The sequence below is a fragment of the Monodon monoceros genome, unplaced genomic scaffold (assembly GCF_005190385.1).
Source record: "Monodon monoceros isolate NGI ecotype Baffin Bay Population unplaced genomic scaffold, NGI_Narwhal_1 Super_Scaffold_12, whole genome shotgun sequence".
Taxonomy (NCBI): Eukaryota; Metazoa; Chordata; class Mammalia; order Artiodactyla; family Monodontidae; genus Monodon; species Monodon monoceros.
This window is the reverse complement of record NW_021703768.1, coordinates 115,912,512-116,200,869: the sequence shown is the minus strand read 5'-3', so window position 1 is coordinate 116,200,869 and position 288,358 is coordinate 115,912,512. Positions and strand designations below refer to the sequence as shown.

The following is a 288,358-nucleotide window of genomic DNA, read 5'->3' as shown; positions in this document are numbered from 1 at the left end:
GGGCTTATGGAAAGGTCTCTATTAAGGCTAGCAGCTATAGCCAACACAGGATGTGACTTGATCAGTGTTCTGTACCTTCCTTTCTTTCCATGATCTGCTTATACATTAGTATGAGGGTCCAATGGACACTGACTAGATTGAACCTCATTAGGAATTTCATGGTCACAGGCTTAGCCCATTGCAAATGAACCCTGAAAACAGCTCTGACCAGCCTTTTCAGAAGTGGGGCTGCTCAGACTGGGCAAGCATGTTTCGAATTTTGCTGCTCTGGTTCATTTTTCAGAACGGTCGAGCCCCTTCTGCGTGGTTTCTCTATGGGATTTAAGTCACAAGGTCAGAGATGAGGAACCTTCTCTTGTCATACTTCCTTTCTTCTCTGCCTCCCTTCAAGCACTTCTGAGTTATGTATTGAATTCTGATCAGTTAGAAGTTTTCTCTCCCACCCTTTCATCTGCGGGTAACAGTAGTACATTACTTAAAGAGGAGAATCCATAAAGAGAAGGGGGAGGGCAAAAATTGAAAGATGGCAGGAAATTTCGACCCTGTCCCCACTGATGACAGCGATGCTTTGCAGCTTGCGCTGCCTGAGTAGAAGACTTGGGAAGGGAGGAGTCTCAGGGCTTTTTCGGGAAGTTGGCTGCATTCCATTATCTCAGAATGTGTGCGAAGTGTTTAATGAACAGCACCGGGTAAAATGCTGTCATGAGGCTGTGGAACAGAAGGATTTTCTCGTATTGGACAATCCATAATCCCTTTGTTTCAGGGAAATCTCTAAGACTGACTTCCCAGGCTCCCTCCCAAGCCATACTGCACTTCATTTGCATACACAGCCTTGAGGTTTAAAGGTAATTTATTTCTACCTCTTTTTCTCTCAGCTTTTATACTGCGTTTAATCAGTTGCTTTAGTCTCACAGCCACTTCAGCGAGGCTTGCCGGGAAAGGATTATAGCTGGGCCCTCATGCCCCGGCCTCATCTAGAGCATCTGGTCAACATGCCAGAATACAGAATGTCTCAGAGGCTTCCTTCTCTCTTTGACTGGCAAGTGCAGGGTAGTTTAAGCTGTCATGGAGCCTTCCTTTTGCAAAACATCCAGCATATGAGAAGGATAAAGGGGGAGCTGAAGGCTCTTCTTAAAAACCAGGTAGAAAGTGCATGAAAAATAAAATGCAGTCCACCTGCCCAATTCCCAGGAGTACTCCCCATGTTATGTTCTGTGGTTGGGCCATTTAGATTCTCACAGCAAGGACTTGAGGGTAAAGGCTGTCCCAGTAGGGTTTCTCTTTGGGTGGGAGTTCTGGGGGCATCCTGAGGGATTTTCCTTCATGATGGTCACTCTGGTACCTTCACTCTGGGCAGGTGTCTTTTCACAATCCTCATTGTCTTGGTGGAAAACTCTTTTGGGTAAGTATGTCCACATTGGGGTGGGCATTAAGATTCAAAGAGAAGCAAAGGCTAAGCAGAAAGTGGGCCCAGGAGTAAGCTTGCTGAGTTGTTTTCAGGCAGGAAGAGAGGACAAGAATCAGCAAGCCCTGGTACATACCTTTGCCATTTAACATGAAGTCCCTGTTGCACAGATGCTCTTGCCAAAGAGCTGTGGAGAATGGCTGAATGGAGGAGCCTCAAATCCCCCTCAGTGTCTCTGTTGAAATGATTTGTTCAAGACCACAGAGCCAGCTGGCAGCCAAAATGAGAAGATGAGTCAGAAGCTCTGATTTTTCAGGCTAAGATATGGCCTTCAGGTAGCATTTCCTGCACAGAAGCTCAACAACGTGTTCCTGCAATATTCAGATAAAGCCCCTCTCTCCAGCCCTGTAACTCATAATGAACTGTGCCTTAGATGAGCTGCAGTTTCCCGTTTCACAAAGCCCTACTGGTGGCTTATCAAGCTAGATGGTGCCTTATGGGGCAGTGGGTGTCTTATGCAAAGTGTCTAGCCTGCCCTCCTTCTTCTCCCCGCTTTCCTTTCCCCTCCCTCCTTTGTTGCTACAGCTTTGTCTTCAGATGTTCATAGTGACCACTTGGGTCCCTACATCTTTCTAGCTATAGCTAATTTTGGTCCTGTGTTCTTGAAGTCTGTACCCAAAGGCTTATGAAAACTGCATAGCTGAGAGATGTGTAAGACTCTTGTTTTCTCCATGAAATGTGGTTAGACTTCTCTGTAGAGTTTTGGCAAATGTCCAGATTAGTGTCTGAGGTGACTTACTTAAATTTAAATTTTATGTCTTCAACTCTGATTTGGTAATATATTCACATGGTTCAAAATTCAAAGGGCACTAAAGGCAATGGTGAAAATACTTCATTACACCCATTCCTGTGCCATCCAGCTTCCCTTCCTCAGAGCAACCAGTGTTGCCAGTTTCTTCTAGAGACATTTATGTATATTCAAGCAAATACACCCATATAGTGTTTTTTTTCCCCATTTTTACACAAAAGGTAGTTTACTATGTGTACATGATTATACAATTTACTTGTTTCCACTTAACAATATATCTTAGATATCATTCTTTATCAGTACATAAACAGCTTCTTAGGAGGTGGCTTTTGTTTTAAATAATGTAGAATGACTCAGGTGTAAACCTTTGGGAAAGTGTGTGTGTTGACCCATGTTTAAAAATGACAGTGCTCCAATTAATTAGATTTATTACTAGGCGCAGTTTATGGTTTAAATTAAGTTGTATCTAAGGAGTGATTACTGGTGGCTTTTTAGAGCCAGTATGACTCACAAAGCATCTTTGATGATAAGTTTAGAATGACTGTGTCATTAGTTATGATTGGGAGTTTGTGCAATTCAGAATTTTAGTTTAAAACCTGTTAAGGGAGTAAAGCAGCCACATGCTGGGTCTCCTTGGCTGCAGTGCCTTCCCTATGCTGTGTTGGGCCTATTTTGTAACAGTCAGATGTAGGGGGCTGCACTAGGTATACCATGGCCACTAGGCATTTGGTACTCTGGAGATGCCCAGATACTTTCTATGCAACTGTGAAAAGTAAAAATAAAAAGCTTAGCTATTTGCATTTTCCCTGCTGACAAGTTGGGAATGCTTCTAGACCCAGGTGGCTGACTGGTTGGACTCTGACCCTTTTGTGGTCATGTTCTTGGTAAAGAGATGATCCCAGAAAGATCAGGGAATCTTTCTGGGGTGCGTAGGACGGCTCCATCTTGAGTGTTTGCCAGGGCAGCAACCTTAATGCTTCTGGGGCAGCGGGCTATTTACAGAAGACAAAAGCCACATTTTTTGCCCTTTAGAGGAGTGCACGGGCTTAGAATCCACAGGTCCAGCTTAAGACATCCAGAGGTCCTGAACACCGAAAAGAATATGGTGCCCATTGCCCCCACCCCCCAGTCTCCTTCTCCCCGCAGATAGGTAACTCAAAAAGAATTCCAAATTTTAAATTAAGTCTACCACTCCCAGGAAGGATGACTAGTTAGATGTTTTAGAAAAATGTATCAAATATCAAACTGACTTCATTTTTTCCCTCACATTTTTTGGGTACCCATGCTTTGCTGGTGCCCAAGGACAAATTGAGTCTCTCTGTTGCATGATCTAACATTGAGAGTTTCTAGTTCTCCTGAGGAGCTGCCTTCTTCCCAGGATTTGGATGACAAGAATTATTTTACAATGTCAAGAATTTTGAAGTTTTTAAAAAATGTTCTTTTGTTTATTTAATATTATCTTTACCGAGACTGAATATTAGAGTAGCTCTGAAATTTTCCTCCAAGAAATGCTTTTTCTTCTTGAGTGCTCCATGATGAAATCAGTCTTAATTTCAGTTCAACTAGTGTGTAAAAACACGCAGTGAGTGATTATTAGTCCCTGAAGGAGGCAAGACAGATGGAGCCCAGAATGGAATTGGCTTTATGATTAATTGAATCCTTAAAGAGTTGAATAGAGTTAGAGCTGATTCGGCCCAGTCAGCGCCTTGAGACGGCTGGTGCTGTTCTGAGCCTGAGAGAGGAAAGGGTCACAATAACCCAGATTTATCCTCTATTAAAATGGATTGGATGTATGCACCAGACGGTTCCCATTTTTAAACCATTGATGCAGGGTAATTGGGATGGAAACAAGATTAGGACTAGATTACAGGTATTTGTGCAAGTTGCCTCCTAAATCAGTCAGAGTCCATGATTTGTTCTGAGGGTGTGTTATCATTAGAGTGAATCATTGAAACTCAGCGACACATCTGGAGCTGGCCAGCCAGAAGGGAAAGAGGGAGGAGGGGAGCAGAAAGCTGCTTGGGAGTGGGAACTAGGTACAACTGTAGAGTGCTTTTCTGTCTTTTGGGGCAGAAGTCTTCCAGAGAGAATTTTAATTTAATTTGCTCTTTTTTCCTGCAGCAGAGATGCATGATGTATAGGTTTGAAATGACTGCCTCCTTTCCATAGCGAATAAATGGATGTGTTCTTTTTTGATGTTTGGACCAAACAGTCACCTAGGGCAGCTTCTGCCTGTGGAGACCCTGCCATACAGGGAGCAAGAGGGAGAAGGCCTGGTGCTATGGGGGACTGCAGTCACATTAATCACCGAGTCCATTAGGATAATTGGGTACCCTGGCGCCTTGCCAGGGGACCTGTTAGTACAGTACATCATCTGTGGAACTAGAGAGCTCGGGTTTGCTTTCATGGATGGGCTATACTTCCTGGGCCAGGGGCTAAGGGAGGAAGCCCAAGTTCCCTCATCACCCTCTGCCACCACTAACTCTAGCTATGGGCATGGGGTGGGATGTGGGGCAGGGGATCCTGATCCTGAGGGTGACTCTGATCTAGTCCTGTACTCACGTGGGTCATAGTCTCAGGTCTATAGCCAGCTTACTGACATTTGAGTAATCATTTTACTTATAAAAACAAGAGGAATAGATATCTGAGGTTCTTTCCGGCCAGAGAAGTGTGCCATCATCCCTTTCTTGAGTTGTCTTCCAGGTGCTGGTGCTCATGTCAAGTTCCTGGCGTTGTGCTGGGTTTAGGCCCATGAGGCCCATAGCCTCGTCTGATAGGCTAGCCTTACCCTTACCTTCGAACTGAGTTTTTGTTGTTGGGTTTTTTTTGTTTTTTTCATTTTTCCATTTTGAGCTCTTGTGAGTCAGGCTGCAGGCAACTCATTTACATGGGAGACAGCCAGAAGGAAAGCGGCTTGAAGTCTACTTTCATTTTGCCGTGGGAGGTGTTTTCCTGCTGAATTGCTTGCTAACCAGGCAGGTCAGAGGGAATCACAAGGGATCTCACTCATCCCTAGATGGAAAGGAGTACAGCAAAGCACCTCAGAAGGGGGTGAAAAAAAATCTTCCTTGATGACATTTCTCGGGCATTCTCTAAACTAAACAAGCCTAGAGAGCACTATCCCCAAGGGAGCAAGGTGAGGTTTCTTGGTCCCACATCAGAGAAGGTGAAACCAAAGTCCATACCACATGCTCAGGCCGCTGTAGAGCTAGGAACTGAGCCCTGCTTCTCTTCTCCCCATTTTCCCACTGCCATGTCCTGGTGTTACCTTGGCCCTGCTAGCTGCTCTGGCTGTACTTTCCACTGCTACCATTGTGTCAGGCACAAAGGAGTTTAATTTGCCTATTTCGTTGGAGTCCCCTTTGTGAAGAATGCTGTCTAATCCCCTGAGCTGAGAAGTATCTAATCCCCTGTGTCCGATACAGCTTTTGTTTCTGTCAGAGACATCTCCCTTTCCAGCTCATCCTCAGCTGGACCTTTTGCCTCTTACTAGCCTGGACCCCAAGAGCCAGCAGTGCTCAGCAGACTTTCCTCCTTGCTTTTGTGTGGGTATGTGGGGATAGGAAGGGGATGGCAATGCTTAGGGGACCTTGCCTGGTTTCCTAGACCTGAAAGGACTCAAGCATGTATGGGAAAGGGAGGAATTAGCAGGACAATGCCAGTCTTGCCTGGGACTGAGTAATCATTGTCATCCAGGTTCTCAGTACTCATTCCTCTTTTTGTGCTTGAGCCTGGATGTTACCTCTCATCCACTTTTCCTGGAGTCCTGGAGATGCAGCTGCTCTATTCAGTGACAAGAGGATAGGCTAGACACTTAACCCTACTTGTTATAAAAGGTGGAAGAGGAACTTAGCAGTGCCTTCTTTAGTCTTTGATTCTCCAGACCTTGGTTGGAACCTGTCCTCTGGGGCAAGGGGCAGTTCTAGCACCTTTGCTAAGCCCCCAGGAAGCCCAGTGTGACAGGAAGCTCTTACTTTAGTCTCCAGGATAACACACACTACTTGCAGTTATCATGACCACCTATCTGTCCAATGCCCAGTGCTGTGGGCAGGGTATGTGTCAGAGAGACGGCTGAAAGAGCTATTTCCAGCAGAGGAAGCCTTTGTCTGGCAGTGGTTAGGATCTGCTCTAGGAGGAGAGATGCTTCCTAAGCTTGTGTCTTACAGAGACTGTCTCTTTCTGCTTGGACATCAGTGTCACACACATTCACAGTTTCTGCCAGGCCTCACTGTCCCTCTTCTCTTGGGAGCAGTGTTCTCTATTATGACTGGGTAAGTGGACAGGCTTTATTGTGGAGGACTGGAAAGAGGTTGAGAGAGGGCCAGCTAGATATCTGGGTTTCTGTTGTTTTCTCTGCCTGTGAGTGATAATCAGCCTTATTCTTTGCCTTTATTTCCTTGTGCCATAGGTCAGATCCAACCCTAGTAGGAAAATCAAGATGTGTATCAGGAGTGAGCAGTAGATAAGAAACTTGATTTTGGTAACTCACCATTCCCATGAAATGACCCTTGTCAAGCACTCCTGTCATTGGGGACTCTGCTCCCTAGGGAAGGTAGTTTGGGGTTTCCTCCCTCCTTTTTGATACATTGGGTTATGTTGCCTCTGTAGTTGAATTCTTCATTGGAGTCCTTCATTCACTTGCCCCCTCCTCACCAAGGGCTCCTTTTGGAATCTTTGAGAGTGTGAGTGCCCATCTCAGCTTGTGGTCCTGAGCCCAGAATGCTTCTCAGAAGAAATCATCTTCTTATTGCTGGAGACAGGCACCCAGGGTGAACCTCTAATGCAGATATGAGGCTGTCATGGCAGTGTTGGACCCACAACACTGGGAAGAGAATTTGCCTGTTGTCACCAAGCACAGGAGAGGGACCCTGTCATTGGGGAGAGGGTCAAGCACAGTATTTTTAGCAAGCAATCCTTTATTGTTTATTCAGCCACTTTAAAAATAGATACCACCCTTTCTTTCTAATTGGCACCATTTGTCATCCTCTGTCCTTGCTTTTCACACACTGAACTGTTCATGAATATTTATTTACCCTCCCAGGGGCAACTCCATATGTGTGTTTGTGAGTGTCTATGTGTGTGTGTGCACGTGTGCACATGCATGCATGCATGCGCCTCACAAACTCATTCTGCCCCTTTCCTTTCTTTGATGCTGATGAGATCACACACTTGTGTTTCACATTCCTGCTTGTCTGTGAAGTTATCTCTCCCCTGCCCTGGTTGTCCAGACCTTTTCCACAACTCAGGCCACCTTGAGCTCCCATACCATACCTCTACCCTCTTTGCCTGGCTGGTGAAATGCTCCCCCTCGGCAGTGAAATCCAGGATCCCCAAGATGCTTTGATGAGGTACCCTGGCTTGGACCTTCGGCTCTTCAGATTTGTTGATGTTGTTCTTGGCAAAGGCTAGGTGAAGGGTCTAGGGAGCCAGCTTTCACCTCCTTTTTTTCCTTAGTAAAACCTCTGCTTGTCAGTCACAGTGACATACAAGCCCTAGCAGTTCTGAACAACAGAGGAGCCTGGAGTCTGCCTCTGGGATTTTGTGCTGAGCTGAGGACTCTGGAGAGAACCTCCCCCTGTGGCTGGGCCTCTCTGCCTTGGATGGCCCCATTCCTGAGCCATTGTTCTGTCTTTTGGCTCTCCAGAGTGGCTGAAAAGAAGGGATGACTGCCTGAGCGGTTAAATGAGGGGGTTTATTATTGGTGATGTACAGTTCTCAGGTATGTTGCATCTAGCACCCCTCAATGCTCTTCCCCTGTGCTCCAATGGAAGTCTGCATGCTCTCCATCTTAATATCTTCTCTAGACCAGAAATGATTTCAGATGTCATCTTTTCACCCCTGTGTCCTAGCAAGGAAGCCATTTCTCATAGCCCATTTCATACTTAACCTCTTCTGGTCTTAAAATTCATTCATTCATTAAAAATATTTGTATTGAATATTTACCATGTGCTAGGCTGCTGTACTGGGGGTGTACAGTGGTGAACAAGACAGATAGGTCTCGCTCCTTAAATAGCTTACCATTTAGTCAGAAATTAATTTTTAAAAAATCAGTTAATACAACATGGGTTTGAACTGCTCAGGTCTACTTATATGTGGATTTTTTTCAATAAATATGCACTGCAGTACCACATGATCCAAGGTTGGTTGAATCCAAGGCTGGTTGAACCTGCGGATGTAGAACCATGGATAAGTAGGGCTGACTGTAAAGTTACGTGTAGATTTTCAACTACACAGAGGGCAGCGCCCCTAACCCCCTAGTTGTTCAAGGGTCAACTGTACATCATCACAACTAAAAACTTCTGTGCCTCAAAGGATACCGTCAAGAAAGTGAAAAGACAACCCACAGAATGGGAGAAAAATTTTGCAAATCATAATCTGATAAGGGACTTATATCTAGAATACATAAAGAACTCTTACAATTCAGTAATAAAAAGGATAAATAACCCAATTGAAAAATAGGCAAAGGATCTGAATAGACAGCTGTCCACAGAAGATATACAATGGCCAATAAGCACATGAAAAGCTGTTCAACATCATTAGCCACCAAGGAAATGCAAATCAAAACCTTAATGAGATAACACTTTACACTCACTAGAATGGTTATCAAAAAAACAGATGATAATAAGTCGTGGTGAGAATGTGGAGAAATTGGTACCCTTACATACTGGTGGTGGGGATGTAAAATGATCCAGCCACTTTGAAAATGGTCTATCAGTTTTTCAAAGAGTTAAACATAAAGTTACCATATGACCTAGCAAGTCCACTCCTAGGGGTGTATACCCAAGACAACTGAAAATATATGTCCACACAAAAACTGATACATAAATGTTCACAACAGCATTATTTATAGTAGCCAAAAAGTGGAAACAGTTCAAATGTTCATTGACTGTTAATGGATCAATACAATGTGGTTTATCTATACAGTGGAATATTATTTGAGAATAAAAGGAAATGAAGTGCTGCTGCATGAAACACATGGATGAAACTTTGAAACATGCTAAATAAAAGAAGCCAGTCACAGAGGACCGCATACTGTATGAGTCCCTTTATATGAAATGGCCAGACTAGGCAAATTATAGAGCCAGAAACGAATTTAGAGGTTGCCTGATCCTGGGAGGGTGGGGGTTTGGGAAAAATGAGAAGTGACTGCTAATAGATATGGGTTTTGGGGGGAGGATGAGTGATGAAAATGTTTTAAAATTGATTGTAGTGATGGTTACACAACTCTGTGAATATACTAAAAAGCTATTGGATTGTATACTTTCAATGGGTAAATTGTATGGTATATGAATTATATCTCAATTAAGCTATTTTAAAAAGCCAGTGATGGGACTTCCCTGGTGGTCCAGTGGTTAAGACTCCTCGCTTCCACTACAGGGGGCATGGGTTCAATCCATGGCTGGGGAACTAAGATCTAGCACGCTGCGAGGCGCGGCCAAAAAGAAAAAAAAAAAAAAAGTCAGTGATAAGTGTTATGAAGAAAATAAAATAGGATTATGTTTTTTTAGAAGGGTTAGTTAGGGAGGCCTTTCTCAAGAGATGTCCTTCTGGCCTCAACTCAGATGTCGAGATGGAGTCAGCCATGCACACATTAGGCTAAGAGTTTTTTAGGCAGAGGACTAGCCAGTGCAAGGACCCTGAGGCAGGAACAAGCTTGGCCAGTTGGTGAAGCAGCTGGAAGGCCATTGTTGCCTGAGTGGAGTGGGAGACTAAGAATTGAGGTTGGGGAAGTTAACAGTGCATTAGAGACCAAGGTAAGATATATTTGGGTTTTATTCTAAGGGTAATAGGAAGCCACTGGTAGCTTTTAATCAGGGGAGTAACAAGATCTGATTTACATTTTTTGAGTGATCCTTCTGATTGCCTTGTGGGAAGGAATTCTTCATGTTTTCAGAATGTAGAGCCTCCTGTCTTGTAATCTTACACCTCTCATGGTAGGAGGTTCTTCTTGGTGTCTTGTTCAAGTCATCCCTTCTCATCAGGATTCTGGGTGGTAGATCTCATGGCCATGATAGCCCTTCATAACCTGGAAGATTATTGCTCTCCAGATTAGAAAATGGAATAAGAAAGTTTCTATGTTTCTCCATGGATGTGGCTACTTTCATCATGTGGTTGTCACTTTCCATATTCAGGACCATGGTGTCTCCTTGGTTTTCCAGTGCTGGGGCTGGCTCTGGCCCTAGTTCCTTGGCCCCAAGATGAGTAGGGCAATCCTTCTGCCTCTACCAGCTAGCAGCATACCTACTTTCTTCCCCTGCGGTTGAGGACAGGCTGGATGGTAAGCAACATAGGGTGCTGTGTTGAAGTCCCACTACCCAGTGGGCAGGGTTGGAATGAACTTTTTACAGTTCCAGGTTATCTCTTGAGAGGCCAGTGATGTGGTGAGTTAGAACGTAAGACAGGAGCAATATGGCCTGGATTTGAATCTGGACTCCACTACTCATTAGCTGAAAAACGTCAGGCAAGTTATGTAATCTCTCAAGCAATTTCCTTATCTGTAAAATGGGGATAACCAGCCTACCTAAGGTTGGTTATTACAGAGAATTAAATGGGGTAATACTTGTAAAGCACTTCGAAGAATGCCTGGCAGGTAGTGATCAGAGTGTTAACTGTTATTATATTTTCTTTGTTTACCCAAACATTAACTCAGAGAGTCAGCTCAGGACACTTCTCTGGGGAAGGCAGTGGATGGCACATAGTCATTAGTGCTTTGCTTGCTCTGCAAATATATTTTTTAAATTTCATATGTATTGTTTTGTGTGACTCAAAGAAATGCATGCTCAGTATAAGCTTTCCAAACATTAAAGTAATATGTGATATAGAAAGTTGAAATGACATCAAAAGGACATAATAGACAGTTATTATGAAGAGTAAGGGAGATAATGTAAAGAGAGTGCCTAGCACATGCTAGGCAGGCAGTAATGGTAGCTTTATTATTGTTGTTACTGTTATCCTGACTGGAGGCAGAGGTATGGGCATTGTATTTTCTGCAAGCTTTTTTTTAGCTGGAGAGCTGGGATATATGGGCCAAAAAGGTGATTGTCCTATCTTGTATAGTGTTCTGGACATTATGGGCTTAGTCAGGGCTTTTGCTGGCCTGTGGCCCTGACACCGGACCCAGTTCTTCTAACGATATGTCACTTGCAGGAAACAGAACACTGTGAAATGTCTCTCTCCTTTCCTTCTTGTTGATTGTTAGCTTTTTTTTTTTTAATTGCTGTATAACAAATTACTTCCAAACTTAGTGAGTTAAAGCAAGCAACAGTATTCATTTATTATTTCTCACAGTTTCTGTGGGTCACAAATTTTGAAGTGTAGTCAAGATGTTGGCTGGGACTGGGGCTGCACGATCTACTTCCAGCTCTCATGCCTGACAAGTTGATGCTGGCTGTTGGTTAGGGGCTGTTAACTGAGGTTAGGGGCCTCAGTTCCTCTCCATGTGAGCCTCTTCATAGGGCTGTTCATATATCCCCATGGCTCCTTTCAGAGCGAACAACATAAGAGAGCAAAGCAGCAGTGTCAGTGCCTTTTATGATGTAGCCTCAGAATTCATCACCACCACCTCCTCTGTATTCATTTGGTCACACAGATCAGCTGTGATTCAGTGGGAGAGGGAACTATACAAAGGTATAAATACCAGACGGCAAGGATTGTTGGTGGCCGTTTCGGAGACTGGCTACCACACCTAGAGCACCAAGAACGCTTTCCTAAAAAGGCACTGGGGAGATCCCAAGCATCCAGGGCCTGGCCCAGGCACTTTGTGGGTGCCTGTCTGAGAGGCAGGCGGCACTCACTGCGGCTTGCAGGCTCCACGACCTTTCCCGTGCTCCAGCCGCACAGTGCTGAGCTGCCTCTTTGCTGAAGTTGTGGCATGTCGGGGAGGACAGTGGTTTGATTTTTCAGTCTTTGATCATGATGATAGCTGAAGTGAGTGACAGAAAACTCCTTTATTACAACTCTGTCAATGGCTTGTGGATTTAGATTTTGGATTTCTTGAGGTAGACTGACCAGTTGACCAGCCTCTTCCTACAAGCTTTCAGAGGAGGGGGGCATTTTTGGTAAATTGAAATCCAGTCATTTCAAGATGAGGGTAGAAGGTATTACACTAAAAAAGGGCTATTTTCATTCCTTATAGTTTCACGTGTTCGGAAGACTCTCCCTTACAAAGTGGGAGAGGTAAGAGTTGGGTGGCAGAAGAGCTTCTTGGGGTAAGAGCCTGGGCTCTGGATAGACAGGCATCTTGACACTCTGTATCCTGGACAAGTTACTTAACCTAAGTTTCAGCTTCCTCAGCTGAGAAGTGGAGAACACAGTGATGCTTCACTGACTCACTGTGAGGATTAAATGAAATAATGTATGTACAGCATAAATAAAGTTCCAAGCACAGAGCATGGCACGTGGTAAACAAATACAATAAGACCTGTCACTGATAATATTATTAACATCAATCTCATCATCATTATTATACTCTTTGACCCTAAGTTAGACCAAGAGAGGGGCAGTGACTTACCCAGCAACACAAAGGGACTCTGGGCCTAGGAGGGAGGTCTCCATCCCTCCTCCAGCATTCACACTTTCCAGCTTGAATGTTCTTCCATGTGATGCCTGAACCACGAATAGAAGTTTGGGCAACTCCCAATTATCTAGTGTGGATAATTCACTCTGAGATAATCTGTGTGCCTGGCCAGCTTCTCAAATCAGCTGAGTGGATTATTCTCCTCTTTCAGTTATTCAACAGTACAAGTAATTGAGAGCTGGCATTAGAATGTGAAGGCCATGAGGTCATCTCCTATTGTTCTCAGTTAGCTCAGCCCTGCCAGTGGTGATGTTTCAGAAGAGCATGGAGGCTGTAGAGCGGAGCCCAAGGGGAGAGGACAAAGGTCATGACAGGATTCAGGGTGAAGGATGAGAGCCCTGGATTGACACGTTGGGGGAAGCAAAGCTGCTAACGGCAGAGCGGGAGAGCCAGGGAGGAATGGGTAAATTTACAAGGCACCTTTTCTCTCACCTGGGTCAGAGGGAGAGGCCCTATTGGAGTCAAGGGTCATGCTTCCCTGAGGAACTCTTTGGATTTAAATTTAACTCTGGAGTGTTTTTTTGTTTGTTTGTTTTTGTTTTTGGCCGTGCCATGTGGCTTGCAGGATCTTAGTTCCCCCGACCAGGGATTGAACCCAGCCCCCCTGCAGTAAAAGCGTGGAGTCCTAACCTCTGGACCACCAGGGAATTCCCAACTCTGAAATGTTAGATCTTCCCGGAGTCTTTTAAAATATGATTGACCACCCTCTTTCCTTCTATTTGCTGTTCTGTTTGGCATCAGGGGACTGCATTAGGAGACTCGAGCCTCTCCTTTCTGTAAAGTAGGGTCTCAACATTGAAAATAGCATGTACTGTAATGATCCATTCATATAAAAAGTAAATGAGTGAAGATTTATTTATAAATTTATAGTGCATATAAATACATAATATAAAAATCAGCTTTTATGTCTGAGGGTATGAGGAATGAGGTTATGAGATAGAGGAACTTTTCTGTTTTGCACCTTTTATACTGTATGAATTTTTTTACCATGAGCTTATATCATTTTCTAATTAAAAGATACAGTGAACTTAAAACATGTAAGAGAAGTTTCTGGAATCGGCCCTTTGAATTGTTATGGTATGTAACCTTTAATTGGCTTGAGTTTTGGAGTGGACTCAAGCATTTGTTCAGATCCCTTCAGCCAGGTGGCCAGCGAGACATTATTCGTGAATACCATGGCCCAGGCTCTCTTAGAGTCTTGTTCTCCTTATTGGAGCTAAACAAGCACAGATCTGTCCCCAGTCACCAGTGCCTTAGCCCCGTGATTGCTGTCCTCCCTCCTGCTCTTATTATTACCCCTCTCTCTTTTCCTTCCCTGAGGACCCAGGAAACATTTCCCCTGCATCTGCTAGACCCAGGGTTACCCTGAAGTTACCCACCTAGACCCCTCTTTGCTTCTGTGGGAGAGGATTAAACTCTTGATCCAGATACTATTTTGATGTATGTGGTTTGTCCAAGATCAGTAATTTTGAAGGGGGTGAGAAAGGTTAGTTGGTGTTTAACTGTTTCTCTGAGTTAAAAAAAAACAAACAAACAACTTTCATTTAGATTGTGGATCAAGAAAAGTTGTTTGAGCTCAGTTTGGGGTTCATAGTTACTGAGGTTCACTCCAGGTCTTGACTGGTGATTGGTTCCAGCGTGTGCTTAGGAGGGGCAGGGACAAAGTGGAGGCAGGAACTTTTTTGTCTTTGGGGCTCTTAACAGCAGCAGTAAATTGCGGTGTGTGTGGAGCAGGAACAGAGCCAGCTCAAGGAGCTCTGGGCCAGAGGGTCCGTCTGTGGGCAAAGCTGCTTTTCAGCTCGGCTGGAGGTTTTTACATCTGAGGCCAGCATAGCTGCCTTGGGCCAGACCTTCAAACGTGGCTCCGAAGTACCAGGCATGGCCAGAGCACTTAGCTGCTCCATGTGGGAGCCAAGCTTCATTTTCCTGCATTTCTAGAGAAGGCCTCAGGGGCAGAAAGAACTTCGTAGCCCCGTGTTGGCCAGCATCACTGCTTAGGCAGGCCTCAGGTCAGTGAAGTTGTTGGAATGACTCGAGAATGTGCAGAAGTTGGGAGCTGATGGCCTAAAGATGCCTCTGCTGGATCTGGCTCCCAAAGGTCCCTGTGATCTCATGTCCCCAGCTGGCCTTAGAACAAAGGGGCCTCCTGAATATGTCTCACCTCTCCCCAGGGACCCTGACAGAGCTCAATCTGGGCTTTTGGAGGAAGAATGTGATATGTGTAGGCTAAAGGAGATATGAGTTCTCAGAGTCCTTTGAGAAGGGGATAATTAGCTTTGATAATTAGCCAGAGAGATGACTGAGGCTGTTGGCTGGGGCCTGATGAGGGAGTTAGAGGAGTGTACAGTGGGCTCTGGAGGTGAGGAAGGCCAGGGACTCTAGTCCTTCGAGTCAGATTAGGGGGAGAGCCCCAATGTGAGCACTTTGTGCTAAGTGCTGAGCAAGTGGTGGCTTTTGTGGCAGTGGGGATATGGTGGGTTTTCTCTTTCTGTACCTAAAATGCCTGCTTCCCTTCTCCAGGAGGTAGGAATATCTTGGAATAGAGAGCCACCCTGTGGAGCCATTGATGTAAATGGGAGTGGTTTTGAAGCGAGGCTCATCCTTATTCTTGGCTCCTTATCAAAGATGCTGAGCTGAGGTTTCCAGGTTGCGGGGGGCAGGGGGGTGGGCGTTATTCTACATGGTTGGTGCTATGGGAAGGAGATTCAAGTTAGTGGGTAAAGAAAACATCCAAGGAGTTGGCTGCCTGGAGGCTTTATGCTTTAGTACTGTGTGAGTTTCCTGAGTATGAAGCTGCTTGGTGTCCACACGGTCTTGTGCCTGGGCCATGGGGACACGTCTGCAAGGACGGGCTGCTGTTAAAGGGACAAGCAGCAGGCCCTTTGGAGCATTCAAAGTTGGTAGGGCCAAACTGGATCTCTGCAAGGAGGACCCCAGCCGGACTGTTACATACCTGGGATGACCCCCAATCTAGCCCCAAACAGCCAATTATTATCTAGTATTATGGCTTGAGCTGGTATGAAACAGTGTGGTGAGCTGTGAAGGCTCTTGATTTATGTTGTTTTTGGTCTCTCGAAAGATTCTTCTATCTTCCTCGTTTGGAGAACATCTTCTTTCCTTTGGGAAACTCTTTATCAGAACCATGTGGTCAGGTAAGGCTGTTAATCTTTGTGACCCACCTCTTCCCTTCCCAATTAGGGCTGGTCATATGACCTGGACTAGCTATTCATAGTGCCTCCTCCGTCTGCACTGTGACTGTCCCGGGGATTGGTATGTGACAGAGGGAGGACCAAAGTCCTGCCCTGGAATTCCATACCATTTGAGAGGAAGAATTGTTTATGCTGGGATTGATGTGTTTAGGGGCTACCAGTGGCCATCAGACTCATCCTTCCCTGAGAATGCATCTTCATCTAGAGAGGAAAGCAGAGCCTGCAGCCTGAGAGAGGGCCTGGCATGTTGCTTGAGCCTCTGGACTCAGTTGTCCTTTTATTTTTGTCATCATTTCCCATGATGGGGCCCAGCAAACTTAGTTTTTCCCTTAGATGAGTCTGAATTCAGTTTTGGTCCCTCAAAAAAAAAGAGTCCTGACTAATAGAAAACAGCTTCCAACTGATCTAACTCTTTGCTTCCAAATAGCTAATATCATGTCCAGGGAAGATGCTTCATTGCTGGGACCCTGTGCGGAACACTGTGCTTCACACACATTGGGTGCTCACTTCATGTTTCTTATGTGGGTAACGGCACCCTCACCATCTACTGCCAACCTATGGGAGGAGGGTAGAGACCTGAGCCTGGGTCTCCCAGGCTGCCTCTTGGTGTCAGTTAATCTTGTCATCTGTGCATGCATTTTTCATCTCCTTCCTCTGCTTCTGCAGAGATAAATACAATCTGTCAGTCTCGCTTTGCAGGGGACTTGCCAAACATGTCAGTGATGGGGAGTTTATCAGTCTACCTTAAGCTCCTGTCTTCCATATGTAGACAGGGAACCATCCTCCTGTGGCACAATGCTGTTTGCGGCTGTGAGTCTGACTATTTCCCTCTGAAATCGGGCTGTCCCCTGGTGCCCAGCTTGAGCTGGTGCTGAATTTATTGTCCCTAAAACATCAGGGCAGTGTTAAGAGGTTCCTTGCCCACTGCTTCTTTCCCAGGCTGCTTGTGCCAGCTGCAGGGCCCTTGTGAGGCTGTTAGGTGTCTCTCTGTGGCAGATTCGTTGTTCCATATTTTTAATTACTTACTTTTACAGATCTTAGAATAAATCAAATTATCCATCTGTTATGCCACTGCAGTTCATGCAATTCTTTCTCATTGTGTGATATTTGTTAACTTGACTTTGCCCTCTTACAGTGTTCGTGCTCCTCTGTGTGGCTCTATGCCACCTTCTCAATGGATCCCTATAGGGCATGTCAATCTATTAGGGCCCCTGGCAGAGCTGACTGTGGGTAGCTCTTAGGAGCTTAAGCTCTGCTCTTAGGAGCAGAGGTTGGTGGAGCTTGGAGTATTGCAGAAGGAGGAGAGTGGCCAAGGAACCACCTCTGATACTATGCTGACCTGACATTGGTTTGGAAAGTTGGATTGTTATTAGGGTTCCAGAAATGAAAGCAGAAGTTGTAGCCTAGGTTTCTGGTCTTTAGCCAGAGGGCTGTTTTCAAGGTCAGCCAGGTGAGGTTGGGCTGAAAGGAGATGACAGTAGCCACCTGCAGACATGTCTGTGACTGCCCCGCCATGGCTGGCAAGTGGTGCCTAACATTAGGATTGAGTCAGGGCTGATCTCAGACACAGCACAAATGGAAGTTACCTATTAGAGATTGATTTCAGGAACCATGTGGAGGACCCTGGCCCCCCAATTTTTTTTTTCTCCTGCTGCCTAAAATTCTGTTAATACTGTTGGGAATTAATTTCTTGGTTTTTAAATACATCTCTTACCTCTCTTTGTGAGCAAATACAGATACTCCCAGAAGGGGTACCCCAGGGGTCATCGAACACCTCTACTATATCCTTTTTCTCAAGCAGTTGGGAATGCGTGGCGATGGGGACACACGGGGAGTTGGTTAAGGAGTCAAACTAGAGGAGGAAGGGAAAAGACGGCAAAATTTAGAACATTAACTGGGGTCTGCCCTGTGTGAGCTCTTGGAGTGGGTAAGCTGCTCAGAAAGGGAGGGAGGTCGTGTGTCCAACCCATCCACACACCTGCTTATGGGGCTGGACCATCTAGGCCTCGGTGTCCCAGCAGCGAAGTGACACCAAGCCAGCCTCATCCTTTTAGGCAGCTCCTACTAATTGAGTACTGGGCACTGGGCTAGACCATCTAGAGAGTGAGGTTACAGGTGAACAGGCAGCAAGGCATAGTCCATGTCCTCGAGGGTGGTGACGGTTTAGTAGGGGAAACAGACTTTGACCAAGTCTGTTGAGTGTTATGAAGGGGAAAGGGGTCCCAGAAATGCATAGCAGGGGCCCTGTGTTGGTCAGGTGGTCAGTGAAGGTTTCTCTGAGGAGATGGTTGGAGAGAGACCTGGAGGAATAGGAACTAGCCTGATGAAGTTGGGCCCAGGGATGGGGAGTGGGGGGGGGGGGAGGACACTCCAGGCAAGAGACAGTAGTGAACATTGAACGTTTGAGTTGAGAAATTCGTTGCAGAAGGAGGTCCATTTTTTGGTCCTTACATGGGGTCATTTTCAGCAGATTCCTGAATGGAAGCACTGAGGCTACTTTACTGATTCCTCGGTGCCTGGGAGACGACCTGTATGTAGCTAGATAGGCTTCTGTGTGGAGGCACTTTGGTCAGAGGCTCTGTGTTCTACTGCCTCATCCTCCAAGGTACCACAGCCCAGGGCTGGGTCTGCTACCCTGGGTTGAGGACTCCTTCCCCTGCCCACCCACCCACCTCTGGCCCAAGCCCACATAAATGGTCTTCTGACTTGGATATGGGCCCAGGTTGGAGCTCATTATAGCCTTGTGGCTGGGCCCTCCATTTTTCCTTCCAGGTAAGACCTGGCAGGCATCAAAGACTGCCAGGAACACCCCACAGGCCTTCTCCTTTAATGATCTTGCTCCCGCCCTCAGTCTGCATGGCCTCCTTAGCCAAGCTTTTCTCACCAGAGCCTCTGGTGACTTTTCACAAGCTTTTCCTCATTCCAGCAAGCAGGATTCAGTGACTAATTGCTGGTATTTTTTTCCTCAAGACTATTTATATAGACTGTCATGTTGGGGGTGGGGGAGAGCAGGCTTAGGCTTGGGGGGAGTGATGTTTCCTGCTACTGCCATCATTAGACGGAGGCCCATGTGGCATTGATAGCCACGCTTTGTCTTTATTCTTGTATTTTTTGTCGTTTCGACATTTGGTTCTTTGAACATCTAACATCCCTCTTATGCTTCTCATCTCCTACAGAAGATTGTTGTATTTTGTCCCCACTGAAGCTGCGTTTTTCTTTTGTCAGATTTCTCACTTTCTTCTTTATTGTATTTTGATCAGTGTGGCCGTGTAGGTCTGGGTTTTATTGGGAGCTTTTCATCTTCTTGGCAGTGGCCCTCGGGGCCTGGGTCTTCTTGCAAAAGCTGGGCTCTGCATTAGGCCCCTGAAGCAGGCCTTTCCTGGCCAGGGCTGGACAGCCCAGCCTGTCATCTGTCCATGGACACTCTAGCCTAGTAGTTCTCAAATTTAAGCATGCGTCAGAGCACCTGGAAGGCTTCTTAAAATACAGGTTGCCAGGACCCTTCCCTCAAGTTTCTGATTCACTAAGTCTAGGTTGGGGCCTAAGAATTTTTACTTCACACTAGTTCCCAGGTGATGCTGATACTGCTGGTCCAGAGACGACACTTTGAAAACCACTGTATTAGTATAATTCCTTCTTTACCTTGAGCCAGTGTCCAGGGTCCTAGGGGCGGGAGAATAGTGCGGGACCAGGTTCCTTCTTCTTCATACTGGGTCCAGCTCTCCAAAACTAAATGATGGCAGATGTTGACAGTGGCATCATAATATTTAAACACTTTTAAAAGCAAGTGCTTTCACTTGCCCTGTATCATTTGATACTCAAAGCAGTTCCCTTGGTTAAGTAGGACAGCTTTTTGACAGATAATAGAAGTAAAGTTCAAATAAGTTAAGGACTCTTTCATAGCCATTCAGCTGGTAGTTTGTGGTATAGCCCCAGTGGAATCCAGGTCTCTTAGCTCCTATTGAGCTTTCAGGCCTCTGCCACTTACTAGCTATGTGACCTTGGGAAAAAACGACTTAACTCTCCATGACTCAGTTTATTGATTTGTAAAATGGGGGTAATAATAGTATTTGCCCCATAGAGTTGTTGTGAGGATTATGTGACTTAACATTTGGAAGGCACTTAAGAACTATTAAATGGTGGAACCCCAGAATCCATTCTCCTAATGACTGTGCGGTGCTGCCCTTAGTTTTGCATTTCTATTGTCACAAGAGGCCCAGGAGAATGTACCACTACTCAACAGACAGCATTATCTTGGACAGTCAGGACAGGGCTCACTCACTTTGGAAAGGTCCTTCTCTCTATGGTCTGCACTGAGGGAACTGTGGATGGCATGTGCATCTAGGAGTTCAAGGTAGAGCTGTAGCTGCTGGGCTGGGTCAGTGTGTGAAGTCTAAGACCAGGAAGGCAAGGCAGCCAGGTCATCAGGTCACTCCTCAGGAGCTGTCGCAGTTGAGGCCCTTGAGAACTCAGCCCTGGAGTGGCCCTTCAGGGGTTAGTCTGCAAGGAGGAGAAGCTCAGTCTGCCCTTTCAGTATTTTTCTGTCTTCCTGTCTCTCCTCCACCTTCTGACAGGGGCGTGTATAGAACTAGCTGGGGTTTTAAGTAGAGGGCTGGTCCTGATAATGCTAATAGTATGCAACCTATTGAACATTATGTGCCAGGCACAGTTACATTGGATACCTTATTTAATCCTCCCAACGAAATAATTCTCATTTTACAGATGAAGAAGTTTGGGCAAAGATAGTTTAATTACAGTTATACAGAAAGGAGGTCCAAGATTCAAACTCAGGTCTGTCTGGCTCCAGAGCCCGTGGTCTTTACCTTTGTGAAGCTGCCTCCTTGTATTCCTCCGTGATGTTTCTCTCTAGGGTGTCATTTTCCCCCTCCCATGGGTGCCTAACCTTGACCTGTTCCCAGTATCCTTTGCTCCTTAGCTTAGTGTCCAGGGTCCAGGACTGTGCAAGTTTTTTATTCACCTTTGTACTTTCTTAGAACTTAACACAAAATCTTATACAGAGGGTGACCATATGTTCTGTTTATGCCTCTTGTCCCAGCGCAGTAATTAATAGTGCTTTTTTTCCACTCTTAAAAGTGTCCCAGTTTGGACAATAAATTATGTGGTCACCCTACTTACACATGACTGGTTCTCCCAACGCAGGGACAGTGGCATTTTAATAGGGGACCCTGAAAGACAGAATTATCTTTGAGACTCAAAGAAACAAACCCCAGGTGGTAAAATTTTAAGCACTTTTATAGCCCATTGGGCACGAGGATTTAGACAAAGTTTCTGCTCAGCACCCCACAAACCTACCACAAAGGACTATTTCTAAGACCAGACTTGAGGTCTGTGAGGGTCACAAAGCCAATCAGATTTATCAAGACAAGAGTCCCACTGTGGCTTCATAGAAGTGTCTGACAAGCCAGGCCAGAAAAGGGGAGGAAGTGTAAAAAGCTTACACTTTCCCACTTCTCCCAGGCAAAAGAGCCCCAGCCTAGAATTTGGCTGTCCACAAACCCCTTAGCCTTCCTGCAGGAAAGAGCTAACTGGGGTTGGTCTGTTCCACTGTGCTGAACTCAGGCCCTGGTGGGAGCCTGGGCTCTGTGTCCCAGTGCTTTTTTGTCTCAGGTTCTGCTCATCTCTGGCTCTACCCCTGTACCCTGGACATGGGGCCATGCCCAACCACAGCCTTGGTATGTTCAAGTCACATTCCAGACTGTGCCTTTGCCCCATTTGCAGGCAGCTGAAAACTGCTGTGCATATGTCAGTTCACACTTGAACTGGTTTAATGTTTTTTTCTTTTAAGTTGCAATCTAAAATTCAGCCAGACAGGCTTTAATGAGCACTAAATCGTCAAGCCTTTTGTTTCCCTTCCTATTCAAGCCATAGAGATTTCGTGTTTGATTCAGCAACAATTGCTGAATCTTAAACAAACCATTTACATTTTGACATTAACTATTTTATGAGTGTAACTTTTTCATTGGCATTAGAATGATCGCAACAGAAGGCCTTTTAATGACTTATTAGTAAAAGAGTTAAAAGGGTCTGTGGAAGGTGATTCTTAACATTTTCTTTGAAGAAAAAAAAGTAGATTTTTATCTGAATTCACTTGGGTAATACATGCAGACTTTTAGCCTTTCTTCTCCTAGCTGAGTGACTTTTGATCTTGTTGAGGTCATTCTTCCTGGACACCCTCCTGGTCAAGCCCTCCATTTTTCAGATTACACCTAATATTGAAGCCACCCTCTTGCACAGTTACTTGTCTAATAGAGTGCCTCTCTGCATGTTTCTGTCGGCTGTTAATTTTGTCTAATAGGGACAGGAACTATTTTCATTCTTTGCTCTGGCCTTAAGATGCTTAGCTGAAGACCCTGTGCACTCTGGGCCCAATCAGCATTTGTCGACCAGCTGACTGGATAAAGAGCCTCAGACAAATAGCATGCTCACAAACGAAACCATCCATCATTCTGTCTCCAGAAGCTGTGAGTAATTGGGGGTTTTCTCCAGTGTTTGAAGATCTCCACAGAATGGGAAGTCTTCATTTTCCTTTTAGGCCCCCATTCCAGTGTCTGATGAGTCAGGTGTAAAGGCTTTGGGCAAGACCAGGCCTCCCAGGTTTGTTTCTGCATCAGGGAAGCTCTGTGTCCTTCTTAACCTGGAGGAGACCTGGTGAGCCCTGAGCCTGGCTGGGGAGTCAGCAGACCCCACTCTGTTCGATTTTCTCCTCTGTTACAATGTGACAGAAGTGGCTAGGAGCAGGAAACCCATGCTCACTCAAGCCATGAGATCAGCCACATGAAATGGCGCTGGCCAAGGAGGCCGTGTTGACACATCCCCATGGAAAACCAGGAGCCTGGGTGCTGTTCTTGTATCTCAGAACTAGAACTAATTGTTCACAAAGATCTTTCCAAATACCAATGATGCAAACTATTTGGATGGTTCACCATATTGTTTACCATATTTAAACTGTCAGAAACCTTAAATATCTAAGCAGAACCCTAGCAAACAAAGGATATTTTGGGGACTTGTTATGTATGTTGCACAGCAGAGAGACTTGTAGTCTATACTACTTCCAAATCCTGGAAATGAAGCATTTCAATGTTGTCATTTTCTGCTATAGACCATCCCACGGTTGTTGCCTTTCCTTTTGCTATTGAGAGATGGCTCATTCGTAAACATTTCTACAGTTGTGTAGCAAAAGCAAAACAGGCCTTGCTTGATTCCATTGGCTCTGATTGAGGAGGTTGGAAGGAAAAGTGAGTGATTTCCTAGCACACGTCTCAGAACTCCTGAGAGCAAGATTTGAGTGAGTAAGGAAGCTCCTTCCTGAGCCACTAAAGGCCTATTGAGAAAGGTGTATTGCCTACAGCTTGGAACAAGGATTGGCCAGGTGATTTCCCTGGGGCCCTCATACCCTGCTGGACCAGCCTGCTCTGCTCTCCCTCAGCCTTTGGCACCTAGGGGGATAGTTTTACCTCTAGCTAGTACAGAGGACCCAAACTAACACCCTCTCTGTGTTATCTAATAAACTTGATAAATCTCACTGTGAAAAATCTCCCATACGTTTTAGCCTGAATTTTCTTCTGCTTAACCTTGTTGACCCCACCTTGCTTCCCTCAAACTGTCTGAGACAAATTACTGGGAGATGTTTGTTGAATAATTATAGGCCACAGATAATTTCTCTTTAGCTCTCTGTCTTCCATGTTCCCCACTCTGTGGCCTCCCTTTAGCCAGTTCTAATTAGCTTCTTTGATCCTTTCTCCCTGTCTCTCCCTCTAGCTTGTTAACTACATTTCTCCCCCATGAATTCTTCCTGTACTGGCTTTGCCTATCTAGCCAGAGGAGCTGAGAATGAGAATGTAGGGCCACTCAGTGGGAGGTGGTACATTCTTCTTTGTCCCCTACCACAGGTAACCCCTCCCACTTCTGAGAAGCCTGAAAACCCAGGCACTCTGCCTTTCTTAGCAGAAAGGTAAAAATAGTAATTTTCATTAAAGAGTATAATGTGTTACGATAAAAACAACTATTATTTGAATGCTTGGTGTTTGTCAGGAAGTCTGCTAATCTCTATATATTATCACACTTCATCCCCACAACAATCTCATGAGATAAATATTATTAATCCCATTTTATAGATGAAGAAACTGAGGTCCAAAGAAGTTTAGTAACATATTGCAGTCATACAGCTTGAAAATGCTGGAACTAGGACTTGAACTCAGGTCTCTCTGACTCCAGAGCAGCTCTTGCTCAGTAGTTTGCTTACTGAGTTTGGACTTTACGGTAAAACAAAAGTCCAGATCACTGGCTCTTAGCCCACCAAAAACAGACACACCCTGGGATAAGATGTCAGCTATTTACCCTCGGTGTAGAAGAGGCTTTTTTTGTTTAACATCTCTATTGGAGTATAATTGCTTTACAATGTTGTGTTAGTTTCTGCTGTATAACAAAGTGAATCAGCTATACATAAACATATATCCCCATATATCCTCCCTCTTGTGTCTCCCTCCCACCCTCCCTATCCCACCCCTCTAGGTGGTCACAAAGCACTGAGCTGATCTCCCCATAGGATGCAGCTGCTTCCCACTAGCCATCTATTTTACATTTGGCAGTGTATATATGTCCATGCCACTCTCTCACTTTGTCCCAGCTTACCCTTCCCCCTCCCCATGTCCTCAAGTCCATTCTATACTTCTGCGTCTTTATTCCTGTCCTGCCCCTAGGTTCTTCAGAACCAGTTTTGTTTTTTTTTTTAAGATTCCATATATATGTGTTAGCATACGGTATTTGTTTTTCTCTTTCTGACTTACTTCACTCTGTATGACAGTCAGAAGAGGCTTTTTGAATTGAGATTACAAAACTTGGTGCAGAAGCAAGTTGGTGTGGTGCTATAGGTCTTTTGGGAAACCTCCTTCTGCAGAAAACAAGACTCTCATCAATTCTTGAATTGCTTTAATTCTTAACTCACTTTTCTGACAGTTTTATCTCTCAAAAGATTAAGGAAAAGGGCTTCACTGAAAATGTATTCTGAGCATCACGAAGGATTTGTTTGGTGAAGTGAAGGTGTTGGAAACTTTAGCAGAAAGTGGCTGTGTTTGGAGAAGCCAAGGGAAATGCAGAACTCTGAGTTTTGGAGAAAGCAGATTTTAGAAGGTCCAGGAAAAAGTAAATATGTTGTTTGGGCAAGAACTTTGAAGGGAAGGATGACTCATAGTCTGAACAATGAAATGTGCTTAAGATAGTCACAAGTGATTACTGCAAGGAACAGAGAGGAGACACCTAAACAGACCAACAAGGCCGCATGGGGAGCTCTTAGAGTTGAGCTTTTGTCTGAGAGATGATAAAGGGGCCTATAACTGAGGACAAAGGTGTAGATCTCTGAGAACACTGTCAGGAATACTAGGTGGGTGGAACCTGGGATGCTTAGAACAAAGAACCTGCCTGAGCAGTTACTGTTCAGAGTGAGAGGAATGGCAGGGAAGGCGTTGGGCCCGCTGCTTCAGTCAGGTGATTCAGTGTAGCAGATGACAGGGTATCACCGTCCTCTCTTCTATTTTGCCTCTAACTTCTCTTTTAAGAAGAATGGCCTTCCCTCCAGAAAGAGTAAAACAAACATGGCTAAGAAGAACTTCAGCCCAAAAGTGTGAGGAAGGAGAAGAGCCACTTGCTTCTTAAAATTAGTTAGGGTCTGAAACATCAAATGAAAACTTAATGATATCATCATGAGACCTGTGCATGTGAATGTTTAAGCATCACTGAGAGAGGAGTAAGGAGGCAGGATGGTAACTGTTTTGCTTTTCAAAATAACAAGGCAAGTTATTGAGACTTCATTTATGGGCATTTCTAAAGAGAGGTGATTTCTTGGAGCTAGTGTGGGTTCCATGAAAATAGACTGATTTAAAGCTTAATATCCCTTCCTTCCTCCTGCCCTTCCTTCTACAGAATAGTACAACCATCTTACGCGTACCACTTGATGACTTTTTTGAAGTGAACATGCCCATGTAACTACCACCCGAGTCAAGAAATAGGGTTTTAACAGCACCCCAGAAGACTCTCATGCTCCCTCCTAATTCTAACTTCTTTTTTCAGGAAGATTTGCCAACCTAGATTAGACCGCTGTTACAGACAAAGAGGGAATCTGCATTTCAGAAGCATTTGTCAGAATCTCATGATAATCAAATAGATCAGATAGAGAAATTGATGATCAAGTAGCTACAAATCCGCATGTCTTTAACAATCAGACCTAATAAAGGTTTGTTTATAAGTGGTTAAGTGTCAGCAGAACCTTCACTGTAGTGATGTGCCAAAGAGATCATGTCAGACTCTGCCTGTCCAACCTGCATTCAGGTTCTCATGTGAGGGCATGGGGGCAGATGACACAGATTCGGAAGGGATAACCAACATGTTAGACAGACAGAATGAAGATCCAGAAGAATAGTGACAGGCTAGGACGAAGGGCCCACGTAGCAAAGCAACATTTAAAATTTTGTTATTATTCGATTTTTAATTTTATAAATAACCCATATTTGTGGTTTGGTTTTGTTTTGTTTTTTTAAAAAGTCTTACCACACACGAACAAAAGTATGGTGTCAGTGCACCGAATCATTTGTAACTTGTTTTTTACCTTCTCTGCTTGTATTCAGGGCCATTTTGGAGAACACTTGACTCATCAGAGGGTGATATGAACAGCCTGCAGGGATTTGACCTAGGCAGGCCCAGTGTTGAGTCAGTTTTGTGACACTACTGCCAAAAACCTAGATGTGCCTCAGGTATTAGGGGCAGATGACCTTGGGTCAGCGTGGCTGGGCCCACTGAACTCTGGAGGGGTTGGCCCAGGGGGAGTCCTGTGGATAGGTGTGAATACCACCTCTGCAGGGATTCGTCAGTACATGGGGCAGTGTCCCATAGAGCATTGTCAAGAAGGCAAAGGATTTCAGGAGTCACATGAAGAAGGACTGCTGGATCCCATGAGGCTAGATTTGTGAGAGGGGATCTTTCTCTGGGCATTTGGCTTCTAAGGTTCAGAAGGGCTGACCTGTCAGGGCAGGTTCAGGTGACTCTCTCTACTTTGAGAGGGCAGATTTGGACCAGTGGATATAAGCTTCATGAAAGCAGATTTTAGCTTGGTAACAGAAGACGTTTTTCTAGCAATTGGAAGAGTTTAAAGCTAACGTAAGGATGAGTCTCCCTACTGCTGTAATCTTCAACCTTGCAGCCAGTTATCAGACATGCTGTACTGGATAAAAGGTTGGGCATTGGATCTAGTTATCCCAAATGCTGGTTCTCAGATCAGTGCCAGGCCTCCTGGTAAGGCTCATGTGAAGCATTTGTGAAAAATCAGGTGTTTGAGCCCTATCTTCTGAGGCTGTGATTCAGTATGTGTAGGGTAAGGGTTAGAATCTGTTAGAATTTTCAGAAAGTGCCCGAAGTGCTCCTTGGAGAAATGGCTTATTCCACAGCAGGTGCAGGAAAAGTACTATATCTTGTACAAGAACATCTTGTGCCAACAAGTATGGAGGTACTCAAAGAATGATGGAAATGTGTCAAAAAAGACACAGAAACCAACATGAAAAGGCTCTATTTTTTTTTCAGATTTAATCAGGTATATTTTATATAATCGTAGAACTGGATTATAACCCATAGATTAAATAAGAATCCATACTGATATAAATGAATGAATAAGTGAGGAAGAAGGAAAACTTCTTTTAGGTAGAGTGCCAACAAATACAGATAGAAGCAATGATGGAGTTTGAATATCATCCTTTGACAAACATCATGGTATTAATTATTTTAAATAAGAATTACTGATGAATGCCAGAACTAATGGGTGAAAGTTTGATGAGGAACAGGCTGTCTTCATATCTTAAAGAGTCTCCTCACAAAATATTTATCAATTCGAAAGGGACAAATAATATCTTTATAGTGGAGAAATCTGGCAGACACCACCATGATCAAGTAATCAAAGTGAACACAGCCACTTGTGAGCCTGAATGACATCATGTGCCTCCTGATATGATGCACTGAGGAAGACAAGACATTGCTTTTGTGGCATTCTTGCCAACCTACACTACCTGAGTCTAATCAGGAAAAAACATCAAGTTCAGGCTGAGGGACATTCTACAACTGGCCTGTACTCTTCAAAACTGTCAATGTAAAAAAAACCAAAAAACAAAAAAAACTGTCAATGTAGTGAAAGACAAAGACAGGCTAAGGAAGGGTGTGTCAAGGTTAAAGGACATTCAAAGACATGCTTCTCAATTCATCATGTAAGTCCTGGATTGGACCTTGGACCAAAATTATTTTTCTAAAAAGTATATTATTGGGACAGTCGGCAAAATCTGAATATCTATAGATCATGTATCAATGTTAATTTCCTGATTTTGATAACTGTACTGTGGTTATGTTCTTAGGAAATACACACTTGATACATTTACAGGTAAAGTGGCATCAGATCTGCAACTTACTCTCAAATATTTCAGAAAAAATGTATAAACATACAGAGAGAAAATGAGAAAGCAAATGTAGTAAAATGTTAACAGGTGACTCTTGATAGGAGTCTTTTTTTATTTTGCAACTTTTCTGTAGGTTATTTTTCTGTATAATTCTCTGTAGTAGTTTTTAAGTGCCCAGTCTGAAATGATTTAAGGGAGGGGGGAAATGCCCAAGGTGATTATGATGCAGAGCTATGTTTGAGAGCTACCAGATGTCAAGAAGATTCTTCAGTGCCCCTTCCTCTGAGGCCCCTTTGTCTCTCCAGAGGTAGGAAGATTATCATTCTCTGTGTTTGTGTCTGGAAAGAGGTTCTAGAGATACTGTTGTGAGCTTTATCATTGTGGTGAACTGTGGGTGTCCCACATTTGCTTAAATGACTGGCATCTGGTTGGGGACTGTATTTGAATGGGTCCAGTGATTCTCCTTCTTTTCTCCAGTGTCCAGATAGAACTTCTGAGGGGCCTAATGTGGTTCCCACCACAGTTAGGTGGTATGAAGCTCGTAACAGGCTGGATGTTTTGTTTCTCCTGGGGGCTTCACTTTCATGTGGAAGAGTTGTACGTGGCATTTATTTTTTTGGTGAACCTATTCTGTTTTTATTTAAGTTGGTAACTGTCCACATCTTGATTAACAGATGCTTAACCCTATTAATCCCTGGCAGGCTACTATAGATCCCTAATGAACCTATTTCAGGAGTACACATCCTGCAAGTCCTTGTGTTTCACAGGTGATGAAGGCCACACGCTAGGGCACAAACAAGATGAGGCCATCGGAGAAGGAATCTTTCTCTCTGGGCAAGAAGATGAGCATGCACAGTGTCACCAGTCAGGATCACAAATGATTAAGCCTGCGGTGTGCCCCCTTTCCCTACTGCACAGCATCTTCGCAGAGAGCATTTCAGAACAATGGTAGCTTTTTCTTCTGTTATGAAGACAGAAGAAATAATAATTGTCCTACTTAGAAATATTGCAGGGACTCATGAGAGGGCACATACCCCATGTGTCTCATGTCCCCAGTGTGCCGTGGACAAGCCTGATATCTAGGTTTGGACTGAAACTCTGGATGACACAGTCTCTGCACCAGGGGTTTCACCTTAGTATTTCCTCAGCCCCCGTCGAACCAGTCAACCTAATCCTTATTTCCCGTCCTGAAACTCTGCATTTTTGTTTTTCTCCTTTTCCACTGATTCAAACTCCCTTTTTAGCCCTTGTTGTTTTGATTCACCTGTGCACAGGATTTCTGTGCATTTCCTGTTTCTGTGCACACACCCTGGTGCCAGCAGTGCCTGCTTCATGGCCCTGTGCATTGCAGAGGACCCCACACTGAAAAGGGCCTGTATTTGATTTAATGTTCTGCCCTCACCATCTTGAAATTCCTAATAGCTTTAAGAACAACTAAATGTTCACATTTTCATGAACATTATGTAGTGAGTCCTGAGTGACAGGGAAGGAGGAGGGCAGCTTCTGAATCTGAAGTGGGCAGCATTCTCATGAGCCCCCTGGCCACCCTGAGATCAGCTCCACCACCTCCTCAATGCCCCCTAGACACTTGCTCAGCTTGGTTAGCTGAAATATGACCTCTGACCCTTGGCATATTGCCCACATCAGTCACCCTGACCCAGAGCGTTTGGTTTCTGCAAATGCAATCACTTCCATTTCTGCGTGCACCCCGCCCGCCCCCCGCCTTCAAGATTAACAGAGTAGCAGCTGCTGCCATCCCTCTGCACACAGACAGCTGACTCGCCTGCTGATTGTGAGCATCCCAGTAATCCAAGTGCTAATGGTATTTATTCAGTCCAGCCAGCTTAGCCCTGAACAAGGTTTATTCTCATTTATCTCATTGGAGACGAGCTACGTCCTTAATATCCTTCTGTTGACTTTGAGCACACCAGCGCCACTGATGTCGCTGAGAGGCGTGCCAGGCCCCTGCCCTTCCAACTCACTCACATCCCCAGCTGTCAGGACACCCATCTTCCAGCCAGCAAGACACCCCTACCCCCACCCTCAGGCGTGGGCCACAGCTCCGGTCCTGAGTCTGTAGGCTAGGAGGGGGATGAGGCCAGCATACATGTGCCTGGGGCATCTGGGGTGAATAAAAGCAGTGTTCTCAAGGATATGGCCTGGCCTCTTTGTGTAGCAAACCCACTATAATTATAATCTTTCAGTCACAATGTATTGTCTAGCATTTTGGCACTCGTTAGCTATTCTATCTTTAACTCAAGGTAGTTTTAGCTCTGCCTCACAGGTGAAGAAACTGAAGTGAAGGGACTTGCCCAAGGTCATCAGCCATTGTTTACAGGATTCTCACCAAGAGTTCTCCAGACTTTCACCCTGGCACATTCTGTAGACCTCACTCTGAGCTATTTTGGGCATTTCTTCCCCCAAAACATAGCAGTGAGCATTCAGAGCCCAAGGCTGAGCTGCCTGGAGAGAGAGAGGGGTTCTGAGAGCATGTTGGTGTCTGCCCCTCTAGGGCAGATTGCTCAAGAAAAGCCCTTCTCTGCTGTCCCTGCCTGGATGGGCTGAGTGCCATCTGGAAATGCTAGCCTGGTTTTTCCTACCCTCCTGATGTGTTTCCTCAGCCTCTTTGACTGGGTGGTGCTAAAAGGCTTTTTTCGGAAGGGTGTTGTATGGAACCCCTGATGTGTCCGTGGAGCCACTGAAGCCCTGAAGCCTGGGGTAGAGCTCAGAGTTACATGAGTTCCCTCATTTAAGCTAGTCAGGGTGTGGGCCCAGGGCTGCTAAGGCTGCACTTGGCCCCACTCAGCCATAGGCCCACATTTGGCCCATGGTCCTGCTCTACTTACCCAAGTTTTCAGGACTCTGCTGCAGGTGAAAAAGTAAATTCATTGCCTTATGAAAGTGATTTTCGCAAGTGGCAAAAGGCACCAGGCTTTCCCTTTTTCTCTCTGGTTTACTTCTCCTGTGTTTGAGTTCTATTCTTTCCTGCTCTAAATGGCTTCCCTCCATGGGGATGGTTTGGGTTGGGATGGGACCTGGCTGCTATTGGCATGGCTATAGGTGCTTCTGGCTTACAGCAACCTACCTTGTGAAGAAGAGAACTTCTCTGTCCTGACTCCAGTGTAGAAGACTGAAAAGCTCTGATTGCCAGTCCTCGGCAACCAACGGAGGGCCTGGTGGGGGGCAGATATGATGAGCCAGTATTGGGCCATAAGCCCTCCCTGCGGGGTTGGGACCTGCCCCCTCAGGACCACAAGGAGTGGAAGAGGCAGCCATCAGTGGAAGGGAAGAAAGGGTTGTCAGTGCCTGGTGAGGAAGAAAGGATGCTGGGCAGATACCGACACACACCACGTAACAGTCGGCCTGACCTGGAATTGTGAGCTATGCCTGGCTCAGAGTGTCCCTCCAGCTCATCTCCCACCCTGGGGTCACTGTCCTGAGGCAGGCCCTTCTCCTGGGCCCTCTCTTGTGTCTGTATGCCCTAGAAGTGCTTGTTTCCAACTCCCCATTTTGCCTTGCGTGTGTCGAGGAAGGAGAAGCAGGAGCAGGTTCCACTTGCTGGGCAGGGTATGGTCCTGTGTCTCCTCATCCTCAGTCGCAGCCTGACCTGCCCTTGTGTCAGGAGTCAGCTGCACTCCTCAGCCCTGTTTTCTATGATTCTTCAGGGCAGCCTTCCACTGAATGGTCTGCTTGCCTCTCTGTACATGCTCATGCTGTTCCCTGAACACATGCCTGTCGTCTGGTGCACAGGCTGTCTTCCTCACTTGTACTCCAGTCTTCTGCAGTCTTTCTTCTTCCAGGCAGCCCTCCTGGCTCTTCCAGACCAGACATTCTTTCTCTGAACCCCCACAGACCTTAGGTTCAGAGCCACCTGGTACGGCCTAAAAGTTACATAGCCGTTCATTTATTCACTCTGAAACCTGTAAGTAGAATACGGTGGTGTGGTGTCTCTCCTATGTGTGGAGCCTGGCTTGTTGAGTGTTGAGTGGCAGAGAACAGGCTGAGTGTCCCCAAGGATCTGTTCTGCACGTGGGGCTTCTCTGAGCAACTGCCTGGACAGTGCCTTGCCTCTAGATCTTTCCTAGGACAGTGCTTTCTGGCCCTTTCTAACCCACATTGGGGCTCTGATAGACAAAATGCTGGGGAAGCCATATATCTTCTTGGCTTTTGGCATCTTTTGTTTACTCCCATTGGCTTATTCTTTCTCTGGAGGATCCTAGGAATTTGCCTACACAGTATGTGCCCTCCCCTTTTGCCCCTGGTAGTTTGTTTTCTTGTTTGTGCTGTGGTTCCCTTTGGGGTTTGAGTCTTCTCTCCCCTTCTGCCAGGTGAAACCTGGGTGGGCAGAGTCGCAGTATTATTCATGTCTCTCCACTCTTCCAGTACTGCCCAAGTTAGTGACAGGGCTGCTACTCTGGGAGCTGCTTAGGCTGGGTCTCCTTGGGGGCCCCTCTGCTTCTGAGCTCTGAGCTTGTCTTTCGGGGTTAGCCAGGTGATTGTTTCTGGGTCTTGTTCTCAGCAGATCTGTAGACAAGGATGAAGCTTCACATGACGTCTTTGGAGGGCCTTGTCTGTGCTGCTCTGCAGGCCCACTGGGGATGGGGCTCCTAGGTGCTGTTCCCTGAGGCTCATGAGATGTTGGGCCTCACAGCCCCCCTTCCTTGGAAGACTGTGTTTGACGTTTGTGTGAATTTCTCAGCGTGGTCGACTTCTTTTCCTAGACCCTGCCTGTTGTGGGTGAGCGTTCCTCAGACACATGACGGCAGAGGCAGCCCTAATTAACTCACACTTTGATGAAGCAGCTGCCTTTCTCAAGTTGGGGGAGCAGGGGGCAGGGAAGAGGCTCAGCTCCATAATCCCTGCATTGGCACCCACCTGCCTATCTGGAGAGGAGCTGTCAGCCTTCTTCCCCAGGGACCCCAGTGCATCTCCAGGCTGCTCCTCAGACACAAGTGAAGTTGCAGTGGGAAAGGCCGGCACCCACCCTGCGCATCCTTTTGCAGAGAAGATGCAGAGGGATGCAGGTGCCTCCCATTTTACAGCAGGAAAACTGGCTCCATGTGCTAAGTTTGCTTCGAACCTTGAAGCTGGGGCCTGGTAGGAGTAGTGGGTGGACCATCAAGGACTCACTTGGGCCCCATTACCGTACCATCCAGCCAGCTTGTATGGGGTGCCTGCTGTGTGCCAGACCCTCTCCTGTGAGCAGCAGTGTGCTCTCTCTCTTGTTACCTGCCTCCCCTTTTCTCTGGGTTTTAGATCAGGAATCGACTCTCTGATTTGTCTGTACTCTGCCTTACTCTCCAAGATGTTCTGAGGGCCCCCTGCTAAGATTGTGGGTTAGGAGAAACAGGTGCTTTTTGGGTCTCCAGGGTACTTTGTGGTGGCCATGCTAAGATAAGGCAGCCAGGGCCCAGAAGAGACTGGGTGCCCTCCGTGTGCTTGCTGTCTGGGTGAGGGTGACAGCCACTGTCTCACCTCTGGTCCAGCCTCTCCCCTTGCTGCTGGTCTCAGGCTTTTTACATGCCTGCCACCTTTCTTTTCTGAGGCCTCATAAGCTGCTGATGAAGGAATCTTGACCTTCTTCGAAGGCCTAACTACACAGATCCCTGCGCTTGGCACTTGCTCCTTAATTCATCATCAGTTTGATCTTAGAAAGTAAGGGGTTCCCAGCCATGTCCCTATCTGGCACCCTGCCCTAGAGGAGGTCTCACCCTCCAGGACCCCCATCCTTTCATCCATGAGCGCTTTGCCTGAAATATTTGTTTAAAGCTCATCACTCTTTCTCTAGCCCAGAATGGGGACTGGCGTTCCAGAGGCAGCTCTGGGTTCTTTGTGTTTCAGTGTTGCCCGTTTGTTGGTTGATGCAGTCAGTCATGGTTGTACACATATGTTGCTTCATTCACTCCTTACTGTCCAGGGCCCTACGCCATGGCAGACCCTGTGCTGGGTGCTGAGATACGGGGACAATCATAGTAGCTGCTTTCACATAGTGGAGAGTCCAACAGGGAGGCAGCTGGGTTAGGATCTACTCAGGGATGCAAAGGCTCCCTGGATGTTGTTCTTTCTGTCTGCCTCCCTCCCATAAGTGTTTATACTGTCTGTGTGCTCCACCCAGGAGGAGAGAGAGAGGAAGGGGTCCCTGGCCCTGGAGCTACACACTCTGAAGGGAACAGATCGTTAGTGATTCCCCCAGAGTGTGATGCACCTGGGATCATGGAAGGGGGAAGCACGTAAGGCTGGCTTGAGGAGCGTGGAGGAAGGCTTTCCATAGGAGGGACACTGAAGTAGCATCTTCAGCATCAGAGGGATCTTAAAATGGTAGCGGTGATTTCCATTCCCAGATCGCCCCAGCCCATTGGCTGATAGGGAATGGACACTGGCCTGGGGCCCTTGGCCCTGTTGTCTGTGCCATAGGCCATTGTACCCAGGTGGACCTACACCAGTTTGTTTCTGTTCCCCAGATAAGTTCTAGCTTGTCCAGAGTGGGAACACACCCTGTGCACCTTGTTCCTCCCCAGGGATGGCTGCTGTGGTGGTAGCCCTCTTACCTGGGTTGGGCCCAGGGGCGTGCCCCCAAGTTGGTGAGTAGGTGTAAAGTCATGCTTTCCTGTGCTTCCCCCTCCAGCAACCCAAAGGTCCAGGTGGAGGCCATTGAGGGAGGAGCCTTGCAGAAGTTGCTGGTCGTTCTGGCCACGGAGCAGTCTCTCACTGCAAAGAAGAAGGTGTGTTTCTGCTGCCTTTTTCCCGCCCAGGCCCCAGCATACCCGTGGAGACTAAAAGACAAGGGTCCCTTTCCAGGTTGTACACGTCACCCTTGGGGGCCTGAGTGGCCATCCGCTGGGTGGCGTAGGGGGAGAGGTCCCCTTCACCTAAAGCAGCACAGTAGTATGTGAAGCATCCGGAGGCCTGCTCCCACGGTGCAGTCTCAGGTTCAACACCCTGGTTTCCTGCCCTGGGCCTCCGTTTGTCCACTGGGTGGTGTTGAAGGTGTCTGATATCTCTCCTGGCTCTCACAGCCCTGGGTACTGGGGTGAGCTATACCCAAGGGTGGTGGTTGGGACCAGGAAGAATGGGAGCTGGGCTGGGGTAGCTGGGGCACCTCTGGGTGCTTGCCCCAAGGCCTAGTTTCTGTGGCCCCTCACCCATCTGGATCTGTGTCTCCCCAGGTTCTGTTTGCCCTGTGCTCCTTACTGCGACACTTCCCCTATGCCCAGCAGCAGTTCCTGAAGCTGGGGGGACTGCAGGTGCTGAGGAGTCTGGTCCAGGAGAAGGGCATGGAGGTGCTGGCCGTGCGCGTGGTCACTCTGCTCTACGACCTGGTCACTGAGAAGGTGAGTGCCCAGGCCTGTCCTGCCTCCCATGCACTTTGCTTTGTGTTTGTTTCTGGCCATTTGACCCTCCCCACTCCCCATATCTTCCATCCATTCCCTACATCCTCATAGCTGAGTGTCCTGAGCAAACATGCCAGCCCTGAGCTGGGCTGACAGGGATGCTGTGGAGCCCAGGATTTCTGAGATGTCAGGGCAGATGTCCTGTGGGAAGTGACTGCTGAGCTAAAACCTGAGGGCTGGTGAGGAGTGGGAGGGGAGGAGGGGGCACTGGCAGTGGTCAGGGGTCAGCATGATGAAGGGTCAATGTGACCAGAAGCCAGAAACAGCCAGGATCAGCCCTTCATGGAATAAAAGGTCATTTGGCTGAAACCTAGGGTGCGGGTGACCAGGAGCAGCTGTGTCTGGGAGCCATCACAGTAGCCAGGAGACTGAGGAGCCAGGGGCTGGAATGATGCTGAATCTTAAGATTCTAGAAACCTGGAGGTGCCTCCTCTGGGAGCTTTGGCTCTGGGCAGGGGCTCAGACTGGCTGCCACTGAAGGACCCAGGGACCCACGGGCTTGCCATCTGGGAGGAGACTTGGTCCCCAGCCCACTTTGGTGTTTTTGAGCCTGAGAAGTGTCTTAATTAAGGAGAGGGTAAAACCAGCCAGGGCTGATTCTTAATTCAGCTGCTGCAGAGAGCATTGGCAGGGTTTTCTCAGCTGCCTCTCTGGGGCCACACTCTCCCTACAGCCAGCTGCGGATTAGTGGAGCAGGGCTGGGCAGCCGCTGGAAACCACTTCTGAATGTTGGAGGAAGAGGGGCCCAGCCCTTCCTCCCTGGCCCTCCCCTGCGCACCCCTCCCGCCAGGCCTCAGGCCAAGGATCAGTGTTGTCTGTTGCTGCTTTTCTCTCCACCTGTTGGCTTTTGTGTGTGTGCACTCACTCACTCTCTCTTGTCCTGTCTTGTCTTTCAGCCTCCCCCTCTCTCTCTCCCCCTCTCCCTCTTTCTCTTCCTCCACCCCTCTAAGCTGCAGAAACCCTGTTTCTCAGAACAGCAGGCAGCCATGTGGTCCTCACGTCCAGTTAATAAGGCCAGGGCACAGCTGACATCCTGGGAGTGGGCCAGCAAGCCAGGGGAAGGACATGTACACAGGCTTGGCATTTCCCGGGAGAAACCTATCACTTTGCCCTTGTGACTTGGGTGTCTCTTTGCTGCCCCCAGCCCTGGCGTAGCGGGCACTGTGACTTTGCTTCATCCCTGGAGAGCTACCACTGGCAGTCTCACCAAGGCTGCCCTGGTGAGAGGCAGGCCCCTGAGTCAGCTGGCCCCGGAGCCGACCTTTGAGGCTTTGGGGTGCTGTGAATATCAGGGAGGGAGTGGCGTCTCTCTGCAAACAGTATGGAGACAGCCATCCTCCTGCAGGTGGAGGACCGTGGAGGAGTTTCAGCCAGAGAGTGTTAGAACAGATGGCAGCCATACTTTACGCTTGAGGCAGTCAGGGCTTCTTGTTCTTATGGTTTCTCAGAGAGAATAAAGAGCTAGTCAAACTAGCCAAACCCATCTGGGGATGGGTCCAGAGCTGCCTGAAGGTAGAGGTGTGACAGGTTGCCAACCGGGGGGTGCCATGCACCTTGAGGGCATCTTTGGTGTCGGGAGGTAGCAGCTGAAGGCAGAATTCCCATGAGAGTGTGGGACTACCTCTCAGATTGTTAGGGTCCTTGGCTCACCGGCTTACCCCTTCTGTGGTCTGCCAGACCCCAGGCATTTCTTCTTCTGTCCCTTGGCTCTTGGTGGGCCCTCCACTAAGAAACTATGCCCTGACATCTGGGCTCCTGCAGAGCTGGGATGCCCTCCTGTGGTCATGAGCCCACGTCCTCTCGTGCCTTCTTGGAGCTGAAGGGCCGCAGGGGTGACCTGCCCACTGGTTCCTTCCACAGGTGTTGACTGGGTATCTGCCCTGCCAGTGCTGTGCCAGCCCCATGGTCCCTGCCCTCCTGGTGCTTTCAGGCAGACATTTATCAGAGAATCTCCTAGAGCATGTAGGCCCTGGAGGCTTATGATCAGGGCCCTAACCTCTTCTGGGGAGTCAAAGGAGGTGCTGAGTGAGAAATGAGGGGTGAGTCAAGTTGACTGTGGAGTCAGTGTTGGGTGAGAGGGTGCCTGGAAGTGGGAGCTGCACGTACATAGATCCTGGGGGAGAGTTGGTGTGATGGGTGCCAGAGTGAGGGCATGTGTGGGGAGGAGCCCAAGTGCAGGCAGGGCCAGATCCTGAAGAGCCTCCAAGTCCCAGGGAAGGGAGTCAGTCTTTATCATCAGAAATGCCAAGTTGTGAAGGGTTTGGGGCTGTGTCATTGTCTGCTGTCAGAGGACTGGAGGATGCAGGTTGGGAGCGGGAGGCAGGAGACTGCAAAAGTGCAGTGAGGAGCAGCGCCCATGGGGCAGAGAGCTGGGAGGACTGGGATGTGTTTGGAGGTGGAGCTGGCAGGACTTGGGAGTAGGTTAGGAAAGGACTACTCCATCCCTCTCAGCCTTTTCTGTCCCAGGATGCTGACCCCCCCTCCTCCCCTGCTTCCTCTGCCAACTCCAACAAGCGCCACAGCCATCAGGTTCTCCACTGTGGCCCCTGATCTTTTTCTGGGCTTCCCTCTTGCCTTCCCTGTCATCTGCATGCCTCATCCTCCCCTGGAGTTAGGGCAGTGATTTCTTCTTTCTTCTTGCAAGTACATTTAGTACAACCAGTATGGGACATCTCTACCCATTGCCGACCCTCCATCTCTGCATAGCCTTCCTCTGACATTTGAAATAAGTTGGTAGACTCCTGGTGGCTAGCCGTGATCGTATAGTGATTAGTACTCTGCATTGTGAAATAAGTTGGTAACTTGTCAGGTTTCAGGTGTTTCCTCCGGCAGCCTGGCAGGATCGGTTCCCGCCATATTCTGATGGGGCTGGGTTTCTGCACTTACCAGACACAGGCCATGCATGTGACTTCCTGCCCAAACTTTCCTCAACTCCCCAGGCCCTCAGCATAATGGCCAGGGACGCCCAGGGCTCCGAGCATTCTGGGCCCCATCCTGGCCCTCGTGCCCCATCGACCATAACAGCCTGCTGGTCTTCAAACATGAGGTGGGCCCAGGCCTATTGTTGCAACCCTCCTGTGTCTGTGAACCCTACACCCTTATCCCCTTGGTCAACTCCCACAAGCCCCTCAAGGCTCAGGGACTTGCCAGCCTCCTCTGTCGCCCGTGCCCTAACTCCTGTGAGGGAGTGGATCTGTAGTTGTGGTGATGGTGATGTGATGCTGCTGCTGGTACAGCTAACGTTTGTTGATGGCGAAGCTCACGTTGTGGGTGTGCTCTCTGTGCTGGGCACTGGCTGCATGGTCACTGTCCCACTGAGTTCTCCCAACAGTCCTAAAGGGGTTACGTCCTCTCCTCCACATAAGAGATGATGGCATTGGGTCTTAGGAAGGCAAAGTGCTAGCCCAAGGTCATTCCGTCATTCAGCTGTCAGTGGTGGAGCAGGAATTTGAATCCAGACTGTCTGCCTCCACACCACCCTGCTGGATGAAATGTATCATGATATTTAGGACTTATTCAGTTAATTTTTAATCTCCTGATAGATCCTGAGCTCCTTGAGGGCAGGGACCATGTCTCCATCTTGGTTTCTCCAGCACCTGGCACATTACACAGTTGTTTTTGATGAGTGGATGGATGGACAGATGGGTGGACATATGGATGAGCTGGAGAGCATGTGTGAAGCTATGAGTCCAGTTGGCTTTCTCCCATGAAGGGCCTTTGAGGCCCAAGGGGAAGGAGGAAGAGGGTGCAGACTCATGGGTCAGCCATGTGCCTTCGAGTCTAAAAGGCAGGGCTGACTGCTCTCTGTGTGTTCTCTCCCCTTCCCACACCCTGGCCCCTGGCCGTGTGGATGGCAGATGTTTGCTGAGGAGGAGGCCGAGCTGATGCGGGAGACATCCCCAGAGAAGCTGCAGCAGTACCGCCAGGTGCACCTCCTGCCAGGCCTTCAGGAACAGGGCTGGTGTGAGATCACTGCCCACCTCCTGGCACTGCCAGAGCACGATGCCCGCGAAAAGGTGCTACAAACGCTGGGTGCCCTCCTGGCCACCTGTCGGGACCGCTACCGTCAGGACCCGCAGCTCAACAGGACGCTGGTCATCCTCCAGGCTGAGTACCAGGCACTGGCTGCCCTGGAGCTCCAGGATGGCGAGGATGAGGGCTACTTCTGGGAACTCCTGGGCTCTATCAACAGCTTGCTGAAGGAGCTAAGATGAGGCTGCCCCTGACACTGGGACTAGACCGGGATGCTGCTAGTGAGGCTGAGGGGCACCAGCTGGGGTGGGCTCTTCAGGGGATACCAGCTAGGAGGGAAGACTTCCCCACTGGAGCCTGGGCATCATCTGGGCAGTGCTGGCCTGGCCATTAAATGGAAGCATGAAGGCCATTGTCTGTCTGTTTACTGTGTGTCTGTGCAGACTGGGCACAGTGCTTTGGTGGTCTTTGGGTGATAGCGCCCTGAGGTCCCCTGGTGACGTGCTGGGTGGTCAGTCCAGGGCATCCAGTAACAGGCCCCGTGGGAAGGGTCTGGGCCCAGGAGTTGGAAAACCCCAGTTGGGACCCAGCTCTTTACCAGCCAGTGAGTGGCTCTGTGACTTTGGGAAGTCATTTAACTTCCCTGAGGCTGTTTCCTCATCTGTCAAAGGGGAATGCTGTTAAATGAGAGAAAACATACATAAAGCACTACACCAGTGCCTGGCACTCGTGCTTGTCACCTCCTCACCCAGCTATGTCGGGAGGTCTGGGTAATCATCTCACTGCCCCCTTCAGACTGTGCCTACATATTAGTTTCAAGGCCACTGGCACTGGCAGAAGCCTGAGGGCATCTCCACACGCAGGGATGCCGTGTCAGCCCAGGCAGCTGATGGGCGAGGCTGGAGCTTTTGGTGCTGGGGCCTGGGTGGTGGGACTGCGGTGGCTCCGTGCCCTCTGGAGGCCTTTGGGTGTAGGCCTAACTCTGGGAGAGGAGTAATCTCGATAAAGCTGGTAGTGGGAGCCCAGGCCTGCCAGGCCCACCTGACGGGGCAGAGGTGCTTCTCTGTGCCCTTGCCCCTCTTCTGTGTCCGTGGTGATCTGCACTGAGCTGGAGGAGGCGGCCTTGGAGGCAGGGGCAGCCGAGCCTGACAAGTCGCTGCTCCCACCCCAGAGAAGCTGGGAGCCTGCCGCAGGTTGCCATGGCAACCCCTGCTCTGGGCTTTCCTGATTTGGATTCTGGTGCGTTTGTTTTTCTGCCTTTCCCAATGCACCAGAGGCTCACTCCTGCTGCTCAGGCAGCCCCTCCCAGCCTCCATGTAGAAGTCTCCCCATCCTGGCCTTGCAGGTAGAAATCTCAGCTTCACTGAGCTGAGGAGAAACTGAGGCCCAGAGAAACCTGGGGCAAGTTGGTGGCTTCCTTCCCTGCAGTCTCTTTGCTCGGCCTCAGACCCTCTCCTGCCCACCTCATGCTACAACACACAGGAAGCCTGGGAGTGCTGCTGGCTGCAGAGAGCTCTCCCAGGAGGGTGGGAGGAAAGCAGGAGTCTGTTGAGCCAGGGTAGGATGCCTCAGGGCTCGGCCGTTGTGGGGATCAGACCCAAAGTCTATCAAGTGTTGGATACCTACTGACTCACTGCCTTTAAAACCTCTCAGTAGCCTTCGAAGCACATTTTACATATGAGGAAATCATGGCCAGAGAGGCTAAATGATCTGCCTGAGATCACACAGGTTGTGAGTGGCAGAGCTGGAGTTTGCTAGGCTGACCATGCTGTGGAAAGCTTGAATGTTTGGCTCAGAAGAGTATCATTTTAATTTGACAGGCAGTGGTGGGAGGGCCAGGAGAGATGGCAGAGCAGGGCAGGGTACAGAAAGGAAGTGTTGGGACCTGGCTAAGGCCAAGGTCAAGAGTCACTTTAAAGAGGGTGTCAGGAGACTCTCAGGTGGATTTGAGAAAGGGGGAAGGTGAGACATAGGGGAATGGGGCTGCCCTGGCACATGGAGAGGGGGGAGCTTGGACTTGGGAACAAGTCTGGTCTGAGTCTCGGTCCTGGCAGAGGTGAGCACTGAGGCTGTAGGAACAGGTGCAGTATTTGGATGAGGGCTGACAGAAATGTGGGGAGCTGTGGAAGGAGGGCTTGTGAGGCCCCTGTGGTAGTATCAGGCTAGGACTGAGGATCCCCAGAGCCATTGAAGCTTTTGTAACCACCAGGGTCTGATCTGGGATATGGGAAGGGGTTCCCACGGAAGGAGTGACACTAGTAGAGGCCTAATTGAGGACCCTGGTATCTCTTCTGCCCTCAGGTATGCTGCATAAAATAGCATACCTGTAAAGCGGAAAGGAGATTTTGGGCCATGAACTCTTGGGGAGAGGGGATGCTGGGGCCGAGAAAAGAGCATATGGGAGGTGAGAGAGGGGAGCCAGACCAGTGCCAGGCTGCCACAGCCGGGTGATGGGACCACTCCCTTCTTCTCCACTTACATACACACAGACAAGGCATCAGAGCGGGTGAAGCTTGGTCTGCAGTCTGTCTTCTCAGTGGCCTCATCTGGGTTCATCATGGGCCTCTGACTTCTTGGTCCTGGACCCTGAAGCAGACCTTCCAGGGACACAGGCAGCAGTGTGACCCAGGGCTCAGGCTCAGGCTGCATGGGTGTGGATTCTGGTTCTGCCACCCAGTTCATCAGTGATGGTTGTCTGCAGGTCTAGGAGGAGCCCTTTTCTGCCTTCCCTTTGGGTGCCATCCTGGGAACAGTGCCCAGGGAGTGTGACCTGGGCTTGAAGTTAGGCAGAAAGTGGTAATGGCGGGCGGGCATAGTGACCAGACTTGGGGTGATTCAGCTTCTTCCTGCCAGGGCCTGGAAGCCGTTTATTTCTTCTCCCACCCCTGTCACGTGGTGGGGCCCCAAGGCTCTTGGCCTTCTGGAAAGGACTGGACTGAGAGCTCTGACTGGCTGACACCCTGTAGTCCCTGGATGATTGCTGGTTCCCTGCTCCTCAGCTGGGCTGAACCAGGCCCTCTGTGCGGGAGGCTAACAGGGGTGGGGAGTAGGGTGGGGGGCCTAGGTCCTCTCCCCCTCCCTCAGCAGGCTTGGTCTTTATTAATCCACTTGTTCATTCATTCTTTCATTCAAATTGTATTTGTTGAGCACTTACTCTGTGTTGGGCCCCCCTGGCCTGAGATTAGTAAATCACAGGCCCTGCCACCAGGGAGCTCACAGTCTGGTGGGGAAGCAGTTGAGCGTGACATATACTGTGGTAGGGGAAGCCTTGGTCAGTTGGAGCTGAGGAGACCCCTCACCTAGTTGAAGAGGTCAAGGAAGGCCTCCCAGAGCCAGTGGTAGCCAGCTGTAGCCTGAAGGACATTTGAAGAGTAAGCCAAGTGGAGTGGGGAAAGGGTTTCCAGCCTGAAGATAGAAGAAGGCCTGAGGTTGAGAGAGAGTGGTCCATTTGAGGAACCCAGAAGTTCACCATAGGTGGAGGAAGTGCCAGGCGTGAAGGGCCAGGTGGCCAAGGTGGACCCACAGAAGTCAAGGGGACCACATTCTCCAGCAGCCTACCAGCCTTGCCAGGGAGTGCGCCCTCGTCCCGATACAGCAGGGAGCCAGGGGTGAGTTTTAAGCATTCTCCTGGCTGCTGCTCAATTCATTTATTCAGTCCTTCATTCACAAACAAATCTGATTTAGGACTACTAGGACCCAGGTGCTGTTCTAGGGCATGAAGTGGTAAGTGGAACAGTAGAGGTGTGTGTGGGGTAGACCCTGACTAATAAGTATGTAATATGATGTCCAGCAGTGAGTGCTAAAAGCTATGAAGAAAAATAAAGCCTGAAATGGGGTTAAAGAGTGTCAGGGAAGGCCTCTCTGAGGAGGTGCTGTGTGAAGAGAAGGAAGCGGGGCAGTGAGCCCTGTGGGGATCTGGGGAAGTGCTTTGTAGACCAGGGGAATATCAGAGGCAGGAACATGGCTGGGTGTTGGAAGAAAAGCAAGAGTCGGTGGAAGGGAGAACAGTAAGCAACATGGGGAGGGCAGATCCTGGCTGCTCTGGTAAGGACTTGAGCTTCCTCTTTGCAATGGGAGCCATTGGAAAGTTGTGAGCAGAGGAGAGACCCGACGTGACTGACATATTAGCAGGATCACTCATGTTGCTGTGGTGAGAATAGATGACATGGGCAGGAACGAAGCAGGAGGCCCATGTGGGGTGTGATGTAGAATCTAGGTGAGAGCTGATACGGTGTGAACCAGGGTGATGATAGAGAAGGTGGTGTGAAGTGGTCAGACTCCAGATGTGTTTTAAAGGTCAAGCTGAGAGGACTTGCTGACTGACTACATGTGGTGTGTGAGGAAAGAAGAGTCAAGGATGAAGCCCTACCCGGGGACTTGAGCAAACTGGTGTGTGGAGATGCTGTTTACAAAGTGGGAGGATAGAAGAGTAGGGGAAAAAAGATTGGGGCCTTGTGGTGGATGTTGTTTTGACATGTTTGTATTGAGATACTGATTGGACATTCCAGTGGGGATGCTGAATAGGCAGCTGGAGAGAGTCTGGAGCTGAGGGAAGAGGCCACCTGTGAAGAGAGAAACTCAGAAGCAGTGTGTGATGGAGCCAGCTCATAGCAGTGTGTGAGGCGTGTGGATATGAGAAACATTGTGAGCTGGTTGTGGAACACAGCCATTGTTAAAAATCAAATTGGGGGGCTTCCCTGGTGGCACAGTGGTTGGGAGTCCACCTGCCGATGCAGGGGGTGTGGGTTTGTGCCCCGGTTCGGGAGGATCCTGCGTGCCGCGGAGCGGCTGGGCCTGTGAGCCGTGGCCGCTGAGCCTGCGCGTCCAGAGCCTGTGCTCTGCAGCGGGAGAGGCCACAGCGGTGAGAGGCCCGCGTACCGCAAAAAAAAAAAAAATCAAATTGGGGACTTACCTGGCGGTCCAGTGGTTGAGACTTTGCCTTCCAGTGCAGGGGGTGTGGGTTCGATCCCTGGTTGGGGAGCTAAACTCCCACATGCCTCGCGGCCGAAAAACCAAAACATAAAACAGAGGCAATACTGTAACAAATTCAATAAAGACTTTAAAAATGGTCCACATCAAAAAAATCTTTAAAAAAATCAAATTGTATATACTTAATCATTTTAATATTAAAAGAACAAAGGTAATTTTTAAAAACTAGTAAAAGAGCAAATTAAACCCAAAGAAAGCAGAAGAAAAGAAAATAATAAAGATAAAAGCAGAAACCAATAAAGTTGAAGACAGAAAAACTAAAGAAAATCAGTGAAATGAAAAGATGGTTCTTTGAAAAAGAATCCAATCAAAAAATGGGCAGAGGACCTAAATAGACATTTCTCCAAAGAAGACATACAGATGGCCAAGAGGCACATGAAAAGATGTTCAGCATTGGTAATTATTAGAGCAATGTAAATCAAAACTACAATGAGATATCACCTCACACCTGTCTGAATGTCATCAAAAAACCCACAAACAGGGACTTCGCTGATGGTCCAGTGGTTAAGACTCCACACTCCCAATGCAGGGGGCCTGGGTTCAATCCCCGGTAGGGGAACTAGATCCCACATGCTGCAACTAAGAGCCCACATGCTGCAATGAAGATCCCGTGTGCCACAACTAAGACCCGGCACAGCCAAATAAATGTATATATTTTAAAAATCCACAAACGATAAATGCTGGAGAGGGTGTGGTGAAAGGGAACCCTCCTACACTGTTGGTGGGAATGTAAATTGATACAACCACTCTGGAGAACAGTATGGAGGTTCCTTAAAAAACTAAAAATAAAACTATCATATGATCCAGCAATCCCACTCCTGGGTGTATATCTGGAGAAAAACATGGTCCGAAAGGATACATGCACCCCAGTGTTCATTGCAGCACTGTTTACAGTAGCCAAGACATGGAAGCAACCTAAATGTCCATTGACAGAGGAATGGATAAAGAAGATGTGGTACATATATACAATGGAATATTACTCAGCCATTAAAAAAGAACAAAATAATGCTATTTGCAGCAACATGGATGGACCGATGGACCTAGAGATTGTCATACTGAGTGACGTAAGTCAGACAGACAAAGAGGAATATTGTATATCGCTTATATGCAGAATCTAAAAAAAAAAATGATACAAATGAACTTATTTACAAAACCCAAACAAACTAACAGACTTAGAGAATGAACTTATGGTTACTGGGGGTGGTGGGGGGGAAGGGTTGGGCAGGGAGGGATAGTTAGGGAGTTTGGGATTGACTTGTACATGCTGCTATTTTTTAAATGGATAACCAACAAGGACCTACTGTATTAGCACAGGAAACTCTGCTCAATATTATGTAACAACTTAAATGGTAAAAGAATTTGAAAAAGAATAGATACATGTATATGTATAACTGAATCACTTTGCTGTACACCTGACACTAACAACATTGTTAATCAACTATACTCCAATATAAAATAAAAAGTAAAAGAGAAAAAAAAAGAAAAGCACTTATTAGCCCAGCCGCTGAGGGGGCTTTCTGGGGGCTTATTGGTAAGAACATGAGGAGAAGCAACTGTCAGTCCGGGTAAAAGCTACCCTTTGCTAATACCTCTTGCCTTGGTAAAGGCGACACCTTTCTTAGGTGGTGGTTGGAACAGCAGCCAGAGGAGATCAGCCTGCCCGTGGGCACCTGCACCACTGTTCCCTAGCAACGTGCTCTAGCCGCGATGGACTTTTATGCTGGCAGATGGAAGTCAGATCTTGGTTGGCAAAGCCTTCTCTCCGGAGAAGCTAAAACTCATAGAAAAGGTACACCTTAACTAAGGTGTAGTTGGACTTTATTCCTTTTATCTCACCTTGCCTGGTACAATAGGGTACAATAATCTATCATTTGTTTTGAGTATGTTTAATTTCTTTATTGGTTTATTAAGAGACATCCTGTATTCTCTTGGCTAGTGAAATTATTATAATTCCCACAGTGAATTTGTGTTAAATAAATTGCAAAGACAAAAAAAAAAAAAAAGAATTACAGATCAGCATCCCTCGTAAATGATGAGGTTGCGGGGGCTTGGGGAGGGGAGATCTTGGAGGCTGTGGTAAGTACTTCAGATTTTTCCACAGTCCCTAGTAAAATCTTCAATGCAAGCTCCTCGACAGAATATTAGCAAATTGAATGTAGCAGTATATAAAAAGATACATCATCACCAAGTGGCTGTTTATCCTGGGAATACAAGACTAGTTCAACTCAAATCACCACATAAATAGACTAAAGAAGAAAAAGCCACATGATCATCCCAATAGATGCGGAAAGAACATTTGACAAAATTCAGTATCCATTCTTAATAAAAACTCTCAGCAAATCAGGAACTAAGGGAACTTCCTTAACCTGATGAAGGGAAACCACATAAAAACCTACAGCAAACCTCAAACTTAATAGTCAAAGACTGACTTCTCTTTTTCTAAGATTGGGAACAAAGCAAGAATGCCGGCTCTCACCTCTCCTTTTCAATATCGTACAGGAAATCCTGGGCAGTGCGGTAAGGCAAGAAAATGAAATAAAAGGCATACTGAATGAAAAAGAAGAAATAAAGCTGTCTCTATTCATAGATGACACAATTGTCAGTGTAAAAAAATCCCATGGAATGTACAAAAAAATCTCCTAGAAATAGCAATACGTTTAACATGCTCCTGAGGTCAACATACAAAAATCAACTGTATTTCTCTATACAACTGGGAATTGAATTTAAAAAACAAACATTTACAATAGCAGTGAAATAAATGAAATATGTATAAATCTAGCAAAGTAATATGCAGGGTTTTTATGCTGAAAACTACAAAACACTGATGAAAAAAAGTTAAAAAATCTAAATAGAGAGACATGCTGTGTTCATGGGTTGGAAGACTTAATATTGTTAAGTCCGCCCCCTAAATTGACCTATAGATTCATTGCAGTCCCAAGTAGGAATTTCTTAGATATCAAGAGTCTGATTTGAATATACAGAAATGCAAAGGAATTGGAATCGCTAAAACAGCCTTGAAAAAGAGGAATACAGGACTTTCCTGTTGGCGCAGTAGATAAGAATACGCCTGCCAATGCAGGGGACACGGGTTCAAGCCCTGGTCCAGGAAGATCCCACATGCCGTGGAGCAGCTAAGCTTGTGTGCCACAACTACTGAGCCCACGCGCCACAACTACTGAAGCCCGCATGCCTAGAGCCCGTGCTCCACAACAAGAGAAGCCACCGCAAGGAGAAGCCCACACACTGCAACAAAGAATAGCCCCCACTCGCCACAACTAGAGAAAGCCTGTGCACAGCAATGAAGACCCAATGCAGCCAAAAATAAAATTAAAAATTAAAACTTTTTTTAAAAAAAGAGGAATACATTTGGAGGACTCATACTAGCTGGTCTTAAGACTTACTACAAAGCTATAGTAATCCAGACAGTGTGGCATTGGTCAAAGAATAGATACATAAGTCAATAAATCACAACAGAGTTCAGAAATAGACCCACACAAATATAGTTAATTGAGTTGACAGAGTGCAGAGACACTTCAGTGGAGAAAGATTCGTCTTCAATAAATGATATAGCAACAACTGGACAGCCATGTTTTAGGAAATGAACCTTGACCTATACCTGTCATCTTATACAAAATTTAACTCAAAACCAAACATAGACCTAAATGAAAAATTATAAAACTTGTAGAAGAAAACAGGAAATAAATCTTTGTGACCTTGTGTTAGGCAGAGTTCTTAGCTACAACACCAGAAGCACAATTCATAAAGTTAAAAATTGATAAATTGAACAACATCAGAATTAGAAACTTGATCTGTGGAATTAAGAAAATAAAAAGACAAGCCAAAAACAGGGAGAAAATACTTGCAAATTATATATCTGACAAAGGTTTATATCCAGAATATATAAAGAATCCTCAAAACAAGAAAATAGTCAACTCAGTTTAAAAAAATAAAGATTTGAAAAGACATTTCACCAAAGTAGATATACAAATGACAGATAAGCAAATGAAAAGATGCTCAGTGTCATTAGTTGTTAGGGAAATGCACATTAAAACCACAATGAGACATGGATAGACACCTATTAAAGCGGCTTAAAAAAAAAACCCTGAACATAGCCTGACAATACCACATGCTGGTGAGGATGCAGAGCAACTGGAATGCTCATATGTTATGGTGGGAACACAGATGATGTGTTTCTAAAGAAGAAAAAGCCACATGATCATCCCAATAGATGCAGAAAGAATATTTGACAAAATTCAATATCCATTCCTAATAAAAACTCTCAGCAAATTAGGAACTAAGGGAACTTCCTTAACCTGATGAAGGGAAACCACATAGAAACCTATAGCAGACCTCAAACTCAATAGTCAAAGACTGACTTCTTTTTTTCTAAGATTGGGAACAAAGCAAGAACGCCGGCCACTATGGAAAACAGTTTGGTAGTTTCTTATAAAGTTCAACATGTTCTTATCCTACAGAATCCCAGTCTCACTTCTAGGTATTTACCCAAGATAAATAAAAATCTTTGTTTATACAAAAACTTGTACATGAATATTTATATCAACTTTATTTGTAACAAAACAAAACTAGAAACAATTAAAATGTTCCTCATCTGGGGATGGATGGACCAATGTGGTAATCCATGCACTGCTTCTGCTCCACAGTGGGAAGGAATGGACTGCTGATGCCCACAGCAAACACATGCGTCTCAGATGCATGCTGCTGATTGAAAGAAGCCAGACTCAAAAGGCTGCAAACCTTTTGCTTTATTTATGTGACAGTCTGGAAAAGACAGAACTGTAGGGAAAGCGTTTTGTCAGGACTTAGGGGACATTTCCACGACATTGGGGTAGCACAGGGGAATCTTGGGGAGTGCATTGGAACTGTTTTGTATCTTGGTTGTGGTGGTGGTTACACAACTCTACGCATGTGTCAAAACTCAGAATTGTGAACCAAAAAGAGTGAATCTTAATCCGTGTAAATTTATAGCTAAAAAATTTTAAGGTAATAAATACTCAGAACGTATCCTTTCCTAATGTTTGACTGTTATCTCTGCTCCTGAGATTACTTCCGTCTGTTGCATCTAGTGGTGGAAACGCTTCTCTTCCTGCGCTTCTGTGCTTCTCTTCCCAGTTCCACCGTCAGGACACCGCGTGGGTGGCTGGAAATCTGATGTGGTGGGAGTATTTACACCATAGAAGTTGGGAAATGCTACAGACCAAGGCTTAATTTATTGTTTTGTTGATTTTCTAGACTTGAGAAGGTGATGACAAAAACGTTAATGCCAATTAAACTTAAAGTGTGTCATCTATACATAGCACAAAAAATTGAGGAAATTGTCTTACAGTATTTGACAACTAGTACTGATTCAGCAAAGAGGTCACTCACTGACAAACAAGTAAAATTCTCACACATATATTTCTGTTGTTTTACTTCCTTACTCCTTAAGGTAAACAAAAATATCAACCAATATTCATGTCAGAGCTAGACTGTTGGCTGCAACCATAGGTTGGCTATGGATGCAAGAGTTCAGCAAAAATCAAAGCCTCAGTGGAATTTAGAGTAAAGAATATTGCATATTTTGTTATTTGGGAATTGTGTGCTATAATTCCTTTATAGGAGTAAAATGTATAACGAAATGTATGGTTATATATGCAGTCTCTCCCAACTCCACCCTGAAAAGCTGGTTGTTGCACATTATCCAGCAAACCACTGCTTAGGAATCACTGGAAACAAGGAAGAGAAGAGGACCAAGGTCAGAGGCCTGGACCAGCTCAACATTAGAGATCAAGAGAAAGAGCTGGTAAAGGATATCAGGAGCAGGGTAAGTGAAGGGTGTGGAGGTGGAAATCTAGCGAAAGTGTGACAGGGAAGGAGGGAGTGGCTGCCGGCTGCACGTGCTGCTGAGAGAAGGGCTGGACCGTGTAGGGAGAATGGTGGCCAGCTGTGGAGATGGGGTCTGAACACTCACCTGAGGAGCTCTGTGTAAGGGGAGGGGAGACATGGACTCAGAAAAGCTTTTTGTCTTTTTTTTTTTAAACTCTGGGAGCTATCAGAACTTTTTGTGTGTGCTGATGAGAATGATCCGGGGGGAAGGAAAACTTGGCGAGGCAGGAAATGGAGGGGAGAATTGAGGGGTAAAATCCTTGAGTGGGCCAGGATCCAGTGACTAGTCAGGGGGTGGCCTTACCCAGGAGCCTGGAGAATTCCTGCATCCTGACAGGCAGAGTCCTGAGGACCCGTGCAGGGATGGGGCAGGTGTGGTGGGAGCGTGAGGGCACTGCCGGCCTCCTTGAGTCAGCCTCCTGGGAGGAAGACTGGGGGCACCAGCCCCTTTGCTGCTGTCTAGGGCTCCAGAGGGATGGTCAGAACCTGGGCTTTAGAGGGACTGGATCTTGCGGCTGGGAGGAGGGGCTGGGCGGCTTGTGAGCTGTGTAACTTGGGCTCCGTGCCTGAGTCAGTTCCCACAACTGTGAAGTTTGAGGGGCAAGAATAGCAGCAACACCTCACAGGCTGTAAACAAGCAACGGGGGGGGGGGGGGGTGTGGGTAAAGGCCTGACGGGGGCCCTGGGCGTCCCCAGCATGTGGCCGCTCCTTTCTTCCTGCAGTGGGGTGGTGACCCTGGCCTGGCTGGAGAGCGGAAGCTGTGAGGATTAAGGCTGCAGAGGGGGAGGTGGGGCCTTTGAAGTGTCTGCCTAGGCGCTGCAGGGCAGGGGGGAGGGCAGCTGGGCTCTGCCCACCCTGTGCACAGGTCGTGGCCAGAACAGGTGTGTGGAGCGGCCAGGCCCAGAATGCCAGGCTGACGAGGCGCCGTCCGGCAGGGAGCTGGCCAGGCCTCACCGGAGGAGGTGTCATGGAGGGAGATGATACTGAGGGTCACCGCTGCCCTGGCTGAGAAGCAAGAAGCCTCAGGATGCTGAGGGGAGACAGTTCTCTTGGCGGTAGCCAAGGGGCAGGAGCAAATCTCCCCAAGGACATGGTGAGGTGAGTCTCCCCTGAGCTCAGCCCAGGCCACGCCGCTTCCGATCATGGTGTCTGAGGAGGGCAGAGGAGGGTCTCAGGATTTCTGGGCAAGGCCTCTGGTGCCTCCTCAGTGACCTGCTCTCTGCCTTCTAGTATCTTCTGATAGATTGGTTTAAAGCAATGAATCACTCGAATGGTTCAACAGCTATTTGTCAAGCACGTGCCAGGCCCTCTGCTGGGCAATGGGGTGACCAAGACCAATGCCGTTTGCCCAAGGAATGCAGGACAGTCCTGTGAGGGCTGGCGCCGTGATACCACGTGCCATGGCCAAGAGGGCCGAGCCAGGGCCTGATGAGCAGGAATGGTTGTGGGCCACTGTTTCCCATTGTGGTATTGATACAAGGGATGATTTTAGGTGATGCATGAATGAGCATTTGCTAAAATTATTTTAACGTGTATTAGAAAAACTGTAGCACATCAAACATGATTTCATAGATATTGCTTAGGAGGAGGCGAAGTTCAACAAAAGTCAGTCTTTTTAGGTAAATAATGGTATTAAGGTTGGGATGGCAAAGGTGATGACTGGGACATGCAAGTGATGGGCTCACAGGGAGAGCACGGGTGTGTCCCGGGAATCGCTTCCAGGGGGCAGTGTGGGTGTAGAGGGCAGGGTCATAGTGCCAGGCATTCTTGAGGCAGGCATAGGGGGCCCCAGGGGATTGTATGCAGAGGCTCGACTCTTGAGAAGCTTTTGGAAGCTTCCTTTGCCACCAGGTGGAGAATGGATAAAGGATGCTGGGGGCTGAGGGAGGTGGCTGTCCAGACGAGGGGTGGGGCTCAGCCTCTAAGAAGTAGATGGGCTGAGTGGGGAGTTAGACTGGATGGTAACCTGGCACTGGGGTGCAGGGCTGTAGGACATCAGCAGATGGGGTGAAGCAGCTGGGGACAGATGGGCATCTGAAGCCCGGAAGACAGTTTCGGAGTGTGACAAACTGATGGCAACAAAAGCCATGCAAATGTTCCAAGCGTCAGCATGGATTCTGAGTCAGCCAGGAGGAACGGCTGAGTAAAGGGAGGCCAGTGCCTGTGGGCCTGGCCCCGTGAGGGATCCCCAGGGTGGCCATTTACTGTGTCCTGAGCCTTGGAGAGTCAGTGATAACAAAATTAAGGATTCCCGTCCCTGTGAAGCTTACAGTAGAAACAAATGGATGCGTAAATAGTTCAAAGCTATGAACAAGGAGGGCAGGGTAAGGATTTATCAGGGGAGGTCTTTATGATAAGGGGACTTTTGACAAGACACCTGAAGGCGATCCTGAGAAGAAATAGGGGTCTCTGGGGAAAGTGGAACCACAAGTGTAAAGGGCAAATGACAAAGATTGGTGAGAGGAAAGGCCAGAGACAACAAGAGGCCATACCTGTCATTTAGGACTCTGGCTTCTAGAACGTGGAAGCCACTGAAAGGTTTGAGCTAAAAGAATGACATGCTCTGACTTGTATTTAGGGGTTACGGTGACTGCCGTGGGAGAAGGACCATCAGGGAAGCCTGGCGGTGGGTAGCCTACTGCAATGGTCTGCGTACAGACATGGGAGCCACCTCCTGGCATGTGCCCTCCAACCGTGGACCAGGGGTGGTCTGTGTCACTAGTAGAATACTGAAGGGATGACGTATTGCTTTTGAGATCAGGTTTTTATAAAACACTGTAGCTTCCATCTGGTTGCCGTTCTCTCAGATCATTCACTCTGGTGGGAGGCAGCTGCCATGGGAAGGCCCACCTGGCACGAACCGAAGCCTTCTGCCCACCTGCCACGTGAAAGAGCCTGGAAGTGGACCCTCCAGCTCACAAGCCTCCAGAGACTGCAGCCTCATAAGAGACCCTGAGTCAGAACCTCCCACTAAGCTGCCCCTGGATTCCTGACCTTCAGCAACTGTGAGGTGATATTTGTTGTCTTAGCTGCTAAGTTTTAGGCCAGTTTGTTACACACTAATAGAAATTAATGCAGCGATGAGGGCTTAGACCAGGTGATGGCAGGCGAACTGGTGAGAAATAGTTGGACCCAGCATGTATTTCAAAGGGAAGAATCTGGACAGGTCCAGTTTGAGATACTTACGGAGACATTCAAGTGGAGACTTCAGGAAGCACGCAGTTATAAAAGTCTAGTTCTGGGAGAAGTTGGCATTTGGTTGGTATTTAAAGTCAGGAGTCTGGCTAAGATCAGGAATCAGCAGAAACAGAGAAGAGGCCCAGGGGTTGAGCCCTGGGACAGCGCAACTTAGAACAACTAGGAAGAGGAGGAGAAGGAGCTCCCAGTAAGGAAGACAGGAAACGAGGGCGAGGTGCTCTGGAGGACAGGGGAGGAGCTGTCAGGAGGGAGGGCGTGTTCACCTGGGCCGCTGATAGGGTGAGGACAGTAAGATGGAATGGAGGATGGTGATAGGATGGTGGGGCAGAGAGCTGACTGGATGGCAGGGACGGAAGTGAGGAAGAGGAGACAAGGACTACACACATTTCTTTAGGGAGTTTTGCTTAAGTGGGGATGTTGGCTAGGAAAGGACATGGGGTTGAGGAGGCTGAGTATCTTTAAGGCAGCCATTACCATGGTATGGTTGCAAACTGATGGGGATGATTCAGCAGAGAGGGGGTGACATCCAGGGAGATGTCAAGGATGCCTCCGAGGTTCTGACCTGCACCTTGAAGCACGGACATGTGAATTCCCATTGTGGGCATGGCCTTCCCTGCTGGGCTCGCACGGAAGCTGCAAGGAGGTGCGGCCCTCAGCCTAGAGCCATAGGCATGGTCTCCTCGCTGGGCAGTACCATCCAGGGAACAAGGGACAGCGGGAGGGCCCAGAGCACTGCAGGCAAATCCAGGAGATGTTTAATGTAAAACTGGACTCCACTGGAAGGCAAAGAAAAGGACTCTGGCCCCTTAGACTTGGTTTCATTTTGGACTTTATTGGGAAAAGTTAGTGTAAAAAACATTCAAATTCATAAAATTTAAATAAGAAAGTAAAATTATACCTTGTAGCTATAGTAATCACAAATAAGGTAAGTCTAAATTACTGCCTAAGCAAACACTATTTTGTCAGGCTTCTCTCATAAGCCCAAGGCAGGAAACACTGCAATTATTAGAAGTGAGCCCAATGATGAATTTGCATTGCATTTGAAGCTGAAGAAAGGGAAAAAAGCATGTTCTGATTACAGCATCACAACATTCTAGCCTGAAAAAAGCAACTTCATTAATGTCCTGCAGCAGAGTACATTAGTTATTGTAGCCAAGCATTAAAATTCTCACATCATAAAGAGAGTAATCAGTTTTCTTCATGATACATTTATGTTTGTCCCTCTGAAGACCTTTCTGGGAATGTTCCTTTTTCCAGGGCCTCCTAAGATGCCCAGATTGCTTACTCTGGGTCATCTTTCGTCATTTAATACCAGTCGAACTGGTGGAAGCCCTCTCCATGAACCAGGGTGGAGTCAGACCCCCTTCTCTCAAACCCTACAGCTGCCGCCACTAGGAGGACAGGCATCTCAACTTGGTCAACAGTGTTACTAAGAAGTTAATGTGGGATTCTCTTTGGTTATGGAATTTTTACGCTTATAAAAAAATACAGCTAGAAATACGCTCCTGACTTCTAAAAGTACTTTTGACTGACTTAAACACAAGTATGTCTTTGCAAAATTCACCAGCTTGGCCAGGTCTGAAATCTATTTTCCTATGGAATCTAACATCAGTGTTCTATTTAGCAAATACACGAGTGAAGAACAGTGACAGATCTTTAGAAGCCCTGAGGGCTGGGGGCAGCCTTAGATGCTGTCCATGGCTTTGAACTCGCTGAGGGCCTGCACAGGGTTCACATGCTTCTTCTGAGATGCCCTCTTAATCTTGGTCTGTGTCTCATCCTGTTTCTCTCTCTTAACCAAGGGCTTTTTCTCAGGCGCCTTCATCTTCCACGACACAGCAGGGAGGTTAAGGGAAGCCATCCCCTGAGACTTCTGGTATTTGGTGGAGGCCACATAGGACGCCTTCACTGTCTGCACCACAGCGTTCATCAAGTTCTTAGCAGCTTGGATCAGGGACATGGCACTGTCCACCTAAGAGGCAGAAAGGTAGGTGAGGAGCACAGGCCTGACCTCCAACCCCACATGTACCCAGGGGCCTGGGTCTAGGTACCAGAGGGCCTGGACCCTCCGGTCCAGCTGGAGGCTGTCAGTCCCTGGCAGTGGAGTCCCGACTCCTCCTGGACTACGACAGGGCAGGGCAGCAGCCCTGCTCCTGACTGGCTCTCCCAGTGACTGGGTGCTCTTATCCAAATACCCTGAAAATGCCTATGTTTCAGGTCTTTTGAAGAAGGAAGGAGTGATATAAACCTAAGGTACCATTACCTTACCTGCCCCCACCCCTCAACAAGTTTTCATTCACTCAAGTTGGGGGAGGATCTGCCGAAATCTTTTGAGTGATGGCAGAGCTATAACCATAAGCACCGAGAACAGCCACGGACAGCCATGGTGCAGGGGGAGATGGCAATAAGTCAGCCTCCTAGACAGAGACGCCCCCCCAGTGCTTTCAGTAATGACCCGGGGAGTCTCCTCTCTCATTTAGAGAATATAGATAATTGCTCCCCAGAGACAGGGGCATTTATGTTGCAGCAGGTAAGCAAATGGTATGAGTATGTCCAACATACCAAGTCTTCTTTGAAATAAATTCTGTGGGGTTTAGCAGAAGCCACAGGGCTTCAGTGGAGCGAGATGTCCTCTTTCCCCTGCCCAAGGTGACAAGGGGTCCAGAACTGTGACATGGTAAACAGACAAGGGAAGAGATACTACTTGGGAACTCTGAGTGGAGGGGGTGTGAGAAAGCCTATATGTCATCTCTGCAATTTCTGAACAGGCTCAGTTCTCTCTGGGGGAAGAAAAGCGATGAAGACAAAAATACTTTTACCTATGGGGTGGTCAACAAAGGGGAAGAGGCAAGCACTGTAAGAGCTCCTAGCTGTCACCAACCATGCTAAGCAGAGCTGCAGTTCTGCAGGAAGTAGCCAATGTGCAGCCCTTGGCCTCTGAGGACCAAGAGGAAACTTCCAGTTTTCCCACAGCACACTTCCTAGCACGTTCCCACTAACCAGCTCTTCACAGATGGAACTTACCCCGGAGACGACCAGCTCCCCACCGAGGTTCTGCACCTCAGCCTTGACTTTGCTGCAGATGTTGAGCTGGTGGCAGTAGAGGGCGATGCGCTGCAGGTAGGCCAGCAGGTCCTGCTTGCAGGCTGAGTCTGGGCACTGACGGGAGAGCAGAATTAGCACCAAGCACTCTGAGCCCGGCCCAGACACACCCACCCCCACAGATATTTCTGAAAGTCTCAGTGTGCCACCAGCTCTTCACTCCTTGCTTGAGCAAAGGGCAAGAGAGGAGTTACCCAATTACCTGGGGCCATCATAGCCCTAGGCTACTCTCTGCTGCAGCCCCTGCCCCTAAAGGTGAAAAACAGCCTCAGCAAGCGAGAGTCTAGTTCTGGAGAAAAGTGAGAGCGCTGTGAGCTAGGCGATAACCATCCAAATAGCTCTTCTGCTCAAAGGGACTTTATCTGCTCAGTTATGATGCACTCTGTAAACACCTGATGAAAGGAGGGTCATTTTAGGCAAAGATGGAGAACAGGTGAGTCAACCAAAGCAAGAAGAGCACGTGGGAGCCATGGGGTCCCGACCAGTCACAGGGAAATGCCTGTCTTGCTGCCAAAGCTCAGGGCCAACTTCGGAGACTTCACCCAAAGAAGGAACAGAGCACCTCTCTCAAGTGTTTGCAAAAAACTCCCTCCTGTGAGGCTGGGGTGCAGACCATGCTGGAGATTTAGAATTTTATTCTAAGAAGCTACTGAAGCATGGCAGAGCCATACCTCATTTGCATTTTAAGGTGATCATATAAGAAGACTGTGGCAACTGTATGGAGGCTGGAGTGCAGAGGAGAGAGCAGGAAATCAGTGAGGAGAGGCCACAGTTGTGCAGGCATGGGCCATGCATGTCAGGACTCAGCTGGGGGCTGCTAAGAGGGAAGGACCAGATAGATGGTGTTGAGATTCGTGTGGCTAGTAGAAGCACCAGGGCTGAGTATCGGTTATTACATGAAAGACGGGAGTTGAGGATACCTCCCAGTCTTTGGCTTGAGCAATGAGAAACCACTGTCACTTGTCCCGCAACCCCAATGCAGGCTGAGCGTGTGGATACTTCAGGGAAAGGAGTGGGAAGGGTTTGTAACTACAGCTGATAATATCTTGGAGCATCAAGGGAAATATATTGTAAACTTTCCAGGAGGTAGGAACCACTTTTTGGACATATCGATACAGAGAATGAAGGATGAAGGCTGGGGGACTGAGGACATAGATGTCTGTCCCCAGTTGGGCACGTCAGCTTTCCAAAAGCACTAGCCAAAAGGGCTCCTAATTCTCACATGAAATACTGCAATACTTCCACAAGAAGAGGCTCTTATACACCTAGTTTCAGTGTATTTTTAGGGCTTGCAGAATTAGCTCCTGCCCAGAGCTGACATCCTGAAGAGATCTGAGAGATAATAAACAACAGTAAAGGCTGGTTTTAGCTGTCAACCAAGGGAAGATTTCAGGACATACACACCTGCTCCAGAGATGTGCTGTAATGCAAACTGGGCCTGCCTTATAAAACTTGTCAAAGAAGAAACAGGAATACAGAAATCCTTAAAACTCTATGCTGATGTTAGTCAAGTGAGTTGACGAGTTAAGAACAATTTTTGAGATGGGAAAAGTACTGTGTCTCATGAAAAACACTGTTACCACCGCTGGGCTGCCAGAGTCCCAGGATGAACTTCAAGGCCCATGTGGCAAGTCTGTCACTTACATGGTCTGCGATGGTACGGCCAAGCTTATCCATCCGGGATCCCGCCTCAGCAATTTTCTTGGCGGCACTGATCACATCTGATGTGTTTTTGAGCGGTCCTTTACCTCTGATAAAAGGGAACAAGAATGATCATAACTGAAGCCCTCGTAGGTGGAGATGAACAGAAAAGTGTGTACAGAGCAGCATGTCCTGCCTGTGTGAGGTGACCTGCAGGGAGGGGGGCAGCCCTCCGTGTGGCAGGTTGGGGCCGGGCACTGCTCACCGGGTAAAGTCCGTCATCTCCATCATGATCATGCACATCTGCTTGGCCAGCACGATGATGTCATTACCACTGTCGTCCCACTTGGACACTTCAGCATCCAGCTTGCTCTTTTCTTCCTGGAAGCTGGCCACCTGTTCCGCAATCTTTGCTTTTTGCTCCTGGGGAAGCTGAGCCATGATCGCCTAAAATCAGAAGCCCAGGAAGCTCTTACATAAAGAGAATATGAAGTTCTCACAGTGCATTAGCCAAGAATATTTCCACCAAGCAATCTATGACACAGGTAGGCTAATGCTTTAATAGGTTTCATCCTCTGAAATGAAGTACGTCAGGCAGAGAAAGACAAATACCATGTGCTATCACTCATATGTGTGGAATCTACTGATAATTTAAAAGATGCAAATGAACTTATTTACAAAACAGAAACAGACTTACAGATATGGAAAACAAACTTATGGTTACCAAAGGGGAAACGTGTGGGGGGCAGGGGGATAAATCAGGAGCTTGGGATGAACATACACACAGTACCACATATATATCTCTTATGAGAGATAACCAACAAGGAACTACTGTATAGCACAGGGAACACTACTCAATATTCTGTGATGACCTATATGAGAAAAGAATCTAAAAAAGAATGTATAACTGAATCACTGTGCTGATACCTGAAACTAACAACATTGTAAATCAACTATACTCCAATAAAATTAAAATATTAAAAAAAATAAACTTCATTTGAACCTTAAAAAAAAAGTTTCATCCTCTGCCTCCTGCCATGGGGAGAGGAGATGAGGGAGGGGCTAATACAGGGAGTCCTTTCTGTGGCAGGCCCGGTGGCTGTAATACATCTCCAACTTTTCAAGGTGACCCACAAGTAGTTTTAGAATGTGAATTTTTTTTTTTTTTTTGCGGTACGCGGGCCTCTCACTGTTGTGGCCTCTCCCGTTGCGGAGCACAGGCTCCGGACGCACAGGCTCAGTGGCCATGGCTCACGGGCCCAGCCGCTCTGCGGCATGTGGTATCTTCCCGGACCGGGGTACCAACCCGCGTCCCCTGCATCGGCAGGCGGACTCTCAACCACTGCGCCACCAGGGAAGCCCTAGAATGTGAATTTTAAAGAAGGCAAGCAGGCAGGCAGAGGAGAACCTGCTGCAGAGTATGCTTTTTAGGTACTTGAGACGGCATTTAAACCTTATCACCGCAGCACCTGGAGGCCTGTTGCCCACCTCAACTCACAGACTCAGGGCCTTGGGCTCCTCTCCACTCAGCTTCCCAAAATGCTTAGGACTGAGTGGGGCTTAAAGCAGGGATGTACCCGCTGTTCAAAATATCTTCTAAGGGGTGAAAAAAGACTCCTTAGTAATATTTCTTGGCACCCTCCCAAAAACATAAATGCAGTTAATTGAAGATTTAATGACTTAAATGAATGCAATGGCTCTGATTTTCTTGAATGTACCACTGTTATTTTTTTTAATCCATTAATAATTAAATAGTTCATGCCCATGGTATCATTGAGATAGGCAAAGACAGCAATCTTTTTTGAATTTCACTGTCCTATTAACAAACATTGCATTGACTAGATCCTAGGGCTTTCCTGACTCAGGGCTCTTCACAAACCAACGCTTCAGGGCACAGCTGAGAAGACGTTTTAGATGAACCTACAATTGACTAGCAGGTGCCACAACTTAGGATAACTTCGGTCCTACTGCCAAAGAAAACGAGAGGAAAAATGGTGTTCTCAATAGTGAGAGTGTTTTCCTGGAAAAGAAAAAGCCAAGAACAGAGAGGGACAGGGAGGGTCTGCAGGACAAGTTAAACTTGGTCCTTACCCGGGCACTCTGGCCAGCTATCAGCTGATCGTCTTCTGTCTGGACGCTTGTCCTGCTTCTGACATCGAAGTCTTCGGTCTCGAAGTCCGAGTCATCCAGCTCCTCAGGGGTCTGCCACCGAGACAGAAATCACAAGTCAAACACAACCCTAGGCCTCCAGCTTCCCCAGCCCTCTGGGCCCACAGCCTGATGTACAGACATCCAGAATTTTCTGCAGTATTTCAAACAGTCGTGAGGAATAAAGTTAAAATTGCTCGATATTTGTCTGAGACCCTGCTTTAGCTCATGCACGTGCCAGGCAGCCCGTTCAACAAACAGCAAGCAAAGGCACCACACCAGCACTTCCCAAAGGACACAGGTCCTTTATGGGGTTGAGGGTTTCAGTTTCTACCAATGAGTCAACACTCTTTGCTTGACAAAGGTTTTCACTTCTTAACGTACTTCTCCAACACCTGCATCTTAAGACAAAGGTGAGAGTTGTCCTGGGTGGAAAAGGTACTGTGTTAAAAATAGCAGTTTCATACAACATTAAGCAGATTCTTATAACTTTCCCATTTTATGACAAAAAGAAAATTAAATGAATTAACTAATACTGGAACTTCTCTTAGGGTACCAAAGGCTGATTTGAGAGGTAAAAATAAGCAATGTATTTTTATGTACTTACTTTTATTAAAGAGAGAATATGGCAGATAAGGTCTGAATAAATACCAAAGGGACCGATTACTGGTCCTACCTCTTTGCTTTAATTATAAAATAAAATTCTTATTTTGTACACTCTCCAGCCTCTCATGATTAGCTGCTGACTTGAAACATAATGTCATCTTCTAGAAGTTATCAGCAACAGGGCAGCAAGCAAACAGCTGGGGTTGCCTCTTAGCCCAGCTGGCCGGCCTGTGACAGGAGGGCAGTGAGGCGAGTCCCTCATCTGCACCAGGACCTAATCCAAGCCCAGCCCAAGGGCTTCCTGTGAGGAAGCATCCAAAACTGCCCAGAGTATGTTGGGTTTGTACAGGTGCAAAGGCCAGGCCTGCCCCTCGATGAGGAGGTGAGGACAGCCAGGGTCACTCGAGGAACCAGTGAGTCACATGGCAATGCAAGATCCTGGAGTCCTGCTGCCATTCGCCATTTTAATCCTGAGGTCACAGACACTTGAGCCTCAGTCTGTGGAGGAGCTTTGTCAAAGGGATGCCCTCGTAACAGGATCTCCACTTCCCCACCTTCCTCGATAGCCCATCACAGACCCAAGAACTGTTCTTGCCAAGAAAACCAAATATCTCCTATTCGTTCATTCATTCACTGAATATTTGTGTGCCAAGCACTGTTCTAGGTGCTGAAGGTACAAAATGACACAGACAAAAATCCCTGCTCTCACATATATTCTGATGGGAAAAATGACAAAAGTGAATCACATGACCTATTAGAAAGTGATCAGTGCTATAAGTAAGCAGTAGAGGAGGACTGTAATTTTATATCAGTGGTCAGGAAAGGTCTCATGAGAAGGTGACATTGGAGCACAGACCTGAAGGCAATGAAGGTGGGAGCACAGGAGGTACCTGGGGGAGGAGTGTTCCAGCAGGACGGAGTCACCAACAGAAAGGCCTGGGGAACTGGATGAATGGCAAGGCCACAGTAAGGGCTCAGCTCACTGCCCTTATGGCACAGTGCCAGCTGAAGCCCTGGGAGCAAAGGCAGGGGAGCAGTAGGAGATAAGGTCAGAGAAGTGACAGGTTCAGCTCCTCGAAGGCCTTGTGGGCCAGTGTAAGGACTGAGTGACGCGGCAGCCTTTGGAGAGTACTAAGCAGTAGATAACGTGATCTAACTGAAGCTTAAAAGGATCACCCTGGGTGCTCTGTGGATGAGACTGCAGGCACCTAGGGATGCAAATAGGGAGACTGGCTGAGAAGCAAGCAACTGCATGAATCCAGGTGAGAGATGCTGGTGGCCTGGACCACGGTAGGAACAGTGTTCAGAGTTTCTATTTATTGTAAAGGTAGATCCAACAGGATTTCCTGATAAATCAGATTCAGGGTTTGAGGCAAAAAGTGGAATCAAAGGTGAATCCAAGGTCTGGGCCTGAGCAAGTGGAAGACAGATTTGCCATCAACTGATAAGAGAAAACAGGGTGGAGAGAGATGAGGAGCTCACTTTGGGGAATAGTAAGCTTGAGGAGCCTGTTAGACAAGTGAGAGGCAGTAGGCAAGGTGGCTAGATGAGTGTGGACCGCAGAAGAGTCAACCTCTTGCTGGTTTTCTCACGTCTTTATGCACCAGGGGAATGAGTACAGTCAGAAAAGAGAGAGGTGAAAAACTGTGCTACAGGGTGTACCAGTGGTAAGGGGCTGAGAAGATGAGGATAAACCAGCAAAGGAGACTGAGGAGGAGGGGGGCCAGGAGATTTTCTTATAACAGGAGAAATAATGGCATGTTTGTATGCTGGGGGGAAGGTGCTGGAGGAAGAGAGAATGGGACCCAGTGCAGGGGACGGGCTCAGCCAGGAGCAGATGTTCTAACTGCCTCAGGATCCTCAGTGCAACAGGCACTGAGGCCAGACACGTAGGATGGGGCACAGATGGGGAGGCAAGCAGGAAGATATGAAATGCTCCCAGACTCTGTGGCTGTGTGGGCGAGGCTGCATGGCATCAAGGGCCCCCTGACGGTCCTGGGTTCGGTGACCCCACTCAGGGTGGCTGCACTTTTCTACACCATGCTCAGCAGGAGAAGGAATTTCACTAGGATTGTATTTTGCAAGGCAAACAAGAGGACAGAAAAGGGGGCAAAGGAGATTATACCGATGGACCAGACTCAAAGCTAGAAAAGGAGTGAGGCAAGGACCTGAAGGGCTGAGTGAGGGTTGCAAGTGGGGAGGGCCAACTGGCTGAAGATCCTGATGGACTCAAAGGACTGTTGGGAGTCACAGCACCAGAGACAGTGAGCTGATGGAAGGGGGAAACCTGACACTGGGATGATGTAGATACTGGTAATGACAAGGACTGGGTAAGACTAGGCAAGTGAGGTTGAGGTTGGGGGAGGATAAGACATCAAGAAACCAAGAGGCCCGGGGGGTTGGAAGGATGATTCCTGAATTAAAATCAAGACAATACAGGAGGAGTTAAACCACTGCTGCCACAGACCTATTTTGCCCTTGCTCTGGGCCCTCCCAGCTGACCACACCCCAGGTTCTATCTCACCAAGCCTGCCAGGGCCTCTGTCATACTTGCGCTCCAACACAGCAGTAAGTGCGCAAGAAACAGCTACTATATGCCAGGCCCTGGGCTGAACACGTTACCTCCATTTCATCCCATTAAAACCATCAACACCATCATGTGAGTCTCAGAAAGATGAGGAAACTTGCTTAGAGTCACAGACGTGAACAGGAATCCAAGCTGCCTGCCTGTTCCCAGGGTGTGGTTTCCTACAACCCGACCTGCTTCCACAGAACAGGCCCTGGAACGTGCAGGCATCCTGGAGTGTGTGCATACCAGCTCACTTAAAACCCCAAAGGCATTAATCTCAAACACCCAGTGACTCCTCATTATCATTTCTTCTATTCTCTAAGTGTCTGTCAGTATGCAAAGAACTTTGGAAAAATAGGGCTGTGTTTTACCACGACTGGTACACCGGACCCAGGGATCCCTTCACACCACTGAGATCTGGCTGCTGGGTTTAACCTTGCATTCAACCGGGCTACGACCTGCTGAGCATGGGTTGCTCTCTAGCACAGCAGCAGCCGTGAAGAAAGCAAAAAGGCTCCCCAAGCTCTCCCCCGCCACACCCCAGCATGTCCAGGTGACCTGGGCCTGCAGGGACAGCCATCAGCCAACCAGGCCATCCCTGAATTGTTCTCTTTCCTCCTCACCCCAGAGAGAAACGCAATCTTGCCCAAGCATTTCTACACTGCATACAGAATGGGTCCAGCCTAATGCACCGGCCTCAGAAATGGCCTCTGTTTCCAGCTGAGGGGGTAAAAAGTGGGACAGAACCCCTGCCTACCTTGGGAGGTTTGACTAGCAACCCATGAAGGTGTAACGGAAACACTCCCCTGACCCGACTAGATCGTCAGCATAGCAAAGCAGCTGTCTACTCAGCAGGCAGACCCTGCATTCGAACTGCTGGCTCTGTGGCTATGGCAGGGATGGCCCGAGCCTGGGGGAGGTCCAGGTGAGCCTAGGGGAGCTTGGCACAGGCTCTGCTCCCAGCTTCCAGAGCTGTTCATGCTCAGAACAGCATGTGAGGGATCAACTGCTATGGAAAGGGCAGCTGTGAGTCCCAGCGCAGCACACTGGGGATGATCACAGAGGAGTCAGTAGTTTCTCAAAACGCCTTTGTGCATGCTAATCCACAGGGGGCCCTAGACATTGTCTCAGATGGTGAGAACTGCTGCTGCCTCAGACAGGATGGGTCACATGGGGCCCAGAGCAGGTGGCACTTCCATTCAGCTACGGTGAGAGGGCTCAACGCTTGGCCCCGAGCCCGGGAGTTGCCACAGCCCCTCATTCTCACCCTCAAAACCCTGGGGTTCTAGCATCCTGCCTGCCTGCCACCTTTGAGGCGAGGGGTGCTCCATGTAAAGAAGAGCTTCAACCTGCATTAAGGAAATACTCCCTTCTCTGAAATTAACTGATGAGCCTTTATTTTCTGTAGTTTCCCTCTAACTCAAACGGAAGCCTCATATCTGTGGCAACTGTTTAACTTGAAGTAAATCGTCACGGCCAACTCATACTAGCTCCCCTTCTCAGCCCAAGTTTGGGCTCTAACTTGCAACTAAAAGTCATTTTAGACAACGTAATTAAATATATCTCATTCTAACAGCTTTTAGATTCATGGCTTTAATATATTGCCACTCATCTGCTGAGTTCCAAAATGATGCATTGCTCAAGTTTAGAAAATGATAAGAAAGAAGCTGTTAAAACATCTGAAATGCAGTTACTCACCCTTATCATCAACACCGCTTTCCTGATGTCCCGGATGCCATCGTACACCAGGCGTGAGGCATCGATAAACTCGTTCTCATCCATGGGCTGGGCGGGGTCTGAGCTGAGGGCTTCCACGGCCGCTTCCACTTGCTCGGTAAAACGTGGCATGACTGCGGAGAAGAAAGCATGGCAGATCCTGCTGGCCCTGCAAACATCACTGCTCTACCAGCCCTCCCTAAATCCCTCAGTTAGACACAAAGAGGCAGGATGCATGATGAAGAGCCTATGCTTCTACCTATGTGAGAAGTATTTATGGTTGAAATAAATCAAATGCTGTATTTTACAGACTCAAATCATCTTCTTTGTCTCTGGGCAGATTCTGCAACATAGGATTTACATGGTTGAGAACTGGGATTAACTTGAGGCCTTGCTAGAATGGGACCCTCCTTAATTTACTGTGTTCACTGACAGGAGATATAACTCAGACGTTCATCTTAAAATAACTCCCATTATTAATTGTGGGACACACATGAAGGAAATGTGTTTGTGAGGCCTTAATGTGGCTGACCAACTTCTCACAAATCTGACATACCTTCTAGAATTCTTGTCCTAAGACCGAACTGAGTCCCAGCGTCCTACTTCCTAACCACAGGGCCTGTACTAACTGGATGGCCTGGCCACCAGGCCATCTGTGTGTGGGGAGCACAAGGAAGGGAGGCAGCCCCCGCACCTGTGTTGGAGAGGAGCTTGGTGGCTTCCAGCACCTTCTCTGTGTAGACCCCTGGCTCATAGTTGTCCATCTCTGAGGTGACCACGTGAATGACCCGAGCAGCTCGGCCTCGAATTGCACCAGCTGTGCGGTCCAGCCCATCCACATCTTTCTCTTGGAGAGCAATGACGCATTTGTTCACGTCTTCCAAAATGTGATTCTCTGAGGAACAAACAAAAAAAAGCTGAATGAGGGAGGAGGCCTTCCACTAGAAGGGGACAACTAGTTGGCGTCTATTATTCATCGACAGCTCACTCTGTGCCAGCTACGGTGCCAAAAGCTTTACACGTATCATTTCACTCAAGAGACCAGATTAACTGTCCCACAGAAACTCAACCTGCAATCACCTCCAAGAATAACAATCTTTATTCCAGGTTTAAAAGAGACAGAGATGCCCATCTTTAAGGCACAGTTTTAAGCCAGGCGGAAAATTCAAGATCACAGAATCCTTAATAATTTCTCCTTCCCTTAAATGATTTCACTGGTTTTACATCCCAAACAAAGTCTAAATTAGAAGAAAAGGTTCACTGTAAGGTCTTATTCTCCCAGTTCCTTGCCCCTCCCTCCAGTAGATGCCGATGGTATTCAGACAAGCTACCAAGATGCCAGGACAGCTCTGGAACAGGAGAAGGCCCTGGAAGGCAGGTTAAAGTCCCCTCTGGAGGGCGCTGAGGGACCGCCCCTGAGGCAAAACATTCAGTAAACCACTCATGGGATGCAGGTGGGCCTGTTGTGTTATTTGAGGAAACCCTTGACTCCTGTTAAGCTGTCTAGTCATAAAAAAGGGAATGTTCTCACCACCAGGAACTGCAGAGTCTACCAACAGACAGCCCAAGTGACAGGGATGCCCACAATCCATGGGGTGGGTGGGTGAATGAGCAACACAAAGCTTCCAGGTCATTGCCTGCCCATTTCCTTGCAGCTTGGAAAGGAGCTTTCAAGACAGGTAAGAACTCTTAGAAGCAGTGTCTGTTAAAGACACGCTCACTTCCTTAAACCAAGAAAGTACCTGGCACAATAGGTGAAAGACTAATGGTTCTGGTTTTTCTGGAAGAGACAGGACAATTAGGGCAAATGTAATCTGTTTAAGAAACATCTGGGGCTTCCCTGGTGGCGCCATGGTTAAGAATCCATCTGCCAATGCAGGGGACATGGGTTTGAGCCCTGGTTCGGGAAGATCACACATGCTGCAGAGCAACTAAGCCCGTGCACCACAACTACTGAGCCTGTGCTCTAGAGCCCGCGAGCCACAGCTGCTGAGCCCACGGGCCACAACTACTGAAGCCCGCACTCCTAGAGTCTGTGCTCTGCAACAAGAGAAGCCACTGCAGTGAGAAGCCTGTGCACTGCAACGAAGAGTAGCCCCGGCTCACCGCAATTAGAGAAAGCCCACATGCAGCAACGAAGACCCAACACAGCCAAAAATAAATAAATAAAATAAATTTAAAAAGAAAGAAAGAAAGAAACACACCTGGTCATTTCTTTGCCATCCCTGGTTACCTTATGCTTTGACCTGTCATTATCTAGACTGGTTCCTGATTTAATTCCCTTCCAAAGTCATTACCCTTCCCTCACAGCCTCTGCTAACATACTCAGTCAAGTTATACATGACAGTGTCTAGTGGTCACGATGCTATTTCCTCTTATCTCAAGGAGAGCCAGAGGCAAGTGATACTTAGTGGATTCAGCAAAGAACAGAGCCACCACAACGCCCTGCCTTTGGGCTTCAAGATCCCCTGTAGGCTCCGGGAACAAGGCCCTTCATTTTGTAGTTCCCAAGAGACTGCGGGAAGGGACTTGCACCCACAAAACTAAACATACTCTTACCTATGATCCAGCAATTGCACTCCTTGGTATTTATGCAGTGGAGCTAAAAACTTAAGTCTTCATAAACCTGCACGCACATGTTTACAGCAGCTTTATTCATAACTGCCAAAACTGGGAAGCAATCGAGGCATGCTTCAGTAGGTGAAACGAAAAACTGTGGCACATCCAGACAGTGGAATATTATTCAGCACTTTAAAAAAAAAAAGTGCTATTAAGCTATGAAGAGACATGCAGGAACCTCGGGAGTTGCCAGGGGTTGGAGCAGGGAGGAATGAATAGGTGGAGCACAGAGGATTTTTAAGGCAGTGAAAATAATGATGGGTACATTTGTCCAAACCTATGAAGTATATACCACCAAGAGTGAACAGGAGTGTATATTACGGACTTTGGGTGATAATGAGGTGTCAATGTAGGTTCATCAATTGTAATAAATGTGCTACTGTTGTAGGAGATGTTGATAATGGGGGAGGCTGTGCGTGTGTGGCTGCCGGAAGTAGATGGAAAGTCTCTGTACCTTTTAATTTGGCTGTGAACCTAAAACTGCTCTAAAAGTCTTTTTAAAAAATAAAAATTCATCAATTAAAATAAATACCTTTCCAGGGAAAGCCAAAATATAGTAAAAATTTCTACTGCAGAAGGGAAAAGTGAATTACCATAAGATAGCTAAGAAGACCATAATTTAGCATGTGCTAATTCAAAAATTAGGAGACTTGCTAGAATTTACACCATTGCACTACTGAAAGAGATAACGTATTAAACTTTTTACATAAACCAATTTTAGGAGGAATATGTGAACCAATTATAAGAATAAATGGATTTAGAGCCCATGTTTAGATCAGAAACATCTTTTATATACAAACTCTCTACATATTAAACTAAGCAGACTGGTACTGAGCCTGCCTACCATACTAGGCCTTAGGTTAAATACTGCTGCTTTTACTGAATCTAACATTTGGGGAAGGGGAAGGAAAGGAATAAAAAGGAAAGAAAAGATGTTGCTAATGAAACTATGAACCAATGTTTTCTCATATCACTGATTTTTAAGACTCATCCTGGTATCAGGATTGTTAATACCAGGGGACGGAAAGCACATCTTAGAATCAATGAAGTATAGCATTCTTTGTCATTCATTAAACAAAGTAGCCCAAACTTCCACCAAGGATTTGTTAACCTTCATCTAGGTAAGTGTGTTTTTACAAATCAATTTAGATCTCCTTGAATTTATACAGGTTTTCTTCCAGCTGAACCCAAACCAGGGAAGAGCTTGCCATTCTTTAGCCACCAAGGAAGGCTTCTATTTCAGGAAGCTGACTAAAGTAACATTTTCCACCTTCATTGGGAAAGCCCCAGCCAGCTGAGGCCACTATATACCCAGGACACAACAACCTGCTCTCTACACTTGAGCCCTAAGGGAGAAGTGAGTTCCCACTGGACATGTGCAAATATGGGAGGGTTGGAGGTACCCACAACTAACTTAAACCATAAGTTACTTTACCTTAATTGAATTTCCAAGTAAACTCAGCATGGCTCCATTTTGAGTAGACATACCAATCTGTACCCCATTAAAAACTGATTGTTTAATACAGTCTTTATCTGTAGATGCTTCTAAAAGGAAAAAAAACCTACACACACACATACAACAGTCTATCTCCAAGGGATCACATTATGGACGTTAACATATCTGATTTTCATTTGAAAATCTTTCTAGAACTGCCTGCACAGATCTTCCTCATCCACATTAATGGCTGTACCGTACCCTACTGAACAGACGGAGGGGCCATCATTCATTTATCCAGTCTTCTCTTAGGCATTTTGGCTGAAGTGAACATCCTTGTACAGGTATTTTGGCAAACATCTATGTACACATCCCTGGGGAAATTTTCTAGCAATGGGAATACTAAGTCAAAAGGCATATATGTATAAAGTAGATGTATGATGCCTAATTGCCCTCCGGAACCAAGCCAACTGGCATTCTCCAGAAAGCCTTCAGTCCACAATGTCTAACAGGGCCCGTTCCGCCCTCCCCTTGCTCTGGATATCTTTATCAGTGCAGCCTTATGCATTCACAGGAGATGATAATATTAATACATTATATAGAGAACTTACTCTAATATTATGGAAAGATTCTGAGTGCTTGACATTTAACTAACTCTATAGTAACCACTTTTTAAAAATCACTATTAATTAATGTGGAAACCAGGCGCAGAAGTATTGAGTGACTTGCTCAAGCTAGGGGGCATGGGAGTCAGAAATCAAACTAACTTCACCACTTCCTTACCTTACTTTCAGTTTTGGATTTTTGCGATTAAACACAGAAACAAAAATTAGGTACAAAAATCCTTTTATTTAGACCAATCAGACCAAATTATTTGAGCACACTGACAATGAAGAAGAAGGAGTACAAATTACTACTCCTATGTGTTGCCCCAAAGTATCTAATGCATTATGTTATTTGTTTCCAAGAGCACTTGGTAAAGAAAAGTAATAAACCCAACTAGAACCACTCTAACCAACCACTTGCAACTTAAAAAAAAAGGTGTGTGTGTGTGTGGAGGATCAGAACTTCCACATGAAAGCAGAGTAAACGAATGAGAAAGTAAATTTCATTTCCATGGAAAATGTTTATCAAATACAATTCAAATGAAATTCAAACAGTCTTTATCGCTTTGATAAATTTCAAACCACTGTCCTTAAGGGATTGGTCCATATAAATATATTCACAGTTTGCTGAACGCTCTGTAGCATCCTAAACCACCTCCAATATTTACAAGGAAACCTTCTGAATAGAACAGCTTGGGGAACAGGGGTCCCGCTCCCTCTCCCCCGGAGGTGGCTTGCATGTCCCTCTCTATTTTCAAGTGCCACTGGCATATTTGATACACAGTGACTCAAGTTCCCCCTGCCCTGCAGCCTCATGAAACACTGGCATCAGGGTCTTAATGGCTTTACCAGGTTACACACAAGATGACCATTAATTTTTGAGACACAAATTTAGGATATAACTTGTAATAAGCACGAGGGAACTTCTGGAACCAATGGGACAGAATATCCAGGAACAATGGAGATAGAGCAGCAGAGGGTCCTTTCAGTCCTATCCCCTAAGTAACTTCCCTTTGGATGGATTCTCATGAGTGGGCAGGGCTACAGCAAACACACAGGCCCCAGGGATTTCAAGGGGGATTGATGGTGAAAAATCATTACTAGAACTATTCCTCAGAACCTATCACACTGCCATAGGGCCACAATATCCCAGGACACAGTAAAACACCACCACTCCAAGGAGTCAAGCAGCAGTCTTACTTTTCATTACATAAAATTTTATGAAGTCCACCAACATTAAGCCAGACCCTGTGCTGGGCACTTGTCCTGCAGCCCCTTACTCAGAAACATGCCCACCTTGCTGACAGACTACTGAGCCTCTGGGTAATAGGAGTGGGCAGATCTCAGCTTCTGATATAAAGACTGCACACAGTACTTGCAGATGACGCCTGCTCTCCAATCCACGGGGCACCTCTAGAGAGGCTGTGAGTTGTACAAGGGCCAAGGACTGGGGACCAGTGGGGGCCTGCCCGGTTGAAAATGGGATTCCTCTCAATGAGAGCCAGTGTATCAGGTGAGATGGAGAGACATCTCTAGTCTGCCACATAAAAAGTGCTAAAGCTGGGCTTCCCTGGTGGCGCAGTGATTGAGAGTCCGCCTGCCGATGCAGGGGACACGGGTTCGTGCCCTGGTCTGGGAGGATCCCACATGCCGCGGAGCGGCTGGGCCTGTGAGCCATGGCCGCTGAGCCTGCGCGTCCGAAGCCTGTGCTCCGCAATGGGAGAGGCCACAACAGTGAGAGGCCCGCGTACCGCAAAAAAAAAAAAAAAAAAAAAAATAGTGCTAAAGCTGCCATGGGTGAGGTAAGTGCATAAGGGTATAAAGGAGTCTGAATGTTAAAAATTAACTGGTCAATCCAGTAGAACTCTGCACAGGTATCTGCTTGTCTCTTCCCTTCATCCCATGCCCCTAAAAAGCACACCATAAAAATCAAAGGAATTGTGAATAACAGTCTTGTCCTGTTAATTATTTAATTACTTGACACTGCTAAGCAAGTCTGTGACAAAACATTAGAGAAACACACTAAGGTGGATCTTTAAAATTCAGATGCTCTGAAAGCACCACCACTTTCTGAGAGGGCTGTTCTGTGTTTTTATTTGCTAAATAGAAACTGTCTAAACTCCTTTCCATCAAGTCAACTCTTCTACTTTCCCACATTTGCATAAAAATTGAACATACTCACCAGACAAAAGTGTATCTGTTAAAGAATCTGATTTCTCTTTATTGTTCTTCTGTTTTATGTCATATACCCTAAAGATACTGCCTGGATCCCACTAAATGCTACTGCAAAATCCCTTTTGTTCTCTGATTTGAAGAATGTTGCATGAGGGACATTTGATTCTATTACATTTTATTTTGCTATAAGAAGGCCCGAAAACCCCTTGAGACCAAGCCTTACTTGGTAAGTGAGTTTAGGAATGTAATATCTCTCTCCGGAGGGGGGCTTTGTATTTAGATATCAGAATTTGTTGTTTGCTTAAAAGTGTGCTGTGAAAGTGGAGTGTTTTTCTCTAAATCTATGAAAAAGAATAATTCAGTACTTCACTGGGGAAAACAACAGAAGGCCAAGATTTCCCAAAAAAGCAATTCCTGCATTTTTGGCACCTGCAAAGATGTGCTTACAAATGGGTTTTTTGTTTTAAAGTACCAGCACCTGCAATTTGGCAGTCCTGCAGCAGCATGATTTACCCCCTTGTTTTGCAGTTTACGGATTGCCTGCTCCCCACTATCTCAAGTAGAGCCAAAGCTCCAACCCCAAGGAGAGCGAGCAGACACAGGGGAACGTTATTATGCAGAACACACTGTCACCTTATATAGGTCACTGCTGGAGGACTGTGCTGTGCATGTACTTAAGCCCCGCTTCTGTTTCAAGCCCCATTGGCCACTCACATCTCCCACATTCCAAACTGTGGTTCCCTGGGGTGACAGGTAGTTTCAGCCCTACAAGTACCAGCCATTGACTCTGCCCACAGCCACTGGCCTCAGGAAACCTGGCACCTCCAGAGAGCAAGCAGTGCAGTCGAGGGCAGCAGAGGCCTGTTAAATGGAGAATGCATTTATACTTGCTCAACTCTAAAAAGATGGATTGAAACTTATCTCTGCGATAAACAGGGAATTGCAGTTGACAGACATTTTCTATATGAATGCAATTTACTATGTCATTACCAGTTTATGTTTATATAATGAAATCAACTGTTTTTGTGAGGTCAATTACCCAGATTTATTTTTTGTAAGTTCATAATTAAAAGGTACTTAAATATTTCCTCTCTGTTTTCTATCTGTGCATCATGCAGACAGAGTCTTTCGAAAAGTAGGCAGTTAAACTACGATCTTTTCTGAGGGAGAGAGAAAGAGAAGCTTTCCAAGGGGAACAATTTTTACAAAAGAAACTAAAGCTATGATGTTGGGAATCCCTCCTCCTAAGTCTCATAGGCTCATAACAAATAACCACAGCCAGGACACAGGTGTTTTTTCTAAACACAGCAGCAGCAAGAGAGGTGGATGGCTATGGTGTTGTACAGGTCACAGCTGCAAGATCTTACTCTATATAAACAGAGAAAAACCTCTGCCAGGCAGATTACTAATTCACACTTCTAAGATCGAGACCAGCCCCATAACAAGGGAAACAACTCCAACTCCAAGTCCCACTGCTCAGGAGTCAGTGGTAGCTTTTTTTGTTGTTGTTGCTGTTTTTAATTAAAATGAAAATCAGCACAATATTATTGCTAGAATAATTTACCTGCCCATACTTGGGGGCATTTTGATTGCCCATTATTGTAACTTAGGTGAAAGTAATTATGCACAGCCTCACATCCTTCTCTGGGGAATCAGCTCATTACCTGAGACAGCCAAGAAGTCATCAATGGAAGTAATGTCATCGACAGCATCTGTGAGAACTCGGACTTGTTTTTCCCACTGTTCTTTAAAAAGATCCATGTTCTCTTGGGCCAGTTTACTCTGTGGTTTTGCTGCTAAAGCCAATGCAGCATTGATAACCTGCAAAGACATTAAAGTTCATTGTTTACTCTTTCAGAGTCATGAAAATAAAACAAGTGAGACAATTTGGTCAGCACAGTGTCTATGCTTTGTCTCCTGTGCATTTCATGAGGACGCATGATACCACATGCTCCACTGTTAACAGTTACAAAAATGAAGTAGAGAAGTATTAAACAACAGGCTTTATATGTGAATGGAGAAGTAATACATCTGAAATACAGTAATACACTGGAACTATGGATGATAACAAACAAAAGTATCTCTAATCTCTCCACCCTGTGATAACAACTCTTCACAATTTTTGACATTATATTCCAGGCTTTTTTTTCCCTCACATACACACGTTATGTGTGCCAAATGAAAAAATACATAATTAGAATTTTATGCTACATAAAACTGACTATTCCTGTTTCTTCTTTTAAATACTTCTCCATATCATTAAATGTATGTTAAAAAACATTAACTGTTCATTATTCCATCTTATAGATGCACATCACTATTCTGATTATACGATACCGAGGTGTGTTCCAGTCACCCACCATTCTTAATCTTGTGATGAACATTTGGCATTTTAGGTTCTGGGTACATTCTCAAAGTACAGAAAAAAAAATATTTTTTTCTGAGATAACTGTATTTGACATATAATAACTTCACAGAAAGTATAACATTTATTAAGTTTAAAAAGTAATTTCTTCTAGAATAATAAAAAGTAACTACTTTAGGGAAAAAAAAAACAGCTTTACTGAAATATAATGTTATATACCAAACAAGTCACCCATTTAAATTGGAAGATTCAAAGATGTTTGGTATATTCAGTTTTGTAACCATCACCACAATCATTTTAGAACATGTCCATCACTCCAGAAAGAAACCCCATATCCACTAGCAGTCACTCCCTATCTCCCTGAACCCTGTCTCCTGGCAACCACTAACTTAACTTCTGTCTTTATGGCTCTACCTATTCTGGACTTTTCCTTAAAATGGAATCATATTAATATGTGCATTTTTGGAACTAGCTCCTTTCACTTAACATGTTTCCAAGGTTCATACATGCTATAGAATGTATCAGTATTTCATCCTTTTTATTGACAAATGATATGTCATTATACAAATTTATCACATTTTCTTTATCCATTCATCAGCTGACAAACATCTGAATTCTCTCTACTTTTTGGTCATTATGAATAATGCTACTATGAACATTCACATATGTGTTTTGTTTGTTATCATTATTCTTGAATATATAACTAGGAATGGAACTGCTGGATCATATGGCTAACTTTATGAGGAACTGCCTTACTGTCTTCCAAAGCAGTTGAACCGTTTTTCATTCCTACCAGCATGTATGAGGGTTCCAATTTTCCCACATCTTCAACACCTGTTTTTCCTTTTTCCTTTTTAAAAAAATTTTAGCCATCCTAGTGGATGTGAAGTGATATCTCACTGTGGTTTTGATTTCCATTTCCCTGATGGCTCATGATGTTGCTTATCTTTTAATGTACTTGTTGACCACTAGTGTATATTCTTTGGAGAAATGCCTTTCAGATCCTTTGATGTATTCAGTAAATGAGTGAATAATAAAAGTAAGTATGAAAAGGAGCTGAGAGAATAATTAGTAAGATTTCTATGTACAAGGTGCTTATGGGTTATTGGAAATAAATGTGTTCATAATAATGCAACTCTGAAGGTAAGCAAAGACAAGAGGAAACTGGTGGTGATGGACTGGACATCTAGAAGAGGCAGAACAATAAGTTATCACAGAGTCATTTGGGCATGCTACCTGAGGGCTGGAGTTTGAGATGATGTTTTTTCGGTGCTACAGAAACCACATGCCTTTAGGTCATATGTATAATTCCTAATATACTGGAGAGGTATTCAAGAGTGTGGTTATCAACTTAGCCCCCCCAACCCCCCAAGGACTGTAATCAACAAACTAAAGAAGAATCAGACCCATTTGACTGGTGTAACTATTCCTCTTCCCTCCTAGATAACTGGAAGGGATAGATTATCAAGACTATCAATTATAGATTCATAGACTTTGGGGACTAGGCTATCCCAGTTATTATTAATAGCCCACTACTTTCAAAAGTGAATGAGTTTGGACAATAAATTATTTGGAAGAAGAGGTATCCTATCTTTCCCATGTGTTATACTGTGGTCTCCCCTATTTTCATCGTTCCCAGGCTTGTTCTTTGACTCTTTTCCCTCTTCCCTTCGTTTCTCACTGGGTGATTCAACATTGTGGACTACTCTTCATTAATTAACTCATTAATTCACTAATGTATCAATGAATCAGTGTGGAGCTAGACTTTGTAAGAAAATCTGGGTGAAGAAAATGTTTCTTAAGAGAGCCAAGTAAACACGGGTCAGGGAATTAATTATATGTCTTAAATATTAAGATAATTTTCCCTTACAAAGAGAAAATTGCGCTCTTTGTTCTGTAATACCTTATATATAATGGAGGAAAAGGACCTCGTCTAAGGTGAATTTTCTCATTCTGATTACAAAACTGCTTACAAAGGACACGATAAATACTAATTTCTGATGAATTAGGAATAGAAAGATACTTAACATCCTACTTCAAATAATTATCCAACATGATACTTAGTGGTGAAACTCTAGAATCATTACCTTAAAAATCAAGATGTTATTGATCAGAACACCTACTGTCACCATTAGTTAAATAATGATCTTTCTAGCTAATGAAATAAAATGGGAAATGGAAATAATAATAAAAAGCTGTTAGAAAGGACACAAAATTACTTCTCAATGTAGATCATCTTTCTTTATCTAGGAAACTTAAGTGAGTTAACTGAAAAAACTCTTAGAATTAATAGGACTTCATTAAGTTAGTTAGAGACAATATAAATATAAAAATGAGTAACGTTTCTATATACCAGAAAACAGGACATAAAATGAGGGGAATATTAGCCCTTCATGAACGCAATTAATAGAAAATATGTGGGATTAAATCTGTAAAGAAACCCAGAGGACTGAAGTAACAAAAATGACTAAATTTTTCTGAGGTACATTAAAGAAATGTGAATAAATAGAAACACAGTCCATGTTTAGGAGTAGGAAGACTGACCTATTTATTCACAAATTAATCTGGAACAGTAAATAGCTGAGAATTAGCAAAAAGATATTAGGGATAGAGAGCAAGAGTAATGAAGAGGGACTTCCCTGGTGGTCCAGTGGCTAAGACTCCGTGCTCCCAACGCAGGCAGCCTAGGTTCGATCCCTGGTCAGAGAACTAGATCCCACATGCCGCAACTAAGAGCCCGCATGCTGCAACTCAAGATCTCACATGCCACAACCAAAAGAGATCCTGCACGCGGCAATGAAGATCCAGTGTGCCGCAACAAAGACCCAGTGCAGCCAAATAAATAAATATTTTTTAAAAAAAGAGTAATGAAAGGAGTTAAAATGTAATACAAAGCTAAAGTAACTGAAAAGAATAGTCTAAAAACAGACCCTATCATAGAGCAGAATTCAGTGTATGATAAAAGTGACATCACAAATCAGTGAGGAATGGCATATTTCTACATTTGATACGGGCTATTTGGAGAAAAATAAAGTTATAGCTTCACTTCACACTTATATTTATGTGCTAAATAAGATTGTTTCCAGATACATAATGAATTAAATTTAAAATAAGCCTAAAAGAACGTGTTTATTTATGCATTTACTGAACATTCCTCATGTCTTAGAAAATTCTCTATTTACATCTGTATTTAAATATACATGACAGATGAAGTATATATAGTGTTAGGTAAATCAGTAAGGAGAACACTAAAATACCGGTAGAAAATGGGGTAAGACATCAACAGCCTACCTAAGGTAACCTACAAATCCCTAGGAAACAACTAGAGGGAAAAGTTTACTCTCACTTATAAATTAATGAGTCACTATTCTTGCTCATTAAATTTGCAGAGAGCCCCAAACTATGCACTACCACCATATATACCATGGCAACTTTTTAAATGCTACCGTTGGCTAAGACCTCCAGTACAACACTGAACAGGACATTCTTGTCTGGTTTCTGATCCTAATGGGAAGTATTCAGCCTTTTATCATTAAGTACGATGTTATCAGGCTGAGGAAATTTTCTTCTATTACTAGTTTACAAAGTGTTTTTATCAGGTCTGGATGTTAGATTCTGTCAGATACTTTTTCTGTTTCATTTCCACCATTCTGGCTACTTCTTCTGTGTCTCTTTTGCTGTCTTGTCTTCCTCTACTAATGCTGAAGTTCTTCAAGGCTTGATCCTATGCTACCTTCTCTCCTCATTCTACACTTCTCCCACCTGTGAGCAATTTCATCATATGATTTTACATACCACCCATCTGCCAACTACGCCCACATCTCCAACCCAGACCATTCGTTTTAGCCCCTAAGTCATTTCCTAGCTACATACCCAACAGCTCTACTCAGATGTCTCAGACATTTCAAAATAAACATGTCTAAAATAAAATTCATGATTTCCTGCTCTGAACCATGTTGAATGGAACTCCTTGAAAATCTTGATCACTCAACTTCAAGTGGACTCATAGTGTTGGGGACAGCAAGAGAACTAGATTTCCTTAGTCCAATCAGTCTCTTCCTCTCCTCAAGTCTGAACCCTAAAAGAGTAATTGTTCCATACCTTCTCCTCAAACCTGTAACACTTCTGCCAGCATCATCACGCTCGGCTTATAGTTCTGCTTCCTATTTAAATGAGAAGATGAATGCAATCAAAAGAGAATGTCTATAAAATCTTTATCACCACACCTATCCATTTACCTGCATCCATGCCACATGCTCTATCTTACCTCTTTTTACTTATGAATGTTCCTATCTATGCTCCTACCAACCTTGCCACTTGTCCACTGGATCTCATTTCTTCTCCTCTACTCCAGGACAATGTCCTAGCAATTCTCTCTGCTCTATTCTTTATTACCAGTTTTTCCCTTCTACTGGATTATTTCCATCAGCTAAACATAGAAAAATGCTCCCGACTAAAACTCAAAAGCAAAAAACATTCTCAACCCCATATCTACCTCATGCTATCACCCCATGTCTCCATAATCCTTACATTTAATTAGAAAGAGCTGTCAACTTGCTATACTCAATTCATCTCTTCTCTCTTGAATCCACTCCAGTCAAGCTTATCTCTCCTAAATTTCTACCTAAACTTCTTTGCCCAAGATCACTTGTGATCTCTATATGTTGCTCAATCCAAGGATCAGTTCTCAGGTCACATTCTACAACCATTTTACATGAATAATCACTCTTCCTAGAAATACTTATCCCACTTGTCTTCCAAGACAGAGCCAGCTTCTGATGCTCTTCTGGTCAGTAACACTTCCTCAATCTCCTTTGCTGGATACTGCTCATCTCCCCAAACTCTAAATGTTAGGGAACCCCAGTTTTATTTCCCAGACCTTTTTACTCTGGGTTTACACATTCCATTGGTGAACTTATTAAGTCTCATGACTTTAAGCACCATGTATGTGGTAATGGACCTCACATTTATATATTTCATCCAGACCTCTTTCCTGAACTTGACTTTGCTTCTTGCATGTCTAACAAGCACCACCAAATTAACATAAATGACAGCTCCATCCTTCTAGCTACTTAGGATCAAACCCTGGAATTCTGGGCTTCCCTGGCAGCGCAGTGGTTGAGAGTCCGCCTGCCGATGCAGGGGACACGGGTTTGTGCCCCGGTCCGGGAAGATCCCACATGCCGCGGAGCGGCTGGGCCCATGAGCCACGGCCGCTGAGCCTGCGCGTCCAGAGCCTGTGCTCTGCAACGGGAGAGGCTACAACAGTGAGAGGCCATGTGTACCGCAAAAAAAAAAAAAAAAAAACTGGAATTTTTCCTGACTCTTCTCTTTCCCCTCCACTTCACAACTAATCCTTCAGTAAATTCTACCTTCAAAATATATCCAGACCCTATAACCAGTGCTCAACACTTCCACTGTACTCTTGCCTGTTTTGGTCTCCTATGCTGCCGTAACATAATCACAAAACTACCTGTGCTTAAAACACATATGTGTTATCTTACAGTTCTGAAAGTCAGAAGTCTAAAATGGGTCTTACAGAGCTAAAATCAAAGTGTCAGCATAACTGTTCATTCCAGAGTCTCTAGGGGAGAATCCAGTCCTTGTCTTTTCCAACCTCTAGAGGCTGCCCACATGCCTTGGCTTGTGGCCACATCACTCCAACTCCTGCTTCCATGATCACATCTCCTTCTCTGATACCAACACCACTGCTTCCCTCATATAAGGACCCTTGTGATTATACTGGGGATGCGCCCAGATAATCTAGGATAATTTAACCATTTAAAGATCCTTAGTTTATTTACCTCTGCCAAGTCCCTTCTGCTATATAAGGTAACATATTCACAGGTTCCAGGAATTAGAAAATTGGAGGTGGGGGCAGCACAGTATTCTGCTAACCACAGCTTCCTAAGGGGTCCCTCTGCTTCTATCCTTCCTCAGAGAAGTCAGAGAGACCCTGCTAAAACCAAAGTTAGATCATGTCAATCCTCTACTCAAAACCCATCAATGGCTTCCCATGTGACTCAGAGTAAAAAGCCAAATGTTTTACCATGGCCCTAAAAGGCTCTATACCATTCACACTCCTGTTACATACTTGACCCTCCTTCCTCAAAGCCTCTATATTTGCTGTTCCCTCTTCCTGGAGTGCTCTCCCCTCAGACACCCTCTCTGGCATGTTCTGTCATCTCCTTTCTGGTCTTTGCTTCTACATCACTTTCTCAGTGAGGTCCTTCTTGACCATCCCAACCATGCTATTTAACACACACACCAACATTACATGTTACATTAGAAGAGAAGGTCTCGAATCAACGATTTAAAACCTTCTAACTTCAGAAACTAGAAAAAGAAGGGCAAATTAAACCCAAAGCAAGGAGAAGGAAAAAAATAACCGAGTAGCAATTAATAAAATACAAATTACCAAAGCTCACTCAAGAATAAACAGCTAAATGTTTAAATAAATGATCTGAATATCATTAAACCTAATAAAGAAACTAAATTAATTGTTGAAAATCTTCACACAAAGATAACTCCAGGGACTTCCCTGGTGGCGCAGTGGTTAAGAATCCACCTGCCAATGCAGGGGACACGGGTTCGAGCTCTGGTCCGGGAAGATCCCACATGCCGCGGAGCAACTAGGCCTGTGCACCACAACTACTGAGCCTGTGCTCTAGAGCCCGCAAGCCACAACTACTGAGCCCGTGTGCCACAACTACTGAAGCCCACACGCCTAGAGCCCATGCTCCACAACAAGAGAAGATATGGCAGTGAGATGCCCACACACTGCAACAAAGTAGCCCCCACTCACCACAACTAGAGAAAGCCCACATGCAGCAACGAAGATCCAATGCAGCCAAAAATAAACAAATAAATTTATTTAAAAAAAAGAAAACTCCAGGCCAGATGGCTTCACTGATAAACTCCCCCCAAACATTTAAAGAAGAGTACCAGTTATATAGACTTCTCAAAAAAATGGAAGAGAGGGAAACACTTTCCAACTTTTATGATATGGAAATCAGACTTTACAAGAAAACAAAACAACAAACCAATACCAATATGCAAGGCTTACAAGGAAACCAGAGTACCTCTGGAGGCCTGTTACCTGCAGGCCTCCATGGGAGGGGGGAAGGGAGGAAAGAGGTACAGAAAATGCTGAGAGAAACTTTTAGTCAGAAGCATCTCCTTTTAGCTCTTCTGTGCAACTGCTGTGTAAGAAGATTAGAGAATATCGGAAGTGGAAAAGTGAGGTGATTCAAAGGTAGATGGTCCTATGATTGTGAAATAATACATGAATGAGAACTTGAGGCCACAGGCTTCCCTGGCCCCTATGCCTTGGATGCTCATTTAAGAGCTATATATTTTCTCATTACCTATATAGACCAGGCCTGTCTGGGTTTATGCTTATTTGATGATTGTCAAGCCTGTTAGCCACAAAAATGATCAGCATTCCCACAGAACAATGGGAGAAGCAGCAATATGGAAGATAAATCTAAGGAGGCAGAAGAAAGAACCAACAATTTTATAAGTTCTTTCTCAATTTAGTGAGAAATACCCAAAAAAAAAAAGACAAAGAGGGCTTCCCTGGCGGCGCAGTGGTTGAGAGTCCGCCTGCCGATGCAGGGGACACAGGTTCGTGCCCCGGTCCGGGAAGACCCCACATGCCGCGGAGCGGCTGGGCCCGTGAGCCATGGCCGCTGAGCCTGCGTGTCCGGAGCCTGTGCTCCACAATGGGAGAGGCCACAACAGTGAGAGGCCCACGTACCACCCCCCCCAAAAAAGACAAAGAAATGTAGATAAGCAGCAGCTTCAAATACTTAATTCACCCTTGCTTAAATTTCCAAGAAAGGCCATACGAATTATCAACTGTCAGAAACATGCCGTTGGCAGGGTTTTTCTGTTTTCTTTTGACCAGCATCAGGTGAATTGAAAAACTAAAGTGCTTTAAGCAGCTACCATGCAGTAAGACTTGAGCACATCCATGAGCAAGATGATGGGGGGGGGGGGGGCATGGGGGGTAGAGAATTAGGTTCTTTCCCCAAACAGATTTTTTTCCTGATAAAAGCACGTGAGGCTGGGCTCTCTGCTCAGATGGAGAGAGGTCCCCTTTCTGATGAACAGTGCGATACTGCAGACACAAAACAGAAGGCAATGCAGGGAAAGAGCTGACCTACTTTCTTTCCTACTCATAAATCACCAAAAAATGTGGGTGCTTTTTTCTCCCCCAAGCAACAAAATAAATCCACTCTCAGGTTACTTTGCCTGAACTCAACTTTAACACCGCAAATATCAAGAGTTAAGTCGCTTAACTACTAAAAAGTTAGTACTTTAGAACAGAATTTCCCATTTCCAAAAATTAATTTGCTATTGGGTGAACTGAAAGATGGAGAAGAAAACTCCTCTACAGGTTCCATCTGTCACTTCTCCTCTCCAGAAAGGAACAATAAGGTCTAGGAACCAACTCCAGACTGTAGGTGGAGCCACAGAAAATCAGCCCCCAGGAGAGGGGCCAGGGCTGCCTGAATGCAGCAGTGTGGGTGTGAGACCTGAAAAACAAACCGGAAAAACCCAGTACTATGGATGGATGCTGACAGTAGCCTCAAATAAAGAAACATACACTTTAATAACTTTTTGTCTACATGCTACAGCATATTTAGCCTAGTCAAGTTGATTAACGTGCCTAGGGTTTATCAAACAAGCCAGTGACCCTGGAAGAAAACACCTCAGGACTAGGACCCCCCGATGCCTGACATCACTGCCGACATCTGGCTGAAGAATAAGGAGAGGGCTCCACTCCTCCTGAGAGGGACAGCCATCAGCTACCTTAAAGAAGAGGTCCTTTGAGCATGAAACACATGGCCAGGGTAGGTAGGTAAGATGCAGCTCCCAGAAATCTGGTTTACGCTCCTCAAAGAATGTCAAAACTTTAAATTAGTTACCAATCCTTTAAAATTGAGACTTGTCAAAAAAATCTGAATTGCTGACTTCTCTTTAAAAATAATGAAAGAATCTAGCAATAATGGGTTGGAGTGGAGTCACAGTTACCTCATTTAGAAATGGCACATGCTACATAGTTTGTCATTACCATGCCTGCAAATGTCTACTGTATTTGCCATCACTGAACCTGCCCAGCCCTGTTTGTGAGCAAGGGTAGGAAGGGGCCTAGGAGAGAATCTGCAGGAATAATCACACCTAGAGAAACACCTTTTTATCTAGGACATATACCCAATTCCAAGCGTGGTCTGGACACTGTCTTGAGGTCTGTTCTAGCAGGAGAAATGAACCTACAAAGGAGAGGGAAAAAAGGTGCTTTCTGAGGGCAACCTAAAACCTGGGCAACATGTCCCAGCCGAACATGACTTATGCACACCATCACTCTCATTAGGATCTACTAGACTCTCCATGTGATTTTTTTTTTTCTAGGCTTTAAGATCATTTATATAAATACTCTTAGTAGGTGTGATCAGCGTATGTTACCATCTGTTTCAGCCAATATGTGAAAGCATTGTCGCTTTTCAAGCATTTCAAAATCAAATGGAGAACCAAAGGCATTAAAAATAAAGTGCTGGCACACCACCCTCAGGCTGACCGTAGTGGACATTGTGAGGGCAGCCGATGCGCAGCCTGTGCGCCCCGCACCACCTCCTGTGGAAGCCTGAGTCAACTGTGTAGCTTTCTTCCTTTGTCTCATAACCATGTCCACCAATGAGGATGCTAATTCACCAGCTGCCCGCCTTAAAAGATTCAAGAACAAGGGGAAAGACAGTACAGAAATGAGGCAGCGCTGAACAGAAGTTAATGTGGAGCTCAGGAAAGCTAAGAAGGATGACCAGACGCTGAAAAGGAGAAATGTCAGCTCCTTTCCAGATGCTGCTGCTTCTCCACTGCAGGAAAACCGCAAAAACCGGGGCACGTAAATCTGTCTGTTGATGATATTTGTCAAAGGCATAAATAGCAACAACTTGGAAAGCCAGCTCCAAGCTACTCAAGCTGCTAGGAAACTGCTTTCTAGGGAAAAATAGCCCCCCATAGACAGCATAATCCGGGCTGGTTTGATTCCAAAATTTGTGTCCTTCTTGAGCAGAATGGATTGTAGTCCCATTCAGTTTGAATCTGCTTGGGCCCTCACTAACAATGCTTCCGGGACATCAGAACAGACCAAGGCTGTGGTAGATGGAGGTGCTATCCCAGCATTCATTTCTCTGTTGGCATCTCCCCACGCTCACATCAGTGAACAAGCTGTATGGGCTCTAGGAAACACCGCAGGTGATAGCTCGGTTTTCCGAGACTTGGTTATCAAGTATGGTCCAGTTGACCTGCTGTTGGCACTTTTGGCGGTTCCTGATGTGTCATCTTTAGCACGTGGTTACTTACATAATCTTACCTGGACACTTTCAAATCTTTGTCGCAACAAGAATCGTGCACCCCCCCTTAGACTCTGTTGAGCAAATTCTTCCTACTTTAGTTCATTTCCTGCATCACGATGACCCAGAAGTTTTAGCTGATACCTGCTGGGCTACTTCCTACCTTACCAATGGTCCAAATGAACGGATTGAAACGGTTGTGAAAACTGGGGTTGTACCCCAACTTGTGAAGCTTTTAGGAGCTACTGAATTGCCAATTGTGACTCTCGCGCAAAGAGCCATAGGGAATATTGTCATTGGAACAGATGAACAGACTCAGGTTGTAATAGATGCAGGAGTGCTTGCCATCTTTCCCAGCCTGCTAACAAACTCCAAAACTAACATTCAGAAGGAAGCTACATGGACAATGTCAAACATCATGGCTGGCCACCAGGACCAGATACAACAAGCTGTAAATCATGGATTAGTCCCGTTCCTTGTTGGCGTTCTCTCTAAGGCCGACTTTAGGACACAAAAGGAAGCTGTATGAGCTGTGACCAACTATACACGTGGCGGAACAGTTGAGCAGATGGTATACCTTGTTCATTGTGGCGTAACAGAGCCGTTGATGAACCTCCTAACTGTGAAAGACACCAAAATTCCTCTGGCTATTCTGGATGCCATCTCAAATATCTTTCACGCTGCTGAGAAACCAGGGGAAACTGAGAAACTTTGTATGATGATTGAAGAATGTGGAGGTTTGGACAAAACTGAAGCTCTACAAAACCATGAAAATGAGTCTGTGTACAAAGCTTCATTAAACTTGATTGAGATTGAGATCCTCCTCTTTCTCTGTGGAAGAAGAGGAAGATCAAAATGTTGTGCCAGAAACTACCTCTGAAGGGTTTACGTTCCAAGTTCAGGATGGCACTGCTGGGGCCTCCAACTTTTAGACTGTACACCTGAGGCATTAAGTTGTTTGTTGTGTACTGTGTTTGGTAGAAGTTTGTCTTACTGTTTCTCTACTAAGAACTCTTTTTATACATGGTTTGTTATTGTAGCACTTTTTACAAAGAAACTATTCTTGAACAGTTCCAAACTGTACATACTGTATGAAGCTTCTCCTCTCAATGGGTTTCTTATTTCTATGTGGAATTTCATATCTTGCAGTGCCCTGTAAATAAAGATTAAATTCCACCCTTTTCTTAAAAATAAATAAATAAATAAAGTGCTGATAGGGTAAAATGGCAAGCTTGAGAAAAGAATGCCAAATCTTTAAAATCTACTCTAAATTTATTTCATACAACTTGGTCATCCATGAACTTTCTGTAGGTGATTAAATTCATTGTGCTTATTATCTGTACAGCTATTGACCAGGAGCAGACTTCATGACTGGATTAAAGCTGGGGAAATGTTGATTAGATAATGTGGATCCACAACTGGCTCATCATACTAGTACTCAGACGAAGCAGCTCTCACTGGCACACTAGCCCACATGGCTGAGAATGAGAATAAATGCCCTAGCTAACCTGTGTACCAGTTAGGATCCCAGGTTAATAACCAGGCTTTACTTATTTTGGTCACCTACCTTGAGTGTCAGGAATTATACATATGAAAGAACCAAAGTATTAGTCACGGTGTATTTTAAAGTTTGTTGCAGACATAACGTAGAAATTTCATTCCTGTAACCTCTATTCTATTACTCCAGTTCCCTTGCTTTATTCCCCTTTATTTGTGGTCAATGCAATCTGACAGAACATTTAGAAAGAGTTTAATGTAAATCTTCAGAGTATGCCCATGACCATTCTCTACCTGGGAAATTGAAGAGGCAACCTCTTCCACCAAAACAGCACTGACACTGCTTAGAAATCCCTGTGAGGGGCAAGGGGTGTCAGGCACACAAACAGGATCAGTTCCCCTCACAGGAGGCAGGCAACTCATCTAACATTAAACAAAGCAACCATTCTTCTGTGTGCTTCAGAGGCTTTCTAGAGCCCCAGATGCTTAACCTAGCCTGATCACCAGTCTTCCAATATGCCATTATAAATGGAGAAAAGTTCTTAAGCTTTTACTTCAGTAGCTGGCTGAATTACATTATTAATATCTGTATCATAAGGCTACTTCAGGACATAGCTAAGTAAGGCTTCTAGCTCTTGAATCTCGTTCCCTCTAACAAGATCCAAATACTGGGCATCACAATGGAGTGTGGGTGGCTAACAGTTATTCTTTCAGGCTTGTGGGTAACCATCCTGATTCCAGGACTACCACATGTTGCAGATGGCCCTCCCTTAGGGAGGGTGTAGAATGGCCGCTGCCTACTCTCCATTTGCCAACAGTGGAGGACACTATACATTTTTTCTTTTGGCTTCATTGGGTCTTCACTGCTGCATGGGCTTTTCTCTAGTTGCGGTGAGCGGGGGCTACTCTTCCTTGCAGTGCACGGGCTTCTCATTGTGGTGGCTTCTCTTGTTGTGGAGCACTGGCTCTAGGCGCACGGACTTCAGTAGTTGTGGCATGCAGGCTCAGCAGTCGTGGCTCGCGGGCTCTAGAGCACAGGCTCAGCAGCTCTGCTGCATGTGGGATCTTCCTGGACCAGGGATCAAACCCATGTCCCCTGCATTGGCAGGCAGATTCTTAACCACTGCGCCACCAGGAAAGTCCCGACACTATACATTTTTAATGAAGGGCAAGGAGACAGTAACACGTGATGCCTTAAGGAAATATCGCTTCAAGTCAAACAAATTTCTCAAGCTATATAGACTGTGGATCAGCGTTCTGTCCTCAGGACTTCTATCTAAAATCCTAAAAACGAAACTAACAAAATAAACCTCATCCCCACTCTAATAACTCAAATCCAATTTGGTGAAACCTTAAACATTGCTGGTTGTACTTTACCTGAGGACAGAGGGCTTCTAGCTGGCTTGCAGACATTCGAACAAGCTTTACACCTTCTTCATTGTTTGAGATGGAACAGGCCAAGTTGGCAACCTAGAAGAAAAGATAAAAAAGACCTTTGAAGATTTTTCTCTTTTAACTTTAAAGGAAAACAAATGTACACCTACCCCATCCCTGACCTTTACAGAACAAATGACAAAAGCACCAAAGGTGTTTTACTTCTCACAGATTGATTACCTGCTTATGAGGACAAATTTTTTAGCTCTGTGCTAAGGAAATTAAACTCATAACACAGGTCACATTGTAAGCTGGTGGCAGAACACTGAAAGATCCTAGGGCTTGTAACTCACCAGCTTTACATGGGCTCTAACCTGCCTGAACAGTAAGTTGAGAAAAAGGGTCTCCTGGTGTGAGACGTGAGAAAAACCAAGGAACCAAAGGCACCAAAGAATCATTGGTACCCTCAAATAAAAATGTACTCTGCAGCTGTTCTTAAAGGAAGGAAATCGAAATTCTAAGCTGCTGTTCTCATTTGACAGGTGAATGGATGCTTACTTTAAGCCAAGATGAGCTTTATTTGAACGCAAGGCTATTTTTCAAATTAAAAAAATAGCATTAACACATCAAGATGGACCCAAGTCCACCCTCATCAGAAATGGAAGAAGAAACAGAGATGATATCCCATAGTTAAGAGCAAAACTGTCTTTTAACTGGTTTCTCAAAAGCACTGACAGCTGGACTGTTTCCTGAATGATGCTATTTCATTTGAACTAAAATCTTTACCTTGCCATCCAACTGCCTCAATGACACTACTCATGTAGCCAGAAACAATCTTTCCAAGTTGTATCATACTTCTGCTGAAGCTCTGGCTGTGCTGAGAATGTTGTTCTGTAGCGGCTGCTAGGGCTGTGATCACTTACCAATGTTTCTAAATAAACAGGCTTGCCAATTCCATTAGCAATACCAAGGACCAACTGAATACACAGTGCTGAGACATATCTTACCCCAGTTGCAAACTGAGTTATGAATGATAGAGGCATAGGCAGTTGAATAACAGAGGCACTTTCTGAGAATTTAAAATGCCAGAGTAAACAAGGGCAATGGCAATAACCTTTGATTTTCACTCCTCCACCCAAGTTAAGCAGATAAAGGCACAAGAAAAATTATATACCATTACTGTTGTTCGCAGTGTTAGTTAAGGATTATCAGCTTTCTGTAAGACTGCGAACTATCACAATCCTGCAATGCCTAATCACAAGAAGAAACAAAAGAACTAACATGCAACTTAAACATAAAAATGTACGGAAAAAGAAAATTAAGTCAGATCTTTAATGGGTAAGGGCCTTCAAAATCACACAAAAGAAGTAAGATTTATACTCCCTGACGGTTACAATTCCCCTTTCCAGTGTCAACTGGACCTGAGCAAAGAGGCACTTCTATTCATGATGACAGTCTATAGAGATAATTGTTGATTTCTATTTTTTTCCTTTAAAAGTGCTACAAAATATGACCTAAGCTAAATTCTGTAGAAGATAAAACTCTTGCAAACATTATCCCTCAAATGTACATTTTATGATGCTCTAGTGAAGGAGAAAGCTTAAATTAGATGTGTTTATGAAGCCACAGCTTCTATTGCTTCACTGCTTTAACAAGGCATTTTGAAACCAAATATAAAATTTGAGGTTGATGACTGAATTAGCAATTTGGGACAACAAAGATCCCTAGTCCCACCCCATGCCCACCATTTTCGGAGGCCAGTCAAATGTTAGATTCAGGAAGGTCTGTCACTGTTTCTGCCTTCCACTCTCTAGCCACTACTATTATAATTTTATATTCTCCCAATTTTATGAATCTGTAAAACTCAGAAAAAAATAATTAAATTAAGAAGCAAAGGATTACAATAAGTATTATCTACTACAGATCAGACACATGAGATGGTGTGTGGCTAAAGGCTGAAATGGCTGACTTTTGTAAACCATCTTTCCTGTTTCCTGATACAAATCCTAACAAGACTTGGGAAGACTTATTCTTTATTTTAAAAACATTACTTTAATGTTCTACAAGAGTACACTGCCTGTTTCAGGAGGCCACCCCGCCTGCCCTGGGAGGAGGAAGTGGGCACCTGTCACTGACAGTCTTCTCCAGATGAATGAGCTTCAATTCACCCTCCAGGGAAAGCGCCACTCACTCCTAACAATGACAAATGTGCAAATGCAACATCTCGACCACAGCTCTCTGAGAAGCTAACCTCATATACTAGTGCCAGGCTTGACTGCCATGAAAGCTGGGAATGAGGGAAGGGGCTTCCTAAATACCTCTTTGTGGGGCTCTAGAAATCTGGGATAGCAGCTCAGTAGACTGAAGAAGTTTCTGAAGTTTGAATTAAAAATACTCAGAGCAGCTAACTTCCAGAGAACCTAGCAGAGCAGAGACTTTGGAGAGTGATGAGTAACATCTCTAATTTGCTCTCGGAATAAATGTTTATATCTTTGCTACCACAGTAATTTGTGTATTAACAATTTAAACATCTTAGATTCCTGCTAATCTAAGAGGTGGGCTAAGATTGACACTATGACTACCAGCTTTGGAATCATGAGGCCTCTTTTGCACCACTTCTGCCTATCCCATTTAAGTTTGGACCCTGTAAAAGAACACAACATTTCAGAAAACTTTCAACTCCCTGAGTGAAAAAAACCCAAAAACAGCCCTGGGCTTTAGCTGGTTTTAGGAGTAGCCCAGTAATAATCTGTGCTGTGCAGGAAAAAATTGTCACAGCCAGGCTGTGTCAAATCAACAAATATGACATCTGTACATGACAGGAAAGACAACTTTTCAGACATGTAGGAAAGCTCTAGAATTTCTTTACTTAAATAAAATGCATGAAACAAGGTTACAAGGGGGAAAAAATATACCATTATGACAAATTTTCCTCTGTTATACATGTGTTGATGACTTTAAATAAATTTAAAATTTGTTTAAGTCAAACATAAGTTGTTTCCCACTGCCCCTTACCCTGGAACCTTTGCAGGAAGACAAGAAGAGATTTGTTTTTGTTCTTGGTAATAAATTAATGACCTACTCTCACAGTAGCCTATACCTGTTGTGGAGGTGAAACAAGTGACAAGAATTGTGGAACAGGGAGCTTTTAAGTCTAAGTAGTGACACCACGACCTGAGTAGCATGCCGTAAAGTTGAAGCTCAAACTCTACATCACTTGCCATGTGATCTTGGGTCAAGCTACCACCTGAGCTTTCTTCTTCAAAATGGTTAAGCTCTCTGTACTCTCAAAAAATCCAAAGTAATAATAAATCAACTTTTCCAAATTTGTCATATATGAAGAGAGAAGTCCCAACTGCACATCATATAAATTTCAGAACCACTGAAGAAATTTCTAACAATTACTTCCAAACCCACAGAAGAAATGATGATGAAACAGGTCAAGCTTCCAACTTTCCAATTTCCAGGGGCGGGTGTTGGCTATCTTATTAGGAGGAACAAGACAGCTAACCAAAAAGTGAAGCACACATGGGTGACAGAAAACTTCCAAACTGGACTGTAATGATGACTGCATAGTTCTGTAAACTTAGTAAAAACCACTGAATTGTACACTTAAAATGGGTGAGTTTTATGGTATATAAATTATACCTCAATCATGCTGTTAAAAAAAAATGTAGGGTAAGCAGGTGAGTAATTAAGGGAAATCAGCAGAGGCTAGAAATGAGAAAACAGAAATTCAGAGAGGTAAGCAAGCACTGAAAACTGTTTATGAAGGGGAGTATGTGTGCCATTCTGTGGTCAGAACTTGGGTTTTTAATGGGTCTCATAAGGTAGATGCCTTAGATGAGAGAATCTGCACAGAGCTGGGACAGCCAAAAGGCAACATCCTAAGTGAAAGAGTGAATTAAGAGAAAAGTCAACATGAAGAGCAAAATAGTAGGATACTTGCCAGTATAAGCCCTAATCACTCCCTCAAGGAGGAGAAAAAAAAAAGATCTCTCCTGTAAATTCTAACCAAAGGCTAGCCCTCCTCAGGGGTTTAGGTATAGAAATTATATTATTTATCTGGCCCCCCAAAACTTTTAGGGTTAGGAGGTCATGTATTAGTAGTATCCGTAAGCAACTGGCAGAAGTAAATATAAATGGAAATTTTCTCTGATGGAAAGTAATCTAAACCCAGGCCTCAAAGAATTCCCAAATAAGAAATACCAGGAATGTGAACCCACAATAAAAAATACAGGAAGTACACAAGGAAATAAGGCATCTTGAGCAAAAGGAAGCAAAAGAACTGTGTAATCAGATCCATGACTTGCAGATACTTAAATGATCAAAAGTGGAGTATTAAGAAATATGTTTTTTTACATTAACAGAGATAACACAAAGGATACAAAGTATAGAAAAGGAAAAACACACTCAGAAATAACTAGGCAGATTCGAGAAGGATCAAAATAGAACTTTAAGAGAAAAGTAATAATGTCTACCATTTCTAGAAATTTAAAATAATATCGACTAGACACTGCTGAAAAGAGAATTACTAACCTGGAAAGTCAAACTGAAGAAATTATTCAGGAAAACCAAGACATTTTCATGACATGAAACCATAAAAGGAATTAAGAGACATGAAAGATAAATTGAGGTCTATTATTCAACTATGAGGATTTCAGAAGGGAAGACAGGGAGAATGCAAAAGAGGCAATACTACAAGAGGTAACAGCTGAAATTTTTCAGCATGGATGAAACAATTTTCAGATCTGGGAAGATAAATTCTAAGCAGAGTAAATAAAAGGAAATCTACACCCTGACACACTGAAGTGAAGCTTTAGAACAAAAGTGATTTTAAAAACAGCCAGAAAGTAAATACAAATTATCTACAAAGAAAGCTCAGTGAGATTGACTGCCGATTTCTCAACAGCAACAATGGAAGCCAGAGATAGGGTAATAATATTTTCAAATCCCTGAAGGGAAGTAGTGGGGGGGAATCATCCTAGGACTATACATCCAATAAAATTATTTTTTCAAGAATTAAGTCAAAATAAAGACACTAAGACAAAACAAAAACAAAACCAATCTCAGAGCATTTACTCCAGACAGATCTTTCCTGCCCCAACTAAAGGTGTTTAATAAAGATGCTTTAGGAAAAAAGGAAGCAATCCCAGAAGGAAGGTTTAATATGCAAGAAGAAATGGGAAGCAATGAAAATATGGTATCAGGTAAATTTTATGCAAAAGTTGAAATAAGTGAATAAAGCAATACCAACAGTGTCTAACTCATGGGGCTAAAAATTAAGAGAACCAAACTACTGGACAACAGTAACATCTAAGTTAGAGAATAACTAAAGTCAGAGCATTCTAAGATTCTCATACTGTTTCAGAAGGAGGAAAAGATACTACTTACCCTCAACCTCTGAATTTAAACATGCATGCTTAAAATATCCAGAGTTGCTAGTAATAAAATGGAGTATATGATTTCCAAATGAGAAGGGGGGGGGAATAGAAGGAAGTGGGAGGACTCAATCAATCCAAAAGAGGGAAGGAGAGTTAGAAATAGAGGAGGAGGGATGGAAGCAGGGTTAAGAAGGGAAAAGAGAGAACAAAAATGCAATGGTAAGAATGAATCCACATGTCATAATGATAATAAATGTGTGTGTACAAAACTCCCTAATTAACAGGAAAAAAAACCCTGCTAACCTGAATAACAATAACTAAACATATGCTCTTTACAGGACGCGTTTAAAACACAAAGAAACTGGAAGGTTGAACATTATTTTAAAAAAGAAAGAAAGCTACACTGGGATGATCAGGAGGAAGCACTGGACTCACAGACTCACAGCCCTCAGTTCTCCTAATATTGTTACTGGGAGACGGAAGGCCACATGCTGGGTTAGCTCCTCATCACAGCTCTTTAGAACTCAATTCAGTGTCAACTGAATATTATGACCTTGCCATTTTAGAGGGAATTTACAAGAAAAAAAAATCATGTGGACTCTGTCACTACATTTATTACTAAAATGTTGAGGACACTATGTATTAAATCATTCACTGCCCCTTATGTAAAAGTCCCAAGCAAGGATTTTTTTTTTTTAACATTTTACGATAGGCTCATTTCCCATGAAAAAATGGGCATACTTCTTCCATTCTAAAGACAAGAATACAGAACTGATTGTGTGTCTTCCTTTCCTCCATGCTACCAGGAAGTGCAGTAACACAGCCAAACTCAAGCATGGCAATTATAGCTCGTAATTATGTATTATTTCTCTCCTACGTCCTGATTTTCTACATCTACCTTAATTTCTCTTACATGTTTTTGTTCAAAATAAGCCATGCCAAATCTAATTTTAGGGATATAAGTATCTCTCGTAACAGGATTAGAAATTGTGAATTTACTAAAACATCATAAACTATTTTAAACAGCTTGGCTATGTGATATTTTTAAAAAGGCTTTCATGTGTAGATAACCACCCAGGTGATATTGTCATCATTTCCATTTACATGTTATTATACAGATCACTTAAAAAGTTCCCTATTTCTGTCTAATCTCCTGAATAATCTGTCAATAAGGCTAGGAAGGGTGCCTGTCTAAACACTAGTCCATCAGGTCTACTGGTGAGGCAATAGGAGGGCCTACACTCTTTTCTGAAGCAGGGCCAGAGATGGGCAGAGTGCTTCCTTAATCGTTCCTGCCAACACTCCAAGAGAAAAGAATCTCAATGCTCCTTGAGAACAAGATACATCCATTTGCCTTCACCTGACCATCCCAAAATTTGACTAGGTGGTTCAGTTCAGCCAAAAAAGCTTGGTGTTAAGGTGTTAAAATAGTACAGGCAAGACACTTTGGTCTTACACAACCCCATGCATGTGAAATTACACACCCTTGAAAATGTGAGAAAACCAAGCTCAATATGCTCAGGAAATTCTTCTTGATTCTGAGGTCAGCATTCTTCCCTAAGAATACCCAACTGCTTTCATGCAAACATCCTACTGTCCTGGAAAACTGAAGCTTCATTTGATTGGCCATTTGCAAGAATTTCAGCCTATAGTATTGTACAGAGGTACTGAAAAAATATCCAAGATGTCACAGGCAGATGGTATAAGGTCAGTGTTTAATTCAAATGCCCCTTACAGAGGTTTCTTCAAGGTCACTTTACTGCGTATTATAAGCACAACACAGAATAAAAGTTATAATGAAGATCATTCAATTTGCAGTTAAAATACACATTTCAAGCCAATAAAGCCACAACCTATGAAGTCCTGAATAATGGGAAATACTTGGTCCTGGGGTGGTGGTGGTGGTGGGGGGACATAGCAAGTAATGATAATCCAGCTCAAAATCATACCAGTTACATTTACTTTTTGGTTCTTAATTCACAAGGCAATGAACAAAACACTATCTTATTGTACAGTGTCTCGGGCTGAGGGGAAAGGGATACTAAATGATAGACAGTTTTTACAGGCAAGACTTCATGAATTGTATTTTTCCTATTTCACTCTCAATTCATGAAATTGAAAAGGAACCAGAAGACAGCAAAATTAAAAAGGGAAAACTGATTGCTCTTTAGCTATTAAGCTGCTCACAGCAAAGGAGGTAGGCAAAGAATGAAGCAATTAAAAAGGACACGTGGGTGTTGCATTATTGACAAAAAGGTTAATATTTCTGACAGAAAATAAATTTTTCACCTCAATACACTAAACTGACAAGCAATATAAAGAAATCATTAACAGAAGAAAACGGTGAACAGAAGGGTCACCAGCTCATCAACACTGACCCTCAGCTCCTGCTCCCCTACTCACTGGCCTTGAGATGCACAACCTCTACGTACCCTTCACATAAGAAAAGGGGATTCAATACCATGTGGGGAGGTAATAGATCCCACTGACAACTGTAGTGTGAGGCAGTCAGAGGTCCTAGTCAGACCCTGAGAAAATAAGAGCAGCCACACAGCAAACACTCTGTTATTTGCTTTCCCAAGTAAAATCACAGTCATTTAATAAGGATCCAATAGGCAGCAGGCACCACACAGCCTTCCAAACACTATGCCCACACAGAGGGGCTGGAGAAATTCACTTCTGCTCAAAAAACCTCACCAGTCAGTATGTGGTTTTTATTCTTCAAGCTAATCTTGTATTTCCATAATGTGGTATACAGAGAAGGTACCATAATATTCCCATTTCTCTGTGGATGCTATCCCTAATACTACTCAGAAACTATTAGTACATTTGAAGCAACTTTACATGACAACCCAAATTATAGCATAACGTTTTTACACTATTTTATTTGGCCGGGGTGGGCAGGGACAGAGATCAAGACAAAAGTTAAGGAATTTGTAACTGGCTGAACAGCTAACTATATACAAAGAATCGTACAATCAACACAATGATTTCTAGTGGCAAGCTGAAAGAAAGTTTCTATCCTATGGGTTGTCTTAGACAGTACTTTATAAACATACTGGATGAAAAGAGAAAAGATATGCTTATTTTCTAAAAAAGAAAGAAATGATACAAGTTTGGAAGGGGCTGTCAATAATATGAAGAGCAATGCCAGCAATAGTCCTGACAGAACAGCACACTAGACTGAATCTAAGAAGTTTATACTGCATGAGTGTCAAAACAGAGAGAGCCAAACAACCAACTGCACCCACATAGACCAGGATGGAGAAGATGGAGTTGAGCAGCAGCACCTCTGGAAGCAAAATCCTGGAGCTGACTGTGAGGTCACTGCCCAAAAGCCAGCGGAAGCTTTGGCTGCTCTACCTCCATCCGCCCGCTCTTGCAGCAGGTGTTCAATAAGGACTGGCACTTAAGTGGCAAGCATTCAGAGAAGAGGCAGAATGAAGAGAGCCTCTCAAAGGCCTGAGGAAATCACCTAGACAAGTGCTGTCCAACAGGAATACAATGTGAGCCACATTAAGAGGTGAGATTAGAAAAAATAATATTTAATCTCAAGATAATATATTTCAACATGTAATCAATAAAAAAGATAATGAAATCTTTTACATTCTTTTTCCATGCCACATCTTTGAAATCAGGTGTCCATTTTCACTTATAGCTCCTCTCAATTCATTTGTGTGCAGCAGTAAAAAGATGGACAGGGAGTGTTCCAGAGAAGGAGACTGTGGCCTCCCATTCCTAACAACCAGAGAAATCCACCAGTGGAAGGTGCCGCCTCTGGAAGGAGGGAGTTTCCCACTACAGAATGAGTCTAAGAAAGGGTAAGTGTCAATACACGGATATTAAACAGAAGGGGATTTATACACCAGAGGGAGAATCAATGATTCTATGAGAAAGAGCCATTCACTTAGGAGAGAAGAGATGGATTCAATCAGAAAACTGGGCTCCTAATGGGCGAACCTCCAGGGAAAAGTAAAACCAAACAATGCAAGGAACATCAGATAAAACAAGTGGTAAATTGCTGGGTAAATGGCCACAAACAGGATCTACATAAAGCTGCAAGAAACAAACCTGCCCTGTCTTACCTCTTCCATGTGGTGTTTATGGCTGGGTAGCAAGCTATCCAAAAACCATGCACTCACTCCACATTCCTTCAAGATGGGGAGGTGTTGTATAATAAAAAAAATGTCTGGTCTTTGCACTGGATTCCTGGGAGGAAACTTCTAAATCCTTGAGAGATTTCAGGAGTGACAGGAGGGTCTTTCTTATTCATCATTTATGCTAACGAGGTAACTCCAGCTGAGCCCCTATATATGTTAGACTAATGAGATGACAGAGGATGGATAGGCCACCATGCCAACCATGTGATTAGAGGATGGGGGCTTTCAGGAAAAACCAAGGTCCACGGAAGGAAGGGATTCTATCAATCATACCTACATAACGAAATCTCAGTAAAAACTCTGGTTGCTGAAACTCAGTGGAGCTTCCTGGCTGAACCATCAATGTGCCAGGAGGTGACATACCCTGATCCACGGGGAGAGGACAGGAAACTCTGTCTTTGAGACCTTCCCACACTTTACGGTATGTGTCTCTTCATTTGGATGGACCTGATTTGTATCCTTTACAATAAAATGCAGTCATAAGGATAGCACTCTCCTGAACTCTATGAGTTGTCCTGTCAAATTAATGAACCTGAAGTGGGCCATGGAAACCCTCCAAATTTGTAGCTAGTTGATCAGAAGAGCAGGTGGACTGGGGACCCTCAAACTTGCAGCTGGCATTTGAAATGAGGGCAGTCTTGTGAAGAAGGGATGAGAGGTCATGGGAACACTTGAATTTATAGACAGTTGGGTCAGAAGTACAAGTGGGCTGGGGACTCCCCTAACTTGCAGTTGGCATCTATAGTGAGGACAATCTTACTGGGAATTATGCCCTTTACCTGTGGAGTCTGTGCTAATTGCAGGTGGTTAGTGATAGAATTGTATTTCAATATTTTAGGAGGACAAACATATCTGGCAGAATTCTCAGTGGCTGCAGAATCTGAGTCCTTCCTTTCCTGCCAGAGGCCTATCACCACCAGCCCTTCCCAACTTTCACATAGCACCCTTACTCCCCCTAAACCCCAGGAAAAATGGCAAATGGCCCCTAAAACCGAAGTTGGCCTGCAGACATTTACTCCACTTAAGAGGGGGAACTAATAAAAAGAAAGGAAGATGTCAGGAGATTAAGAAAATAATCACAATAAAGTATTTTACCTTTGCTTTAAACAAGTCTCTAATTCAGTGTTTCATTATAATACAAAAGTACTAGTGTGGGGAGGAGAAGGCTTGTCATTGAAGAATGAAGTTCTGCCTTGAATCAGGAATTTGAGGCTTCTATAACAAACACTTTAAAAATTCATTTCCTTTCCATGCACACATGGAATTATATACCCTAGGATCTCTATTACCATAAATGTAATTTAAATGTTTGCAGAATGATACTACAAGGTCTTTGGTTATGCATCAAGCAATGAAAAGCCATGTGCCATTTAATACACATATATTATGTGTGTGGGACGATGTGGGTGGAGGGCATGGAGAGGGGAGAGAGGGGAGAAAGGAGTCAGAAGTCAGTTGTGACAGGGAATATCAAAATTAAACATTAAGGGGCCCTTGGTTAGTTCAGAATGAAATAAGAAGTATAAGCATGGACAAAGTTCCTGGAGCAGGTCTCCAAACCCACCAGGTCCATCTAGTGCTTCTTATTGGCCATAAGGCTGTCCACTACGCCAGTAAGCTTGAGTGGCACAGCCCTCATTGTGGGAGGAATGCAAGTTACTTAACCTCTCTAAGCCTGTTTCCTTACCTGAGAATGTGGAAAGTACATTGTATTTGCATATACATGGTACACAGCAGGTGCTCAACAAGTGTCAGTTTTGTTGGATGGAGAGGCTGAGGACTATACAGCAGGTCCTTATAAAGGGCCCTCCAGCTGTAGAACAGAAAAGGGCTGCCCTGTGAGGTTCAGCCTAACATACTCTTTCAGATGCCCTTTCCAATGCCTTTGCCATTACTGCTACCTGTTACCCAAGGCCATGGACTGGCAGTGTCCTTGCTTCCTGCCTCACAGGCACGCTGTCTAAGATGTAGGCTACTTACAGGAGGTTGGCTTCCTGAAGACAATCTTTGTGAAGACAATCTTTGTATATTTGAAGGTTACACCTCATGCAGTCATATGACTACTGTGAAAAGATTATGCTTAATGGAGACACAAAATGCAAGTCTTCTAACCAAATGCCAGAATCAGTAACTTGAATAGCAGACTGACCTACGTATTTTGCACATAATTAATTCAGGTGAGAATAACGATTAATGTTCAAAGAAAACTAGATTTAAAATTAGTAACACATTTAATGTGATAACTGATGTTTTCCTTAGAATATTTTTATGGTACTAACCTGGCCTAATGTCACTATAAATCCAAACGTACAAGAAACACATTTTACATAAAAGGCCCATTTTCTGTTCTTACATAATAACCAACTTACCAAATGGTCTACGGAATACCTCTTCCAAATATTAGATGTTTTACATTAGGGTTACAAAATTAAATACGTTGGGTATATGCTTACAGTGTGTCAAATTTTTGAAATAAAGTAATAATGAAATCAATTAAACAGTAACATAATTTCAGTAATCAAAAGGTAGGAGGCAAGCCTAACTTATCTGGAAATTAAATAGCAACTCACTCTTTCTTCTTATAGCCAAAAAAACCAACCACTAACATACAGATATCTACTGTTCAAACATATCTAATTAGCAGCACATTAGGGCTCAGTTTCTTCAATTTTTTTGGCTGTGCCATGTGACCTGGCTTGTGGGACCTTAGTTCCCCAACCAGGGATTGAACTCACGCCCTCGGCAGTGAAAGTGCAGAGTCTTAACCACTGGACCACCTGGGAATTCCCAATTTCTACAATTTTAAAACAAGATGATGGAGCTCAGTCTGTGTCTCAGGCAAAGGGTTGAGCACTTGACATACATCATCTCTTTGAGATCTCAAAATAATCCCTAGATAGGCATCATTAGTATCTTCATTTTGTAGTAAGAAACGGGAATTCAGAGGGGTTCAGTAATTTGCCAGGATGCAAGCCCAGGCAGTATGACTCCTGAGCTCCAGCTTCTAGCCACTACTTTCTACAGTGTCTTCTGAGTTTAAGCATGTCATGATCTATTTTATTTGCATTAACACCAAGTGGAGATGTTAAGTTTCCCGGATAAAGACTACCTATATCTAATTATGTATGTAATTAATGTAAACTGACCAAAATGGTAGTTTTGGATAGACGTTAATAATGAAAGACTTTCATCTTACACATATTGTACATTAGATGAGCCCCTAAATTTTTCCGCTGATTAAATACTGTGGTTAAAAATTACCACAGTCCACCAAGTTACACATAATTAATAAAACTGCTAATACACTTACCTCAATTAATTTGTTGGCATGTTCACGGAAAACTTGGGCATATTCTTTAACTTCTTTCTCATTTCCATTCTTTGCAGCTTCAATCAATACTAAAAGTGGAACGTTGGTTTCCAGAAATGAATCTGAAACATGGTCCATGACAGCTTTGCGGAGCTAATAATTAAATTGTAAAAATTTGATTTTATTTCTACCAAGAAGCTAGATTGCTTTTTTTTCTCTTGCACTTTTAAATCTAATGGAAGCTCTTGACAGTTTGGCTGCACTTATATGAGGACCCCTCATGTAAGCCATGCAGTTATATAATCTGCAACATAGGAAACACAATTGTGGAGATAACAGCTTATACTACAGTTACAGCATTTCAGCAACAGAATCTCAGTTTTCAAAATAAAATCCTTTTTTTCTTAGGAATTACAAAACGAAAGCTTGTATCTTAAAGGAATAATAAAAAACTGAACAGAAAACAGCTCTAGATTGAATTGGCACATAGCCTTGAAATATATATATAATTAGCCTAATTGGCTAAATAAAACTGAGATGGGAGAAAAAAAGCACTTTCTGGTTTATCTGAACAGGGTGAGCACTCTATGAACCTTAAAATTGAAAGGTTATCTTTATAACCATTTGTGATACTACTTTACCAAAAGGAAGACGTATAGATACATTCCATCTTTAATTCTGCTTTATATCAGACATGAACAATAAAATGTTTCTCCACTAAGTCAGGAGATTGTTTGTATTACTATTACAACTTCTTTTTAAGTCTTAATACATTGTTTTACAAATTCAATCCAACTTTTTCTTAAAGACTAAAACTCAATTTAATTCCAAAATGTTAATGGGATTATTTAACATTAAATGAAGAGAAAGACCCTCTGTACTTACTAACTCAGAAAACTGATGGCCCCAAATACCTCTATATCCACCATATTTATACTAGAAACACATTTCCATCAAGGATCAAAATCAGAATGGGGCAAGTCAAATAAATAACTTCAATTCCTGTCTCTATTGTTTGTAAGTTAATATCACAAGATCCTGCAGGGTATTTTCACAGATCCCCAAGTCATTTTAAATTGATTTTCTTACCTGAACATCCTTTTCACACTAGAGCTAATTTATTCAGTCCATTCCAGTGGGACTGTATTATTCCAGGTCCCCAAGAGATTTTATTAGCCATTTAGAAGCTTATTAGCAAAAAACAAATAGAGATAGTCAGTTTTCTACGAAAATTCATCCGTTAACTCAAGAAAGAATATGTGCCCAGCATTTGACAACTAAAGTGAGAACTTGGGAAAGCAATCAACACTTCTTCCAGCTTACCTGCCTACGCAAGTCCCTGGTCTTCTTGGTCATTTTATCTATTGCAGAATTGAGTGCATCACTTCTTTCTTTACGTCCAGCCTGGAAAACAAGGAAAGAGATGCACATTGCAGTAATTTACAAGGAAATGTAATGATAGTCAATAACTAAGTTCAGATCAACATGGAAAAATCAATTTTTTAGCCCCAAGTTGGGACATACAGGTGGTTGGGGAGAGCACCATGTGGCTTGGTTCATAAAAAGCTAATTTTACAACTCTTAGGGGCTCCATATTATTTCAGGATGGAAACTGAGGGGGTTCTGCCAAAATAAGAGAAGCCAAGAGGTGAGACTTTTGCTTAAAGTTCTGCTTGAAAAATTAAATTTATATTTTAATTCAAGGTTCAGCATACAACTGTTGGTGGGAATGTAAACTGATACAGCCACTATGGAGAACAGTATGGAGGTTCCTTAAAAAACTAAAAATAGAACTACCATATGACCCAGCAATCCCACTACTGGGTATATACCCTTAGAAAACCATAATTCAAAAAGAGTCATGTACCACAATGTTCATTGCAGCTCCGTTTACAATAGCCAGGACAGGGAAGCAACCTAAGTGTCCATCAACAGATGAATGGATAAAGAAGATGTGGCACATATATACAATGGAATATTACTCAGCCATAAAAAGAAACGAAATTGAGTTATTTGTAGTGAGGTGGATGGACGTAGAGTCTGTCATACAGAGTGAAGTAAATCAGAAAGAGAAAAACAAATACTATATGCTAACACATATATATGGAATCTAAAGGAAAAAAAATGGTGATGAAGAACCTACGGGCAGGACAGGAATAATAGCAGATGTAGAGAATGGACTTGAGGATATGGGGAGGGGGAAGGGTAAGGTGGGACAAAGTGAGAGAGTGGCATGGACATATATACACTACCAAATGTAAAACAGATAGCTAGTGGGAAGCAGCCACATAGCACAGGGAGACCAGCTCGGTGGCTTTGTGACCACCTAGAGGGGTGGGAGGGAGACGCAAGAGGGAGGAGATACAGGGATATATGTATAGCTGATTCACTTTGTTATAAAGCAGAAACTAACACACCATTGTAAAGCAATTATACTCCAACAAAGATGTTAAAAAAAAAAAAAAGGTTCAGCATACAACAATTTCATTAACGAACCAGCTCTCCAAGAACTGCAAGCAAGAACAGGTTATACCTGATTTTGAAGAACTCTGAGATACGAAGAAGGTCAAAATGTGAAAGATGGCACCTAGCACTAAAACAATGTGAAACAACAAGTCTTAAAACTAAGATGTACCATGATGGATAGGAGTTAATAACGTATTTTTATATAGCTCAAATAAGAATGCTTTGTCAGATTACTTCAGTTAACAGTGTATATTATACAGGCCAAATAAGTATGCTTTGTAAGATTACTTAAAATTCTAGGCTAAGCTTAACGCAACTGTATTGCACAGAAAAGAACCTATCAGCCACTCTGAGAGAGGTATGTAAATCAGCATTTGTTCAGAGGTCAGCGGGTTGAGTGGACATTTGCATTGGGGAACATTCTAAGCAGAATCAAAACGGATGGTAGTTGAAAGAAAAGGGACAAAGGTAGTTATCCCAGGTAGAAATAGCTAGCCATGTGCTTAGAAATACCTAGTAAGACATCAGCTAGGTTAAACTACGAAATATATTAAAAGTTTTTCCTTACAAAATGCCTGTCAACAAATGTGGCTCTTTCTGTAAAACATATAGTAATTACAGAAGAGATATGAATGGACAAAGGAATTTAACCCAGTGTTTCTCTACCCATGGTCACCCTCAAGACATTCTGGTATGGATATGCCATCAGTACATAAGTCAGCATAGTAGATAAACAGCCGGGGATGGGGAGATGTGGTTACATGCTTTCTGAGTGCCTTTTAATGTACATTTGTTACTCAATCTCTCTCTTATCCCCCATCTGTTAAATGGAGACAATGACACTTGTCCCTCTGCCTCCATCTATGGGCTATTAGAAGAAAAGAGAAGGAATATTGATGGATACAGGTTATTTAGCAGAAGACACAAAGGAGACAAAAAAGGACTTAAAATTGAAAGTTGAAATATAACTGACACATTGATATGGTCCCTGTCAAATCTGGTCAGGGTCATATCCCTTACCTTTTCCTCCAACTGTACTGTCAGTAAAGTTAAGTAATCCACTAATATTAATGGGTTTAAGGGAAAAAAAAACAAAGAGTCTCAACAAAAACTGAGAAAATATGAGCATTTCTACCTGTAGGAGTAAACGGTGATTTATTCATGGCCATCAGTCAGAAGACAACTTGACAAGTATAATTAGTTACTGACAATCTCAAAGATCAAAATACCAGGATCTAAGACAAAGGTGGCTAAAACTGAATTTAAAAAAAAAAATCAAACCGACCTCATAATTAATGCTTAAATCACGAAAGTCTCAGTACATTTCTTAGATACTCAAGCACTCACTTTGAAGTAAACCTAGTAAAATTTGTCATTGTACCTAGCTACATTTTTGGGGGTGTTTCTAATAGATCATTTACTCCAGAAAACATCTGTTATCTGAAATCCAAAGGTTGGGTTCAATAACCTCATGAGAGCCTAATTCCCTGCAACGTCCTCAATTTGGGTAGAAGAATTTATAATACTTAGAAAGTTATATAAAAGCAAATCCTTGAACTTCACTTTTTTTTTTTTTTTTTTTGTGGTACGCGGGCCTCTCACTGCCGCGGCCTCTCCCGAGGCGGAGCACAGGCTCTGGATGTGCAGGCCCAGCGGCCATGGCCCACGGGCCCAGCCGCTCCGTGGCATGTGGGATCCTCCCAGACCGAGGCACGAACCCATGTCCCCTGCATCGGCAGGCAGACTCCCAACCACTGCGCCACCAGGGAAGCCCTAAACTTGACTTTTGAGGGAATTATATTCACACGGCAAAATTCACACAACATGAATCTGTTAATTCTTTGTCAAACTACCTTAAAAATCAATTTGTCTTTCTTGTTACTTTAGGAAATAGAGGCTTATGCCTCATTAATCAGTAGGGAGCAGTTCAGAAACAGTTACTTACTCAAGTTTTTAGGTTATACTAGACAGACCACTTTTTTTTTTTGCGGTACGCGGGCCTCTCACTGTTGTGGCCTCTCCCGTTGCGGAGCACAGGCTCCGGACGCGCAGGCTCAGCGGCCATGGCTCACGGGCCCAGCCGCTCCACGGCATGTGGGATCTTCCCCGACCGGGGCACGAACCCGTGTCCCCTGCATCGGCAGGCGGACTCTCAACCACTGAGCCACCAGGGAAGCCCCAGATCACCTTTTAAATCAAAGCATCCCTTAAAAAAAAAAGAAAAAAAACCCCAGTCCAAATAGCAAGTTTACAGTTCCAATAATTTAAAATATAATAGGGGTGAGTACACACACTTACAAACTTAATAATGAGCTTGATGAAAGTAGAAGGCCTGCTGATCTGTAAAACAAGATCTTACTTCTCTTTGAGATTAAGGCTGTTATGATTTTGTATTTCTAGTTTTGGCTAGGCCAAAGTAAATTTGCCCAATGAATCTTTAAAATAAGTGACTCTCGGTTCCCACCTAATTGAGAGACTCTATTCCACTAAGCAGAGAGACCACCTAGACTCACTCAATGTTGATATGTATGCCCCTGCTACACAGTGAAAAAAGGGCTTTCTAAGAAAAAGATATGGTATGTTTGGGGTTTCAACTTAAAGCTTCTCCTCAACAAGTAAATATCAGCTGAATTGAGGAGAGGCAAAGGTTATTAGCTGGGACTGCCTCTAAGCAACACAGTTTTGGCTGAGACAGTGAAAGGGCTTTTAAAACCAATCTTTAAGAGAAGCATGAAGAAGCCATTCCACCTTCCTCCTGCGTGGACAGACTTCTATCTATTTAGACAATCTTTACTGAGCACTCTACATCCACTGGAGTAGGCAGGATTAGCCATATCCTTCTCTCAGAGGGTTTCTAATCTGAGATAAAATAATTCAGAGCAACCCCTAATTCAGCAAGACCCTGTATTGTGATGGGCTTGACAGAAGTTCGGAATGACATAACAGTGGGTCAGAACAGTAAGTAAAAGTCATACAGGAAATTACATTTAAGTTTGTAATTGATTTTTTTTTTTTTTTAAGTATTAAGAACTAGAATTTCCTGGAGGATTTTACCCATTTTGGTGGTGACCTCTGGGAGAACAAACTTTTGTTTTTCCTTCCAACGAGAAGGAAAAGATTCTCTGCCATTCATTAAAATTTAGTATATATAGCAAAGACCATAAAACCTTTAAAAAATGAATGACTAACTGGAAGAAATCTTTGTAAAATATTTCACAAACAAAATTAATTTCTTTAATAACAATGAGAAGCCCATGCACCACAACAAAGAGTAGCCCCTGCTCGTCACAATTAGGGAAAGCCTGTGCGCAGCAACGAAGACCTAACACAGCCAAAAATAAATTTTTAAAAATTAAATCTTTAGGGCTTCCCTGGTGGCGCAGTGGTTGAGAGTCCGCCTGCCGATGCAGGGGACACAGGTTCGTGCCCCGGTCCGGGAAGATCCCACATGCTGCGGAGCGGCTAGGCCCGTGAGCCGTGGCCGCTGAGCCTGCGCGTCTGGAGCCTGTGCTCCTCAACGGGAGAGGCCACAACAGTGAGAGGCCCACGTACCGCCAAAAAAAAAAAAAATCTTTGTGGTCTAAATGTACCTCTGCTCAAACTTCTATGGAAAATCTTCCTTTACCTAAGGTGCATCACTCCAAAATTTACTGCTGAATTTTCTAGCCCTGGGCACAGAACACAATGCTAGCACAACAGAATTAGGCTGTCACATGATCCTAGTTCTGCCACCCCACCAATACCAACAATTGCCAAAAAGCACATGCCTCCAAAACCAAACTTTGTAAGTCACAGCACCAAAAGGGACACAGCTCATCATCGTTGGTGTAACCATCACTCCTTCCTACTCCTTTCTCGGTCATGTTTAATAAAGATAACAAAAGAACTTAAAAATCACAATTAATGGAGGGCAAGGACGAGGTCAAAAATAGGGATTCTGTAGGCTTAATGTGGACAGTCTACTTCTTACAGGGCTTTTGAAAGGAAAGATCCCAGCAATAGAGATACTTATTTACACTCAACAGTGGTCCCCTGTGATTTCACCAAAACTCTAAGAGCCTAGAATTTTAAATGTTCTCAGATCCTCTGGCTCTACCTGGGATAAATCAACTACTCTTTAGCCCATCTCTAACATGACAGATCGGTAAGTCCGTCAATCCTTACATATTCTATCTGCCTCTGTCAGATAAGTTCTGGTTCTTGGGAGGATAACAAACCGTTTAGTGCCAAACCCCAGTAGCTTTTAAAGAGCAAATCAAAAATTTTAAAGAATAGTCAGACTTCCCTGGTGGTGCAGTGGTTTAAGAATCCACCTGCCAATGCAGGGAACACGGGTTCAAGCCCTGGTCCGGGAAGATCCCACATGCTGCAGAGCAACTAAGCCCGCGTGCCACAACTAACTGAGCCTGCACTCTAGGCCCGTGAGCCACAACTACTGAGTCCACACACCACAACTACTGAAGCCCGTGAGCCTAGAGCCCGTGCTCCGCAACAAGAGAAGCCACCACAAGGAGAAGCCCGTGCACTGCAACGAAGAGTAGCCCCCGTTTGCCCCAACTAGAGAAAGCCCGAACACAGCAATGAAGACACAACACAATAAATAAATAAATAAATAGTTTAAAAGAATAGTCAATCTTTGTCTCCAAATACACACGTTTGAAAGCAGTGAACAACTCTAGGTTTTATCAGAATATTCTCCCATCCTCTTTCTTTCCCGCCTCCAAAAACAGGCTAGTAAAACCCACTCACTCTAATACAGGTATTGATACAATATAGGCCCAAGTATGTGGCTGCCAACTAAGAACCCTAAAAGGTTCTTAGGAGGGGATATACTCAGACCCACAAATCTTGGATCTCCACCCTAAAATGTCTATCACTTTTTGATAATCGTAAGGAGATCTCCAAGGTACGATGACCAAGACTGGAAGCAAAAAGTTTTATTTTAACATACTTCTCCAGAGCACCTCTGTGCTTCCCCACCACACCTCTGGGTGCTGGGGTATTAAAATTTTTGGAGTCGGGCATGATTAGTTAAGAAATATTTGACTCTTTAGCATAAAGCAAAATCCAGCTCCCTCTCTACCACAAATTAGAAGATTTCATGTGTATACCCATACATCTGCTTCTCCAGGTGGGGAAATATTTGTCCCTAATTAGCAATATATATTCAAAGCAAACTATCGGGGCTTCCCTGGTGGCGCAGTGGTTAAGAGTCCGCCTGCCGATGCAGGGGACACGGGTTCGGGCCCCGGTCTGGGAAGATCCCACATGCCCTGGAGCGGCTGGGCCCGTGAGCCATGGCCGCTGAGCCTGCGCGTCCGGAGCCTGTGCTCCGCAACGGGAGAGGCCACAACAGTGAGAGGCCCACGTACCGCAAAAAAAAACAAACAAACAAACAAAGCAAACTATCATGTAGAGTAATGCAGGTAACTACAACACCTAAGCCCTGCCACATGACTCATTTAATTTGCTTACAACCATTTACAGAGAGGACAGGCGGGCTAGATTTTACTTGTCCTTTGCCTTGTCACGAACAACTAAAACAGTGAAAATTGAAACAGATGATATGGAAAGTACCTTCCAGAGGTTGTACTGCCACTTTAAGTCAAAGGCATATGTATGCAGAATAAAGCTGTTGTAAAATGAAACCAAGAAAAAGTTTAATTCAGAAAGAACATGGGTTTTTTAGTCCTTTTAGCTAAAGAAAGATAAAGATCAAAAAATGATAAAAAATTCCATCAATAGGAACTATGGTACTTCAACCAATTTTAAGACAAACACCACATCTTTGATTTCACAGTCTAAACCTTTTGAACCCAAAGGGAGGGCAAGTGGGCAAGGTGGGCAAGATGGCTGGTGACCTAGATGGACTGTGCTCTCTGGGTACTGTGATATGGCAGGCATTACTGCCCACTTCTCCAGATGCATCAAAAAATAATTACTCTTGATTGCACTGGTGCTCTTCTGTGCAATTTTCCTTGCCCACAAATCTGTTATAGCAGTATTGGGATAACGTAATTTAAGGGTTTTCCATTTGTTAGTATAAGAAGTAGACCAAGCAGACTACAGAGCAGAAAGGAACCAAGAGTTTAAGGGGAAGGAAATGCTCTTCCCTCTAAATTTTCACATACAACTCATTCCTAATCATGGTTGCTCTAATCCAATTGGTTCTAATGCTTTTCTCCACATGGAATTAAAGTTGTTACTTCAGGGAAGAATTTAATCCAGCTCCTCCTGCCTTGCAAAGGTTTATTTTAATCAGAGGGTGGCTGACTTCAATAAGAGCATTTACAGTATCCCAAGGGCTTCTTTTCCTTAAAAAAAAAAAAAAAAAAAAAATTTAACACCCTTGTCAGGCTCCCCTTGTTGGAAGTTTTGGGAGCAAGTTCCTATAGAACGGTCACTCTGAAACCTATGGTCACAGACCTGTAAGAATTTGATTAAACCTTATCCACAGAAAAATGCACAAGCAACAAAATTCTACAAGCCAATTATGGACCCAGGTTAAGAACTTCTAGTTTACAAGAGAGAAAGACTATGGAAAGGATCAAGGTCAGTTGGGGGAGTGGCACCCTTGAAGTCTAAAACAGGACCTCTCCCTCCCTTCCTTAACCAGCAAGCAGGAATACAGTGGGAGTACTAGTTCCTGAGAATAAGGGGTTCCACTCATGGGTAACTTTGGCTTGGGCACGCTATCTTAGAACTGCACTGCCCACAGAGTCTTTCCTTCAGTCTTCTCCTTTCAGAGGTATCAGACATGCCCCATGGTTGTTAGACTCTACCAGACCTAAGTGTATTCCTGCTGTCTTCTCTCTCCCTTTGCACATCCCAGGCATTTTCCTCAATAAAATTCTTATACTTCTAATCCTGCCTTGGGGTCTGCTTCTAGGAGGAGCCAAACTACACACGTGCAGCTGCTGCTGTCTCCACAGAGCCCTGAGGAAGGCACCTTGGAGTCTTCCAGTCCTCACTCTAGCACCACACTCCAACACAGAAACTAAACCCCTTGAGACAATAACTTCTTACACATGCCCAGTGTGATAAAGCCCCTGGAAGCCAACAGACTGATGATGTTCTGGTTTCACAGACACAATGGGTAGTTTTCAGATTTTTGCCTTCAGGTGTGAGACAAGGCCTACTAAGGATAAGTGCCAATGATATGGGAGAAATGGCCTGGAAGGCCAAATCAATAATGTCAGATGTATAAAAGGCCTTACCTTTGTCAGGCCTGAAAATATGACCCTGACTCACAGTAGAAATATCTTTTACATTTATACAATAGTAAACACGGAGCTGTACAGTCATAACCAAATTCTGAAAAGTGATACCATTCGACAGGGAGAAGATGGTGTTAGGTCAAGTAAAAACAGCCAAAGCAAAAATCCTATTCCAGAGTATGAGTGACCTTTTGTATTCCCTAGAGAGATTTCAACAACAGTTAGTATAAGACTCAAAGTCAGTTCTTAAGTGTGCCAGTAGGCACTACTGAGTGTGCAAATGCTCTATTGTTTGAGGGTCACAATACCCCAATCCCAGAGCAGTAGAGGCTTTTAGCCGAAGAATTAGGTGAAATTCTGAGGTAAATACAAGGGACCATGTCAGAATCCAGCCATGCTATACCACTTGTCCTAAATCATTTCTGTTCCACTGTTAACATTCAGGGCATGCAATATTAAATGACTGTATCAACCTACCCTTTTCTCCTACTAAGACATCCAAAGATCAAATCAGCATTATTTTTCAATTAGCACTGTGATAAAACACTATTATATAAAATAAGACAGAGAAGGATAATCTTTTTAATTAGCTTTCTCCTGAAATTCGCAAAGAGCAAAATAACCAAATGCTTTGTTTTCCAACCTTTTTTTTTTGCCCTTTATTCTTGGTTTATGATGTTAAACTCTTAATGACAAAGAAGCAAAGCCCACTTAGCTAGTTTACCAACACATTTGAAGCAAATCATAGTCATACTTCTATGTTAACCAAGCATGACAGCAAGGTGATTGAGTAGCTTTCCAAACTACCAGAGCAGCAGGCACTTGCAGAGGCTGCAGTTAAATCAGCACTTCATAAATCGTGCAGGCTCCTGCCCATTTAGATCTCTCTATGCAGAATCGGCAGTCTAACACTGGCTCTCCCAAGCATTAAAAAATCATCACTCTGCTAACCCAACTCACTGTTCAGACGGGTCTTCTTGAATGCAGCCTTTATTACAACCTCACTGCTGCTTCCTACACTGAAGGAATACCATGTTTTTAAGTCAGGAGTTCTTCTTTCTCGCTTCATTATAATCAGGGGTCTTAACAGCGACCCCGATACTGTTACAAAGCACACTGCTTTATAACAGTAAAGCTTCTGGAAAACCCAAACAAAAGACACGTCACCCGGTGACGTCAGCCTATATACAGTTCTGTGTGGTCGCAGCACATAAGCAAATCCATTCTTGTGCCGTTTCTCGGAAAAGCTTTTCAGTAAATGCACTCATGCTGCTCCAGGAGCTCTTCTCTGCAACAAGCCGCCCATCTGCCATCAACAAGTTAAGACCGAGAGAACTAACGGCTGCAGAAAGGAGAGGCTGAAGCTTTGATTAACCAGCTGAGCAGTTAGAGGAGGACGAAATTAATAACATATTCAAAACTGATTTAGGGGATCAGAGTGGTCACAGAAAATGAAACCAATGCTTTCGAGAGGAATATCCTAAGGAAAAAACAACTCACCCTGGTGGATTCAATTTTACTCGGAAAGCCTGGGACACAGAAAACAGGAAACTGGTCAAAGGCTCCCGCATGTTAGAGCCTTTTACAGACTCACTGCGTTGAGTCTGACAACCGAGACTGAATGCAGGCTCCAATGTGCTCAGAAGAATGGGTAAGTCCATGTATTTATGTGTCTTGTACAGTCAGCAAGGAATCAATGCTTTTAAAATAATAAGCCACTGAATTCACATTTTATGAGGGAGATCACTGTCACATTTTTGGATTTTGAGGTTTAGGTAAAAACATATATTGCTGATGACAGGATGTGTTTTATCTTCTTTCTTAATGGTTTAAGTTTTGTTCTAGTCATACTAACAAGGTTAGTGTTTCTGCAGCAAATGAAAAATAAGTTATATGTAGTTAAATCTTTTGCCATAATGATATGTTGTTGTTGTTGTTTTAATAGCCCATACGCTCTGCTGAAAAATATCCTATCTTCTTGTCTTCCTTAAATTATATTCTGCAGGCTTACATTTCAAGTGGCCATTAGGGGCCCCTATGCTGGCAGCAATATATGCAATGAGTATGGTTTTAAAAATGCTGCCTGCCCTGGGTATGGCATGTCCACCCAAATGCCGCTGTGAGAAGCTGCTCTTCTACTGCGACTCTCAGGGCTTCCACTCAGTGCCAAACACCACAGACAAGGGCTCTCTGGGCCTGTCCCTGAGGCACAATCACATCACAGAGCTTGAAAGGGATCAATTTGCCAGCTTCAGTCAACTTACCTGGCTCCACTTAGACCATAATCAAATATCAACAGTAAAAGAAGATGCTTTTCAAGGACTATATAAACTTAAGGAATTAATCTTAAGTTCCAACAAAATATTTTATTTACCAAACACAACTTTTACCCAACTGATTAACCTGCAAAATTTGGACCTGTCTTTTAATCAGCTGTCATCTCTGCACCCAGAGCTCTTCTATGGCCTCCGGAAGCTACAGACCTTGCATTTACGGTCCAACTCCCTGCGGACTATCCCAGTACGCCTGTTCTGGGACTGTCGTAGTCTGGAGTTTCTGGATTTGAGCACAAACCGTTTGCGAAGTTTGGCTCGCAATGGATTTGCAGGATTAATCAAACTGAGAGAGCTTCACCTAGAGCACAACCAGCTGACGAAGATTAATTTTGCTCATTTCCTACGGCTTAGCAGTCTGCACACACTCTTCTTACAATGGAACAAAATTAGCAACTTGACATGTGGGATGGAGTGGACCTGGGGCACTTTAGAAAAGCTAGACCTGACTGGAAATGAAATAAAAGCCATCGACCTGACAGTGTTTGAAACGATGCCTAATCTTAAAATACTCCTCATGGATAACAACAAGTTAAACAGCCTTGATTCCAAGATCTTAAACTCCCTGAGATCCCTCACAACCGTTGGCCTCTCTGGCAATCTGTGGGAATGCAGCCCTCGAATATGTGCTTTGGCTTCCTGGCTGGGCAGTTTCCAAGGTCGGTGGGAGCATTCCATCCTATGCCACAGCCCCGACCACACCCAAGGAGAGGATATACTAGATGCAGTCCACGGATTTCAGCTCTGCTGGAATTTATCAACCACTGTCACCGCCATGGCTACAACTTATAAAGATCCAACCACTGAATATACAAAAAGAATAAGCTCATCAAGTTACCATGTGGGAGACAAAGAAATCCCAACTACTGCGGGCATAGCAGTTACTACTGAGGAACACTTTCCCGAACCAGACAATGCCATCTTCACTCAGCGGGTAATTACGGGAACAATGGCTTTATTGTTTTCTTTCTTTTTTATTATTTTTATAGTGTTCATCTCCAGGAAGTGCTGCCCTCCCACTTTAAGAAGAATTAGGCAGTGCTCAATGATTCAGAACCACAGGCAGCTCCGATCCCAAACACGACTCCATATGTCAAACATGTCAGACCAAGGACCATATAATGAATATGAACCCACCCATGAAGGACCCTTCATCATCATTAATGGTTATGGACAGTGCAAGTGTCAGCAGCTGCCATACAAAGAATGTGAAGTATAATATCTACCCATCATCAAAAATCACATCAGATAAGTAACCTATTTTACATAGTAGGGGCTAAATACATATCTAATTTTTACCAATGGTGACATTAAGGCTCATTTTTCCAAACCAAGTGGAGACTTAGGTTTCTGACGTGTTGAAATATTTTTAATTTTTTTTAATGAAACCATATTTTCAGTGTTAAATGAAGCAATGCTCACATTAATTTGCACTCTTGTTGGAAAGTCTAAAAATGCTTAATTCAAAATAAGACATTTCATGTATGTAATTATACGCTATCGTGGGTAAACATTTACACTAAGGTCTCCATATGCTATTTTTTTCTACTGAAAACAGTTTGGAAAGAAGCTACTGAGTAGAAAGAGATATGGATCAATACTTGTTTGATCATTGCTCTCTACCCCAAGTACCACAACTTGGCTTGCTGCTTAAAAGGAGACTTAGCAAAGTTCTCTTGTATGATAATTTGGTATTTACTCAAACCTACTATTTACTGCCAGCGTGGGGAGTAGAATTTCACATATGCTGAAGACTGGTCAATATTAAACACTCTTCTTCCAGAGTTTTTACCTGGGTTAATAGATATTATCAAAGTCCATATCATGAAATCAGAACCCTTTATGTAATTCTAATATTCTTTAATATATTTAAACAATGAATCCAAGTGATTGTGAAAAGGTCTCATTACAATGAAATCAATACTAAATAATTACACTGACTTCGTTTCGTATCTCTAGTTTGACTTATAATGGACACGTTGATTTTTGTGGCATTTAGATACTTACTTTAAACTAGTGTTAAATTATCACTTTACTAATTAGTTTACTAAATCCTATATATACATTTATATGTGAAAAAAGATTTAGAAATTATTTTGGAGAGAAAAGAGATAAACTGAGTCAATTTAGCAATCCTATGACCAGCTGCTCACTCTAGTTTGAAAGCACACACAAATACACTCTCTCTCCAGTCTCTCTCTTTCTCCCCCTGTCCTCCACCCCCCACCTCCATCTCTCCCTCAACTGCCAAGATCAAAGATGCCTTGACAAAGGGGTTTAAACCTCTTTCTTCTGCCTTTTCCTGATCTTCAAGCCTCAAAGAGCCAAATTAAAAATAACTGGCTAGCAACAGGCATAATACTGATTCTTGTTAGAATATATTTTAAAGGAACCTTGAAAAAATCACTTTATAAATATTATATGCTAAATTTTGACCTTTTAATGGATACCTATTCTTACTGTAAGAGCAGGTCCTTCTAAGTGAAGGGAACAACACATATCTGAGGCAAACCTTCTCATGGCAGAACACAATATATGCTATGCAGCCACACAGTGGTAACTCGAAGGAGGTGAGGGGATGAAAGAGAAAGGCAGCATTTTGAAATATGACTCTTGCTGAAACAGGTTAGCAAAGTTAAAAGGTAGCCAAGCAAATGGGCAACTATGCATGATCTGCATCAAACAGGGCAAGGCCCAGGGACCTGCAGCTGGAAAGGGGACGGGGGGAGGTTCTCTGGTATTAATATAAATGTTCAGTAATTAAAGAATGATAATGATGCCACACTTTTCGTGTAGAAAAGAGCCACAACTTTGTTTCTTCCATTATGATTTCTATGGAGAAACTATGACATATTTAGGATTTAGATGCAAGTTACCAATTGACACAGAATTTTTCCATAAATGAGGTTCCATGTATGTAGTAGCAAAAACCATGAAATTAGACTACTGACTTGATTTTAGAAGAATGAGCATTTTTACAACTGACATTTGCTGATGAGAAAAAAGGCATAAATTCTTAGAGAAAACCACTACCATAAAAAAAAAGTTATCTTTTACTTAACATGACATCCTTCATTCAAGGCATATTTCTTCCCAGGACTGAATTGAAACATGTTAAGATTACAGTTTAATCCATTAGATTTAATACTAAGAGAGGGATGTCTACCTACATTTCAAATAAAATGTGTCTCAGTAAAAAGCAGACAAGATCACAAATTATGGTAAGAATGTGCTCTCTACAATTTTTAAGGTGGGTAGATTAGTTTGGCAAAGTCTCAGCCCATCTCAGCTGATCCTGAGCAGTGAGCATTTCACCTCTTGTTAAACCAGACACTAGGCCTGCCTGGGCAAGGACAGAAGCTGATTTTACAGCATAGAGCACGTCTCACAGCTTCCTTACAGAAGGGCTGGATCAGAAGCCCCATTACAAATGAGAGCTCCACAAGCTAAAATTTACCAACCCATTTATCAGGGTAACCATGGCCATTTATCAGAGAACAACTTTATCACAATACAACTGTGTCCTGGACACACAAGATTCCACTAGTCCTGGAGGATAGCAGAGTAGTTTCCATCATTTCAACCACAACCCAAAATTAATTGAAACTGTGAGCAGAAGGGTGAGAAATAGTGGCTGGGAGTCCCCACATTAACCCTAGAGATTACAGTTAGTGAAATGGACCGTCAATTGGCAAAATCCTTAATGTATGTAGGAAAGAAAATTGGAAAAGCAAGCCATTTAGTAATTCAGGGGAACAGCATAGCCAAGGCCACCAAGGCATACTTTTCAGTTGAAAATTAACAGATTTTTTTTGGCCCTTCGTTTTTTGGGCAATGCTCTCTGAGAAAAGTGAATAACAGTGCCAAATAGCATTTTCCATTTCTATTTAAAGCACAAATTTCCCTTTTCAATTGCCTATAGAAGGCAGAATTTCTTTTAATTTTGGTCTATTTGTGTTTTGGTATCAGCACAGGTTTGAAGATGAGGCTGTTAGTCATATGTGCTCTCTTTACCAACTGGCTCGGGTGGAAGAGCATCACAACTACACTGCAGATCCTGGTAATATAATGTCAGGCCTTTTGTTTTTTGCTGTCGTTTTATCCTCTTCAATGCCCCCTCTCCCTTTTTTCACTTTCAAGATTAGAGGAAAATGACCACTTAAAAAACAGAAAAATAATTAAATCTCTCTGGAAAAAGCAAGCTAACAAAGGCTATGATACTGTACCCACCTAGTAACCAAGAGCTAGTTTGGAATCATTTATATTCATTTCTGTAGCTTGCCAGGGATTTCAATCACCTTTCTGAAATGAGAGTGAACTGATAAATTTGCAAATCCATACACAACTCAGAGAATACCCTCTGCCAACATCAAATAGCAAAGATACTAATTTTTTAAGCCAAAAATCTGCACTAACACATGTAATTTCTTACTGTGCCTAAGTTAATTTCTGTACCAATTCATTGAATGGAATTGATTTTACTTTCCCACTCCACTAATTATTAAAATCCATCTGCTTATTCTAATGCTAGTCACCAAGAGCTAGACTCTTTCCAATAAAAATGAACCCTATGTAACACTAGGTCTTAATCCTAAAATTCAAAACAGGCGTATCATTTTCTTAAGGCATACTTCCTACGCAACTATGAGGGGGGAGCTATAAATGTCCCGTTCTCTCCAAAGTGTGGCTATCAGTATGAAATTTTGAAATATTATTTTTAGAAGATGACTTACATGGTCATTTTCCTAATAAAGCAATACAATGACAGACTCGTCTCAAAAATCTGTTTTGGGACATGCTTTTCAATATCTTATTGGTTAAATTGCTTCAACCAGAAAAAGAAGACAAAAGTGATAAGGCCATCCACAGATAATTAAATATTTCTGTTCCTAACCTAGGGCAAACTCGTAGTACTTAAATAATTTAAGGCAAAAAACGAGTAGTAAATGACTGTTTAAGCTTTCATACTGCTATTGCAGACATGTGGAAATGTCTGCTACTCCTTCAATTAACCTATTCTTCCTTGGCAATTTTTTAAAAGCCTGATCTATGGAATGTTTGATGAACATTCCTATCAATGCTGAAACCGGAAACTGAAAGTACAGTCCAAACCTATTGTGTTCAATCACCCTAAGCCATCTGGGTGGGTGGGTGGGGGTGGGAGGTTGTCAAGTGGGTCGGGAGGGTGGGAAGAAAATACGATTATACTGGGGTGGGGTGGGGGGTGGGGGACAAGTGCAGTGTACAGGGAAGTTTTGTTATTAAAATTGTGTATACTGTAAACAGCCAATGTCTTTCTTTTTTTTCCAAAGCTTTTCCTTGGTAACCTATCAATTTTGACATGTGAAAGTTGAAAACTCATTTATAACAGATATAGAAACCTTAAATGAACAGTTGTTTTGTACCATGTTCTCTATAATGCCAAATGTGCCAGTTGGAAAAAGGGCAGCTAATCATCACGTGTCTTCATTCGGAGACAGGCAAAACTAGGCTAGGAAGTAAGGCAGGGAGGGGAGGGCTGGCTAAGAAACCACCATGCCAGTAAACAGCAGCCATGCAATAAGAAACTGCTCTGTCAAAAGTCTTAGCAAGTGGACAAACAGCTGTCTGTGCGGCTCACAGGGCCGAAGGTTGGCCGCCATCCCCCACCCTCCCCTGTGTTCCGCCACAGCCTGGGGAACTTCAAAAAGGTACTCAATTGCCTATACCCAGCAAACAGTAACTTGGCCTCTACCTCAGGGATGTGTTGGAGTAGATCCTAGCAGTACCTTGCACACCACTCCTGGGAAGGAGGTCCACAGGTGCTGACCATGCTGGGGTCTCTAGGATCCCCCTACATGACCCATTCTATCCCAGACACCAGCTCAGTAAGTATGGATAGGGGAAAAGGAGGGAAGATTTTTAACTAGCCTCCCTTGCTTGGCATAAACATCCTCAGGACAGGATGCTTTGCCTCGGCAACACTGGGGGCAGAAACCGCCCTGGCCTTGGGAATTGACTGCCACAGGTCGCTGTACTTGCCAGGGTGACTGACCTTACTACTTCTCCAGGCCAGGAGCAGTACAACAGGACCAGACAGGCAGGAATAAACACCTAGGGATAAGGAGATCAGAGACGCTAAGGGAATTCTTACACCAGGAACCTCAGAAGAATTAGGGCAGAGGCAGGAAGCACAATACAGAATTTTACTGTCAAACTAACTCATCCAGTATGCACTAGAGGGCACAGGTGATAGTAGTTTCAAGTTGCACAAAGGAATGAGTTCCTATCCTTTATAGAGTTAAAAGCAGAGCTTATTAACATAATTCTCGTACATTTTAATCTTGAAAATCCCATGTAAAGCTACATCTGATTTCTTTATCAGTTATTTTAATTAGTTTTGCCTGTATGCCACAGCATTCTCAGGTTCCCACTCAGATTTATAATAGAATTCTTCAAGGTCTGTGTGAAGAGATTTTTTTTTCTTTCTTTAAATATATCTAACCAGCTGGGTACTCGAGTCTCCCTTAGAGAGACAAAATGTACTACAAATTGTCTTTTACAAAGAAAGAAGGGAAAAAGAGGTGAAAATCACAGCTATTCCCACATCTCCCCTTAGCATGAGTTCCTCCTCACTAGCCAATGTTTTGGGAACACTTCTAAGGGACAGATGCTGAGTCTCCCTGAAGCTCTATCTGAAGGAGACCTTAAAGAGCAAGACATCTCCAAAGGCAAGTACAATGAAACATGCTTTCCTGCAAAGCCCACCAGTGAATATACCCTCCCTTTAAACACGGAGGCCAAGAGCAAAGCTAGCCCATCCTCCATCTCAGGACCTCCAACATGAAAGAGCATCTGTGAACAACAATCCTGAAGGCAGGGGCCAACGGCTCTACCACCACCCAAAGAGAGAAGGCTCTTCCCTCATTTGGGAACCAGATTTTAAAACTGCAGCCCCAGAGACAATTCCCAAAGCCTTTTCACAACTTCCATGAAGAGACTTCACCAAGAACCACAGCAAAGAGATGTAAAAATGTCATAACTTTACTGAATATCCATTCACAATTGTGTTCAGTGCACAAAAACTCCATCTTTAGGCCCTGGTATTTCTACCAAGTGCACGCACGCGCGCGCGCACACACACACACACACACACACACACACACACACACACACACAAAATCTCCAGGTTGCTTTTTCTGGAAAATCATACGATAAAAACTCTACAGCCATTTATCTGCTTCATTATCATGAGAACCAAAAAAGTTCCTCCTGTGATAAACAAAAACATTTCCTATGGCCTCAATGCCAAATACATAGAGGGTAAGTGCTCAGCACCTAAAGATCTCTGAAAACAATGTATTTATCATTTACATATAGCCTAAAAGTCAAGGAAACTTAGCAAAATACATTCATATGTACAGAATGATTGAAATAAGGATGTAAAAAGATCAAAAGCAGGGATTCTTAATTCTAAGGGTCCAGGATATGTTTCATAGGATGCAAGAATCTCTTGAAATTATATTGCAAATATTGTGTTGAGTCTAGCAATTTCACCAGATCCTAAACCATTTTGGTTAACTCACAAAAAAGCCCCAACAGAGCAATGAAACAATTCTAGTATACACTAATTGGGCCTTGATCTTCCTGGCCAAGGCAAAGAAGAAAATCAACAGCTTTCGTCTGATAAAGGAAGCACATTGGTTTATTTGGAGGGAATGACACAAATGCAAAAGTCTGTGAATTATCTTTAAAATAGAGCCAGCTTTAGGAACAATAAGGAAACATGTCAGACAATATCCCCAAGGAGCTTTTAGAGAACAGGAAGACATGTTTTTCATGTCAACCCTTGAAAAAACTATGGGAAAGGAGGCGACACAAGCATGATGCATGCTTTGTGGTATGATCTAACCTTTGTTGTGACCCAAGGCAAGGGCCTGTAAAGTCAGCAAGAATGAATATGCACCTACTTGGAAGAACAGTTCATGTTTCCTCCTTATCACATCCCTGGGACCCAAACTAGAGTGTTCCATCACATAAGGGACACCCAGTAAATTCCTAATCCATTACATTATAAATCTTCTAGGCTAGGAGTACAATTTAAAATTTAAAACTCTTCCACTACATTACGAATGAAGAGAAGCACATTTCATGCATCATCACTAGTTATGCTGATGATAATCATAAATGTTCTCCTTGGGTAAGAATCTATAAGATGATAACTAATTTTCAAAGAAAGAACACATTTAAAAAGATAAAGCGTTCAATGGTCTGAATAGCTGTCAGAAATTTAACAGTCTCTTTAAAATTTAAAACCCATTCTGTATGCTGTTAGCAAAACCTCCTAGGTTTCAACAGGAGCAAACAGAGACCTGTGTTCAGAGACCTGCCCCACACTTGGGCCTGTCACCCTGGACAAGTCCATCAGCCTCACTGTGCCTTGGGTCTCTCACCCTTAAGTTGGAATTAATAGCAGTAACAACCAAAAGGGAATTCAATACATGCAAAGTCCTGAGAAAGTCCTGAACACAGTAAATATTTAACAAATGTTTGCTATTTTTAGTAACAATATGTGGAGAACTAGATGAGAGAGATCCACCAAGTAGAGAATATAATCACATTAAAGACATGTAAGGCCCCTGAGTTGCTCACTGAAACTCGCTACTTTCTAGTATTACTTCCCTCACTAAGTTAATGTATAGTATCTAAAATGAAGATTGACAATTAGTGAGAGTTTTTAATAAGCCAATAGCCGGGATACACTTTTTGTATCTAATATTGATATAGAACTGACCATATCATCTCATAGTCAAGTAATCTGCTTTATATAAATGTACTATTATATTAGTCATGACATTACTTTAGTTTGGCTTCATGAATCAAGGCTAAATTTCATAAGATTTAGAATCCATATTTCCAAAATTCCTTCTGGGTAAGAAAGTCACTTAAAAATCAAGTAATGTTGGGCTTCCCTGGTGTCGCAGTGGTTGAGAGTCCACCTGCCGATGCAGGGGACACAGGTTCGTGCCCCGGTCCGGGAGGATCCCACATGCCGCGGAGCGGCTGGGCCCGTGAGCCATGGCTGCTGAGCCTGCGCGTCCGGAGCCTGTGCTCCGCAACGGGAGAGGCCACCACAGAGAGAGGCCTACGTACCGCAAAAAAAAATAATATAAAATTAAAAAATCAAGTAATGTCTTTCCTTGTTCAGTAAAATTATATAGGACAACACATACTATCCATTATCACAAACAGATTCTGTTTTTCAAAATAAATATAAAATAATCTCATTGATATCTCGGCCTCTGACAAATTTTAGTACAAAATACATAACTGAGAATTAAGGATCACTATTATGTTTGGGTTTCTTTGCTTAGGAAAAAATGTACTTCAAGCCTACCACATCTAATTTAGGAAGCAGCCCATCCAATTGTGGCAGATTTGGTTCCTAGGCAGATTTGTCAGAATTATTGAGGGGTCTGAGCAAGGGAAGTACGAGAATTTTAAAAGACAAAGATAACCCGTCAATCCAGGAGGATATGTTTCATGACTATTGTACAGTGATCCTCCATATTACCAAAATCTCTATTAAATATAAAGCTTGTGCAGAATTAACCTGTCTGAATGAAGACACATATCTGGTCATATCAGAACCTACAGATCTTATGGCCCAGATTTTTCAACTCAAGAACTTTTTCTTGACATTGTCTTCCCCAAGATCATGATCCAGTTTATCCAACAAGGCAAATTACTTTATCTGCTCCTTCACCTGCAACTTTTCTGCACTTTCCCCATCTCTTGACCCTAGGCTTGTTCTCCTTCCTCTTTTACCACCACATAAACAAGCTTTTCACATTTCTCCTTCTCTTCATGGTTTCCAAAACTCCAAGGATAAACAACCTTATTGGGGGGAAACTGTTCAGTTGTAGTATATCCAGTGCTAAGCAGCCCCTTTTTAAGAAATAGCCATAATTTCAAAAATACTCCTCAACTCCACAAAACCAAGTGTCTGTCAGCTTCAAACTAATCCATACAACTTGGAAAATACTGTTAGAAACACAATTACGCATCTGAGTTGTCTTCTCAGTATACCCTTCCCTTTGCATAGGTTCAAGTAACAAATAATGTTTATTCACTTTGCTTTTACTTTCAAAAGACAAGAAATACCAGTCATTTAAGGATAGTGCCCTTTTTGCTCTTAATAATTAGCACTCACTCCAGCTCTCTGACTAAATAAAATCCCTAACACTCTTCACATCTTTAATATTAATAGCTATTTTGCTGGTTTTATGTGGGGGTGGGGAACATGCCTTGGGGCATAAAGGACACAGGTACACGGGCCATGGTTGTAAAAGTTTCAGAAATATAGAATTCTCAAAATAATAGGTAGTAATCCTTACCTCCCTCATCTGTGCTCTAAAATTTCATGCCAGTTTTGTCAGGATCCCAATGAACTGGCCACAAAAACACTGACCTTTCACTCGAAAATACGTTCTGCCATAGTTTTTGCTCCAAATAGAGAAAAAGACGAGAGCATCAGGCACCCCATGCTATGACTGTCGCCCATGGCACACACTAAGAACTGGGTTCAGAAGTGACCCTGACAATGCTACCTTCTCTCTGATCAACCTCCCTAACTCTCCCTTGAAATTCACAAGGGAAAATAATGGCAGTGAGAAAGAAGAGAAAAGAATCTACTACCCTCAGCACACTCCTGTAGGCATCTTGGGACAGTGTCAGGTCACCACATCTCCCTCATCTCCTGACAATCCCTTGAGGCCAGTGGGTGCAAAACTGCTCTCTGACACTTGCCATCAACTTCCAACAACTAGAGCCCATTTTATTATTGTGGTAAAACTGCCAGGCTAAGATTTATCTACTACTCTACATGAAAACCTAATAGCAGGTGGTCAAGAATTTTCTTCTTTTTGATGCAGCATTCCTAAAGTGTCAAAAGATATTATAGTGCACAAGCGATATCATCAACGAGACACCCAATTTGTGCTCTCTTAGAATTACACGTGAGATGAATTACAGATAGAATGTGAAGAAACAAACTGTAAAAGGGTTTATCTAAAGTCTGCTTGACCTTCCCACAAGATACATCACCATAAATTATTACAAAAATTATTAAACAAATACAATTCTGTTAAAAACACAAATCTTCTGGCTCTCCAAAATAATAATCAGTATTTTGAAGATCATGCTTTCTAAATATTTTACGTCAATTTTCAAACACACACACACACAGTCCTCAGTTTAAACTGAAGAGGGGACAGGACGGGACGGGAGGTGGGGCATCTGGGGATTAGATAAAACCTATGAAAGGCTATATTCTTTATTCTGATTTATTAATTAGCATTTAAACTAAGTGAATTCCAAGACCTAATATCAACTGGGATTCAGAACACTATGGATGGCATAGATTGGGAAGGGGAGGAGTAAGAAAGATTAAGATTCAGCTTTTCACATGTTAAAGCTGAAATTTAAGTAAAGATGACAAATCCAGGGTAAAGATCTAGGCTGGAAATATAAATTTTGAAGTCATCATCAGTGAACAGAGGTATTGAAAGTCATAAAACTGAATGATTTCACCAAGGGACTGAGAGATGAAGAAGAGAATCATAAAACCACACTTTTCTCCTACACCAACCTGAGGAATCTTTAAACAATATCTATCAAATGGCAGTCAACCAAAAAAGGATGGGTACCCAGCAATCCCACTACTGGGCACATACCCTGAGAAAACCATAATTCAAAGAGAGTCATGTACCACAACGTTCATTGCAGCTCTATTTACAATGGCCAGGACATGGAAGCAACCTAAGTGTCCATCGACAGATGAATGGATAAAGAAGATGTGGCACATATATACAATGGAATATTACTCAGCCATAAAAAGAAACGAAATTGAGTTATTTGTAGTGAGGTGGATGGACCTGGAGTCTGTCATACTGAGTGAAGTAAATCAGAAAGAGAAAAACAGATACCGTTTATTAACGCATGTATGTGGAATCTAGTAAAATGGTACAGATGAACCTATCTGTAGGGCAGGAATAGAGATGTACACGTAGAGAACGGACATGTGGACACGGGGGGTCAGGGAAGGGTGGAACGAATTGGGAGATTAGGCTTGACATAAATACACTACCATGTATAAAACAGATAGCTAGTGGGAACCTGCTGTATAACACAGGGAGCTCAGCTCAGTGCTCTGTGATGACCTAGATGGATGAGATGGGGGAGGTGGGAGGGAGGTCCAGGAGGGAGGGAATATAGGTATAGATATAGATGATTCACTTCATTGTACAGCAGAAACTAACACAACATTGTAAAGCAATTTTACTCCCCCACCCCCTGCCAAAAAAAAGACTAGCTGATAAATTTCTCTACTTAGGCAAACCATGAAAATGATCAGATATCCAGATTTTTCCACAGAGTTAAGAATTCTACATTAATTTTTGATTTAAGGGACTTCCCTGGCAATCCAGTGTTTAAGACTCCACACTCCCACTGCAGGGAACACGGGTTTGATCCCCAGTCGGGGAACTGAGATCCCACATGCCTCGCGGCCAAAAATATGTATATAAATAAAATCTTTTTTAATTTAACCAAAGTAGGGGAAAATTAAATGGCAAGACCCAACCAGATGTCAACTCTTGCTGCTTTTTGCAGCTCTTCTGACAAAAAAAAAAAAAAAAAAAAGGGACATGCTTTCCCCTGTGCTAAGAGAGGGACAAAATGGAGACTCTGTCTCACCCACCAAACACTAGAAGCGCGGGCTCCCAGAACACCTCCAGGCGAGGGTCTGCAACTAGAACCACCGGTAAAATACAGTGTTCTAAGCTTTTAAAACGAATATTAAAATTCAACAAGGTGCACATTTTCAGGAGGCAGGTAGGGAAAAATGTACCCAGTATGTATTAGATTTTCTGTATTGATATTAAAGGGTTTCTAATGGTAAATCTACAATTTCCTGCATCCACAATAACATTGATATATAGAACTGGCTGGTCAGCTTGCTTGGTTAAAAGGCCAGTCATGGGTTTGGTCTCTTGAAGAGATCGGTTTTGCTCTTCACGTTCTAAACTCCAATGATTTCGTCTGTGAAATTGAAAATATCTGTCAGTGGTTACAACTGGTACTCAAAACTGTGAGGAGATTAGTGAAAATGCTTTGCCAGTGCTAGGGAGAAATCACTCAGAGTGTACGTCCCACAAAATAAGAAATACCTCTACATACAGGATGACATATTATATAAGCCATCATTATCCCTTTTAATGAATAGTATCCACATAGGATAAGGAAGAATAAGATGATATCATAATAAATTAGTCCAAAAAAAAAGGGAACTGGGAAAAATGTCTCCAGAAAGGCTTAGAGGGAATTCTTTTCTAATACAGTAAGTCCCCGACATACGAACCTTCAAGTTGCCAACTTTCAAAGATGCGAAAGTGCATTTGTATATCCAATCACGTAAGTTAGTTCATGTGTCTGGCGTACATTGCAACGTGTGTGCATCCTCTACAAGTGGTTGTGCTTTTGTGTTCTTTACTGTACAGTTCTGTTGCTGTGCAACACAAGGAGCTTACTAATGAAGACCTGATGGAATTGGAGGCCCAGAGAAAGGACAAAGAGAGACAAGAATAAGAAGTAACTGAAGAATCAAAGAAATTCATGATGCAGGAAATGGCAAGGGGATTTTCTTTATCTGAGGAGGCACTGTTAGTTTTTGAGGCACAGGATCCGAATGTAGAACGGCACACAAAGGTTGCAGCAGCCGTTCAGTATGCAATCCAGTGCTACCATGTCATCTATGACGAGAAAAAAGAGCTACTACCCAGATAACACTGGATCATTTTTTCAAGAGGGTAGATAGAATTGAATCCAGCAAAGAACCAGAACCTGTGCCATCAACGTCAGGCATGAGTGAAACTGCAGCTTGCCCTCTGTCTCCTATTGCTGATGATCCTTCAGCTCTACCACCTCCCACCTCCTCTCCCTCCATCAGTCAGTAACTCTTCTTGCCTGTTCACTCGATGCCAGCCCCTGTATGCCAGCTGTTGTACTGTACTACTGTACTTTTCAAGGTACTGCACTGTAAGATTAAAAATGTTTATTTTTTGTGTTTGTTTTTTACATATTATTTGTGCGAAAAGTATTATAAACTTATTACAGTACTGTACAGCCAATTGTGTTAGTTGCGTTCCTAGGCTAACTTTGTTGGACTTATGAACAAATTGGACTTACAAACGTGCTCTTAGAACAGAACTCGTTCGTATGTAGGGGACTTACTGTAGAGGGACATAGTAGGTCAAATGAATTCTGCCCTTAAAATCCCTTACTCTGTTTTCACTGTACCACAAAATGTCTATATTTTACACTACTGCAGCCAGAGAAGTTCGTCAAACTGTTCTTTCTTCGCCTCTTCTCTCACTTAAATTTCTCTCCAGTGATGCTTGGCAGCCTACTCATTCAGCCTTTCATTCTGTCTTTCCTTACTTGAGAACTTTCAAGCATTTATACTTTTCACTTAAGTCTATGTACGAGAATATTTCAATAGGCACAAGTACCTGTGTTCAGCTGAGGGAAAATGGAAGCAAAAAGACCTGGGATCAAGACAAAATAAAATAGCTTCTATTTGTCTCAATGAGAAAGCCATTATTTAGCTCATTTCCTGTCGAAGATTTTTTTTTTAAACTTTGGCACCTCCCTCTGATTTCAAGTCTTGTACCAGGCATTTTCACTTGATTACAGAACCCCTCACTTGAATATGTGTAGTTACATTAAATGCTTGCATCCAAGAACTTGTACATCCATAAATAAACTGCAGAAATCCACACAAATTCTGCAGACGTAGGTACAAATAAAAACAAATATTCTTAAAACTATTTATGAGTATAGAAATCCTGCAGATGCAATGTCAATGAGAACTGTGAAAAGAAAGTTTACCATAGAAGGCTCTGAAAACTTCCACTAAACCAGATCTATGACTGGGCTACTTCCCCTATCCAGCAGGTCAAATGACTTCTGATCCTAAACAACTGAAACAGCCTGTGTGGGAAAAAAAAATTTATAAAATTTATAAATTTATGAAACTTAAATTCTCAAAGTTAGGCAATTAATTACTACCTTGTATTCAACCATGAAATTTTTGCAAAGGAATTTGTAATTGGAATATGTCAATTTATATGATACTCTCATTTGAAAATTCTTTCCTAGAACCAGAGTTAAACAGTCTTTTCTCTTGTTTGGGTACTACTTCTGCATGTGTTCCATGCACACTCACAGCCATAGCTTATTTAATGAATAGTATAAACGTAAGTCACTATCCAGCTAGAAGAAATATTAAGTTGGAGCACTTATCTCACACCAGGCAAATGAAAGATTGTGATAAATTTGTATTGTGTCGATTTAGCCAATCCAGAACTACACTTCCCAGAATTCTCTTCCCGGCATAGTTCCAGGTTAGCCTGGACCACAAGAGACATCCTGGCATGAGATCTGAAAGGTGGAAATGAAGTAGCACCACCTTTTTAAACTGGGAAGGTCAGTGCAGGTACAAGGTGCTACTGCAGGTCACACACATTGTTGATTTTCTGCTGGCTCCTTTGCTTAGCACGGGGCAATGACCATGACCACAACTCCTACAGGATTTTCTCCTTCAGCTTTTCTGACTTCTGGGCCAGATGCATATTTAAATCTGTGATAAAGGTACCCATCTTCTCCTTCAAGAAACCTCTATCATCATAGTTGGAGGTTTGGATGTAGTGAGAGGCTAACATGAGTTGCAGGCTGTCCTCATGGGGTCCAACTCATATTCCAGAATGATCCTGCTTCATATGTACCATGTTCTCTTACTGACTGCATGCCCTGCTAATTTCTAGCTCCAGCACCAGAAACAAAAGCAACAGCCTCATATGAACTGTTTAATCTGCTCCCATAATTATTGGGTTGGCCAAAAGGTTCGTTCGTTTTTTCCATAAGATGGCTCTAGTAGCATTCAGCTCTCTTTAGACTGTATGTGACAGCTGTCATATCAGCGTGCATTTAAAAAAAGACTTATCAAAATTGGTGAATTTTTGTGTAGCCATTTTAATATTGAAGATGGAAGAAAAAAGCAACATTTTTGGCTTATTATGCTTTATTATTTCAAGAAAGGTAAAAACGCAACCAAACCGCAAAAAAAAGATTTGTGCAGTGTATGGAGAAGGTGCTGTGTCTGATCGAACTTGTCAAAAGTGGTTTGAGAAGTTTCATGCTGGAGATTTCTTGCTGGACAATGCTCCACGGTCAGGTAGACCAGTTGAAGTTGATAGCAATCAAATCGAGACATTAACTGAGAACAAGCAACGTTATAACATGTGGGAGATAGATGACATACTCAAAATATCCAAATCAAGCACTGAAAATCATTTGCACCAACTTGGTCATGTTAATCGCTTTGATGTTTGGGTTCCAGATAAGTTAAGCAAAAAAAAAACTTCTTGACTGTTTTTCCACATGCGATTCTCTACTTAAACGTAATGAAAACGTTCCATTTTTAAAACAAATTGTGATGAGTGATGAAAAGTGGATACTATACAATAATGTGGAACAGAAGAGATCGTGGGACAAGCAAAATGAACCACCATCAACCACACCAAAGGCTGGTCTTCATCCAAAGAAGGTGATGTTGTGTATATGATAGGAACAGAAGGGACTCCTCTATTATGAGCTCCTTCTGGAAAACCAAACGATCAATTCCAACAAGTACTACTCCCAATTAGACCAACTAACTGAAAGCAGCACTCGATGAAAAGTGTCTGGAATTAGTCAACAGAAAACACATAATCTTCCATCAGGATAACAAAAGACTGCATGTTTCTTTGACGATCAGGCAAAAACTGTTACAGCTTGGCCGGGAAGTTATGGTTCATCCATTGTATTCACCAGACATCGTACCTTTGGATTTCCATTTATTTCGATCTTTACAAAATTCTCTTAATGGAAAAAATTTCAATTCCCTGGAAGACTGTAAAAGGCACCTGGAACAGTTCTTTGCTCAAAAAGATAAAAAGTTTTGGGAAGATGGAATTATGAAGTTGCCTAAAAAATGGCAGAAGGTTGTGGAACAAAAGGGTGAATACATTGTTCAATAAAGTTCTTGGTGAAAATGAAAAATGTGTCTTTTATTTTTACTTAAAAACCGAAGGCATTTTTTAGCCAACCCAATACATAAAGTCAAACCCCTATAATAAATCCCTTATATATCTTTCATAGTTGCTCTGCTTCTGTGATTAAAACCTTAGTGACACAAAGGGGTGTGTGCGTTTGTGTATGTAAGTAATCTAAAACAGGAAATCCTCTAGCCAAAAAACGAATGATAAACATACATACATGAAAATAAAAAGAAAACTCTGGTATGGTGAGGAAAAAAAGCTATATGCAATGTCAAAAGATAAATGACAGATTTAGAAAAAAATATACGCAATGCAGATGGCAGATAATAGGTTAATAGCTATACTATACAAAGAGCTCCAGCAAAGAAAAAGACACACAAGCCATTAGAAAAATGGACACAGGATATAAATAGGCAATTCACAGAAGAGCAAATCTAGTGACCTACAAATATATAAAAAGGTTATTTGAATTCAAAAGTGGTCAGAAAATGCAAATTAAAGTAATAATGAGTTATTACTTCCTACCCATCAGATTAGAAAAATTAAATAACACCTACTATACAGAGGAAGTGAAGAAAAGGCTATTTTCTTACATTGGTGGTAGAACTGCAACTAGTTTAGCCTTTTTTGGAAAATAATCTACCAACAGCCATTCAAATAAAAATGTGTATGTACTATTCAAGCCAGCAATTCCATAAAAATAAAATACCGAATCTATCTCATAGAAATAAAGTACCAAATGCAAGGTAATGCAACATTGTTCATGATGCTTAAAAAAATTTTTAAAGCAAATGCTCATAAGAAGAAGGGAATTGTCAAATAATTTATGGTATATCCACACTATGAAATCTTACTCGGCAATTAAAAGAATGAATTAGAGGTAAATCAGGAGACTTGAAAGGATTTCCATTGTTGAACAATAAGACGCAGGTTTGTAAACAATGATACTACTTTGTTCACGGAAACACCTATGCCAAAAAATCGATATGGGGGTTGGGAGTGTGGAGAGTAGAGATATAAGCAGAGAAAAGTATAGAGATATTCATACCAGATTGCTAACACTGTTTCTTTGGCCAAGGAAGATGTGGGATGAGGGAGAGATCTGAGTGGAAGGAGGGGAAAGCGAAAAATAAAGAGTATGGATATATAGATCTCATTTATGGAAAAGCTATGTACATGTGCATGTGTATGTGTGAGCGAGTAAGTATAAATTTTAAGAGGATGAATTATCTTTGTCTTTATAATTTTTGTGTTGTTAGCTGCACTTGTTAAAAGTGATGCCTAATTTCTTATAATTATAATATTTTAAAAGTCAATATAGAGTCTAGGAAGCAACTATAATTAAACTATACTAGTCATCCGGTTCACTGGATCCTGGAAAGGAAATGACAACCAAGTTAAAAAAAAAAAAAAAAAGCAGAAAACGGAAGAAGAGAAGGAAGGCAGTGAAAAGAGAATGTACAGTGGAGAAAATGCTGGAATCACTGTACTGGAACACTGCCAAGAAAGAGGTGAAAGTAGCTCCTTGAACTGAGCCTGGAAGCAGGAAATGTTGATGGGGGTGGAGGGGGGGTGGCAGCTATTGGCCCACAGCCTCATAGACAAGGCCCATATTCGTGGGAATACACTGAGACATTGTTAAAGGTATTGAAATATTACACTTACACACACACACATCCCATTACTTAAAAGGTTAATGCGAGGCCTGATGGAGGCTTCTAGAATCCTGCTCCAGCACAAGAGCAATACTGATTGGGTAGCATCCACATTAACCAGTTGTACCTATAATGAATATCTCCCCTACTTAGAGTCAGGAACCATCCATCCCCATCATATTCCACCTTTACCCACAAGCAATGTAGCATTGCTTCCCAAGATGACCAGTTGCCTTAATCAACGGAAAATCTCCTGAGGATGTGAAGCTTAGGGCCCCAGAAGCCCTGGGGTCAGAGATCAAGCACAAAAGTGCCCAGCAGGATAAGAAGAGAGGCTCAGTGACATAGAAGCCCATTAAAGGCAACATGGGTTCCCCTCTCTTGATTACCCATGATACGCTCTACACAGAATATTTTGTGGAATTATCCTAAAACTGAACTTCCCAGGCATATATCACTGGTTACATTGCATTGCATGTTTCCTAACGGCACAAGGCGAAGAGTACTTTTTGTTTGTTTATTTATTTATTAACAGTCAGTCTTTCTTCCTAGAGCACAGCACAGCAGTGTTTACCATGGCTATAAGTAATGCACAATATCCCCTAAACTGAATAAAAACTCCTTGTGCTTGTGGTTGAAGTTAAAGGTCCAATATTAGAAAGCAGAAACTACTATCGATCACAAAAAAAAACTTATTAGACAGGGTTTCCCCCCCACCCCAGTATAATGGTAACAGGCAAAAAAGTTATAGAGGTATCATCTTTTGGGCTGTAAAACCAGAAAGCATCAATGTTTTCCAGGACAAGAGCCAGGGTCAAGAGTTAAAGACCACAGGAATTGTCAGATATGCAAAACTGAAAGAGACTATAGTGAAATGATAAAACTTTGAAAGTTATTATAGTGAATGAAGACTACTATAAACCATCTGTGATGAGAAAAGGTAATAAATTATGAAGTGTAAAGAGATCTGACACTCTGAAATAAACATTTCAAAGAGTATAGTAAATGCCTATTGGCTATATAGATAATACACTAAGATGTGCTGTCATTAATAGTAATTACTTGTTAAAGAGAAGTAACCTCAATATTATACAGAACAGTCAATAATAGAAAACCTAGCCTAATAGAAAACCTAGGGCTACTCAATCTTAGTTGAAAAGCAATTCAGACAGGAAACACAACACAATTATTACATTCCAGACATGTGAGGTTTATAGACTTCATTACAATTACTATAAGCTGATGCCACAGTAGAGTGAACAGAACAGAGGCCTCTGAGATTAAATATCTAAGAAAGAGGCAGGAAAGCAAAGACAAACTGGCAACAGCTTTCTTAGGAGTGAAAAAAGAGACTGCAGAAAGTTTTGGCCAAAAAAGGAAGCTGTGGGATTCAGTTTGGTGGCCATAAGAGCAAAGTATATAATACTTAGCATAACACTTTTAAAAGGAAAAAAATAAGCAGAAATCAAGAAATTATCAAAGTCTGTTTTACAATTAAGTAATATAACTCTCAATACAGACACCTTTAATTACATGTGTGTGTACTTTACTGTATCTACATAAAACATTTCTGGAAGGAAATATAACAAAATGTAAGGAAAAAAAATGTATGGCTACAGAACAGGAATGAAAGGGGACTCAGGAATGAAAGGGAATAAAAGTATGTACTCACTATATACTCTTTTATACCCTTTTAATTTTGAACCATGTAAATATATTACCTATTTTAAGAATTAAAAAAACAGGGACTTCCCTGCTGGCGCAGTGGTTAAGAATCTACCTGTCAACGCAGGGGACACGGGTTTGAGCCCTGGTCTGGGAAGATCCCACATGCCACGGGGCAACTAAGCCCATGCACCACAACTACTGAGCCCGCGTGCTGCAACTACTGAAACCCGCGAGCCTAGAGCCCGTGCTCCGCAACAAGAGAAGCCACCACAGTGAGAAGCCCACACACCACAACGAAGAGTAGCCCCCACTCGCCGCAACTAGAGAAAGCCTGAGCGGAGCAACAAAGACCCAAAGCAGTCAAAAATTAAATTAATTAATTTTTTAAAAAGAGAATTAAAAAAACAACTTTTTATTACACATAAAGCAATAATGCAGTCATAGGATCTCAGCTCAACAAGAGACACCTACCTTTTTCAAAACAAGCCTATGAGAGGCAGCAAATGAAACGCTTCCCATTACTCTTAGCTTTAATATCACTTCTGAAGCAACTAACCATAAATCCAATGAGCAAGTTCACAGATAACATCTGAAGGCAATTGTTCATACCTCCTAAGTGAAGACTGATGATGCCAGCCAGCCCACGAGCCTCACTTCTAAGTCAGCCCAGCTTAACTACAAAGATTTTTCCTAATAAGATTTTTCTCTTCAGCCATTTTAGAGCTCTAAAAAGAAATAAAGATTATAAACATCAAAGGGAAAAGAAACCTAGACCTCACACTACCTGTTCCAGTGTCTTTTAAATACTATGCAATGCCTAAATTTATTGTTTTGGGTTAATTATTTAACCAGCTCTAGGGTGTGTAAATTCTCTTAAACAGCGAATTAAGATCAGAAAAGATCTTATTAATAAGATCAGAAAAGGTTTTATTCATGACACTATTTTCCTCTGGTGCTAGAAAGATGTTTTAATAAGCTGGAGAGGACAAATAAACATGACTTGTAGAAAATGAACGAGAAAAGAAAGTATATGGATATACTATTGAAATTTTAAAAAATCTATTTCAAATGCAATCATCAAATAAATGCAAAGTGGTTGGGAAAGAATAATGGAGAGATTTTAAACAGAGATGCCTATACAAAACTCAATTCAGAGAATGAACGCTGACAATCAGAGCCTCACTTCCCCATGCCAGATAACTCAGAATTAACTATAAAGAAGTATGCCAGACCCAAGCAAAATGTACGTTTTAATAGTAAACAGAACATATTATGAATCTGGGAATAAGGCCACCAACTTCAGGCAAGACAGTTAAAACAAACAGAAAGCAATAAAATAACCTCTGTGACACAGTCAGCAGGGAAACACTTGCTAAAAATTAATACAATCTTTAGACATTATTACCAGAATGCATATAAAAAAGGGAAAATTCTCCAAATGTATCTGACCATTGCTAAAAGAGAGGAGGGAAGAAGGTAAACGGAGGGAGGGTAGGAATTAAGCTCTTTCACTCAGCAGAAGGAGAAATGCAACTACTCTAAGAAATCACTGGAAAGCAGGACAGGTAAAAATAAAAAACAGAGGAGTTAAAATTTTAAGCCATTCAAAATTCTAAACTTTATTAGTAACAGTAGTGGTATAGTAGCAGTAGTATGAATAGCAGGGGCTGTTTTACACACTCTCAACCATGCTATGTGTGTAGGCACAATCATCATCCCCAACTCAGTGTTGAGGCGACTGAGACTGGGGGATTCTGGGTGACTCTTCCTGTTCAGTGCAGCTGTCAAGAAATAGAACAACGGGACTTCCCTGCTGGCACAGTGGTTAAGAATACTCCTGCCAATGAAGGGGACACGGGTTCGAGGCCTGGTCTGGGAAGACCCACATGCTGCGGAGCAACTAAGCCCATGCACCACAACTACTGAGCCTGCGTGCCACAGCTACTGAAGGCCAAGCGCCTACAGCCCGTGCTCCGCAGCAAGGGAAGCCACTGCAGTGAGAAGTCCACCCACCGCAACAAAGAGTAGCCCCCACTCGCGGCAACTAGAGAAAGCCCACACACAGCAACGAAGCTCCTACACAGCCAAAAATAAATAAATTAAATAAATAAATTTATTAAAAAAAAATAGAACAACAGCACTCCACTGAAAATCCCTTCAATAAGAAATTTATCTTAATGCCAACAACCTATACATATTAGTAAACACAGAGTTCAAACATCTCTGGAAGGAAAACAAAGCTTCAAATTAGGTAGATTTCACCACCCCAGAAGAAGGCCAGTAAATCCCAACTAAGCAAAGAGAATTTTAAAGATACAGAGGAGCCACCTGATTTCTCTCCAGAAACATGGGTAACAGTAAGCATCCCTGACAACTTCACAACTAATGAGAGATACACTAGTTTATACAATGTTTGCCATCTTCAGCTTCTACTTTCAGTCCCAGGTAAAGAAATACCAACTTCATTAGTACCAAGCTCCAAGAAGCAGCAACAGAACCGAGAGCTGCCCCAACAGTTCCTTTCTGTAACTCACTGAAAATTTACTTGGGGCAGCAAAAATATGCTGTCTCCCAGGACAACAATTTAGAGAGAGATTTCCTCCCCAAAATAGGCTTCACAAGCACCTGCCCACAGATCTGAGGGTGACTGTCTCTACCAACACACATCTTTCTTACTTCCTGTCACTGTGCCTGAAATTCCACCATCAGCCTCCTCTTTGAGAACCTTCTTTAAGATAAAAAAAAAAGGAGGGTGCGGGTGCAAATATCCCCAAACAAAGCAACAATGAAAAGTGGGGAAAAGAGATTATATTTGACTATTTCAACTGACATTTTAACTAAGGAATTATGACAGCTAAAAATGAATGTTCACAGTTTTCCTCCTAATTTCAGAAAAAGCTTAAGTATTTTTAAAAATCCCTTCTCTCATATGAATGTTTTTGGAGCCTGTTACAGTTTGGTCTGGTAGCAAACATCAGTAGATAAAAGGTACAAACTACCTAGCAAGTTAACATAAATGGAAAACCCTGAAATGAGGTCATTATGGTTAATCCAAACCCTTGTTAGTAATTGTAATTTTATATTATATACAGAGTGGAGTGAGACTTATTTTATGATTGTATATTTGTTGCCGGTTTCTATGATGTAATTGAACATACTTCTGTGATAAAGCCTTAGGATCACTGAAAGCTGGAAGGAGGCTGCCAACTTTTGCCTACACTTCACAGTAGGTAAGGCCAGCCCCTTGGGCCCACCAAAGTTGATAGATTTGCAGTTTAGCTCTGCAGGGCAGCAGCAAACCCTACAGGATCAGCCATTCTATCCTGGTAGGTGCACCACAAAGACCAGAAACGGTCAGCATAACACAAACTGAAAAGCCACGCTGTTGAGCTACAAATAATAACTTATAGAGACAAAAAAAAAAAGCAAAAATCTATTATAAGCTAACAAAGTAATTAATGTTGCTTTAAACAAGCCAGTTCACCTACAATCTCTGCTACATCTTTTTTGCAATTTCTTCAAGTTCAAGTGGGCCTAGAATATAGCTATGAGATACTAGTATATATCTATGAGCACCATTATTTCTATCAAAATCCCTCTTTGGAATCCATTATATTCCTCTGACACAAAAAAAGTTTTTAATCTAAAAAGACTATAGGGGCTTCCCTAGTGGCGCGGTGGTTGAGAGCCCGCCTGCCGATGCAGGGGACACGGGTTTGTGCCCCGGTCCGGGAAGATCCCACATGCCGCGGAGCGGCTGGGCCCATGAGCCATGGCCGCTGAGCCTGCGCGTCCGGAGCCTGTGCTCCGCAGCAGGAGAGGCCACAACAGTGAGAGGCCCGCGTACCGCAAAAATAAATAAATAAATAAAGATAAATAAATAAATAAAATAAAAAGACTATAGAATCTAGAAAAATGGTACAGATGAACCTATGTACAAAACAGAAATAGAGACATAGACGTACAGAACAAACGTATGGACACCAAGCAGGGAAAGAGGGGCTGGGATGAATTGGGAGATTGAGATTGACATATATACACTACTGATACTATGTATAAAATAGATAACTAATGAGAACCTGCTGTATAGCACAGGGAACTCTACTCAATGCTCTGTGGTGACCTAAATGGGAAGGAAATTCAAAAAAGAGGGGATTTATGTATACATATAGCTGATTCACTTCGATGTACAGCAGAAACTAACACAACATTGTAAAGCAACCATACCCCAATTTTTAAAAAAAGACTATGTAATTAATATAAAAGCTAATTCATTTTTATAGTTCTTAGAGTTCTAAGATAATCAAATTTCTAGTGATTATATGCAGAATCTTCAAATAAAAAGTCCAAAGTATTTAAAATGTGATAATTTAAGGGCTAACAATATGCATATTGTACAGGTCCGCCACTTTTTCACAAAGACGAAAATAAAAAATAGTCGCTTTGAAATGATACATGTTCAATCTGATTTCTGAGTTTTTAAATTATTTTTGATTCAACAACCCTTAACTTGACATATTCATAATTTAAATGAAACAGCCACAGAAAATTGCAGGCCATTAGTCTATTCAATACAAAGCCAAGAGATAAAAGAGGCCAACTTTTATGCACTTTTATGTAGGCTTTTTAATTTGGCCAATGTCTTTCTGATGGCAATAACTGACACAGGCCCCGTTTCAAAATGGGGAAAACATTCTTTACTTCATATAAGATAGACAAATTGCATGAATCTATATAAAATACAATTTAAAATGATCATCACATCATTAGGATACATACATGAAAAAGCATGTGACTATTTTTAAACAGCTTTATTAAGATATGTATATTTATTATGATGTATATTAAGACAATGCATACACAATTCACCCAGGTAAATTATACAATTTAATACTTTTTAAGTATATTCACAGATATATGCAACCACTACCATTAGAATATTTTCATCACCTAAAAAGAAGCTCTGTATACCCTTTAGCTAACACTCCTCCAATCCTTGGATGTGAATATTTAAGTACTAAATTTTAAATATCCGGGACATGGTGACCATACTTGGCTTTAAGTTTTAAAGCTGTAAATTTGTTGTCCTTTTCTTAAAAGTAATTTTTAGTATTCAGTCTAAATTTGCTCCTTAAACCTCCAGAATCACAAATTTATCCATTCTTTTTCAAAAAACTCTCCAGATAATTCCTGTTTGTGAAAAAGGGTAACAAGACAATCAACCTTTGATTCACCACACATGAATGCACCACTTTTTAGCACCTATAACAAAAATACATAAAAACAAAGCCCACAAACACATTTTAAAATGTGTCTATCCAATACTACCTACATAACAAGTAATTATCCTTATTCTGTGGCACATGCCTTCCTTGGGTTTAGAAAAGTAGAAGTGGGCTCCAAGTCCAACCGTGCCAAACTTAACAGGGCCTTAAAGAATGTTAGACACTCTTTTCTTCCACCCACATTAAATATACACCCCCAAAAACTGTTGATTCACCGGATTTTCGGCTGCCAAAAAAAGTAGACTAGCTTAGTGTTTGACATTTCCTTTTGGCAGTCATTAGTCCTTAATGTGTCGCTGTCTAGAGGCTAAATGGAATAGTTTCATTCTTTCTGCTTTAGCAAATCATTTTCTTGGGCCTGAGGAAATGTATCAAAGGCTAAAACCACCCTACAAGAATGCTGTCAATTGAAGATGTTACAATATAAAAATAATAATGATTAAAACTCCTCTCTCCACAAGCCCCTTATCACTAGAATCTAAACAATACCTTTCTCCATAGGAGCAAATTAAAGGGGAAAAAGCAAACACTTCCCAACAGCTCTGTCAGTGAGCTACCCACTAACGGGAAAAGAGGACTGCTTCTAGCTAGTCTTGCTTGTAAAATGGTTCCTTAATGGCTCTTCAGGACTTCCCCAGTGGTCCAGTGGTTAAGGCTCCATGCTTCCACTGCAGGGGGCATAGGTTCAATCCCTGGTCAGGGAAGTTCCATGTGCCATGCTCGGTGCAGCAAAAAAAAAAAAGGCTCTTTGTTCCCACCAAGCCAAGAGGTTTGCCATTCCCTGCACACTAATTCCTGATTCTAAATCTATTATTGTTTCTCCCTTCGCCCACTCTTCAATGCCAATCAATGCCAACCTTGTCTGTCTTTGCATATCCTATTTAATATAAGTTTTATACTTGCTCCAGTGCTTTATAATAATAAAATAATTTTATTTGTGCTTTTCTTTTAAAAACTTCATTGCACCAGCATTATCTCGTATAAACCAGAACTCCTCATTCTGATTTCTGCCGACAAAAAGAGCACTAAAAAAGGAAAAATAATAGAAACAGTACATAGAATGTTTATATTCAAATAAGGTTTTCTCTAGCTAGAGACAATGTATTTTAATAATCAACAGCAAAAGCAAGGAATCTGAAAGCATCGTGGCCAAGAAAATACTGTTTAAGCCACCTAAAATTGTGCTAAGGCAACTTCTTAATTAATATGAAATCTACAGAAGTCGTACCACCACCCTCTTGAAAAAATGAAAGCCCTAATTACTGCCATTTATTAAATTCCATTCAATCAAAGTTTAGTGAACAACAAGGAAACATCACTACTAAATTATACAACAGTCAAGCAGGTAAGAAACAGAAAACTTCTTACTATACATGATAGAGCTTTAAAACTATGATTCAGGGGAGGGCAATAGCTCTGATAATGCTTCAGGCAGTAGACTATGGAATGCCTAGATGATTAGGCAATGACCAATTCTGACCTTCTAAAAAAGTGTTTACTAACAATTTAGCCAAGAAAACTCTGCATCGTCCAATGACTATACTAGGTACACTCCTTTTTGGAGAATCAAGGAACTCAAATCAAATACAGTGACAAAGCGTTTACTTCAAGGACACATGCACAAAACCCAAGCACAGCTGGGCAACCAGCCTCAGGAAGGCCATACAGGAAGAATAGGATCCTCCTCTTAGCTGCTTGTACCCTTCTCCAACCTCAAATACCTGACCCAATGTTACCCTCTATGCTGCCTAACTAATTCATAGCTGCTGCCCACCCACAAATTCACTTTGCCATGACCCCTCACGACCCTGACTCTACTTAATGGCATAATTTCCTACTTCAGTTTCCATTTACTAACTGCATCGTTTTCTCATTATTTTCCCATACAAATTCCCAAGAGAATCTAATTGGCCTAAGAACTGCGGACTGAGAAGGGGGCTGGAATAGAATAAAGCAATCTGTTCGAGAGGTTGCAAGACAGACAAATGCCTTCAGAAGGGCTGTAAACATTGCAAAGACTATGCCCTTAAACGTCTAATATGCTGACATCTACTCAAATAACCATAATGATAAGAGCCGTTTTTTTTTAACTTTTTATTATGGGATTTTCCAAACATTCAAAAGGATTAAGAAGACTAAAATGGACTTCCTTATGCAACATCACCAAGTTTTCACAGCTATCAACTTTCTGCTTTCTTGTGTCATTTATAACACTTCTGTTAGTTTTGGGGTGGAGTATTTTAAAACAAATCTACAACATCATGTCATTTCATAAGGGATTCCCCTTGAATCTATATTCATCTCTTGATGTTCAAATCTTGTCAAATGTTGAGGGTTAAAAGAACTATCACTTGTCCAAAACCTCAAATTGCAAACATATAGTTACTGACGTTTATCATCATAACCCTAAAACTTATGTGATTTTTTTTTTTTTTTTTGCCGCACTGCTTGGCTTGCAGGATATTAGCTCCCTGACGAGGGATCGAACCTGGGCCCCGGCAATGGAAGGGTGGAATCCTAACCACTCAGCCAACAGAGAATTCCCAAACTAATGTAATTCTTGATTCGGAATGGTTTTAAGAAAATAGCTAATTTTGCACTAGCTGAGAAAACCAACTCAAAAAAAAATAGTTTGATTCTAGCTCTAGAGTTTGCCAAAATGACAGATCTGTAGACAGCAAGTAAGAGTTAGTCAGTGGAGTCAGTTTTAACAAACACTATGATTAGAATTCCACTTTTTAAATGGAATTTTTTTCTGAATGCTACAAAGTCTGATACTACTTTGAAAAAAAAAATCCAACAAACGTATTCCTAATGTTTTGAAGTCCATTTCCTGAGTTAAGAAATTTTGATAGCCTAAGAAAAACCGGCTTTGAAAAGGTCAAGGGGACAGGGGGTTCCTTTATCACAAAAGAAATCACTAAATAAGGGTATATATAAACAACCAACTTTTAAAAACCAAACAATTTCCCAGTATATAATGGCTTTATCTTTTTTTCACCAACATAGAATCTTAAAAACAACATAGGGACTTCCCTGGTGGTGCAGTGGTTAAGAATCCCCTGCCAATGCAGGAACACGGGATTGATCCCTAGTCCAGGAGGATCCCACATTGCCGCGGAGCAACTAAGCCCGTGCACCACAACTACTGAGCCTGCACACCACAACGACTGAGCCTGCGTGCCACAACTACTGAAGCCCATGTGTCACAACTACTGAGCCCACAAGCTGCAACTACTGAAGCCCGAGCACCTAGAGCCCGTGCTCTGCAACGAGAAGCCACTGCAATGAGAAGCCCACGCACTGCAACGAAGAGTAGTCCCCACTTGCCGCCAACTAGAGAAAGCCCACGCGCAGCAACGAACGAAGACCCAATGCAGCCAAAAAAAAAAAGCAACATAAACAAATAGGTCTACTTCCCAGCAACAAGTGAATTTATTGTTATGAGCTTTAAAGATTACAGTTGGGTATCACTGGTCAAATACTTATGATTTTTCTTATAAAATATTGCAGGTTATTTTACACCAGGGAATAATAAGCAATGTTCATATAGACACAAGAACAAGGCCAAGTCAAAACATAAATCTTTTTATTCCTAGAAGATGAGTTTCTTATTTGAGTCTGCAAAACCAATAATTCTCCCTCAAAGCAGGGAGAATTAATTCAGGACAAGTATGCTCCGGAGTTAAATTTAAAGGACAATTATCAGGGAAGCCTTGAAATCAGATGCCACACTGCATTCTATACGGTAGACTATTACAAACTGCAAATTACAAATCCCAAAGTTAGAATATCTGCAACTGGAGTAAAACCAAGAGGCCAATCATTCCAACACATCTGAAAATAATCCTTGTAAGACAATTTACTGACTAGATATTATTTTAGCATAAAGCAACTCAAATGCAATGTCTTCCTTAATAGTATATCTCCAAATCATACCATTATGAAAAGGTCCTATGCCATTTTCAGAGAATGACCAAACAAAATCAGTTCTCAGCAGTCTCTGGTTCTAAATATTGAATATTCCTATCTATCTATCTATTTATTTATTTATTTTGTGGTACGAGGGCCTCTCACTGTTGTGGCCTCTCCCATTGCGGAGCACAGGCTCAGCGGCCGTGGCTCACGGACCCAGCCGCTCTGCGGCATGTGGGACCCTCCCGGACCGGGGCACGAACCCGTGTCCCCTGCATCGGCAGGCAGACTCCCAACCACTGTGCCACCAGGGAAGCCCCTGAATATTCCACTTTAAAATAAATAAGTTATTGAATGACTGTCAAGTACTTATTTAGCAGTCATCAGATGTGAACGCAGATAAAATAAACAGAAAAAATAAGGGTATTTGCTCAGAGAAGAAAAATATCACATTCCATAGACTTTAAATTAACCCTTCTAATTTTATGACTAAGAAATACGAAAACTGTAGTAATTTTCAACAGAGCAGGCCTGAAATCACAGAAGAGAAAATTTCCTGGCAGCCAGGGCTATACCTGTCTCTGGCAAAGATAGTTTGGAAACTCAAGGAGTTTTATTAACTACCTTAAGTCCTCTAAAACACCCAATTTAAAAAAAAAAAAATTTTAAGATCAATGGACAGAAAATATTAGGGTAGAAAGTTATGATTGATAAGCTTCTAATTTTACATGTCTGTCACATATGGGCATTCTAGATAAACAGGTTTATTTTATAAACAATAAAATGCCTACTTTGCTACATTTAAACAATGACACTATTTTAAAAGAATCAATTTATTATCAACATATGACAACTTTGCCAAAGGTAAAAAGAATAAATGAGAAAGAAGGAAGTGTATTATTAATTTCCTAAAACGATACCAATTTGCATGTATTTATAGCACTTTCTAGTTTTATGTTCAAGTCAAACATGGTATCCCCTTCCCTTTCCACACTCAAATGATGGGTGGCGGGGGAGATCCTCTGTCAGCTTGTGATTAGATGCTTGAACTACAAGATCATGCAGACTTGTGGGTGGAGACTGCTGCTTTGGCTCTTTGCTATAGACAGAGCAAGGAATGGAGCTATCACACAGAGCTGAGAAGAATCTGCTACAAGAGACAGGAGAGCAGCCTTGGTCACTGCCTATCCAGATCCCTGTTCACCTTGTTCTTGGCTACACATCATTTAATGCTCTTTTGTCTCAAGGCATTTTTTGCATTACCACCACCCATTATCCCATTTTCTTCATTTTGCTTGGTCTTGAGTGGTTCTCTGTGCCCTCTAACAAAGTCAGGTAGAGGGGCAGCTATTAATGACCCTGTTTTACAGCTGAGAAAGCAGCTCAGGGGGAGGCTACTTGATCAAGCTTTAACGATGCCTATTCGATGTAAGCATTACTGTCCACCATCCATGGCATCACGTATGATGAGGACCATCAGAAGGAGCTCTGGACTGATAATCAGAAGGCTTAATTCTAATCTTAACTATTCTTACCTGGGTATGATCATAGCCAAGTTACCTCTAGTTTCAGGCTGTTTTGAAAATAGGTGGTTGGTTTTAGCTCTGGTTAAGATGGGGTAAACATTTTCCACCCTGTCTATCCTACTGAATGCAACTAAAAACCCTGGAGAGAATACATAAAGTAGCAATCTGAGAACTGAAATGAGAAAGAGCCAGATCCACAATTACAGTTGGCAGACAGGGCTATAACTGTCTCAGTAACTATTAGAACAAGCAGACCCTAAATAAACAAACAAATAAATAAGCAATCAAGGTATAGAAGTACTGAACCAGTTCAATCAACCAATGCCATCAACCAACTGGATCTAACTGACATTTATAGAACACTCCATCCAACAACAGCCAAAACACACAGCCAAGTGCAGACAGAACATCACAAAGATAGCACCACTGGGTCATAAAACAAATCTCAATAAACAATTTGAAAAACTGAAATCATGCAAAGTATGTTCTCTGACCAAATTGAATTTGAATTAAACTAGAAATCAATAACAGAAATTTAACAAGAAAATCTCCATATACTTGGAAATTAAACAACATACCGTACTTCCATATAATCCACTGGTCAAAGAGGAAGACTCAAGGAAAATTTTTAAATATTTTGAACTAAACAAAAATGAAAATACAAAATATTGAAATTTATGGGATGGAGACAAAGCAGGGCTTATATGGAAATCTGCCCTAAATCTTTACATTTAAAAAGAGGAAAGAGCTCAAGCCAATAACCTAATTTCCCACCTCAAGAAATTAGAAAAAGAAGAACAAAATAAACCTAAAGGAAACAGAAGAAACAATGAAGAACAGAAATCAGTGAAATTGAAAATAACAGAAAAATCTATGAAACCAAAAAAAGCTGGTTCTTTCAAAGGATCAACAGAATTGATAAACCTATAGCCAGGCTGGCAAAGAAAATAAAGGAGGCAGATACAAATTACCAACACTAGAAATGAATTAGAGAATATGGCTACAGACTCCCCACAAACACTAAAAGGATAATAAGAGAATGCTACAAACAACTTTTGCATATAAAACTTGACTAACTGGATAAAATGGACCAATTCCTTAAAAGCCACAAACTTCCAAAATTTATCTAAGAAGAAATATATAACCTAAATAATCTCACATCCGTTAAGAGAAATTGAGTTTGTATTTTAAAACCTTCAAAAAATTAGCTGAAAAAAAATTAGTTGGCTGGACTAGATTAAGGCTTGGCAAACTTCTGTAAAGGGCCAGATTTCAAATATTTTGGGGTTTGGGGGCCATTCCATCTCTGTCACAACTACTCAACTACACGACTGCAGTGGAAAAGCAGTCATAGATTGTAAGTAAACAAATGGGCATGGCTATGTTCCAATTAAATTTACAAAAACAGATGGCAGGCAAGACTTTACCAAAGAAGTTTAATTTGTCAACCCTACACTATGATAACTAATGTCACTTCCAAATTCTAAAATTTATAATTCTATATTTCCATGGTCAAAAATCACTGACAAATAGTTCAAGAAAAGGATAATGCAAGTACTATCCACACAGAGATAACTGACTCTGTTTTGACCAAGACTTTCTAGAAGTATATACTGTAGTAAACAAAAAACCCTCCCAGACAACTCACCACTTCAAACTAGTCCTGAATGAATCATTACCTCAAAGACGAATCACCTTATTAACGTGAAAAATCTTCAGTGTTCTCATATTAATAGTACTTTGGAAATAAGCACAGTATATGATTATGAACAAAACCTAAAAATCCATGACACATAAAACTAAGGGTCTAAGTTTATTTCTAAACTTGTGTCATAATGACCATAAGAAACATTGCCAAAAATGTGGGAGGAACTACAGAAGAAAATTTATATTGCCTATTATCCCACCACCCAGTGATAATTACTAATATTCTGATATATTTAGAGATTATTACTACCATTTAATTTAGACACATTTTTTAGATATAAAAGCTCTTCAAGCCCGCCTGACATCTAAAAAGCATAAATTAATACCAACGACAGTCTAACAGCAGTCTCCTGTAGGCTAAAACCTGATGCATCTGCAGCCTGACACTGGGCAGGCTTCGGGGTCTGCCCTATCATCCTGATTTCTAGAGACCGCTCTACTATTGTTCCATTAAGCCAGCACCATTTTATCTTATAAACATGCATCTTTCTGCATATAAAAGGTTAGGAACTTGCCTGTTAAATACTGCAATCCATAATGCCAGAGTGGCATATACAGGAAGCACCTCAGGCCTCTTAAAAAGCAACATAAAATATAACTAGGGTGAGATGTCCTCCTTAGACTTAAGAAGTTCTCTTAAACCTCTCATCTCACACCACAAGAAAATCACACAATTTTTGACAAAGAAGCTTTCCAAATTAAATAAATGCTAATGTCAAGAGGACTAAGTCCTAAACATGCTTGAATTCTGCATTCAATGAAACATCTATTTATACCTAAATTCTCCAAATATGCTAGGCAGCTTACCGAAAAGCTTACACTAACAAATCAATAAAATCATATAGCTACAGAACTATGGATTAGCAATACAGGCAAGAGTCTACTGCAGGGGCTTCCCTGGTGGCGCAGTGGTTGAGAGTCCGCCTGCCGATGCAGGGGACATGGGTTCGTGCCCCAGTCCGGGAGGATCCCACATGCCGCGGAGCGGCTAGGCCTGTGAGCCATGGCCGCTGAGCCTGCGCTTCCGGAGCCTGTGCTCTGCAACGGGAGAGGCCACAACACTGAGAGGCCCGCATACCGCAAAAAAAACAGTCTACTGCAGGAAACCCAAGGGTTCACACAAAGATGAAAATCATAGCATATCATATAACAAAACTCAGGCCCTGTAGCTGCACATCACAGAGCCAACTGAAACATCTATGACACTCAAGTAACTCCAGAGAGTCTAGCCTGGGAGAATACTCTAAAAAAGCTTTCTTTTCTTGTACAGCTCACTTCAAGCAGCTATACCAGACCTGGGTTTACCTTATTTAGTGTGAAGTATTTAACTTCATTAATAAATTTCAGTAATAAATTTCATTTATAAAGCTATACAGTGAAAAAACCCATGATTATGAATGGATGATGATGTAAAATCGTATTTGCTGACTTACAAAGATACACTATGATAAAAGTAGTAAGCATTCAGATTTTCAGGTCGCAGGGATCTGAGTTCAAATCTCAGCTATATGACTGAGTATTTTTGAGCAAGTAACAATTCAATAGGGTTATTATGGAAGTCAAACAGGTAATAATGTATGTCTCTCAGCACAATGGCTAGTATATGGTAAGCAGTATAATAGTAAAGACAATCCTTATTTCTGTTGTCAAAAAAAGAAGAAACAGTAAGAACAGATAAATGTGTACATACACACATAGAATGAACTCTGGAATGCTATATACCGAAAATGGTGATATATAATGAACAGAGAACTTTATAATCAGAAAAAAATTAACCTATTCTAATTTTGAAAATAATAAAATGCAGCCACAAAATAATGCAGTTAACAAGCTCTTCGAAGGAGTCGTTCAAAGGCTTGGAAGCTTCGGCTCCGCAAAAGTGGTTCCAGGAAAGCATTTGCAAAACTGAGAAGAGATTAGCATCTAGATTAAGTGCTTCCCCTCACTGCAATAACAATATATCTTTGAGAGTGAACATTAACTGCCCCTTATTCATATATTCCATATCTATTATCCAAATCAGATAAAAATTTTATACCTGATATGCTAACATAATCAAACCCCTCAAATATAGGCCCAGTCCAATACAAAAAATGTCCAGTTACTTCATTACTCTTTTAGGATCCTACAACCTCCAACGTTTCTGGGCAAGAGCAAAGATAAAATTTAACCTTAAGCAACATCATCCTCATCTGGTCCTAAGCTGTACCAATTTTCTTCTGCCTAAAACTAGTTTAAGGTATAGAAAATACAAGCTACAATAGCTACTATGTAAGTTACCATTCTGGACACTGAAGGAAGAAGTTGGGACTTCCCTGGTGGTCCAGTGGCTAAGACTCCGTGCTCCCAATGCAGGGGGCCGGGGTTCGACCTCTGGTCAGGGAACTAGATCCCACACACTGCAACTAAAGATCCCACATGCAGCAATGGAGATCCCGCGTGCCACAACTAAGACCCAGCACAGCTAGCTCAATAAATTAATTAATTTTTTTAAAAAAGGAAAAAGTTGATGCTCAACTCTTATCTACTCCCCTTAGCTGGTTGGTTACCCAGTAGTCAGAATTATCCAAGAGAAATATAATACAAGCAAGAAACAAAAACTACATATATAATTTAAAACTTTCTAGTAGCCATAAGTAAAAAGAAACACGTAAAAACTAAGAACAGGTTTTATTTAACCCGATATATCCAAAATATTATCAATGAGATATTACTGAGATATTTACAGCTTTTTCAGTGCAGTAAGTTTTGGAAATCTGGTATATAGTTTACACTCACAGCACATCTCAAATTGGACCTGTCACCTATTAAGTGCTCAATAGCCACATATGCCTACTGGCTACCACACTGGATGGAACAGAGCTAAAGCTACTCAAGCCCAAGGCATGTGTTTCTTCTCACCAATTATAAATTCTAATTCTAGTCAGTCAGCATATGACCATGAACTGCTGGACAAGATTGCTCAGGTCAAAACCAAATGGAATTCATTTCAAAGACTGAGGGTCATTTATGTTTCAAACACTGTGTTAAGAGTTTTCAGATTGGAGTCAGGGGGAGGGGGGTTAAAGTGGAGAGTTTTGTTCATTTGTTTTTTGAGGGGAATGTGAGTGTGATAAAAGAGACAAATAAGTTTGGTCCCAATAAATTCTACTGCAGTACTGGGAAAAACTCAAAGCACATGCCCTAACAAAGGGAGAAAGGACCACATTAAGGATCAACATATCCCTTAGCAGAATGAAGAGTGTGAAAGAAAGAATTCGGCTGTACCAAGTACAGGGTTCTTCAGAAGGAGACTTTTCAATGGCACTGAAATACTATCTTCAGAGTATTATAACACAGAACTGGGCTCCAAAGTCAACTACACATTTAAGAAACGGAAAGTTTAACCTATTAAACTAGTAGTTTGTTTTAACCCATTAACCTAATTGTTTGTTTTATAATTTTGTTCGTTATTTTTTTTTACTATGTTTATCGTATAACATAACATTTACCATCTTAACCAATATTAAGCATATAGCTCATAGGTCTCAAGAACATTCACATTATTGTGCAACCATCACCACATCCGTCTCCAGAACTTTTCACTTTCTCAAACTGAAATTCTGTCCCCATTAAACAGTAACTCCACATTCCCATCTCCCCCAGCGCCTGGCACCCCCATTCTCCTTTCTGTCTCTGTGAATTTGACAACTCTAGGAACCTCATGGAAGTGGATCATACAGGATTTGTCCTCTGTGTCTGGCTTATTTCACTCAGCATAATGTCCTCCAGGTCCACCCATGTTGTTGCACCATTAACCTAATAGTTTGAATGTTATACTAATATTTTGTGTCTATGCGGAGAACATTAAGAGGGTTAAAACTATTTTAAAATTTAAAAACACTCTGCATACAAGAACGGGGACAAACTGGAAATACATATACCTAAATGTTAATAGTAATGGTGGGTCAATAATTTAATGCACATGTATGATTTTCAACTACAAAAAAATAAACAAAGTGGCAATAACTTTTTTCAAATTCAATTACATTTCACTTTAATTTCAATCCATTCACTTTTTTTTTTTTTGGCCGCACCCCGCAACACGTGGAACTTCCCCAACCAGGGATTGAACCTGCAACCCCTGAAGTAGAAGTGTGGGGTCTTAACCACTGGACCACCAGGGAAGTCCAATCCATTCACTTTTTTTTTTTTTTTCAATCCATTCACTTTTAAACCCATCCAAGCTGTTTTTCTTTCTCTAGAATCCTCATAGGCAGAGTAACCTTAGGCTGACAGAGCAAGAACAAATTAAACATAACCACAATAACTACATTTCATTTCAAGGAAAGCTGGAAGTCATTTGTGAAACAAAGATCCACTGAACGGTCAAAAACCCTCTGCTGTCAGGCATCTGAAGCATTTCCATAATGTTTAAGTAAGTAGGGGTCAAATGCATTACCCTTAACATCAGTATCTCTTAGAGCATCATACAGTAAGTTAGTGATAGATCTAAGACTATCTATCTCTAACTCTTCAAACTACAATGCAAGTAGAAGCATTAAGGCTGCTGGCCTCCTGGCCCTTGGAGCCTTTAAAAGGGAGTTTGGCCCTCACCCTATGATCTAACATATCACTTCCATTCACTGCTTATTTCAGAGTATTAATTTTTTCCAAAAATGTCATCTGTATACCGAAAGAGCTACAGGAAGTAAGGGTAAATCACCCATGGCCTCCTCCCCCATAACCCTCTAGAATGTAAGGTCAATAAGGGCAAGGATCTTTGTTTTTTCCACTAATATATCCCTAGTACCACGAATATCCCAAACTGTTCACTTTATCCATTCTCCCAATTCAGCATGAGTTCATTAAGCAAGCACCTATTGAGTATCTCTACTACCATTATACTAGACCCTGAAAGAATATTTTTTAAATAGTTCCCATCTTTCAAAAGCTTAAAACCTAGTTGCAGAAATTACATGGATATAGGAAATACAATTGAGCAACGATTCAAGGAAGTAAACAATTGAGTGCAAAACTTCAAGCTACAAAGAAATAATGTAGAATGGTGTAGTCTGAAATGGCCTTCAGCAAAGAGATGGGGGGGAAATGTGGGCCTTGAAGGAAGGGCAGGTTAGGTTTAAACAAGTAGGAAGGGAATTTCAATAACACAATGAACAATGTCCTACTGAAGGCATGAGCTCAGACTGGCCTGAGCAGGCAGAACAAACTGAAGTGGAGAAAGTGAATACAGCCTGGAATAAGACAACAGCAATGGAGACAGAAAAGGACAAATGCAATAAACCATCGTAGCACTTTCTCCACCTTAACTGCACATTGGAATCTCCTGGGGAACTTTTAAAAATACTGATGCCTGGAACTCAATTTGGTGATTCTGACTTAATTTGGGTACAACCTAGACATCAGGATTTCTAAAAGTTTCTTTTTCAGAAAAAGCTTTTTTTTTTTTTGACTGCGTTGGGTCTTCGTTGCCGCAGGTGGGCTTTCTCTAATTGCGGTGAGCAGGCTTCTCATTGCAGTGGCTTCTCTTGTTGTGGATCACCGGCTCTAGGCACGCGGGCTTTGGTAGCTGCAGCACGCAGGCTCTAGAGCACAGGCTCAGCAGTTGTGGCGCACGGGCTTAGCTGCTCCGCGACATGTGGGATCTTCCTGGACCAGGGCTTGAACCCGTGTGCCCAGCATTGGCAGGCGGATTCTTAACCACTGCGCCACCAGGGAAGCCACCCAGGGATTCTTTTTTTTTTTGCGGTACGTGGGCCTCTCACTGTTGTGGCCTCTCCCGTTGCGGAGCACAGGCTCCGGACGCGCAGGCTCAGCGGCCATGGCTCACGGGCCCAGCCGCTCCGCGGCATGTGGGATCCTCCCGGACCGGGGCACAAACCCAGGGATTCTAATGTGCATCCAAAGTTAAGAATCATTGCCTTATCCCACCAACTGTACATTCTGGAAAATAAAACTTTATTAAATTTAAAAAAAAAAGAAGAATCATTGCCTTAGAGGAAATACCAATGTAACTTGATAAGTGGCAACACAGGATGAAGAAGGAAGGCTCAAGAAATTACAAGATTTTTTTTAAAGTATGTATCTATAAAAATCATGACGTGACTGAGAGAACCCAGGAAATGAAAAAAAGTAAAAATACGTGAACTCTGTCAACAAAGTTCTAAGTACTGAACCAGTTTTAATTAATCCAGACTGGTCCACATACCATAATTATTTATCTAATATTTTTCAAAAGAAATAATCAAAACTTAAAGTGAATCATTTTTTTAAAATCAAGGTGAAGCTCAATACAAAGATTATAAAATAAATACTACATTCCAGCTAGAAATAATCTCATCCTCCTTGCAATCCCCATGGTATTTTAGTAGTACCTATGAGGTACTCCCGATAAATGTTCTGTAGAGATGCTGTATGTTTCAGAAGGGAGGGATCAGTGCCTCATTCCTCCTCTTACACAGTGCCAGCACACTACTCTGCAGATGACACATACTCAATATGAACTGAGCGACAGGAAGATACTGCCGGTTAAGTTCTGACTGTCACAGGAGGTTCTAAATGTTCTTGAATGCTTCATAAATAAGCAAAAATCTATCCCTAGTTGATTCTGCTTCTTGCAGACCCTTTTACCATTCTAAGCTTTCTTCAAATGTGCTTCATTGCCCTCCCCCTTTATCCTTACTCCATCACTTTTTGACAGGACACAGCTTGATCACTGTTATGTGAGTCAATTCAAGGAAACTAAATATTTTTATCTTTAGGAGAAATGTGTTCAGAAATCATCTTCTAAAATATATTTCTGAATACTGAATTTCTTTCAAAACCCCCACCATAATCCTTAAATTTCAGCCTGACATCAATCACTGTTCTAGTTTTCACTTACATAATAAAATGTTATGTAAGAGTGCTGTTATGGTCTCCTTATCTTCAGTATAAATGAGTATCTCCCACCATTACTTACATCCATGGCACAAAATAGAAAGTACTATTTGTCTGGCATTCTGGGGAGAATCTAGGAGGTACCTCATGATCAGAGATGGCTAGTCCAAGATCTGACCAACCCCAAGACTCAAGGAATATCTTTTAGACTGGTTAGGAAACTCTAGTATGGAGGAATGAGAACAGATTTATCACATACTCTTCCCCACAAAGGCTGTTTTTAAAGTGGTTTCCCAATCATAACTGCATTGGACACTTTTGTACCACTTCAGCACACAATAGTAGATAACTGATTCACATACATGCCATGAGTCTTTGTTTCCCTGAGCCAGTCTTCAAATTATTCATTTTTTATATTTTCTGATTTTCAGGCTTATATATGCATTTTTAAATGTGTCCCACATTTTCACTGTGACTTATCAACCGCTTTTTCCATTTGATTTAACTAAGCCTCTAATCTCATTTTTCTGAGGTAGACTGCATACGACCAAAACATGGCAATGGGTTAAAAAAATTCAATATGCTTCACTAATTTTACAATATGGTAGAAACAGGATAAACACAGGAAAGCATTCATCTTCACCCTAGGAATTCCATCATGACTCACCATTATATGTTCACTTATATAAGAATATAAGTGAACAAACAAGATGTATGGCAAATGAACAAATGAGAAAGTACCAAAGATCTTTTCGTGAAAACTATTAAATAGGGAAAAATCACTAGTGAGAACTAATTTGCATTGTCCTTCTTCCCTTTAAAATGATTTTATATAATTTTTATTTAATTTATTCCTTCTTTGCCACAGTAAAATACTGGGTACAAGGTCTAAACTACACTAACCCTAAACCAGCATTAAATAACTGGAATGAAAGAAGTATTAGGGAAGGAAAAAAGAAGACATTAACAATACAGAAAAGAAATCAACAGATAACAGTATTTTCTACGGCAAAAAAATTGTCAGGTATCCAATTTCACAGCACTGGTTTTTAAACACAAACCTTAAAAATTAAAACACACTACTCAGTTCACCTAATACACCTCTACTTGGCAATTACTTACTCTTATAGCACTGCACATGACTCATTCAAATAACTTCATCAACTATGAATATTTTCAGCATTCCATTTTGCCCAAAATTAGATGGCCACCTACATGTGATAATGGAATTTTAGAGGTATTGAAGGTTACTATCCCTAGTAGACACATGCTGAAATATTTAGAGGTGAAGCAATACAATGCCCGCAACTTACTTTCAAATGTTTCATAAAAATAAAAAAGGTTGTATATGTGTATATATACATATACATGCATATATTTATACACACAAACATGCACATGTATTTACATGTTAATTGGTGAAATCTAGATAAAGGGTAAATGGGTGTTCATTATATGATTTCTGTAAGTTTAAAATTTTTCACGCCAAAATGTTGGGCAGAAAGGGGGCACTACAGAAAGCCATTTATCCATTCCTTGAAAAAATTTACTCCACCCAAGAGTCAAGAAGCTAAAAACATATTTGACATATATAGTTAAAACATATTTGACATGTAGAGTTAAAACATGTATAGTTAAAAGACCTCTTAACATGTATAGTTAAGACCCAACAATTATTATGGAAAACTCCTGTTACTTCAAAGAAAAGTTCTGAAAAACACCTCAGATCCAACATCTGCTATAGAAAATTCCTCTTACTCACGTTGCCCATGTACTCCGAGAGCAGGTCCTGCAAGGCCTGGCGGACAGCATTACACTCTGCCACGATTCTCTCACGCCGGTCATCACGTGTGCAGGATGAATCAGCCATCAGGGCAGCCCCACTAATGATGCTTTCCAGGCGCTCCTCCAGGGAAGGCCTAAAGCGCTCCTCGCTGAAGCTCAAGGGGTCCACAATGATTTGTTTCTGCAAAGGAAGCATTATTGAATGCTAGTGTAATCTCTATTCCCTCCAATATTCAAGAAGGTGAGGAAAGTGTTGATTAGAAACACCAATATATAACATAAAAATTCCAATGCCTGAAACAAAGTTATACTTCTTGGCAGATGAGGGGCATCCCACACAAGTTGGCCTATGGTGGATTACTTCTCAAAGAAGACGCTGGAAGCAATACTATCCAGCGGAATGGGGCCTGAATAAGGTACAATACCACAAATGCAAACAGAAATATGTCGGCATAAAAATCATGTTCACATTACTTAATCTGAACATCTAAAGGTCAGCCTATGCAGTAATAGTAAGTTACCAAATGAGAATTACAAGGAAAATAAACATTAGCACTCTTGTTCTTTTCTATGTACTGAGTATAAAACTGCTACACGACGTTAGCAGAACTGTTTCACCACAAAAAATAAAGAAAAACAAAACACTGACTTCTGTCTTCAAAGTTTCAGAAAGTAATGAGTTTATAATCTATTTCAATTTTCTTCATCTTATATCTTTCATTAAAGCTTATAAACAATTCAGTCTCAAATTTATCCTGTTAATTCCAAACTAGAGACTTTCTTTGCTGAAAGACCTCCAGGTACTCTGTAAGAGATGACAGCAACCTGTCCCAACAAAGCCACTCTCTGAGATACAATTGCCCGCAAAAGAATAAATCCTTCCTCTGTCTTCCCTTCACTCCCCTGACTCCACTTAAATCCAGCTTTACCACTGATGAGTGAGGTCAGGTCACAAGTAAGCTATAGGTACTAGGTCAAACATCAACACCCCCAGGACAAGATCTACTGGCCTTCCTCAAACTTCTCCACTTGATACAATTTATCCTTACCCCAATAAATGTCTGTACAAATATTTTGCCTTTAATTTTTCTTTATACGAACTATGCTCTTATTGATCTCAGTTTAAATGCCAAGTTTTTTCTCTAAAAAAAGCTTGCCCTTTTCCAATAAGTACACGTCTTCTTTCCCTTCCAAAGAACTGTCAGTTTCAAAATTAAACATACAATTCCTTCGGTTTATTATTAACCTACACTTTAGCTGATTATTTTTTTACCAGATTAAGTTACTGCAGTATTTCTCTGGTCAAAACTGAATATATAACATCTTCTTCACAATGACCAACAGGAATGAAGAATGAATGGTCAAAGAATTTTAACATAGAGTCATAGAACTTCAACAGACCTGTAACCGTTTAGTCCAACCCTGTCATTTTATGAATGAAGTTTCACTGTAGCCTTAAGAGGTTAAGTGACCTCTGATAGACATTACTCAACTTAGGGCAAAATGTAATCTGTACTGCCTTGAAGGGGGCAGTACCTAATACTACCAAATTTGAAGGGGAAAAACAACAGTGCCAGTTAATTCTAAGATATATCTTAAGAGATTGCCATAAAGTCATTTAATGTTTAAGGCTCCAGGGTAAAAATTCAGTTCTAACATCATGGTCTTTAGGCTTAATACTGTCTTTACCCAAGAGAAAGTAAAGCGGTGAGACAAAGGAAAGAAAAGTAAAGACCAGAAAAAACTGTTAAAATGCACTCCATTATATTGATTCTATACCTCAAAGCACTCCTGCTAATGAAAGGATGCTGGTCACCTGGAAGGCAATTTTCCCTTATGTTAATTAAAAAAATAATAACATAACAGTTGGTTTAAAAAAACAAACAGAAAAAAAAACCACTTTAAAAAAAATCTTAAACTGCTGCCATCTACTGGAGGCCATGAGGCATTGTGGGTAGGAATTTAAAACCATAAAACACACCCCCAAAAATTAAGATTAAAGTTGATACATAGGATAGTGTTATACACAGAATATATACACAGAACAGATCTGGGGCATCATCTATAAAAGGTAATTATATGGCATTATGCTAAGGAAGTATTTTAATCCTAAATTTGCTTCCACTTCATTAAATTTTGTCTATTATTTAGTCATTGAGAAGAGAAGTGTATCTAGGCAGACAAGTCAGATTAAGATGACAGCACTTCTGCCGGAGTCACTTATGATGTGTCTGTATCTCTCACTGACTGTGAGCCCCTGGAGGGCAGAGCCTAAGTGCACTTTGCCTCTGTATCTCCCATAACTTCATATCTACCAGAAGGTTAAAGTCTTGATTGAAATGAACCAAATTCATATCTTCACCAAAGAATGACCTCATAGGAAACACAAGTTGCATAAAAGAATTCAGAAGATTACAACTAAAAAAGAAAAGAGAAGGGAAGGGGAAGAGGAAAAGGAAGGGGAGGGGGAAGAAAAGATAAAATGCTTTAGGCCAAGTCAAGGTCAAGTAGACTGATGCTTCATAAAATCTCTTTCAACTTAGGCTACAAATCTAAGGAGAAATTGAGCTTTCATGAGAAACCTTGATCACATTTCCCCAGAAATCTGTTAACTTTGAGGGATGGTCAAGAGCCTGTAGTCTCCTCCCAAGTATAACTTACATCAAAGTTATTGAGGGCATATGCCAGTTCTCCTCCTCCTCCACCCTGGTGCTGGGAGGCATCATCTGACGCAGTAGCCTGGGCGGCATTAGAAATGCCTGTGACCGCCTGCTGCAGCTGCTTGTATATCAGGTCTCTGTTGGCCTTATAGGCTGCGACATCAGGGTGCTGTAGGCATGCCTGGGATGCAGTATAGAGGATTGGAATGTTTTTCTGCAGGATTCCTCTGGCTGCAGCCATCTGATCACGATGGCCCATATCTTTCAGTTCCTACAAGAGTAAAACAAGAATATGGGTTCTACTCATAAAAACTTGTCAGTGAATTCTGAAAAGTTAGAATTTCTACTAATTAGACAATATTTTCATTAACAGCCTGGCTTGAAAGTTCATCACAAAGGAGGCAGTATGGCTTAGTAGGTAAGAGTTCAAACTTTTCCAAAACACACAGACCTGAATTTGAATCTCCAGCTCTAATTTTTACTATTATGATCCTATTTAAACTCGCCATCCTCAGTTTCACCTTCTGTAAAATAGGAGCAATAATATTACCTCTTACAATTGTCTTGAGGATTAAATGGAACAATGCATGTAAAGCATCTAGAACAGCACTAAATAAAAAACAAAACATAAAACTGACTAGCATCTTGATTACAACTTTATAAAGATGGATGTACCTATTCCAACCAAAATAGAAAAATCAGAGACACATTTAAACACAGTAAAACTTATTAAGAGGATTTCTTTTTCATTAACTTATAAAAGTTCACTGAAAGATTTTTATGAAATTTGGGATGGGATACCACAAGTTTACACAAACTACGCAAACCAGCCAGGTGAGGATGTGGCAGGCTGTTCTCCCAAGTACAGAACATCTCCCCTCCCATATCCCAGAGACCACCTTAGGACCCGGATTATTAAGGCATAAAGCTGAGGCTCATGGACTCCATACCTTTAATCCAAAGGGTTTGTATTTCACTGTAATACTCTATAGACATGTAGTCTTAGGTGAAACTGTCCTTTTTCAATTTCCTCTACCCCATAATTATAATTCAGAGTTAAAAGGATTTGAGGTTCCTAACATGGTTTCAACTACCAGCATCTACTTGGTAAACTGGGTGAATATGCTAAGTGATAATTAAGTGATACCAATAATAAGCAAGATGGAAAGGGGGTATTTCTGGTACCCCTATGTTACTGCAATTACTCAGAGAAAACTAAGTCTTCAGTAAATGTGGACTGCCACCATAGAAGAGAAATATAAGTGATAACCATAACTGACCACCAACTGTTCCAACTCTATTTTACGTGTGATCCTAGAATTTCAATGTTAATGTCACCAACTGAATCCTAGAGTACAAATTTAAATGTTTTTAAAATGAGTATTACATGTACAAACAGTAAGAGAAAACTGACTTAGAAAGGCCAAAGTCAATTACTCAACTTAAAGTCTGACAGCTGTTTAATGGCTCATCTTTCTAAATGAGCTCCTGATTGAGCATTAGAACACCAAACCTCCTCCCTTTTCCTGAAACTTCATCTCACTATATGTTTTAGGTTTGCATCTTTATTCAAACCTTGTATAATATGACAGCTTACTTTTCCTCCTAGAATTCTTTTCTCATTTGTAATCTGAATTTGCAAGCAATAGCACACACCACTCCAAATGCCCTGTAGCACCATACATTAGGCTAAATATTCATAAACAGAACCCTGTGGATTTTGAGAATCAGTGATCATTTCAAGACTCAAGCTATGACAGGGGGTTGAGCCTCACCATTATGCTTAAACAGCTGGTGCACGTGTTCTGTATGGCATTGTCTAAATGTCTTGCCCTCACCACAACCTCAGGGACTTTTAAGTTTTCTAAGGAGGCATTTGCCTTTTAAGCACTTAATAATGTCCTTTGTTTTATAAAATGTTTTGCAATCAATTTTGGCATTCTTCCTAAGTATCTATAACCTAGATATCAGTACAGCCTCTTGTAAAGGTTAGCAAAGACACTTGTGGTCACCTGAAGTTATAATAGGTGCCAAAATTACTATTCAACATCTGACTTTCCTAAAGCCACTGCCTGGCCTGGTATGATAAACTCCTACCTTTCCAAAGACTACATCAGGTTCAATACTCAGAAATAGGACCCCATGGATTTAGAGAGTCGACGATCATTTCAACTATGACAAAGGTCTAGGGCTCACCATTATGCGTAAGCAGCTAGTGTACATGTTCTGTGTGGCATTTTCTAAATGTCTTGCCCTCATCACAATGTATCTTTGATAGACTTCTTTTAGAAGTACGGGGGATATATTTTAATCTATGATGAAAATGACAGCCACCATCGTTTGTCCTAACTGCTAAGATGTTCTATTTTCTCTCTTTAGAATTGCTTTTGCCGTAGGACAAAGAAACTACGTTTTGTTAAGATAGGAAAATAGACATGATCACAAGGCAGCACTACTTACTATAATAATGATCAATCATAAGAATTCTTTTCAAGATATATAGTCCTGATAAGTAACCCAGATTAGTGAAAAAAAGTGAGCTATTAAGCAGTGTAATAGATTACTTAGAAAATTATAGAGTTCCTTGGTCTACTTTAGCCTTCATGATTCACCAATTTGACCAATCCAGTTATATTTCAAACAGACTCAGGAACAAACAGAAAACATAAAGTGGAAATGACCCCTTTCAACATAATTTGAACCAACTATCACATGCAGTGACCAAGAAACAGAAGCTAAATTCTAAGCAATCCGTAACACTTTCTAACCAAGACCTGGAAATTCAAGTGCAAGTTTCCTCTCATGTCCCTCTTAACAATACAAAACTGTAGCCATAGATACTTTTTTTTTTGGCCACACCGCGCAGCATACAGAATCATAGTTCCCCACCAGGGATAGAACTCCGTGACCCCCGCACAGAGTCTTAACCACTGGACAGCAAGGGAAGTCCCCATAGATACTTTTGATCAGATGTCTTCTCTTGGATTCAAATGACTATACTTAAAGAAATGGTCCATGGTCCAACCCATCCAGTACAGGTGATTTACACATAAAACAGTGGCAGTACTATCCATTACCAATTTGTCTGTTCAGGCTTTCAGAAAAATAATCATGAAAGAGTTCACAGACTAGGTAAGAAGCACAACATTTTTACCAAACCTATTTCAACAAACTCATGTACCTGGGTGGGTAGATTGTAAACATCAAAGTATTCCATCTTTAGCATACTGGGGAGGCAGAATTGACAATGTAAGGCAGAGGTAGTCCTCTTCACAGGAACCAGGGTAGATGCTGGCAGATCCTTACCTCTGCCATCTATTTCACCCTTACAGTCAAATAAGAGCCTGCAGCCTAACAGAAATTCAAAACTTCTAGTCAGCAAATAATATTCTAGCCCAAGAAAGTAACAGATTATGGTCACACACAGAATCCCATTCCAGGATGGATCTGCAGTCCAGCAAAATGGGTTATTCTCTCTTTAGTTAAACAAATATTTATTGAACACTATTGTATCCAGGCAATGTTCTAGGCATTAGGGATTACAGTAGCAGTTTAAACAAAATCCCTGTCCTCTGGAGCCAGACAAGCCTAGGTTCAAAACCTGGCTCCACCACTTACTAGATGAATGTCCATGCCAAATTACTTAACCTCTCTATGCTACATACAGTTCCTTCACATATAAAAACTAATATCTGATCAATTATAGGATCTACCTTATAATGTTTCTGTAAAAATTAAACAAATTCGTGTTTATCAAGGAACTGTTACAGTGTTTAGCACATAGTAAACACCTTTTTAAAGTTATTCATTATTATTTTCAGCAACATCCTCACCCCCACACCATGTTCCAGAAAAACCTTAGAGACAAATAGGTAAATCCCAGAGTGCCTGTATATCTCGTAAGGTTCAACATTTCCTCACTGGGTGGCTGCTGCTTAAATGGTACAAGGGAGGCTAAAGCATCCAAGTACACACATCACATCCAAATACTGCTCTTGAGGAAACACCCTTATTCTGGACTAGGGCTGCCTGCAAATATAAAAGGCTTGATGAGGAGGTAAATTATTATACACCACACCTGGGAAGAGAAGGAAAGGTCAAAGGTGAAAACAGTCCAGGGTGCTAAGCATACAGCAGTAGAGGAATTCTGCCAGAAAACACACGTGCAAAATTGTGACCAGTAACTGAAGGAGGCCAATGGGCAGTATCTAAAAGGGAGCATGAAATTTCCACCAGGCTGGTACTTTACGATAAAATGAGTTGAGTTTAATTCCCAAAAACAGCACTAGTTTATAGAAATATACACCAAGGCCCAGGCCCTATAAAAAGTCACTTTACGATCAGAAGGCACACAGGCACCCACAGCCAGCCTATTCAACAAATTCTACTGTAGGAGGCTAAGGCTAAAGGTTAAAGAATTAGGTCCAAGGAAAACTATAAATGACCATGACATACTACAAACCCAAGACAAACTTTAAAATGTATCACTCAAGATACCAGCAGAGGGACTTCCCTGGTGGTCCCAATGGTTAAGAATCCACCTTCCAATGCAGGGGACGCGCGTTCAATCCCTGGTCTGGGAACGAAGATCCCACATGTCGCGGGGCAACTAAGTCTATGCACCACAACTAGAGAGCCCGAGTGCCACAACTAAGACCCAACGCAGGCAAACAAATTAATTAATTTTTAAAAAAAAAGATACCCACAGAAAACAGATGGTAAAATCAAGCTGGGCAATTCAAAGATGGTTTAGGGACTATGCTACAAAAGGTATGGGCAAAGTTCAGGAAAACCACAGGTTATTAGGGCACTTAGGCCCAAAGAGACAAAACGAGGCAGCAGTTACCAGAACCCAGGAAGTGAGGTGTGGGGAGAATACCACCCAAGAGAGGCTATGACTTTTAGCAACCCAGGGCAACCAGCAGGGAGGGATAAAACCCTATCCTCACTGTCCTCTGATCTCCTAATAGTGCTCCCAGTGGCCAACCCAACCAGAAGCCAGAGAGCAAAGAAGCCCCTGGATGCAGTCCAGACAGGTCAGGTCCCTGGGGCAGGGAGCAGGGTGACCAAGGGCAGAAAACAGACATGGAGGTGCTAACAGAAGATCATCTGGCATGTTAACCAATAATTTCAAGATTTTTATGACATCTTATTTGGGAAATGTTTGAAATTCACTACTTTTTTTTTTTTTTAAATACATCAGGGATTATGAAGGAACTCTTCATGGATTCATGGCACACAGAATTAAAACTCAGGCAGCATTACTTTCCAGTAAGTTTCTCCAGTAGCATACAAAATTCTAGACTATTATTGTGTTTATCTCAAGAACATCATCAATTTACTTATTCCACCATTTTGCAAAGATATGCAATAGTGTCAGTCTAAATGTTCTCACTTTCCTCAAATAATATTAAGTCTTGGGGCTTCCCTGGTGGCACAGTGGTTGAGAGTCCACCTGCCGATGCAGGGGACACGGGTTTGTGCCCTGGTCTGGAAAGATCCCACATGCCGCGGAGCGGCTGGGCCTGTGAGCCACGGCCGCTGAGCCTGCGCATCCGGAGCCTGTGCTCTGCAAAAGGAGAGGCCACAACAGTGAGAGGCCCGCATACCGCAAAAATAAAAAATAGTAAGTCTTCATAAGTCAAAATCAGACTAGGTTTTAAGACAGTAAGACTATTCACCAAACTTTATTTTTTAAATATAACTAACATTCATTTCACATATTCAAAAGAGAACTTATATCAAGAATGTTAAGTAAAATAAATTGTGAACATAATTTGGCCAGCTTGCCATATTTATAAAATTACCATACTATCATACAACAAGTTCTTCTTCGGATCAGTCAGCCCCAGCAAAAAGAAAAAAACTCTCTTGCACTATTGGTGGGAATGTAAATTGATACAGCCACTATGGAGAACAGTATGGACGCTCCTTAAAAAACTAAAAATGGAATTACCATATGACCCAGCGATCCCACTACTGGGCATATACCCAGAGAAAACCATAATTCAAAAAGACACATGCACCCCAATGTTCATTGCAGCACTATTTACAAGAGCCAGGTCATGGAAACAACCTAAATGCCCATAGACAGACGAATGAATAAAGAAGATGTGGTACACATATACAATGGAATATTACTCAGCCATAAAAAGGAACAAAATTGGGTCATTTGTAGAGACGTGGATGGATCTAGAGACTGTCATACAGAGTGAAGTAAGTCAGAAAGAGAAAAACAAATATCATATATTAACACATATATGTGGAACCTAGAAAAATGGTACAGATGAACCAGTTTGCAGGGCAGAAATAGAGACACAGATGTAGAGAACAAATGTATGGACACCAAAGGGGGGAAGTGGTGGGGCGGGGTGGTGGGGGGTGGTGTGATGAATTGGGAGATTGGGATTGACATATATACACTAATATGTATCAAATGGATACCTAATAAGAACCTGTAGAATTCAAAAAGAAAAACCTACTTGTGATTTATGTGATGGAAACATAAGCCAACACAAGGACAAATGATAAAAGCACACTGAGCCTACACTAACAAAATTACTCAGGCAATACAACAAATCTAGCTATATTATCAAGTGTAATATTAAGTACTGGAAATGTAAAACCAGGGTATCATATGTACAGATTCAGTCTGATCACACCTTACAGCTTAAAATACGAGCAATAACTACTATTCACCAACTGCCCACTGCTGAGGGCCTACTGAGTGTCTGGCACTATATTAAATACTTCACACACATTCTTTAATTTAATTCTCTCAACCCTGTGGGGTAGAATTTTATACTAATGTAAATGTAACCAAATGAAAGCTGAAGTCTCCAAATCTGAGGCTGTCATATACTGGACATTTACAGTATTGACCCCATGTTCCTCATGCCTGTCAGAGTTCTTGCTGAATGTTCCTATTCTCAGGAAGGCTACCACTGTCACAGACAAGAAGGCAGATCTTCATTACTCTGAGTCAGATAGAGTTAACTGCTTTCCTCTTACCAATGATTAGTAAGGAATGGGTATGTTATACAATCCGTATTTAGGGCAAATCTGTTAGAGGCTTCTAGATCATTTGCTTATAACGAGAGACATATGGAAGAAACAGTCCTTTTTTTTCTCACTGGACACATTGATGCGTGCAAATGTCATACCTAGAGCTTCTACAGCCATCCAGTGCCAGGCACACTGAAGATGGTAAATGCTGGAAAATGTCAAGAAACTGAATGCTTGATGATACTGCAAAGCCTTTAAATTTAACAACCCTGAAGTCACTTAACCTAACTTGGGGCTTCTAATTAGTGAGAATATAAACCCCTCAATGTTCAAGCAGTTTTGGAGCTCGGTTTTCTGTAAACTGCAGCATAAAATATTTTAACCAATACAGGTATTGGCTAACAATAATAAGAATTCGGGACTTCCCTGGTGGCGCAGTGGTTAAGAATCCGCCTGCCAATGCAGGGGACACGGGTTCGAGCCCTGGTCCAGGAAGATCCCACATGCTGCGGAGCAACTAAGCCCGTGAGTCACAACTACTGAGCCTGCGTGGCACAGCTACTGAAGCCCATGCGCCTAGAGCCCGTGCTCCGCAACAAAAGAAGCCCGAGCACCATAACGAAGAGTAGCCCCTGCTCGCCGTAACTAGAGAAAGCCCGCACGCAGCAATGAAGACCCAACACAGCCAAAAATTAATTCATTAATTTTTAAAAAAATAAGAATTCATCTACTCAGCGCTCTTTAAAAATAAGAATAGCACAAGCTTGACCAGGACTATGGAAATTATAAGAGCTGGATGGTGACACATGCATCCCCCCTAAGGAACACACATCTAACACACAGCATCCAGGAAGGGCACAGGGAAGACTTCAAGCACCCCAACAGCAAAATGCCAAAGGGCTAGCAAAGGCTGGAAAAATAGGAACACTGATCCACATACCACACAACACAAATTCCTAACACTATGAAAACTACTTGAATGGTAAGAAACACTTTAAAAGTTACAAAATATGGAGGGGGAGGTACTTTCTGGTATAGAAGTAATTCCAGTATGTTTTGACTAGTTTAAGTTTTTAAAAGTTTGAATTAAACTCCACCACCAACTCAAGTTCATCCTTGAACACACAGAACAAAAGCCTATCACTTCTCCAGACACTATCACAAACTGCTAAGCTACCTAAAGTAAAATTTTCACAGGAATCAAAATAGGAGCAAAACATGAGTACAACTCAATACTAACTTTATTAACAATACTGAAAGGACACACCATAAACTAAATATTTTAATGGAACTATATTAGCAGAGGGAGATATTGGTACCTTTTGAAAACTTAGGTAAAATCGATTTTTCCCACTAGGTAATAATATAAACAACTTAAATGTATCCCCAAATCATGGTTGTACCTGTTGTCTTTTGGCTGCCATAATGTTCAACTTATCCACTTCAGGTTTCAGGGCCTTATATTGTATTCCCAAGTCCTGTTCAGTGCCAGCATTCCTCAGTTTCAAGATACCGTCTTCTACCTATAAAACACACACCCCCAAAAGAAAAATTCTCAACAATAGAAGTCTGTACATAAAGAAGATCTAGAATTTTTTATTCCTTTCGACAGCTACTCACATAGCAATCCAAACTTCCTCTTCAATTTACATGGCCCTCAAACATTTGAGCAGCTACTACATGGGAGTTTTACGGGAGGTGGGGAAGGACAGCATTATTGTGACTTCCATCTAAAAGGATACAATTTAACATATCTTGATTTCTCAACTCTGAAACTCTACTGGTACAAGGAAATGTTTAATCACTACCACAAAAAGGGAAGGAGTCAAAACAAAACCTTTTCTGTAAATTCTTTATTAGAACAAAGACAACACAGGTTCACAGCAGAGCCAGTATGATGTTCACTTGGAACAGAGGAGTGAGTGGAAATTAAAAACATTCCTGGTCCATTTAGGTAAACCAAGTTCAAAACCAAACCAAACCCTAAGAAATGTTGAACTAAGTATGGCCAGCAGCAGCCTCGCTGTGATAGAACAAATTACAGACATAGGCCTATACTTACAACTTTCAGCTGAACAAGTAATTTGTAGACATCTGCCATGTCAGCCAAAATAAGCAGCCGGGTAACAGCAGAGAGCAAAGCTCGAGCTGCCCGAACCATGTTGCCACGCTTCACGGAAGAGCAGGGATCATCTGCAAACTCTCCGGCAGCACTCTTCATCAAATCACCTGTTTTACAGAATAGAAAAACAAACTCAGCAGAATGAACCAAATAACTGGTCTACATTTTAAAAAAATAAAAATAATTCAAACTTTGTATACTTCATGTGCAGAATTTAGTTTAAGGATTTTTATTTTTGTTGTTTTGTTTTCTAGCTGTCCCTAAGAAAAAGCACCTTCATACATCCCTGGTAAAAGCACAATATCTAGAAAGTGATTTAGCACTAATGTATCAAGAGCCTTAAAAATACTTCTTTCCATTGATCTAATAATACTCCTTTCCAAGAAGGACCATTATATGTATCCTAATGGAAAAAAAAAAAAAATTCAAGATTTGAATGGGAGAAAAAAAATGGATCTAATGCAATGTACCCTCACATCCACAAAATGATACAGAAACACAGCAACCATTATGTAGGACCATCATACTTCATTAACCATCACAACTACCTAACGCATACAGCTCAAAGAGAAACTCACTGGTATGTTCAGTCACTGACTCGTTCATTTTCCTCATAGCAAAACACTTTCAACAGCTCAAATGCTCAACCAAGCATCTAGTTAAGTAAATTATGGTAAAGCCTACAATTGACTATTATGCAAATATTAACACATATATGGGAAAAAATGTTAAAGCTTTTGATGAAACCTTAAGCAGAAAAAATAAAAGATGAAATGATAAATGTATGTAATCTGTGTTTAAAAAATACAGAAAAGACTGGAGTCAAAAGACAAACAGGGGGCTTCCCTGGTGGCGCAGTGGTTGAGAGTCTGCCTGCCAATGCGGGGGACGCGAGTTCGTGTCCCGGTCCAGGAGGATCCCGCGTGCCGCGGAGCGGCTGGGCCCATGAGCCATGGCCGCTGGGCCTGCGTGTCCGGAACCTGTGCTCCACAGCGGGAGAGGCCGCGGCAGCGGGAAGCCCGCGTACCGCAAAAAAAAAAAAAAAAAAAAAGACAAATAGGGACTTCCCTGGTGGTCCAGGGGTAAAGAATCCTCCTTCCAATGCAGGGGACGCAGGTTTGATCCCTGTCGGGGAACTGAGATCCCACATGCCGTGGGGCAACTCAGCCCGTGCGCCACAACTATTGAGCTCAAGCGCCTCAACAAGAGAGCCCAAGTGCCACAAACCACAGAGTCCAAGTGCCCTGGAGCCCGCACGCCACAACTAGAGAGAGAAAACCCACACACCACAACTTGAGAGAAGCCCATGGGCCACAAAGAAAGATCCGCATGCCTCAACGAAGATCCCGCGTGCAGCAACTAAGACCCGAAGCAGCCAAAAAAAATAATAATTTTTTTAAAAAAGACAAATAATAGTTATACTAGGTTACAATCTGACTCTTTACATTATTCTGTACTTATGAAAACATTTTCTATAACAGGTATTATATCCATAATTTTTAAAATTAGGCTAAAAACATACATTTTACTATAGTTATTAGGAATATCCAACTTATACAATCCCGGCTTCAACAATGCTAAGAAGTTACTTATAACATTTCCTAGAAACTTGTAAAATAACTTATACTTTTTTGTTATCTGTTTCTAATAACAATCATTTAAGGTGCCTATCGTTTCTCTTTTCTTATAGCTGAAAGCAACTGTAGGGCCAGGGCTGTGTCTGTTCCACCAGTTATACTGACAGTGCCTCTATGGTGACTATCTTTGGATTCCTAGAAAATTACTCCCTTCCTTGGCTGAACATGTCCACTTCAGATTAAAGCCTAAAGGCTATTCACTGTCTCATCTCCTCCACAAATGTAAAAAAAGTGCACTATCAAGAAGCCTAGCTACTTCTTTTTTTTTTAATTTATTTATTTTGGGCTACATTGGATCTTCATTGCTGTGTGCAGGCTTTCTTTAGTTGTGGCAAGTGTGGGGCTACTCTTCGTTGCGGTGCGCGGGCTTCTCACTGCACTGGCTTCTTTTGTTGTGGAGAACTGGCTCTAGGCACACAGGCTTCAGTAGTTGCGGCTCGCGGGCTCTAGAGCGCAGGCTCAGTAGTTGTGGTGCACAGGCTTAGCTGCTCCAAGGCATGTGGGATCTTCCTGGACCAGGGATCGAACCCGTGTCCCCTGCATTGGCAGGCGGATTCTTAACCACTGTGCCACCAGGGAAGTCCTAGAAGCCTAGCTACTTCTGAAGAGACCTACGAAATTTCTCCTAGCTATCAAATTTAGTTGCAGAATGTGAGATTAGGGGGAAAAAGTTAAATTCACCCTCAGATTCATGTATTAATTAGGCTAAGAAGCACAATATAGTATTAAGAGCAAAGACAAGCTCTGCGTATTTGTCAGGTCAGAAATAACTCACAATGAAGAAGTTCATAGTTAAAAGTTTTCCTGGATCTAAGATACAGACATACGACAATTACGTGGATACTTAACAAAAATGTTATTTTATGGTACTTAAAAAGACAGAGCTCAGCCATTCATTTATTTATTCAACAAATATTTGAGCACCCACTATACATTAAAGGGCAGCGATATAGTGCTCAAGAAACAGCCCATGTCCTCATGGAGCTCTATGGAGGGGGTAAGACAGACAAGCAAACAATTAAAAGCTGATTAAGACAAGGCGCCTGTACTCAAAGGGCCTACAAATTAGGGAATATTACAATGCAGTCAAAATTACAATAGCACTGTGGACAAGGTGCTATGGGAATATATCAGGAAAAGTTATTTACTCATGTAAGAAGTTGTCCCTAAAGGCTTGCAGAAAAAGATATTCGCCTAATATTAATTTTAAGCAAGGGATATTAAATAAGAAATATTGGCCTTATACAATAAAAAGAATTCCACCTATTTATTGAGAGCATATTACACAAACAAATAAATCCAGTGCCACGGATAAGAAGCTGAGCAAGACTTACCTCTGCTTTCACATGGTTTATAAACCAGAAAAGAAGAAAGTGATCACACAGAAATTATGTAGCATTTTTAACATACGAGCTTTAAGAAAGGCACAGAGTAGCATAGGGTCAAAAAAGGAAGCACTAAACGACCAGTTTGGGGTATAAGTGAAATGCCAACAACAGTTTTATTGAAGACATGGTCCTCTGAAATGGACTCTACCCTCAAAGGACAGGAATAACTTGGGACAGTAGAGTTAAGGGAGCTGGCACCTCAAGCAAAAGGAACAGCAACATAGTAATATCTAACATTTATTGAATGCCCACTCCATGGCACTACACTTATTTTATTTAATCCTATGAACCACCTAGAAAGTAGGTGGTATTAGCCCTTCTTTACAAAAGAGATAACTAAAGCTTAGGCAAGTTAACTAACTTAACAGTAACTAACTTAACTTGATTAAGTTAGTTACTATTTCACCTAATAGTAAATGAGAGAGACAGGATTTGTAATGCTTAATGCCTATGTTCTTAGAACCACTTAACAAGCTGGGTATACAATAAAAAGGCATGTTTGAGTTCTCTAGTTTAACTTGGAAGTAAAGGATGTGTATAGAAGCATCAGATGATCGGGGGGCGGGGGGTGGATATGATGATGGGTAGAAAGGCCATGGACAAACAGAGCACAAACAAGAATCCCTGAGCCAAAGAGCGAAGTCAAAGTCAACCTAACAAAAGCATATATAATAAACCTGGCCAGTAATATGGGTCAGAAAGCCACAGTAAGAGCCCAGGAAAGAACAGTAGTAAATTATAAATGCAGGGGTCAAATGATATGATAACCTTTGATTATTAAGAGGGAGGGGGGGAATTCCCTGGCAGTCCAGTGGTTAAGGACTCCACAATTTCACTGTCAAGGGCCCGGGTTCAATCCCTGGTTGGGGAACTAAGATCCCACAAGCTGGGTGGCGCAGCTAAAAAAAAAAAAAAAAAAAAAAAAAGTAAGGGAAAAGAAAGCATGGTGGAAGATTACTTAAAGGATTCAAGGTACAGCTGTTCTGAGATGGAGAGGAGGCCAGGGCATACTACATGTATGCACATGAACTGGGGAAGATTTAAAAAAAAAAAAAAAAAAAAAGCTGCAGCCCTTGAGACTGTGGCTTTAGGAGTAAGGGAAAGAAGACTCTGTGACAAGAGAAACAAAGAGACCCAAGATGACAAACTGTCTAAAACAAGAAGATAAGCATTTGCAAAGGAAAAATGGTCAACAAAATCAAATATATACATATAAATCACTGGAATAGAATTGAGAATCCAGAAATACAGTAAATTAATTTTCAACAAGGCTGCCAAGACCATTCAATAGGGGAAAAACAGTGTTTTTAGCAAATAGTACTGGGACAACTGAATATCCACACGAAAAACAATGAAGTTGGACCCCTACCTCATGCCATATACTTTCAAAATAGATCAAAACCAAATGTAAGAGCTACAATTATAAAACAGTTAGAAGAAAACACTGATAAAGTCTTCAAGAACTCTGATTAGGCAATGGTTTCTTAGCTATGACACCTAAAGTGTCATATATAAAGAAAAAAGATAAAAACTGGACATCATCAAAATTAAAAATTTTTGTGCTTCTAAGGACACTATCAAGAAAATGAAAAGACCCACAGAATGGGAGAAAATTTTTGAAAACCATATATCTGATAAGGATCCACTATCCACATTATATAAAGAAGTCTTAAAATCAACAATAAAAAGACAAATAATCCAATTTAAAATAGGCAAAGGAAATATACCACACCTCTCCAAGGAAGATATATAAATGGTTAATAAGCACATGAAAAGATGCCCAACCTCATTTGCTGTAAGGGCAATGCATATCAAAATCACTAAATATAATCATTCAAGAATGAAGGCAAGGAGATTGGTTCAAGATGGAGGAACAGAAGAACGTGCTCTCACTCCCTCTTGTGAGAACACCAGAATCACAACTAACTGAACAATCATTGAAAGGAAGACACTGGAACTCACCAAAAAAGATACCCCACATTCAAAGACAAAGGAGAAGCCACAATGAGCCGGTAGGAGGGGCGCAATCACAATAAAATCAAATCCCATAACTGCTGGGTGGGTGACTCACACACTGGAGAACACTTATACCACAGAAGTCCACCCACTGGAGTGAAAGTTCTGAGCCCCATGTCAGGCTTCCAAACCAGGGGGTCTGGCCACAGGAGGAGAAATTCCTAGAGAATCAGACTTTGAAGGCTAGCAGGATTTGATTGCAGGAGTTCAACAGGACTGCGGAAAACAGAGGCTCCACTGTTGGAGGGCACACACAAAGTAGTGTGCATATAAGGACCCAGGGGAAGGAGCAGTGACCCCAGGGGAGTCTGAACCAGACCTACCTGCTAGTGTGGGACGGTCTCCTGCAGAGGTGGGGGCGGTGGCTCCATCTCACCGTGAGGACAAGGACACTGGCAGCAGAAGTTCTGGGGAGTACTCCTTGGTGTGATCCCTCCCAGAGTCTGCCATTAGCCACACCAAAGAGCCCAGGTAGGCTCCAGTGTTGGGTTGCCTCAGGCCAAACAACCAACAGGGAGGGAACCCAGCCCCACCCATCAGCAGTCAAGTGGATTAAAGTTTTACTGAGCTCTGCCCACCAGAGCAACAGCCAGCTCTACCCACCACCAGTCCCTCCCATCAGGAAACTTGCACACCTCTTAGATAGCCTCATCCACCAGAAGGCAGAAAGCAGAAGCAGGAACTACAATCCTGCAGCTTGTGGAACAAAACACATTCACAGAAAGACAGACAAGATGAAAAGGCAGAGGGCTACGTACCAGACGAAGGAACAAGATAAAACCCCCAAAAAACAACTAAATGAAGTGGAGATAGGCAACCTTCCAGAAAAAGAATTCAGAATAATGACAGTGATGATGATCCAGGACCTTGGAAAAAGAATGGAGGCAAAGATCAAGAAGATGCAAGAAATGTTTAACAAAGACCTAGAAGAATTAAAGAACAAACAAACAGAGATGAACAATACAATAATTGAAATGAAAACTACACTAGAAGGAATCAATAGCAGAACAACTGAGGCAGAATTACGGATAAGTGACCTGGAAGACAGAATGGTGGAATTCACTGCTGCGGAACAGAAGAAAGAAGAAATAATGAAAAGAAATGAAGACAGACTAAGAGACCTCTGGGACAACATTAAACACAACAACATTCGCATTATAGGGGTCCCAGAAGGAGAAGAGAGAGAAAAAGGACCTGAGAAAATATTTGAAGAGATTATACTCGAAAACTTCCCTAACACGGGAAAGGAAATAGCCACCCAAGTCCAGGAACCGCAGGGAGTCCCATACAGGATAAACCCAAGGAGAAACACACCGAGACACATAGTAATCAAATTGGCAAAAATTAAAGACAAAGAAAAATTATTGAAAGCAGCAAGGGAAAAACAACAAATAACATACAAGGGAACTCCCATAAGGTTAACAGCTGATTTCTCAGCAGAAACTGTACAAGCCAGAAGGGGGTGGCATGATACACTTAAAGTGATGAAAGGGAAGAACCTACAACCAAGATTATTCTACCCGGCAAGGATCTCATTCACATTCCATGGAGAAATCAAAAGCTTTACAGACAAGCAAAAGCTAAGAGAATTCAGCAACACCAAACCAGCTCTACAACAAATGCCAAAGGAACTTCTCTAAGTGGGAAACACAAGAGAAGAAAAGGACCTACAAAAACAAACCCAAAACAATTAAGAAAATGGTCATAGGAACATACATATCGATAATTACCTTAAACGTGAATGGATTCAATGCTCCAACCAAAAGACAAAGGCTTGCTGAATAGATACAAAAACAAGACCCATATATATGCTGTCTACAAAAGACCCACTTCAGACCTAGGGACACATACAGACTGAAAGTGAGGGGATGGAAAAAGATATTCCATGCAAATGGAAATCAAAAGAAAGCTGGAGTAGCAATACTCTTATCAGATAAAATAGACTTTAAAATAAAGAATGGTACAAGAGACAAGGAAGGACACTACATAATGATCAAGGGATCAATCCAAGAAGAATATATAACAATTATAAACATATATGCACCCAACGCAGGAGCACCTCAATACATAAGGCAACTGCTAAAAGCTATAAAAGAGGAAATTGACAGTAACACAATAATAGTGGGGGACTTTAACACCTCACTTACACCAGTGGACAGATCAAACAGAAAATTAATAAGGAAACACAAGCTTTAAATGACACAATAGACCAGACAGATTTAATTGATATTTATAGGACATTCCATCCAAAAACAGCAGATTACACTTTCTTCTCAAGTGCGCACAGAACATTCTCCAGGATAGATCACATCTTGGGTCACAAATCAAGCCTCAGTAAATTTAAGAAAACTGAAATCATATCAAGCATCTTTTCTGACCACAACGCTATCATATTAGAAATCAATTACAAGGAAAAAAACGTAAAAAACACAAACACATGGAGGCTAAACAATACGTTACTAAACAGCCAAGAGATCACTGAAGAAATCAAAGAGGAAATCAAGAAATACTGACAGACAAATGATAATGAAAACACGATGATCCAAAACCTATGGGATGCAGCAAAAGCAGTTCTAAGAGGGAAGTTTATAACTATACAAGCCTACCTCAACAAACAAGAAACATCTCAAATAAACAATCTAACCTTACACCTAAAGGAACTAGAGAAAGAACAAACAAAACCCAAAGTTAGCAGAAGGAAAGAAATCATAAAGATCAGAGCAGAAATAAATGAAATAGAAGCAAAGAAAACAACAGCAAAGATCAATAAGCTGGTTCTTTGAGAAGATAAACAAAATTGATAAACCATTAGCCAGACTCATCAAGAAAAATAGGGAGAGGACTCAAATCACAAAAATTAGAAATGAAAAAGGAGAAGTTACAACAGACACCGCAGAAATACAAAGTATCCTAAGAGACTACTACAAGCAACTCTATGCCAATAAAATGGACAACCTGGAAGAAATGGACAAATTCTTAGAAAGGTATAACCTTCCAAGACTGAACCAGGAAGAAATAGAAAATATGAACAGACCAATCACAAGTAATGAAATTGAAACTGTGATTAAAAATCTTCCAACAAACAAAAGTCCAGGACCAGATGGCTTCACAGGTAAATTCTATCAAACATTTAGAGAAGAGCTAACACCCATCCTTCTCAAACTCCTCAAAAAAATTGTAGAGGAAGGAACACTCCCAAACTCATTCTATGAGGCCACCATCACCCTGATATCAAAACCAGACAAAGATACTACAAAAAAAGAAAATTACAGACCAGTATCACTGATGAATATAGATGCAAAAATCCTCAACAAAATACTAGCAAACAGAATCCAACAATATATTAAAAGGATCATACACCATGATCAAGTGGGATTTATCCCAGAGATGCAAGGATTCTTCAATATATGCAAATCAATCAATGTGATACACCATATTAACAAATTGAAGAATAAAAACCATATGATCTTCTCAAGAGTTGCAGAAAACACTTCTGAGAAAATTCAACACCCATTTATGATAAAAACTCTCCACAAAGTGGGCATAAGAGGGAACTACTTCAACATAATAAAGGCCATATATGACAAACCCACAGCAAACATTCTCAATGGTGAAAACCTGAAAGCATTTCCTCTAAGATCAAGAACAAGACAAGGATGTCCACTCTCACCACTATTATTCAACATAGTTTTGGAAGTCCTAGCCATGGCAATCAGAGAAGAAAAACAAATAAAAAGAATACAAATTGGAAAAGAAGAAGTAAAACTGTCACTGTTTGTAGATGACATGATACTATACATAGAGAATCCTAAAGATGCCACCAGAAAACTACTAGAGCTAATCAATGAATTTGGTAAAGCTGCAGGGTACAAAATTAATGCACAGAAATCTCTTGCGTTCCTATATACCAATGATGAAAAATCTGAAAGAGAAATTAAGGAAACACTTCCATCTACCATTGCAACAGAAAGAATACCTAGGAATAAACCTACCTAGGGAAACAAAAGACCTGTATGCAGAAAACTATAAGACACTGACAAAAGAAATTAAAGATGATACCAACAGATGGAGAGATATACCACGTTCTTGGATTGGAACAATCAATATTGTGAAAATGACTATACTACCCAAAGCAATCTACAGATTCAGTGCAATCCTTATCAAATTACCAATGGCATTTTTTACGGGAACTAGAACAAAAAATCTTAAAATCTGTATGGAGAACAAACCCCGAACACCCAAAGCAGTCTTGAGGGAAAAAAGCGGAGCTGGAGGAATCAGACTCCCTGACTTCAGGTTATACTACAAAGCTACAGTAATCAAGACAATATGGTACTGGCACAAAAACATATATCCTATTTACAACTTCCCATCCCCAAAGCCCACGCCATACTATAAAAATGGCTCCTAGTCACAATGCCATAGCAGAGGGCACCAAGTCCTCAGAAATTCAGCTATGGAAACATCTCTATAAGCCTTCAAAAGTCCTCCAAGGAGACTCAAAATATAGAGCAAAGTTATATTTTCCCTAAAAACAATACTAAGGATACTTCTAATATGCTCCTTGGCCAGAACTTTTTCTATCTTTAGGTCCAGAAAAAGACAAGAACTCGGCCAGCCCAGCAGAGGAACATGGTTTATCTTCTGTAAGTTATATAATCTACCAGCTCCAGGTGTCTTTATTAATGAAAAAAAAAACCTTTTTTTAAAATTTCCACCTTAAATAGCAGATATACAATAATCTGTACTGCACAATGAGAATGGAAATCACAAAATATTTATGTCATGGGGGAGACTACACCAACATACACGAAAATATTAACAGAGGTGGTATAGCATAAGGTTGTATAGCCCGATGGGTGATTATTTTCTGCTCTGTGTGGGTTTTCTTTTTTAACTTTCTATAATGAATATCTTTTTAAAGAAAAAAGTCTTCAAATAATTTTAAAATGTAAAATATCCTTAATCCATGTCTGTGATACATAAAACTGAGGTTTTCCTAGAAACGAATAACTTAAAGCACTCCAAGAAAGTCTATATGCAAATTTTCTTTTTTCAAAGATATAAAAAAATCCCATGGCTACTAGTGTCACTGCAAAAAGGAAAAAGGAAAATTAGCATACATTATGAAATAAAAGCTTTGTAAAATCAGCTATCTTGAGAAGCTTATCCAAAATATGGGAAAGCCAACTGGTAAAATAAGGGGCCCATCTGCAGACCCAATCTTATTGTCATTATTTTTTTGTTTAGTTGCTGCAGGAGAAGCTCAACTATTATACAGACCCTAACTAGACACTTCTTAAATAGAACATTTTATAAGACCATATTGTTTGTTATCAACTGCCAGATCCAAAAGAAAAGATATTTTAAGACATCCACCTGAATATGCTTTTGAGGACCAGCAAACACAGCCCTGTGTTAAAATGACAGAAGCTTCCAGGAGAAGAGTTAAAAGCCATTCATCATCTTAAACATGTTCCAATTATTTATTCATTTCATGATCAACTTCATGTCCATATGTGTAATTCTGATTCCCCCTCTCCCACTAATTTCCTGGATCACCTTGGTAAAGTCACTTTGATCTCTCTATCTCAAAATGATTTTAACTGTCTAAAATTTTTCATTCTCTCAGATATCTCATACTATCCTTGTTAACAATGGCAGGCTTCAGTCTTTAAAATAAAAACTGTCCTATTTACCACACTCCTTTTAAGTTTTTGAAAAGTGAATAAAACTCTGGTCATAAATATATTAAAGAGAAGTCTTTAGCTTTCTGGTTCAAAATAACCTTCTTAAATCATATTACTCTATAGAGGATATTATTCAGCCAATAAAAATTATGTTGTAGGAAAGTACTTAATGATACTGAAAGATGTTCAGGACCCATTAAGTGAAAAAAATAAATGAGCAAAACATAGTGCTACCCATGTGAGTATATTCATAAAAAACAAACTGGAGGGGTCAAGACCAAAATGTTAACCATTGATTTCATCTCTGGGTAACAAAATTATAGCTGATTTTTACTTCTCTTTTGCTCTTACTATCAAAAACATGTTCACTGCAGAAAATTAACTTTTGTTAAAGGAATGTTTTCAGTTCTACCCAGAGTAGCCAGACGAAGAAGAGGGGAAAAAAAAAAAACAGCAAGCAACCAACATCACAGTTAAGTCTTTTATAAACCACCCTGTACTTAACAGCTGGGCATCTTTTTACACAGTAGAAAGCCAAAAAAAAATCCAGCCCTGAATTTGAATACAGGATTCCTAATTCTTGAAAGTTACCTTTTTATTGCTTTAGCTCCACTGATAAACCTACTTTATATCAATTTCTCTTAAACATATCTGATTAAAAGATCTCACCAAAAAGTGATATACCTGTTCTTACTTCTTTGTTATCATTCCACCAACTTTCTTTTTACAAAATAATAAATTGACAGGACCAAGTCTTCATAAAATTATTTGCCAACTTCAAGATAATCAAGGATTAACATGCATTTCCCAACCTGTCCCAATCCCTTCCCTCCAACACCCAAAATTTTTTAATTCATTTTCCATGATCTAGTAACAAAATAAGACATCTTCCACACTTGTCGATGAAGACAAACTGGCAATATAGTTGCAAAGAATAACAGATTTTATAACATAGTCCTTATGGGAAGGAACCAAATGGTGGAATATATCTGGTGTAACTCACTCACCCTGTGACATACAGATGAATATGAACAAAACACTTAATGCTCTCCACCTTCACCTTTCCATTCATCAATGGGTGATATTTCGCAAAAACCACAGACCCCTAGATGACATCTCCATAACTATAGAAAAACTGACAATGATTCAAAGAATTCCTGACAGATGCTTTAAGAGAACTTCCCTGGGGTGCCATTTTTAATCCACAAAACTGTTTATTTTTTGAAAATCAACCCAGAAAAAAAAACATTTAATATGTTATTTAAGTACTGTCGGCCCATCTGAATCAGTTCAGGGAGCACCCAGAAAAATTCTCAATCTACACCCTTCCCCACCCACTCTGGGTAAGAAAAGGAGTTTTGAAATTTCTACTTTTTCTAGTAGACAGAATGGATCTTTTTAAAAAATTAAAAGAGTACCACACATATTCATGTTCTCATCTTCCTTACTAATTCAAGTGTGCCCTGCTGCTATTCAAAAACACTCCAAAGAGAGGCACTTACTTCCTGATTACACATTCAAATAAATGCATAACATGCATTTCAACTTGGAGTCACTTTCTTAAAAAATTAACTAGTAGCAACCACGTTTCTACATCATGGTTGAAGTCATGCCAAAGTCAAAAATTCAATACCCAAGATAACTTCCTTAGCTACACTGTACAAATATATTAAGGCAGAAATATTACCCACTGTATCTTAAAAGTATTATTATCCTGGTCAGTGTCATTATTTTTTTGAGTTTAACAAGATAGACTTTAAAAAAAAAAAAGCAATTTCAAAATGACAGGAAACATTAGAATTTAATAACTTCATTCTCCTTTCCTCACTTCCAAGCTGGCTACACCAGAACCCAAGTATTTGCAAAGCATATGCTCACACAAGGGTAGTGATCCAGAAGCAGACAGCATCCCTGACACATCCCAAGTCAAAGTGTAGCCTCCAGCCTAGAGACTTACAGTTTAAGTCAGACAGACAACTTTAAGACATAAAACACCCAGATGCCAACCAGTTAATGACTTTCTGGAATTTATATTTTGCTTTTCCTGCTCAAGTTAAATGAAGAACAACAGAAAACGGATTAAATAGTGAGAGCGGAGGAAGAGGGGTCAATAATGAACAAGTTTTAAATTAATCACAGTCCTCAGGAACATACGAAGGGTAGGAATTGGAGTGGGAGCACTTCTAACAACAGATACAGCCATCACGGGATCACACGAAAAGAGATATCCACAAAATTAAGCAGCGAAAACAGGATGAAAAATCTACCAAAATAGCAAGGGGAAAAGGCAGGATAACAAATGACAAGCCAGAACTTAAAGCTAGAGTATGAGAAAAACCAGCTGATTTCTTGTTAGATTTAATGAAGAAAGTGATTACACTAATCTGAAAACCTAATTAACTTAAATTTAATCGTTTTCAAAACGTTTCTCTGCTATTGCTCTTCCATAGCATAATTAACACTTTTTGAAATCCATACTCAATATTCCAGGGTAGGAATACTTGTCATTTTTTTCCTGTGAAAAATTAAAGATCCCATATATAAGATCAAGCTTATGATTTCAACATGAATAAAACCACACTAACAAGACCAGACAAATTAAAATGCAGCCTCACACACCCACACAAAGCTCCTCAAAGCTATGTTTCAAGTCTTCACATCATGAACTTAGCAAACCCAGATTTCGCTCTGTCTCCTGTCTACCTCTCAAAGCCTACTCGAAACACTCACTGACAGCTGCTTTGTCCTGATTACATCTGCCTTCTAACATCTATCTTGCAGGCTGACTGTATTAGATGTGGGTGGACCAGTCTGAAGCTGTCAGCATCTGCACTGGACAGGAGACCAATCTTCACCTCCTTCAATCTGACTCTAGTTAGTTGCCAGGGAGAAAATTATGCCTCAAGAGCCTGATAGCTTGTGCTCAATATTCTTTTGTCAGGGATAAAATATATCATTATTTTCCTTAAAACTGCCTTGCCAAGATCTACAATGAGAAAAAAAAAAAAAAAAAAAATATATATATATATACACACACACAAACATATATACACACCACAAAAATATGTACACACACACACATATATATGCATGCACACACACCTCTCCATATGTATATACTATTTTCTCCCTGTATACAAATCATTCAAACTATAACAAGGAAGAAGGCCTCTACGTCCTCAATTTCACTGCATAATTACTGAGATAAATAAAAGAATGTCTCTTAATATCAATTTAAAACCCTCACTGACTATTCCTTCTTTACAACAATGTCCTTAAAAGACCATCAGTTTTATCTATGTAATTCTGTACTTTCAAGATTTAAAAAAAGCTGAGAAGATATTTGTGCAACAAGTCCATTAATGAATATGGTCACCAACGAACTGTAACTGCTAAGATCACACAGATCTTAGCAAACTCAATAGTTTTAACTCTATTGTTTTAGAACACCAATATATACTGCTTTCTTGCTCTAAAAGTTACAAGACACTTTCTACAGAAAAGATGGTTCTTATAACAACTGAAACTTAGTACTGAACAACAATGATGGCTCTCAATAAGCTGAAGTCCTACTTCTACTCAAGAACAATGGGCTTGCATTATAATCAAAGTTTACCTGAAATGGAATACTGTAATGATCCCAAAGCCAGAACTTGAAATGAAAAGCCTCCAAAGAAATTTTAAGACAAATACTGCCTGACATAAACAGACATGAAAGGTGGGAAACTATAAGCCAAACATTAAAATGTTTGCTTTCTATTTACTTGTCAAGGATACTTAGTAAAAGTATTTACTCTATTTTGACCTTCTATCGATTTGGGGAGATGGGGTATGTAAGTATTACTATTAACTGTTTTTCCAATATTGGAGAGGAGGCTGCAGTGAATTATCCAGATGTTTTCATGTTGTCTACCATGTGAATAACAGCACATACATGAGAGATGACTGGGTGTGGTTAGCAGTATGGCAGTCATGGAACAAAAATCAAACCACATGGTCTGGGAGGCAGAAAAAGTCACTGGATTTAGCTGCAATCTTTGTTCTTTTCAACTGAACTCAACCACCTTTTCCAGGACTACCATAAATCAGGTCCCACCATTAAAATCATTACAGACACACACAATCATGTCTTGATTCTCCAACTCCAAGTTAATACTACCTCTGCATACCAATAGATTAGTGATGAGAAACCTAAAAGATTAGCACCTCTGGTCCAATAAGCCATGTCACAATTTTTGAAAACCTGGCATAATTCCAATCAATAAGAAAAATAACAGGGATTCAACAAATCAACAAAGGAGCACTAATGTTTATAGATACTTATCACTGCCCTAGGGGCTCTCACAAGCATCATCATGTTTAAGGTACAGTCATAAACACAAAAAAATGGTCAACATCAATTACTCCAAATAATGCAAATTAAAAAAAAATAAAGTAGCATTTTACACCTCTAAAGATAGTAAAAGGGCTTCCCTGGTGGTGCAGTGGCTGGGAGTCTGCCTGTCAATGCAGGGGACACGGGTTCGAGCTCTGGTCCGGGAGGATCCCACATGCTGCAGAGCAACTGGGCCCGTGTGCCACAACTGCTGAGCCTGTGCTCTGGAGTCCGCGAGCCGCAACTGCTGAAGCCCGCACGCCTGGAGCCTGTGCTCCACAACGGGAGAGGCCACCACAACGGAAAGCCCGCGCACGGCACTGAAGAGTGGCCCCCGCTGGCCACAACTGGAGGGGGCCCCCGTGCAGCAAAGGGGATACGATGCAGCCAAAAATAAATAAATAGATTTAAAAAAAAAAAAAGATAGCAAAAAATTTTAATGGACTATCCCATTACTTGTCAAGAAGGATAATTTGCTTCCATTGAACATCATATTATTATATCCCTTGTTCCCTAAGAGAATGCTCCACCATTCCTTGTGTCCTGGGGTGAACATGTGATCCACACTGGCTAATCAATCTCCTCTGGAGATAGAAACTGGTTTAGAGCCGAGCGTGACCAAAGCAAAGCTAATCAGTCCCCTCCGTGACTAAGATATAAACACTAAGAAAGAAAAGTTTTATCTGCTGGGATGACAAAACTAGGGTGACCACCTCAAACTAGAGGTGGGCATCTTGTCCAATATGTATATATGAAAACAGAGGTAAACAAATACATGGAGGCAAGTGATGAAGGAAGCTTCACATCCCTTCAGTCGAGTCACACTGGCCATGCCTGAACTCAGGATCTACTCCTGGAACTCCCAATTACTAAGACCCATTAACTCCCTTTTTGCTTAAACAAGTTTGAGTTGAATTTCTGTAACCTGTAATAGGTGAGGTTACATGAACACTAAGCAAACTAGACAGACAGACAGATAGATAGACAGATATAGCCCTACTGGAGAACTATTTAGGACTACATTTTTAAAGTCCTAAAATCTATGTCCCTCAGGAAACTTTCTGAATGGTAGTTACATGAGTATACATATATGTAAAACTTCTTCAGTCTGCACACCAATTTGTGTACTTTGCTATATATAATATAAATTATACTCTAATTTTTTAAAAAAAGATCTGTGCCCCTATATTCCTACTCCGGGAAATACATCTTAAAGATATAATTTTTTGAAAAGGGAAAAACATTATATATAGAGGGTATTCACTCACTACAGCATTATTTATATCAAAAACATAAAAATAACCTCTAAGCCTAATAATAGGGAAATGATGTAATAGAAAGTACATAGTTTGGTTTTTTTAAACAAATTTATTTATTTATTTTTGGCTGCACTGGCTCTTTGTTGCTGCGCCCAGGCTTTCTCTAGTTGTGGTGAGCAAGGGCTACTCTTTGTTGCAGTGCGCAGGCTTCTCATTGCGGTGGCTTCTCTTGTTGCGGAGCATGGGCTCTAAGCACGCGGGCTTCAGCAGTTATGGCACACGGGCTCAGTAGCAGTGGCTCGCGGGCTTAGCTGCTCCACAGCATGGGGGATCTTCCCGGACCAGGGATCAAACCCATGTCCCCTTCACTGGCAGGCAGATTCTTAACCACTGCGCCACCAGGAAGTCCCAGAAAGTACATAGTTTTAAAGATAATAAATTCCAAGGTTATACTAAATCATAAAAAAATGCCTGTAATTAGTGTTAAATTTTTTTAAAGAAAATAGTAAAATGATACCAAAGCTAGAAATAAAACTAGGGTAAAATGCATATGCGTGTAGCCAAGGACTTGAAAAGAAACACAAAACTAAATAAATATAAAATACTATTTATAATTCAAAAAATAAAATAATGTAAACTAATAAAACATATAGAGGATATATATATTATATATATATACATGGTGCTATGCACTAATGAAAGAAATAAAAAAGATCTAAATTGATGGAAACATATTTTGTTCATAGAAGACTCAATATAGTAAAAATATCAACTCTCCCCAAATTGATTGCAAGTTTAATGTAATTCCTACCAAAATTGCAGCTTTTTTGTAGACATAGACAAGATTATCTAAAATTTATATGGAAAAGCAATAAAAAGTAGAATAGCTAAAACAATTTAGAAAAAGAATAAAGGGGGAAGAATCACTCTACCCACTTCTAAGACTCATAGCTACAGCAATAAAGACTGTGTGAGCATTGGCAGAGGGACAGACATATAGATAATACAACAAAACAGAGAACCCAGAAATAATCTCACACAAGTACAGGTGACTGATTTTTAACAGGGTGCAAAAGCAATTCAATGAAGGAAAGACAGTCTTTTCAACAAATGATACTGGAACAGCTGGATGTTCACAAGGGAAAAAAAGAACTCAACCTAAACCTCACATTTTATACAAAAACTAACCCAAAATGAGTCTGAGAGTTAAACGTAAAACATAAAACTTCATGAGCTAACATAAAGCTTGTTAAAGAATTCTTAGGAAAAAAAATAAAAAAAGAATTCTTAGACGTGACACCAAAAGCACAATCCATGGGCTCCCCTGGTGGCGCAGTGGTTAAGAATCTGCCTGCCAATGCAGGGGACACGGGTTCGAGCCCTGGCCCAGGAAGATCCCAAATGCCATGGAGCAACTAAGCCTGTGTGCCACAACTACTGAGCCCATGAGCCACAACTACTGAAGCCCATGCACCTAGAGCCTGTGCTCCACAAGAGAAGCCACCGCAATGTGAAGTCTGAGCACTGCAACAAAGTAGCCCTGCTCGGCACAACTAGAGAAAGCCCACACGCAGCAACAAAGACCAAATGCAGCCAAAAATAATTTTTTTTTAAAAAAAGCACAATCCATAAATGGGGGAGGATATCAATAAATTGAACTTCATCAAAATTAAAAACTTACTATGCAAAATACCTGTTAGGATGAAAAGACAAGCTACATCCACACCATGGAGTACTCACAGACAAACTACTGACACACCAACTTGGATGGCTCTCAAGGACAACATGTTGAGTGGGGAAAAAAAGCCAATTTCAAAAGGTCATATACTCATATACAGTATATTATACTGTATGATTCCACTTATACAATATTCTGGGAATGACAGAATTAGAGATGGAGACAGATTAGTTGCCAAGGGTTAGGGATGGTGGGGAATATAAGCAACATGGGTATGACTATAACGGGTAGCATGAGGGAAAGCTTTGTGGTGATGGAATAGTTCTGTATCTTGATTGCAGAGATGGTTACACAAATCTTCACAGGTGATAAAACCACAGAATTACTGTGCCAACGTCAGTTTCCTGGTGTTGACACTGTACTATAGTTCCATAAAATGTAACCATTAGGGGAAACTGGGTAAAGGTATACTGGACTGCTCTGTATTATCTTTGCAAATCCCTATGAATCAAAATAAAAAGTTAAAAAAAATAATAATCTGTTAGTTGACTTTTTATTAGTGTAAATAAACACTGAAGCAAATAATGTAATGGAATTTTTTTCAACTCGATGGAAAACTGCACACCAGAATCTTAGAATGGCTCTAACTGAGGAGAGTATGCTAATTTTAGGTAATTCACCTGGAGTTTTTAGTAGCACACACTGCCTCAATATATACCCTAAGTGATTCAAGTCTGAGGAAAATATTATAATTTTTCACATACCAGGTCCCTTAGTTTTATCTATGAAGAAAATTAGCCATTTACCACAGGCCAAGGGGGCAGTAAACCTGCTTGACAACTGGTCAACTCTCCCTTTCCACAGTCTGTTGCAGCAGTCCTGTCCTTAATAGCACCATCTCACTGCCCACCACCTTGATGGTTTCCTGACTGTTGGTCTGGCCTCCAGGCTCTCCCCCAACCACTTTAACGCTTCCTGTACACACCTGAGAAACTAATCTCTCCCAAACACCACTTTTCTTCATATTCTGTGTTACCCAGATGGCAGAAATTCTTAAAACAGGAACAAAGTTAAGGAGACATATTTCAGTTTAATTTAAGAAGAAAAAAGCTTTAAAAATAAACACAAGGCTGGAAAAAGCTGCTTCCAGGGGTAGCAAGTCCTGAGTCACTATATATATTTAAATATATGGGAACCTGAACCTGGGAGACCTGTTCCAGCCACAGAACCCTCTAATCCTGTATCATTTCCCGGACTGTGCTCCCTTCTTCATCTAGCATTCCAAGCCACCCTCTAAAATCTAGCTTCCAAGCTCTTTCTTATCCAATCTCTCCTCCCAGCACTCCTCTCCAGTCAGAACCCTCACTGTTCCTCACCCACATCTTGCTCTGTCTGCTGGTTTTCTTACCTGAATGACTTCTTCCCCTCCCTTCTTTCACCTTTCAAGATCCACTACTACACCTTCAGGAAGCTTTTCTAATCCCATGCTTAACCTCCTAGTCCACTCCATTCTTGGCATGACACTCATGCTATTATTAATTTACATTTCCATATGTCCTGATTATAAGCTCCAAGATGAAACAGGAAAAACAGCCTCCTGTCTGTCTGCCTTTTTTCTTTTTGGCCGCGCCGCTCTGCATGCAGAATCTTAGTTCCCTGACCAGGGACTGAAACTAGGCCCCCTACAGCAGGGGTCCCCAACCCCCAGGCCAAGGACCAGTGCGGCAGACTGTCAGGAACCGGGCCGCACAGCAGGAGGTGCGGGCAAGGGAGCGAAGCTTCATCTGCCTGCTCCCCATCGCTCGCATCACCACCTGAACCATCCCCGCCCCCATCCGTGGAAAAATTGTCCTCCACAAAATGGGTCCCTGGTGCCAAAAAGGCTGGGGACCGCTGCAGTGGAAGCACTGAGTCCTAACCACTGGACTGTCAGGGAATTCCTGAAGACGGTCTCTCTGCATCAGAGACCACACATGGTCACCCAGCCCCTTCCCCACTCTGGTGTCTCTAAACACAAGCTTCTTCCCAGGAAAACCACTGTTGTGCAGTACACCAATCATTGGACCCTTTACCGAACAGAGTATCATTAGAAGCCGTGCGGGAATACATAAAGGTGCACCTCATATTCTTGGGGCCTTCTCCTCCCTCCTCCACCCTGAAATGCCCAAGAGCTGTAGGGAAGAAGTCACTGATGCAGCAGCAAGTCTCTGTTCTTGGCCTTTGAGATCTAACTGTGAATTGTAACTAATGGATTAAAAAACCCTGTTCTAGTAGAAACTATTCCTCATCAGTCAACCTCCAATTTACCATCACTGGTCCTCTTTTTTTAATGTCTCCCCCTTTTCAAACAAGTTTCATTTAGGCTTTCCCATCTCTGTCCCTTGGATGTCCCCTAATCAGTTAAGGGCCCTCTTTTTCTCATCAGAGCCCTATTCAAGGACTCACAAATACTCTTTTCCAGGTATCGTTAAAATACATCAATATATGGGCTTCCCTGGTGGCGCAGTGGTTAAGAATCCGCCTGTCAATGCAGGGGACGTGGGTTCGAGCCCTGGTCCGGGAAGATCCCACATGCCACGGAGCAACTAAGCCCGCGAGCCACAACTACGGAGCCCACGTGCCACAACTACTGAACCCCGTGTGCCTAGAGCCCGTGCTCCGCAACAACAGAAGCCACTGCAATGAGAAGCACACGCACCGCAACGAAGAGTAGCCCCCGCTCACCACAACTAGAGAAAGCCGCGCACAGTAACGAAGACCCAACGCGACCAAAAATACATAAATTAAATTTTTTTTTTTTTTTTTTTTTGTGGTACGCGGGCCTCTCACTGTTGTGGCCTCTCCCGTTGCGGAGCACAGGCTCCGGACGCGCAGGCTCAGCGGCCATGGCTCACAGGCCCAGCCGCTCCGCGGCATGTGGGATCCTCCCGGACCGGGGCACAAACTCGTGTCCCCTGCATCGGCAGGCGGACTCTCAATCACTGCACCACCAGGGAAGCCCTAAATAAATTTTTTTTAAAAATCAATATATGTATAAGGAATGAATGCTAATGGGTATGAGATTTCTTTTGGGGGTGATGAAAATGTTCTGGAATTAAATAATGGTGACAGCTGCACAATTCTGTGAATATACTAAAAACCACTGAATCATACACATTTTAAAAGTTAAGTGAATTATATCTCAATTTCTTTTTTTTTAAGGTAAGATTCTCCACTAGTATCCCTGCATTTACATTTGGCAGTGGGGAGGAAACTCACCTTAATTTTTGGAAAGAGCCTTTTCTCACATAATTCTTGGAGAACATAGTCAATTACCTTCCTCAAACATTTAAGTGCCTATCATAGAACAGGCACCATGATAGCTGCCACAGAGAACAGTCACCAGACCAGCACAGAACCTACCCTGCTGGAGCCTAGAGAGGGGAAGACAACCAAATATTTAATTATCATTGTGCTAAGAGCTAGGACGAAAAAGTATAAAGTAAGAATGACCTAATCAGGGAGGGGAACATGGGGGGTGGGCAGGGTCCCAAAAAAGCACATCTCTATGAGGCACATGCATGCCTCAGCCCATATAAGGTAGTTAACAACTAGTTTGGGCTGACTACCAGTACAATGAAATCCCTAGATCACAGGGGTTTGGAGGCCATGCAATTGATAATTGGCTCCCACCCACCACAGGAGACTCACCTGGTCTTGAGGTAAAGTGACCCTGCATTTATGTATGTGAATGTTTTACCCACTGACAGTGTTACGATAACATTTTAGTGTACTCACAAATGTTTGTGTTTATTATTCATGTAATCAGGGGCAAATACAAAAAGAAAATTAAGTTATGCTGAAAAACTGCATGCATTCAAGTCTCTGGTTATTAATTATGACTGCACAGAAAGCACAGGACTTGTACAAACTCAAAGATATAGAAGGTCCAATTTTTGGCTCAAAAGCATTATAAGTACCTAAATCAATTATTTATTTGAAAACAGTAAGCTCATATCTTTAATCCTAGATCAGATGTCAGCTAACTACAGCCTGTGGGTCAAATCTGGCCAACCCCCTGTTCTTATAAACAAGTTTTCCTGGAATACAGCCATGCCCATTTGTTTATATACTGAATAGCTGCTTTCCCAACACAACTGCAGAACTCAGTAGTGTCAAGAAAGACCTTATTGCCAATAAGGTCTAAAATATTTACTACTTGAACGTTACCCCCCCCCCCAAAAAAAAGCCAACTTGTACTAGGCAAAAGTAGCCCACATTGATTTGGAACAAAATAATCTTTTTATACATCCTTTAGGGACTTCCCTAGTGTTGCAGTGGTTAGGAATCCGCCTGCCGGTGCAGGGGACACGGGTTCGAGCCCTGGTCCGGGAGGATCCCACATGCCGCAGATCAACTAAGCCTGTGCACCACAACTACTGAGTCTGCACTCTAGAGCCCGTGAGCCACAACTACTGAGCCCGCGTGCCACAACTAATGAAGTGCATGCACCTAGAGCCCACGCTCTGCAACAAGAGAAGCCACTGCAATGAGAAGCCCGCGCGCCACAATGAAGAGTAGCCCTGCTCACCGCAACTAGAGAAAGCCCATGCCCAGCAACAAAGACCCAAAGCAGCCAAAAATAAATAAATATACATCCTTTAGCAATTAAGTGTTCCAGTGGATAAGCAACAGACTTGAAATGCAAAGGATTCTAACTCTACTTAATAAGTCAATCTGCTATGGAGCGCTAGATAAATCATAATTACTCTACGTTTTATATGCCAGTAAAATTCAGAGCAGTTAGGTCAGAGTTTTGCATAAGTGCTCAGAACGACTGAAAGCGGGCCTGGGAAAGGTTTTTGCATTAATTATCTTTCCCTACCCAATAAATTACCCCAAAGTTCGGTTGCTTAAAATAAATATTATCTCCCCAAGTTTTCTGTGGGTCAGGAATTCAGGGTTGATTGGGGCTGCCATCACCTGAAACTTGACTGTAGCTGGGGGATGTGCTTCCAAGGCAGCTTACTTACATGCTTGGCAATTTGGTACAAGAGACATCAGTTCCTTTCCACAAGACCTCCTGAGTGTCCTTGTAACATAGCAGCCAGCTTCCCCAGAGTGAATAACCCATGAGAAAGAGATAAGAGGATACAACACTCTTTTTATGACTTTGCTTCGAAAGTAAATAGTATAACTTCCACATCACATTCTATTCTTTATAGAACAAAGAGTCTCTAAGTACAACACACATTCAAGAGAATCAAAGTTAGACGCCACTTTTTAAACGGAGAGGTGTCAAAGAATCTGCAGATATATTAACATCACTTCAGGGTTTCAAATGATGAGTAAACAGCTTCAACAACATAACCAACAAGGTTTGGTTGACTAAAAAGAATCTGTGCTTAACCATTTTCATACCACGTATTTTCTACTTATGATAGGAGAGAGGCTGCATCACCATTTGTTAACAATCACCAAAGAAAAAAGTAAGCCAACAGAAAAAAGGCAAGGCACTTCAGCTTTTCACATCTGATACAGTAACGATGATGACAGGCAGTTATATATTTGCTTTAGTTTTACTTTTGTTTTGTTTTGTCTTCCTGCAAGGAGAAGGAAAATTATGGTGACTAAATCATGAATAGATCAAAAATAATTACAAAGCTGGACTGGGACGAACAAGTATTTATGATTCAGAGCCACATAAAAGATTTTCTCAGATATAAACAAAAAAACACAAAGAAACAGAAATTTAGATATGCATTCATAATAGGGGGGTGCTTGGGGAGAGTGTATTATACCATGATTGCTACAGATTTGTATCAGAGTAACTTCTGAAACAAGGAACATATACAGTGGGAAAAAAAGCTACTTGCAATAATTAAGCTTTATTTTGAAAATAAATGTCTTAAGTCACTAGACAATGAACACTTGACCAAATTCACCTGTTAAGATTTTGAGTTTCATTAGAGGAGGCAAGAAGGCCTAGGAAACAAAACTTTCTGAGGTCAATGAAGTAACAGCCGTCCTGATTTCCTCAATAGGAAGCTCAAAAATTGTCCTGAATTGGAAAATTAAACCACTTTAAAATAAATTCATTAAAAACCCACTCTACCAAGTTGATAGTGTCCTGCCAAAATTCAAGTCCACCCAGAACCTGTGAATGTGGCCTTATTTAGATATAGGGTCTTTGCAGATATAACCAAATTAAGATGAGGTCACACTGGGTGGACCCTAAATCAGTGACTAATGTCCTTATAAGAGGTAACTTTGCAACACAGAGATACATGGAGAATAAATACCATGTGACAAAAAGAGCCAGATATTGGAGTGATGTGTCTATAAGCCAAGGAATGCCAAGGATTGCCAGCAACAACCAGAAGCCAGGAAAGAACATGGAACAGATTCTTCATCTGAGGCCCCAAGAAAGAATCAACCCTGCTGACGCCTTGATTTCAGAACTTCAAAAAAAAAAATTTCTGTTGCTCTAAGCTACCAAGTTTGTAGTAATTTATTATGGCAGCCAGAGAAAACTAACACGTCCAACTAGCTAGTATTATGGAACTTAAGTAATCTCATCATTTGCAGTATTAAAATATTTATTCACAACTCAGAACAATGGGAGATAGCATCTCCACTGAATGCACTGCTCTTTTTGGGTACTGTCACAGGGGTGAATTTGACTTAAGATTCCAATGGACTTTGTACATTGCTGTCAGCCATCAGAGAGCCACTGAGGTTCTCCCAAGAGCCAGTAAAGCACATGCACAGAGCAGGAGGTCAGTTCACCTTAGATGATATCCAACAGCCATAAAAAAACCTATGTCTTTGTTGAAGTCCTCCTGCTGGACCAGAAGTTTAACAAAAAACTGCAGGTTTCAAGAAGTTAATCGTCCAGATTTAAAGTCCTCTTATCTAGATAACCAACAAGGACCTACCGTATAGTACAGGGAACTCTGTTTAATATTCTGTAATAACCTAAATGGGAAAAGAATTTGAAAAAGAATAGATACATGTATATGTATAACCGAATCACTTTACTGTACACCTGAAACTAATACAACATTGTTAATCAACCATATTCCAATATAAAATTAAAAAAATTTTTTAATAAAGTCCTCTTATATTGTGCTTATTACATCATAGCGATGACAGTTTTTCTAATAGTAACTACTGATAAGCTGTGGGTTACAATTTCACTTTTTACTACTTCTGAGTTTCCGAAAATAATGTTTCCCTTAAGCTCCATTTAAATTATTTTAAACTCAAGCCAGTGCAAATATGCATGGCTGATTTTACATACCAGTCTGACAGAATGAAGCAGTTTCTAGTGCTTTCTGAAAAGAATGGCTGGACATTTTTCCATTTTATCACCCTTACATCTTCAGCACAAACTAAGAGATATTACATAGGATAAATATAAACTTTTGCCCCATTTATTTCCTACCAAATTGTGTTATAACATTTCTAAGACTCAACTATTATTTGGAACACCCAAGGGAACTGGATTCAGAGTCTCCAAAAAAGACGTTCCTTTGTTAATCTCTCCTGATTAAAGCTTAAGCCAGTACAACTTAATACATCTCCACTAAGTGAATATTCATAGTTACCTGAGCAACTGGCAAGCATATAAGAATGAAAATACTGACCACAAAAAGTCACCTTTAAGGATTATTTTTCTAGAAAGGCCTGCCTCTCTCTATATAAAAAGCAATATTGACCTACCTTGTTTTCGAACATCTTCTACAGCAGCCACAAGCTCCTCCTTGAGAAACTGACTCTCCTTTGCAATTTTATCCCCCTTCTCCAAGAAATTCTCAGTTGCCTGTTCAACAGATGCAGCCAAAACATGGGCCTTCTTAGAACGACCTCTCTTCTTATTAGAGGGCCCCTTGCTATTGGTGTTTACCAGGGTTGTAACCTAAAAGTTTCATTTTTGAAAATTAAATTGTAGTCAATTAAAATTTTAAAAAAAACAGAAAGACTAACATCTTTAAAGGTAGCAAGAATAAATTATTCATAATAAAATGAAACATCACACTTATGAGATTCCACTAAGCATTAATAAATAACATACAACTCTCTCCATATTTAAGATATTCAGGAATGATACTCTATTTAGTTTCCAAAATAATTTAGCTATCTCAATGTGTAAGCTAAGAAATATAATGAATATTTTAATTCTTCAAACGTGATCATTAGGTTTTTAAACTTCATTTTACAAATTAAAAACTGGTAACAAACAAGTTACGTCCCTACTGCATGTCATCAAGAAGGTTAGAAAGAGGTTAACAATGAAGTTATTAGATCTGCCTGGAGGTCACATTTTTCCATGTTTTCAACCTGTGCAAAATGTTTTAAGATAACTTGCTTCTGAAATCTTTTCAGTGTATTCACACAAATCGCAATTAATTAGGAAAGGCCCTTAATAAAGAAAGGAACAATTGCCCAAAGCAGCCTACTGTGATGATGTTTTAAGTCCCAGACATTAACCATCATTAACACATATAATAATGATGACCTGTATAGGCTGAAGATGACTGAACATCTATTAGTGTAACGCGGTCCACAGAAGACCTGAGAGCTGCAGTAGATGGGCTCCAAGAAAGTAAATATTCTCGAGTACTACCACCCACTCCTACTTACTTACTTATAATACTAGTTTATATTTATGAGCTAGAATGGAGTTTTTTAAAAAGATAGCACATGCCATTACATCTCATTTTCATGCTCGCACAGTATCTGTCTGTCTCTCTCTCTCACACACTCTCTCACACACACACACACAGGAGTAAAATGTGCCAAAACACTAAAAGTGCATAGCTAGTTGCTAACAGTTAATGAAATGTCATCACACTGTGATATTTGTACTTGTAACAAAACATACCAAACCTACACCCTCAAGTTAAATGACCTGTTAATCAATCCTAGACAACAAAAGGTGTGTTAAGCAGGGTGAAGAAGCTTAACAGTCAAGGCTCCGCATCCTATCTTTTTTTGAAATACTTTTAAGTATTAGTTGCACTACATACACTAGCCCCTATTACTGCCAGTAAGACTGAAAAAATGGCAGCAAATGTGTTTCTAAAGGGCTAAATGAATCCACACATCAATATTTAACTATTAGCAGAGCCAAACTGTCTCATTACTATCAGCCTAAACTCAACCACTCAAATAAAGGCTCTGAACTAAATAACCTTGCCCTGTGTTTATTACCTGGGCCTACTGCTATGGAATCATGTTACAACAACTACGTATTTGTTTGCAGATCCTTACCTGGGTAACAAGAGGCTCCAACAGTCTTTCAACTGCCAGAGTCCTGATCTCTAGACTTTTGGGGTCCCATTTGAAGTTTATGTTGCCTGCATGGACAGCAGTCATTTCTGAAAGAGAAAGAGACAAGGTCAGGCAAGTATCAAACACAAACATGAAACATACAACAAGTCTTCTCCTACTTAAGGACTTTTATACCAGGAAAGCTACAATCACAAGATGAAAAAAATTCTTACCAGCCTGCACATGAGGGCCCATAATTCTTACAACCTCTTACACTTAAGATTTCGAGTTTACAAACATTAGGGCTACTGTAAGAGGGCATTCCCAAACACAGAGCTTTTCCCTTTTGGCTTCTCTGGCACCAAGACACTTACTTCTACCTCGAGTTTTTCCACACTGACTTAGAATTAGGATGAAAAGCTAAAGTGAAAGAAGACTAATACAGAAGATTCTGGTTTTTCTTATTCCAAAATATTTATAGTACACTATTATCTAAAAGGTAAACCTCACTTCACTGTTTGATGGATTCTTAGAGAATATCTTCTCTTACTGTATTAAAACATAATGCTTAAGCCTACTGCCCTCTGCACCTACAGCTATTATCACTTGTAGCCAGAAGAAATTTCAAGTCACACTTAGTCAAATATCACTGTATCAGTGTCAAGGTAAACCTCCATTAGACAGAGGCTTTAAGACTAAGGGAAAAAGACTTCAGCCAAAATACCAAGCAGCTGGTGTTTGCTTCTAAAAGTAGTGCCTCAAAGATTAAAGAAAAACCAGAAAACCAGGTGAGACATGTAGCTGAAGTAAACACTAAAACTTTCCAGACAACAAACTGTTCATAGAAATATAAAACCTTTTAGGGTGCATTTTTGTGAACAAGAAATTCTACCTCTCAATTTTTATTCTAAAGGAAAAATTAAGGTACATGTAAAAACTTGGATACAATGATGTTCACATCAGCACTGTATACAATCATTAAAAACTGGAAACTACCTAAATTTCAAACAGATCACTGAATAAATCACACAACCAACCACACAAGGGGATACTGTGCTACTCTTAAAAAACTATACTGACAAAATTCAGAAAAAACAAAAATTAGTGTTCTCACTGCCCAGGTCTTTATTTCTATTAAATACTATTTCCTTAAAAAAAAAAAAAAAAAAGGCTTATTAAAGGTCTGATATAACCTATTGCGCAGAAAGCAAGGAAAGACACAAAGACTAACAAGATCATATCAAAAAGATACTAGAACCAAGGGCTCCATTGGCTAAATTCACAAGTTGAGTATCAAGAAGAATAACTGATAACTGTAACTGCCTATTAGATAGCTATCCTACGACCACAGGGATCCTCAAAAGAAAGGGGGTGGGAAGAGAATTTCTGTACCATAAATATAGAATAGAATTAGAAAATGACCATTTTGTAAACCCCAGTGGGATAACTGATTCAAACACGGATTATCAATGAATGTTAACACCATTAGGTGATAGGCTATTGGGGAACAGGGTATTTGTAAGGTGCCGAAGTACCACCTGAACAGGCTGCTCACTAATTACAAAGCAGGGAGGATACACCTTTACAGTGTTGGGATCTAATAATCATCCCCTTAAATAACTAAACTTAGTATTGCTAATAATGCAACTCTGATAGTATATGCCTAACCCAATGAAATATGAAGTGCCCTACGTTTCCTAAAAAGTACTCTTAATGAAAAAAAAGTTTTAAATGTTTTTCAAGAGCCTCTGTATTACTATAAACTGAGCAAAATTATCTGTGCAACAGCAAAATTAAAATTAAATGTTTAACCTGAGTCTAATGAAGCCTCTGCACAGGGATTCTAAGCCTTTTTCAATGTACGGATCCCTTTAGCAGTCTAGTAAAGTCTATAGACTAATGTTGTCCAATAGAAATATAATACAAGCCACCTATGTAATTTAAATTTTTCTAGTAGCCGTGTTAAAAAAGTAAAAAGAAACTGATGAAATTAATTTCAATAATATATTTTATTTAAAACAGTATATCTAAAATATTATCATTTCGTTATGTAATCAGTTTTTTCTAATTAGAGGTGTTTACATAAGTACTAAGTATTGGAAATCTGGGATGTGTTTTACATTTAAGGCACATTTAAATTCAAACAAGCCACACTTCAAGGGCTCAATAGCCACATGTGGCTAGTGGCTTCAGTACTGCACAGGGTAGCTACAGACCCTTTCTCAGAACTTTTTTGAAATGCGTGAAATATAATTCAAAGGATTACCGCCAAGGGGGCTTCCCTGGTGGCACAGTGGTTGAGAGTCTGCCTGCCGATGCAGGGGACACGGGTTCGTGCCCCGGTCCAGAAGGCCCATGAGCCATGGCCGCTGAGCCTGAGCATCTGGAGCCTGTGCTCCGCAACGGGAGAGGCCACAACAGTGAGAGGCCCACATACCGCAAAAAAAAAAAAAAGGATTACCAAAGAAACACATATATTGAAATTTAGTTATAAAAATACTTTACAAATGTGCGATGCAGTAATATATATGCTCTTTATTAACATATTAAATAAGATGTCAAGGGACTTCCCTGGCAGTGCAGTGGTTAAGAATCTGCCTGCCAATGCAGGGGACACAGGTTCGAGCCCTGGTCCAGGAAGATCCCACATGCCGTGGAGCAACTAAGCCTGTGTGCCACAACTACTGAGCCCGCACTCTAGAACCTGTGTGCCACAACTACTGAAGCCTGCGTGCCTAGAGCCGGTGCTCTGCAACAAGAGAAGCCACCACAATGAGAAGCCCGTGCACTGCAACAAAGAGTAGCCCCCGCTCGCCGCAACTAGAGAAAGCCCACGCACAGCAAGGAAGACCCAACACAGCCAAAAAAATAAATAATTTTTTTTAAAAAATGTCAAGGGGCTTCCCTGGTGGCGCAGTGGTTGAGGATCTGCCTGCCAATGCAGGAGACACAGGTTCGAGCCCTCGTCTGGGAAGATCCCACATGCCGCGGAGCAACTAGGCCCGTGAGCCACAACTACTGAGCCTGCGCATCTGGAGCCTGTGCTCCGCAACAAGAGAGACCGCGACAGTGAGAGGCCCGTGCACTGTAATGAAGAGTGGCCCCCACTCGCCACAACTAGAGAAAGCCCTCGCACAGAAACGAAGACCCAACAGCCAAAAATAAATTAAAAAAAAAAAAAAAGTCAAGAAGTCTGATAACTACTTCAAAGTAATAATGAACACGCACTTTTTCAAGATACATTACAATTGCTACATATATGAAAAGCACTGAGATTCCTACTAGTGGGACAAAGTTTGAGGTTCAACTGAAAACTGGAGTTGGTTTTCTATTGTTAATAAAAGAAGGAAATGCTAAATTCCTATTAATATTAACAACAAAGACAAAACTTTTCCAATTCAAATTCAATGCAGGTTAAGAAACCCTAACCTCAACTGTACTGCAAGTTTATATGAAGTATAGAAGTTTATAGGGGATACACATGCATGTTAAACAACACCATGAGGTAACAGACAAATCCAGAATGTAAGGCATCCTACAAGACAACAGGACGTTAACTTGTCAGAAAGTCAACATGGGGGGGTGTGGGGAATATTTCAGACTAAAAGGCTCAGGAGACATAAGAATCTAATGCAACACATGTATCTTGTTTGGATCCCAGTTTGAAACAAAAAGCTATTAAGAAGACATTTGCAGGGAAATTGGTAAATTTTTAATATTTATATTATGGAATTACTGCTCAATTTCATACGTGTGATAATGAATTGTGGCTATATAGAAAAAGGACTATTTTTAGGAGATGCATGTTGAAATATCTAGGGGTGAAATGTCAAGATGATTGCAACTTTCAAATTCAGCGAAAGTAAAAATACATACACAGAGAGACCAAGGAATTATGAAAAAATATTCATAAATGTTAAATTAGATGGAAGACGTGTGTGGCTGGGTGTGTATATCTGAAATTTCTCATTTTAAAAATGGGGAAAATGCAGAGGTTTATAAGAAAATGTTCAAAATACATACTACTGAAGACGGAAAGGGGATTTTGAAAACAATATGAAGTATAACTGCAGGGGGATATATAAACCAAAATATTAACAATGATGTTACCTCTAAGATTTGGGGATTATGAGTGGTTTTAACATTCTTTTTTATAATTGTATTTTATGATTTTATAAAATGACAGGTATTTAGAAGTTATTTTTGTAATGAAAAAAAGTACAATCTTTATTTTACAAATTGTAAGGAGGACAATATAATCAAAAGGCAGGCTTGACCATCACTTAATCACTTTGAACTTGTTTCCTCATTTATAAAATAAAACTATCATTTACTTTTTAGAAAAAGACTATCAGGGACTTCCCTGGTGGTCCAGTGGTAAAGAATCCACCTTCCAATGCAGGGGACACAGGTTCGACCCCTGGTCGGGGAACTAAGATCCCACATGCCATGGGGCAACTAAGCCTGCACGCCACAACTACTGAGCTCTCACATCTCAACTAGAGAGCCTGAGTGCCACAAACTACAGAGCCCACACGCTCTGGAGCCCATGCACCACAGCTAGAGAGAAGCCCGCGAGCCGCAACGAAAGATCCCACATGCCTCAACAAAGATCCAGTGTGCTGCAACTAAGACCCGATGCAGCCAAAAAAATAAAGAAAAGAAAAAAATAATAATAATAGGGGTCTTCCCTGGTGGCGCAGGGGCTAAGAATCCTCCTGCCAATGCAGGGGCCACGGGTTTGAGCCCTGGTCCGGGAAGATACCACATGCCGTGGAGCAACTAAGCCCATGCGCCACAGCTACTGAGGCTGCATGTCACAACTACTGAAGCCTGTGCACCTCGAGCCTGTGCTCCGCAACAAGAGAAGCCACTGCAATGAGAAGCCCGCACACCACAACAAAGAGCAGCCCCACTCACCGCAACCAGAGAAAGCCCGCGTGCAGCAATGAAGGCCCAACGTAGCCAAAAATAAATAAATACATACATTAAAATAATAATAAAGAAAAAAAGACTATCATTATCTTTAGATGGCTTTTGTGAACATTAAATTAAACAGACTGTGATCCGCTGAATGAGTCCACGCTAACATGAACAAAAGAGAAGAAAAGTTCCTCTGTAATAGGAAATTAACCAACAAATAGGGAAGGAATAACATATTTAGAAAAATCACCATTTATGAAACATCATAATAATATTCAGGCAAGAATTATCAAAGAATGCTAAAGCAAACAGATGAAAAGTTTACTAAGAAACTGAGTACTTACATAGTCTCATAGTAACTCCCAACAGATTACTGATTACCAAGAGGGGAAATATAACTCTGTAGTACAGAAACCCGGCAAACACCACCTTAGCCAAGTGACAAAAATTAACATCCCTAATAATGGGACAAATGGACATTATGTAACCCCTGGTACAATGCACTGAGAAGGATACAGCATCACCTTCTGTGGTATTTCCTACCAATATTATCTAACCTCAATCTTGTCATGAGGAAACATCAGACAAACTCAAAGTGATGGATATTCTACAGAATAACTAGCTACAGTCTTCAAAAATGTCAAGGTAGGAAAAACAAAGATAGGCCGAGAAATTCTTCCAAATTAAAAGAGGCTAAAAAAGACATGAAAACTAAATGCAGTCATTCTGGACTGAAAATTGTATTAGGAGGAAAAAAAAATTGAGACAACTGATAAAATTTGATCAGGGACTCTGAAATAGATAATAAATAGTAATGTATCAATGTTAACTTTTCAAATTCCCATCATTATATTGTAGCTATGTCCTTGTGACATGTAATGGGAATGATGTCTGCAACTTACTCTCATACGGTTTAGAAAAAACTAATGTATTAAATATATGCATATATACAGAGAAGAACGGAAAGTAGGAGGAAGAGTGGGAAGGAGAAGAAAAGAAGGAAGAGAGGAGAAAGACAAGGAACAGAGGGAAATTGAAGGGGAAAATGAGAGACAGTATGGAGAAAGGGAGGGGTAGAAGGAGAGAAGAGAAGGGAGGAGGAGAGGGAGAGAACAAGGGGGGAGGGGAGAGGAGAGAGAGAGAGATGTCTTGAAATGTGGCTAGTGTAGCTGAGAATTGATTATCTTTATTTTATTTCATTTTAATTACTGTCAAATAGCCACCAGTGACTACCTTATCGGACAGCACAGTTCTAAACCCTCTACAGAAAGCAACATCAGACATCTAAATCCTATATTTGAATAATGACCAGGACAAGGTAGAACTACGCATGCCTGTGACCAGTACACTCCTAACAACTTTACTATAAAAAATATGTTTGTATCCTCTCCCATAAATGCATGCTTGAGGCACAAATAGGTAGACTCCTTTAGATATAGCTGAAAATATTACTGGAGGTATCATCTAAAAATTCTAGAATCGCTGAAGATGGAATGCCAAAAGGAATGTGGATTTGCTTAATCTGGTAACACAAAATGCCCATTTCCAGGGAATTTGTTTCATTTCAAGTGGGCAAATTTGCTCTCTACACTCATATTATGTCAAGCCTATACTTTGGTTTTTAAAGGTTATTTGCCCACTAAACATCAGCCCAAGTCAGCAAACCCTAGGAGATGGGAGTCCTTTAGATTGCTACAGGACTGACAACAGCTCAAGCAAATGTCATCAAATGTCAAAGATAAGACATTTCAGAAGGAATGATTTTTCCCCATGGATCCCACATTTCTGTATCCTAGCATTCCAGCCACTGTATCAACACAGAACAGAAAATCTTTCAAAGGTTGCAGAGGGAAGGAGTCAAAAGACAACTTAAATGAAGTTAGCTGCAAGAAGACATGTGGTCACATTTGGATTTTAATTATTAAACAAGTACAACATACAACAATTCACTTTCCCAAAGAAATACACCTTTTCATTTTTTTCTTGAAATAAAAAGCCTTCTTGAAAGGAGCTCAGGGAAAAGCACTTAGCCCAACCCCTGCCTGAGGAAAGGCACCTGGCCTGAGGACTTGATTACTTTTGAAAACCAGCAAACAAGATCCAAACACCATACACATGCATTCTTATGGTTTTAGAATCCATTGCTCAGGCCCAATGAGCAAAACTGGAAAGGATGAGAGTCCTGAGCTGAGAGAGAGAGACAAGGTCTCAAGCCACAGGGAAGCTGCCAAGGAGAAGAAAAGCTGTTTGGAGATAACTCAAAGAGGGAGCAAGCTGCCCAAGGTGAGCCTGGGAAGACTGGACCAGTCCAGTAACGGGGAAAAAGGCTTCAGACACTTGGAGAAAAATTAGGACTGCCTTAGAGAAAGAACAAGAGTCCCCTGATGATCTGTACACATGTTGATTGATAATAAATTTTAAATTATCAAAAAAAGTCTTTTTGGTCTTTTGTTTTCCCAATTACAAAATAATTTCACTTTCTTATTAACTGGAAAAGAAGGCAGAGTGTAAGCACACTAATGAACTGCAAACGACCCTGACCTCTCTGGGTCTGGGGAGACCCACTAGGGACTGGTAAATGGGAAAAGCATGTGCCCAGCTTCCCATGAGCTCCAGGCAATCTTTATCATGCACACCTCTGGTTAGCAGATCATTCGATTTTTTAAGAGATCCAAACTTGCAGATTTTTACATTAAATCTCCCAACTTTAATGTTAGAAACTTGTTCCAAAAGATTTTACCACTGTATGGGACAAACACTCATATCTGAGTACTATGTTTGCCCTGTTGGTCACCACTTTGCAATCACTAAACAAGATTCTCCCCTGAAGTCCTTTCTGATTGATTCCACATCCCAGAACTCCACATCCTCTTAAGTACTGTCTCTGAGGAGGGAGGTGTTAAGGCAAAGGACTCAATCACTCACTTCCATTGAGAAACTTGAAATATACTGACACTTGAAAACTGAGAACCCATTCAGTGTGTTTTCAAGTCTTTCAATAACCATGATGGAAGCAGACCGCCTTGTGTGGCATCTTTAATCAAAGGCCCCTCCAAGAGTGACACCAAATGTTATTAAACTATACTACAGAATCAAGTTATGCTTTTGGTGACCCCAACCCTACAAGGATTTCAAACAGCAGAGGTAGAACATTTAAAAATCTAATGGCGCAGTGGTTAAGAATCCGCCTGCCAATGCAGGGGACACGGGTTCCAGCCCTGGTCTGGGAAGATCCCACATGCCGCAGAGCAACTAAGCCCGTGCACCACAACTACTGAGCCTGCGCTCTACAGCCCACGAGCCACAACTGCTGAAGCCCATGTGCCTGAGCCTGTGCTCCACAACAGCAGAAGCCACTGCAATGAGAAGCCCGTGCACGGCAAGGAAGAGTAGCCCCCACTCACCGCAACTAGAGAAAGCCCACGTGCAGCAACGAAGACCCAACGCAGCCAAAAATAAATTAAATAAATTAATTTTTTTAAAAAAGAATACTGACCTCTTCAAAGTTTAAAAAAATTTTTTTAAATAAATAAAATCTAATGAAAATACATTCTCTGGAAAGAACATGGCTCCCGGACCCAGCTTCATCATTTATTTATTCTGACCTTGGACAAGTGACCTCACCTTTCTGGATCCTCAGTTTTCTCATCTATAAAATGAAAGAGGTTGAATTCTAAGCTCCATGTCCTTCCAGCTCTGAAATTCTAGTATTCCCTTCATTTAAATGGTCTCTCAGTAGCCTCTGAAGTGTTTCATTAAACATAATTGATTTTTCCCAGGTTTAGCCTGTGGTATTCCTACCTGTATTTTAAGTTTTAATGTGATAACTATGCTTATGTTTCTTTATATTATATAGCCTTAAGTTGCTAGCAAGGTACTTTATGCAAAGATGCTTTATGCAGAGCAGACACAGTATTAGTTGAATTAAATTTATGCAATGTGATTTTGAAATATTTACAAGCCTACCAAGACAAAGTTCCTGCTTCAATCTTAGTCATAGCTTCTGCTTCTCTACAATTAATGACATTGTTTAAAGTAACTAAACAAATAACTTTTAAACTCTTGGCAATTTCTAGTTTTCCAAATAACTTACAGAGCACTCCTTCACAAGAACTATTACAAAACCTACTAAAGCCAGCCAACCTTAATGAATTACAGCAACCTTAGGTTTTTCCAGGAGGGATCACGCTTAGTGGAATGAAATAAAAAGTTAAACTGTAGTTACTCAGTCTTCATTACCTTATAAATAGCAATCCTGGCTATAAAGCAAAAGTTCACTATAAATTCAGACAGGGGCAGAGACGGTAGGCATGTGACTAGCAATATTCATGACAGAAAGAGAAATGGGGAAGCAACAAGCAGAAAATAAAAGCGTAGTTCCATCAGAACCAAGGAGGCTGATTGTTGGCAAACTGTCTCATTTGTGCAAAGAGCTATATACCTTCTCCAAAAATATTAAATGTTCATTTACAACAGAATGACCACATTATTCTTAAAATCTGTCTGCTCCAAAGCTTTAGAATATCTGCACCTAGCTACTAAATGCCAATTTTTTTTTAAACAGCAAGGTTAAGTTAATGCAGTGTTAGAATGGTTCATTTAAATGCAAATTAGGAAATTTAGAAATTAAAGTACCCACAGTAACGTTAACTGTCACAGTGCACAAGATATAGGACTGTGGATTACTCAGGGCAGTCATAGGGATGCCAGGTTGCATCTGCATTAAACAGAGTTACCACAGCTGGTGGAATCTCAACTCTCAAATCTCCCAGTTACTGTCAAAAAAAAAAAAAGGTAACCTTTATAATTAAAACTCACTCCAGGGACTTCCCTGGTGGCACAGTGGTTAAGAATCTGCCTGCCAATGCAGGGAACATGGGTTTGAGCCCTGGTCTGGGAAGATCCCACATACTGCAGAGCAACTAAGCCCATGCACCACAACTACTGAGCCTGCACTCTAGAGCCCACAAGCCACAACTACTGAGCCCACGTGCTGCAACTACTGAAGCCCTCGCGCCTAGAGCTGGTGTTCCACAACAAGAGAAGCCACGGCAATGAGAAGCCTGCACACCGCAACGAAGAGTAGCCCCCGCTCGCTGCAACTAGAGAAAGCCTGTGCGCAGCAACGAAGACCCAATGCAGCCAAAAATAAAATAAATTTATATATTAAAAGCACAGGTTCATGTAAACAAAAAGAAAACCTGTTCCCCTCCAACCACCACAAAAAAAAGCACAGTCTCTTTCTAATCACAAGTACAATATCATTGTCCAAAAAAAAAATGCTTAGCCTTGGTCAAACCTGAGAGCCAAAACACAATCAAAGTAAAAAGTTTCCATCTACAGCAGAATACTGGATTACATAAACCAGTGATCAACTCATATACAAATACATTTTATATCAGGAACTTATATGGCACACAGTACAAGTTGTCACTCCACTTCCAGGTATATATAGATCTATAAGAAAAAGGACACTTGGCTAGATCTTTATTATTTTTTTAAGATTATAATTATGATTACTTTTATTATTATAATTATTTTTAAAAGAGTATAATTATTTTTAATCATAATAAAACATACCATCACTCTCATTTTGTTTCTTATCTTCTCTAGAGTACCAAAGGCAATGTGGAGGTACTTCCCTGGCAGTCCAGTGGTTAATAATCTGCCTTCCAATTCAGGGGACTCGGGTTCCATCCCTGGTCGTCGAACTAAGATCCCACATGCCGCTGGGCAACTAAGCCCGCGAGCTCCAGAGCCCATGTGCCACAACTAGAGAGAAGCCCGCACGCCCCAACAAAAAATCCCACAAGCCGCAACTAAGACCCGATACGTATTTAATAAATAAATACGTATTTAAAAAAAAAAACAGGCAATGGGGGAAACACAGGCAACAACTGAATGAAAGAACTTCCATGCCACAAGCGTTAGGAGACACAATGATTACCAAGAGCACTAAGCAAAGGACAAAAGGTAAACCTAAAAAAACAATGTTCAGTCCACCATTTAGCCACTCAATCAGCAAATATTTTAGTGCCTTCTCTGTATAGACACTATTTGAGACCAAAAACTCTGCCTTCGTCAAACTACACTGTAGTAACAGTATAAATAAGTAAACAAATAAGACAATATCTGTGCTAGAAAGAAAATTAAGCAGGATAATGGTAATGCAATTAGGTAGGGTCCTTCCAGGGCCTTTCTGTCTGGGTAACACGAGCTGAAATCTGAAAGTCAAGGAAGAGCCAATCAAGTGAATTATTTGGGGGAAGAGCGCTGCAGGCAGAGGTAACAGAGACAAGGCAGCATCTCCCAGGGCTTAGAGAAAGCGGTGGCCAATGTAGCTGGAGCATAGAGCAAGAAGAGGTGAGAGAGATCAAGTGAAGGAAAAAACAAGCTCCAGAGCTGCCGAAGTAACTGCAGTGTGGTCTGGATATCTGTGTTCGTTTACTTAGCTTCCACTCGACATGGTTGAGACCATCAACAAAGGAAGTGTTTAAGAGAAAATTGCACTAAGCCCTCTAACAGGCAACTGATTATGGATACACAGGAAGTCCCTGTTTCCATAAGAAACTGGATGACTCTGGTCTGAAAAACAAAGATGAAACCAGCATGTGGACTGGAAGCACAAGAGAAAAGAGACAAAGGGAGGAAAAAGAGGGTTTTGTTTTACAACAATGGGACTAAAAGGCAGAGAAACTTCTCACACAGCTGAGAAGTGCGCAGGAAGAAGAGGACTGTACTTTTCTTGGAGAGCCAGGAGAAAAGATGCCGGAACTTAACTAGAGTATAGGAAGTTACCCAGACTGAGTAAGAAAGCAAGAAAGAACTATCTCTAAAACTTGTAATGTATACCTTTGATGACCTAGTTTGTCATTCACTTGTCAATGACTGACCAATTACCACATCCTGGGGGATCCTGCTAGGTGCCAGGGACACAAAGACTAATTAGAAATCCCTACCAGATCATCACAGCAATTAATTATTAAGTACAAAAAGAAAAAGTTGCATTTAAATGGAACAATCTGGCAGATGCCACTTAATCACAAGTGTTTAAACTTAGCATCACCACCAGTAGAACAACCTGACAATCATTTCAATGCCCTGAGAAAAGTACATCATCACACATGTACTGTTCCTGCCAAAAGTGGCAACAATAAGACAAATCCAAACTGTGGACATTCTATAAAACTGGCTTAACTCTTCAAAAGTGTCAATGTCATGGGGGAAAAAAAGACTGAAAATCAAAACTAAAGAGATACAGGGGGCTTCCCTGGTGGTCCAATGGTTAAGACTTCATGCTCCCAATGCAGGGGGCCCGGGTTCGATCCCTGGTCAGGGAACTAGATCCCGTATGCCATAACTAAAAAGACCCCGCATGCCACAACTAAAAAGACCCTGCATGCTGCAACAAAGATCCCGCATGCCGCAACTAAGATCTTGTGCAGCCAAATAAATAAATATATTTTTAAAAAGAGTATAACTTGAAAAAAAAAAAAAAAGAACTAAAGAAATGCAACAACTAAATGAGGTATGGGATCTTTTACTGATTCCTGGATTAAAAAACTATGAAGGACATCACTGGGACAACTGGTGGAATTTAATATGAATATGGACTGTACATGAGATCAGTGCTTCTGGGAATCTTGTTAAAAGGCAAATTCTGAATCAGTAGGTCTAGGGTAGTACGTAAGAGTCTGAATTTCTCACAAGTTCCTAGGGAGAGCAGACACTGGTTCTTGGACCACTCTTTAAAAGAAATCATGTTACTATATCAATGTAAAATTTCTTATATAGTGTAGTTAAGTAAGGCAATGTCCTTACTCTTAGAAGTTACATGCCAAAAAACCTAAGGGTGAAATACTTGGTGTCTGCAGTCTACTTTCAAATTCCTCAGAAAAAAAGTTTATATAGAGTAATGGAGCAAATTTGAAAAATGTTAACAACTGATGAAACTAGGTAAACTGAAGAATCAAGTGCTCGTTGTATTACGCTTTTACAACTTTTCTGTACGTTTGAAGAATTTCAAAAACAGCTGGGGGAAATGCTCACAGTCTAGAATGGAAAATAGTTACAATAAAACAGAAAGTATAGAGTTGTACAGTGAACCACCAGTGCAAAGAGGAGCACCCAGGAGGGAATCCCCAATGGCCAGAGAGTCCTCACTGAGGATCTGATGTACTGGGAGGGAGGGAGGGCGGTTGTTTCAGTTTGTGCAAAGGGACCGGAGAACTTTGGCACCTTCCAAGAACCACAAGTGTAAATGAAAAATATAAGACAGATAGTGAAATGGCAGAAGATAAGGCTAAAAGATAAGCAAAGAAATTAAGAAGGCACTGGAGGTTATCTTTCTTATCTTGAAAATACCATTCTATAATACTTGAGAAATCCTGAAATGCACACCCCGCCCCAGAAAAAACCCTCAAAGACAAAGGAGAAAACCCCACCTCTTACAGTAACCATAGTAAAGACCAAAAGCCTACAGCAAGTGCCTTCCTGGCCAGAGCAGCACTTTCCCAATCTAAAGGACTTCACACACATGACCGCAGAGCTCAGTTCCTTAAACCCCACAAGGCTCGAGCCAAGCATTTTCCTCTCCATCTATTCCCCCTTGGCCTTCCTCATCTCCCCCTACCAAAGCTCCACCAAACCAGGTCCCCTAGAAGGAGACTCTAGGCCCCTTCCCTCCTCTTCCCTCCCCTCCTCTGCATCTTAGTAAATATCTCACTCTACTAACCCTTCCCATTCTCAGGAGTCTTCTCATTTCCAATCACTCTCCAGACAGCCCCAGTTATCATTGTCATGGAATCGACTCTCCTCTGAAAAGAACTTGGCATTGCTTCCCCACCACAGGCAGGATGAAGTGGAAACTCCTACAAACCTTACTCACAATGGCCTGCCAACCTCATCACCTGCCTCTACTCCAAACTCTTCAGATAGCATAAGTCTCCAGACCTTTATATAACCCCTATCCTCTGCCCAGAGCACCCCTCCAGACTCTTCCATCTTCCTTCAAGGCTCACACAAATGTCCTCTGCTTTCATAGAAAGAGCTGTTCCCTCTTTTCTGGGTTCCCCCATCTCTTTACAAGCATCTCTATTTCAGCACTTGCCACATAGCACGATATCAGTGTTTCCATCTCCCATAAAGCTGAGAGCTCCTTTAAGTACAGAGATCATGCCTTTTTTGAGCATGGTAACTTTCATCTAACAACATTCTATAAATGATTAACTGAACTGGCTCGACTGTTTTTAGATTTCATCTAGCAACACCGATGTGTGTGCAAAGAAATCTCTCTCCCGTTATAGATTAGCAAAAAAAAAAAAAAAAAAAAGGCAGGCTTAATAAATGCATTGTATTTAACTGAACCCTTCCCCCTGCAATTGAGATACAGCAAACTAAACACGACCTTAGACCCTAACTCAATAAAGATACCTAGAAAACATTACCTCTTTCACAGGTCTTAATGACACCAAAGAAGCTTAAATTTCTCTCAAGGGTTGCCATCTTCCATTTCCTTGAGTTTTTTCCCCTCCTCCCAAGGGATCAAGCTCACATTTCACTTATCCACTTCTGTGCAAAATGACAAGTTTCTAAAGATACACTTCAAAGTCAGTCCAGAACTTTTCTGAGAACATGATGGCCCCAGGTCCAAGGAAGCAAGAAAATGATAACAGATGATTATAAGAAACCTTTGCCAATTTAGAGATCCCCAGGAACAGAAAACCCCCAAGAACACGGACTCATCAGTAATAATAACCTACCCTTTCAGCTCTGCCTTATTCAGTGCACTATCATTTTTCACAAACCATGATTAAGAGTCTAGATTAATACTGAAATATTTAACATAATGAAATATTCAACATACCATGAGAGAATAGTAACAATGCATCTTTGCTTGGAAACAAAGCACGTATCAGAGTTGCACAGGGCAAATGGACTATTAGCAAAGGCTCCTATCCTTCGTGTAACTTGAAATGAGCCACAGTGAATGCGTTTTCTGAGTTATCATAGCACTTTCAGTTTCAAGAACAGTCTGCAGTCTAACCTAATAAACCAGTACATGTAATCTGATAATTAACCAGGCTTTCAACACACTCTTCAAATCATAATGTCTAATACTAACAAAATAAAATAAAACATAGCAATAAAACATTTTCAAAATACAACTGATGAGCCACTTACTTATGACAGTATTTAATAATGAAATCTCAGAACAAGAAAAAGAAGGAAATCCACAGCTCAGTATAATGAAATGGAATAGCCAAAATGAAATAATCCAGAAAAGAACTACCCTTTGAATTAGCAATTAAGGAATTACATCAGTTATCTAACACTAAGATTAAATTGGATTAAATTATTACTTCATCACAAAAATTAAATGCAAATGATAAATTTTTTCTTCTGTAAAGCCCTCAAAGTCTTTTTTTTTTTAATTCTTACAGATGATGGTGGGAATGTAAGTTGGTACAGCACTACGGAAAACAGTATGGAGGCTCCTCAGAAAACTAAAAATAAAATTACCATATGATCCAGCAATCCCACTCCTGGGAGTATACCCAGATAAAACTATAATTCAAAAAGATAGGGACTTCCCTGGCGGTTCAGTGGTTAAGACTCCGCGCTGCCAATGCAGGTGGTGCAGGTTCCATCCCTGGTCTGGGAACTAAGATCCCACATGCCACATGGAGTGGCCAAAAAGATTTTTAAAAAAAGATACATGCATCCCTATGTTCATAGCAGCACTGTTTACAATAGCCAAAACATGGCAACAACCTAAATGTCCATCAACAGGTAAATGGATAAAGATGTGGTACATACTCAGCCATAAAAAGAAACGAAACTGAGTTATTTGTAGTGAGGTTGATGGACCTAGAGTCTGTCATACAGAGTGAAGTAAGTCAGAAAGAGAAAAACAAATATCGTATGCTAACACATGTATATGGAATCTAAGAAAAAAAAAAAGTTCATGAAGAACCTAGGGGCAAGATGGGAATAAAGACACAGACCTACTAGAGAATGGGCTTGAGGATATGGGGAGGGGGAAGGGTAAGCTGTGACAAAGTGAGAGTGGCATGGACATATATACACTACCAAATGTAAAACAGATAGCTAGTGGGAAGCAGCCGCATAGCACAGGGAGATCAGCTCAGTGCTTTGTGACCACCTAGAGGGGTGGGATAGGGAGGGTGGGAGGGAGGGAGACACAAGAGGGAAGAGATATGGGAACATATGTATATGTATAACTGATTCACTTTGTTATACAGCAGAAACTAACACACCACTGTAAAGCAATTATACTCCAAAGATGATGTTAAAAAAAAAAAAAAAACTATCTCTGAATGGAAGCATTGGGTTTAATCAGTTCTGAATTTGAACAGTCTCTTTGTTTCTCTGCACCACTAGAAAGAGTGGTGTGTTGAGCAAATATTGTTAATGTGCCTGAAAGTCTACCTTCAAAGTCTCTACAGAGGTTTAACTGTATATAAGCCAAGGGTCACCCTTAGGGTTCTGGTTTTAGTCCATTTTATAAAACTAAGACTGTAGTGTCCTCTGTATTCTTTTAGTGTCATCTAAATAAAGTTCTAACTAATATTCCCAAATGTTATGTTATCTTACAGGTGAAGGGCAATCACAGGTTTAAATGAAGGCAAACTATAACCATGCAGGCCGTTCTTTTTTTTTTTTTTTTCCTCAGTACGCGGGCCTCTCACCGTTGTGGCCTCTCCCGTCACGGAGCACAGGCTCCGGACACACAGGCTGAGCGGCCATGGCTCACGGGACCAGCCGCTCCGTGGCATGTGGGATCCTCCCGGACCGGGGCACGAACCCGTGTCCCCTGCATCGGCAGGCAGACTCTCAACCACTGCGCCACCAGGGAAGCCCCTGCAGGCCGTTCTTGTGTTGGAAATGTGACTGTTAAAATTCTCTCGGTAAAGTTTCGCAGTTTTGTCCCCCCCCCAAAAAAAAAAAAAAAAATGTGGTACACATATACAATGGCATACTACTCAGCCACAAAAAAGATTGAAATAATGCCATTTGCAGCAACATGGATGGACCAGAGATAATGATACTAAGCGAAGTAAGTCAGAAAGAGAAAGACAAATACCATATATCACTTATGTGTGGAATCTAAAATATAGCACAAATGAACCTACCTACAAAACAGAAACAGAATCACAGACATAGAGAACAAACTTGTGGTTGCCCAGGGGAAGGTGAGGAGGGAGAGGGATGGACTGGGAGTCTGGGGTTCGTAGATGCAAACTATTACATTTAGAATGGATAAACAACAAGGTCCTAAGGTATAGCACAGGGAAATATATTCAATATCCTGTGATAAACCATAATGGAAAAGAATATTTTAAAAATGCAAAAAAAAATTCTTACAGATGAAAATTACAACTTCCACAATAAAATTCCCTCTCTTCTTTTACTACAAGGGGACCACTGAACAGATGACAAGAAATTTTAAAAATCTAATCACACTACTCACACAATACTTGTTCCAAATGATCAAATCTTTGTTACAAATATTTAGAATGACACTCAAAGTTGCCTTGCAAACTGTATTTACCTTATATGCATTGCTCCAAACTTGCAGCCAGTGAAAAAGCACAAATTAAATCCCAATCAAAAGGGGGTTTGATAGATGACAGCCCATCAACAAGTAAATAGAAATGCATGGTAATTTCAAGCTCCATTAGAAATGGAGTTGGGGGTATGCTTGCACACAGAGAAAGTTTGATAGTTATAAAAAAAAAAAAAAGGGGGGGAAATAATGAACATTTAGAGGCTCCAACAGAGAAAGGGCAATGCTGAAGTTTTATTTTGAAGCACAGTTATTTCTGCACACTCTGAACTTTCAATAATGGATAAATTTAGTATAGTGCTCTTGCAAGTGAACAAAACAGCATGAGACAGGGCAAGTAAAGCCAGACTGTTCACCTCCCTACACAGTTCGGCCCATTCAGCCCAGGCCCACAACATGGGGGGCTGAGCTGACCACCACACTGCACAAGCAACAAATACCACCCTCAATGTCTGGAAGCAAGCACAGTGGCACCTAGGCCGGACAGGTGCCACTGTCCGGCCTAGGTGAGAGATTAGTATCCAGAATATATATAGGAAATGTTGCTCTGTGAGACTCTCTACAATGCCTGATGTAACTTTTTTCTTAAGAGAAAACAGAAGGTACTAATAAGACAAATCCTCCAATACATAAGGTATAACCAAAATTCCTTTAAGACTTCTAAGTGTGTGGCTTCACAGTCCCTCAAGAGGAAAAAATGATTTGGGCTGGGAAAGCAGAAAGGATAACTGATTTCATGTTTTTCACTATTTGTTTATCTCTATACAGAAGGTCAAACTTGCAAAATACATATTTTTTGAATGAATTTATTTTTACCTGTTTATTTTTTCACTTTTTATATGCAGTAAAATTCACTCTAGTATTCTATCCTATGACTTGTGACAAACTCAGTTATGCAATCACCTCCATAATAAAGAGATAGAACAGTTTAAAGAATTTATTTTATTTTCACAACAGCACACACATACAACTGAACCATAGACCCTAACTGTACAAAAGATTATTCACTTCAAGAGCAAATTTGGCATCAAATTACTGCAAAGCTACAGTAATCAAAACAGTGTGGTACTGGCATAAAGACAGACACAGAGATCAATAGAACAAAATAGAGAACCCAGAAACAAACCCTCTCATGGTCAAATGATTTTCGACAAGGTGTCAAAACCACTCAATGAGGAAAGGACAGTCTTTTCAATAAGTGGGGCTGAGAAAACTAGATATCCACATGTAAAACAATGAACGTGGACTCTTACCTAATATCATATATAATAATTAACTCAAAATGGATCAAACATCTAAACGTAAGAGCTAAAACTATAAAACTCTTAGAAAAACAAAAATCACAGGGGGACTTCCCTGGTGGCACAGTGGTTAAGAATCCACCTGCCAATGCAGGGGACACGGGTTCGATCCCTGGTCCAGGAAGATCCCACATGCTGCGGAGCAACTAAACCCGTGTGCCACAACTACTGAGCCTGTGCTCTAGAGCCCGCAAGCCATAACTACTGAGTCCGCGTGTCACAACTACCGAAGCCCACTTGCCTAGAGCCGGTTCTCCGCAACAAGAGAAGCCACCGCAATGAGAAGCCCACACACCACAACGAAGAGTAGCCCCCACTCGCCACAACTAGAGAAAGCCCAAGTGCAGCAACGAAGACCCAACGCAGCCAAAAATAAATAAATAAATTTTTAAAAAGTCACAGGGCAAAAGTTTAATGACATGCTTAGTAATGATTTCTTGGATATGACACCAAACGCACAGGTAACAAAAGAAAAAAAGAGATAAACTTCCTCAAAATAAAAACCTGTGTGTACCAAAGGACATTATGAACAGAGTGAAAAGGCAATCCAGACAACAGAAGAAAATAACTGCAAAACATATATGTGAAAAGAGATTAGTATCCAGTATAGAAAACTAAAACTCAACCAAAAAAAAAAACTACTCAATGATGTGCAAAACACTTGAATAGACATTTCTCCAGAGATATACAAATGGCCAATAAACCCATGAAAAGATACTCAATATCACTAATCATTTGGGGAATGCACATCAAAACTATAATGAGATACCATCTCACATTCATTAAGATGGCTACTATCAAAAACAAAAAAGAAAAAAAAAGAAAATAACAAGTGTTGGTAAGGATGTGGAAAAATCAGAACCCTTGTGCCCTGCTGGTTGAAATGCAAAATGGTACAGCCACTGTGGAAAACAGTATGGCAGTTTCTCAAAAAGTTAAACATAAACTTACCATATAATCCCGCAATCCCACTTCTGGGTATATATCCAAAAGAACTAAAAACAGTGTCTCGAAGAGATATTTGTATACCCATGTTCATAGCAGTACTATTCACAGCAGAACTATCCAAATGCTTATTAGCAAATGAATGGATAAGCAAACTGGGATATATATAAAATATTATTCAGCCTTAAAAAGGGAAGGAAATTCTGATATATGCCACAACATGGATGGACCCTGAGGACATTATGCTAAGTAACATAAGCTAGTCACAAAAAGATTAAGATTCCACTTATATGAGTTACCTAGAGTAGTCAAAGAGACAGAAAGAAAGGTGGTTGCCAGGAGCTGGGGTAAGGGGGTAATGGGGACTTGAAGTTTAATGGGTATAGTTTTAATTTTACAACATTAAAAGACTTCTGGAGATAAATGGTGGTGATGACTGCACAATATGAATGTACTTAATACCACTGAACTATACATTTAAAAATGGTTATGTTGGTAAATTTTATGTTATGTGTACTTTACAATTTTTTAACTTAAGAAAAAAAAGGAAGGGAAGAAAATTCTGACACATGCTACAACATAGATGAACCTCAAAGGTTACGTGAAATAAGCCAGACACAATAGGACAAATATATGATTCCACTTATATGAGGTACCTAGACTAGGCAAATTCATAAAGAAAAAAAGTAGATAAGAGGTTACCAGGGGCTGGGGAGAGGGCAGGATGGGGAGTTACTGTTAAATGAGTAGAGTTCCTGTTTAGAATGATGGAAAAGTTCTAAAATGGATGGTGATGAAAAAAATAAAAAATAAAAAAATAAAATAAAATAAAATGGATGGTGATGATGGTTGCACAACATTGTAAATGCACTTAAGGCTTAAAAATAGTGAAAATGGTAAATTTTATGTTATATATATTTAACCCCAATTTAAAAACATTATTTTAAGAGTAGCAAATCTTTTCCCCCAGGAATTCCACTTCTAAGAAGTTTCCCTTAAGAAGTAAGGACAGGCAAAAGATTCAGCTACAAATTAAAGCAGCTCTGGAAGCAAATGAAATGTCCAACAGAGGACTGATTAAAGAAGCTATATTGGAACAGTAGGGGATCATTAATATGCTATGTTAACACTGTGAGATTAACCATATTCATCAATTCTAAAGCATACATATTTCACATCTTTAAGTCTCTAAAATTTGGATGTGTCTTACAATTGATGGCATTTTCTAGTTTATTTGGCAGTGTTTATTTTCTTAGTGGTACATAAAGGTTAATCTTAATGCTATTAATAGGGGAAATGTTCAAGTATGATAAATGGACGGCAGATTACAAAAGAGCAAATAAAGTAAAATCTAGTTTTTATAAAAGTTATACAGTCAATACCTAGAAAAAAATATCACAGGATGTACACCAAAATGTTAACAGTGTTTATCTCTAGGTGATATAAATATGAATTTTTTTTTATAAAGTTGTTCACTTTTTTCGTTATTGTTTTTAATCTTTCAGCCATGCCGCGCAGCACATGGGATCTTATTCCCTCGTCAGGGATCAAACTCTCGCCCCCCGCATTGGAAGTGCGGAGTCTTAACCACTGGACCGCCAGGGAAGTCTCAGTGGTTTTATTTTTTTTAAAAACTTAAGTAAACTGGATGTAAAGCCATGCTGCCTCCACCCCCATATCAATCTGGCACAATCCTATATATAGCATATCTACTCATATTAGATATGAGTCAGGTATCACAAAAGACTAAAAGATACAAAAGAACGTTAATTGCCTTGAAGGAGCTCAGCATGTAACAAAAGAATTTATGGTCCACAAGAGTCTTTACAAAGGTAAATCAGCAACTCAGTGCTATGTAAATAACTGAACTAGTGCACTGGTTTTACTGATAAGACAACTTAATATGAACCAGAACATGTCCTGTCCAGCAGTCCATAACTAAAAGAATAAATTAGCATTCTATCATGTTAGACATTAAAATAAATATCCTTTATAAGTCATCTTAGTCATTACATAGATGACAAAGTTCAAACTCTCCAACTGAGACTCATAAGATTAAAAACCCCTAAAAGCAGGTTAACATCATAAATCATCAGATAATAGACACATAATCAATGACAAATTAGCAATAGCAGGAAACCCCCTACCATACAATTATTGTTTGCTATGACATTTTAAGAACTACATTTTAAAAAAATTCTTTCCAGAAGTTAGCTACAATAAAAACTTTACTTCCTGCCCTCAAAGTAGACAGCTCAGCTGGGGCGGGGGTGGGGAGAGACACACAGGGAAAAGCTCTATGACACTGGATTTGGCAATGACTTCTTAGAAGATACCAAAAGCATTAGCAACAAAAGAAAAAACAAATAAATGGGACTTGATCAAAATTTAAAGCTTTTTAACATCAAAGGACATATCAACAGGGTAAAACTGAGAGAAAATATTGCAAGTCCTCCATCTAATAAGTGATTAACAGCCAGAATATACAAAGAACTCTATAACTCAACAACAAAAAACCCCAAACAATTAAAACGGCCAAAGGACGTGAATAGAGATTTCTTGAAAGAAAATATACAAATGGCCAATAATCACATGAAAAATGCTCAACAACACTAAACATTAGAGAAATGCAAATCAAAACCACAATGAAACATCAACTCACATCCATCAGGATGACTATTATTAAAAAGTAAATAAATTTATTTTAATTAAAAAACAGAAAATAACAAGCGTTGGTGAAAATGTGAAGAACATGGAACACTTACACATTGCTGTTAGGAATGTAAAGTAACATAGCTACTGTGGAAAACAGTATGGCAGTTCCTCAAAAATTTAAGCGTAGAATTACCATACCAAATGACCTAGAAATTCCACTTCTGGGTATATACCCAAAAGAGCTGAAAGCAGTGACACAAACACATAGTTGCACACCGATGTTCACAGCAGCATTATCCACAATGGCCAAAATATGGAGGCAACCCAAGTGTTCATCAATAGATGAATGGATAATGGAATGTTACTCAACCTTAAAAAGGAAGGAAATTCTGACACATGCTACAACATGGGTGAACCCTGAAGGTATTATGCTAAGTAAAATAAGCCAGGTACTTAACACAGTTAAGTTAATAATTCAAAGTGACAGAAAGTACAATGGTGGTTGCCCTCGGGCTGGGGGGAGAGGAAATGGAGAGTTATTGTTTAATGGATATGGAGTTTCAGTTTAGGACAATGAAAAATTTTTCTGGATATGGACAGCGGTAGTGGTTACACAACATTGTGAATGTACTTAATGCCACTGAAGTGTACACATAAAGATAATTTAAATGGTAAGTTTTGTTATGTATATTTTATTTTAAAGACTAATAAGAATGTCATAATCAGGTGCAAATTTTAGAATTTCAGGTAAGTTAAAGATCACTTTCAGCAACGATGATCAATGTCTCAATAGAAAAACCATATCAACCAGCCTTCGGATGGATAGCATTCGTGTCAGAGAAGGATGGAGTATTCCACAACAAATGCCTGGCAGAGGCAGAGACATGTAGCAACAATTCACAATAGAAAATAAGGCTGAAAAATAAGTTAGGGCCAGGACTTAGAAGGTGCTAAATGCCCATCTAAGATTCTGACTAGTGCAACAAGACAGCAGTACATTTCCCAAAAGAAGAATGAGTACTGCTTATGTGTAAAAGACTGAATGGTGGAGGGGAAGATAGTAAGAAATTCAACTAACTTCAGCAAACACTTACAGAGCAACAAGTGTTCCAAATTCTCAGATTATAAAAACTGAAGGGAGAGGAGGGGTGGGTAGTGACTGCAAAGAGATTTCTGGAGTACTGGTAATTTTCTGTTTCTTGATCTGGATGGTGTCTATGGGTGGTGTTCACTCAAATAATTCATTAGACAGGTACTGCTATAATTTGAATACTTTTCTACATGTACGTTATACTTTAATTTTTTAAAGTTTTATTAAAAATAAAGGCTAAGGCCCAACTTCTAAGAAACCCCCAGCTGAGAGGAAGTAATCCATAAAAATATTTACCAAATGACATGAAAGATGCAACCACAGAATATGTACAAGGTACCCAAGAAGCACTGAGATCCAACAGAAAACCCAGAGGCACTAACATCTAAGGTGAGTTTTAAAGAATAAACAAGTTTGTCAGACGGATGAGAAAAACAGTGCTCCAGGCAAAGGAAAAAATATGAAAAAGGCACCAAAGCAAACAATAGAACAATTTATCCAGAGAACTACAAGTAGTTTTGATAGTTCAAAGATAAGGAGATGATCTAAACTAGAGTGGAAGCAGAGAGAAGGGAAAACAGGAATTTATGTAAGAGGAAGATCAGATGTAAAGGATTTCATCTGATTAGATCTGGGTGGAAAGGAATAAGAATGGAATGAGGATGGTTCTCAATTTGCCCATAACAGCAACTTGGTCATCAAGGCCCTCCATAATCTGACTGTTGCTTCATCTGTCATAGTTCCAACCACAAGCCAGACTCCAGACAGAAAAGACTCCTTCCTCCTTCATTCAACGTGCATCTAATTTTTTCTTTAATCTCCAGGCCAGGTACCATGCCGAAGGCTAAGGCTCACTTTCTAGCGGCAAAGGCAAACAGGGATATCAATAACAAGGTACAGTACAGTGGAGTGTACCAGCTAGTGGGAAGAAGTTTGCTACCAGAAAGGAAAGTGTTAGCTTGAGTCTTGTGATAGGACTAAGAGCTCATTATAAAAGTGATGGAAAAAAAAAAAAAAAAGTGATGGAATGCAAACTGGGGGAGTGGGGGAGAACAAGGTGCGTGACTGAGCAAACAACAAAACAACAGTAACAGATAATCCTAGGCCCCTACATCCAATTTATATGTAAGGCCTATCTCATTTCTCCAAAATACTTTATCCCACCACCTTCACTCCCACCATCTTCCTAGCTCAACTCCCTACTTCCACTTGTACACATATACAAGCCTTGCAAGCACTAGCAGGAGCAATCTTCTTAAAAAGGAAATCAGATCATGGAACTTCTTACAATGGCTTCTTACAGCTCTTAGAAGAAAATCCAAACATGTGACCTGGAGTTTCCTGGCAATCTCATGTTAAGGCCTTCTCCCCATCCTAAAAGTATTCAAGCTACACAAGTCTTCTCTTAGGTCTCTAAACACATGGAGTTCTCTCCTGTCTCATGACCCTTATTTACACAAGCAGAATATCCTGTTCCCTCTGTCTAGATCTTCATCAGCACACAAACCACTACCCCCAACAACCAGGTCTGTCTGTCACGTCTCACACTACTGCTACTTTCTCAAAGAAATCCCAGGACTCTGCCAGTTACTGCCTATCTCTACATCTGGTTTAGGTCTAAAGAAGAAAAAGGTTTCTCATTTTGGTCCTCTTGAGTTTTTTTGGTTTTGTTTTTGTTTTCTTTTTGTCTGCGTTGGGTCTTCCTTGCTGCGTGTGAGCTTTCTCTAATTGCGGCTCATTGCGGTGTGCCGGCTTCTCATTGCAGTGGCTTCTCTTGTTGCGGAGCACAGGCTCTAGGCACACAGGCTTCAGTAGTTGTGGCACATGGGCTCAGTAGTTGCGGAGCACGGGCTTAGCAGCTCCGCAGCATGTGGGATCTTCCCGGATCAGGGCTCAAAACCCGTGTCCCCTGCACTGGCAGGTGGATTCTTAACCATTGCGCCACCAGGGAAGTCCGGTCCTCTTGAGTTTGAGATGCCCCTGGGGGCACCCAAGCAGCTCTCCAGTGCACAGGTGACCATGTGGATGAGGTGAAACATCTGTACTCAAAATAGAAGCTTCCACTTTAGCACAAGTATCGGACTTTAGCATAAGTTTGATGGCAGGGAGACTGCACAGAGAACTGCTTCTCAACTTGGAGGGAGAGGGGACCCCTGATCTCTTAAGTCACCATAGGAATGAGATGTTACTGATGGAAGGAGGGTGATACCACATCAATGGTGTGGAAGACTGAGATATGCTGGACAGAATCCTGGATATGAGTGTACTGAACAAAAACAACAAAAAGACTGAGAAACAAGAGCCAAAACTATAAGGAAAACCAGGAGAGATTTACATCACAATTCCACAAACTCCTTTGCCCTTTTATGCTTCCTCCCAACCAAACCCTACTCCTGTTTCATCCAGTTCAAATGCCATCCCCTCCTGGAAGCATTAGCCCCCACTCCACATCTCCACCAGTTTTTATCATTATTATTATGTAAGGCTGACCCATGCACAAGTTTCTCAACAGTAGTGTTATGGTACTGAACACCATCAGCCTCGTACTACACCTGGGGTGTGTGTCTCTCCTCCTTATTACAACTGTGAGCTCTTGGGGGCAGAGACCATTTCTTAATCAACTGTGGTCCCTTAAGAAAGTGGATAAATTATTTTTTAATTTGGTAAAAGTCAAAAAGGGTAAATAATTGCGCAGAGGCTATGGATAATTTCTCAACCCCTCCCTCTTGTAAAATAAAATAACACATCTTAATTTGATTTATAAATTCATACTTTCCCAAAGTAACATACAGCTGTACAGTCTTTAAGAATCACTGCTACACAAAATATCCTCATCGAAATGCCTTTCCTGTTGCAACAATACAGTGGTGTAATCATTTCCTTCATCATAAACATGAAATGCCCTTAATTTAGTTGGAGACTTAACATATCTTACTCTTTTCTAAATTATCCTAAGTTTTGTACAAAACAAACACACCAAAAAAATGTTACAAAGACGCGGGAGTACATAAGAGGTTGTCAGTCCTGGGTCTGAGCCAACTGCCGCCTGCATTATTGGGAAGCCATTCCTGCCAAGCCAAGGTTAGGCATTCAGTCAACATTTTTTCCAACAAGCGCTTCGCACACGCACACTCCTTTAAAAGTCAACAACAACAAAAAAAACGTTCCAAGGACATTCGTGAAAACTAGTACTAATCAGTGTTAAGTGCGTCCAATTAACCAGCACAAGAAGTCTGAGTAATTTCACAACAAAGGTTAACACGGTGCACGCCAGAAGTCCACACGGGCGTGGCTGCCCTTCCCAGCCAGACTGTGTCAGAGAAAAGGGCCACTCAAAACTTTCACATACGCTCGGGCCGGGAATGCGGGTCTGCGGGCCCAGCAAACGTCCTGTCCACCTGACCAGGAAGTTTCGGGGGCAGGGGCGGGGGCGCGACCACAGAAACCCACAAACCACACGTACTTCAATGGAAAACCCAACTCCCGGACCCGCCCGCACCTGGAACAACGCGCCGACTCTTCCCTACAAGGAAGGCAGCCGAGGGGGCCCAGCGCGGGCCTGGCGCGCGCACCAAGCCCACTTGAACAAAGTTTAGAAACCGGGAGAAACTTTCAAGTGAGGAAGCGCCGCGGCGGCGCGGGGCCGGCGGCTCGCTCTGCTCCAGCCGCCGCGGCCCCTCAACTTCCCGAGCGCCAGGAAACGCCGGCCCCGCCCGGCCAGGGCCCAGGCCCGGGGCGCCGCCGGAGAAGAGGGCCGGAGGCCGCACCAGCGCCCGCCCGGAGCCCGATTCCGGGCGGGGTCGTGGAGGTGACCGCGCCCGGCCCGCCCACCCGAGAAGCCCCTGGGCCCGGCTGGGGAGCCCGCACCCGCACGAAGACAATTACCTGCGGCGAGCTCGGCGAGTGCAGGAAGATTCCCGAAGCCCGAAGCCGAGTGCCGCCGCTTTGTCTCCGCCTGTCCGGCTCCGAGGAGGAAATGGGCCGCCCGGCGCCCCCGGCCCCGCCCGCCCTTCCCAGCACCTCCCTCCGGCGCGCTCTTCCCGGCGCCTCCCGCTGCAGCCCAGCTTTCCCGGTCCTCGATTTGGAGACAGCCCTCGACCAAAGAGCCTGGCGGTGCCAGGCCTGGACCCCCAACAGGACCTCTTGCTCTCCGCCCCTCACCCCTGAGTTACTTAATTCCAGGCCCCTAGTGATCTAGGGATGGGAGTGACCCCCCCCCCCAGAGGAAGGAGGAGCGCTGACTCCTGGAACAGCCCGCGAGCGGGGGAGGGCAGGTGAGTCACCGCTCCGCGCACAGGTGAGTCTCCGGGCGCGGCCTGCTGAAGCCCCACCCCCCGCTGGTGCCCCAGGGACCGGGTGAGGCGATGCAGCGTCCTGGGCTCTCTCCTCTGAAGAGTGCCACAGGTGTTCGGAGTAACAGGCTTCCGGAAAAGTGCTCTAGGTCCACCCACTGGTTTTACAGAAGGAGAAACTGAGGCCTCAAAGCTTGAGGCGAAGTGGAAGTAGAATCCGACTCTAGGGAACTCATAATGTGCAATGGAAGCCCTTCTAGAAGTCACCTAACTCATCTGTCACTTGACAGATGGGGAAACCGAGAGCTCTCCTGATGGAGGACAAGAGGCTTCTCACATCAGTGTCCCCTCCTGAGATTGCCCACAAGAGGCTTCTCACATCAGTGTCCCCTCCTGAGATTGCCACACACACACACACACACACACACACACACATACACACAAATTTGAAGGACCTGGCGTCTATTCCTATCCTTCTGGCCATTTACGGAATTTTATTCCCACTCTTCCTTATCTTCCTGATGAATGTTCCCCCAAAAAACTACAAAACAAAAAACAAACCAAATACATATTCACTATCATCCTGGCATAGAAAACCCTAATGACATTTTATCTTCATCATGGGATGATGAACGAGGTTGATTTCAGTATTGATCTATAAATCTAAAATAATGCAAGACAGTATCCACTGCTTGTTTGGTGCTGAGCACTGAACAGGGTGCTAGGGAGACTTGCCTTCAACATGTTTACCCTTTACTACTTATATCTCCCTTTCGCAGGAAATGCAAACTCCTGCAAGACAGGAGCTATATCCCCTACAGCACCCAGCACAAGGCTTATCCCCTAGGCAGTGCCCAGTTAATGTCTGTGGGTGAATGTGCCCACTGTAATTCAAAGCACTATGGATTTGTGCTAGTTAAGAGTTGCTGACAAAAGGAAATAGGACCATGAAGGGAGAGAATAACCTTCAAAAGACATACCTTAATGAGGCCATTCTCTTCCAACCACACTCCATTCTGTTTCTAGCTTCAGAGCCTTTGCTCCTATGGTATCCCCTGCCTGGGGTGGCTATGGCTTCCCCCCACTACACTTAGCTACCTTAGAACATAATATTCAGTCAATAAATATTTGAACTAACAAGAGACAGAGTTAAAGGATTATGCTCCATAACTTAGTATATTCATCACTTCACTCAAGTACCATTTACTTAGTTTGCAAGGCCCCGTGTTCAAAAATTACTAAAAATTTCAAGACAGCAACATTGGAGCATTAAACCAAGCATGGGACCTTTCTAAGCGTGGGGCCCTGCTATAGACTGAATGTTTGTGTCCCCCAAAATTTATATGTTGAAAACCTAATGCCCTAGGTGATGGTATTAGGAGATGGGGCCTTTGGGAGGTGATTAGGTCATGAGGGCAGAGCCCCCAAGAATGGGATCTGTGCCCTTAATGAGGAGGCCCCAGAGGTATCCCTTGCCCCTTCTGTCATGTGAGGACAGAGCAAGAAGGCTCTATGAACCAGGAAGAGACCTCTCACTAGAACATGATGATGCTGGTGCCTTGATCTTGGACTTTCCAGCCTCTAGAACTGTGAGAAATAAATTTCTGACATTTATAAGCTACTCATTCTGTGGTATTTTTTTATAGCAGCCCGAACGGACTGAGGCCCTAAAGATGAAAGAGTGGATTTGTTTGAGAAAAAGAAGGATCGGGTGACAGAAGAAAAATATGAGAGACTTGCAGTGTGCCCTGTAAGTTATGGGGAGTCAGTTCCTGACCCCTGAGAAAGCATGAAAAACTTACTAGGGGCAACTTGAGCATTCACTATGTCCTAAGTACTTGCTATGTGCTGGAGAAGCCGTAGTGAATAAAACTGACTTTAAAACTGAGATAATAAAACTGAGATCCCTGTTCTCACAAAATTTAAAATATAATGGAAGAGACAGGTATTAAAACAGGTAAACTATAAAAAAAGAAGGTCAAATGTGAAGATAGGGAAGAGATACAAGTAGATTTAGGGGGAAATTAACCTAGTCTGGGGTTCAGTGACCTTTATGCTGTGACCCACTCCTGCCAGAGTTTCACATTCACCTCTCCACCAAAACTGCTTTCATCAAGGTCCCTAATAACCTCCATGACGCCAAATCCAGTGATCAGTCTCTGCCCACAGTTGACTTGTACCATCAGCAGTGTTTGATCACTCTCCCCCTTAAAATACTGTCTTCATTGGATCTCCAGGGCACCAGGCTCTTCTGATTTTCCTTCAGCCTCCCTGGATGCAACTTCTTAGTCTTCTTTAATGATTCCTTCTAAATCTTCCCAACCTCTAAATAGTTCTCAAAGTGCAATCTGAGGACTCCTGAGACCTTTCCAAGGGATTGTAAGATAAAGACTATTTTCATAGTAATACTAAAATATCATTTGCCTTTTTCACTCCCAATATCTCATGGTGTACAATAGAGTGTTTTACAGGTTACATGATATATAATGTGGCGTCACACAGAATGCAGAAGCAGATACAAGAATACAGCTACCTTGTGTTAAGCCAGACATTAAAGAAATTTGCAAAAATGCAAAACAAGGACACTTCTCCCCCTAAATTTTCTTTTGTTTCAGAAAACATTGTTATTTTTCTTTTTAAAAATGCTATTTTAGGGCTTCCCTGGTGGCGCAGTGGTTGAGAGTCCACCTGCCGATACAGGGGACGCGGGTTCGTGCCCCGGTCTGGGAAGATCCCACATGCCGCGGAGCAGCTGGGCCCGTGAGCCATGGCCACTGAGCCTGCGCGTCCGGAGCCTGTGCTCCACAACGGAAGAGGCCACAACAGTGAGAGGCCTGTGTACCGCAAAACAAACAAACAAACAAAAAATGCTATTTTATACTTTAAACCAACACCTATAAAAGCAAGTCTACCAAAATAAACTTTGACTTTCTATGTTTTAAAAAAAATCTATTATGATAATGTAATAGTACAGTCAATATTGGTAGATAAAATTCACCTAAACAAAAGCTCTTCAAGATCCTCAAAAAATTTTAAGAGTGTAAAAGGATCTTGAGGTTAAAAAGTTTAAGAACTACTGTTAGAGTGTCCCAGGACTCCATCCTTGGACCTCTTTTTCTGACTACCATCAACTCATCGGTGATCTCATCCAGTCTTTTGCCTTTAACTATGCTGTCAACTGTAGGTTTATATCTCAACCTGAACCTTTCCCTCTGAATTCTAAACTCCCGCTTTCAGCTCCCTACTTGATACCTTGGTATGGATATCCAGTAGGCATCTAGGCATCTCACACTTTATGTCTATATGTCCAAAATTGATTTCCTGATACCTTTGTCCAAACCTATTGATCCCACAGTTTTCTTCATTTCATAAATGGCAATTCCATTCTTGCAGTTGTTTAGGCCAAACTTTGGAGTCATCCTTGACTATTTTATTTCTCTCACACATTTCATACCTGATTCCTGGCAAATCCTGTGCCTCTCTCTTCAATGTATATTCAGAATCCACCAACTTTTTACCATGTCCATTGTTACCATCCTATGTCAAGCTATTATCATCACTTAGCTTGAATTTAACAGGAGCCTCCTAACTGGCCTTCCTACTTCTGCCCTTGCCTCCCTCAGTCTAGTCTCAATTCAGCAGCTGGAGTGATCCTGTTAAAATTTTTAATAAGTCCAAACATGTCATTCCTACTTTGCCCAAAACCCTCCAGTGGCTCCTATCTCACTCAGAGTAAAAGGCAAGGTCCATATGAGGGCCTCCAGAGCTCACCTGCCCCACCACAAACCTGACACACTGGCCTCTACAATTTCTGGAACACTTAGGGACAGGCTCTCGGCTTAGGGCCTTTGCTTTTTGCCTGGAATGTTCTCCTCCAAATAGCTGCCTAACTCACTCCCTCACCTCCCCCAGGTCTTTTGCTCAGCTGTCACTTTCTTGGTGAGGCTTCCTCCTGGCCACCCTATCTAAAATTGCATTCCCTTCCCTCAGCATCCCATCCTTCCTTCTTTGCTTTATTTTTCTCCTTAGGGTGGATCGCCATCTGACATATAAAGTTGTACAGTATATATCTACACATATATTTTTTAAGTTATTGTTTTCTCCTCTCTTCCTCTCACTAGAATTTAAGCCCCATGAGGGGTAGAATTTTTGTCTGTTTTGTTCAGTGCTATATCCTTGGTACCTAGAATATATTTCTAGAAGAGGACCTGAGGGACATAGATCCCTCAATAAATATTTGTTAAATGAATGAAAGAAAGAATACCTGGAGTCTATAGAAAAGCCATTGACAAGGTGGATAGGGAGGGAAGGAAAGAGTATTTCTAGACAAGGGGACAAGCAAGTTTGAAAGCCCCAAGTCCCACTACAGGAAAAGAAGTCCCGTGATTTGAGAGCTGTAAAGTAGGGAGAGGCCAGACTGGAGAAGGCTTTGTAAGGCTTCAGACTTGATTGTGAGGGAATGGGTACCACAAAGGATTTAAGACATAAAGAGATAAAGATGATAATATTTCGGGTTTTTTTAAATTCACTTTGGGTGACTTCCCTGGCAGTCCAGTGGTTAAGACTTCGCCTTCCAATTCAGGGGGTGCGGGTTAGATCCCTGGCTGGGGAGCTAAGATCCCACATGTCTCAGAGCCAAAAAACTAAAACATAAAACAGAAGCAATATTGTAACAAATTCAATAAAGACTTTAAAAAACATTTTAAATAAATAAAATTCACTTTGGAAAAAAGCAGATTGTAAAGCAATGCATATAATATCCTATTTACGTTTTAACAATGAATACATATTCGTTTTAAAGCTCTTTTCTCATAGCATCTGAGCCATTTAAAACCTATCATCTGTTCAAAACCCTCCAGTTCTTCCCATCTTACTCTAAGTAAAAGAGTGGTAGTCTTACCCAGCAACCTCAGACCCATCTTTGGCTTTTCCCCTCCATCCTTACACTCCAACTCACACCGGAGTCCCAGACATTCCCATAACACAAGGAAGCACTTTCCTTCCTCAGAGCCTTTGCGTTTCCAGTTTCCTCTACTTGGAATGGTCTTCTCCCCCATAGCTCCTTAGCTCACTCCGTGGCTTTGTTCAGATCTCTGCTCAAATATCACCTTATCCAAGAGTCTTTCCCTAATTACCCTTTGTAAAATAACACTAGCACCCACTTCCCCTCCCGCCTCTCTCCATTTTATTTCTTTACCCTGCTGTACTTCTTAGCACTTGTCACCACCTAACACATTCAGTGTTTCATCATCACCTGGTCAGAGAGACCTTTCCTGACCACATCTCCCACACCCCAGTCACTCTCCACCCACGTTACTGCATTTCTATTCTTTATAGCACTCATCCCTCTCTAGAATTGTCTTGTCTAATGGTTTATTTTCTGTCTCCTCTATTAGACTATATACTCCATGAGGACAGGAATCTTGTCTGACTTTTTTACTTCTCTGCTCTGATAATGTAGCACAGTGCTGAACTTCCCTGGTGGCGCAGTGGTTAAGAATTCGCCTGCCAAAGCAGGAGACACAGGTTCGAGCCCTAGCCCGGGAAGATCCCACATGCCGTGGAGCAGCTAAGCCCGTGCACCACAACTACTGAGCCTGCATTCTAGAGTCCACGAGCCACAACTACTGAGCCTGCGTGCCATAACTACTGAAGCCCACATGCCTAGAGCCCGTGCTCCACAACAAGAGAAGCCACTGCAATAAGAAGCCCACACACTGCAACCAAGAGTAGCCCCTACTCGCCGCAACTAGAGAAAGCCTGCGCGCAGCAACGAAGACCCAACACAGCCAAAAATTAAAAAAAAAAAATTTAGCACAGTGCCTGGAAGATAAAATGCACTTTAAGGGACTTCCCTGATGGTCCAGTGGTTAAGACTCCATGCTCCCAATGCAGGGGGTACAGGTTCGATCCGTGGTCGGGGAACTAAGGTCCCAAATGATGCGTGGCTCAGCCAAAAAAAAAAAAAAAGCACTTAAAAATATTTGGAGAAAGAATGAGTGGCCATATATATAGGAGGAAATCCAAGTGTCATTGAAGCCAAGGACTTGGTCACTAATGTCAATTGATGATATTTGGATTGAAACTTCAGGTTTCAACTTCAGGTTGCTGAACATAGTGTACATAATCATGAGGATTAAGGTGCATCAAGAATGTTAAGGAGGGCTCCCCTGGTGGCGCAGTGGTTGAGAGTCCGCCTGCCGATGCAGGGGACACGGGTTTGTGCCCCGGTCCAGGAAGATCCCACATGCCGCGGAGCGGCTGGGCCCGTGAGACATGGCCACTGAGCCTGCGCGTCCGGAGCCTGTGCTCTGCAACGGGAGAGGCCACAACAATGAGAGGCCCGTGTACCGCAAAAAAAAAAAAAAAAAAAAAGTTAAGGAAAAAACAGTCCGAAAAAGTCAATCAGCAAGACTTCCCAGAGTATTCTGAAAAGTAACATAAAATAATGTCAAAATGTCAATAAAGATGAACCATCAGAGATCATTTTAGAGATTCTCTACATTATGAGGACTTCATTATTATTTATCTTCATGTGCTGGTAAATAGCTTTACAGTTTACAAAGCACGTTCCTGTTTATTATCTCATTTGAGGAAGGAAGAACCAAAATGAGTAAAGATCCGAAAATAATGAAGATGAGAACAGACTTGGCAGCTTTGAAATGAAAGTTTGGAAAACATTTACCTCTTGTTGCCATGAAATGATGAGCCACCCTCCCCCAATAAGACCCATAGAAGAGACCAAAGGGACTCTTGGATTAGCCTGGGAAAGCCAACAAAGGGGATCAGACTGGGACAGGTCAAACCTAGGTGTGGTGGGCTTCCCTGGTGGTGCAGTGGGTTAAGAATCCGCCTGCCAATGCAGGGGACACGGGTCGGGGAAGATCCCAGATGCCGCGGAGCAACTAAGCCCGTGCGCCACAACTACTGAGCCTGCACTCTAGAGCCCGTGAGCCACAACTACTGAGTACGCGTGCTGCAACTACGGAAGCCCGCGTGCCTAGAGCCTGTGCTCCGCAAGGAAGAGAAGCCCGCGCACCGCAACAAAGAGTAGCCCCCACTCGCCACGACTAGAGAAAGCCCGCGCACAGCAACGAAGACCCAATGCAGCCAAAAAGAAATAAATAAAACCCTAAGTGTGGGACCACATCAGGGTCAAAGGCAATTGGATGCCTAGTGGCACTGGTTGCCTTTCCGTTCCCTTTCAGATGGCTGGGGGAAAGCAGTAAAGCCCTGCCATCCTGGCAGTTTTGTCTGTTAGCTTAACTAACACCAGGGTATTTTCCTCATTTCTGTGTAGCACAGTAATTCACAACTCTGTCTGCACCTTAGAATCACCTGAAGAGCTTTTTAAAAATATGATACCCAGGCACCACCCCGCGGGCTCAGATTCAGTTGTTCTTAGGCAGGGACTAAGCTTTTTTTTTTTTTTTTTTTCGGTACGCCGGCCTCTCACTCTTGCGGCCTCTCCCGTTGCGGAGCACAGGCTCCGGACACGCAGGCTCAGCGGCCATGGCTCACAGGCCCAGCCGCTCCACGGCATGTGGGATCTTCCCGGGCCGGGGCACGAACCCACGTCCCCTGCATTGGCAGGTGGACTCTCAACCACTGCGCCACCAGGGAAGCCCGGGACTAAGCATTTTTAAAAATCTCCCTGGGTGATTCTACTGTGCAGCCAGAGTTGAGAATCACTGATAACTTGTCTAAGGTTGGACAGAAAACAAAGTGAAGTCAAGTATACTTAAAACTCATTCATTAATTCATTTGTTCACACAATTATAATTATTTTAATAGTGACTGAAAATAATAGCTTGTATTTACTAAGTCTTTAGTACATGCCAGTTTCCGTGGTAAGAGCTTCACATGTCATCCAAACCTCTCAATAATCCTAAAGAAGTTAGGATTATTGTATTTCTCATTCTATAAGTGAGAAACAGAAGCTTGGGTCACACTGGGAATATGGCAGTGCTGGGACCCAGATCTACCAGGATCCAGAACCAGGCTCTTAACCTTGCCCCACTTAGCCTCTGAAATGTCAATGGCTTTTTTTTTCTTTTTAATTTTTTTTTTGATAAATTTACTTATTTATTTATTTATTTAGGCTGCATTGGGTCTTCGTTGCTGCGTGTGGGCCTTCTCTGGTTGTGGTGAGCGGGGGCTACTCTTTGTTGTAGGTTGTGGAGCATGGGCTATAGGAGCACAGGCTCAGTAGTTGTGGCCTGCGGCCTCTAGAGCACAGGCTGAGTAGTTGTGGCTCATGGGCTTAGTTGCTCCGCACCATGTGGGATCTTCCCGGACCTAGGGCTTGAACCCGTGTCTCCTGCATTGGCAAGTGGATTCTTAACCACTGCACCACCAGGGAAGTCCCATGTCAATGGCTTTTAAAAATTCTTTGTTGACAAGCTACAGTCAGAATAGTTTTCATTTTAAGGCTATATATGATGGAGGTAATTTAAATCCCTGGTTGTTATACTGTTACATTTTGTCTTTTTACACAGCTTCAAACAGTGTGATAAGTGAGGCTGGTTGGGAGCTTCTTTTGGGTGTGGGGGGTACCAGGACAGGGGCTCACTTGTATCCTTTCCAGGGCTCTTCTAATAGAGGATGCTGTTGGCTTTATTTGGTGAGTTAAGTTTTAAATAAAAGAACCAAACTTAGGCCCTTGATGCTTAAGAAACATGCATAAGATTCTCTTTATTCATGTTACTCACCTTCCCTGCAGAAACTAAAATCAAGATTTAGTTTTTAAAATCAGTCAGCAGTGGGTGTTCACGATTCTTTCCTCTCTGATATGATCAAAGATGAGTATACAAAAACACTCCCCCCATTTCATGCTCGTATTTTTATTGATAACAGTGGAGAAAGAGAACCTGAAAAGATAAAAGTTAAAGACTGTGACAACCAAGCACAATCGTATCTAAAAAGAAGTCTTTTAAAAAGGGAGGGAGGGACTTCCCTGGTGGTGCAGTGGTTAAGAATCTGCCTGCCAATGCAGGGGACATGGGTTTGAGCCCTGGTCCGTTAGGATCCCATATGCCACGGAGCAACTAGGCCCGTGCACCACAACTACTGAGCCTGTGCTCTAGAGCCTGTGAGCCACAACTACTGAGCCCACATGCCACAACTACTGAAGCCCACGCACCTAGAGCCCGTGCTCTGCAATAAGATAAGCCACCACAATGAGAAGCCTGCACACCGCAACAAAGGGTAGCCCCCGCTCACAGCAGCTAGAGGAAGCCCGCGCTCAGCAACAGAGACCCAATGCAGCCAAAATAAATAAATAAATAAATATTTTTTTAAAAAAAGAAAGAAAAAAGGGAGGTAGATAGAAGAGGGTTGTTTGTGCTTTATTTTTCTCTTTAAAGTATCAGTAGGCTTTATTATGGAAACCTGGTTCTTTGTATTCACCATTCTAAAAATTCCTTTTATGTCTGGCATTTTTAGATTTTTATAAAAGTATGAAAAGTGCTATCAAAATAAGAATTGTTGCATTGTAATGTAAGCTCAATTAAATTAATATACTTTAAAAAAAATTAATATACTTTAGATTTCAGATGTAATAGTGAATGAGTCATTTGTCTCCATTCATTGCTTTCGTTGCTTAACAATTTTTCTAAATTCCAAGAAACTTTGAGAAAAAGAAAACCTATTTGAACAGAGCAGGGAGATACATCTGCCAAGAATCTTTACATGCCCCTGTGTGTCCCATATGGGCATTCTGAATACAGGAAAACTTAAAGTGGAAGCTGGGGCAGCCTTTGTCTTTGGTTTGCCCAGAGTGAATTTGATTCTGAGTTGACTAGAGTCAGGCAGTCTAGTAGACCCTGAGATTCCCAGACTCTATGAGCTCACAGTGGAGTCTGGCAAACCTACATTCCATCCTGTCTGTCTCCCTCCATCAGTTCTTACCAGTCCAGCTTCTTCATTTCTTTAGTCACAGTAACTCACTCTTCTACCTGCCTGTAAGTTTGGCAGGTGCTGCCCCTCCATCACAGAAGGCTATTACCATATTCATTCATTCATCCATTTTTTTGCTCAATCAACAAATATTTTGGAGGACCTACTATGTGACATGCATTGTACTAGACCCTGGAGATACCTTAGTGGGCAGCCCTCATGAAATTTACATTCTAGAGAAGGAGAAAGACAATAAGTAGGTAACATTTAAATGAACAATGTGATTTCAGGTAGGGGTAAGTGCTAAGAGTGACTGGAAGGAGGCATGCTTATTTGGATAGAAAGGTCAGGAGAGGCCTCACTGAAAAGGTGAGCTTTGAGCTGAGACCTGAAAGACCAAAATGAGCCCTGTGATGGGTCACAATATCCCACAGGAGGAAATAGCAAGTGTAAAGGCCTGAGGGTGGGAATAAGGCTGGTGTATTCAAGGAACACAAGAAAGACAAGTGTGTGAGGGGTAGTAAATGAGGAAAAGATAATACTACATAAGGTCAGAGGAGTAGGCAGGGGCCAAATCATGTAGGACCTTGTAGGTGATAGTAAGGACTTTGGGTTGTCCTTTAAGAGCAATGCAAAACCCCTAGTAATATTAAGAAATGAAGTGGTGACCGTGATCTGATTTGCATTTTTAAAAGGTCACTTGACTGCTATATTAAGAATGAAGTGTGGTTGCACAGCAAAGGAAACCATAAGCAAAACAAAAAGACAACCCTCAGAATGGAGAAAATATTTTCAAATGAAGCAACTGACAAGGGATTAATCTCCAAAATATACCTCATGCAGCTCAATATCACAAAAACCAAATAATTCAATGAAAAAACAGGCAGAAGGCCCAAGTAGACATTTCTCCAAAGAAGACATAGAGATGGACAACAAACACATGAAAAGATGCTCAGCATCACTAATTATTAGAGAAATGCAAATCAAAACTACAATGAGGTATCACCTCACACAGGTCAGAGTGACCATCATCAAAAAATCTACAAACAATAAATGCTGGAGAAGGTGTGGAGAAAAGGGAACCCTCCTACACTGTTGGTGGGAATGTATATTGCTACAGCCACTAAGAACAGTATGGAGGTTCCTTAAAAAGCTAAAAATAAAGCTACTATATGACCCAGCAATCCCACTCCTAGGCATATATATGGAGAAAACCATAATTCAAAAGGATGCATGCACCACGATGTTCACTGCAGTGCTATTTACAATAGCCAGGACATGGAAGCAACCAAAATGTCCTTCAACAGAGAAATGGATAAAGAAGATGTGGTACATATATACAATGGAATATTACTCAGCCATTAAAAAGGCATGAAATAGTGCCATTTGCAGTGATATGGATGGACCTAGCAATTGTCATACAGAGTGAAGTCAGAAAGAGAAAAATATCATATAATATTGCTTATATGTGGAATCTAGAAAAATGGTACAGATTAACTTATTGGCAAAGCAGAAATAGAGTCACAGATGTAGAGAACAAGCTATGGTTACCAAGGGGGTAAGGGGAGGGTGGGACGAGCTGGGAGATTAGGATTGACATATATACACTACTATGTATAAAATAGATAACTAATGAGAAACTACTGTTTAGCACAGGGAACCCTACTCATTAATCTGTGGTGACCTAAATGGGAAGGAAATCTAAAACAAAGAGTGGATAGGGCTTCCCTGGTGGCACAGTGGTTAAGAATTTGCCTGTCAGTGCAGGGGACACGGGTTTGAGCCCTGGTCCGGGAAGATCCCACATGGCATGGTGCAACTAAGCCCATGCGCCACAAGTACTGAGCCTGCGCTCTATAGCCCACGAGCCACAACTACTGAAGCCCGTGCGCCTAGAGCCCGTGCTCCACAACAAAGAGAAGCCCATGCACCACGACGAAGAGTAGCCCCTGCTCGCCGCAACTAGAGAAAGCCCACGCACAGCAACAAAGACCCAACGCAGCCTAAATAAATTTTATTTTAAAAAAAGAGTGGATGTATGTATACGTATAACTGATTCACTTTGCAGCACAGTAGAAACTAACACAACATTGTAAAGCAACTATACTCCAATAAAAATTAATAATAATAAAAAAAGTAACATGAAAACAAAACAAAACAAAAAGAATGAAGTGCGGGACTTCCCTGGCGGTCCAGTGATTAGGACTCTGGTGGGGGAACTAAGATCCTGCATGCCATGCCATGTGGTGCGGCCAAAAAAAAAAAAAAAATGAATGAAGGGTAAGAGAACATGAATGAATGCTTGTCATCATACATAAATTTATTCACCTATTCAAAAATATTTTTTGAGTGGCTAATTACCAGACAGTATGCCAAGCACTGTGAAATCATGGTGAGCCAAACATCATTCCTCCCCTCAAGGAGTTTATAGGATAGCTGAGGGACAGAGAAGTACATAGGCTCTTATAATGAGCTGAGTCCTATGCTGGGAGTAATCTCCATTTGTTAAGGGTACCATTCATTCATTCATTTAGTAAGTATTTACGTGCCAAGCTCTTGGGATACAATGATGAACTAAACAGACAACATACATACCCCCATGGTGTTTACAGATTAGCGGAGGAGGCAGACATTAATTAAACACTCTCATAGACATGTCATTACCCATTGTGATACGAACTATGAAAGAAAAATAATGTGAGAATGTATAAGAGGGAAGCTTGGATTAGTCTGGGAGGACTCAGGAGGCCAGAAGGATGAGCTGCAAGTAAAGAGGTAGGTAGGTAAAAAAGGAAAGGAGGATTGTCAATTATGTCTCAATAAAACTGGGAAGAAATAAAAAAAGAAAAAAAAAAGGAGGGGAAGAGTGCTGTGGCCCACTGAACTCTAACCCTAGCTCTGCAGGGCAGGAAAGACTTTCTGACATCTAAGCTGAGTCCTGAAAGATAAGTAGGAGTTAGCCAGGTGAAGTGTTGTTGGAGGTGAGGGGAAGGCATTCAAGAGCAAGGGAACAGCCTGTGCAAAGGCACAGAGGCAACAGAATATAGTGGATTCTGGGGGAAAGCAAGATGTTCGATATGACTGGGCTGGGGGACTTCCCTCACGGTCCAGTGGTTAAGAATCTGCCTTCCAATGCATGGGACGCGGGTTTGATCTCTGGTCGGGGAATTAAGATCCCACATGCCACAGGGCAACTAAGCCTGCGTGCCGCAACTACAGAGCCCATGTGCTCTGGAGCCCATGTGCCACAACTAGAGAGAAGTCCAAGTGCCGCAACAAAGACCCGACACAGCCAAAAATACATAAATAAATAAATATTTTTTTAAAATGACTGGGCACAGCAATGTCAGAGAGAATAGAGAAGCGAGCAGGTTAGAATCATGCCATGCTAATAAATTCTTTTGACTGGTAAAGGATTTTAAGCAGGGGAATGACCATGCCAGATGGAGTATTAGAAACATCTCTGGACACAGAAAGGAGACTGGGCTGAGCCCCACACAACACGCCACACTTTATCTAGAACAGCAGTTCCTACTGAAAGTGAGCATTATGCCCTCAGTGAAACCCTTCTTGGGGTTTTCTGGGTTGAGCAAGGTCCAGTTTAGCAAATGAAATTGGCTACCCCATTACTGCTTTTCCCAGCCTCCACAGCCCAGTCCAGGACCAGCAGGAGTCATGAATTTGGAAGACATCCACCTGCTGTGCTAAGCAACAACACATCAGTGCCTCCAACACTGGGCACACCAGTTTCCTCTGCCTCCTGGGCCATAATACAGTGCACAGAGCAAGGTCCCCTTAGATCACAATGCCTTATCCCTTTCATTAATTTGCTTAAGGTGAGGTTGTGACCCCCTGACTGCTATCATTTGCCCTCAGCATTTTGCTCTCACCTTGAGCTTTCAGCCAAACCTCTGGCTCTCTGGACCAAAGCCCTTTTTACCTGGTGGTGAGCAATGTCTTCTGACTGCCCTGCCCATCAAAGGGTATTCAGGTTTAGGGGGTAGGTAGAAGGTGTCCTGTGTCTTCACTGAGGCTGAGGCCCAGGAGACTAGGGTGAGATTTCCAAAATGTGGCCCTGGCAGGTGCTCCCTGCCTCAGGTGGCTTACGGTTGTTACAGGACAAAACCTAAACAATTTAGCCTGCCTACAGGGCCTTTGGGGATCTGCTCCTTTCTACAAGCTGTCTCCCTGCCAGGTAGGCTCTTCTCCCAAATCTCCCTATGGCAGTGCCTTCTTATTGTTCAGGTCTCAACTCAAATGTCACCGCCTCAATTCAGCCTTCCTGATCACCCACTCTAAGGTAGCTGGATAGTCACTCTCTATCCCATCATCCCATTGTATTTTCTTCATAGCACATGTCACCATCCAAAATTATTCGTTTGTCTACTTACTTATTATTGGTCTTCTCCCTCTAGGATGTAGCCTGACATCTTGGACCTTGTCTGTCTTGTTCACTATTTTATTCCCAGTACCTAGAGCAATGTCTGGCACATAGTAGGTGCTGAATGGATGAATGGTGCTGGTCTATCTTTCCAACCTCATCCCACTCAATTCCTGAGATTTGGAAGGATGGGGGTTTATGAATGTCTTTAGACCTGCTTCACTAATCAAAGCCTCTAATTCCTTCAGCTTGGAACAACTTTCCTCCTCTCCTCACCACCCACCTTCCTACCCCCACAGTTATTCTCTTTTTTCTTCCAGATTCTGATATCCTCCCAGATATTCAAGCCTGGTACACACATCTGTCAAGGCTTATCTCACTGTATTGCAATGACACATTTACCTGTCATCTACCCCACTAGCCCATATCAGTGAGCTGCTCAAGGAAGGCATCCATTCACCTCCTTACCTCTAGCACACAACACAATAACCAGCACATAATAGGTACTTCACTAATGTGTGTTGACTGACTAGATAGAAAAATGTGGTTCAGAGAAATATGAATTAGGAAACGGTCATTTTTATGGCAGTAGTAGGAGGGGTTGTCATGAATCTAGACCTAAAGCAGAGAGGCAGCCCCTTCCTATGGGCCAAACCAGGAAAATAACACCATATTAAATTCTGATAACTAAGAGCAAAAGGCAGAGGGTGTGGCCAAAAAGATCCTACTTCTCATCATCCATGTGCTCCCAAGTGGGCAAGAGCAGTGAATTCACAGGTGAGAAGTACAGGAGCATTCTCACTATCAACTCTGGCAGGATCAATCAAAGAGGCCTGGGAGAAGTGCTAGCTAAAGTTTGCACAGAGCTTCCTAATCCTCCAAGCATGTCCTCAAACCTTATCTCACTATGGTCTGGGGGGAAGGAAAGTAGATTTTATCCTATCAAAAAGGCTCAAAGGGGCTTCCCTGGTGGCGCAGTGGTTGAGAGTCCGCCTGCCGATGCAAGGGACAAGGGTTCGTGCCCCAGTCCGGGAAGATCCCACATGTCCCAGAGTGGCTAAGCCCGTGAGCCATGGCCGCTGAGCCTGCGTGTCTGGAGCCTGCGCTCCGCAACGGGAGAGGCCACAACAGTGAGACGCCTGTGTACCGCAAAAAAAAAAAAAAAAAAAAAAGGCTGAAAGAAGTTCACAGCCTGCCCAAGGAGACATCACCAGTTGTAAGTTACTCTATAGCTGTGCCTTTATCCTGCTATTTGGGAGCCCTTAACGTGCTCATCAAAGCATTAGCTGCTAAGCTCCTAGAAGTCTGTATAATTATTGTCTAAAATACAGAACAGCAGAATGTGTAATTAGATGCTTTTAATAAAGGCCTCTTGGATGCTGCTGCTGCTGCTGCTGCTGAAGATGATGGCAGTTTTGATAATGGTGATGATGAAGATGCTATACTTGAGGACAAGGGCCAAGATGGAATGGAGCAAGAGCCAGTGTCACAGGCAAAGGGCTGATCAGGATACAGCATTACCTAGTTAATTGTCTGGACTCTTGAGCTGGGCCACCAGTGACCTCCTCAGGGCTTCACTTCTAATTGGCTGTGTAGCCTCACCAAGCCTCAGTTTCCCCATCTCTAAATGGAGAGATTATTACCTCTTAAGTTGTTGGGAGGCTCTTTTGAAGTAATCAAATAAGCTCATTATCAGAAAGCCTATGTCACAGTAAATGGTTCATGATGATACTAGCAAATTCTTACGAACGGCATACTTTACAACTGGCAATGTTCTAAGCACTTTACCTATATTAGCTCATTTATGTAATACCCTATAAGGTAGGAACTAACATCATTACCCCTTTTTTATAGATAAATAAACTAAGCCACACACAGGGAAGTTGAATAATTTCCCCACAGTCACAGAGCCAGAAAATGCCAGAGCTGGGTATTGAACCCAGGCAGTCAAAGTCCAGAGGCATTACACAGCTATGGTGACCACAGTGGCCATGGTGATGTGCTGCTCAGATTTCCCTTTGAGAAAACTGCTGTAGTGAGCAGAGCTGACTGACCTCAAGATCTATCACAGCATCCACACCAAGGCCATGCACCCTCTGGGCTGCTCTCAGCCTATGTCTGAACCTAGCAGGGGTACTAGAGTTGGGCCTTTCCTGCACAACATGGGACTGTTCTGATGGACAACTTTTTTGTGTGTGTGGTAAAATATACATAACATAAAGTTCATCATTTTAACCATTTTTAAGTATACAGTTCAGTGGCACTAAGTGCATTCACATTATTGTGCAACCATTACCGCCATTCATCTTCAGAACTTTTTCTTCTTCCCAGACTGAAATTCCATACTGATTAAACATTAACTCCCCACTCCCGTGCCCCGCAACTGAAGCTCCTGGCAGCCACCATTCTACTTTCTACCTGTATGAATTTGACTACTCTAGGTACCTCATATAAGTGGAATACTACACTGTTTGTCCTTTTGTGACTAACTTATTTTGCTTAGCATAATGCCTTCAGGGTTCACGCATGTTATCAGGTGTCAGATTCCTTTCCTTTAAGATTGAATAACGGACTTCCCCGGTGGTGCAGTGTTTAAGAATCTGCCTGCCAATGCAGGGGAAATGGGTTCGATCCCTGGTCTGGGAAGATCCCACATGGCGTGGAGCAACTGAGCCCGTGTGCCACAACTACTGAACCCTGGGTGCCCTAGAGCCTGCACGCCGCAACTACTGAGCCCACATGCTGTAACTACTGAGCCCACGTGCTGCAACTACTGAAGCTTGTGCACCTAGAGCCCATGCTCCACAACAAGAGAAGCAACCACAATGAGAAGGCCGTGCACCACAACGAAGAGTAGCCCCCACTCACCGCGACTAGAGAAAGCAGCAATGAAGACCAAATGCAGCCAAAAATAAATTTTAAAAAAAGAAGATTGAATAATATTCTGTGTTTGTATATATGACATTTTGTTTATTCTTTGATCTGATGGCCAACATTTGCTCAGGACTCTCAGCAAGCCTGGCTGAGACTTTTTCAGAACTGCACTTCGGTCTGAAGCTCTTCCAACCCAATCCTCCCTCATTGCCCATCTCCTTTTCCAGATTGTCAAATCTGCATTGTAGTCAAAAGACTCTCATCATCTTCCCCAGCTTCCTCTCCCTTTATCCTTCACAGATGCTCCCTCATTAATCTCTTGCATGCCTGATCTCATCTTGGTGTCTATTCCTCAGAGGACCATACTGACACAACAGCTTAACATTATTTATCATTACCATTACTTCTTGGGATGGAGAAGATGCATTTAAAGCAAATTTATAAAAAGAATTTAGGGGCTTCCCTGGTGGTGCAGTGGTTGAGAGTCCGCCTGCCGATGCAAGGGACACGGGTTCGTGCTCCGGTCCGGGAAGATCCCACATGCCGTGGAGCGGCTGGGCCCGTGAGCCATGGACGCTGAGCCTGCGCATCCGGAGCCTGTGCTCTGCAACGGGAGAGGACACAACAGTGAGAGGCCCGCGTACCGCAAAAAAGAATTTAGGACAGTTATATAGCATAATTGTGCATGGTAACTTCTTTTGGTATATATATCTCATTGTAGAAAAGTTAGAAAACACACACAAGTAAAAAGAAAATTCAATTCACCTATTATTGTACTATCCCATATTGTTTTCAACTATTACTGTCATTACTGTTTCATTTTGGGGTAGATCTCTCTAAATGTTTACCTCAACATATGCAATATCAGTTTCTTTTTTTTTTTTTTTTTTTTTTGTGGTACGCGGGCCTCTCACTGTTGTGGCGTCTCCCGTTGCAGAGCACAGGCTCCAGACGCGCAGGCTCAGCGGCCATGGCTCACGGGCCTAGCCGCTCCGCAGCATGTGGGATCTTCCCGGACTGGGGCACGAACCCGTGTCCCTGCATCAGCAGGCGGACTCTCAACCACTGCGCCACCAGGGAAGCCCTCAGTTTCTTTTTAAGAAAACTGGTTTCTTCCACAGAATGAATTGAGTGAAATGACCATGGATTCTATAAAATGACTCAGTTTAGGAATGCATTCATTTATTCACTCACTCATTTAATACATATTTATTGGACAGCTACCAAATATCAGGCCCTGCTCTAGGCACAAGGGATGTAAGACAGACACAGCTTTTGTCTGCAGAAAGCATACAGTCTAGTGAAACCAAAGACACATCTCCAGGCAATTACAATATACTGCTATATAGACACAGAGCAGGGACACCCAGCCCAACCTGGTTTCTTGGAGAAGGTGGTGTCTCAGTCAAGACCTGAGGGATGGCAAGGAGTTAAGCGCCAAAAGAGAGGAAATTTTAAGAGGCATTGTAGGTCTAGAACCTAGGCAAAGGGGGTTATGTATAGTAGATTTGGTTGCTTAAGGAGCAGCTGACTCTGCCCACAACTGACTCTGTGTGTGTGTGTGTGTGTCTGTGTGTGTGTGTCTGTGTGTGTGTGTGTGCTTAGCAGCCACTCAGACTGAGCAAGGGATAAGGCCTTAACCAGTCAAGGAATCTTGGGCAGAGGTTCTCAGTGGAGATGGCAGAGACCCAGGAACCCACTGGAGGAGAGTAGCTAACTGATCCCCAACATTAGATTGGAAATATTGGCCAGTCATTAAGTTCTCCAAGACCAGAGATGGCAGCTACTCCACCTCTGTGGAGTCTTTAGGCCCAAGACAAAGCCAAGTACAAAGAGTATCCTTGGTTGTAACTGGTGCCCATGGATCGTTTTTTCTCAGCCTAAAGAGGTCTCAGGCTACAGAATGACACTCTGGGTAATTCTGGCATCAACATGAAGTATGGAGTCCAGGGTCTTAGAAGCAATGCAGAAAAAATACGAAAGCCTAGCCTTTCTCTGAGATCTGAATTATTTATCAACAGAAGTAGCAATACTACCCATCACAGAATTTCCAAGAGAGGTTAAAGTTCAGCAGAATGTGAATATTGTTTCAAGAATTGTTTTGATATAAACTTTTTTTTGATAGGCAGCAGTTGATGTCTTATCTTCTGCATCCTATATTATTGTTGGCCAAGTTCTATTTTAGCATATGCGTATAAATAAAATTATTCAATGAGATAATATAAAAAGGTCTTGAAGTGTACTGACAGGCACCATCATCTCATTAAATGTGAATATAACTTGGATTTTTGAGGAAAAAAAGTGGTAGACAACCATGGTGTGGTATTTTTAGGTATGTAGGTGAGGCAGGCGCCCACACGTGCCACCATATCCCTCTGAACAGTAAAGACAGCTCTTCAGTTCTCTTGGGCTGGGAGGGGATGGGCTGAGGTGACCTGGCAGTACTGCCTCAGTGTCACCTTCCTTGAGTGTCAGCAAGCCCCCCCCACCACTCCACCTCCCAATTCGATGCTTAGCAAAGCAGCTGCCAGCAGGTAGCCTAGGGAGTCAAGGCCCATCTCTGTGGTCAGTGAGGCCTTGGCACTGAGATGGACAGGCACACACCCAGTCCTGGCAGCTGGACCCCCTAAGACAGGCAACCACAAAGACCAGTACTGACCAGGGGTCTGATGTCTTTCCCATGCGAGAAATGTCACCACCTCCCTCAGGGACAGGACTGGGTGGGGGCTGTCACTGGGTGGGTGAACACCCACTGGTCTCAGACAATTTGTTAGTCAGGGTAAAAATAACACCAGCCGCATCATTTTCCAAAATTAAGGGCAATGCTATAGCAAATGTATGCAGATGTATACAGACACAGATGGGAACAAGTGTATTTAATTGTAAATGAGTCAGGACGGAGCAAATGAGATTTCCCTTATATTTGGGTTCCAAAAATTACAGAGAAAATGTGCCTGAGGCAGAAACAAACCAAAAAAACCACCACACACACACACACACACACACACACACACACACACACATAAAACCAGGGGTAGGTCATTGATGCAGAAGCCACATGGGAGGGAACTTCGGACATCCAGAAGGCTGGGGTGGCTTTGGTCTTCTCTGGGGGTTATGAAAGTGTCCTGGCTCCCAGAGGCCCTAAAGTGACCAAAGTGCTAACGGAATAGACACAGGCATAGACGGCAGGACTCACGGTGCCCCAGTGTCATCTGGCCCGTAGGTGCCAGAGAAAGTGGGGAAAGGAAGGGAGGGCTGCAGTGGGCTGTCCGCAAGGAGGGAGCCAAAGGCCAGCTTTTGTCACCTCAGAGAACCGGCTGAGGCAGAGAAAAGAGAGAGGGAGAAAAAACATCTCTGCCTAGCTCCACGTGGCAGAGGAATGACAGCAGAATACTTCTTGTTCGGAAAGCACCATTTCACTTCAACAGCTTTAAGGAAGCCACCTAGTAGAGTGCCTGGCGCTTGGTAGATGTTCAGTAAATACTAAAAGAAGGAAAAGAAAGAGAAAGCATGGAAGGAAGGAAGAATATATCCTGTGAGTCCGTCCCATTCCGTGGACTAAAGTGTTGCTGGAGTGAAGAATGAGGAAGCAAGAAGGCAGATTGCCCAAGTAAAAGGGACAGGCTTCAACAGGCATGATTGTGCCCTCTCTTGGGGTTCAGGGAATGTGGGGGACAGGCAGGAAAGTGAGGCACACTGATCCTGCCAGGCCTCCTCCCTCTGAAAGCTCATCCTCTCTACAGGCAGCAGTCTGGAATTCACATCTACCCCCTGTGCCTGAACTATTATAATTTGCTCCTCAGAGAACAGAAAAGATTGTTTCACCACAGCAGGAGAGCTATCCTTAAGGGCAGCAACCTGACGCGTAAGTCAGGAAGCTTTGTGAATCTGGGCCGCCTCTGAGCTCAGCACCTCTAGTAATAAATGCCTGCAAGTAGATGAATGTATGAATGGAAGCATGCATGAATGAATGAACACAACAAAGACTCTTTCCCCACCCCAAAACGGTGTAATTCCGTGGCTTAAGCCCTTTACCTCTCCCTCCCCAGGCTTGTTTCCTCTGTGTCTTGATGATTCTCTGCCTCCCAACCTTGAGAAACAACAAACCCAGCCTTTTTACTTGGGTCCAGGCCCCTGCCAGCAGAATTCCAGGAAGGCATGAAACACAAAGTCTCCTCTTGGGGAAAGGGCAAAAGGAGTTTTTATCTCCAGCCACCCTGCATTCTTTGTCAGTTTTGCAGTCCTTGAATTCTCTCCTCAGAAAACCCAGAGGGCTAGGTTGGCCTTCTTGACATTTGACCTAAATTCCCCCCCCACCCCGGCCCGCTCTACCCTAGCCCCACTCTTGCCTCTGCTCCACCCCCAGAATATTAGCCTTGAAGAAAGCCAAAACTGTGTGTCTAGGGATCTGCAGTCAGCTCCAGGGAGAGTTCTGAGTGCCACACCCCAGAAGAGCATATTTCTCAGCTCTGCAGGTCCTCTGAGCCACCCCTGCTAGTTGCCAGAAGATACAGAAGCAAAAGAGGAAACTGAAGAAATGCCTCACAGCATCACGCAGCACAGCTGTGAGCAACCCAGCATCTTGACTGCAGCTCCAGTCTGCCACATGCCAGCCTGGTGGAAGGGTTACTTAAAATGAAGTCAAGGAGAGTTGAAGAACCAGCTTCAAGCGAGGGCCTGTGTCTGCTATTCACAGGCTGTTTCAACACTGGCTTCCTACAAAAGTTCAGTGCCCAACTTCTGGCTACTTTCTGTAACATGCCTCCCATAACCCTGCCCTTGCCTTTTGTGCCCAACTCTGCATTACTTGTTCTACGTTAGGGACCTTCCATCTTCCTTCCTCTGTTTGTCTTCTCCTTGCCCCTCCTTCTCCTTCTCCCCCTCTTCCTCACTTGTTCCGTTTGCTTGACAGTACAGCTTATGAAGCTCTTTCAGACATGATGAGCTCCATGGCATCTGTGACAGAGCAGGGACTGTGGCATACACCAAACTAGGGAGTTAGAAGGCAGGTTTTGAAAAGATGGAGAAAGAGACATTGTTGGAGAAAAGAGATATCATTGTTAGCATAATAACTACCAGAGCTATACCATAAGAGGGAAAAGCATCTTGTAGACACTTCACCCTGACTCTGGGCTCTGGAAAAGCAGCCCTTGTCTTGCATCTCCTCCAAGCAAGACCTAAATATCTATGCTTGAATTTTGTGAGACATCTTGTTTTCAGTTCCCACAAAACAAACTCTGAAACAGGGATTCAGGTGCACATAGTTTATTTGGGAGCTTCCTCACTCTCCTTCTTTTCTCTTGTCCCTGTGGACTTAAAAGGTCCCTCTTATCCACCTCAAAATGTCTTTGAATCTCCACCCATGTTTTTTCCTTTGCTTTGGGCTTGTAATATTTTCCTTCCACCTGAGCTTCTGTATGCATGCACATATGTGCCCATGCACATGTGCATACTGACACACACACAAACACACACACACACACACACACCCCTCTTGCTTCTTTCAAGACTTTGTTCTGTTATCAGTTACCCCCCTTGACTGAGGAGCAGGAATCCTGAAGAGAGAGTATTCCAGGCAGCAGAAGCCATAAGAGCCTGCTCATAAACTAGGTCTAAGGGTGCCCTCCCAGTGTCTTCACATCACCCAGGATACAAAATTCCTGAGCCTGGAATTCAATGCTTTAATCCAATTCACCATTCTTAACCTAATCTACTTCTGTCTTTTCCTATGCATCTCATTATTCAACAAACATCAAGGGCTTTACTATGTAACAAGCATGGGCCAGGCACCAGGGAAGAGCAGTGAATAAGACAGACACAGTTACACAGTCTCGGTCCTCATAGAGTTTACAGCCCATTAGGGGTGCAGAAGAGAAAGATGGAGCGAAGATCCTAGGAAAATTGCCCTTCTTTGATCCAAAAAGCATTCACTTTCTTCTCAAGTGCACATGGAACATCCTCCAGGATAGATCACATCTTGGGTCACAAATCAAGCCTCAGAATATTTAAGAAAATTGAAATCGTATCAAGCATCTTTTCTGACCACAACGCTATGAGATTGGAAATCAATTACAGGAAAAAAACTAAAAACCACAAATACATGGAGGCTAAACAGTGTGCTACTAAATAACCAAGAGGTCACTGAAGAAATCAAAAAAGAAATCGAAAAATACATAGAAACAAATGACAATGAAAACATGATGACCCAAAACCTATGGGACACAGCAAAAGCAGTTCTAAGAGGGAAGTTTATAGCAATTCAATCTTACCTCAAGAAACAAGAAAAATCTCAAATAAACAATCTAACCCTATACCTAAAGCAACTAGAGAAAGAAGAACAAAGAAAACCCAAAGTCAGTAGAAGGAAAGAAATCATAAAGATCAGAGCAGAAATGAACGAAATAGAAGTGAAGACAACAATAGCAAAGTCAATAAAACTAAAAGTTGGTCCTTTGAGAAGATAAACAAAATTGATAAACCCTTAGCCAGACTCATCAAGAAAAAAAGGGACAGGACACAGATCAATAAAATTAGAAATGAAAAAGGAGAAATCACAACTGACATCACAGAAATACAAAGGATTATAAGAGACTACTACAAACAACTATATGACAATAAAATGAACAACCACGAAGAAATGGACAAATTCTTGGAAAGGTACAATTTTCCAAGACTAAACCTGGAAGAATTAGAAAATATAAGCAGACCTCTCACAAGTAATGAAATTGAAACTGTAATTAAAAATCTTCCAACAAACAAAAGTCCAGGACCAGACGGCTTCACAGGTGAACTCTATCAAACATTTAGAGACGAGCTAACTCCAATCCTTCTTAGACTCTTCAAAAAAATTGCAGAGGGAGGAACACTCCCAAATTCATTCTATGAAGCCACCATCACCCTGATATCAAAACCAGACAAAGTTATCACAAAAAAAGAAAACTATAGACCAGGATCACTGATGAACATAGTTGCAAAAATCCTGAATAAAATACTAGCAAACAGAATCCAACAACACATTAAAAGGATCATACGCCATGATCAAGTGGGATTATCCCAGGAATGCAAGGATTCTTCAATATACTCAAGTCAATCAGTGTGATACACCATATTAACAAATTAAGGAATAAAAACCATATGATCATATCAATAGATGCAGTAAAAGCTTTTGACAACATTCAATGCCATTTATGATAAAAACTCTCCAGGAAACGGCCATAGAGGGAAGCTACCTCAACATAATAAAGGCCATATATGACAAACCCACAGCAAACATCATACTCAGTGTTGAAAAACTGAAAGCATTTCCACTAAGATCAGGAACAAGACAAGGATGTCCACTCTCACCACTATTATTCAACATAGTTTTGGAAGTCCTAGCCACGGCAATCAGAGAAGATAAAGAAATAAATGGAATAGAAATTGGAAAAGAAGAAGTAAAACTGTCACTGTTTGCAGATGACATGACATGATTTTCTACTCTACGTAGAAAATCCTAAAGATGCCACCAGACAACTACTAGAACTAATCAATGAATTTAGTAAGGTTTCAGAATACAGAATTAATGCACAGAAATCTCTGGCATTCCTATACACTAACAACAAAAAATCAGAAAGAGAAATTAAGGACATAATCTCATTTACCATCACAATAAAAGAAATAAAATATCTAGGAATAAGCCTACCTAAGGAGGTGAAAGACCTGTACTCAGAAAATTATAAAACACTGATGAAAGAAATCAAAGATAACATAAACAGATAGAGAAATATACCATGTTCTTGGATTGGAAGAATCAATATTGTGAAAATGACTATACTACCCAAAGCAATCTACAGATTCACTGCAGTCCCTACCAAACTACCAATGGCATTTTTCACGAAACTAGAACAAAAAATTTTACAATTTGTATGCAAACACAAAAGACCCTGAATAGCCAAAGCAATCTTGAGAAAGAAAAACGGAGCTGGAGGAATCAGGCTCCCTGACTTCAAACTATACTACAAAGCTACAGTACTCAAGACAGTATGGTACTGGCACAAAAACAGAAATGTAGATCAATGGTACAGGACAGAAAGCCCAGAGATAAACCCACGCACATATGGTCACCTAATTTATGACAAAGGAGGCAAGAACATACAAGGGAGAAAAGACAGCCTCTTCAATAAGTGGTGCTAAGAAAACTGGACAGCTACATGTAGAAGAATGAAATTAGAACACTACCTAAGACCATACACAAAAATAAACTCCAAATGGACTAAAGACCTAAATGTAAGACCAGACACTATAAAACTCTTAGAGGAAAATATAGGAAAAACACTCTTTGACGTAAACCACAACAAGATCTTTTTTGACCCACCTCCTAGAGTAATGAAAATAAAAACAAAAATAAACAAATGGGACCTAATGAAACTCAAAAGCTTTTGCACAGGGCTTCCCAGGTGGCGCAGTTGTTGAGAGTCCGCCTGCCAATGCAGGGGACACGGGTTCGTGCCCCGGTCCGGGAAGATCCCACATGCCATGGAGCGGCTAGGCCCGTGAGCCATGGCCGCTAAGCCTGCGCGCCCAGAGCCTGTGCTCCACAACGGGAGAGACCACAACAGTGAGAGGCCCGCGTACCGCAAAAAAAAAAAAAGCTTTTGCACAGAAAAGGAAACCATAAACAAGATGAAAAGTCAACCCTCAGAATCAGAGAAAATATTTGAAAATGAAGCAATGGACAAAGGATTAATCTCCAAAATATACAAATAGCTCATGGAGCTCTATATCAAAAAAACAAACAACCCAATTAAAAAATGGGTGGAAAACCTAAACAGACATTTCACCAAGGAAGACATACAGATGGCCAAGAGGCACGTGAAAAGATGCTGAAAATCACTAATTATTAGAGAAATGCAAATCAAAACTACAATGAGGTATCACCTCACACTGGTCAGAATGGCCATTATTAAAAAATCTAGAAACAATAAATGCTGGAGAGGGTGTGGTGAAAAGGGAACCCTCCTGCACTGTTGGTGGGAATGTAAATTGATACAACCACTATGGAGAACAGTATGGAGGTTCCTTAAAAAACTAAAACTAGAACTATCATATGACCCAGCAATCCCACTACTGGGCATATACCCTGAGAAAACCATAATTCAAAAAGAGTCAGGTACCACAATGTTCACTGCAGCTCTATTTACAATAGCCAGGACATGGAAGCAACCTAAATGTCCATCGACAGATGAATGGATGAAGAAGATGTGGCACATATATACAATGGAATATTACTCAGCCATAAAAAGAAATGAAATTGAGTTATTTGTAGTGAGGTAGATGGACCTAGAGACTGTCATACAGAGTGAAGTAATAAGTCAGGAAGAGAAAAACAAATACCGTATGCTAACACATATATATGGAATCTAAAAAAATTGGTACTGATAAACCTAGTGGCAGGGCAGGAATAAACACGCAGACATGGAGAACGGACTTGAGGACATGGAGCGGGGGAGGGGGAAGCTGGGGTGAAGTGAGAGTAGCATGACATATATACACTACCAAATTAAAATAGATAGCTAGTGGGAAGCAGCAACATAGCACAGGGAGATCAGCTCGGTGCTTTGCGACAACCTAGAAGGGTGGGATAGGGAGGGTGGGAGGGAGGCTCAAGAGGGAGGGGATACGGGGATATATGTATGCATATGGCTGATTCACTTTGTTGCACAATAGAAACTACCACAGCATTGTGAAGCAATTATACTCCAATAAGATGAATTTTTTTTTTTAAAAAAAGCATTCTGGAAGAAGCCCAGATCCAGCTGCCTTCCTGGTCTCTGTGCCTCTCCCATCTGTATCCAGCCTCCAATTATTCCTGTCTTCTGGTATTCACACCTGGTGTGGCTCTTCCCACACTGTGCCAGAGTTCAGTCTATGTGACCAACAGAATATGGCAAGGACTTCCCTGGTGGTGCAGTGGTTAAGAATCCGCCTGCCAATGCAAGGGACACGGGTTTGAGCCATAGTCCAGGAAGATCCCACATGCTGCGGAGCAACTAAGCCCCTTGCACCACAACTACTGAGCCTACGTGCTGCATCTACTGAAGCCCACATGCCTAGAGCCCATGCTCTGCAACAAGAGAAGCCACTGCAATGAGAAACCCACATATTGCAATGAAGAGTATCCCCCGCTCTCTGCAACTAGAGAAAGCCCATGTGCAGCAACGAAGATCCAATGCAGCAAAAAAAAAAAAAAAAAAAAGAATATGGCAGAAGTAACTGTATATCACTACTGAGATTAGGTTATAAAAGACACTGCAGCTTCTATCTTGGGCTCATTTTTTTCCTCTCTCTCTCTCATCATTTGCTTTGAGATTCCACTGCCATATCATAAGCATCTCTGTGGAGAAAATGAGACTTCCAGAAAACAGCCATATCAGTGACATCTTAGAAATAGATCCTCCAGCCTCAGTCAAGCCTTCAGGTGACTCCAGTCCTAGGCAATGAAACCTCCTGAGAGACCCTGAGCCAGAACCACCTTGCTAAGCTGTTCCCTGATTTCCATCCCTCAGAAACTATGGGAGATAATAAATGTTTAAAGCTGCTACATTTGGCGGGCTTCCCTGGTGGCGCAGTGGTTGAGAGTCCGCCTGCCGATGCAAGGGACAAGGGTTTGTGCCCCGGTCCGGGAAGATCCCACATGCCGCGGAGCGGCTGCGCCCGTGACCCATGGCCGCTGAGCCTGCGCGTCCGGAGCCTGTGCTCCACAACGGGAGAGGCCACAACAGTGAGAGGCCAGCATACCAAAAAAAAAAAAAAAACCTGCTACATTTAGGGGGTAATTTGTTACACAGCAACAGATTAATAAACTGCCTTAATATACCACCTTCCCCTTGATATCCAGGGCCTTCCTGCTTGTCCCATACGATTCTCATTGTCCACCTGCTCACCAGCATTCCTTGGTGGGCCTGGTGGAAGGCATCCCAACATGATTCCCAAGGTGTTTTCAAAGCTTCAAAGTTGGCTAAAGCCCTACACACTTTTCTTTCCCTTACCAGTTTTTTCTCTTAATTTATGTTCCCTTATATACAATTCAAGGGAAAAAAGAAGCCATAAGTTCCTGATTCATTTATACTCACTTCATCCCCATGGCCTTATGAATGGGCTTTTGGTGTGAGAGAGGTCTCTCTTTGAGCGCCTTAAAACTTCTACTCTTTCTGTGAACAAAAGAAGTGAGCTTGCCAAGAGTAAACAAAACTTGGACCTCAAAACGTTGGAGTTGGATTCTGAATCTGGAATTTGTGTTCTCTGAGTGGACTCCAAACCTGGCAGCTTCCTTGCCCTCCTCTGATTCAGTCCCTCTGCCTCATTGGGCAGCTCTTTCAGTCAGAGATATGCAAACACTCCCAGGGTGATTTCCTCACAGAGTATGAAGGAAATATACAGACTTATCTTAAAGCTATAGTGCAGAATTTGGACATGCTTAGCATTGAATTGCAGGGCTGGATTTCCTATCAGCAGAGGAGTCAAGCTCTGAACTTGGTTATCCCCTTTTGGTTTTATAATTGTTCTTTTTTATCCCCCCCCAAATTTATTTATTATTTTTTAAATTTTTGGCTGCATTGGGTCTTTGTTGCTACACACGGGCTTTCCTCTAGTTGCTGCGAGAGGGGGCTACTCTTCATTGCAGTACGCGGACTTCTCATTGTGATGGCTTCTCTTGTTGCAGAGCATGGGCTCTAGGCGCGCGGGCTCAGTAGTTGTGGCACACGGGCTTAGTTGCTCCACGGCACATGGGATTTTCCTGGACAAGGGCTCGAACCCATGTCCCCTGCATTGGCAGGTGGATTCTTAACCACTGCACCACCAGGGAAGTCCATCTCCTTTTGGTTGTTTTTTGGGTTTTTTTGGTTTTAATTTTCTATCCTGAGAAGTAGCTCTGAAAATTCCCATGGGACATTAAATCACCTACCTGCCCCAGGTTACCGCCCTAAGAGTCAGCATTGAGGGACCATTTCTCTAGGTTTTGTGATATTCCAGAGCTGGACATAAACCAGAAAAAGAGAAGCAGTTTTGGTTATTTTGGTTGTGCTCCTCTCCTTTGGAGTGACTGCAAATTGTTCTGAAAGGCCTAAAGGAGATAAAGAGAATACAGAATACTATTTATTGAGCCCCTACTATGTACAAGATTGTTATTTCATTCCTCACAGGAAGCGAGTGAGGGAGGAACTGATGGCAGTTTGAAAGCAAGACTTCAAATTCTTAATCCTCCTCTTAGCAAGAGGTGATATCTATTCTATGTTCTCTCCCCTTGAATCTGGGCAGGCTGGTGACTTCTATGACTGTGGAGTATGGTACAAATGATGCTATGTGAATCCCATGGCTAGATCATAAAAGGCCATGAAGTTCCTGCCTTGTTGGCTGGGACACTCATTCTTGGAACATGGAATCATCATGTAAGAAGTCCCAGAGGCCACCATGCTATGAGGAAGCCCAAGCCATGTGGAAAGGCCATGGCCAACAGTCCCAAATGAGCCCAGTTTCAAATCATCCCAGCTGAAGCCCCAGACATCATGAAGCAGAAACAACCCATCTCCACTGTGCCTTGTCCAAATTACTAACTTACAGAATCTGTGAGCATGACAGATTGGTTGTTTTTTAATGCCACTAAGTTTGGGGTTGTTTGTTACACCGTAATAGATAACCATAATGGTATTATTATTCCTGCTGTACAGATGTGAAAACTGAGACTTGGAGAAATTAAGTTTTAAGTCTAGTTAAGTGGCAGAAGGATGATTTGAACTCAGGTCTCTGACTATAAGCCCCACTGTTTTTCCAGTAGGGACCCAATCAGGGATGAGATATCAGGACAGCTGGGTTGTAGGGTCAGGGAGAATCATATAATTGCACTTTTCCTCAATTGAACCACACCCCAAATCGTGCGTTTACCTTTCCATCTCAGGGCAGACATGCCCACATACTTCATCCCCGGGGACATTTGACAAAGATGAATCCAGCTTCTCTGACTGGCTATTGTCTGATGCTGAGCGTGAAAAGCTGGAGCGGGGTTCCTGGGTCTGGAGGACTCATCTGCATACAGGTCAGAGCTGTGAGCTGGTGCCTGATTGACCCATTTTTCAGGTATATCCTGACCTCCAAGAGATGTTGTGAGCTAGGACTTCTTTGAGGACCAATCAAAAGCTCTTTGAAGACTGGCCTAAAAAAATCTGGATCTACCGGTAAGGTGGAGGTTAGGCAGGTTTGGTCCTTTGTCTCCTACGGTGAGGCGATATGGAATCTAGTTTTTCAACTCTCTTTCCTGTTTACAATGGTGCTAAGGGGTTCATTTCACTAGTTTTATAAAGTCTCTGGAGGGTGTCAGGTGCCAGGTGTTGTAATAAGTGTGAAATATAGCTTTTTTATCAAGATTTAAAAAATCCAGCCTCAGAGATTCAAGTACTAGGAATTTGGTTGTTAAAGGCAGGAACCCTATTGTCGACTTTAAATAAATTGCAACTGAAGCATGATTGAGCACCGAATTATCACTGCAAGTCCTCTCAGGAATTCTCTAGCAAAGGGTAGGCAATAAGACCTCAGTCTGGTCCAGAAAGGGGGCCAGATGGAAGCCATAGTCCTGCTACCTCTCATGACTGGGGGCTGCCATGGCCTATCTTTTTTTTCCTAGAATGTACCATTCTCCCTGTATAGGTTCACCATCCCACTCCAGAGACCTTCCTCAACACCCTCCCCACATCCTCTCAAGCTCACTTTCCTTCACAGCAATTTCTGGTGAGTGCTGTAGGCTGAGTTTTCCAAAGGTAGAGCCCTGGCCATTAACCTTTAAAGAGCAAAGTGCCAAGACTGCTGCATCATAGGGAGCACACCTTCTATTTACAGCTGCTTTTTCAGATCACAAGGTACGAGGCAAACAGAGAATTTTTTTTTTTTAATAAGAAGTGCTTAGCATTAATGCAGGGGAGAAAAAGCTGTGATGTGATCTGAGCAAGCCATGGAGAACCCAGGTCAAACAGGAGATGCTGGGCAGCACACCACAAGAAGGTTCTGGGGCTGAAGCTACAATGAGCAACTCCGGGCAATTCTATAGGAAGGGGAAATTAGCATTTACTGAACTCTTCCTATTTGTCAGGTGCCATGCAAGATATTGTACATACATTATTTATTCCTTATTTCAGACCTGGTGGTCCCGTTTTATGAATGAGTAAACTGAGGCTCAGAAAAAAGTAATTAATTAACTGAGGTTAATTGCCCCAAATCACACAGGTAGTGTGGGAGGGACCTGGGATTCAAACCCAGATTTGTTTACTCTGAATTCTTTATTTTACCTACTGCGTGTGAGAGGTATATCCTTGCCTTGGCACAGATATCCCAGCGTGTGACTCCCACCCTCCTCAAAATGAAAAATGGAAAGATTAAAGGTTATTCCTAACATGTTTATAGAATGACTTGAATGAAAGGATCTTTTACACCCCTTGAGAAGTTTACAGAAGGCACTGAAAGTTGACTGTTGGACTTAGAATCTAGAGTCTATGGGGTAGAAGCACCCACCATTCCTGACTCCGCCTCCTAATCCCCCCAATCTCCCTCACAGCCATCCACAATGCCTCAGCCCATCCACAATGCTTCTCATGTACCTACACTTCTTTCTCTACCTTAAATGCATGTAAAGATGACTCCAAATACCCATCTCTTGAGACTGGCAGAACACTGATATCCAGCCATTTTGCCCACCTTCATGAAGCTCAGTGTCTCAGGCAGGGTCGGGGAGATTCTTCCACATGTCAGCCATCCAGGCCACCACTGACACATCCGTCATCCCAGCCCACTGGTCCCTTAGGATCAGGAAGCTCTGCTGCTTTGGGCCCAGACTTGGGACAGAGTGTTCTTTGGGGGCCGGCTTCTCTAGTGCACTCGCTCAGAGGTTCTGCAAGGAGTAGGGTTTAGGTTTACACAACTTGAAATATTCCTGACTTTAGATTTCTTCCCAACCTGGCTGCATTCCAGAGCACCTTCCTCTCTTCCATGCACTCTAGGACCCTGGAACAGCCTCATCAGTGAGCTTAGGTTTGGGGGAAAAAACAAAACAACACAAAATGGAAACTTTCTGTTCATTCCCAATTATTTCCCATGGCAGGAAGTGAAACCACTGTTCATTCAGTTGCAAGCCAAAAACTTAAGAATCATTTTCAATTCCTTTCTTTCTCTTATACTCTATAATATTTAATCCATCAGCCTGTTGCCTCTACCTTCAAAATATATCCAGAATAAAAATATAACCACTTCTTTATCACCTCCAATGCTACCACCTCAGTCCAAGTGACCATCACCTCTTATTTGGACTATTGCACTCCTATCAGTCCTCCTGCTTCAATTCTCACTCCCTTTTAGTCTATTTTATGCTCAACATCTAGAACTGCACTAATATACTAGCCACTAGCCACATGTGGCTACTCAAATATAAATTCAAATTAATTCAAATTAAATAAATTAAAATTTTACTTCCTCAATCATACCACATTTCAAATGCTCAATTGCCACATATGGCCAATGGCTACCACACTTGGCAGAGTAGACAGAACATTTTCATCATTGAAGTTCTTTTGGACAGCACTGATCTAGAGTGAGTTTTTTAACACTTCAGTCAGATATCTCTCACCTGCTCAAAACACTCCAATGACTTCCTATCACACTTACTAAAAAAAAAAAAAAATCCATAGACCGGACCATGACCTACAGACATTATGTGACCAGGTTCCTGCTATGCCTCCTATCTAGTTTCCTATTGCTCTCTATATCTCTCAATCCTTCTGGCCTTCAGCCTCTTTGATATCCCTCGAATGTATCAAGCATGATTCTTCCTCAGAGGCTTTGCACTTGCTGTTCCCTCTGTCTTGAACACTTTTCCCTTAAATAATCATATGGCCCACTCCCTCACTTCATTTAGATCTCTGCTCAAATCTCCCCTTTCCCACCATTTCATCGATTTTAAAGGAGTCATGTCCTCTCCCTCCACACCTAGTCACTCCCTCACCACTTATTCTGCTCTATATTTCTTTACAGCACTTCTCACTAACTGACACTCTATTATACATTTATTTGTTTTTTGTCTGCCTCTCCCACTAGAACACTTACTCCATGAAAACAAAGACTGTGTGGGTTGTTCACTGCTCTATCCCCTTGTGTGTAGAACCCTGCCTGGTGCATAGGAGAGACTCATGAATGTTTATTTATTGATTGAATGACTGCATGTTTTCTGTTCTGCAAATGTCACAGAGGCAAAGAATTACAAAGAACTTGGCCACCTTCTTGGAATGGAGAAGAGGAAAAAAAATGTAGAGAAAACAAATGAATTAGTTTCTTAATAAATTATCTGGTTACAAACCGATATTATGGAATTTGGTGTATGTATAGAGAGTCTTATGTTTCTATAAGGCTTGTTTTGAAAACATGAATTTGTTCCTAACTGATTGATATATTAGGAAACAATTTGGACAAAAATGCAAATTTCACATTTGCTTCTGTACAACTTCATCCACAAGAAACACTAGGTGAGTGCAGAAAAATACACCCCCCTGGATCAACCCATGTAGAAATACACAAAACACAACACACACAAACACCACACATGTGCTATGAACCATACCCATCCACATCTGGTGTTACAACTTTCCATCAAATTTCAGATAACCTGGGCTTCCCTGGTGGCGCAGTGGTTAAGAATCCGCCTGCCAATGCAGGAGACGTGGGTTCAAGCCCTGGTCTGGGAAGATCCCACATGCGGCAGAGCAACTAAGCCCGTGCGCCACCACTACCGCGCCACCATTACTGAGCCTGTGCGCTAGAGCCCACGAGCCACAACTGCTGAAGTCCACGCGCCTAGAGCCCATGCTCTGCAAAAAGAGAAGCCACTGCAATGAGAAGCCTGCGCACCGCAACGAAGAGTAGCCCCCTCTCGCAGCAACTAGAGAAAAGCCCGTGCACAGCAACAAAGACCCAACGCAGCCAAAAATAAATAAATAAATAAATTTATTCAAACAAACAAACAAAATTTCAGATAATCCTCCTTCCTCCACTTCACAATAACTCATGAGCTGTGACTTTGCCAACACCCATTTCCACAAGCAAACTGCAGGTTTTTTCCAAATCAGAGTGCTATATTTACTATAGTATTTATGTTTTGCTTAACCATTTAATATTTGTAAAGCTATGTTACCATTTTTATCAGGTTCCTGTCTTTTTTAAATGTGTCACTGGTGAAGTTTTCACTGTTGTGAAATCCTAGGTTTTCTTATAAGCGCTGAGGGATTTTGCAAAGCTCGGTGATATTTAGGAGCATATATGTCACTGTTGGGGCCCAGGTTAGGCCATCCCAAAATGTGCCTCAGTGGCACATTGCTTATTTTGAATTAAAGTTACTTAAAAAATGGCCAACACAAGAGGGACACTGTGACTTTCCTTTCTGTCTCCTGAAAGCAGGAAATCAGTCTCTCACGTGACAGATGTTCTCCCTGCATCTGGAAGTAAAAGGACACCCTTATCGCCCAAGATCGGGAATTCAGGCCAAGCAGTGTATATAAACCATGTTACTTCTTTAAAACGCTGTTTAGATTCTTCACTAATTGGGCACCCAAAACCTAAGTTTCTTTGTCCTGTCAATTCCTCACAAATTTATTGTTTCCTTGTCTAAAAAGTATAAAAGCTGCCTGCTTTGGCCACTTCTTAGGTCCCATTTCTATAAGACCTCCATGCGCATGAATTAAAATTTTTTTCTTTTTCTCCTGTTAATCTGTTTTATGTCAATTTTATTTATCCAGCCACAAGAACTCCAGAGAAGTAGAGGGGGACATTTCCCCCTCCTCAACATCACCTTCTAACAGAACTGACCCTATTAGGTTACATCTACCCTCCCACCCCAACCCACCCCCAACTATACAGAAAGCACCTGAAGGGCACGAAGAGATTTTTACTCCTTTTCTAATCCCCAAAGCTCCCCCTCCCTGCAAGACAGCACGCTGTAATGTAAGGAAATGTGCGTTGCTCAGTTTATTTCACCCTAGCCTCCTTTCAAATTGGCCTTGGAATGGGGGTGGCCAGAAGGAACTCCAAAGAAACTGCCCAGGGAAGGTCTTTGTTGGCAACATTTCTCTCCCAGAGCTTCCGGGAATCCCACTTCAGAGAATCATTAACTTTCATCTGAGCAGGCGGGAGCCAACCCATCCCCTACCAACATCCCCAGGCCTTGGAGAAAATGTATACACAGGGCCCGGGAGGTCATGCCAGCAGGCAGCCCCCTGCGCAGGCCCTGCAGCACCCAGCAGACGCAGCAACTCGTGCGGTGAGGAGATCCTGTAAGATATATTAACATCACAAAAGTTAATGGACCAGAAAGGGAAAAAATTAACATAAATTACCTTAGCTTGAAATCCTGCCTTCCTTGGCAGCTAGAGAAAAAGTTCAACGCGGTGCCAGAGGAAAATCAGGCCTGGGGAAGCAGAGGCTTTAATGGGCTAAAATATCACCTCCAACCCTCCCTCAAAAACAATAAATCCCTGATCATCTGGGCCTAGTAACAAATTATGTAAGGCAAACGGCACAAAGAAGCTAGTTTTACTCTGCTGCTCTCTGGCTAGTCCTTTGTGCAGTGGGTGCTTTATGTAGCTTTTGCTGGGTATGCAATGCATTCCTTAGGAAGATGGTAACTTCTCTCCATCCAGGGAACCTTGGGGATGTCCCTGGTCCCTGCTGGGCCTCCTTGAGTCCTGGTAGCTAGAGCCCTCTTTAATAGGAAACCAAAAAAAAATGAAACCAGCTTCAAGGCCTCTCTGGATGCAAAAGCTATTCTCCCTGCCTCTCCCCATGCTCCCCTGCCCCCCTCATGTGGGGCTTAGATGGCTACTGTGAGGCTTAACGAGAACAGAATTCCACCGTGAAATTTTGAGTTTCCAGGATGAGGGGCTGGGGAAAGGCGAGAGGAGATGTGAGAAAGTGTTGATGGAAACTGGGTGTACAGAGCAAGGCAGCAAGCTGGCATTAGAGAAGAAAAGTTGGATGGTAACTGAGAGATGCCTGGTGGCAAGAATGATCAGGGGACTTTAAAGCACAATGATGCTCAAGATACAATTTTAAGTTATTGGCTGAGCTGTGTGGCATGTTTCCTTCAAGCTTTTAGCAAAAGTCTGCCACACATCGCTTTGAATTAGGGATGCTTTGGAGAGTGAAGAGTTTTGGTAGCATGAGAGGAGAAAAGGATGAGGGGCACAGTATGTCAAGAATTCAGCTGAAACAGGTAATAAGAGCAATTTTTTTTTGTTTTAATTTATTTACTTTTGGCTGCGTTGGGTCTTCGTTGCTGCACGCTGGCTTTTCTCTAGTTGCGGGAGTGAGGGCTACTCTTAGTTGCAGTGCGCGGGCTTCTCATTGCGGTGGCTTCTCTTGTTGTGGAGCACAGACTCTAGGCACGCGAGTTTCAGTAGTTCTGGCACGCAGGCTCTAGAGCGCAACCTCAGTAGTTGTGGTGCACGGGCTTAGTTGCTCCGTGGCATGAGGGATCTTCCCGGACCGGGGCTCGAACCCGTGTCCCCTGCATTGGCAGGCAGATTCTTAGCCACTGTGCCACCAAGGAAGCCCCAAGAGCAAATATTTTTATAGCCCTTATGGAGTGGTAGATACAGTTCTATGTGCTGTATATTCATATATTACTGGTAGCTCATTTAATGCTATGAAGGAGGAGCTTTGACTATTCCCATTTTATATACAAGGAAACTGAGGCACAGAGAAGTTAAATAACTTGTCCAAGGTCATACCATCAATAAGTGGCAGAGATAGGATGTGAACCCAGGCTCCAAATCCATTCTCTCAAACACTGCACAAGAATTCCCAAAGACACAGATTTCAGGACATGGGGTTTCCTATTGTCTTTGAGGGTGGGGAGCAGCATAAGGTGATTCCTCCTAGCTGAACATGAGGGGAAAGATGACCCCAGGAGGCTGGGAGACTTGGATAAACCCAAGAAGTTGATAGTTGGGTTACATTTAAATTAGGAGGGGAGGGCCAAGTGATGCCCAAAGTTCTTTCCTACATTAAGGGTCTGTGAGACCAAGACAGGGGTCCTGCCCTGGAAGAGGTTGTGGTGTCATTGTGGAGGGGACACATATCTGGGACAAGTAAAATAGCTTACTGTGGAATAAACAGAGAGCCTACAAGCTAACAAGGATCCAGTGAGAGGTCTTTGGGTCAAAATGATATATTTTGGATGAAATGCTTTAGGGAAAGAAGAAACCAGGGAGACTTAATGAAGGAGGTAGCCTCCTCCAGAACAGTAGCTACAATCACAAGGCTCTGGAGTCTCATTTCAAGCATTTCCCAGTCCTAGCCCCCTTCCTTCAAGTCCCTTCTTCATTCTCTTTCCTTCCATATCCCAGAATTCCTCTTGGAATGGTCAAAGGCTGGGTTGGTCAGTCAGTAGGAAAATGGCCTACAGAAGCTCTGGTTCCCAAAAACGGTCTGCAGACCAAATCTAAAGGAAAATTTGGATTTCCCATCCCAAATCATCGTTGGTTAACTTTTTATTTTTTAATTGAGATATGATTCACATAGCTTAATACTCACTATTTTAAAACATACAATTCAGTGGTTTTTTTAATATATTCACAAAGTTGTGCAACCATCATTACAATCTGAATATTTTCATCATCCCAGAAAGAAACCTTGTGTCCATTAGCAGTCACTCCTCATTTCCCACTCACCCCAACCTGGCCACCACAAATTTACCTTCTGTCTCTGTGGATTCCCCTATTCTGGATACTCATATCAAGGGAATCATATAATGTATTTTTTTCGTGACTGGCTTCTTTCACTTAGCATAATATTTTCAAGGTTCATCTATACTGTAGCATGTATCAGTACTTCAGTGCTATTGGTTCCTGGCTCCAGCAGCTTCTTCTTTAGGTAAAGTGGTCTGCATTCTCCGCATTCACCTACCTCTCTAGTTTTTAGGGTGGTCATTTGTCCTGTGACCTCAGTTTCTGATGAATCTAAGAAAAGTTGTTTCTTTTCAGTTTGTTTAGTTTTTTTCTTGTTGTAAGGCAGCTGGGATTTTAATAGGAATTGAATTGACTGTGTAAATTAATTTAGGGAGTAATGCCACCTTAACAATATTGAGTCTTCCATGAACATGAAACCGAGGGCAGTCATCAGTTAGATCCCTTTAACTATAACTTGCTTAATAAATATGATCCTGTAACCTGCCTTTACTAACTAAACTTGCTTTAATTGGTTTTGCAAACTGCATACCCTCTAAGCTTCACATAGCTTAGACAACATATCACAAGACTCCTTTAACCACCCCTCTATAGATAACACCTCTGATGTATATTCTGCTATAGCAACTGTTGTTTAAATTGTTTTTCAGAAACATAGAGCTAGCCTTGCCCAGTTCAAACCAGTCAAGACCACCAACCATTCAACTGGGTCTGCTTGAGTGTCTGAAGGACAACATTGGATATCAGAGGGCCAAAAACTCCACCCTCATGCTAATGCAGCCATTTTCTGAACGTGTATCCCATGAAGGAGCCTGTAACTCAGATATGCCTACGCAGCACGCCAATTACTTTACCTTTTTCTTGCCTCCAATTATCTCTCCCCACATCTCAGACCACCCTGCTTCTTTTTTTTTTTAATAAATTTATTTATTCATTTATTTAATTTTTGGCTGCATTGGGTCTTCACTGCTGCACGTGGGCTTTCTCTAGTTGCAGTGAGCGGGGGCTACTCTTTGTTGCGGGGCGCAGGCTTCTCATTGTGGTGGCTTCTCTTGTTGCAGAGGACAGGCTCTAGGCGCACGGGCTTCAGTAGTTGTGGCACAAGGGCTTCAGTAGTTGTGGCTCGTGGGCTCTAGAGCACAGGCTCAGTAGTTGTGGCGCACGGGCTTAGTTGCTCCACGGCATGTGGGATCTTCCCGGACCAGGGCTCGAACCCATGTCCCCTGCATTGGCAGGCGGATTCTTAACCACTGCACCACCAGTGAAGCCCCCACCCTGCTTCTTTATCCCATAAATATCCCAAGCCCCTCACCTTCAGGAAGGTGGATTTGAGACTTGTCCTCATATCTCTCGCTCGTCTGCCTTGTAAATAAACCCTTTCTCTGCTGCAGACCTCAGTGTCTCAGCGTTTTGCTTGCTGTGTGTCAGGCAAATGAACCTGGTTTGGTAACAAACATGGGATATATTTTCATTTATTTAGGTTTTCTTTCATTTCTTTCAATAATATTTGTATTTTTCAGCGCACCTTTGCTTAACTTTTGTCCTTCTCTGGCTCAGCTGCTGCAGAGTTGAAGGGTTAAGATGAGGGAAGAGGTAGAGGGGATTGTTACTAGTTCTCAGCCAGGAGCAAGACCAGGACTCTCTTAGTATGACCCATGCTGGGTGTTGGGCAGTTACCAAAGGGCCTTCACACTGAAGTGTTGGGCACAGCTGTTGGTCAGCATGCACTTGGCACTGTCCCACTCTGGGCCACTCACTGACTCTCAGTTCTTGAAATGCTGAGATGGGAAATCTTTCAGACTCATTATTCCAGGAAAGCATCTTCTTTTTGGGCCAGCCTTGGAGCAGCAGCCCCAGTGACCCTGAAGTCTGGTCCCCAGCTCCTATCTGCCCTTGGAATTTCTCCTGCCAGGAAGGACAAGATGCCTTCTCCAGGAATGTCATTGGCAGAGAGGACAAGAACCATGCAAATTACATTTCCAAGCCTTTCCCTAATCATATCAAAGTCCTTTGCAAGGAATCTTCTAGCCTAACTGGAGTTTGATAATTATAAATTATTTCTAGCAGAAATGCTGATTGTGGGAAAGCAGGTTAGAGCAAATATGATTCATATTAAAGCCATGGTCAGATCATCATGAACCTACAGGATATTTATTTTTCCATCAGCTCCTCCCTGGTTCCCCCACCTCCCTTTTTGGCCTGGCTGAGCTGGAGACTCGCCTAATACAAATAACAGCATTAAAATAAAATCATGTGAAAGCTCAGGGGAACACTCCTGAGTAATGGAGAGGATAATAAGCTTGGACAACCACCCCAGCCCTCTCCTCTTACTCCCTCAAGGCAGACGAAAGTTCACGACTGATTTGGGATCCCTTCTAACAGTAAACAGGAGGGAAACTAGAGCTTAAGTGGTTTAAGAAAAAATTGTAATAATGTACCAGATCGCTTTCACTCCGCTAATACTCAGTCCCTGCATCTCTGAAGTAATTTCCACTTTCTAAGTTATGATGGTGGAGCTGTGTGTTGAACAGAACAAAAAGACAAAGCCATGAGAAATAAACCAACACAGAGGTGGCTTTGTTTGTTCATTCATTCATTCATCAACCATCTAAGAGCTGACTATCCCAGGCACTGTGCGGGCTGCAGGAGATGCAGAGGTGAAGGAGGTGGCAACACCGTCCCTGCCCCTCGTTCTTAAGGAGGGAGGTAGATGTGTAGCCAAATAAGCCACAATACCAGCAAATTTCTTGCTTCCAAGGATCTGCAGCTTAAGACTCTTCCTCTCAGCTTGCGTTGGTGGGGCAGGGAAGGTGGGGAGTGGTCATCTCATCTTTGGCTCTGGGGACTAGAAATTAGAACTTCTAACTCATCTTTGAAAAAGAGAAAAAAAAGACGGGAGGGAAGGAGAGAGAAGAGAGGAGGGTTGTCATTGATCTTGTAAAGGAGGGTTTTTCCACAGATGTTGTAGCTTTGGAATGGACAACTCTGTTGGTCTCAGAGATCTGATTCTTTGGACATAGGGTCTGGCTTGAGGGTGAGGGAGGTGATCAAAAGATTATGAAGCAAAACCAAGAAGAGTGTCTGAACCTAAAAGGTAACATTTGGCAGAAGCTGCTGCCAATAACATGAAGCTCCGCCCAGCCTGCCTTCCCAAGAGATGATAAGAATAAGGAAGAGGATGGCTAAGAAGGGTCTTGAGGTATGTGGAGAAGTGTCAGGCTCACAGCTTTCATGCCAGCAGCAACAGCAGCATTCCACTGTGGGGCAAATTACTTGGAGTCACCTAGGGGCTGCTTTACCTTATTACCACAAAAATGCTATGGTTTTTATTATTGGGTACAGTGGCCATGTTTTTGGCTTCTCCAGGGCCTGGGTGTTTGGTGAGTCATCCCTCAAATCTTCTCTCAGTGTGAAATGGATTGCTGCATTTCCAGGGCTTAATTGTCCGCACCAGCTAAAAGCACTCTGCCAGTAATGAAAATACATTCACTCTTTTTATCAAGAAAAAAGGATAATAACTCAGCCAGCTTTAGCTCACATTTTATTGAACATCAGCCCAGCTTGTTTCTAAGGACATCTCTGATGCGAAGCACAGAAGACTGTCGGGGGAGGGGGGAATGGGGGACACTGAGGAAAGGTCTGGGGGGATGAAGGGCAAAACAGAGCTCAAGGCCGCCCTCCTTACCCCCTCAGAGTACTTTCCAAAATGACAGCTGTCCCTTCCCAAGGAGCTGGAGGAGGTGACTACTCAAAATTTAAAACTGCTTTGTCTCTAGAGAACAGACTTGTGGTTGCCAAGGCGAAGGGTGATGGAGGAGGGATGGAGTGGGAGTTTGGGGTTAGCAGATGGCAAACTATTATACATAGAATGGATAAACAACAAGGTCCTACTGTATGGCACAGGGAACTATATTCAATATCCTGTGATAAACCATAATGGAAAAGAATATGAAAAAGAAAGTTTATATATGTATAACAATCACTTTGCTGTACAGTAGAAATTAACACATTGTAAATCAACTACATTTCAATAAAATAAATTTTTAAAAAAAACCTTTGTCTCTCATTGAAGATGAATGACAGTAACAGCAATAATAATAACTACGGGGCTTCCCTGGTGGCGCAGTGGTTGAGAGTCCGCCTGCCGATGCAGGGGACACGGGTTCGTGCCCTGGTCCGGGAGGATCCCACATGCCACGGAGCGGCTGGGCCCGTGAGCCATGGCCGCTGAGCCTGCGTGTCCGGAGCCTGTGCTCCGCAACGGGAGAGGCCACAACAGTGAGAGGCCTGAGTACCGCAAAAAAAAATAATAATAAATAATAATAATAACTACGGCACTTTATAGTATTCAAAGGACATGCAGAAACTCTTTGATTTGATCTTTACAACTTTCCTGAAGAGCCAGTTGGACAAATGTTATTGTGTCATTGCTGTAGATAATGAAACTAAGCTTAAGGAAGGGAAGGGACTTACCCAGTGTCATCAGCTAGTGTTAGACTCAGTGTCTAATACTTGAGTTGGGCAGCCTTTCTAGAACTCCACACCCAGAGGTGAGGTGGTTCCTTGGGGGAGTGACGGGAAGAGGGACAGCACTGGAGAGAGTAACTAGTGCAAAATGGGGTAAGGCCTTAGGGACTTACATGGATCTGAAAGATTACATTTGAAGAACCTAAAACAAGCTCTGTATTCCCTCATTCCATCTCCATAACCTTCTCTTATACCAGTACTCCAGCCACACTGTCCTCCTGAGGCAATATTCTTGAGCACCAAATTACAGTCAGCCATTCCCCACTTCTTCCCTGCTCACAGAAGCCTAATTTTACTCTCAGAAGCCTGGCTTTTGTCAGAAATTGGTAGCACTGTTTCTTCCATGAAGTTCACTAGAAGCTAGACTGCTCCTCTGCCCAACTCTACACCAATCTGAGTCATTCATTCTCCTTGCTAATGACCAGTTTAGGAATGCATATGTGATGACATTTTTGTTATGTTCTGAGATATGAAGGGAAATCTGCACAGTGTCCAGGGAAGGGTTTCCTTGTTTTGAAAAGGGAAGGGTTTGCCCTCTTCCTCTCTTCCTGGACATTGTACCACTACAAAGGAGTTGTATGAAGTTGGAGCTTTGGCAGCCATCTTGGCATCCAGAAGGACCTCAGCACGAAAGGGTGACTGTGCAGAAAGAAGGGAATAGTCTGGCCCTGGATGATGTTGACCAACCTTACAACCCTACCCCCTCTGCCCTCAGGCTTCTTTATATGAGGTAATACAATTCCTTTCCTTTTTTTTTTGCACTACTTTGAATTGAGGCAACTTCTTCTTTCCACTGAAAGCATTCAAAATGCTACACTTCCTTTCTGTTCCTAAAACCTTTCAAGCTCCTTCTAATTTCAGGGCTGTTCCCGCTGTCTGGGACACTTTTCCCCCAGATGTTCACCTGGTTGTCTCCTTCCAATCATTCAGGCCTCAGCTCAAATTTCACTTTTCCAGAGAGACTTTCTATGAACTACCCAATCTAAACCAGTTTTCCAATAACTATATTTTCATTTTAGCACTTATTAGTATCAGAAATCATGCTTGTATTTATGTGTTTACTTGTTTATTGTCTATTTTCCTCAGGAGAGTATAAGCTCTATGTGAGTAAGAACTGTGCCTGGCTTCCTCACCACTGTATTCCTAGCACCCACACAGAGCCTAACACATAGTAGGTGCTCAATAAACATTTGCTGAATGAATAAATGAATCCCAAAGACAATCTCACCATGCTGCTTCCCCGTCTCCCTCTCCCCAATAGCTGTTTGGGTAATGTGTCTATACCTTTGGCTTTTCATCAATTCCTTTTACAAAAATCTAAATCGCAGGACCAGTAAGAAATAAAGAAGGCAGCAGAGAAGAACATCATAAAAGCAAAATTATTTTAGGCTTAAATGTAAAAGGAGAGCAGGCTGATTGCATAACATATGTAGATCTATGCAAATTACCATGCAAGTTAAATAGCAGAGAAGTTTGAAGTGGTGAAGTCCAGAGTCCCATGTTGGGTGTGTTTTCCTTCCCATCAGGAAGTAGTATCAACTCCTTAGATGCAGAAAGTGGGGATGCTGACATACAGTGAGAGAAAAATCAACTGAGAGTTACACAAGTGAAAAAGAATTTAATTTAGTTTTTGGGCTTTTCTAAAAGATAAAAATAAAAAACATTTCACATATCTACTTTAAAGAGTAGAAATAGGAAGCATAAAACTCTGTCCAGTTTTACATGATGGCCAACTAAGATTACAGAGGAAGGAGAAAGGAAATGAAGAAAATAAGGGTAGGGCTTCCCTGGTGGCGCAGTGGTTGAGAGTCTGCCTGCCAATGCAGAGGACACGGGTTTGTGCCCCGTTCTGGGAAGATCCCGCATGCCGCAGAGCGGCTGCACCCGTGAGCCATGGCCGCTGAGCCTGCGTGTCCGGAGCCTGTGCTCCGCAACGGGAGAGGCCACAACAGTGAGAGGCCCGCGTACCGCAAAATAAATAAATAAATAAATAAAAAATAAGGGGAAAAGAGAGAATGAGAAATAACCCTGAAGTTACCCAAATCCTTCAGCAGCAAGAACCTAATCTATATAATAATCCATAATTTTTTATGCTCACAGAAAACAAACAAACCAACAGAAAGCAAACTCACCACCATCACCACACACAAACAGCCCTCCGGTTTAAAAAAAAAAAAAAATGTATATATACACACAGACACACACACACACACACACATATATATATATACACAATTTCAAAGTTTGTTATTAAAACTCTGTTTAAATCCCTATCTAAAGTATGGGGGAAAGGTACTCATGCATTCATTTTTTCAACAACTATTTTTGGAGTACGCATGTCCTGGACCTAGAAGTAGCTGTTGGGGAACATCTGAAAACAGGATGTGGACATAGCACCTGCCCTCATGGGGCTTGCACTCTCTCGGTTCTCTAATTTTCAATGGAGAAAATAGCTTTACTTGCCTTCTCTAGAAAGAAAAGATTATTCATCTCATTTTACAGAGGAAAAGGTCCATTTCTTGGAGCACCACACTGTGGGTGGCCCCTGTGCTACCATTAAGGATTTGAGGTCCCTGTCCTAGGACCACCAATGGAATTGCCTTTTTTCAAAGATGTCAAGGAGGTGCTGACCTTAAATGCTGAACTTTCTAAAATATTACTGATTTTAAACATTTTGAGCCAATTTCCCACATCACCTGCTCTTCAGCCCTCACTCTGGCCACCACCATATCTCACTTAGTAACCACAATAAATCTCTTGTCTCCCTGCTCCCAACCTTGCCCTCTTTCTGCCTATGCTCCACACAGCAGCCACAACCATCCTACTAAAATCTAAGGGAGAGCTTGTCTCTTCTCTGCTCCATCCCTCTGCTTACTTCCTGTTCGCTCAGAGAATTATCTGAAGTCCCTATTATGGCCTATGATCCCTCTCTTCTGACCTCCTCTCCTCTTCTTCCTCCTGCTCACTCTGTTCCATCCGCATACCACCTACAACTACATATCAGCCTTTGCATTTGGCACTGCTCTGCCCGAGTGCCCCCCCTACCCCGTACCTCCCATATCCTCATGGCTCAGTCCCTCACCTTTGCAGGTCTTGACTCAGTTGTCACCTTCTCATGGAGGCCTTCCAAACTGCCCTATTTAAAAATCACAAATCCCTCTGCCCTCCACATTCCCTATCCTCTTTCTCGGCTTTATTTTTCTCCACAGCTCTTATCACTCTCTAACTTATTGCATATTTCACTCATTTGTCTTATTTATTGTCTGTCTCTTCCGCATAAAATAAGAGCTCCTAGAGAACAGAGATTTTTGTCTGCTTTGTTCATTGGTGAATCCTCAGTCCCTTGAAGAGTGGCTGACAAATTTAAAACTGTTTATTAACAGTCTTTTAGTTTGAATTGACTTAGTTTTATGGAAAACATGACTTCCTACTTCTCATTTTTGTGATTTTACAGAGGACCAGTGAAAACTTCATCAAAGTCTCAGGCTGGTCCTCACACTCATGCTTGGGAAGACCTGGCCCAGAAGCTGTAAGTCCCTGGAGACAAACCCTGGCCCTGAACCCCCACAGCCAGTCCCAGAAAGGGTGGGTCCTCATTGATACTCGGCTCGTAACAGCTAGGTGTCTGAACAGCAAATGTCAGAGCCTCCTCCTAAATGCAGGCAGATTTACTTTGCAGACGGTGAGGATACATTTTAATTTGTTGATGTGAAATCTTAATTGAACTAAACTGCTAGAGGTAGTCTCTGTTCTCTGTCATAGTCTTAATTTAGTTGGCAAAACAAGATATCATCAGAGGAAAATCACAGGCAAAGATGCCGTGGCCCAAACGCAAACACCATTCTGCGTTTGGAGGTGGGCTGGTGCGTGATTGGCACAAGCGTGAATCCTAACCACACAATGCAGGATGCCAACTTGGCTTTCCAGGGACACTCAGGGGGCATGACATGGGCTTAGACACATGGGCCCTCCCAAAGCAGCCAGGTTAGACATGGCTCCCATCCTGGTTTCAGTGTTCTATTTTTGAATTTTCAATGTTTTATTTTCTATTGTTAGAATAGGGATGAGATGGGAGGTTTCTCACCTGAATGTACAGAGAAGTATGAGAGGTGCCAGCTCTTTCACTCATGGCTGGGGACCTTGAGCAGGTAACTTCCCCTATCTGGCCTTGGATTCTCCATCTGTGCAACAAGGAGGTTGGAATCCACATCCCTAAAGGCTTCCATCACAACATGCCACGTATGACACTCCGAGGACCCTCAGGCCTGTGTCAACGTCTAAACTGAGACTCCTGACTCTTGCCCACCAAATCTCTGCTGAGTCTCTGCCATGGCAGATGCTCACACCAATGGCCTCACTGTCTCCTACGGGGGGTCAGGCTATAGACGTTTCACTAACATAGCCTCATCCTTGACTGGCAGAATCTCAGGTTGCAATTATGGCAAGGAGGAGGCCTTAGGAATCATTCTCTTTTTTATTTATTTATTTATTTTATTATTTTATTTTATTTATTTATTGTTTCTGGCTGCGTTGGGTCTTCGTTGCTGCACAGGCTTTCTCTACTTGCGGCGAACGGGGGCTACTCTTCGTTGCGGTGCGCGGGCTTCTCATTGCAGTGGCTTCTCTTGTTGTGGAGCACAGGCCCTAGAGCTCGCGGGCTTCAGTAGTTGTGGCACGTGGGCTCAGTAGTTGTGGCTTGCGGGCTCTAGAGGGCAGGCTCAGTAGTTGTGGTGCACGGGCTTAGTTGCTCCGTGGCGTGTGGGATCTTCCCGGACCAGGGCTCGAACCCATGTCCCCTGCATTGGCAGGTGGATTCTCAACCACTGTGCCACCAGGGAAGCCCAGGAATCATTCTCTTGATGAGAGATGCTCACTCCATCCCTTTCCCAGACCTCCATCCCCAGGATCCTTCTATGCATGCTATTTGTCCCACCGCAGCAGCTTCTATCTGCTTGGCCTCTCCATATCTGGAGAAGCTCCTGCTGGAATGTTGCTTCAAGCTCACCCTTGCTGTGGCGCCCTGAACAGGCAGAGGCAACTCATCAGTGGAGGCTGGTGGGAATTGGCCCCCTGGGCAGTCCAGCTCAGATTTTTGCATTATCTTATTTCAAGGACAGTCTCTGAAAGGGAGTTTCCAGGGAAGTGACTCAGGCCTTGGTATCTCTCTTTGAAGCACAGCTGTAGAAGGGCTGGGGGAAGCTGCCTTGAGGGTTAAGTTCCTGAGCTGGCAGATCCCCACTCTGGTGACTCATTGGCTGGAATCGAGGGTTGCAGGTCCCAGTACCTACATTTAGTCACAGGTTCATCTCATGCTGGGAATTAGGTGCCAGAAGGTTTAGCAAAGAGGCAATGCCACATAGAAGGAAGACCACAGCTTTGCAGTAGAAACCACCTGGCAAGTCCCTTCTGCTCACTGAGTCTGTTTCTTCATCTGTTAGGTGGGGACGATAATACCTACCTCAGAGAACTGTTGTGAGAACTAGATGCTATAATGGTTCTAGAATGCCTAGCCCTCTGCCTGGTCCAGATTACACTCCCCAAATGGCAGCAATTGATGCTTTATTATTATTAAAGTCCTAGCACAGTGCCTGGCATCAACAGAGGACACACAGAGCTACAGATCTCCTTTCAGTTTTGGGGGGATGATGGCAAACTACAGATCACACAGACATCTCCCTGAAGTCCCTCTCTCCTTGAATTCTTCTGTCTTGCTCTGCTTCCCCCTCAGTCTGTGAGGAGGCCAGAGTCAGGGAAACTATGATAGCTGGTTGGTGGCGTGATGGCATTTGAGAGATAAACTGTGAGCTCTGCCTTCCTCTACCCTTGGTGGAAGCTGGATATGACCTTTTCTCATCACAGGACGGAAAGTTTGAGGATGCTAATCGAAAGCCAGCAGGTTTCTTGCACTGGAAGAGCATGGACTTTTGATCAGTCTTCCTTGGGGTGGGGTCCTGTGTAGAGGCTGGGCTTATTAGCCTTTGATTAGGCAGGACTCTTTCTACTGGAAGTGTCAGAAACCTCCCTCAAATTCTTAAGTAAAAATTGAGTGCTTTGACTCCCAGATTTGAGGAGGATTCTAATCAAAGGATTGAAGGAAATCCAGGACCAAGGGACTGGAACCAGGGACTTGGCGTGAAAGGACGTGCTCTCCCATGAAGAAAATCAAACCTGGTGGTGTGGTAGAGTCTGGGCCCACTCTTTATTGGGAGGTCAGGAAAGGTGGATTATGGACAGATCTGTGGATAGGGCAGCTCCAGGCAGAAGTAGTATTATAGCTGGTACAAAAGCCCAAAGTCAGGAATAAGCTTGTGCAAGGAACAGAAAGAAGCCAGTGTGAGCAGAGAGCAGTGTGCAGGAAGAGAACTTAAGAAATGACAACAAAGGGCTTCCCTGGTGGCGCAGCGGTTGAGAGTCCGCCTGCCGATGCAGGAGACACGGGTTCGTGCCCCGGTCCGGGAAGATCCCACATGCCGCGGAGCGGCTGGGCCCATGAGCCATGGCCGCTGAGCCTGCACGTCCAGAGCCTGTGCTCCGCAACGGGAGAGGCCACAACAGTGAGAGGCCCGTGAACCGCAAAAAAAAAAAAAAAAAAAAAAAAAAGAAATGACAACAAAGAAGGAGGCAGGGGCCAGAGCATGAAGGATCTTGTAGGTCAAGATATGGAAATTTTATTGCATTCAAAGGATTGTGGGAAGACTTTGGAGGGTTGTAAACAACAGAGGGAGTTAATCTAACTTATGTTCTTATTTTATTTTTTAAAAAAATATTTGTTTATTTATTTGGCTGTGCCAGGTCTTAGTTGCAGCATGTGTGATCTAGTTCTCTGACCAGGGATCGAACCCAGGCCCCCTGCATTGGGAGCAGAGTCTTAACCACTGGACCACCAGGGAACTCCCTAACTTATGTCTTTAAAAGAATCCTCTGGTTATTGTATGGAAAGCAGACCACGGGTCAAGGTAGAAAAAGGATTTGGGGGAATGGCGAGGGGGAGGAGTAGATTTGGGCACAGGAGGGGATAAGAGTTCTCTTCTGGTCATGTTAAATCTGAGATGCTGACAAGATGTTGCATTATTTCCTTAGGACTGCTGTAACAAGTGACCACAAACTTAAAACAACAGAAATTTATTCTCTCATAGTTCTGAAGGCCAGAAGTCTGAAATCAAGGTGTCAGCAGGGTTGGTTCCTTCTGGGTGCTTTGAGGGAGAATGGGTTCCATGTCTCTTTCTTCTAGCTTCTAGTGGCTGCCAGCAGTGCTTGGCTGTAGACACATCACTCCAATCTCTGCCTCCATCTTCACATGACAGTCTCTCTGTTTGTCTCTGTCTTCCCTTCTTCAGTCATATTGCATTTAGAGCCCACTCTAATCCATATGACCTCATCTTAACTTGATTATATCTGCAAAGACCCTATTTTCAAATAAGGGTATATTCATATGTATTGGAGGTTAGGATTTCAACGTATCTTTTTTTTTGGCTGCACCACGCACCACATGGGATCTTAGTTCCCCGACCAGGGATGGAACCCGCACCCCCTGCATTGGAAGCCCAGAGTCTTAACCACTGGACCACCAGGGAAGTCCCTCAACGTATCTTTTTGGGAGACACAATTCAATCCACAGCAGACATCAAGTGGGCTGATAGGTATAGAAGGCCGAAATTCAAAGGTGAGGTCTATTTTGGAGATACTAGTTTGCCAGTCATAAAAAAACAGCCATGGGACTAGATGTAGATAGAGAACAGAAGAGGTGTTAGGCTGAGGTCTTGGACTGTCTAATATTTAGTGGTTTGTGGAAGAGAATGAGCCAGCATAGGAGACTGAGAAGACATCAGTGAGGTAGAAAACCAGGAGAGTATGGCGTCCTAGAAGTCAAGGGGATTTCATGTTTCTTTCTTTCTTTCTTTTTTTAACCTTAGTGGGTTTTTTCATTTTTTATTTATTTTTATTTTTAATTAACTTTTATTGGAGTATAGTTGCTTTACAATGTTGTGTTAATTTCTGCTGTACAGCAAAGTGAATCAGTTATACATATGCATATGTCCACTCTTTCTTAGATTTCCTTCCCATATAGGTCACCACAGAGCATTGAGTAGAGTTCCCTGTAGGTTCTCATTAGTTATCTATTTTATATATAGTAGTGTACATATGTGGGAAATCATGTTTCAAGTTGGAAGTGAAGTCAACCACGTTGAGAAGTAGTTCTCAGACCTGGCAGCATGCTGACCATTGATAACTCTAACATTTTAATTTCAGTGGAATGGTGGGGATGGAAGCCCACCTGAGGGGCTGAAGAGAGAATGTGAGGGAGAAAGTGGAGTTAGGAACTATATACAACTCTTTCCAGAGGTTTTGCCATGAAGCACAGTAGAAAAATTGGGTGGTGATACAGGAGAACATGGGGTAATGGGAGGGTTGTTTATTTATGTTTTAAAGCTGGAATACATTAGAGAATATGTGATACTGAAAATGTTCTTGTATAGCAGTTGGCCATTGATGGAAGCAGGGACACTCAAGCCACTGTATGAAGAGGGAAGGTAGATTATATGAGGACACATACAGGTAGGTAAGTAGAATTGCTGCTAGGAAAATGAGGGAGCACTTCTCTAATTGCTTCTATTTTCTCCATGAGTCATGAGGTGAGGTCATCAGCTGAAAGTGAGTGGTGAAGAGAGTGAAAAATGTTCAAAGACAGGAGAAGTTATGAAGCAGAAGTTTTGAAGAGTGAGAAAGTGAATATATTAGAGGAGTATAAGAGGATTACAGAACACTTAAGTGGCCTCTTTAGAGTTCCCATTCATAGTTGGGACTCTTTCTAGACATCTTTCTTTTGGGTCTATACCTCCGTTGGCCCTATTTAGGTCTTATGCTTATCTCTGGTCCAGTCACTGTGCCCAGAGAATGAGGTACTGTAATCAGGCAGACCTGGGTCACATACTTAGCCTTGTGACTAGTGGGGCTGGTGTTATGACTGGCAGCCCCACCAGAACCACATGCAGTGGGGGAGGGGTGATTCCCCAAAGAAATCAGAGATGTTAGACAGACAGAAAGCAACAGATGTCCACTCTCCCTTACTGCTCTCACAGGGTTGTCCTGAGGTCCAGTGAGACAGTGTCTGTGAAACTGCATTGTGGGTTGCATAGCACTACACAAGGTGAGGGATTATTAGAGTAGCACTTAGTAATTGATAGATTTTTTAACTTGTTCACTCAGTGAACAGTTACTGAGCCTCTAAAAAAGGCCTTGTGCTAGGTTTATGGAAGAGAAGAAACAAATCATGAATCAGATACGATCCTCCCCATAAATATGCTTGCACTTTAGTAAAGATGTATTAGTCAGCTTTTTCCAGGTTATGATGTGATAACAAACAACCCCCCAAACTTTGTGGTTTATAACAGCAAAGGTTTATTTCTTGCTCATCAGCTTCAGGTTAGCTTTGGCTCTGCTTCAAGAGTCTAGTACATGTCATTCTTGTGGCAGAGGGTAGAGGATACTGTGATGGCTCTGATCACTTCTATTCTCAATTGATTGGCCAAAGCAAGTCTCATGACCAAACCTATGACAATGGGGTAAGGAAATATCCTCCCTCTACAGGGAGGTACTGAAAGTCACATGCCGATATCTGGCAATTTATATTACTTTTACAGAGAGGAGAAGTGAATAATTGGCAAAAATAATATAATCATCATAAAGGGGTAGAAGAACATGAATACTCATTATACAATAGAAAATGATCAGAGCCCTATGATCCAGGGCATTAGGAACTCAAAAGGAAGAGCAATACTCTCCAGCTGGGGAGACCAGAGAAGAATTCTTGAAGGAAGTGGCTTTTGGGCTGGGTTTTGAACAATACCAGAGGATCTAGGTGGGTATAGAAGAAGGCACGGCATTCCAATAGAGGAAGAACAGCATGAGAAAGCTATAGAAGATAGAAAGTAAGATACTTAGACAGGGAATGGTGAATGGTTTAGTTAGTCTAAAGCAGAGAAGTTCAGAGAAAATAATGGAAAGATAGCAAAATGAGTATGTCTGTTGGCCTCCAAGAGCATACAGAGGGTCACATCCCCACCCCATCCAACTGCCCAGCCAAGGGTTCCTGGACCAGGAGAGTGCCTGCAATTGCTGGTAAATGAGTCCAGAGTAGATGGGCCTTTGACTAGGCTCTTCTGCCCTTGTTGGCTTGGTCAAGTCCAGGTCCTAGCCCAGAGTCAGCTTCTCCCTCTCTCAACAATCTCTTTCAAAGTTTTGTTAGAAATTGGATTCCTAATGTTCTTATAAACATTTCTATGGGTTTTCTGTTGGCTTCCTCTGCCTATGTCAGCCAGCCTGCTATCCAGAGGATACTCCCAAACTAGGAGACCTTAAAAAGAGGTCTCTCCAGAAGCAGTAAGATGGACAAGATGACCTGGTGGAGCACCCAACCTTGCAAAGAAAGCCTCAGGTTTCATCCTGCTGGCTTCTCTTTTCAAGTGCAGCAGTAAAATGGGGTTTTGTTTTGTTTTGTTTAGAATAAGATCCCATAATTTATTTTGTTCATAATGTCATAAAAGAAAAATATAATGGCTCTTTATATTTGCATGCATTACAGTATGAATTTCATTCTTTTTGGATTCAGCTTATTATTACAGCAATGATTTGGGTTAAATGTTATATAACAGAAACTTTCTGCTTCTTATTGTGTGATAAGAATGTGATGCTCAGTAAAATTAATTTTGTAACAGTCTTGTTTGTTTTCTTTGTAGTTATCAAATGCAGTACACAGATGGAAAAGCTTTGTGAGAGTGGGTCCTGGCTTATTAGAATTAATGAGCTGCCCACATGGTGGGCGTGTGGTCCAACTGATACTGGCCCTGGACAAGTTTGCATTTTTAATCATTAATGCCCTGAAGCCTGCTAGAAGCATGGAAAGAAACAGACTGACTAGAACATGCCAGAAGACAGGGGCAGGGCCACAGGGAGGCCTCCCACAGCTCAGGAGGGGCCTGCCTGGAGACATAAGTGGAGCTCAGGGCCCTATTACTAGGTACAAACCTTGGTGGTCCTGTCTCAAGAGAGGCAGGGAGATCTCTCCCTTGGATAGCCTCCAATGTCAAACATCTCAGTAGGTGCCAGAGCACATTTCAGGCCTAAGGAGAGGCTTGCATACCACTCATTCCATCATTCATTCACTAAAAAATATGTATTAAGCACCAACTCTGTGCCAAGCACTGGATACAGTAATAAACAAAAGAGACAAGCTCTCTGCTCTTTCAGGGTTTCATTTTAGAGAGGGAAGCAGACAATAAACAAGTTAAGGAATAGATCAGTAAGATAAGGTTAGTTAGTAATAAGTGCTGTGAAGACAATAAAAGGGTGAGGTGATAAGGCTGCTTGGGTATGGGGTAGGTTTACTCTAGACTTCTAGCTGGGGAAGGCTGCTGTGCAAAGCTAACGTTTATGCTGAGACCAGAGGCATGGGAAGGAACCTGCTTTGCAACTTGCTGGCGGAAAGCATTCTAAGCATTGAGGACAACAGGAGCAAAGGCCCCAAGGTGGGAAAAGACTGCAATTATTTGAGGAACAGAAAGGAGACAAGTGTAACTGAAGCATAGTGAGCAAGAGGGAGAATGATTGGAGTTGATGTTGGAGAGTTAAATAAAGATCAGGTTATACAAAGTTTTGTAAAGATAAGTGTGTTAGTCAATAGACAATCAGAAGAAATCAGGAATCACTCTAGGGGACTTCCCTGGTGGCGCAGTGGCTAAGAATCTGCCTGCCAATGCAGGGGACACGGGTTCAAGCCCTGGTCTGGGAAGATCCCACATGCTGCACAGCAACTAAGCCCGTGAGCCACAACTACTGAGCCTGCGTGCCACAGCTACTGAAGCCCACGCGCCTAGAGCCCAAGCTCCACAATAAGAGAAGCCACTGCAATGAGAAGCCCACACACTGCAAGGAATAGTAGCCCCCGCTCGTCGCAACTAGAGAAAGCCCGTGCAGAGCAACGAAGACCCAACGCAGCCAAAAATAAATAAATAAATTTATTTTTTTTAAAAAAGAAATCACTCTAGGTATTTCAAGTAGAAGGGATTTAATTTGAGGAACTGGTAGCAAACATGTTGGAAGGGCTGGAGGAACGAAAAGAGGGAGATGAGATTTTCCAAAGATTAGTAATCACAGGAAGTCACTATTAGCCCTAAGGTGGAAGAAAAAAATGGGCAACAGTTATAACCATAGCTAAAAACTGCTGTGCCACTGAGGCTGCTTTTAGGAACTAAATTGCCTGAGAAGGAACACAAGAGCAAGCAATGCGGCCATTGCTAGAGGTGCCATCAAGATGCGGAAAAGAACATGGCTTCTCCCTTATTCCTGCCTTCTAGTCACCAGCCAGTGATTTCAACTGGAAGAACATAACAGGAAGCCAGCTATCAAAGGAGTATAGGAAATGTGGGCTGCAGGCTCCTATGTCTTGGGGGACAGTGTAGAGGGCAAATGTGGAGCTAGACAACAACACTCACCATCACACCAGGGTAAGGGTATGGATATTATTCTATAGGCCCTCCTTCATGAACTCTGCATCTGATATGCAGAACAGGATGCATGGGCAATTTGATCACCTCACTTCACATCTGTAAAATGGGAATGACAATAGTCTTGGGTTTGTTATGAGGATTCAGGGATATAATGTATATAAAATACTTCACACAGTGCCTGGCACTTAGTAAGGTCTCAATGAATGTTAGCTATGAATGAAGCTATACTGAAAGTACAACCATGTCATTTGGGAGACACTCAGCCTTTTAGATGAGATAAAGGTCTTTCTTAGTACTCGGGAAGGTTGGGAACCAACGGTCTTAGGAGAGCTCAGTCTAGACAAATTGATAGGATCAGAGAATCTCCATTTCCAGTTTGCTCCTACAGGGCTCACACAAAAGACCTTTGCTGTGCTCTGCTTCTGCAGTCTCTACTTGGGCCTCAGTGGGAAATACAGAGTATAAGGAGTCTGATGGAGGAGTTGGATACCAGAAAGGATAATAAGTATTGTTCCAGTTATCTACTGCTGTGTAGCAAAATACTTGAAAGGTTAAGAGCTAAAAACAATCATTTTTTTATGCTCATGAGCCTGTAGATCAAGAATTTGGATGGCTACAGTAGGGGATAGCTTGTCTCTGTTCCACAATGTCTGGAGCCTCAGCTGGTATGATTAGAAGGATGTAGGTCCCTCAACAGCTGGGGTCTGGAATCACCAAATGGTCATTCAGTCATGTCTGGTGCCTTGACTGGAGGCCAGAGTGCCTATATATGGCCTCTCTAGGTGGTATGGCTTCCTTACAACATGGTGCCTGCAGGCTAGTCAGACTTCCTATATGGTGACTTTGGGCTCTGAATCATGAGTTTTTCAGCTAATAAGGTGGAAGCTGCATTTCCTTTATGACCAAGCCTCAGAAATTTTTCAGCACCACTTCTGCTGCAACCTATTGGTCTATAATCTTAAGGAATACAAACCCTGGACTCAAGGGGAGGGGAAATATATTCTACCTCTTGATGGGGGAATGACAAGTTCTAGAAGAGCTTATGGGATGGGAGATACTACTGTGGCCATTTTTTGAAAATATAATCTGCCAAAGGCCTGCAGGTTAGAACCCACACTTCCCATGGGCCTGGGACATTGTCAGACATTCTAGGAAAATAAGGTCTGAGCTCCTGAGGAAGATGGGGTCAAAGGCACATGCCCCTGTCTGTGCCCTGCCTTAATCTTCAGAGGAAGCCTCCCAAAAACCCCCAAAAGGAGGTGATATGGCCCAAAACAATTCCTCAGAAGTCCTCAGAGAGTCCAATGGTAAAACTCAGGGGACACAGGTCATATTAGAGAGCAAGAGAGCTGGAAACTATGCTAGGCCATCTCGTCTGAGACTGGATAATGATGATGATAGTGATGATAAGATATTTAATGAGTGCCTATTTAGGACCAGGCACTTACATATGTCTTTTTTATTTAAGCCTCCAAAGGAAATATAGAGCCTTAAATGTGTATCTTACAAAAGAAAAAAGATTGAAAATTAATGAGCTAAGGATCTTTCTTAATAAGTTATAAAAAACAGAGCAAAATAAACTCAAAGAATGTCGAAAGAAGGAAATAGCAAGACGAGGAATAGAAATTGAAGAAATAGAAACCAAATATGCAGCAGAGAGTATAAGCCAAGCCAAAGCCGATTCTGTGAAAACTGAAAAATCTCTCATGATATTGATCAAGGAAAAGTTGAAAGAAGACAAAAATAAATAATGTCAGGAATGAAAAGAGGGATATTGCTATGGATGCTTCAGGCATTAAAAAGAAAACGAAAGGATATTATGAATAATTTTGTACCAATTAAACTGAAGATAGGGACTTTACTGGTGGCACAGTGGTTAAGAATCCGCCTGTTAATGCAGGGGACACAGGTTCAAGCCCTGGTCTGGGAAGATCCCACATGCCGCAGAGCAACTAAGTCCGTGCACCACAACTACTGAGCCTGAGCTCTAGAGCCTGCGAGCCACAACTACTGAGCCTGCGTGCCACAACTACTGAAGCCTGTGCGCCTAGAGCCCGTGCTCTGCAACAGGAGAAGCCACCACAATGGGAAGCCCTCGCACGGCAACGAAGAGTAGCCCCCACTCTCCACAACTAGAGAAAGCCTGCGCACAGCAACGAAAACCCAGCGCAGCCAAAAATTAATTAATTAATTATTTTAAAACTGAGGATATATGTGAAATAGACAAACTTCTCGAAATTTGTAACTTACTAATACCAACTCAACCTGAAATAGGAAATCTGAAAAATCCTATAACCATTAAAGAAATTGAATCAGAAGTTCAATCTAAAGATCTTCCCATAAAGAAAACCTACACTTTACCGGCAAGTTCTAATTCTTTAAATACCCCATGGAAGAATTAGTATTTCCTTCTTCAGATGAGGAAACTGGAATTCCGAGAGTTCAAGCAACTTGCCTAAAGGCCAGAACTAGTAAATGTCAAAGCCAAGATTTGAACCCTGGCTGGCCTGGCTCCAAAGCCAGGAAGTTTAGCCATTAACCTCCCCAGCCTACTCTTCAAATGCTATAACTAACAGCATATATATGTGAAATGAAGGACAAAGCCCTGATGCAAAAATGTGAAAGAAATTCTAGATTTACAGAGATGGAATGTAAAGCTCTTTCTTTCTGGGGGAACCCTAGAAACAAGAATCTAGTTATGCCTACATGGAGAAGGAATCTGAGGATTATTCCCAGGACACCACCCCACCATCTTTCAAGATCTATTCAAATGCTACCACTGCTGCAAGGCACCATAAGCCCTGCCCTAAGCCCCATAGCTGCCTCTGCCTCCAGCACCCTTTGATGCCCACTGCACTGTATCTGGGCCTCTTCTATACACTATCTGCTGTGTACCACTCTCACTAATGTTATCCCATCTTGAAAACACGTCTTCCTAAGAATACAGACTCTAGTTTGAGAAGCCTGCATATAAAGTTAAATATTGGCACTCTAGGTGATCACTGGGGCTTTGAAAATTGTAAGGCAGCTATCATAGTCATCTAGACCATCCAGAGTATGTTCTTGTTAAAAGGTATTTTTTAAATTTTCACTAAAATAAAAACTAAAAATTTAAATATTCACATAGCAAAAGTTGTAGTCTCTGAAGATAGATTTTTACCTCTGTAATAGGCATGAACTGTTCCATGATACATTGTAAGATTTCATTCTCTCTCTAAATCCAAATTAAATTCAGTTTAAATTCTGTGGAACACTAGATAACATCTCTTTGCTTCCTCCTAGGTAATAGGATTATAAATCCACATTCTTTGCCAGGTAACTTTGCAGATTTGTCCTGTGGGTGGAGTGTATTTCTCCATCCCTTGACTCTGGGCTTGGCCATATGATTCATAAGACTTGTTTTGACCAGTGGCATTTTATGAGACTTGACACGAGCAGAGGCTTAAAATGGGCTATGCATTGGGGCTGTTACTCTTGTATTCCTTTGTCTCCATGAGATGATCATTCCCTGACTAGCCTGCTGGTCCTGGAAGGAGGATGAGAGACAAATGGAACAGAGCCAAAACACCCTAGCCAAAATCAGCCCACAGCTGATCTCCAAACACAAGTTAAATAAATGCTTACTGTTGTGTGCACTGAAATTTGGTGGTTGTTATACAGCATTACTGTGGTCATAGTTGACTGATATAAGCACCTTCTTATCAAGATTACCAGGTCCTCAGATCATGTCAGTTGCTGTACCCACTGCCTGGGCTGTGAGGTACATCTGAAAGTGAGAGTTCTCAGGCAGCTCCATGCCCTCTGTGACAAGTTCAGCCACAGCAACCTTGCCAAGACTCCCCAAACTGTGGTCCTTTGTACTCAGACCTCACAGGCATTTATGACCCTCAGTGACTGCCTGGATTTGATTCTCAGACCCATAACCTTGAGCAATTCATTTAATCTTTCTTTACGTCATCTGTAAAATGGAAACCATAATATTGCTTACTTCATAGAGGTCTTGTGAGAAATAAGTGAATGCACAGAAAGTGCTTAACACAGTGCCTGGCATACATTAAGTGTGCAATAAATGCCAGCTGTTACTGTCATCATGTATTTGTTCACCTAAATATTCTTCCTCCTAGGCCCTCCTATCTCAGAGGACTTGCATTCACATGAGCTCAGGTTTCTGCTCTGATGGAACTAATACCTTCATCCCCTTCATTCCATCCAAGCCTCCTGAATTGGGACCAGCCCTCTTCAATGTGAGAAGCATTAAGCCTCCAGTCCTAAGCTCTGTTAGGAAAGGCTTTATGGAAGTTGTCTTCCATGTAGCCTGATGCTTGCAGCTTCTCCTTTCTACCCAGAAACACACAAATCTTCATGGGGGTCAAAAAAGTCCAAACCTCAAAGACATAAAGCTTGGCTCTCCTCTCAGAATGGGTGAAATGCTTTTCATTCCTTTGAGGTGAGCCTGCAGCTGAGAAAAACTAAACAGGGTTATTTTCCCAATGGGTCATTCTGCTACGTCTAATTCTCAATAAATCTTCAGTTCTAGACTGTGATTTCCTTGGCTATGTTTTATTTACTGTGTACCTCCAGAGCTTAGCACAGAGCCCACACTTAGTAGGTGCTTGATAAATGTTGGGTAAATGAATGAATGAAGAATATGTGTTATAGGACCAAGAAAATTTCCAAACTAGGGATGGAGAAATAAACATCAGCACCCACTGTGTGCTCAGCCTCATGTCCAACGCTGAGGGCCATAAGGTAAAAGTACTTGAGCCTTAACTCAAGTCCTCAGAGACTTAAGTCTACCAAGGAAACAAAGCTCAACCAAACAAATCATTTTCGCTGTTCCATGTCAAAGAGAGCCCACAGAGGTGCTTGGTTTGGAAGCTGCTGTGGGCTTGATAGTGCACAGGAGGCTTAGGGAAGGAAGAGGTAGGATGTGGCCCACGGTTTGAAGGTCTGAGAGGGGTTCAGGTAGTCAGCAGAGGGCCACCAGCTTGTCACATGTCCAAGAACATCACGAGCAAAGGCACAGCACAGGAATGAGTGGAAAATAACAAGGAGACCAGGCTGACCTGGCTGTAGGACTTGTGACAGCGAGTCATGGGAAATAAGTAAGTTTGGCTATTTCAGGCTGTGACCTGAGTGTGGAGACATGCAAGTCAGGCTGGGAGTGGGTCCTGATGAGTCAGGCAACAAAGAACCTGTTCTTGAGATGAGGTGTGACACCATCCATTAACAGCAGGAGCTCTCTTCCCTCTCATTCCAGGACTAAATGAGATCTGAATTCAAGCCAGAGGTTGCAAATATGAGCCCACTAGAGGGGCAGAGCCCATAGCTCCTCTGAGAAAGAGGAATTTGTATTGGTGAAAATGTTTGGTTGCAAGCAACAGGAAAACTCTAGGTAACTTAAGCAAAAAATGATGATATTAGAAAGAAATGGGGGTGGCTTACATAATCAAAGAAAATACTGAAGAGGCTACCCCAGGAAGATGAAGAACCAGAACACTGAAATCAAGGGAGATGGGACTAAGCAATAATCTCTTCATGTTGCTGTCTTGATGATAAATGAATTCCATTTTCATGTCTTTCCACTCAAGACTGAAGGGAGGGGGACTTCCCTAGATGTCCAGTGGTTAAGGCTCCATGCTTCCAATGTAGGGAGCGCGTGTTCAACCCCTGGTCGGGGAACTAAGATCCCACATGCCATGTGGCGCGGCTCAAAAAAAAAAACCAAAAGACTGAAATGGGTACTGGATAGGCCAAAACAGTAGTTTTCTACTACAAGGCATGTGCACTGGGAAAACCTAGGGCCCAGTTGGTCTTGGAGGTTGGGGAGAGAGGAAGGATGGCGCAGTTACCTGAACTGGTAGGTACATGTAATGGTTAATATTTTGCATCAACTTGACTGGGACACAGGAGTCCAGATATCTGGTTAAACATTATTCCTGGGTATGTCTGTGAGGGTGTTTCCGGAGGAGATTAGCACTTGAATTGGAAGACTGAGTGAGCAGAATGCCCTCTCCAGCGTGGGCAGGTAATAATGCTTAACCAGAAATCTGGGCATCCTATATCCCAGTCAAGATGACACATAAAATTAACCAAGCTGCTAAAGGCCCAAATAGAACAAAAAGGTAGGGGAAGGTTGAATCCTCTCTCTGCCTGACTGCATGAGCTTGGACATCGGTCTTCTCCTCTCCTCAGCACTCCTAGTTCTCAGGCCTTCAGAACCAGACAAAAATCTACACCATCAGCTCTCAAGTTCTCAGACCTTCAAAGTAGACCACGGACTTCCCTGGGTCTCTGGTTTACAGATGGCAGATCATGGGACTTTTCAGCCTCCATAACTGTGTGAGCCAATTGCCTATAATAAGTCTCACTTCCCATTTTATATCTACATCTATACCTGTATCAATAGCTCCTATTGGTTCTGTTTCTCTGAAGAACCCTGAATAATGCAGTGTATATTTATGACTGGACCCCTAGGCTTCAGAGCTTAGAGTCCACCTCAAGTTCCTCTCTTAAGGGCCTTCAGAGTGACCAGGGTGAGAAATGAGCTAGTGGGAAGAAGGGACTAATTCAGGTTCAAGGTGGTAACCCAGGTCAGTATTGAGAAATGAACCTATGGAATTTAATAATTTAATAGTTCTAAGGGGGAGGAGAGAGGGACTTGTCATTTCCAGGATAAGTCAAGCAGGAACAGGCCCTTTCTCAGTCTCTGAGATGCTAAGAGGGTCAGGGTGCTCTCTCAGCTTCCCCAAATCAAAATGGAATTTTGGAGGATAAAGGGCAGTGGTCAGTACCCATGCCGGGGAAGGCAGGGAGAAACTTCCTGCTTCATCTAGTTGACAGAGAGTCAAATGGAGGCAAGGGTTTGATAAGAAAGTATGATTACCCAGCCTCCCTGTTCCTAAAGCCTAATGCAAGGAGAATGAGGCCATCTGAGAATCCTGATGCTGAACAGCCAGGCAGGAGGCAGTCTCAGGGCAACTGAAATCTACCCCACATGGTTGGAGCCTCCCCTGATCCTGGCCCCGACCTGGTCCACCTCAGACTGAGAGATGGGATGAGTTCTGAGCATAGGTGGCACAGGGACTTATAAGCTTTTCAGGAACTAGGTAGGGACGAGGTAGGCTTACAGGTGGGTGACATCAGGAGGAAGAGATAAGAAGGGTCTCGATTCACTCTCCATTCTTCTCTGCTCTACTCAGTGGCCCAGGAAGCTGGCCTCTATGGATAGTTTCACCCTGGCTCCTTGCCCTCAGCTCCTTGTTGGGTTTGGCCAATGGGAGGCACTGACAGGAGACAAGCCAATGGGAGAAGAGAGAGGTAGGGGTATTTATTCTCCACCCTCAGCCCCACTGCTGGGCCTCGGTGTTGGCAGCAGCTGTGGTCCTTTACAGAAGGCTACCGCTCCTGGGGCAAGGGCTTTCCCACATACAGCTCTCACCAGGTTCTGGCAACACCACTCCCTCCTTTACCCCTTCCCCTTCCAGCCTAGAACTGGTAACAACTTTCTTCTGTGGCTAGCCCTTGGGTGTCTCTAGGTCCTATGTTGTTTACTGTAACCCCACCCAGGAAATATTCCCTTCATTGCCCCTCTTCAACTTACTCTATGAGTGTGCCATCTCTTTTCCGTAGGGCCCCTGCCAAGTACAGCCTCTCACTGTGGCACAGCAGCGTGGAAACCTCCAGTCACCTTGGCCCCTTGATGGGCATCCCTGCCTGGGGCTGCCTCAGATCAACCCACAAAAATCAAGGAATCTCAATCAAGTGTTCTCTGGTATTTGGCAGGACCCTTAAGAGATTATTTTGTCACCTCCCTGCGTCCATACATGGAGATCAGTAACAAGGCAGAGACCAGCCAGCCCAGGAAAGGCCGTCAAGCAAGCAGAGGTCCTCTGGCCTCAGTTGCCCACCAGAATGGGTTCTCTCCTCTTCAGGCCTGACTCAGATCCTCCTGCCGCTATCTCATCCTGTCCCTTGACCCTTCCATGGACTCTTCCCAGCAGGGAAGCCGGGTCCACCCTTTATAATCTACCCTTAAACATCAGCTGTTTTCCACCTGCCTCCTCCTTTGCCTAGAGATAATCTTTTTTTCTGTCCTCCCACGCCCTTCACAGCACGTGGGGAGCACAGAGGAAGATTGGGACCCTTCTCTGAGCCTTACACTCCCACCCCAGACCTTGGTTTCCCCAGGAAGCAGCAGGCAGGGGGAGGCCTGTCTCAGACTGAAGACAAGACAGCTGCTCATTAGGGAAGCTGAGAACCGAGGGAGGTGACTAATGGTGTCAGGAGCAGAGCCCAACATGAGCAGAGAAGTGAGCAACAACATCAGAATTGACTGTGGGAGAAAAAGGAGAGGGTAGGAGAGTCAGTGCACAGAGCAAGCAGATTCCAGAGGATTCTCAGGATAAAACAAAACCAGCCTGACCTCTCCCTACTGGGAGCTGTCGTCTTAGGAAAGAGGACACTCTTGTCACCTTGTGAGGGGTGAGGGGTTGTTAGAACATGGATACAGACAGGGATGTTTATTCATTTATTTCACAAACATTTATTGAGTGCCTACTTCACACTGGGGGCCAGCAGTGAACCAGAAAAACATAATCCCTGCCCTCATGGAGCTTGCTTCCTGATGCATTTAAAATGCAAACTCCCAGACTTCCCTGGGGGGCACACTGGTTAAGAATCCGCCTGCCAATGCAGGGGACACAGGTTCGAGCCCTGGTCCGGGAAGATCCCACATGCCGTGGAGCAACTAAGCCTGTGCGCCACAACTACTGAGCCTGTGCTCTAGAGCCCGTGAGCCACAACTATGAAGCCCCCGTGCCTAGAGCTCTTGCTCCACAACGAGAGAAGCCACTGCAATGAGAAGCCCATGCACCGCAATAAAGAGTAGCCCAAGCTCGCCACAGCTAGGTACAGCCCCCGTGCAGCAACAAAGACCTAATGCAGCCAAAAATAAATAAATTAATTTAAAATAAATAAAAATAAAATGCAAACTCCCTACTGTGGTCCACAAGGCTGCACTTGGTCTGGTCTCTGTCCTCCTCCCCATCTGCATTTTGTGCCCCTCTTCCCTGTCTCACTCTCTCTAGCCACAAAGGCCCTCATGCTGTACCCTGAGCATGCCAAGTACATTCCTGCCTGAGAGCTCTTGCACTGGCTGTTCCTTCTGCCTGGAACGTTCTTCTCCCAGATCTTCCTTTCCAATAAAAACAAAAATAAACAAATGGGACCTAATCGTTTAACTTACAAGCACAGCAAAGGAAAACATAAACAAAACGAAAAAAGCTACAGAATGGGAGAAAATATTTGCAAACGATGTGACCAGCAAGGGCTTAATTTCCAAAATATACAAACAGCTCATACAACTTAACAACAAAAAAACCAAACAACTCAATCAAAAAATGGACATTAGACCTAACTAGACATTTCTCCAAAGAAGACATACAGATGGCCAAATAGGCCAATGAAAAGATGCTTAACATCGCTAATTATTAGAGAAATGCAAATCAAAAGTACAATGAGGTACCACTTCACACCAGTCAGAATGTCAAGCATCAAAAAGTCTACAGGGGCTTCCCTGGTGGTGCAGTGGTTGAGAGTCCGCCTGCCGATGAAGGGGACACAGGTTCGTGCCCTGGTCCGGGAAGATCCCACATGCCGCAGAGCGGCTGGGCCCGTGAGCCATGGCCACTGAGCCTGCGCATTCGGAGCCTGTGCTCTGCAACGGGAGAGGCCACAACAGTGAGAGGCCCATGTACCGCAAAAAAAAAAAAAAAAAGTCTACAAATAACAAATGCTGGAGAGGATGTGTGGAGAAAAGGAAACCTTCCTACACTGTTGGTGGGAATGTAAGTTGGTGCAGCCACTGTGGAAAACAGTATGGAGGGTCCTCAGAAAACTAAAAATAGAATTACCATATGATCCAGCAATCCCACTCCTGGGCATATATCCAGACAAAACTATAATTCAAAAAGATACATGCACCCATCTGTTCATAGCAGCACTATTCACAATAGCCATGATGTGGAAACAACCTAAATGTCCATCAACAGATGAATGGATAAAGAAGATGTGGTACATGTATACAATGGAGTACTACTCAGCCATAAAAAAAGAACAAAATAATGCCTTTTGCAGCAACATGGATGCAACTAGAGATTATCATACTAAATGCAGTAAGTCAGAAAGTGAAAGACAAATACTATATGATATCACTTATTTGTGGAATCTAAAATATGACACAAATGAACCTATCTATGAAACAGAAACAGAATCATGGACATAGAGAACAGACTGGTGGCTGCCAAGAGGGAGGGGGTTGGGGGAGGGATGGAGTGGGAGGTTGGGGTTAGCAGATGTAAGCTATTATGTATAGAATGGATAAACAAGGTCCTACTGTATAGCACAGGGAGCTATATTCAATATCCTATGATAAACCATAATGGAAAAGAATATATATATATATGTATGACTGAATCACTTTGCTGTACAGCAGAAATTAACACAACATTGTAAATCCACTCTACTTCAATTTTTAAAAATTTGATTAAAAAATAAATAAAATTTTAAAAAAAGATCTTCCTTTCCATGACTGCCTCCTTCCAGTCATTCAGGTCTCAGCCAAGGGACTTTCCTAGTAGAGAGAAAAGCACTCCAGGTAGCAGAGAAAGCTTGTTTGACAGTCCTGAGATGGGAAAGATTTGAAGAGCTGAAAAAAAACCAGTGTGGCTGGGGGAGAGAGGGCAAAGGGAAAGGGGAAATGGTTTAGTCTGAGTTCCCCTGAAAGCCAACCCGAAGGCTGTAATCCAGGGAGCAGGGATGAGGATCAGAGGAGGGAGACCAAGGAGAGCCCATATGAGAATTGTATGTATTGAGTTGGTCACAGCTTAAGCAATCGGGGAACATTCTGAAAAGACTTATGGAAGGGTCTCAGAAACATAACCTGGGAAACATTTATCCAGTGCTTCCCACCCTCCTTGTCAAGAGTCGCCTCCATGGTATTATCTACCCTGCACTTGGCTTTCAGGAAAGCCAAACAGTTCCCTGGCCACAAAGAAGCCCTAGGGCAGAAAGCCAGAGGGAAAGGTCAGGGGCCTGAGGGGAAGGTGCTGTCAGGTTACACCCATGAACTGGTTGAAGCTAGGGTGAAGCTGTTTGTCACTGCAATGGCTGGAATAAAAGGTGAGGCTGAGAGAATTTGAAGTGGGGCACAAGCGGTGTCCCAATAGAGTAAGAGTAACACAATGCGAGGCTGATGGGGGAGGCTGAAGATATGAGGGATGAGCAGTGCACGTCAGAAGAGGCGGGTGGAGGTTGCTCTGGGCAGGCAAATGCTCCTGACACGGGTGGAAGGGTGAACCATGGTGGTCTGAGGCCCCAGAGAGGACCTCCTCTTCGTAGGCTGCCCAACCGGGACACTGTCTGCCCCTTTGTGCGCTGAGGAGGCCATTTCTCACTCTTGGGGAATTTACTAAGTATCTTGCAGCATCCTCCCATGGAAAGGGTAAGAAGGCAGGGCATTTATGTGCTCTTCAAGGTACCCACATGTGACCTGTGTTGGTTGAAAGACTGGGAAGGATTCTCACAGTGTTTATCACAAGACTGTGGTCTGGCGCCTACGTATGCACATTCATTCAGGAATCACTCTCTGTGTACTGAGCATCTCCTATGTGCCAGACACTGTCCCAGGCACAGGGGATGCAGAGGTGATCAAGAGTGCCAAGGCCCCTGCCCTCACCGAGCTCACATCCCAGTGGGTGATATGCAGACTTGGTACATGTTCCACGCACATTTCAATGTGTATGTGGTACAGGTGTGTGCTGCCTGGTGGGGGCCTACGATGCTACTCTGCTTCCTCCATAATCTCCCCCTGTCCCCACACCTACCTCCTGCTTCCCCCAGCCTCACAATGAAGGCCCCAGGCTGGCAAATGATTCCAACCCCCTTGAGCTGGGGGCCAGCTCATTCTCATTTCTCAAGAAGTTTAATTTTGCCAACAGCCAGAGGCAATGAGAGCAGCTC

At 42.5% G+C, this 288,358-nt stretch overlaps 3 protein-coding genes and 1 pseudogene across 7 annotated transcripts in view; 3 read left to right on the top strand and 1 right to left on the bottom strand.

Annotated features, from left to right (window-relative positions):
- SIL1 (SIL1 nucleotide exchange factor) overlaps positions 1-40,222 on the top strand; it is a 290,298-nt gene extending 250,076 nt beyond the window's left edge. For 3 of the 4 annotated variants that reach the window (XM_029216286.1, XM_029216284.1, XM_029216285.1), the window contains 3 exons: positions 35,073-35,169; positions 35,614-35,778; positions 39,696-40,052. In XM_029216286.1, the coding sequence (XP_029072119.1) occupies positions 35,073-35,169; positions 35,614-35,778; positions 39,696-40,052 (619 nt within the window). Of the gene's footprint in view, positions 1-35,072; positions 35,170-35,613; positions 35,779-39,695 lie in introns of all 4 variants that reach the window. The other variant, XM_029216283.1, reaches the window with a different exon arrangement.
- Positions 40,223-54,693: 14,471 nt separating this feature from the next.
- CTNNA1 (catenin alpha 1) lies at positions 54,694-221,083 on the bottom strand. The gene is made up of 18 exons (XM_029215977.1): positions 220,993-221,083; positions 193,605-193,711; positions 192,054-192,249; positions 166,247-166,413; positions 165,588-165,707; positions 157,181-157,450; positions 154,497-154,700; positions 102,269-102,349; positions 100,946-101,098; positions 88,095-88,187; positions 74,162-74,318; positions 66,358-66,558; positions 65,646-65,797; positions 60,716-60,826; positions 58,890-59,071; positions 58,628-58,733; positions 56,906-57,040; positions 54,694-55,853 (listed from the first exon to the last, which is right to left on the bottom strand). Exons 2-18 carry the CDS (start codon positions 193,707-193,709, stop codon positions 55,566-55,568), a joined length of 2,721 nt encoding a protein of 906 aa, XP_029071810.1. The 5' UTR covers positions 193,710-193,711; positions 220,993-221,083; the 3' UTR covers positions 54,694-55,565.
- LOC114891717 lies at positions 83,886-86,152 on the top strand (annotated as a pseudogene).
- LRRTM2 (leucine rich repeat transmembrane neuronal 2) lies at positions 111,511-114,892 on the top strand. Of its 2 annotated transcripts, none has more exons than XM_029215978.1 (2): positions 111,511-112,279; positions 112,634-114,892. In XM_029215978.1, exons 1-2 carry the CDS (start codon positions 112,276-112,278, stop codon positions 114,178-114,180), a joined length of 1,551 nt encoding a protein of 516 aa, XP_029071811.1. In that variant the 5' UTR covers positions 111,511-112,275; the 3' UTR covers positions 114,181-114,892. The 2 variants fall into 2 exon arrangements, with proteins under 2 accessions (XP_029071811.1, XP_029071812.1); XM_029215979.1 differs by having other exon boundaries at positions 113,062-114,758.
- Positions 221,084-288,358: the final 67,275 nt, after the last annotated feature.

Excerpts from the sequence above, each read along its gene's own strand:
- CTNNA1 (XM_029215977.1), bottom strand. The coding sequence starts at position 193,709 with ATGACTGCTGTCCATGCAGGCAACATAAACTTCAAATGGGACCCCAAA. Across the intron at positions 74,319-88,094 it reads TAGAAGCCCTCTGTCCTCAG|GTTATCAATGCTGCATTGGC; the intron begins GTAAAGTACAAC and ends ATGTCTTTGCAG. Across the intron at positions 57,041-58,627 it reads GCCGTACCATCGCAGACCAT|TGCCCAGACTCAGCCTGCAA; the intron begins GTAAGTGACAGA and ends CTCTCCCGTCAG.